General features: G+C 39.5%; 2 protein-coding genes across 4 annotated transcripts; one reads left to right on the top strand and one right to left on the bottom strand.

The window, feature by feature from the left end:
- Window positions 1-33,635: 33,635 nt before the first annotated feature.
- CNKSR3 (CNKSR family member 3) lies at window positions 33,636-91,894 on the bottom strand. Of its 2 annotated transcripts, XM_066546947.1 has the most exons (14): window positions 91,782-91,894; window positions 64,328-64,378; window positions 63,628-63,791; window positions 56,896-57,098; window positions 55,622-55,709; window positions 53,049-53,090; window positions 51,078-51,197; window positions 49,275-49,334; window positions 46,481-46,549; window positions 45,634-45,780; window positions 43,957-44,081; window positions 41,375-41,583; window positions 40,822-40,911; window positions 33,636-39,358 (listed from the first exon to the last, which is right to left on the bottom strand). In XM_066546947.1, exons 1-14 carry the CDS (start codon window positions 91,831-91,833, stop codon window positions 39,060-39,062), a joined length of 1,719 nt encoding a protein of 572 aa, XP_066403044.1. In that variant the 5' UTR covers window positions 91,834-91,894; the 3' UTR covers window positions 33,636-39,059. The 2 variants fall into 2 exon arrangements, with proteins under 2 accessions (XP_066403044.1, XP_066403045.1); XM_066546948.1 differs by lacking the exon at window positions 64,328-64,378.
- An 85,555-nt stretch (window positions 91,895-177,449) lies between these two features.
- SCAF8 (SR-related CTD associated factor 8) lies at window positions 177,450-265,706 on the top strand. 2 transcript variants are annotated; one of them, XM_066546946.1, is made up of 21 exons: window positions 177,450-177,640; window positions 197,831-197,914; window positions 199,382-199,426; window positions 202,932-203,093; window positions 205,820-205,976; window positions 206,896-207,026; window positions 209,911-210,087; window positions 213,547-213,626; window positions 214,031-214,148; window positions 216,909-217,040; window positions 217,166-217,278; window positions 217,764-217,957; window positions 220,125-220,225; window positions 221,838-221,951; window positions 222,588-222,744; window positions 223,890-224,020; window positions 224,991-225,135; window positions 225,651-225,731; window positions 226,318-226,539; window positions 227,166-228,881; window positions 264,542-265,706. In XM_066546946.1, exons 1-20 carry the CDS (start codon window positions 177,611-177,613, stop codon window positions 228,869-228,871), a joined length of 4,080 nt encoding a protein of 1,359 aa, XP_066403043.1. In that variant the 5' UTR covers window positions 177,450-177,610; the 3' UTR covers window positions 228,872-228,881; window positions 264,542-265,706. The 2 variants fall into 2 exon arrangements, with proteins under 2 accessions (XP_066403043.1, XP_066403042.1); XM_066546945.1 differs by having other exon boundaries at window positions 227,166-228,885.
- The last annotated feature ends 22,635 nt before the right edge of the window (window positions 265,707-288,341 follow it).

The following is a 288,341-nucleotide window of genomic DNA, read 5'->3' as shown; positions in this document are numbered from 1 at the left end:
AAGAAGGTACTCTTAGAAACATTTTTCCTTGAAATCCAGTTTAATTATCAAGTAGCTTGCCTGCTTCTAGACTGTTTCAGCAGTAGATCTATGTTTCTTTTAAACAGATTAATTCTCATCTTCAGTTGCTACCAGCCATATTTACTTTGACTTACATTTTCAATAAGGAAGAGAAAAAAGTCTCTTTACCACACAAAAAGAGCACAGTAAGTAACATCTGCTAGAATACAGACCCTCACCAGTGTGAAAAGGGGGTCTTGTCTAAGGTGGGTAGCATAACAAGCTGGTTTGCCCTGAGAGCAGCAATAAACTTTAAAAATACCCCTATGACTGATTGCAAATGATGGCTGCATGCAAATGATCACTGCAGTACTTTTCTTCAGTCTTCAGCGCCTGTAGACATTCAGGATTAACTGATTCTTGTTTCTTAAACACCATAGCCTTTGCCAGAACATCTGCACAAAGAAATAAATCATTAGAGATAACTATTTGCTGCTCCTGTAAATGCAGATCTGGCTACATCAGGCACTTGCTTGTTGAATCTTACAGAAATGAACACTTTTCTGTACTCTTTTCCTGTAGTGTTGCCCTCACTGTAGTGAAATCTGAAATTAAAACAGTGAGCCTTTTTCTAAAGAAGAAACCCATATGGTAAAATTACTTCCATAGAACTAAAAACTGAACATCTTCTTTCACAGAAACAACTCAAAGTTTTCCCAGAATGTCTGGATTTTATGTCATAATATGTATTTCACCAAACTTTTGTACTTATGTTCCAGCATCCTATTGTTGTTCTCACAATAGTCTACACCAAGTTAATCTGCGTGTCTTATTTTTCTTCTAAAGAGATACTTCCCGTCTTCTCTTTTTTTCTAAAATGTTACCAGCTCTTTATGGTTTTTTTACATTTAAAAGAGTATATTTCAATATAGAGCACCTCAATTTTTTCATAATTCTTATTATACACATATTTTGAAGCTTTATAGAGGAAAAGGAAATAGTCAAATTCTTGACTTCTTAGTCATAAAAATAATAATTAAGACAATACAAAATTAGTATTATCACCTATTTGTACATCTCACAGTAATTGCAACCTCAATAGTTACTCTTATTTCTATGATCCTCTTTAAATAAATTATTTTAACTTCTTACTTCAGTTTTTCCTCCCATTGGCAACAGAGCCCTCATGGTGGTAAAAGTAATGAATGAGAAGTAAATGCTTGAAGAAAAGCAACTCACATTTGGTATTTCCCACTGCAGCCAAGCTCTAATTTATACCAATAACAATATGATTTCTGAAGTTAAGTATGTTCTGATTGAAAATACTTATTTTTCAAATTATATTACTGTCCTTAAATTTCAATTTTATAACTTATGTACAATTAAGTAATAATATAAAATTCATCCAAATTCATAAGTAGGCTGGCACAAGAAACCTAGTTCACATAAATTGGACAGACTTTTGACCAAGAGTCTGTGATTTATTGAGATTAATGAGGATGAAAAAAATTCAAGCTATTCCAAACCACTTCAGAGGACTCACTTTCAATATGCTTGTGTTGTTTTTTTATTAAATATTTGCCACTCCAGAATTTAAGCCCCAGTTCTTAGCAGGAAAAGAAGATCTGGCCACAGGAATAGGATGAAAGAATGCTGAAAATGTTGAATTCAAGGTAGCCAAGGCTGAAACTCCACAGTGTCAGGTCAGAAGGCTGAACAGCTGTTCAAACTGGATGTCAGTCAAGTTTTCAGCACATTTCATAATGTGCTGCATGTGCAACAAATATGTTCCTACTTTGTCACGTCCTTAAAAGCAAAAGAAGAAGCAGCAGCAGAGGAAAGCTGTGGACTCTACTGTCCTTGCACATCCACAGGTAGCAGGGTAGAACCCAAATATTATATCATCTGACATGATATAAAGTTATATTATGACCCAAAATTAAGAGCAACATATCTCCACAGTTGAGCAGCTGTCTCTGAAGCTGTACCGAGGTTTCCACCAGGAGAAAAACAGGCCAGAAGACAACAACCACCTGGAAGTCTATCTGATCAGAAATCACTGAAGTGGAGGAACTGGAAAAAGCCCTATGGACTCAGCAATTAATCAGTACAAGACCAAATCTTTTCTGTGGGTTAGAAACCCAAGACCACAGTTAAATGATTCACTGTGTTTCTAGGATTTTATCTTCACAATTCATCTTTGTATTTCATTTGTCCTTCATTTGGAAGTGAAGTGTATGCCAGGTACAGACAGCACATCCAGAACATAAAAAACTGCTGGGGGGTCTTGTTTACCCCTGCAATGGTGTGTACTACATGGCAATTTAGAATACAGATTCAATCTTCTTCTCAGCATTGCTTCAAGTGTGTTGGTAGCACTTGGGCAAAACCCACAAGACCCCAGGCAGAGACACAATACAAAAAGCACAGCTGGGAAAAAAAAAATCAGTGAACTAAATTCCTAGTAAAAAAATAAATAAGTAGTGATAATTTCTGGTTCTCCATTTCAGCTCTCTTCCCTTCCCTCTCAAAATTCCTATTTTGCTCATATCTGGAGAGATGTTAAACAACCAATTTGGGAAATGCTGCATCTTACTAAATACAAACATCTTCACACTGTTGCTTTCTGAGAAAAACTGATGATTTGATGTCATCTTCTTTCTCCTTGCCCTTTGTAAGATCCACACAAATCATTTAAAGACTCTATTAAGAGGGAGCTGCAGAAAGCTCAGACAATAAGCAAATTACTGTGTATTAGCTGAGACACATTAACTACGAAGGAGCTTTAAGGCAAACTGAATTGCCTAGCAGTTGTTTTTGCTTTAGATTAAGAGAAAATAAGCACAATTAATATGACTCATCTGGTACGGTATTTTGATGGTGCTTGTACCCAGAAGCTGTTCCCAGAAGAACCTGGTAGACTTGGATGCACCATGGAATAAGAGCATGAGAGTTCTCTTGAGACCTTGCAAGAAGGAACAAGGATAACAAAACAGCTACACAATGTAAAAAAGCTGAGAAATAGTCAAGTGATTCACAGCATCAACACACAAAATATTTTTGAAGAAACTTCTCTGAAGTGTTAGCAACAGGGATTGCAGTATGCTTGCTTCTATTACAATGGACCATGTGCACTATAGGAACAGGGAAGAAAAGACAGCTCTCTTGGCAGATTCAAGACAAGATACAGCAGAAGGATGTAGGCAGGAATCAGACAGACTTCAAGATGACAGCAGGACAACAACCACCAGGATCGTATTTTGGGTCTCAGTAAGCCTGAGGACAGGCAATGTCGAAGGTTTGTGTTAGCACCAGAGCAAAGGGCTTTGAAAAATAATGAGATGATATACATTCAAATGCTTGTAAAACTAAGAGAGGGATCCCAGGAGTTCAAAATGAGAGTTCAGGCTCAGTATGTATAATGCTGCTCAGAAGTATAAATAAATTGGATAGGAGATTCATCAATGAACCAGAGCAGGAAAACTATCCTTGCAGTGAGTTTCTGAACTGATATGAGGTGATGAAATTACTTTTGTCAAGGCCAGATAATAGGAGATTTCAGCAAAAGTGACAATATACTTGGATAAGAGTATATTTCTGTCAATGGAGAGTGAAGGCTTTTAAAAGTTTATGTGACATTTAAACAATAGCTTGGAAACGAGAACAAAGAACTAAAGTCCTTAGATTATGATAGCCTTATCAGTATGATATCATTGCCAGCAATGAGCAAGTATGACTTAGGAAAGGTAGAAGTTGATCATGCTGGCTGGATTCAACTGAGGCTGATCCATACCATATCAGAGAGACAGGCCGAACACTACATTTGGTAAAAAAAAGAAAAAAACAAAACAAATCTAAACAGACAAAAAACCAATTCTGTGTTTAGGATTAGATCTGTCCTTCACAGGAGGACGCTTGTGAATAAAATTACTTGGGCAAAATGTACAGAGGAATAGATGGAGTACAGTAGAGATTAGATCATAAACAACATGTTGAGGTATATCAGGACCTTCTCAAAGACATTTTTCACATGTTTTCAGAAAACAGATGGAGAACCATAAGCAGATATAATCACAGGTGGAAGGTTTTAAGAAGAGTTTTTCAGATAAAATTGAGGGTAATCGCCAGGATAAAATGAAGGCAGAGTGGACAGGGTTTTGTTCATTGATTGTGGTTAATAGAAGAAATAAGAACATGCTAGCTGAGAAAGAGAGAAAGACTAGAGGAGGTCTGGGAGAAAAGCAAGGTAGAGAAGTCAAAGGAAGATGAGCTCTGCCCTGATGAGAAAGCCATATCTGCCAAAGAAGCAGTTAAAGAAGTAGAAGGTGAGTCAAGGCCATGTCATTACGTTGATTTTTTTTTTCCTTCCCCCCTAGAAGCAACCCACAAGAGCTGTTTGGAGAGAAAGGACAGAAGAATATGAGGACAACTGAAAGCACAAGCACAGGAAAAGCATGACTCAGCTAAGACAGAGGCAGGGGATATAGCTGGAGGAGGACAGACACAGCCTATTCACAAGATTTATGCCAGAGATGCCCCATAGCAAAAGCAAAAGAAACAGACACTGGAGGACAGCCAGACTGTAACTTGATGATAGGAAAGAGAAGTGAGCAATTAAATAGTAGAGGAGGCTCCAAAAGAGAAATATTTTTAGAAAGGCATGTCGCTAAGGCATAAATGCAGTGCACACACTTTGATGAGCTGTGTCTGTAACTGCTTTCCAGAGAAATTCTTAAGAGAAAAAAATGTGGCTCTCCTTCAGGCAAGAAGGAACTAAGATGCAGAAAGGGGTAATAGGTATAGTTTCACATGCAACATTGCTTCTGTGCCCATCTCCCTGTCTAGTGATGGTGCAACACTCAGTATGATTTTATCAGCATTAAGTGACGCATCAGGAAGGACACCTTCTCCAGACATGAAACCAGCACCAGCTACACTGGTCTGTAAACAGCCCCCATGAGTTAACAAGGGGTTGAATGACTCCTTGAAGAGAGTTCTGTGCACAAAACAGTGAAACTATTCAGCATGTCATGCAGTGACAGCCCTTTCCTTGGTTACTGCCCCTACCACAGGATCCAACAACGACTGAGAATCTCCTAGGATCCCCCCACGACAAGCTGGTGAGCTGCAGGCTGCAAATCCATGCCATTTAATCAAGTGAGTGCACAATACTGTTGTCTGTACAGTGCCCTGCAGCTGTGTCTTTATCCACAGCAGACCTTGTCCCACTAATCCACAACCAAATCAGTATTACTTTAGGGAGATCATGGGGGAACGTGTAAGGGATGGATTTGTGGGGCAAAGGGAAACATCTGAAATCAATAAGGACAAAACAGAGAATCTTAAAAAATGAGGAAGCCCTTCAGCCTGTATTGGCTTGATGCTTGCCTCCACCACCTGGCACAGGGCTGGGGGAGAGACTGCCATGCTGAGCAGGCAGCACCCAGCTGCTGCACCTACAAGGAAATACACTCACAGAGGTGAAAAGCAAATGTTGTGTGGCAACTAGACAGCCCTGCAAGAAATCAGGTCTCCCAGCATGCACGGGGACAAGTAGCAAACAGCTAGAACCCAAAGTTCACATGAACATTAGCAGCCTGGCATGAATAGCTCTTGCCATTTATAAGGTGAAACAGAGCCTTCCACCACCCTGTGATGGAAAAGGGACAGCAGGGAGGCAGCATGACTCTGCCACCAGAGTCAACACCAAGAGAGGGGCACTGTGGGAATCTCCGCTCCACAGAGGTAGTTCTTGCATCTAGAGAGTTTCATCACAGGGGAGGGTACAGAAAGGCCATTCCGTAAGAAGTCACAAAACAATTCTTCTCTCCTTTTTGAATTGTCACAAACCATTGAATATTGGCATAGCTGGCAGATGGGAACATCCTGCCAAACTGAACTGCAATTCCTGCATGGGCATAATAAACCATCCAAGAAACCAAATTAATACTACTGAGCCCTACACTTCAAAAAGAACTGGTTGAAAGAAAGTAGGTAAGTGAATAATTAAACTGGATGCTAACCTCCACTTTCTCCAGAGGCACATTTTGTTGAGGAAAACTCGAATCCAGAAATAAAGACAGGGCTTTAGGTTTTCTGTTTCAGCACAAAGGACAGGAGATTCTAATTCCAGCTGTCCTTTTGTATGGGTAATATTCACACAGTGCTTTAGCCATGTCCTTACTCATCCAATTTAGTCTGTATGAGCGAAACATTAAAACTGATGGACACTAAAATTCTTTTCACATTGAAAACAGAAATAATTCTGCTCGGTGCTGTCACCACAGCACAATAAAATCTACTCCCATATTGCACTCTAAATTCTCTTCACACAACACTATATCTGCATGTTTTTCTCTAGGAACCCAAAATCAATAAGGGAATTGCTTCAATTTCCATATTACACATTTGTCTTCACAAATATCAGATTTACATGAACAGCTATGAATAGATTGTCACCGTGTCCTTTGATGGATCTTATAACTTAACTGAATTAAACTTGTCCAGAAGAGGGTAATTCATATACATCTTGTCCCTTGTCCTCACTCAACAAAAATTTTTTCTAATTATTTCATTATTTTCTAGTGATCCATTTGCATTTTTAACCAAAGTAGAGAGGAGGATGGGAGAACATGAGATCTTTTACACAGGCCTTTAAAAATAGGCAGCTACATGCTCCTGTGAACTTCCTTTATTGTACCAAGTGAACATTGTTTCTTATCAGCTAAAACTATACTGTCTTTAAAAAAGAAAAAGAAAATAGATGTGACAAGACAGAAATAACTAACATTTGTCACTTAAGCAAAAAAAAAAAAAAAATCAGCCACAACCTTACCAGCAAGGAATTCTGACGAATAGCCACGCTTGTCCTGTCAGCTCCATACACCTTGCAAAGCAGAGAGGAAACTCTTACAGAAATCAGTTGCAATGCTGAAATTGCCCAAGAGGAAACTCATGTGTCTTTTACAAGCCATGACTACACAAACCACAAGTCAGACATCAAAGCAAGTGCTAAAAGCCTTGCCCGCCAGAAGTGTTAATGTTAGAACCCAGACATGGAAATGGGATAGGAGATGCAAATAAAATATCAGAAATATTCCCAGATAGCTAATTTTTAATATTTTTTGTTTGTTTCCCAAATGAAAATTGCTTTGAAAAATGTACTCTCATGCATTCCTGAGCAGAGTCTTGTGGGAGACAGAAGAAATTATGCAATAGTCCCCATGACAAATGGCACTCTCAAAGCCTCAGCACAGCTTCTCTTGCTAACACATTCCTCAGAGCACAGCACCTCTCCAGTCCCAGTCTCCTGGGGGCCCCAGCGTTCACTCCTGAACCCCAAGGTGTGGTGGAGCCTGAACCCAGCCGCACCAAGGGCAGGGAGCCCTTGGGACAAAAGGAAAGACGGGACATGAAGTGCTGTCGGTTTGGTTTTTCTGGGTCATCTGCAAGGTGTGTCCCAGGAAACCCCATCCAAGCAGGGATGACAGCAAGATCTGCAGACAAGCACATGGATCTAATAGTTTCAGATCAACCATCTTTAGTTGCCACATTTCAACTAACCAACAGAGTGGTCAGCTAAAATTAACAACCCTGTTAAAAATAGGAGACAGATGCCTCTGTAAGTTTCATATTCACTAGGCTTGTGGGAAAAAGGAAATGAAAATTCAGGACCTTGTATTTTTGGGTACTTTTCTGGCTTATATATTCAACAGTTTTACCCAAACGTATGTGGACTTCAAGAATGAATAAACATCTAGCACAAATATCCAAGTAACTTTTCATTGCTCTATCTACACAGCTCTTATTTCACATATCACATTAGTCCATAAAGACAGAGCATGCACTCTGTTAAATTTCATCCTTCTTCAAAGAGATAGGCATTGCTAAAAATAAAGCAGGCCATCACATACTTTGAAATTATTTTTTCTTTTTTAACTTCCTGGAATATTACAGACCAGTTTCCTCAAAGCAGGATGGAGGGATACTGCTGCTTAGGGATTCTCCTGCATTTTCTCAGATCTCATTCCCTGTCACAGCAAAATTCCAGGATCCAGAGTCAGGTAAAGGAGATACACAGAGATCTCCATGCTTTACTATTCATGACACTGAAATTACAGTGCCACCTGTAGGACATCCAAAAAAAAAATTATTTTGGGTATTGCTGGTGCCACAAACACCAGTTATAATTATAGGGCTTTCTAGTAGTCTTGGCAGAAGTGTAGGAACATAAAAACAGATGACTCATATCAGACTACAGGGAGTTACTTGAAAGCTTCGTTCATATAGAGCAACATGCATCAGCACATCCAGAAGAAGATATTTTGCAACAAAGATGAACCTTTTGTGGAAGGAGGACATGCCAGCACGATGCATTCATAGTCCATCCATTTCAGGGCTTGTGCCAGCATAGGCAGGAGAGATCTGCCATATTGTCAACCACTTCCAGCTGAGAGAGACATCACCCTTGAATCTAAAGAAAGATTCCATTGTGGCTGCACACTTTTTGTTTATTTGTTTGTTTTTAACTTTTCCATTCTCAATTTAGTTTTTAACTGTGGACCATGTTAACCCAGTGCATCACATTTCATTGACTGGTATTTGCATTGCATTCATATGTTACTTTGCACCAGCATTAAAAAGCGCTCATATATCCTTCAAAATATGCAAAGGAACTTATTTTATGTTGCTTTCCCTTTTCTTTTTTTTTCCCTCTTTACCAAGAGAGTAATTTTCCACTTTTCTAACCCATAGCTAAGGCAATGTCTGTAAAGTCTTCTCTCCAATGTATCATTTCAAGACATAAGGTAAGACAAGAGTAAGCAGATGCACCTTTGTAGCCACATTTCCATTAATAACATTTGAAGTGGAAAGTACTCAACCGATTTACTTAATAGCTCTGTTGCTGCAAATGAGCTTAAAAAGAGAAGGTGTACAAAATGTTCAAGGGCAGTTTATGCTTAATGTTCAGCTGTGGTCAGAAGCAGAACAAAATAGTTTGACACATGAGGAAGGGAATAGTGAATAATAGAATGGGTTTAGGAATGCTTTTCTTTGGATCAATTGCAGTTTTGTGTGGAATATTACATAACATAGCCATCAGTGACACACACTAGAAAGAATCTGTAAGACTAAAGAGAAAAGAGTGAAAAGAATGGTCAAGAATTGCCAGGGGGAAAAAGCTCTTGTAGGAAGATGGATTTTAATACAAACAGTTATTTTAATACAAACAATGCATTGTAATGTGGCTTGACTGATAATGGATTCAACATAAATAGTTTAGATTATGATTTATATAGGGAAAATGCATCTCTTTCTCAGTCATGTAGAACAAAAAGGGAAGGAACAAACAATGAAAGGTGATAAAATGAAAAGAAGGAAGAGGATTCTCGGTGTTTGGACCTTTGGTACAGACTTGAAAATATTACTCTATGAAACAGGGCAAATAGTGATTTAGTATGTGTAGAGAGCGGTAAACTAAGTAGTTTCGAGAAATATTAGGTCAAAATATTCATGACAAATTTCACAGCATAAAAATATTATTCTCTTTGCTTTACTAGCTTCTTATGGGCACAGCAGTGGCAAAGAGTCAGAGACTGTCACTAACTTTTGAGGTTACAACACAGGAATAAAGATTGCAGTAGGATAAGTGATGCAGAATAAAAAGAAATTATCTATATAGTTGTCCAAATACAGGATGTAGAAATCACTAAGTTTCCACACAGGTAGTTATGGAAGGCTGGAGCAGAAAAAGGATGTTCTGAAGGGACTTCCTGCCAACATGGCTACAAGGACACAGGAAAACTTGCAGAGAGGAACAAAAAATATTTAGGAATTTCCAATTCCTGTTTCTCTGGCAAGCTGTCTGTGAGGAAATAAAGGATTGTTGTAAGCAGAAAAATCAGAATCATATGTATACCAGGGCACATATGAACATGAGGGCAGCTCACAGAGATGAGCGACACTTGGTGAAAGCAGGCAGGTCAAACTACTTTTCCATTGTGCTCCTAGCAGACTTCATTGGATTTCGGAATTGCACAGTATAAACATATTTGTGTAGTTAAAAATTCAAGACACAGCATCCGTCTTTTTTCCTTAAGCTGAACAAATGTTGTTACAGAAAAAAGGGAGAAAAAAATCCCCATATTTGCAGTTTATTTGCAATAAAATCCCATTAGACATTGCATTTTTTATTCAAAATGCTCCATGAGTGCTTGTTTCTTACCAGACAGGAAAGCAAGGTATCATCTGAACTTTCCTTTGCCTACTCAGACCACCAAGTAACCGACAAATGTACCAGGATGTATGGGAAATCTGCTGAAACTTATCACGCATCAACAAATCTATTGGCTGTATGACCCCTGTCACAGGCTGTATAGACCACAAGTGAGAAGAGATGAAACTCTGTCGACCAATATGATTCATATTTGCCAAACGCACCTGTTACAGGCAAACCAGGTGTTATCAGCACTTAACACTTACTTTATGGTTGTGCAAGCTACTGACTTGCACAACCATAAAGTTTTCCTTCTAAGCAGTAAAGATGTTCCAGTTTCCTCTGTGAGCTTTTTTTTCCATTTTACCTTGTTTCAGTTAATGAAGTGAATTTGAAATAGAGAGCTTTAACCAGTCTTTGAATGCTCCAGTGTTGAGAGAATGGTGGGAGTTCACACACATCACCTCCTCTCTACCCCAGATTAAGTCCCCGTTGTGGGAACATTACTGGCAAAATCAAAGGGGAGGAAATCAATTGTATATTTGCCTTTCCCACTTTGCTAAATCCCAGTGTGAGACTTTGAAAATAAAGTGCTGAAGGACAACATGAATCTGAAAGCCTTTGAGCAGGGAATCAGTACTCAGAGGCTCCAGGCCTGATTCTGGCACTGACTTTCCACCTGACTTTGGACCCCCTTCTTCCACAGCTTTACCTTCACACTTTTAAAGGAGGTACACAATAATTACCTGCATTGGAGGAATTTTATGAAAATTTAGTAATAAATTCCTCTTAAGTGTTTGGAGCTCCCCAGATAAACTGCTTCACAGGTTGGGAGCATTTGAGCTGCCTTTGTAAGGACAGCTCTATCGGAAAAGAGAAACACCTTTCAGTGGCCAGAAAACTGCTTAAACATTTTGAAAACAAACAGTTGCCAAAGTTAAGCATTAGACACTGGTTTTATTGTGGCATTATACTAAACAAGGACTTGAGCATCTGTACAGAATTCTAAATCCTACTCTTTGCTTCAAAATCGTTTCTTGCAGAACCTTATGCCACTGCTTTTCTTTCATCGTTGATAAAAAGCCCTCAGCAGTTCCAGTCACGTTGGTACTACTGCTGCTTGTTGTGGCTGTATATGTTTAAAATGCCTGCCAGAGAGTCTGCAACAGCTTCCCATTGAAAATGTTGACATGGATGGACACTTTTATCACTAACCCAGTGACAGGAACTGGGCGTTCCAGATGCACTGGGAATGTGGTGGGCTTGCAAGATGGCCAGCAAGCCGTAGGGATGGAAGCACAGCCAGAGACTGAAGGACATGATTATACCCCTCTTCTTGGTTTGAACCACATCTAAACGCTGTATCCAGTTTGGAGCACACACCCCACTGCAGGAGAGATGGTGACAAACAAACAAGCTCAGCAGGGGACACCGAGATGGTTGGAGCTGGACGATTGGTGCAAAGTTGAGGGACTGTGACACTTCCAACTTGGAGCAGGGACAGCTCCAGGGGCCCTCTAACAGCAGCCCTCCACTCTTATGGGGCGATCAGCGAGACTATGGAGATGGGCTCTTCCTGATGGTCCACAGCAAAAGGCTGAGGCACAAGAAGCAGAAGTTGAAAGAGGAGGTGTACAGACAGAATTAAAAAACCCCTTCCTTCCCTATGAAGACAGTGGGACCAGTCACCCAGAGAAGCTTTTCAAGCCCTGATAGGATCGAGCCCTGAGGGAGTTGGTTTGAGCTCCCAGCTGAGCCTGCCGGAGCTTGGACTGAGGCCGCCTGCTTGGGTGGTGCAATGAGCCTGCCATTCTTTGTTAGTTCCAAACCTCCTTCTGACCAGCATATCACCCAAAAACCTGCTGAGAAAATATTAAAATGTCTTCCCAGAAGAAGATAGACGCATATATTTTCAAAAAGCAAGATATGTATGAATACAAACACAGGTTTAGAGCAATCTGTGGCTTGTACACATGTGTAAAATTCCCTGTTAAAATCCAGCCATAAATTATTATTGTTAGAGATATGCTAATGAACCAAGACAATGCAATTTCAAAACGTATGCTCTGTTAGAAGTTATCTTCTCTCACCATGAAAAACATCCTTCTCCTTCATTCATCTATTTCAACTATTTCTGCCAAGATATCAAAAGATTTAAAGTATATTTTTTCACATACAAAAAAAGGGATAAGGCCCTTATCAAACTATTTGATATTTAAAAAAATATTCAGGAAAAGAGGAAAGTTGTTGGATGTTACTTGAGAAGAAAAACCTTAAAAAGGAAAACTTATGAACAATATGCATGTTTTCTGTATTCTTGCTCAACTGTTTCTATTCCAATTGCAAGGTCATTCAGCAAAAGCAAAAATTAAAAATAAAAAAAAATTATTTCTTGAAAATGAAAATATCTTAAACTGTTTGAAATTCTTCTAAAACACCCCATATTATTTTCACATATCTTAAATCTATTTTTTCAAATAGTTCTAGGGTTGTGCTCTGAGATTTCTAAGGCTAGCCCATCTACTTTCTTGTAAAGAACCTAAAAGAGGATGTCCCATTCCAGTTGCAATATAAATAGATAAAAAGCCAATGCAGCCATTGACTTATGTTATTAATGTCAACAATCTAGCAGCCATTCATCAATAAACTTTTATTCCTTTATATACAAGTCATCAGGAGTGCATTGAATTCAATGATACCAGAGGGTCACATGAGTTACACCTAAATTCAAACACTGCCATGGTATAGCTATGTGAAATTCTCAGTCTTCAAAAATTCATAACATGCAGAAGATCAATTTTTAAGACATTGGTAAGAAAAGCCTGTCATGCTATGTTTTTGTTGTTTGGGTTTTTTTGCTGTTTGCATGTTTATTTATCAAATAGTGCCTTTTCAAATTATACTAATATTAGGTATATGGACATCATCTAAATTCATTTCAGTTAACTGAATTTGCCCAAACAAATTCTCTCCCTCATTTTCCGTACAGGCATTCCCTCTGGGCTGAGCTTACTGCTGAGCTCACACCTCTGAGGGTCAAAGGAGGTCACACAGCAACACCAACACATTCTGCAGGAAGAGCAACAGCCTCAGCTGCATGTTTGCCATTTCTCATCAGTATTTTCTGCTGAGGTTGCAAAGTATTCACAATTGCTGCTTCCTCCTCCTCTCTCTTCCTCCCCACAGCATTCAACCCAGGCCCAGCAACAAACTTTGCAGGTGAGGACACTGAAGGCTGCTCTCCAGTCATCCTTTCTGCCCAGCTATCATGTGTGCCCTTACTCCACTCCCCCAGGTTATTTGCATTTTTCATGCTCAGTAGTCATAATAATAAGGCAAGAGCAGGGAATAAAAGCATTTTGCAATACATCTTAGTAAACGTTTGAGTCACTGTGGTCTAGTGGTTAAAATCTCCATCTGTTTTGAATAGGCTCTTATGTTAACACCTAAGCACAAGGCTTAAAGAAATACATTTGGGACTCATTGTTCTTTTTTTACCAAGACTTCTTTTTTTCCCCCCTAAGTTCACATGTTCCTTAGCAGAGAATTTCACCTTGGTAAAATCTCGGGTTTGGAAAGCTCCAAATAGCATAAGGAAAACAGCTCAGTGTTAAACCCACAGTGTACATGAGGAATGTAACAATGTTAGGGCTGGATTGCACCCTGACTAAACAAAACCATAAAAGCCTGAGAACTTGTGACACGTCTACCAACACTTCTGCATCACTAATGACAGCAATTCTGTGCAAAGGTGCTGAAGCCTCCCATGCAGGCACCGATGAGGATATCCCACCTGGTTCTCCTTTGTAGTAAGAGTGATTGCTTAACCAGCTCTCAGAAAGGCAATCCTTGATTAAGAAGACAATATTAAGAAGACAATAAGGTATCTATGGTTTGTCAACTCTAATTTTCAAACTCATCACCACAAGCAACCATTTATTTTCCTTTTATACCAGAACTGACTGCTGTTGGGCACCCCTGAAAGCATCTTGGCTAAATAGGGAGCTCTTGGAGAAACTCAGTGGAAAAAAGAGAGTTATTGACCTCTGGAAGAAGGGGTAGGCAACTCAGGAAGAATACAAGGATGTTGTTAGGTCATGTAGAGAGAAAGGAGGAAGCTCAGCTAGAATTCAGTCTGGCCACTGCTGTGACAGATAATAAAAAGGGGTTTTAGAAAAACATGAACAATGAAAGGAGGGTCAAGGAAAATATCCCTCCTTTATTTTATGCAAAGGAAACATTGCCACCAAGGATAATGAAAAGCCTGAGGTACTTAATGCCTCTTTCCCTCAGCCTTTAGCAGAAAGACCAGTTATCCTCAGGGCAACCAGGCCCCCAAGCTGGTAGACAGACTCAGAGAGCAGAGCAAAAAGGCTGCAATCCAGAAGGAAGTAGATAATGATCAGTTGAGCCACTTAGACACAAGTCTGAAGGGCTGGAGAGGATTCACCCAAGGATACTGGCTGGTGGAAGGACTTGCCCAGCCACTCTCCAACATTCATCCTCAGTCCTGGTTAACCAGGGAAGTCCCAGATGGCTGGATATCAAATGTGATGCTCATCTACAAGAAGAGTTTGAAGGAGGATCTAGGGAACTACAGCTTGTCAGCCTGACCTTGGTGCAAAGGCAGGTCACAGGGCAGATAAACCTGAGTGAAAAAACACAGCAAGTACAAGACAACCAGGGGATCAGACCCAGCCAGCAGGGGTTTAGGAAAGGCATATCCTGCTTGAACAACCTGATCTCCTTTTATGACCAAGTGTCCCAGCTGCTGGAGGAGGGAAAGACTCTGGATATAGTCCACCTGGCCTTAAGCCTTTGGTACAGCCTCCCACAGAATTCTCCTGGAGGAAGTGCCAGCCCATGGCTTGGACAAGTGCACTCTTCACTGGGTTAAAAACTGGCTGGATGGCTGGGCCCAGACAGTGGTGGTGAATGCAGTTACATCCAGCTGTAGGCCAGTCACAAGGCCCAGTTACTCTGGGCTCAGTGCTGAGGCCAGTCCTGTTAAATACCTGTATTGGCTATCAAGTGCACCCTCAGTCAGTTCATGGTGACACTCAGGCAGGAGTGTTCATCTGCTGGAGAGCAGGAAGGCTCTCCAGAGGGATCTGGACAGGCTGGATCAAGGGGCTGAGGCCAGGTTCAACAAGGCCAAGTTCTAAATTCTGCCCTTGGGTCATGACAACCCCAGGCAGTGCTAGAGGCATGGGAAAGAGTGGCTGGAATGTGGCCCAGGAGAAAAAGACCTGAAGGTGCTGGTCAGCATTGGCCAAACATGGCCAAACTGGCCACCAGCTGTGCCAGATGGCCAAGAAGGACAATGACATCCTGGGCTGTGTCTGTCAGGAATAGTGTGGCCAGCAGGAGCAGGGCAATGATTGTCCCCTGTACTCACCACTGGTGAGACCTCACTTTGAGTGCTGTGCCCAGTTCTGGGCCTCTCACTTCAAGAAGGACATTGAGGGGCTGGAGCATGTCCAGAGGAGGGCAACAAAGCTGGTAAAGGGTCTGGAGCAAAAATCTTGTGAAGAGCAGCTGAGAGAGCTGGAGGTATATAGCCTGGAGAAAGGGAGGCTCTACAACTCCCTGAAGGGAGGGTGTAGCCAGGTGAGGATTGGTCTCTTCTCCCAGGGAACCAACCACAGAACAAAAGGAAAACCCTCAAGCTGCACTGGGGATGTTCAAGTTGGACATTAGAAAGAATTCCTTCCCTGAATGGGTGGTTAAGCACTGGAATGGGCGGCCCAGGGAGGTGGTGGAGTCGCTACCCCTGGAGATATTCAAGAAATGGCTGGAAATGGCACTTAGTGCTGTGGTCAAGTTGACAAGCTGTTGTTTGGTCAAAGGTTAGATTCAACAATCTTGGAGGTCTTTTCCAACCTTAATGATTTTATTTGGTGAAAGCACCAAGGTGCAAGCCCTTGTCAATGAAGCAGATAAAGAGTCTTTTCACTGTCCTCCACCCCTGTCGCCAACATGACTCAGTGACATTACCACACATGTCCTTTGACAGTTCAAGAAGAGCTTGGAACTCCTCAGCCCCACTGCTACTCCTACTCATTTGTTCCACCACTATAAACAAATTCTGAAACCCAAAAACTTGTTATGTGAGGCTTAACAGCATTGCAACAACCTCTTCACATGTATTAAAAGTTCCAACAGCTCCCGTTATAGAGGAATCCCGTCTGCTCAAAAAAAAAAGATGGATGGGAACAAAGGTGAATGGTTACACACAGAGTGAAAAATAATGAGTGAGAAGGCAAGAGAGATGTAATTAAACAAGCCAGTGGTACAGATTCCCACTTTGCTACACCTTTCTTCCAAGAGCCTGCACCAGTTCTGGGCTGCAAAGTTTAAAGGACCTTTGAAACTTAGAAGAGCACCATATCCCTTGAGGAGCTCTCCATAGATTCCCAGGCAGTCACTGCTTACCAGGACACCCATCCACCTGGTCTTACAATTTCAGGTCTCTAAGACACTTTACACATTTTCTCCAGTGTCACCACTTAAAAGAAGTTCTTTTGCTGTAATTCAACCTGCTACAACATCTGTAACCACATCTGTAATTTCCCTGGTTCTTCTCAGAGTCAGAAACTACTGAATGCCCTTTGGGTGTTCTTGATTGTCGTAGTCCTTGGCACAGCACCCCTCCACCTGCCCTGTGCCACCTTCCTGCTAGCACAGAGGTTTGTCCTAAACACCCACATCAAAATTGCTCCCAAGGCTGACACAGAAACAGTACTGCAAGTTCAAGCCACTTCCCAAAGCTGGAAACTACAGCAGGACTCTGCAAGTGAGGTCACAGGTGGTGCACAAGGCTGAGAGGCCCCTTGCAAGGCTTCACAGCACTAGCAGCATCTCCAGAATTAAAGCAAGTTGGCATTGCAAGACAATGCAATATTGTAGAGAATAAGGTACATGTGCCTATTTCACCCTCAGATCTTTCTAGAGAGCTTGACTCAAGACTGCTACGTAAAAAGAAGTATGGATAATCTGGGTGTCCAAAGGGGATGCAGAGAGGAAGTATTTGTATCTTCAATAACAAGCTGAAGAAATGTGATCTCATGGATTATTACTTTTTCTTATTTACTTAATTATATGCCATACTTGGAGAGGAAATGAAAGTAGCATTTTTATGTAGTGCTCAAACTGTGTCAGAAGAAAGGTGAAGTGGAAATTAACAGAGCGCAGGAAAAGAGCCAGAATAGAGACAATGTCAAGTGAAGTCTCCATGAGGAATTCTGCCATTCCACAGTCTGGGGACATCCTGAAGGAAGATTTGCAGAGCTTCATTGTATGAAGAGCTTAATTTCTCAAGAGCTTGTCCTTCCATAAACTTTTCTCTTTGCTTTTTGAACCATTTATACATTCAGCAAAATGAAATCCACACTAACTCCCACAATTTAATTTTGCAGTGTGTGAAAAAGTACTTCTTTATTCTTTAAATTTGCTGCCAGTTTTGTTGGGGTTTTTTTGTTTGAGTTTTTTTGAGGTACTTGTTGTGGCTTTTTGTTTGTATTGTTTTAACAAATGGTGCATACTAGTTTTCCTGTGGAAAATGGGTACTCACTGCCACTTTGTAACCATCTCTGCAGCGTGAAGAGGGTCCCATGGAGAGTTGGCGGAGTAACAACAATCCCACCAATGTGGCTACATGTAGTTCCACTTTATTTTGCCACTTTGGCATATTTATCATCCTCTATACACTGTCTTACACCACTAATGCTTAATGCTCATTGGTTAAGTAGCCGTATTCACGCATACATGTTAATTACTGATTGGTTGTCACGCTATAAGCATTTTTAGCTAAGGTGTGCCAAATTAGCAGTTCCCACAACATGCTTGGCATCTGGTCTCATCTTGGCACAATGCTCACTCTTCTTTTTTGTATCTATTCGAGGACAGTACATGGTCTGTCTTGTTCCAAGGACAACACATGGTCTTCAAAGTAACTCTGTAATCTGCAGGCCAGGGTTGCCCAGTTCTTGTAGGAGAATAGCATGTCCTTGTTCTGCTAAGAATCCTTCTACAGTGGTGGTCATAACTGACAGACCTCTTACATTACTTCTCAATCCTTTTTTTCAAGCTGATGAATCCTAGTGGACTGAAACCCTAGTTCCCCTTTTCCATACTTTGTTTCCAGCCTTTGCTTCCCATTGTTTAATTAGCTGTTAGCCCACAAAAGAGCTGTAGCTGCCTTAGCTGTCACGAGCCTTTGGCTAGAGCCCTGCCAAAAGGTGTCAGGAAATCCAAGCCTGCTGCAGTGATACACACATAGACAAGCAGTGCATCAGGATACCAACGATGAATTCACAGAGCAAAGTGTGCAGTGCCAAGGATCTGCCATGCACACAAATAAAAGATCACCAGTGGTCCAGTCTCGTGGACTGATTAGCAGTGCAGTCCTGGAGCACATCTGGTTAATTTTATTCTAAGGATGCTTCTTTTGTATAATGCAAGATCTGTCTGCCATGTGAACTACAGCAGGGTAAGTGGGGATAATCTGGTGGCTGGCTTCAGAAGTGCACTCCTTGTCTGAATTAACACACCTGTGTCAAAACATCCCCTATCAACTGGATACACCTTCAATGCAGGTTGGCTCATAAAACCAAAGAATGCTGGATTTAGGAAGAGCATCATCTTTACGCCAAAAAAACCCCAAAATCAGTATGTCGCCCTTGATACATATGAATCCACCTGTTGTAATTTGCCTCTTCTTTTTCCTCTAGTACTAATTCAGCCAATAAATTACATGCCACAGTCTTTTTTAGCATTTCCTTTTTCCAGTTGCTCTAGAATTCTCCATGAACACTGATGGCTTCTTTTACTAGTTTGTTTTAAAATTCATTCTTGTAGTGGTTCACTTTGGGACAGCTCTTTAGTTTCCACCACCGAAAAAAAAAAGGTTTTCTCTTGAAACATCTAGTACAAGCTCACATAATACTATTTCTTAGTCTTATCATATTTTCCTACATCTTTTATAATCCAAACAGTATCAAAATCTTTCTCTGGTTTCTGTTTCTAATAATCTGAAAGGATTTTGCTGTGACTTCCTCCTCAGTCCATTTTTTATGACTTTAGTGATCAAACCAAAAATACAAAATATTTACCAGAACTTTTGGTCTTTTCCATTCTTATTATATTGGATATGACTCCCAATTTTTGGAAAAAAAACAAAAAAACAAAAAAAACCAAACACCTTCTTATTTCTAACAGACTGCTGTAATTTTTTGTTTGCACACACCATCTTTGCCATATTATTTTTTTTAATCTTTCTTGACATGGATACATATTTACTCTTAGTTTCTACTAATAGCACAATTAAAGAGCCTTGATGCCATTTCAAATAGCTTGTCCTTTAAGCTGTTTCTCTTATTTTTCTCTGAACACACTGTCACATCATTTAGTCCACTTTTTAAAGTTACTTGATTTCTTAACTACCAGATTGATGCTGAATTTGAAGTCAGTGTGGTTCCTACATTTGTTTAACTTCATAAAGATGAGATATATAATGTTTTCATTGTCATTCCCCTTAACATCTGCCATATGGAATATAAATTTTATCCAGGATGTTTTTTTGGTGGTTTTTTTTTTTTGATAAGCACTTCCTGCTAAACAATCTTGATAACAAAAAAGTTTTTGTTCATCATCAAAAAAAAAGATCCCTACATATTAAGTACTGATGTTAGTATTCTCAGAAATCCTGAGGTGGAAGATTAACAGTAATAATCAAAGTAACAATAACAGTTTCACCCCAAAGCCAAGGCAGGGGCCAGGGAGGCTGCAGGACATTGCTGCCTCACACTCTGGGGCTGGTGACACCTGGCAGGAGGGGACAGGGTCAGGCTCTGCTGGGAAGCAGCACCATGCCCCAGCCATATGCAGAACATCTGCTCATCTCTCCTGCTAGGAAAACCTACTTGTTTGATAAATACTAGGTTGCATGCATACATTAAGCATACATTTGTACAGCAGTGAACTTACAAAAGCCTTCCTTTCCCACCCCTTAGGCTGTCTGCCAGAAACACTCAGCTATAAGTTTCTCCACAGACTAACCCCACATTAAAAATCTGAACCAGTATGACCCAGCCTTCTGCGGCCATGGGGTGTTTAACCATTAACTACTTGTTGGACCACAGCAGATTTCTATCAATCAGCACTTTTCCTGGTCCAGCCACTGCACTAAGGTTGCATGAAGCACTGGTTTAAAGAGCAGAATGTGACAGCTGATGCAGTACCCTGCTCCAGCAGAGCTAAGCAGGGATCTAGGCTTGCCTGCAGGACTCAGGATTCAGTGGGATGCTCCTTGGGACTTTTTATCCTCTGAGAGGAGATAAGGAGAGTCTAAAAAGATACCTAGTTCCTGTGCATGACTGCAGGAACTCCACCTAACATAAGCATTGTAGAAGTTGGTAATATGGAACTGCATTCATTTGTGCAAAATGTTAGTGACTACAGATGTACAAGGTATTAAATCAATCACTAGTTATAACCAATTTTTAATCCCAAAAGTGGTAGTCAAATTAAATATTTAAATTTCCTTTTCCAATCCTGCCTTATCACATATTTCTCTTTTATTAGAGAAACTCAAAGGGAACATTACATATAGCTTAAAAGCTTTTAAGAACTAGGTATGAAGATATTTTAGAAGAAATGCCAATATAAATCTGACTGCACCAAAATCTGTCAGAGATAACAGGTTCATTTCAATGATTATACCCATCAGAGGCTCCCCCACCCACAGCTATCTGCTCAGCTTTCTGCTGCAGAAGGTGACAGCAGTATGGGCACCTTGTCCCCAAAGACACAGTGTTCTGTACATACACAATGGAGCAGGTAGTGGAAACTCCACAAAACACAAACCCTAAGCCTCTCTTTACACAACTTTTCCACACCACAGCTCAAACCCTTTCCTTCCCCCTCCTCCAGTAAGGAAAACTGTGCATTCTAATCCACAAGAGAGAAATATCCAACTGTATTTTTTTTCTCAGGGCTAATTTGCAGACTTAATTTTTTCAAGTTCTTCACTAAATACAGTTCAGCTGAATCCTCTGCAGGCACAGAAACCCCATCAGGCACAGGTCATTTCAAAGACTGAGTAATGGCTGGTGACCACTGCCACGCACCACTGAATTAGCCACAGTGACAGAATAGTTAAGAGATTGACAGCAGGGAAGATAGTCCAGCTGCAGAAAAGCACTGTTTTACAGTTCAAGGCCTTTCCATTCCCATTCCCTCATTTGCTTTGCAGTGCTGAGCAAGCTTGGTTTACCTCTGTCTCAGTTCCTCAAATCATCCAAGGAAAGCAATGGCTGTTCTCTCCTGCAGATGGAAGTGTGGTGAAGGGCAGATGTAAATCCACAAAACACTGGGGAACTTCTCTACCCAGATGTGGGGATTGCAGTCCCCAGTCAGCACCCAGAACAAGTACTTGTTGTTAAATGCCAGCTGAGATCTATCCACCTCATTAACAGCAGCAATGAGCCTTTCAGTACAGGAAATAAAATTATGTAAAGACTCAAAATTCCTGACCAAACCCTCATGATTTTAAGTTAAGAAAGCTGATAGCAATGCCATAGTTACAATGAAACAGAAGTCAGCTTTCAGAACAAGAACAGGAGGTTCTCTCTCACAGAAACAACTCTGGTCCAGGGGCTACCAGTGCTCCAGTCTTCACATAACAGCATTAGTGCTGATGCGTTCCTGACAGCCATTTTCTTAGGGTTATGTACAACATCTGCTTGTGAAGTCTGACAGCAGAGCCTAAGGAAAAACTAAACTTTTTAAACCTACCCATCCTTTTCCTATAGAAAGCCCCCAGCTTCCAGGCACTTACAGAGGAACCTTCCCATCTTTTTTTTTTTTTTTTTTTGCAGAGCAGCCACATGATGGAGTGGAACCTGTGTGTTCAATTCTAGTTTCATGACATGCAATCTCAAGAAAACTCTTCCTTTTACCCCACCATTTAAAACATTCAGACATTGCTAGACAGTGAGGAAGTTTCCTCGACTTACATAATGCTTTCCCTTCTCTTCCTCTTCCCTTACATCCTCCAAGCTGGTGAAGCAGAGGACCTGGGCAGAGCTCCAAGAAGAGTGCAGTAGGAAGAGCAGTGATTCTCGCTACCTTCTTACCAGTTGTGCTACAGACCTCCCAGATTTGAGCAGGAGATGAAGTGAGCACCAGACTTTCTCTACCATGTGGGCATGCTCCTCATCAGAGTCTATTACACTTCTGCTCAGTGAGTCTCTTCAGAGAGACAGAAAGAAAAGACAACAGAAAGAAAAGTCAAACACAAATGCTGACTTTACTTTCTTTCTTCAGATTTACTGACATCCCCTTTTCTCACTCTTCAGTTCCAAGAAATGTGGTTTACCTGCCGAGCTTACTTCAGTTCCAGGAACATCTGGGGCTGAGAAGCGACCAATCATGCAGAGCAGATACTTTTCCCAAGCTACTTTTCCATCAGCCTAGCTGCAGCAGAATCAAAGTTGCAAGTGTGACAACCAAGTGGGGAGAGAAGCTCTGGGAGTTTGTTCTGGCACAGGCTGGGAGGACTGGAAGAGCACTGACGTAACGAGACCTATATAAGGCTTTGTGACAACCAGCAGTTGTCTCAGTGGCTTGACAAGTATCAGTTGTATTTACTCTGGCTGAGGTGTTGCTATCTGCAATAGAAATTCAGCTTTCCTATGGCTGCTTCTGAATTCAGCATTCATGAAACAGCCAACACCCTTGGTCAGGATTAAGAGCTCATCATGGTAGATACTAGGTAGATAAAGAAGATGACATCATCCCATCCCAGAGACTTGGCAGAGATAAAGAGGGAGTAAGATGATGACAAAGTACCTGGAAAGTGAAAAAACAAATCCAACCATGCCCCCTCTTGGCCTCTATCAAAGTAATGATTATGTGTAAAGCCCTGACTGTATGCATATACATAAATAAAAATCAAGACTCATACTCAGCACCAGGAAGTTGTTTAGCTCAAGTCTGCAAACTCCTGCCTATAATAATCTTCCAGCTTTCTGACTGGAGCCAAGAAAAGGGTTTAGCATTTTTCCTCTTCTCTAACCTAATGCTATTTGTAAATGTGTTTTTCCTCTCTCCTATCTTTCCAGTTGGTTTAATTTATGTAGACATGCCAGTGTGGTAAATTTCATGCCTATAATTTGTGGCTTCCTGACTTAGGGATGGTTCTGAAGTAATTCTTATGCGGCTATTCCTCCAGCTGGATGTTTACACACATATACACTGTGCATAGCTTCTACTTATGTGCATGAGCAAGGGTTCTGCATGCTTCACATAACTTTTCAGAGTCTACATGTGTTTCTGATCATGACAACACATCGAAAATATGTGCCTACAAAACACATTTTAAATGTATTTATACAACACAGTATGTACTTACCCTTGAGGTGTTTTCTATATATAGAAAAGCTGAAAATTAGGCCTCCTGTTCTCATTTTTTCCCTTTAAGTTCTTCTCTTGCTATTCATTGTATCCACGTTTCCATTACCGCTCAGCTATGCACTATTTTTCACTGGCATGAAATCAATCTAACCTGAATTCTGATAACACACATGCACATGATAAAGCATGAGACTATCCCCTAAGGAGATATCTGGACATTCACATTTCAGTCAATTCAAAATCAACAGTGATGGTGTGGGAATGACCATCAGCTCCATGTCAGCTGAGACCAGGTCTCATAAGCCTTCAAGGTATCAAAAAGTATAGTTACAAATATCAGTGCTCATTGTCACCATATTGAACAGATATGCACTTTAAATTTCTTAAAATAAAAAAAAGTAAATCTAATAAATTCTGTCTTGTTTTTAATGGTTTTAAACAGTGATTTAGCTCCAAAATCCTTTTTTTAATTTGCTTGTTTTAGCTTGCAGATGAGGCCTAACAAGCCATTCTGTTTCCTTCCAGATGTCAAACCTGAATGTGTTAATAAGAATTTTCACATCTGAATCTTGCAATAAGCTACACGAAGCATAAAAAGTCAGTCACCCAATTGGCCCCAAATAGGAAACACAAAGAGCCATGGCTAGTTCTTGATTGGCCCACACTTCTGAAAATATTCACTCTTCTAGGACTTTACAGTATGAGAGTTAAACATTACTTTCTCCACCATGACCTTCCTTTTCCTAAGGCTGAGATGCAGGAAGGGAAGGCAGGCAGGCTGCAGCAGCCCTGGGACCTGCACTCACAACTTGTCAGCTCTCAGTTAACAGCTACAGACACCTCTGGGGTGGCCTTCCCCCAGTGAGGAAATACAAAACAGGAATGACCACAGCCTAAAGATGGTAACACTTTAAACTAGATGAGTTTAACAAAATGACTATGTGTGTTCTGCAGCCTTTGGACTAATCTTATAAACTTGAGCAGTTCTAAAAGTCAACAGTGCTACATAAATGTATTCACATGCTGATAGCTGCCTGCAGGACCAAGACCTAAATTGAGTACATTCTACAAACCTCATTATTGTCTGTATTTACAGAATATGATCTATCTGACATATGTATGTTCCCTTTTTGTCATCATTATCCTGAATGGATTTTTATTTATGTGCATGACTAGACAGGCTGTGTTTTTATGAATACCAGCATTCATCCACAGAGAACAATAAAACATCTTTCTCCCACAGCAAAAGTTTGTCTGGGAGCAGAGACCTACACGGCTCAGCCAAGCAGTCAAATGCCACAAAAAATCCACTTAGGAAATAATGTAAACAAACAATTTCCAAAGGACTAGTACAGCAGGCTGTGATACACAATCTGCTTGCTGTTACAGACAAGTACATTTTTACCATTCAGAATGTTTTCACAATCTATTTGAAATAAGAAGAAAGAGAGGGCTGAGAGGACTAGAAAATCCAACCAGGGTTAGCGACCACTGAAAAACCCTCAGCAGCCCAACCAGTTGAGTAATTCCTGCAGTGCTCTCCTACAGCAGAGTCACACAGATAAAAGCCCAATGGCACCACCAGTCAGACAGCAAACGCCAGCTGCTCACACAATAATATTTGAAAAAAAGGTTAGCAGGACCTGGAGCTGCTGCCACCCTTTCCTGCAGTGGGAGGAGTCCAGTATGAAAGACAGACAATGGGAAGATAAACACCTCACTCTGGATGTCTCTTAGAGCCAGTTGGTCCCCAAACACACTCTGGACTACATTAAGTCTCACCCATTAACTTTCTCTTCCTAAAGAGAATGCTGGACCTGCTGATAGGATCATTAGGAAGAGTTAAGTACTGACAAGGAGCAGTTTTGGATAGTGAGGAAGCCGAAGGGCATATGATGGTATGTTTGAAAGAGAAAGGCTAAAGCATGTCCTGAAAGCACAACTGTTCCTAACAAGTGTCCCTGTGCTGGCTCTGTGTATCAGAAGCTAGTTCTAGAGCCAGTCAGGTATGCAAGAGGCAGAGACTGATGGTAAAAATAAATAATTAATGAACAATTTCAAGCCAAAAGCCATTGGGAATATTGGTTTTGTTCCCCAAAACATTTACTGTGCTTGAGCCTTGTTTAAAGCCTGGAATGGAACTTCAGACCACTGTTTTCCCCAAATTTTATCTAAATCCATAATTTTTGGGGGAAAAAAATGCAACAGCAATTTTAAGTCAAATTATCTTCTAATCAAATTGAGGACCACTTTATCTAGTTTCTTCCATTCTGCTAAACAAAGTCTCTTATATTAAAAATTAAATTCAGAATAATCCACTTTTTCTGTTCATTCTGATGATGGTTTTTCAGGAGAATAAATAGTTTTTTATCAGAAAAGAAATAGAAATAAAACATTTTTAGAAGGTTAAGTGGCGCCTAATAGTCTACAATCCAACAAGTTAAGCAAACAAAGAGAAGGGCAAACCCTACCTTGTAAATAAGGCAATTACAAACTTAGTTTCTACACTCTGGAATGAAGCCAAGATCTACGTGTGAAGGACTCAGAGGAAAATCTGTTGTAAATTCCTTCAAGTGAAAGTCCCTATTTAAAAGGCAGAGAACACATTTTAGAAAGGTCATGAAGTCACAGCAGTTGTTTGGGTTTTTTTCAAAGCACAAGTCTAAATGAAATTTGACTTCTTTTTATAAAGGCAGAGATACACACAGCTGCACTTGAAGTGTAACCCTGACATTAGAAGGAGAATGGCAATGATTAAAAATGGTTTTGCACTGAACCTTTGTAAGTACTTCAAATACCTACTGAATAGGAACTGCAATGATTGTGAAAATTTATTCTTATATATTCTCTGTTTAAAGAAAAGAAAAAAAAAAGAGAAATATACCTCATATAGGCATAAAATGAGAAGTTACACAAAAGCTGTTTCAGTAAACTTTCACTTGAGCCTGGTTTTATCATCTTTCTAGGTAAGGGGGCTGTGTGAACAGGGAAATATGGCAACAGCAGACCCATTTTCCTTGACTATAGATTGTAAGTCCAAGCTCTTTGGAAGGTTTTTAGCAAAGGTAAAAGACTGAATCTGAAAGACAGAGCTCACAAGTCATGCTATTCCATCTCAAATATTATGGTTGAATAGTTTAAACAGAATTCAGTGCATGGGTATATACATTCACCTACAGGCATACACACACGTAAATACTTTTATACTTACATAAAGCTCAGGCAAATTCCACTGAAACTAGGAAACCAGACTGGAAAATCCACTTACATTGCATTTTAGTCATACACCTTTGCATTTTAGTCATAAATTAAAAAGACTGTGGGTGTTGTGACTAACTGACAGAAAGTAAATTGAGCCACTACGTGGTGTTTACCATGGGGTAAACTGTTGCCTCTCCTGATTTTTAATTGGAGGTTAACTTTGGCACACTCCACTATAAACAAGTCCAGGCACTAAAAACAAAGAGGCAAGGAATCATTTCATGGATGCATTCCTGTAGTTCATCGAGTATTCATCACTTACATTGCCCAGATATATTGTCAAAGGTGATAAACACACACATATCAGTAACAGTAGTCTGATATTCTGCTCCATGCCTCATCACAGAGGTACCCAATCCTGATTCCAAGGAAAGCAACAGAGCAGTGTGCAACCATATCCAAGAACATGAAAGGTCTGGCTTTAACTCTCAGAAGCCTTCCTGAGCAAGTTTAGCAAAACAGCACCCTGATCCTGGCCTCCATTTCTATTCACCTTCCATATAACTGCACACACATACAAAAGTGACTCTGAACTAGATATGGAGTGACCCAGCAACACTTCACCACACCTCCTACATAACACCAGAAGGCCTCGTGGCAAACACCCCACTCACTTGCTGTCTCTCTCCCAGTCAGGATGCTGACAGATCACACACACAAAAAAAAGCTACTGCAAGAAAGGGTCCTGGCAGAAAAGTGATGGCAAATCCCAGAACAGAGCGCTACAGGATATATAAGTAGTCTCAGACTGACCAGCTGGCAAGACTGTCACATTTCAGGCAGTACATACATGAGCATGCCCAGCTTACTTGGAGTTGTACTGGGGCTCAAGCAGACATGAAGAGACATAAATATCTCAGTTATAATTATATAAATACTTTGAAAAACAGAGGCTGTTATTTTTTTTAGCTTATCAGGCTGTTACTCTCTTGCATTGTTACTTTGCAAAGTATGTTATTCTCCCCCAAAAATTAAAACACGACACCCTTAATCACAGGTTGCTCCCACTAATAAATCACCTATTTAATATGTTTATATGGGCTCTTTTCCACAGTACGAGTCATGTTGAAATTGCCCTAATTAAAATATCTCTATTTATTTGCATGACTAATCAGTACTTATCTGTAACATGGCACTTTATATCTTCAAAGCAGTTCAACTGCATATAAAATGATTATCTGAAAACTTGCCCAAAAATGCATCTTGAAATCTGATGCAGAGACTCAGCTATTGCTTCCTAAAATAACTACTGGCTTTATGTGCACTGTGAATCATAGTGAGGGCAGTACTGGCAGGTCTGAAAAAGCACATGTGTTACTTATGGAAAGAGTAAGTATTCCACAGAAGAGATCAAGGCAGCAGACCAGACAGCGTTCCTTGATGACGTGGAAAAGCAGATGGCTCAGTCCTCTGAGTGGTAGTAAAGAAAAAGCCTGTCCCACTTCCCACCATGCTTTTTGCCTAAAAGAGCTGTCACACTCATGTGCAAATGAAGTCCCACATCCCTAAAATTTCTTGCAAGAGACTTGCCACCATTCTTTCACTTCCTCCTTTTTGGAGCTTTCTGCAGACTTGAATGTCAAAATATTCAGGACATCTGGTACTGCTTTCTGGAGACTCTGGCCACTGATGATTTTCACTGCATGAGAAATTAATTTCTTGGTGCCATGACGGATGTGTGTCTCCCCATAAAGTTCATAACCCTGGGCCACCCACTGGTTGAAAGAAAATGAAGGTGGGTACTTTTTTGCTTCACAGCTTGTTCTAACAAGGAACTTATATACAGAAACAAGCTACTTCCATAAGCACAGAGCTGCTAGAGCTGCTCTACCTGTCTGCAAGTTATTTTCCTTTTTAAAAATTAAAAATTACATTCAAAATGGCAGGGATGTGGGGATGTGTCTCTCAACTCTATCAGGAAGCAGTATAAAAGAGCAGGTTTTGTAGGTCTATTGTCTTGATTTTAAAAGGCCAGACTATATTTTAGAGCTATCAATATGCTTTCCCTTGTCAGAAGTGTAGCACCATTACTAATACCTTCCTTCTATTAAGAGAAAACCCCCACAGTTCTTCAAAACAAAAAGTGGTGGTTTTGAAATGTTCCACAAGTGCCTCAACAATTGAAAGAACAATAATGGTAATTTTTGATGATGCTTTTACTCTAGATAAGTATAAAATTACTGAATCTGAATGTTATTGCTCCCTGTCCCTCTTTCCTGTGTGGTAGCCCTGAACTGCATCTTCTCATGCATTCATTTGATTGCTTCCAGGTCCTTTAAACATCCAAATTTCACCAGGGTTATGGTGAAGTGTGCATGATGGCTTTTATCCAGAAGGGCCTGAAAGCACTTGATGAACTCTAGCAGCATGCAATCACACACAGCCGACTCACATCTCTGCAAATTCACAAGGTTGTAGAGACATCAAGAGATCATTAAGTCTGTCCCTCCCAGCAGGATCAATTATACTTGGGCTATTTCTGACAGAGGCCACCTAACCTGTTCTTTAAGACTTCAAATAATGGAGGTTCCACAGTTCCCTTCAGCATCTTAAACCAGTGCTTAACTCTCCTTGACATCAGATTTTTCAACCAAATTCAAGCTCTCTGCTGTAATTCAACCTTATTGTCTCTTGTCCTATAAATTTCTTACATAAATCTTTAATGTTTGTTCTTATGACACAAATGCAGTCATCCTTTCTTAAGACTATGCAACATAGTTTGATTTGGTATTTTCTCAAAGGCCAGTGTTTTCTGGGCTGTTGCCCCCTTGCTGAAACTACCTGCTGTGGTAAGTACTTCAGGTTATTGCAGGCACTGCCAGCCCTATAATGACAGTCACCAAAAGGAATGGAAGTGCCCCCCTTGCACAGTTAATGAGAGGTTCTCTTGAAGAATCTGCTAAGAATCAGAGCCCCAGCTCTTTTTTCCTGTTCTGTTTTGGTTAGAAATACAAGTAATTTGCCATCAATTCCCAGGCAGTTCATTACTCACACTGACAGAGTCACACAGTTTGGTTCAGACTCAAAAGAAGATTTGAATGCCTGCTGGTTGTGTCCCTCTTCAGCTTTTGGAAAAAAGTACCCAAAGAAAAGTCAGACAATCAAGATCTGAGCAAAGCCTTTCTGCACTGCTTTTTCTATTCTGCTGCTCTTTAGACCTTTTCAACTATACTAATAAATACAATATAGAACAATTAAATCCCCAGCCCATTACGCTCAGGAAGTTAAAACTACAAGACAAGGCCTGATAAAAAAAAAAAAAATCTTACCATCTAACTAGGTAAGACAGACTGTAATAAAGAGGTAGATCATTACAAAAGAAGAAAAAAGCTTCCTCACCAATGTCAATATAAACAAAATATCCACCAAAAAATAGGTACATCCTAAATTAGAAAACTAAGGATGGAGCTGCAGGGAGTATGTGTGGGGTTTTCTGCAAAACCACTGTTCCCCCCAACCCTGTCACATGCCTGTCCCATTCCTGACCTGGGAGTTTTTTCAGCACTAAACAGCCCTTCATTACCACTGAGCTTCAGCAGGCAAACATAAATTGGGTAACATGACCAGCACAAGAGAAATTGAGTTACCATTTTTTGGCTGGTGACTGAGGCAACAAATCTCATGGTTCACCTCATTTCAAGAGGGGAGCAGGAGATACAGAAGCTACCAAGTCTGAAGGACTTCCAGCCCTAGCACATATCTCATGTCTTCCCCCATGAAGAACTGCTTGAAATATAACTTATAATAAACAAATAATGCCTAAAATGTTCATAAAGCATTATTACTTAAAATAAAAACACTTTATAACCTAATTGCAATATATATTGCCTCTTCAATCCTCTTAATATAGTTTTAACTTACCACAAATTTAGAGAGGTCTCAGGAAAACCATAAAGTTTGCACACATGAAGCAATAGCTTCTCCCCCCACCCTGGAGACTCCTTTCTTCCTTTTTTCCTCCCCCACCCAAGCCCTGAATACAGGAAGAGAGATCACCAGCTGCCTGATGAAGAAAACAACTACCAAATAGTGTGCATCATTCAGATGGCTTGGATGATTCAGCTTTTCCATGTGAACTTTAAGTGGCACAAATAGTGCTTTGTGCATTTCTGAATCAAGAGTGTATTTAATAGTCCAAGAACATAACACAATTTCTACTTGAAGAAAAACTTTTCATCTGAAATACAGCTGCATATCTGTTACCTTACAATGGTTCCAGTTCTCAAACCAATCAATAATTACTTCTGCCTGTGCATATGGTAACACAGCATCTTCAGCCTTTAAAAATACAGTTCCTATTGTTCTCAAAAGTTGAACTGAGTAGGACAGTGAAAAGAGGATCTAGTGACGAGCTTATAATTTTGAAAGCCACTTGATGTGATGTGCATTGGTTTTAGAGTGGGAGGGCTGGGAAGGAACAGAAAACTCAGGTGTAGCAAGCAATCTGCTCTCCCAAAATACAACAGCACAATAATACAGCAGCAGCTTGATCATAAGCATCCCACAGTTACCTTTCATTGTCAAGAAACTTGTAGGAGAATAATATTAAAAGTTTCCAGACAGTAGGCTGAGATATGAAACCCCACAAAAACACAAAACACTCACACATTTACTTTGTGTATTTTTTGTTTAGCACTGCTCATATAAAGAATTAGTGCCTGGTTTTACTTCTCTAGTTTCTTTGGCCCTTATTAATTTGTTCAAATGTTCATTTGAATCTTCTTCATCAACAAGATCCTATTTTCATTTCACCCTTTCAATCATAAATCAGAAACAGCTCTAATCAATTAATCAGATTTGACACAAAAAGTAGAAGGAAGTACTCAGACCTAGTGCTGAGGACAAAATATTTTGCCTGACAAACCCTGTTTACTTAGTGGGAGAATTTCTTATTTATGCTCAAGTACAAAAGCAGCACAAGCATGTTGAACACAACACTGCCTTCTGCAGGCACCCAAGTGTGACAATGCCAAAACTGCCTGAGGTGCTCAGCAAGGGCACCTTAAGCAAAGGGAGGAGGTAGCAACAGACTGAGCAGACTAGTCATCACTGGAAATACCTAAAGACCTAGAGAAAACAACAGAAATGTTGCTTGGCCTGTGCTTTCAACAATGGAAACAAGCCTTTGGGGTCATGTAGTGTGCCTCCTTCCACTAGGGAAGCACCTGGAATTTTGTCTTGGGGGTGCCAACTAGGCAAGAGTACTGGAGAGCAACCAGAGCACAATGTTTTGGCAGCATCTCTTCTCCCACTAATGGCTTTTGTATGTTTTTGTGATTTTATAACTGACTTTCACTTCATTTTAAAATGTAGGCATGTTACACACATCCAACCAAAAAGCTTGTATCAAACTAGTCAGGGTGATGCAATTCTCACAGCTCCTGCCCTGAGACAACGCTGCCAGAGCCAGCCTCACTAGCAAAGATGTCTATCTTCACAGCCAGCTACATGAACAGCAAATACTGTGTGAGACCAGATGGTGTCCAAAATCTTCTGCATTTTGAAAACACACCAAATGCTTCATTGCAAACTAGATGAAAAATCCACATTTGCAAGAGTGACCTGTGGGACAAGTCATATGCTTTGGTAACCGTGCTGTGATTCAGGTTTTTTGAACTTCAGACTTCTGGTGATGTTTGTTTTCACTCCTTGACATTTCTTGATAGGGAGAAAGATAGCAGGAGTACTTCTCATCATAGCTTCCCATCACACCTCCCCCTCGCTTTGGTCAACCACTGGGAAAATGAGTCACGATCTGAAACCTGAGCCTCTTCCACATCCCTCTAAAAGCCTTGTTTCCCACACAGACCACATCCATTCCACGCACAGCAGCCAGCCACGGTCAGTACAGGTCAAATACATTTCTTGTGACCAGACTCACCCATGTGGGAGCACCCTGGGGTATATGCCTGACTGCCTCCCCCACACAGCCCCAGCTCACTTGTCCCCTTCGCTTTAGTAAAGGCCTTTCTGTGCAGCACTAGGTGAAACATGCCTGTGCCGTGCAGAGAGCTCATGTGCTGCCAAACCTTTTTGGTTCTTAGATAATGGCTCCCTCATGTTACCTCTGTGCTAACACTGTGCGACACATCGTGTCACTCCTCAATGTTCCCACACTTCCACAGGAAAACCAGCTTTGCAAATCATGTACCTTGTCCCATTAGCCTTTTATTTGGAGGCTTGTCACTGCTATCCTGAGCATGAGAGGGAAGAGAGGGGCTGCTGCTTTAGATGATGAGTTTCCCCTAGCCTTCTTGTCTCTCCACCCCACATAGCCACTGCACAGACAGCAGGAGAGGGCAGGCAGGGAAGGGCAGGACGTCCACACCCATCTCTCCAATGCAGCCTATGAATCCAGTGTTATAAAACTCAGAAAGAGGAGAAAAAAACCAGACCTTTCTTCCTATCCAGTGATAAGAAGCTGATGTGTCTGGACCTAAAGTACCAAGGACTGCTTGGGGTGGTCTAAGTAACTTCAAAGCAGAGTCTAAGCCAACAGCTTATTAAGCAGAGAGGAATTCTTACACGAATCAAGAACTTGGAAATGTTGTCTTGTGGGCAGCACAATTTTTGCTGGAGGGCTCTGATCAAAACTATCTCGGACATCAAAACAAACTGATTATGCTATAAATATTAAAGACTTTATAGCTGTTTGTTTGTGAAATAAATTCTTGGACAGTCCCTTAGCATTAATGTAGGGAGGAAAAGGTCAGAGAGGAAAGACATAGGAAAAGGGAAATAATTAATTTAGGACATAATTTATTTTGCTCTCATCCTACTCACTTACAGGAACTTATACCAACTTCCCCCCAGAAACCAGTGGTCAAGAAATATGCCAGACAATATTAAGACTTCTGTGCGTTCAGTGGGACATTCAGTAAAGTGGGAGAGTTTCAGCTAAAACTGTGTCACACCTAAGAAAGCCTTTGGTCATGCTCTGTGGAGACACATTTAAACACGACAGCTGCATTACAAGAATCTACAATATCTGAACTACAGCCCTCACTTTCTACTATCATGTAATAAAATCAAACAAATTACCCAAGATGCAGCCACTAAAGTTTGGCTGATCTTTTACCTTTTACTAAGGATGAAAATCCTTAGTTTCATTATTATTCATGAAGTTGTTATTCACAAGGCAGAAAATGTGTGGTTTTTTTCTTGTGTTTTGCTAATGGAGTTTTGTTTGGTTGGGGCTCTTTTACAGTTTACAGATTAAAATTTTATGGCTTGTTTGTGACTACTTGGCATTATGAACATTTTCACTGGAAATATGTGAGGATTTTATTAGAAACATTGGTACTGAAAACAGCTAATGGGGGATGAAAGTGGAAAACACATTAATAAGTAGCACTGAGAAGCATGCAGTTACTTGGGAAAAAAAATCCAAAGCATTAAATACGCAGTCAAAACAATAAATCTCAGTTTAGACTGTGGCATATTGTATGCCTCTCAGTAAATATTGCCCAAACAAAAAAGCCTCTAAGTAAAGGTCAAAAGGGTCTGAGGCTCCTCACCTGCAAAGGCACTCCCAGAGCACATCTAAACATGTGGTGGCTGAGCACCATCAGTCAGCACAGCCCAGTGATCCATCAGAATCTTGTCAGGTTTGCTCCACAGGTACATTTCAACAGTTCCTACTCTGGCTGCACTTACCAAGGAGGGTGTGGGGTGTCAGAAACAACCAACCAAAAAAGCCCAAGCAACTACCCCTCTCAGCTGAAGATGGCACAGTACACTGGACTGGACTTCTTGTGCTCTGATTCTTTGGCTGCTGTCTGGGATGGAGAACATTCACCCTCACCAGAGAACAACAGCAACCGCAATCAGAAACTGACCCCAAGGATTTCCCCTATAACTCAGTACTCTCTGGCACTTACTTTATGCCTAATTACTCCATCTCCATACTCTGTTAATCAATCACATAATTGTCTAAGATATCTTTACTGTCTCCCAAAAAATATATATTGGATAACTCCACAACCACTTAAGGGAGAAAGTCAGTGGCTTACATCATCCTGAATAACTGAGGTGACCACACAGGGAGGTTTAAAAAGAAATGTTTACATCTATTCTATGTCATGCTAAAACAAACACATTTCTCCCACTGGCAGGAACTGGAGGACACCCAAAGGTCTGGGTTTTTTTCCTCCACTGAGTTTGTAATCCATTCTTTTTCTTCTACTGGCAAAGAATGCAACAGACAACTCCTGCCTGTTTAATATCTAGTATGTATTAAAAAAAAATCCCAACTCTAAGTGATGTTGCAGCAGTAATATCGTTTTTAAATTTGACTTTCCACTTTTGGACAAAGTCCAGAATAACCCAAACTAACTAAGCTTTTGGACCACTGCACGACGCCCTGTGGGAATGACACAATCTTACCAGCAGTTGCTATCATAAAGGAAGACAAAACTGATGGTTAGGGACTTGCATTGTGCAGGCAACAGGATAAAGAGAGGTCACTATTTTAAACTGATGCAGCAGAATTTGTTGAAATTACACACTGACAGCAGCTCTTGACTGCTTTTGTCAATATATCTTACAGCTCAAGGGTGGTGTGTGGAACTATATATAACTGCTTTGAAAGACTGCCCTTGTTTCATATTCCAGCATCATACAAATGTAGTGGTAGAAACAAATGTGCATGCTGCAGTTGTGTGGGGTGCTTTTTTTGCAGTTACTGCCACTCAGCTGAAGCAGCATTTGACACAACACAGACCCATACATTTAGCTTAGCCTGACCCCTCTTTTTTCATTCTCCAAACTGAGTTTTTTGGAGTGCTCTTTCCACATTTTAAGTGAATCACAGAATATGCTGAGTTAAGTCAGTGGCTTCCTCAAGAGCTCTTGACCATTACAAAAACCTTACAGCCTCCAAGGAGACAAAAGCATTCCTATGTGACAGCCACAAAGAGCATGTGCTCCATAACCACAGCATGTGCAAAGTAAAGCTCAGGCTAAGCAAAGAAAGAAGCCACAGTTGTACAGCAGGACAAAGGACACAACACTTCTTTCCCATTGCCCACAAGCATTTCTATCTCACACTTTTCAATGGTGCACTAGGATGTATGGTGGAAATTGGGGATGAATATTTTAGTGCAGAAAACTCAAGCAGAAGCCAACATTCACACTCCTCTGAGCTACCAATCCTGCTGGCAAAGGCATTTCTAAGAATGCATGAGCATGAAAGCCTTTCTCCTTGGATCATGTGTAAGATATTCCAAAAATTGAATGATGAATGCAGGAAAGCTCCTAGGAAAGTAAAACCTGCAAAAAAAAAGGGTTTGAGCTGAATTAATCAAGATCTAAGTTAAAGCCTGATGAGGGGTTTAACTTGGTCTATTCAGGATGTGATTGCAGATATAGAGCAATTTGTGAAGACTGCCTGGTGGCAGTGTAATAAAACAGGATGCAAGATTTGGACTAAAGAAACATTTATGCAAGAAGAAAAGACTTTTATCTTCTCCAACTCTAAAGCTAGTCTTTACCATCTGTTTCCTGGCTTGGTTAAGTTTTGGATTTTTACTCTCTCTCCTTTCTGTTCATCTAGCACCAAGACTATGGAGCACGTTGCTCGTAAAACAGGCCCTGCTTATGAGGAAGGAAAAGTTATTGGCTCATTGATTAGAACAAAACAAGTATAATACTCTCAGTACTGTGTTCACCTCTGTTGGTCATCCAGAATTCAAACACTGATTAATTTAATTGTCCATGAATACTAGAGGAAACACATGGCTTGGAGAATTGCCCTGCACTCTGTCTCTACAAGCCATTAGTGTTCATTTTTATGTCCTATTTCCTCTCACACATTGCCATCCAAAAAAGGACTTTTTTTTTTTTTTGCAATGGTTATGTAAGAGAAACCAAAGGTATTGGCTTTCATGTAGTCTACAGACTTCAACAGAAGCCTGCTCAATATTCCAAAAGTGCACGACCCCCACTATACATATATGCAACAGTACTAAATATTATTTTCCATTTTTGTGGGGTTTATGATCTTTTCCAATTAACTGCATTGTTTTTCCACCATGACAGTGTTTTCAGAGTATTGTGGAGTACTGTACCATGGCAGGACATCTGGAAATGTACATGGTACTCATTAGGGAAGTCAGTCTAGGTACAGTTTTTGACTGGATAGATACACGTACCTTCAACATCAAGAGATGAGCCAAGTTTTAGTATAATAGCAGAATTTTTTGCAGGTTAGGCCAGAAGGATATCAGCTGTGATTTATTCCTAGATCTGTGGGAGTTTTTTTTACCCCTAAACTGTAGAGCATCCTCTATATTCACTACACACAATAAGAAGTTAAGCATAATGGCCCCCATTCATTTCTTAAGTACAGAAAACACAACACTGAAGATGAGCAGAACTTCCATTTTAAAAGTCTTGTTTGGACAACACCTTCAGAACAGTTCAGCCTCTTTGAGGCTGGACTACACTACACCACAGAGCCCACAACATGGCAGTTTCAGCCCTTTTCTTGGAGGCAGGACCAAACTGTGTCAAGGTTCAGCTGCACAGCGGCAGTTCATGTCTAGTACAGACTGCCATCTCGGGGAGTGGAGGAGTGTGCCAGAAGACAGACATGTCTGCTTTGATCAGAAAGGTCCAAACCAGCCTCTCCAGTCATCAGTGAGTCACAATCAAACACAATTAATTGAGAAGTGAATGAAACGCCCTGTCTCTCTTTGTGGGGCTGTAGCACAACTTCATCAGCTCGTTGCAGCAGAATGGTGACATCTTCACAGACAGAATTACAGTGTGTTTTTAATATCCTGTTATCACATGTGATTCCTGCCCCAATCCTGTGTGCAAACTAGCATTTAACTCCCCTCCTTCCCCACGAATGATTAAATACAAATCCTTCTTTTCAGCAAGACCAAAGGAGTAGAGGCTGTTGGCAGTGTATCATCTACAAAAATAGTTAGTCTTATAATTAGAAGGTAATACAAAATCTTATTTTCTTTTCATTTGACTAAGCTGTGCCCAATACTTCAATACAGGAAGGTACAAACTCTATCTGTTTAAATGTAAAAATATATACAACTATATTTAACATTTAAATAACTTTAAACACAACTGTTTGCATACTAACAATCATATGTACATTCCTTCTTAAACAATACCTCTTTAATATCCTTCTCTTTTGTTAAACAAGTTTTATTTTCCTCCCAAAATACCCAAGGCTACTTTAAAATTCTGGAGGGGTAAAAATTAGAGCTATATAGAAAATAGCAAGATGTCTTACAATTGTAGTGTATGATAGCACATATTTTTCATAAAAACAACACATCATTCAAAAACTGAACCACCGTAAAAGTTCTCGTAAGTCCAACAGGACTGTCTTTAAAGGTTACTTTGGTTAACAGCAAGTCATTCTTAAACAATTAAGGAAAAAATATAGATTCTTTCACCACCTCTACAGATGCATTTCCTTGGCTTGTTGTAGCAATCCATATACCTTTACAGATGAGCACTGCAGTTGTTCAGTGCTCCTTATTTGTACTGTGATTTCAAATAAAATAGATTATATATATAAGGTTGGATTGATTTATAATTAAATTAGTCCAACTTCCTAAAATCTCTGAATAAGAGAACTCTCTTCCTAAGACTTCATAGGAACTCTGGATATCAGAGAAAGAATGGTAACACCACTACTTCTTCCTCACAAGGTTGATCTCATGCAGTACTTGAAACAGCATCACCAAGTTGCATGAAACTGCTGTTTCCCTGCTTATTTTCCCAGTCAGGAGAGTGACAACTTCTGTGAGCTCTTCATACTCTGACACCCTGCCAGTTCCACCAGCCTCTGAGCATTCAGACAACTAAAGTGCCACTGGACTTCACAGTAATAATGCAATGCTTTCCTCTGAGTCATTATGCATTTTCCAGGTCACTTGTGGCCTCTACCTCACTGAAATTTTACTCATTTCCATGGGAATAAATGCCTTCAGTTTTTGGCCAGGCAGAGGAACTTGGTCTTTCTTGCCTCCTTGCACTATGAAACCCTCTGTTCCATCAAAAATGACAAACAAAAAGGCTAAAGTGTGAGATTCTCCAGGAAAAGAATACTGCATTAGTCACTGTGTGTCAGTTAAGCTGCAGAGTAGAGAAGTGTGACCGACGAGCAAAGGCACTTGGTGACAGCGCTGGGGACAAGTCAGTGAGTCAACAGTTTCAGTCTCGTGAACCAATTGACCAGCAGCGAGGGCTCTGCCGAGGAGGATTTTGTGGATGATGTGACCGATGATTTTTTAGCACCTTCCTCTTGGAAAGGAATTGTTGCACTGTTGTGGAGGTCTGCATTCATAAAGCACCTGCTGCCTCGAATATAATCTGTTCCCCTCACTAACTGCTTGTCAGACACTGGCCTGGAGAGCGGGTGCTGCGTGCAGGGGCTTTCCTCAATGATCGGGGGTATCCTTTCATTGCTGAAGTACCTGCAGAGGACATCTTCACCTGTACAAACAGGAGGGGGAAAACCAATTATTGCTGACTTCAAAACCCTCCATTAACATTTTCCATTTTTATAAAAGTATTCTGGTTACACTTCAAATACCTAGATCTGGGGTTTTGTTCATAAAATACCTGGACATAAGCAGCTATCAATAGATTCACAGCTTTTTGCATCCTTAATTTTTTTTAAGTGACACAATAATGAAATAAATCCATGCACAGAGGAGATACCATTTGACTGTTATATTCCAGATTCACACACACCAAAAATGATGATACAGACTACCTTCATGCAAATCATTATCATAGGTGATATTTAACAAATCTTCTTCTAATGTGTTATTCAAAATGCTGAAGAGACCAGAATTGAATCCATAAACTTCTCAGTATAACTCATGAGTAGCTTAAAAGCTACTATCATTACTTTGGACAAGAAAAATTAATTTTGCAGGTGAAAATATAAGCACTTCCCTCCCCGATTTTGACCAGTGATTCATGATGCTTTCTCTGTTTTAACTCTTCCCCAGACACCTGACCAAGGCAGCTGCTGCTAAAAAAATCCTGCTGGACTAGGCAGGCCTTTGGTTCTGATCCAACACAGCTTAAATCCAATCCTGGAGCACTTAGGTACATTTCAAGCATTAAAAAAAGGCAACACAAAACGAAAGGTAAAACCAAACAAAAAAACCACACACACAAAAACCAGCCCTGCCACCTGGTGATTGCTCTGTTAGTATCCCTCCAGGTTGATGCTTCTCAGTATCAACTTCTACTTTTACATGAAAATAATAGAAACCAGCTTTGATTTTACCTAGAATTAGACATTAGCTTTCATAACTGATTCCAAGAATAAACTAGTCACCCTTATTTCCCATTCTAACAGGACTCAAATAGTCTTTCTGATGCAGAAGGTGGGAAGAGGAGAGTGTAGGAAGTAAAAAAGCCATCCAACAGAACACAAAATGTTATGAGCTTCTGTCTCTCTCCCATTCAGTGATGCCTGCAGAATATGTTCCTTTCTAACAGCAGTAGCAGTAAACAGCAGCTCCTAAAAGGCCCTACATTTTACATTTTGTGAACAAGCTTGCTTCTTTAACAGCCTCCACAGTGAGCTAAACAAAAAGACTTAGCACAAAAGTAGTTTCATGATCAATATTAAATGCAGTAGAAAGGGAAGGGGCTGTGTGCAAGAGCAAAATGTGCGATAAAATCACAAGTACAGATCTGCCCTAGTCATTCTAGCTAAATTTTAATGCTCACTACAAGATTTGAGTCCCATCACTGAATAGCCTCAGAAATTTCAGTTACCATCTGGCATTTCTGCTTAACCCAATAATGGTCACCTTGCATCAGTTCAGCAATATGCAAACTATAATCCTCCATTCCTAATTTAAACACTTTCATGTGGTTCACACCAAGGAGATTTTGGAGAGGAAGAGAATGAGGGATAAAACCTAAAACCTTGCCTTTTCTCCCTGATCCTCGTGGCCTAGAGAAGGGGTCTGCAGCTCCTATCCAGCTTCCATCAGCAGGCATTGACAAAGGACGAGGTTTTCCTAGAGACAACATAGAAAGTTAGAGGAGTTACATAAAGTTGAGGAAACCAATTTTTAAATTTTTGTTTTTCCCAGTTAAGCAAAGGAGAGATAAGCAATAAAGAGTTCAAATTGCAGAAAAAAAGAATATCTGAAGATAATTCCACTGGTGACATATAAGAAATCAGTGTGCTGAGATTAAACAGCCCTTCTCTTGCTCATTTAGAGCAGGAGTGGACATAATGTTATAAGCAAAATACATGTGGAAATGGTGCTCTGTAGCAGCAGACCCCAGCTGAATGACATTCATTAGAGAAATAAGAGTTTTAAGAGACATTATTTCAGATACAGAATTTCAGATTCACAATTTGTACAAATGGCCTTAATATCAATCAAGCCCAACAAGCAGTTTTCTAAGACAAATCATTTCAGGCTGATCAAAGCCCTTATCACAACAGTGATAACAAGAGAGGAATGAACTCACCGTAGGACTGTGTTTTTTCTCTCATTTTGGCTGGTAGGACATTTACTTCCATGGGATACCCAGGCAGCTGATCAGAATCAGCAATAGTAAACCTCCGCCTCCGGCTCTCCTGATCCAGAAACGAATTGGGAGACTCGGCGCCCTTGGACCCAGGCAGTGGCTGACTGCGTTTGCTGCCTCCTCCATACACAAAGCTCCCCTTTTCATCTCTGAAAGGACATGTCACTGCAGTTAGTGCCTTGAAAGAGTTTAAAGCTACAGACATGACTAGCTTTGAAAGATGCTTCTAGCAGCAAGTCATGCTCGTGACAACTGGCATTGTGCTGCAAACAAGCTGGAAGAAACCCCCAAGAAAGTCAGGTGATAGAAGACTTCATTATATTTAACAAGGAGAAAAGAAAGCCACCCTCCTCATGCTAATTTACTCTTAACAAGCCAGTAATTTAACACACTGAGAAATTCAGAGGCTCCACTCCAGCAAAAGATTTTGATAAACGAGACCTTTCTGTCCTGAGGGCATCAAAGCTCCTGATTCACCACCTACTCAAATACATAGCTGTGACTCAGGAGTGCTACACAAATTTATCCATCTCTGTATGTGTAATGGTAACAGCTATTACCTCCATCTGAGGGTCTCTGCCTTTCAGTCATTATAGGAGTTCAATACCTGTCACTAAATATTTACCACCTTCTCTCTCCCTCCTAACAGATTAATAGTGTGTGTATGTGTGTGTATATATATATATACACATACATATATTTTGATTAAATTCTGCAATTACTTTTGGAAGAGAAGCTACCCTTCAAGTTAAAATTTGCCTGGAGGTTTTTTCCCCTTCCTATATGTCACAATCTTATTGCTTGAAGCAACCATTAGCCAAGTCAGGCATAAAAACACATAGCTGACTGCCTAAGCACACATATACCCCAGTGTTCATAGCAGTCCCTGGACAGCACATCCCACTTGTCCAGCTCTCCAGCAAGAACAATGCAACAGCTCAGTGAATAGGAAGGAGCTATTTATGGAGATGCAGAGACCAAAAATTGCACTCAAGTGTTACACCAGAAATGTATGTATGTGGAGAGCTCTCCTACACCACCACCATGTGGAGACTGTGCCATGGGGAGGGAAACCAAACACTGCTCTGGAGCAGAGGAGATCTGTGCCAGGAAGGGAAGAGAGCAGGATGATGAGGGGGGAGAAAAGCAATCATCACACAAATGCACCACAATTTCAAGAGAAAAGCAAAACATGCAGAGGTCAAAATAGATGACCAAACAGAAGGCAAAAGAATTGTGCTTTCTCTTCTTCCTGCCTGCCATAGCTTCTCACATTTACTTTCTTTAAAAGTTAAAGTCAAGATGCCTTTCTCTTTCCATCCATCATCCAGGATGAATTTTAAATCTCGTATTGCGATTTCTGTCCTTTTCAACAGGGATTCAGGTCTAAAGGCATTTGAAGCTCGGTATGATTTTGTGTCTCTTTAGGAAAGATAAACTGAGCACCTGGACATAATTCACCTATGTGCCTGAGATATTTAATGATTTGAAGAAACAACTAAGGCATTCACCTGCTAAATCTATATGTTTGTTATTGTGCCAAAAGATTTTAAAATTTGAGGGTTTTTTAATAAGAACTGAGCATGTGTAACCATAAAAGCAAGGCAAGAGCAGGTAAAGGTGGGTCCAGCTTCAGTAAAGAGACCCTACCTAAGCAAGCCCCCCCCCCAAGTCCTGCCCCAAAAACCACAGTAATACCACCTCTGTCTCTGTATCAGCCCTTACATGGCAGGAGGCAAGTGCCCTCCCACAAGGCCTGCAGCAAAAGGTCACAGTTTCTGTGCTGGGCTACCTACATGTGACCTAAAATGTCAGGGAAGGCCAGGAAGCATGCCAGCCTTTCACATCTTGCCTGGAAACACTTTTTTCCCTCACATTCCCAGATCAGCTGGCAGGGTTCTGGCATGAGTCAATATGGACTTCAGAAGGAACAACAGTCAGCCTTACCATACACACCACTCTCCCTCCCACTGTGTATACAGGTCTGCATTTTTATAGCTTACACCACAGGATAAAAAAATAAGAGTTGATGTATTGCCTCTCCCTTCCCTTCAGTGGGAACATATTTGTTTTAAACAACTTGCAAGTTTAAAAATTTAACGTGATAGGCGTCATTTAACGTGACATTCTTTTCTAACTCCCACAGCAGTTACTCAAATTGCTAAAAAAGAAAAAAATCCATCAGTGAAAAATGTTAGGGACAAAAATTACTTCTCACTGTGTGCAGCTGGATTTAAACAGTGTCAGAAACATAACTCCACAACAAAACCAGAGAGGACACTGGGGTCATGTTCTGGGAACAACTCTGCTCTCTGTGGCACACAGTCTTCCAGTAATAAAATCTGCTACAATCCTGGTAGCATACACATGTAAGCATAAGTTCAAGCAATCCAACTCATTTAGGCAGCTAGAAACAAGTTTGAGATCTGCAGCTAATCTGTACAGAGCTCCAACAGAAGGCCAGCTCAGAAACAAGTGCAGTGAAGGAGGTTTCTGTGAGTGGTGCAGGTTTGTTTGCATACCGAGGAGAATATGGAACAGCTGGTGGAGGGGGTATGTACAGATCCAAAATGGCTGGCTTCTCCTTCTTCAGTGAGGTATCCACGGTGCTTTCTGGTGACTGAGTTGAAGCTGGTGAGGGACTGGTCTGAAATGTTAAACAGCTATCAAACATCTGAACATTCATTTATCATTCACAAAAAGATAACTTAATAATCAATAGCATCATTTTCATCCCCTAGTGAACTACTATCTCTGTGATATATGGACACTTCAAAAACTCTTAGAGTCCACATTTTCCTCCACCTCCAGTCTTGGCTAGCTTTACAGCCCTCCCACAGAAGTCCTATCATGGGTAATGTATTGCTCAAGCATATTTTGCTCTTTCCAGTTCTATTTTTCATGTAAATTCCACAGACATAAAAAACAACTGAGACAAAACCCCCTCTTTTATATTTAGATGTGTTAAAAGAAAGCAATTTGTTTAATACAGATATGATTAGCAAGCCTTGTGAAGCTGGCATATGCTACCTTTATTCCATACACTCCAATGCCTGGAGCACAGATAGGAATACAGTAAAGTTCACCATAGATTGAATCAATGGATATAAGGACCAGGGAAGCAAATTAAAAATACATTTGGCATTGCTCATCTTTGCACCTCACTTCTATAAATTCTCAGCACCTTTCTAGGTTCCTGTCTCCCTACAAGAGAGAAAAGGTTTCAAAGACCTTTATTCTCCAATCATTCCCTCCCCTAAGGAAACACTGCTGGACATAGCCAATAAGCCAGCCCCACCTCAGCTCTTCACACTGGAAGCACATGTCAGGCATGATGCCACAAAAACAGGACACATGCACTGGTGAAAGGAAGGATGAACAAGTAGTCAAGCATACATCTACCCATTTTGAGAGAAATCTGCTTTCATGGAGATTTGTGATAGCCACCAGCATTTTACAGGTTTAAATTACCCCCATGGCCATAGGGAGACCTGTATCACAACAGGAGGAGGAAGGGGAACTCTCCCTGGTTTTATTAATTTCAGATAATTAGTATAAATTCAGTTAGGTTGCTCACTCCTGCAAGCATTAAGCCCTAAGTTTCCTAATACAACATGCCATTCCTCAACATGGTTATTTAAGAATCACTTTGTCTGCTCAGTACCCAATCTGTGGATTGCCCAACAACCAAATCTTATTTAAACAAGTAGTTTAAATAATTTTTTTGAAAAAAATATTCTTTCTCCCCCTTCACTAGACTAAAAAGAGGACAAATATATGGAATAGACTTAAGCTATTTCAGCAAAAACATATTACTGTGATAAACAGAGAAAGCATTTATTTATTGCTCCACACTGATGAATTCCATACATATCAGCAGTTTTGCCTCAGATAAGTTCTCCCAGTGGCACACAGACTGATTAAAATATTCAGCACACCTAGTCCCTTTGTGTACCAAGAGGGCATTATCTGGTAGCAAGGAAACAGAAAAAAAAAAAAACCAAACGAAAAAACAAACAAACAAAACCACCAAACCACATTTTCATTTTTATTCCATAGGAGGACAGCCATTTCACCTAACCTGCCTTGACATATACTCAAACATCAGTACTTAGGGGCATTTCTGGGATTTTTCTTTTTTCCAGCTACAACCAAGGCATTCCCATCCTGAAATGAGAGTGCAGCTGGCGGGTTCTCACCTGGACCAAGGGTGGTTTCCAGCGCAGGTTCTTCAGAGGAGCAGGAGTGAAATGAAAAGAGCCGGTAGGACGTTTCTTAAGCAGCAGCCTAACACCAGCAGGATTCTCTCGCAACTTTGCCACCAGATTTTTTAGTTGCCATCCAACCTGGAAGAGAATAAAGACATCTTTTATTCAGCATTCATTTTCTGAAAGCAAACAAACAAGAAAAACCCAAACCTCCCAAGTTAGACAGCTTGTTTTGACATGAACCTAGAAGAAATAAAGGATTCCAAAAAAGCCATCTTAAGAATTTTTAAAAAATGGAAAGTTCTTTTTTTGCAAGGTTTTTCATTTTCTTTCCAAGTTCTCTACTTAAGCTGTAAACTAAATACTAAGATATCAAGCAGTGCTCTTTATACCTCAGATCCAGTCCTAGAAGGATGCATGGATATGCTCAAATTGACTAACACAGGGATTCAGAGTGAATTACTTTTGTCATATTTCTTTCTCACATTGAAAGGCATTGCCTAATGTGCTAAGCAAAAATGCAATCATTACATCCAGGTTCCCAGATGCAAATGATTGGACAATCATTTGCAAATTATTGTGGGGACATTTTAAAGCTCTTTATCTGCATTTCAGTGGACTGTAACAAGACATTTTAAACAGGTCTTAAACGCAACATGAACTATTTTAATATTATGCATAAAGCGCTTTTTACTGTATATTTATCAAAATATTGCAAATAATAAAATTTATCTTGAAAATAAAATGTTTAAAAGCCTCAAACATCAGAAATGAATGCCTCCTGACCCCATCCATGCAGACCCTGTGGTGCAGAGCAAGCATAAGGGAAGTTACTCACCACAGTTTGCTGATTAACCTGGATCACTTCGTCACCAGCGTGAATCTTCTGGGAGCGATCAGCAGGGGACTACAAAGAGGAAAACAAGAGTCATGTGCTGCATCAGGTCTCCCTCTGTCCCAAAACAACCCCCCACCAATCCAAGTCAAAGGTTGCATCAGCAATAATTTTCGCTATATGTAATTTTCACCTCTGCTGATGACTTGAGAAATGTAAATTAATGAATTGAATTATTTCTTTTTATGCTGGGGGAACTAAACAGAAAGAGAGAAGGCATAGCCCCCATCTGTTAAAGACCAAATTGTATTTAAGTCATGGGACAGTCTCCACTCTCCTTTTCCCTCCAGTTTGTACTATAGTTTTAGACAGTAGTGGAAGAGGCAGGAGGAGAATTTCTGCCCTAACACAACAACCATCTCAAAGAAATTTTATACAAATGTGTATTTATGTTAAAAAATACTTCAAGACTTTGAATGTACAGAACAAAGGATCAAAACCCTTCCAATCCACAAGATAGGTCCTTTGCACTTACTCTTTTTGTTTTCCAATGTAAATAGAAGCTTCTGACTTTAATGTGAAACTGCCTGCCTGAATCACCAAAGTCAGCAGATAAAAATACTTTCACAGACAGGTATTTTTCAAATACCTATCTAATAATAATACACTTTAAAATACAATTTTCTTGGAACAAAACCTAAGCTCTGGGGAGCCGTTAGCAAGAAACAGACAAGTATGTCAATATTTAGATTTATCAACAGCTGCTGCAATGCACCAGCCTTTGCTGCACTGCAGTTATTAACAACACCCTCACTGCTGTAACACACCAACTCCTACCAGCCTTGACAACACCCAAAGCACACACACATGCTACCTTGGTACATGCTGCACCCTGGTCACAGGAGAGCAACTCCTACCATTCCCTCCACCCCATGAGTAACCACCAGGCAGCAGGCCAGCTCTTCCTAGTGACTCCAGAACTAAGCACTGGGATTAAGGACTCCCTTCTCCACCTCATCACACCTTTAGACCTCATGTAACTTTGTTATGAGAAAGAACTGTGAGAATAAACAGTGCAACAAAGGAAGAAAACATGGAGAATTTGTGCGAGGCTTCAGCTATCATGAGTAACCCCATTTCTTCATTGTCTTCTTGCTTCCTCTGAGAGGAAATGCCTCTGTGGAAAGCTGCATATATAGGAGTCAACCAAGATCATGAAAAAATGTTGGGCCAGAGTCAAGTTTGTGAAAAACAAAGCTCCTTTCAAGCTGTCCTTTGGGTGACCAACAGCTCATCTGAGGGAGGGTGGAGGACCCTTGCACAGGGAACTCCTGCACCAAGTGACAGGTCACAGCACTGGAATCCCATTGTGAGAGCAGAGGAAAGAGCAGGTTTAGCTCTAGGCGAACACAACATGCAAGTCTCACGTAGGATGGCATTACTGAGGGATCCTCTTGGCTGACTCATACCAAATGGACTTCCCCAGTTCTTCCATTGTTCAATTCAGGGATGTAATTCCATTGCCATTTCCATCCACCAGCTCCTGGGGATAGCTACTAAAATACCATTCCAAATCTAGCAAGAAAACTGAGCTAAGATCCACCCTGGGTCATATCTAAATGATACCACACCACCATAAAGCCATCAGTTGCTCACAGATCTCTCAGTTGCTTGTCAAGTTCTGTTGCTCCAAAGGAAGGAGTTTCTCCCAAGGAAGGATATTCCCCAAAGGAAGAGCCAGTGTTGATAACAAAAAGCAGACACTTAGCTCAACACAGAAAGCTACAGAAGGAATACAGACCCAAGACCTACATGCAGAAGCAGCTTGTCAGCAGTCAACATTACATTCTTTTGCACTTATCAGATGTTAAAATTGCTGCAGAAGTGGACATGATCTCTGTGGCAGATCCTATAAAGAGTTATGCCAGGACAATAGCATCAAAGCTATAGAAGCTTACACTCTGCAAGCACAGATTTCCACACTCTCTTGCCTGGTCCCTGGACCTGGCAGGGGAACAATTAGAATCACTGGTTCTTTCCTATTCACAAAAAAAAAAAAAAAAAAAAAAAAGCATTGCAGCAGCAAAAGCCAAGTTTCTCTGCTCTTTTTTTTCTTTCAGTCACTGCTCCTGGACAGTAGTAGCCTGTTTGAAAACACCACAGCATCACCTGCCAGCCTCAGCTGCTGGCTAGAGGTCTACTCCTTCAAGGACTGCCCAGAAGCCTTCAATAAACCCTCAGCTGCAAAGGAGTCAGTGTACAAATAAAACAAGGAACCACCTGCAGTAAAAAACTAGTTGCCTCTCTTGCCAACTACTTCCTTCCAGCTGACCACTCTTAAAGTCTTACTTGTTCATACTTGTTTTAGTCTGCAAGGTAATTTTGTTATGGGACAGCTCATTGATTTAATTACTCATTAGTGAATTTAGCACACTACCACCTAAATGCTCCCATTAGGGGAGATTGCCTTTGCCAGTGGAGAGCAAATACGCCCAAGACTTTGTTAAGCAAGATACCATAAGAGCTCAGAACAGCAGATACAGTAACTTATTAAAGCAATTACTTTAATGCCAAGCATTTGAACTAATTTGTGTACTTGCAGAAACTGGTTTAATCAGACTAACAGTGAAACATGCAGGCACAAAATATTTACAAACTGTGGAAAAACAAACCATGGATCATGCAGTACTTAAAGTAGTAATGCCATGCAAGTCATGTCTAAAACAACAAAAGTAGTTAAGTCAAACTAACTCAATCAAAGCTGCTGTCTGAGGTAATCTACATTTGCTTCACTTACATTTTCTGTAGTTCCAGTAATTACATGCAATCCATCATAAGTTGATTTGATGTACATTCCCTAAAGAAAAAATGAAAAACAAGTTTAAAGGCAAAACAAACCACATAACTTATCTGATTAAAACGCTGTTGGCAACAGACTCAAAACATTATTAAAACCAGTTAACAATTTGTATATTCTCCCTGAAAAAGTGTGTAGTCTAATATTACAACACTCTAAACTTCTTCACAGATCACTTTTAGTGTAATTTATTACAATATTTATAATGACTTAAAACACCTAGTGTATGGAATAAGACTTAGAAACACTCTCTGGTTGGTAATACCAAACACTGCTGATTTTTCTGCCTTGTCAGACTTTGGCCTTGAACCGAATTTTATTTCCTTACTATCCAGCCTGCTTTAGAGAATTACAGGTTTTACTCGGTGGCCACCAGTTCTCTCCAAACAGAGCAGACCCACACAGATGGGCTACAAGTATTGCTGACATGTTCTTTTACAGCTTCTCTTGGTAAGTCGATACACAGACAGCCTCATAACCACAATGCTTACATAAGCACTAAAGTTCCAGCAGAGTATTTGTGGCTCTGTATGCTAATGCTGAGTGTGAACATAAGGACAAACTGGATGAAGTGGGTGTTGACTACAAGAGCACTAAATTAAAAATCATGAACAGGCTATTAACTAATAATTACATAGATTTCCCACAAAAGGTGATCAGCAAATTGATTTCATCATTTATAAAGAAATACATAACTACTTTTCCTTTCTACATCTGTTGTTAGAAACTCTGAGAAGTACACTATTGGATGTTACTCAGAGGCTGAAAGCAGCTTAGATGCCTGAAGTTATCACACTTGCTTTAAAAATAGATGGAAAATTATATGATCTTTTTGACCCTTCCTCTTCAGCCAATTCTCTGCCTGTTTTCCAGTCAGTATCCAAGTGGGTGCACCCACCTCCTTGTTTCTTATTTAGGCCAAGCTAGACTGACTCTGCTTCAATGGAGCTTATGTATTAACAAAGAGGTTCCCATTATTTCAAAAATGCATGACTGATTCAGTCAAATCCACTAGTCTAGGTAAAACTATATAGCACAGTACGACTGTGCAGTTTTCTCTAAAAATGCTCATCTCTCCTGCCTTCAGGGCTAGGAGTGAATACAAATGCATGTAACAATTTAAATTCCCTCCAACTCATTCTAACACATCTGTTCCCTAGACAGAAAATCCACCAAGATTTCAAATTAAGTTTCTCATAACCAGCACTCAGCTAAGCAGAATCCATTGAACGAATAAGAGTCAGTAATAAGACATGGCCAACAAAGAGTTAAAAAATTCTCATTTTCCTGCTAACAGCAAACCTCCAAAATTCTCCCATTCATCTCTATCTTGCTATAAAAAACATAAAAAAGCATCTTTCAAACAATCATTTCTCATTGCCTTCTCCCTCTCCCAGCCCCCCTGGGAAAAAAGTGGCTATGGTAACCTGAAAAAATAAAACTCCTAGCTTCACAAGCATTTGTAAATTCTCCAATATCCTGGTTAACACACAAACTTTCAACAATTTAGAATCAGAAATTATATTTGGTGTCAAGCCTATTAATGTGCATATCTGTCCCTGGCAGCCACTCCAGCACACCACCTGACAACTGACCTTTAGGGTTCATTCTTGTGCCTCTTTCTTTTCCCCACAGGTTACTATAAGATTTGAAATACCTTATTATATATACACACTTGTATTGGCTCACAGGGCTACCTATTAAATACTGGGAAAATCAGGACACTCCAGCCTTGCTTCTTACCAGGCCTTCCCCAGGTTTAATGTTGGTTAAATGGACCTCCTCCAGACAGGCACACTGGCTCATCAGTGGGTCTGTAGTGGATCGGATGGCTTTGTCACAAATGCCATTTAAAGTCTTGGCCTGCAATGAGAACACACAAAAAACAGGAAAATTCTCTCTTGGCTTCTTCCTCTTTTAGTTTCAAAAGATATAAAGCAAATGAGTTCTAAAATCACTGAAATAGAAGATTCATTTGTACAGATCTATTCTACAGCATGATTACATCCTTATTGTAAAACAGAAACAACCTGTTTCCATTAGTGCCACCTTACCATCACTAACAGATGCTGACACAGCCTCTGTCTGAAAAAATAAACACAAAAAATATGCCAAAAAGTTGGGTCTGGAGTTTGTTTGCTCTAACCAAAACAGAACTCATTAAAAATTGAAACATTTTGGTGATTCCTTGTGGGAACAATTGACATTTTTCATGTTGTTCTGTATTTCTGCTATAAGAATACAACTAGCCATGTGTCACAAAAAGTGATGTGCTGGCCATTGACATATCTGCACAAAACCTGACAGTATAAAGCAGGACCATCCAGCACTCAAGTGCTTCTGCAGTACTTCTCTCCATTGTGCCTCTGAACTGACCTCTTCTGGAATGCTTACACAGGCAAGGTTCATATTTCCTTTTGACCAAAACATAACTGATCCTAAGCCAACATTATAAATAAAGGCCAATTCTGACCTTGGCGTGTGTGTCAGTAAAGTTGGAGGCAGAATGGCTTTGCCTTGCAGAACACGTAACTATCAGAATGTCTAATTAAACACGAAAAAAGAAGAAAAAACAGTCAAAAAATCTGTGCCCTCTCTACACTCACAAATTTCATTATGTCCCACTGTGTTTTCTGCTTTGATATCAACTGAAGCAAAGCTGACACTCCAAGTAGGTTACAAAATCTTAAAGGAGAGGGGAGAGAAGATTAGTACACAGTACAGTAGTTAGCTATAAACAGTTTGGGAACCTGCAAGGTAAGTCACCTTTCACAAGGGGCTTGAATCCTTCAGTCAAAGTAGACACGTGTAACTACAGAATAGGGGGGATCTGTGTCATAGGAAGACATTGGTTTGGATTACAATGGTCCCTGGAAACAATAGCTCCAACGTTTTCTGTTTCGTTTTACGTCAGATTTCTAGAGCAGCAATAAAATAAATCAAAACAATGTTTAAGTGTGAATGTGAGGAACTGCTCAAACAAGGGAATTCCAAACAACAATACCTACTTCCAGGGTGGGTGTGCACAAATGGAAAAAGAAAGATACAGAGAACTCCCTTTTACATGGTCTCCTTATTTATGAACAAAATTATTTTTAGTTATTGTGCTACTAAATTCCTAAGCATCTATGAGCTACCGGAAGGCCTTATCAAAGAGCACAGCCTGGTTCATGTCAAAAGCAGGAAGCGATGATTAACTGTTACAAAATATAAAAAGCATTCCATTACACTCTGCATTTGGTCACAAGGCTGCTTCAAACAGCCCTAAAAACTCAAGCTCAAAGTACAGAGCCAGAGCTTCACTTTTGTGGCAGGGCAGCTCTTTTACAGGAAGAAGCATAATAAGGCAGAGCTTCTGCTTCTTAGGGTGCTAAATGCACTTCACAGGCATAATTGATTTATTTAGCCTGTGATATTTTACAGGACTAGTCCTCCCTTGAAAATTTGAGGTTAAATTCTCTTGGAAATATAGCTGTGTAATGAAACTTTAAGGCATACTTGACTACATGCTATCACTGCACACAATCCATCTGCTGAAATTTCAGTGATTTCCTCTACATGAAAGAACATTCACAAAACAACTCATAGTAATGTTTACTTGCATGATATGCTTGTGCATTTGGGACTGAAAAGCTGCTGTCAATACAGTCAGCATAGAAGCAACCGAAATGAATGTGAATGCAGACAGCTGAGTTTCAACAGAAACAAACTTACCACAGTCTGGACTTTATCTTCCATGTCAGCCACAGTGCAATCCTAAAAATAAAACAAGACCAAAACCCCTACATTAACCAATAAACATGGAAACAAATAATCTCTGAAAACTCTACAAAACTGCCATTTTAACCTGAAATAGAAAGAGTTATTCATGCTGCAGGGATTAGTCAGATTAGTTTCACCCAGTAGGGCTCAAAAGGACTATTAAGCAACTATTTTCTGGCCCTGGCAAAAAGCAATAATAAACCTTGAAAACTAAGAGAATGTGGGATTCAATTACAGCAGCTGACTTTTCTAGAGAAGCAGAACCTTGCACAATTAAATCAGATTCTCAGATGGCCAGGCAGATGTGCCTGCCTTTCACTGATAAACCCCAACTCAGGTACTCCTCTGCCCCAGGCATTAAAATGGATCTGAAACATACTGTTAAATATAGAAGAGAACGTGATTTTCTAAAAAATATGCTATCAGTGACATTCCTGAAGGGCAGAGGACTGCACACAAGGCATTATTTACATAGTCCAGGTATAAAAGCCTTTGACCTGAAACAAGTTCATGTAAAAATCTACAGAAGTCTTCACTGTTTTCTGCAAGAAGTGCTGAACTGGAGAATGATATTATTCTCAGATTAAAAAGTTAAAACAGCAAGTAAATAATAGACCAAGATTTACAATATCTACAAGGAGAAAACCCCCAAGCATTTTAATAGGCTGAAGGAGGAGTCATATTGTAGAAGGTTGTGGAGGACTTTCCCCTCTTTTTCTCTGCTAAATACATCTGCACAAATCAATAGCAAATGCCATCTATCATCACACAGCCAAAATGCTCAATGTCGCAAAGTCCTTCTGCTCCCACTCATTTCTGTTTATACTGTTTATTATTTAACCCTTCAAGTTTGACATGGAACTTTAGGTGGAGTAAAATCCTGTCCTTGAATCTATATAGCTATCATCAAAGGTAACGAGAATCTTCTTGCATTCCTGCCATGCTTTATTATGATATGCTTTTATGCATTATTTATGATTATGCAGAGCAGCATTGGTTCCATGAGAGGCACTGGCCTCTTCTTCATTAGAACTGACCACCTGTTTCTGTAGTCTATGTCTTAATAAGAGATACTTTTGAAGTCTAAAAATCGTCCTAATGATTTTTCCACTGTTCTCTTTTCCACATCAGGAGACTCCTTAAGACTATTCTAGCATATGTGCCCTGTCCCAGGACAAAACCATGTTGGTTGGTTCTTCCCCCATTAATACTTTTACCATATGCACCAAGCCCATCTTTTATTATAGGTCATATCAAATTGGCAGAGAAGTAATCTGACATTTTTTTAAATGCCAGGGTTGCTGTTCACAACTTCCATTCCCCTGCCATCAAAGGCTGACCTAACAGAAAGATTAGACACACTTTTTAGCAGCTTTACTAATACATTCAGCAATCTCCTATCTCAGTTCCTGTAGCACTCTTGGGTGAACACCATCTGCTGCTAGAAACACAAACTGTTCCACTGCACAGTCTGCACATCTGTAGCTGTAAATCACTGAGTTTGTGCAATTGCACACAGAGTGCCCCAGCAAGAAGGGCACTGAGCAGGAAGCATGCATATCTTGGGGCACCCAGACACCATCCTTTCACAATGACAACTGACATCATTGGGTGGCATCACACCCTGACAGCTCAGGATGTTTCTGTCCTTTGCCATCATCCCTTCAGCATGGGGAGGAAATCACCCATGTAACAGGGCATGGTCCTCCAGAGTTCAAACATTATATGGGCACAGAATAATGGTTATGAGCAAGTTTGGCAGTCACTGAAGTGTGCACTGTGTGCACTGAAGTGCTTCACAGCCACAGCAGTGCCACGCTCTCAGAACAGGCTCAAAAATAGGCAGCATTATTCAGAGAGCAAAATTTTATGGCAGCTGCCAAGATTACCATGGCTGCCCTTTTAGCTATTATCTATACAAGCACTCATCATACAGCTGGTAAATTAAAGTTTTGGAAAATATTCTGGTCTTGCAGTAGTGGCAGAAGCAGTCTGGCTAGTGGGATCTGCATCATAAAAGTGTCAGCTCCTTCCATTACATGCAGCATTTCCCATTTGATAGCTAAAACTTCCTGCATGGGACAAGATCTATGGAGTCTGCAAACATAGGTACAAAAAACAATGGAGCCATATTTTTGTTTAGAGTTAGCACTGATAACTGTTTTTCAACATGCTGCTTGGAATGTGAAAATTTTCAAATGCCAATCAACTATTTCAAAGACTAATCCTCTTTCCAGGAAAGCTCAAGAAAATAAGAGTAGCCTTTAAGCTGCAGTCACTTAAGACACAGCCAGCAATACCAAAATTGATAATTAAATTGAAAGGCAGGGGAAACAACAAAAAAATCCCACGACTCAGAAACACAGACAGCTGAAACTGACCTTCATGGACTTTCAAAGTTAAAAGTAAGCTCTCATTCCCAGAACTGCATTTCATTAGCACTCAGCACAAAGCAATCACACTACTTCCCCAACATCTCCTTTCCTTCCCTTTTGGAAAGCAGAGAGGAAAAGAAATCAGCTGACCTTTTGAACAGTAGTAGTGAGGTCCAAGCAGAGCTGAATGATTCTGTTCTTCATTGATGAGAAGTCAGCAATACCTGTAAATGGGGTCCTACAACAAGAGAAAATTCCCCTTAGATTGGAAGGACCAGCCTTCTCCCCATCCTACCTTAGTCCCATATGCTCTTCCTCACTGCTAAGTGCTGCAACTCTGACATTGATATAGGTGTGAGGATAGTTTTACAATGTAAATATTCCTGACTGCGTAGTCCTGCTCCACTCTTGCACCAAAATGGGGAATTTTCTAGCCCTGTCCTTGGGTTTACCAGTGAGAGAACCTTCAACTTTCTGACCAGACAAGGGGATAACAGTTCTCTAAAAGAAGAAAAATAGATTTTCACGTTTTACACACAGAGGTCCAGTGAGACTTAGAGAAGAATCATTATAGGTAGGGCAGCTTTAGGACCTGAAGAGTCCTACCTCTGATCTTTCAGACAATTTCAAAGCCTAGAAGAGGGGTTGAGAAATAACCATAGCAGGTCTAGAAATGGACAAGCCAGCAGTTTTGATGACTGTGAGTTACAGAAAAAAATTAGGGTGAGCTGCCAGCAACCGTGTGAGAGGAGAGGACCAGGTGAGAGGCACAAAGTGTTAACATCACTGCCTGGACACAGATCAAGTCCTTACTTGAGAGCAGGATAAAGGATAAAAGTGCACCTTGCTGCCAGTCCCTGTGCAGTTATTCTCCTAACTCTCCTTCTCAGGCAAGCTAGCTAAGGCTTTGAGAATTTATATTCATCTCTTAACGTGGACTGCACCCCTGCTGCAGCTGTAACAAAATAATTCTGTCTCTTTCCAGGCAAAAAAAAAAAAAGACCAAAAAAAGAGAAAATGAAACAGTAGAGGGATAATCTCTCCCACTGCTCAGTTTTCAAATCACATAGCTAAGGCATGATTTCAGCAGAACATTAAAAAAATCTTTCAGGAAGGGATCAGCCAATGACAAGTAATTTAGAAGCTGGGAAAACCATGTGTATGAGAAACTGACCTAAAAGGGAACACTCCTACTTTTATAAATACCAGTTTGAGTGCAACATTAACAGTTTCATTGCTTTTAGCAAGAGTGGAAGTGCAAGAATGATACTCTAGGTTAAATTTATCCACTAGAGGTCTTCTAGCAACACCAAAAAAGGGGTTAGTAACATCAAGATCTTTACACCCAAGCATCTAGGAAAGGCCCTACAAAGAGAAGCAATTCTTAAGAGCAGCAAATTAAAATACAACCATTTCATTCTTACCTGTCCAGCCATGCAAGCAAGGCTTTAGCAGCACCAATAAGCTCCACGACAGAAGTAAGGAATTCATTGGGGGGCTTGCGAGAGGTATTTCCATCATAATTGGAACTTTTCCTACGGCTGCTGATGTAGTTCTGCAGATTGTTGGATGACCCTCGTAGCTTGAGAACCAGGTTCTTCATATTGTCTGTTTCAAGGCCATAGTTCTGCAAGGAACATTATGAGGCTTGCTAAATATCCTTGTTGAGTTCTCCTATTTATTATAAAACAAGTTAAAAGCTCACACGGGATGAAAAGTCTTGATGATTTGCACAACTTTCTCATGGTTTTTTGGCAAAAGTGTCTTGAAAGATTTGTTCTACGCTGTAGCCAGTAAAGAATACTTTTATAAGTGCCAAACCTCAGTTTCTGTCATTAGTGAGATTTAAGGACACTTTTTCATCAGAATCAAGTCCCAATGTCCTAATAGATATCATTTACTTGTTAAATGTGTTGTTTTTCTTTGTGTTAAAGAAGAGCAAGCATTTTGTTTTTCTTAAAACATTTTCTGTCCTGTGGTAAATAAACACTGAAGTAACATTTCATTCACAACTAAAGATAAGTTAAATCTGGTAAGAGATTAAAACATCAACAGGAAGCAAATGCAGTTTTGCAATCAAAAGCTTAAATAAATATTTGAATCACTAGTTTTCAGCAACTGTGCTCCTTGACTACAAAAATGCAATTACTTGCAAGTTTGAGGACAGTGTTAACATCATACATGGTAATTAAACCCATTTTTAGACATCAAAATTTTCATTCACTTACAAAACAAAGATCTGAGAGCCTTGCCTACAACTTCAACTTTATAGATTCAAATTCCTACTTTTCTTGAGAAAAAAAAAACAAAAACAAAAGAACACCAAACAACAACAAAAAAACACTCCCACCAGAACAAAACAAACACACAAAAGTACAAGAGTCCTGCCCTTCACTTTTCTTTTGCTGCTGCAGATTCTTGCAGAACCTAACTCCAAGTTCCATAGTTCAGTCAAATACACTCTCTACTCCTTCTACTTTCCTACTCAAAAACCTAAACCAACTAAGGCAAATTTTAATTCCATTTAATTCCTAGATGCTGGCTTGTATCTCCATTCCCTCCAGAGTGAAGCACCTGTAAAGCAGGCTGGAACATTTCAGATTAAGTTATTTACAAAATGTAAGAATTTTTGACCCAAAGAAACACATGTCTCCAGTGTATGGAGAGGTGTCAGCTACACAGCTACCTTTAAAATCCTACTGCCTCCTATGGATAAGATCCCAGTGGGTTTAAGTTACACAAGTGCCTCCCTCCTCCACCTCAGGGCTCTTGGCAAGGAAATACCCTTAATGTGCAGCCAGGAGTAAGGGTTGAAAGGATATGTCCAATTTTAAAAAATGCCACTGTTGCAACAGCAAAGGATATCCTTAAATTTTCCAGGATTACAGAAGGGGAAAGATCTGGATTACTAAACAACTTTAAAGTACTTGCACACTGTGATGTGTGAACTTATCACCTTTAAATTTTAACAAAAACAACAACAACAAAAAAAAAAAAAAAAAAAAAAAAAACACCAAGAAAACCCAGCACCCCAAGAGCATTATTTTGATGCATTTCTTGCAGTTAGTTTTATCCTCCTCTTAGAAGACTGAATATTAGTCTATTGTTGAGGGAATGCTTTTTCACTAACAGGTCTGGATGTGGGGCAAGTTCCTATGATGACAAGAAAGTAGCCACATATCAGAAACCCTGCCCTTAAAGAAGGGAACTAGGGGACGCTGATCCCCTGCTTTCATAAAGGCACAGAAAACAGAAAATATTTTTCTGTGCAGAGGTACAACCCAATCACCCTGATCAGAACTTGAGAGTTTTCATGTAATTAAGTATCTCCAGATCTTTCTTTCTGTCATTCAGATGCACAAACTCAGCCAACCACCTGTGGGTACTTGAGATTAGAGGTGGCACCAGCATTTAAGAGGACGTGTGTTGTTGATATACCAGGTAAGATTTTGGGCTTGGCCTTAAAACATCCACATACCCCTTATCACACTTTTCATCTTATCTATACCACAGGTGAGTCTGGTGTGACTCTTCCAGTTCAGGTAGTTTTTAAATAATTCTGTCAAGTTGTTCTCAGTTTTGAGGGTGACTTCAGCAACACAGGTGCAGCCTCTAGGGATGCAGGGGCTCCAGCTCATAACTGCAACATGTGCTCCCAAAAGACTCCCAAGACCCCACCACAGCTAAGCTCCAGGTCACTGCTCTAAGTTCCCTCCTACAGCTTCCCCCAAAGGCTCTACAGAGTGCACTTCCACTGCTAAACCAGCAGTTTGTGCTTCAGGAAAAGTCCTGACCAAGCACCACACCTACCCACAACACAGAGTATGCAGCTCTTGAGTACCAGACACCAAATTGGACAACTGTGGATCAGCCCTAGTGGATGAACTACACCAGAAATAGGAGTCATCCCAACTCAAGCCACCTCTGCTCCACCAGTCCCCTCACTGTCTGTTCTAATACACAGAAAGCATTTTGCCCCTTCACCAGGTACAGCAATGCCTTTATCCAAGCTGAAACTCTCTTGACATCACCAACTATTCTTTCTCCTTCACTTGCAATGTCCAGTGTGTTGGGAGGGTTGGCTAGGGGATCTAAGCAATACAAAGAAATCTAATCCCTTGGTTTAGCTCCCTGAAGTAGCTCACTTCAGGGTCAGGTGAGTGCAAGCACAAAGGATCACTAATCAGAGGACAGGAGGGGGTGGAGACAGCAGCTGACTTGGATTAATTTAACTTGTCATAGAACTGTAGCCCCAATCCACGACAGATAGGAATGCTGATACTATGGCAGCACACCAAACAACCTTCACAGTGACACACAGTTGAAGTGCAAAGCTTAGCAGGCTTTTCTTGAAATATTTCCACAGGATTAAGGCTACAAGAGTTATCAAATCATTACTTAAGCAACCAAAAGGTTTTGGTTGCTTAAGTAATTGTTAGATGTTGCTCATGAACCAAAAAAAAAGGTTGCACTTTACTACTGCTCCTGATTTTAAACATCAAAGTTGTTTTGACCTAAACACAGGCTGAAGCCAGCGGTCAAGAGCACCTGATGTCAAACATTCCCAGGCTATTACTCATTAACCTGGGGAGCCACATGCAGGGCTGGAGGAGAGGCAGCACCCACACGTGCAGGAGAGAGCACATGAGCTCACTCCTTCTAAACTCCATCACATTTAATGAGAAAAGGTAATCTGACCAAATAATGGCTCACGGTCAGGCAGCCAAAAACAAAAAAATTAAAAACAAAACAAAAAACCAAACGTGGCTAACTGAAGTCAAAAGACCAGAGTAGTTGTGTCAGAGCTGAATTGGGCTGATGAAGAGCTCTGGTACTGCCCAGGGACAGCATCCTCTTCCCTTTCACAGCCATGGTCACATGCTGCAATGTGATGAGTTGGGCATGCTGGCTGATTGAATTGAAAACCTGCTCTGGGGGAAAAAAAATGAATAAAACCAGTTCAAATGCTTGCTCAGATGCTGACCCAACTCACTGCAGGCTATATAAAGAATTAACACAAGGTACTGTCACAGTCACCCGTTCTTGCTCTTTTCCTTCTAACAAAAATGCATTCTAAAGAATCCTCTGGAGTAGTAAATTTTCTAATAAACAACAAAAAATTTGAAGCATCTAAAATCTTATGTGGCAGTGTATAGATATCCTTTGACAATGATTAGGACCCAAAGAGTAAGTGTTCATGAATGCTTTTTTTTTCATGTTATGATGTTATATTTTGTTATGCTGCAAACATGCTGGCAGAACATTACCACCAGTAAAATGATGAAAGGCACAACTATGTCCTTTTTTTGTTTATGGGTTTTTTCAGGGCTTGGGGTGTTTTTGTAATTGTATATAACGAGTGCCTCTTTGTTCTAATCTCAAGAAAAATCCACTGCATTTTGTTTCCAAACTCTCCCATCATACAGTGTAGGCAAAGATTCAGAAATCAAATCCAAAGAACACATTTAAAGTGAAAATATTTGCATACTTTCTTGCTTACATTGTTTTATATTCATTAAGCCCTCAAAAGCTTGTTTTCTGTCCCTGCTTTTGTGGTTTGAAAAGCAAAGTTAGGTATGTTTGTTCCCCTCTCCCCCAAATACTTCAATCAACAAAGAAACATGATCTTTCTTCCATCCCTTTTCCTCCTCCCCCCACCAAGCAGTACTGTCAACAAAAAGTTGATATACTCTAGTTGATTTTTTTCCCCTCTTCAGGGGGAATTCAGGTCCTTTGATATATCTTCTAAATTCCTCAAATAAGTCTCCAACACCCGTTTAGAAAATTCTATTAGACCAACTCAACAGCAGCAGAAATGCTGTATTCCAGTCTGCACTCTCCTGCTGACTCCTCAAGATGCTGCATGTGCAGCCACTGCTATGAGAACATGAGGGAACACTGTTTCATCACCAAAGCAGTAGAGAAAGATGCAATTATTTCCTTTTCACACCAGGAACTTCCAGACATATTTTTAGCTTAGTGCTGCCTAATAGTACTCAATGCCTAGAAAAACTAAATTAAAAAATTGGGTGCATTTGGTGTATTTTCTCAAGGCAAGGATTATGTTCACACTATTTAGTGACTGATCTACAGAGGCTGGAACAAAGGTCTCTGTGGTGAATGCTTGAAAAGAGATACTGCAGGAGAAAGAGGTCCCAAAGAGAGCTTCCTCACTGTCTGTAGAGAGCCACACATGTTCTTGTGGTATGAGGGAACCAAAGCATTGATCTGAAGGAAACTTAGCTGGGAAACTGCCAAGGCAAAATAGATAAAAGGGGAAATTCTTCTTGGGAACTCCAGGACTGGGAAACCACCAAAATCCCCTCTCAGCCTTTCTCCACCAAGAATGACAACCTTGTGAAGAGTGACATCAGGCTGGCTCAGCCAATGCTACATTGCCACAGTGTGAGCTGACAGCTTAGTGGGGGTGGCAGTGGGGTCAAAAAAGGGGGGAACAAAAAAGAAAAAAAATATTTTAAAAAATAAATAAAAAACATAGTTCCTTCGCTTACAAGGCCCCAAAAGTTGGGAAAGTGTCAGCATATGTCCACAACATCCACTAAACAATAAACATTCCCACTTTCAAAGAACTAATGCAGGTGGAATCAGGAAACCTCTCTCTTGCACAAAAAGAAGAAACAACAACAAAAAAAATTAGTTGTCATTAGCATTTAGTATCCCTTGGAAACAAAATCAGTGGTGATTCTATGCAGCTCCAAAAACCCAAGGGAACAGGCATCAAGAAGGTGGCAAAGGGCATACTGAAAACACAGGAATTCTTCCTTCACCTCTTAAAAAGGGAACAAGTACATTTCAGCTGTTATATGCAATATCTGTCTAATGTATTAACTTGAGCTGCATTTCACAAAGGATTTCCAGAAATGGGTCTGAGGTCAAAACTTTTGTCTACAAAGGAAATTAGAAGGAAATTGTAAGAGATAAAACACAGCTTTAGGTTCTGGCAGCTGTCCAGCTTTGTTCACTTTATTCTAACATTTTCAAGAGAATAAAAAACTGCCTTTGGGGACTACTGCATAGATGACTTCAGTCAGGACCATATACAGCCCATACTACATTTACTAACTCACCAGACCCCCACACTCGCCCAACAAGTTCCTTCCCACACCACAAACTGCTTTTCAGTCCAGCTACATTCTTCTATTAGGTTTTCAAGTTAATGTTAACATTTTTTGGTAGATCAAATACTTAAAGGAAATAAAATGTCTTTCAAGTATAAGAGTAACTTTTTTGAGAAACATTTTAGATCGTTTGAAGAGATTTCATTAAATATGCTTCTTTCAGTACAATTTGCTCCAGGTTGTGGAGTAGGAACACTCCCTGTAGCACCTCTCTGCAATAAAGTACATATCACAGAGACAATAAATACTCTCCATTTCAAGAAGCATATGCAGGCTGCTCCAAACCTTGCCTAATGTAGGGAAGGCAGGCCAGTGCTGGCCAAGGAATCATCAGGCAAGCTTTCCCACCCTCCTCCCTGATGTAATTATATATACCTCTGCTGCTCATTACACTGCACTACATCAAACAGGCCTTCAGGGCTGTGACCAGAATATGGCTTTTAAATAAAGCCTGCACTAGTAAAACAATCCAAAATACATTTATGCTTTTCAGAGCATGTTTGTTTTCAAAGTATCTGCAGTTATGTATCAAGAGTAGGACAAAAGAACAGCTTAAGTTCTGAATCCAATTAAGAGTTCAGCTAAACTGTAACTCAGGTGCTGAAACATCCCTCATCTCAAGAATTTTATTAATTCCTAGATTTGCTACAGAATTACCCTAAACCCATTTCAACTGATGTGAGAAACTTCTAGCAGCTGTCATTTCAACAGGATGTTTTCTGTCTTCTAAGACAAACTGTTCACTAACAGGAGCCACAAGATCTAACAACGTCACTCAGACAACTTCTTCTTTGGAAGTGCAAGCAAATGAATTGAAGTTGCCTCTTATCAGGAAAAAGTTAGAGAACTATTTAATACTAAGCTTGCAAGAATTAAACAAATTCTTACTTTTTTCTTTTATTGTGACGTGTAACAGAAAGCAACAAAGGTATTCTGGTTTTATCAATCTTGCTTTGGCTATTACCCAAAAAAGCCCTTTAAGAAATTCTTTGCATATCTCTTCACAGCGTAACTAACCAGTGCACACAGGAGATCCACAGCCTCTAGAACCAGTTCCTGGTGTCCAATCCGTGAGATACCCAAGTCTTCAAGGTCCTGGTGAGAAATCTGTAACAGTTGTTCACCATTTATCTTCTCCCGTTCAAATTTATGGACATACTGCTGCAGGCAATCATCCAGGCCTACCAAAACACAAAAGAGAGACAAGGGGACATTAGTAACAAACAAACAAACCCCTCCCCCCCCCCCAAAAAAAAACAAACTTGCAAACGGCAGGAATTTTAAGTTCATATAATATACAATGCAAAATTATGAAGGAAACTTGCAGTGTGACTGAGGTTGTGCCACAGGAGCACAGAAATACAGCACATAAGTTATGGGGATCTTTGGGTCACCTAAGTCAAGGCACAACCTGCCTGCTCCTTGTGGATCAAGCTCAGCCAGTAAAAATGTGCTTTGTTGTCTACATAGGCAAAGTGACCAAGGGACATACGCATCAGGGTAACCCAAACCCTGAGGGGCATAGCAACAACAACAAAAATAACAACCGTCCAAAGATCCAGGGCAAGGCAAGAACAAAGACCTTGCCCAATGCCTGTTAAAAAAGCAAAGATACAAAAGCATAAAATGATGAGAAGGAAAATGACCAAAAAAAAAAAAAAATAAAACACAAAGGCAAAGCAATCAAAAGGATGTTTGGCTCAAGTCTCATTATTACCTTGATTTATAAGAGCCTGCAGCTTCCTGAAGCAGCCATTGCTTCCCCTTTCTGAGGATCAACAACACACACCAGTAAGAAATCGAAATAATTTTTCTATCTAGAAGTATTTTTAAAACAGTTTAGACTATTTTGTTCCAGCAATATCCCCAAAATCCTCACTTTAAACAATGATTCTATGATCCTGTTCTCTACAGTAGGTTTTTCCAAGTGATTACAGAAAGTGTTTCTGGTTTTTATCTCATTTTACTCTAAGCTTCATGTGTTAATCCTGTTTCCTTGTGTATTTTCTTTACTTCCCCTGTTATTTAAGAGCCTGTGAATAGCAACAATCTGGGGGAGAATTTGGATGGATGTGTTCTTTTTTAAATGTTTCAGTGCTCTTGTAACTCTGTTCCCCTTCAATATTTTGGCTGGAGCAAAAGGAACAGACCCAATTAGGTCTGTTTCACAGGAATACACCACACTCATTGAAAACAGTTGACATGAGCAAAAATTCAAATAACATATTTGACGTCTTCTTTGTATTGTCCAACACAGCTACATTGTTTTACCATTCCTTTTTAAAAAAAGGTTGAACCTTTACTTGAATAAAGGATGTTTATGCACAACTCCGGTTCAAAAGGAAACCATTGAGATGGACAGGATATCAAACGCAGCAGATGAGAAACATGAACAGCATCCTGAACTACAGAGAAACAAGAGCCAAAACACCAGCACTCAGCTCCACTCGTGGAGCTGCAGCAGCAGCCTGGAAAACAAGCACTTCCAGCACACTCTACCACCAAGAAAACACTTGACTCAAACCACAAAGGGAGTTTGAGGAGTCACATGAAACAAATTCACGCCCAAACAGTGGCAGGAGCAGGCACAGCTTCCCCACAGTGCCTGCTCACATCACACGGATGTGCAGAGGATGGGCTCCCAAGGCACAGCCTGACTGTGGTGAACACACACCACTCCATCTTCCAAGTCAATGAGGACAGACACCCCTTCACCCGACTCGGGCAAGCTTAATTACTGGAGTAAATCAACATCTGGCTGAACAAGCTCAACTCCTCCCTGTGCAGAGCTACCAGCGCACACAGCTTGATTTTTAAGCGTAATTATGAATGGAAAAACCTGCATGCAAGTCTAGCAGAGTCTCCCAGGGCTACAGTTGTTCAGGGTGCACTCTTGTTTCTTCCCATATGTCTTGGCAAAGCTGCACAAATTTTGAAAATTGAGCCCACTGTTCTCTTTCCCACAGGCACAAAATTCCTCTTTAGGCTATACAAACTCTTTTCCCAGGAAAAATAATTAAAAAAAAAAAAACTGGCCTTCATTATTTAACAATTTATTTTTTCAAACAAATTCACAACCATGGCTGACATACAGTGCACATATTTGGCATTCCCAATTTTTATTGCTGCCTCACAGACCACTGTTTCCCATCATTTGCTCTTGTAAGCCCATAGTTTCCATTACAAACTACACAAACACCTAAAATAAAATACTTCATTCAGCATGCAGTCAAGGTTTTATTTTTTACTGGTTTTTTAATGCAGTTTGGATTTTGCCTACTATCCTTTCTAGAACTTCATTCTATGCTAAAACGTGGAGATTCAAATGTATATATCCTCCCCAAAAAATACAACTATGGGTCTTCATTTGCCTGTGCTTTTTTTAACTCATGCTTGCCCATTCTTGATGGTCTATTAAAAAATAAAGGGCTACTTTAAAAAAAAGTTTTTAATCAAGAGCCCTTAAAAACAGTACTTTTATAACCACACTGTAGGACTATATTTAATAAAATAAGATATTACAATATTGCACAAATGTTGACTCAAAATAGGCACTACAGTGGCACAACTGCTCAGCTAGACTTGTATTTAAGATTAAATTACAAAACTGTGCAAAGCAGGAAGTGAAGACAGACCCACTAACTCATGTACTGGTAGATAGTTTAAGATGAGCTTACCAGCATTAGGAAAATTGTTATTATTTTTACTAAGAAACCTAGGGGGAAATATCAAACATTTTAATTGAGATTGACCACATTTTATAGCCTATAGTTTAATTTTCCATGATATGAATGAAATGTCTCATCACATGGGAATCAAACACATCATGTGCAAACCACACTTCCAAGAGGGAAGAGAGAAGGGAGGAAGGAGGACTCAGAACCCAATTCAATAAATTTTAATAATATTTAAGCAAAGTTCTAAAATCAGCATTCACATGTCACCAGTAGTCTAAATGAACTGCTTATTTTTCCCTTCTTCCACACATCTCTATATTCTTTCCATGTAATTTTTCCACAAACTTCAAAGCCTTATGGAGACTTGGTATTGTCAATTGCAATGTCTGGATATTGCTGAAGAACTTAGATGAATTAAAAACAATAAAAAAGCAAGTCGACATCACTTAGATAAATTCTTACATTATTTGAAAGACACTTTCTTACATGCCAGGTCACTTTCAACAGGGCAATATTAGCAGGTTTAAGCAAGAAAGTAGTTTTCTGTATTTCTGATAAAATACAATTAAGACTGACATTGAAAAAAGGTATCTATATTTATCTCCTTTATCCACTGAAGAGCCTTTCTCAAAACTAACCTATTAATTTTCAATTCAAAATGTGTTTAAAAAGCATTTGTCTCAATCACGTGTGAAATCTTTACATTATTGCACATACAACAAAATCATGCACAAAAGAATGTCCTTTCTATTTATGTAATTGTTAGAGAACGAGGAAAGGTATAAATAAAAATAGCAATTGCAGAATATTATGCAAGTTTTAGAACACTAGTAGCAGAGATTAACTGGGGAAGGGAGAGTGAGAGAAACAGACTAATTCAGTTAGGTTTTCACAACTCACACAGCACTTTCTGATGAACAAGAGTGTAATTTGAACAAAACTCCCTCCAAAATTTTGGCAGGTGTAGAGATGTGCAATAGATCCTAAGAACTGTCTAGACCTTTCTGTCTAAAGTAACCACCAAGAAAAGCACCCCTGAAGACATTCAATACCTTGCATTCATGCAAAAACATTAGGACAGAGCTTACACTTAAGGATTTGCACTGATACCAATCTCAGTCTGTTTCCACAATTAAGAAAGTTATTTTGTATAAGAATTGAGAGGAAGAAAGAGACAACTTGGAGGGAGTTATGGGTGAGGCTTGGTTCCCAGCCATAACTATCGGTTTTCTTTTCAGACAGAATTAACATTTCTATAGTTGAGAGACATCAGCCATCGGGCAGTGGCATACCTGACTCCCCAAAAACTAGAGAGGTGTGTTTTGTGAGCAGAGTCCTTAAAAAAGCTGAGTTGGACACTACCAAACAATTTACTTACCATAAACAATTAGCTAATCCATTACAGGCACAGCTGACTTACCACCTCTTTTTTCCTCCCTCACTCTCTTTTCTTGTGATACTACATTCAGCAGACAGTGGTATCTGTGATCTCTTTTCTTGTGATACCACAGTCAACTGTCCGACAGAGCAGGGCAGAGGGAGCAGAGAGCGAGGAAGGGGAGATAGAGCAAGGGACTGAGGAAGGCACGGGGAGGGGAAGCTGCAAGGTGACAGGGATTCATTTACGTGCATTCAAGAACAGATTCTCAGGACAGCTCATAAAATGCCAAAAGTTGACAGCAGGAAGCAGGAGGAGCTCAAGCCACTTGAACAGAGGAAGAACTCACAAGTACAAAAGCTTTTCCTTACCTAGCAGGAATACGGGGATCATTGCTCACTGCCTCAAGGAAACAAAGTGTTATTATGATCACATTCTCTCCTCTGTTGGGCCACTCTAACAGGCAGGCAGCACCTGGCATCTCAGCACAGAACCAAGGTTCAGCTACAGCCCTCATCCCATTAAGGGGCTCCCTGGGACCTTGGATAGCCTGTTAGGATAGGACTGCCAAAGTCATCTTTGCCTCTTCACCTTTAAACTGACCTTCCCACCTAAAAAAGTCACTTATTCTGGTCTCCTCTTCAGGGTCTATATAGTTGACATTTTTAGTATCAAAAGATTCCCTGCACACATCAATTTCATCCCTCCCAAGCCTTGAAAGATAATCAGTTGCATGAGAATCTTTGGGATATCCCATGGTACCATTATACTGTCATTTACATTCCACATCATTTTGTAACAGCTACTGTGATAGCTTCCTCTATCAGAGATCATTTCCTCTATTTCCAGGACTGGAAGAAATTAATCAAAGATAAAGAAGGAGGGAATCAGGACAGCAAATATACACTAGAAAGAGAAAATAACTACTTCATAAGCAGATAAACCAGCACCTGAGATGGCAAATGAAAATAAGGGTCTGCAAGGCAGCTGAAAGCTGAAGCAGCTCAGTAGGACAGATACAGGGTGAAAAGAAATAAGAAAAGTTCAAGGAGAAGAAAATAAATATAGTTATAGAATACATGGTTTTCTTTAATATAGAACACAGTGGGAAGGTTTTACACAATAACATCACAGATGCCATTCTTCTCCTGCAGTATCACAAACAGAACCAGGGACAACTTTAACAGAGGAATTCAAGGTTCTTTTAAAGGAAGATAAAAAAATTAAACCTAGAGCAGTCAGTAGAAACTTATTTCACTAATAATTTGATCCTAGGTAGGAACTGACTTCCTAGGATCCACATGCCTGATTGTTAGCTATCATCAATGTTTTCATGTAAATCTTTCCAAAAGTTTCTGAAACAAAAGTTTAATTATCAACTAGTGTAAGCCACTTTTAGGGGCCAGAAAAGACCTCAAAGGTCTTAGCTTTCCAAGAAAATGCTTTCAAGAGATCTTTATATTATTGTCTAGTACAAATGTGAAAAAAACTTCCTCATTCCACTTTTTACTCTCATGTAATTTTAAAATCAGTCATAACACTGCCACCATCTGAAGTATCAATCACTTATAAAACAAAACAACACATAATCAAAGAGCAAGAGCTTCTTATTAGCACCATGGAAAAATGTCTCCAGCCTAACCAGATTGTTTATTAAGTAAGCTCTCCTCATGTAGTCAATTGTAAGCAACTGTTCTATGGTTTTGTGTGAGCACCTGCATTCTGAAGAGGCAGGTAAAACATGCTGCCTCACCAGGCACTGGGCACAGCTTTGCTGAGCACAGGCACTGCCAAGAGCTGTGCAGAAGTTTCTTGTCAGTCTCCCCCATCACACAGGGATGGTACCAGACAAATTGCTGGGCCCTGCCTGCCAGTTGGGATGCAAAGGGCAGCTCTCTCATTAAGGTCACAGCAGGACAGAGGGAAATGGTGAAGCCTCCAGCCTCGATAATGAGTGCTTTACTGTCCCCTCTGTAATCCCTCCTGACTGACAGTTGCACAGAAAGGCTTTTGCAACATGTTTCTATTTTCAGTATTTTCAACTAATATATTTAGCCCGGAAAAACAAGCTCCATACTCATGCATTCATGTTACCTCAAAATAAATCCATTCATTCCATTTAAATCCATCCATAAATCCCTTAGTTTTTTATTTATTTTTTTTAAGCACAAAACTGAAAGCTTTGCCTTGTAATAAAAGAACTCGTGGGTAAATTTGGGTTGTAAGCTATCCCAATCAGTAGGGAAACAGAGACTATGTTTAACCTTTAGTTGCTCAGTATAGATACAATCTTAGACTGACAGCCCTTGTGTTATGCTACACTTTTTATCAGTGCTCCCTACAAAGCCACTGATTGCAACCATTCTGGCAGTGCCTATTACGTGGTCCAGACAGTAAATCTGAGGACAACTCTAAGCTTTAGCACTTGACAATCATAAAGTATCTTCAGAAAGAGTCAAATAGCTTGCTGAACCCTTCCAATACTCCAGAAGTTTTATAAGGCAAGAATTCTCTCTACAGAAGCCAGAAAAATTACCTCAAATTTTCCTCAAAAAATATTTTCAGGAAACTAAGCAGACATGGAATAAGTTTTACAGAAGAAAATACTTTGGGGAGAAGGACATGATAAAGGCCTATAAAGCCAGAAGTGGCCAGAAAGAACACAAATTGCTCATCATCTCAGGATGAGCAGGAATCAGAGTGAAGCAAGCATGTAACAGGTCAAAACAAGTCATAAAGGAGTGACTCTTCCTTCACACAGCAGTATGCAATGAATGCTCAACATCCATACACAGATTCAGGGAAAGGTGAAGAGGTTCATGAAACAAAGTGCCACAGAAGCCAAGTCTGACCCTGACAGATTTAAACAGAGATGGTTTAAGGCTTGAGGAATGGGAAATGCAAGAGGAAATACAGTGTTTCATCTTTCCTCTTATATTGCTTAATTTATTCCTTTTTGGCAAACATTCTGGACAGGACACTTAGCTAGGCAGCACAGAACACAGGACTATCACAGCTGTGCCATACACAGCACCACAACATAGATGGCAGCTCCCCTTTTAATTACTTTTAGAACCATAGAACTGTGTGGGTTGGAAGGGACCTTAAAGATCATCTATTTTCACATTATTCTCTCCACAGCCTCCCAGTATGGGCAGGGACATCTTCCACTGGACCAGATGGCTCAAAGTCCCATCCAGCCTGGCACCGAACATTTCCAGGGATGGGGCACCCACAACTTCTCCGGGCGTCTTGTTCCAGGGCCTCACCCTTCTCACAGCAAGGATGAGCTCCTATTCTAAGACTTGAGAAAACTGTCTCTCTTCACTTATAAAAACTACTCTTGGTTTTAACATTTTCTGTAAGAGTGACACAAGATTTTCCCAAAAAGGCAAAACTCTGTATAGAGTAATTGGAGTTGGGGAGGTAGAGGGGAAGAAGACAAAGCTATACACTAATACTGAATTGTGATATCAATTTAAGCAAAAGATAGATCCAAAGCTTTTTCAGACCGGTTTAAAAAAATACAGCCAAAAATTTACCCTAGTAATACTAGGAAATAGATCACAGTGAATCACACAGCTGCTCTCATGGGTTTAGTAATCTAGATTGAGATATTAACAGCAAATGGAAAATTGCTAGAGTGAATTAATTTATAAATTGCAGCTTTGATTGACAATGAGTGAATTTGCATCAGAACTCCAAAAAGAGATTTGACATGGAGAAATGGTAGTGTACAATAAGCAGTGATAAAGGCAACTCTGTAATAGTTGAGAAGTTAATGGTATTTAATTCCAAAATTTCAACTAAAATTCAAAGTAAAGTTGACTTTTCTTTCTTTTTAATAGCTCCTTTTCAGATAATTCATGAAAAAAATTGGGGTGGAGAAAGAGAAACTTATTTCTAACATTTTCCATAGGGGGGTTATTATTATGACATAGCTTTGAGACTTCAAATTAAAGGCAAAATTGAAATGCAATGTTACAGAAAAGTGAGTAGTGATAGCATGCCGTGTATCTAAATTAAAAAGGAAGAGGGAAAACACAACTGGAATACAGCATAACATCATAAAGGTTTGACCAGAAAAGGCAGGAATCAGTATATACATGCAGTCATGCTTTTCACTAGCAAAACTGGACTGGATATCTGTGCAAAGCTGTGGGGCCCCAGGCCACAACCCCGTGGGGCTTTGGTGCCATGACACTCACTGGTATCACCCACTTCCCTAAGAGACTGACTCATCTGTGAATATTCAGCCATTAAATCTCATTTGGCTTCCAGGGGTGAAATTTTCACTCACCTGGGAGAGAGAGGGAAGAGATGAGACACCCCCTTGTTGAGGAGTTACCACTCAGCCCCAGGCAGTCAGACTCCATGGTGCTACCCCAAATACTCATCCTGGGAAAAAATGGGTTTCCAAGAAAGAACAGAAACCACAAACAAGAGTTCATACTCAAAAAAACAGCAGCATGATATCTTGCTGCCAGCACTTCAGCTGTAACTGTAACTCTTTGCTAATCCCACAACCAGAAAAAGGACTCCTGACCAGAGAAAGATGAAGGGTGAAAAAAGAAGAGAACCAAAGCAAACGATTTTTTTCCTGCTGACTTTGGTGTATGCTCTGCATGCATCTGGGATTAAGGTTCATATGGTGCAGTAGCTTCACACAGGGCAACACTCACTCTGGTTTTCCCTTTGTAAGAATCAACTGCATCACTCACTGACCAGCTACATGTTGCAAAATCAATCTTTCCATGCTTTAACAGATTTTGTTTGGCACATTACATGAATGAGGTGGAAGCAGAGCATATCCACATGTTCTGGGCAGACAGACCTGGCACTCTTAGTTTCAACAGAACATGCAATAAAAGCCAACACTCAGCAAATGCATGCAAACACATCATTAAAACAGAGAACACACCTGCTTTAGGCAGACAAGCCCAAATAGCTTCCTAGCTAATAATGCCACAGGATGTCGTCAGGGACACTTCTGACAACATCCTCCCTCACCTCACAGTAAAAACAATATCCTACTTGTGGCAAGGTGCAACTTGTATTCATCTGCTGGGTGCAGCACAAGCAAGGCAATATGAACCAAATACAATGGCAGTATGCTGTAGCTGTAAACGAGGCCCTTTTATTTGTTGCTCCAGTATCACTTAAGAACTACTATAAACTCCAAACTGAAACAAGAAATCATCTTTTTTCCCCAATATACATGGAGAAGTGTGCCTATTTGTCTGTTGGTTGCATTTAAAACAGTGGTACTTACATGGGTTTAGAATGGCCCCGACTAACACAAAGCACTTCAGCCAGCATCACCCAGATCTTGTTATTCTTTCTCATCCTAATTCTTTACCATTACATCTAGCAATCAACTTACACCCCTCCAAAAAAATTATTTTAAACCCACAGAGCATATTGTAGTAGACTACTGCAATGGCAGAAAAAATTGCACATTATAATAAAAAATAAGGGGGTTTTAAACAAAAAAAGATGGTTCTTGAACAAATTCATGCAAACTTTTGATAGCTATCATGCCCAGAGAAACAAACCTTATGTTTGTCACAACCTAATAAAATGGTTTTGCTGGTGAAAACATGACTGACAGTGTCAGCAAATACAGAGCTTTCAGCACAGTAGAAGCATAATCAATCATTCAGCGTGACTTTACATTTGCATACATTATGTGAGGCAAGAAAGACAACCAAATACCTGTACTGAGAGAGATGCAACAGGACTTAAAATACTGCCAGCTTCTTCCTACATCCTAAAGAGTTCTCTTCTTAAATGGTTTGCAACTGATATGGTGACTAAACTAAAGATGTTGCTTAAACAGGGCATCACCAGAAGTGAGTTACTTTATTACACCAGCATACAGCATACATCAATCTCACTCATACACTGAGTGTTGAACTGCTCCACATACATCAGAATATATTAGTATGTCCTATGGACTGCTAGTGACACAACATATCATCCTCATGTACTGTGCCAAAACTCTGACAATGAAACTTTCACCGCAGTTTCAATGTGGGGAATCTGTTCCACCCTGAGTTTGAAAACCACACTCCTCTTGGATACCCCCAAGTTGTTTCCCAACAACTCAAAGAAACACTAAGTCTTTCTCCAGCAGAAAAAAAGCAAGTGGTAAAATCAAAAGCAAAAAGTGGAGAAAACCAGATGATTCTGGTATTCATTTTTCTCAGCCCACTAAGGCTTTTTTTCCACACTAAGTACACTTTAAGACATGCTGGTCAAGGCATTTTAAATTGTACTCAGACAGGAGTTTGCAACGTCTATAGTCCCAGTAGATCGATTCACAAAAAAACTGTTTTGCTTCATTGATGCAAATAAAGCTTTGCCTAGGCGCAGTAGAGTTTTGGCAAGAATGAAAGCACACTGTTATCTGGCCATTGAAAGCTGAAGTTGAGAAAAATCTACAAACAAGGCCTTTGTCCCCCCCTCCACAGAGTGCTTGACTTTATAGGGAATCACTCCCCTTCACCATGTGTTCCCTCCTGTACAGGGCACACAGGATGACTGCTGCAGAAAGAAAGCACCCATGGGCACACCACAGCCCCATTTGTCCTCTTCTGCAGCTAGGTGGCAACAGGAACAGGGGTGGGAGAACAGTTGCCATGTCAGCTTCAGGCTGGTCCAGCACCCTGACTCACTCTCTTAGTGAGGAGGCCTCATGCAGGAGGACAAACACGACCTCAAAAGATTCACTGGATCCCAGACAGCACAAAGAGATGTACAGGTGGTTACTGCCGACTCACTTTTACCAAAACCTGGGGTAAAGCTCCCCCACATCACCAGAGAGACTTGGCCCAGCCATGTAACATCAACATCTTGCAAGCAGAAGGCAAGCCATGAGGATGCCTGTGCCTCAACTATGCAATAGGACTCTAAAAGGTCAGCAGCAGCAGCTTCAGCCAATATAATGAGCTGCAAATTGGAAAAACACACAGGAGAACACAATCCAGTCTGCCATCTCTGCTGTGGAGTTACTGCAAAACACAAGGGCAAAAGATGCAGGGGGTGGGGGACAGAGAGCAGAAAATGGCACAACTACGGCCAGGAGAGCTCCTCCATCTGAAATCTGGCTCGTGCTTTGTGAGACCCCCCACACACTCCTCACCAGACTGGCTGCAGACCCCACTCAGAGACATGTATTTCCTCACACCCATTAACAGCTCCAAAGAGAAGCCCAAAAGAAATCTCACTGTTGCTACTAACAGATACAGCTGTTTTCACTAAATCAATGCAACCGCAGAGGAAATACATTTCCCAGAATTTTCCAGGTCACACAACTATGCTGAATTTGTGGTGTGGTTTCTTTTTAATACCACTATTCTAACACACACATCTTACAGGAGAATTTTTACTCAAGTCTTTAAAACACCACCATTTTGCTTACAGAAATATAATAGCACTGTACATGAAATAGTTCCAATGTTAGATATGGAGTCATTCACAAGATTACAAGAACCAGATGCTTTTTTGTTTAAGGGAAACAATTTAATTTTGTTTTATTGTTCAAGTGGAATACATATTGCAGCTTAATCCATAGCAGGAATAGGAAATTGTTTCAATCTCCAGCGGCAAAAACTCTAGAAGCTGTGGAAATTATGGAATTTGGACTCAGTCTGTAGTTCATGATGTATGGCTGAAGACCACCTCTTTAGTCTTATTCTTCCCATTGTCTAGTCTCACTCCTCTCTCCAACACCCCTGGTCCCCTACTTTCTCACCTCTGAATCACAGAGCAGGTAAAGTTGGAAGGCACCTTGGTGGGGTCTCCTGATCCAACATCCCAGCACTGCACCACCTGCACTTTGCCAGAAAACCCACCAGGTCCATAGCAAAAGGGAGGAAAACTATAGCTGATGAGGGGGTCTCACCATGTGCTCTGGCTGTACCTGAGCATATTCTGGGAGAAATGCTGGGGCACCAGAGAAACACTGCAAAAAGCAGGCTGGACCAACATTCCCTATCCCTGGCACACTAGTGTACCACCTGGCAGCAAATTACACCATGCAAGGCACAGGTTTAGGCATAGCTTGGGGAATTATGGGTGCCATACAGGGGGGAAGCAGTGCAGCACTGCACTTGGCACCATGGATTTAAGGAATATAAGGCTCTTTAATGATTGATAGGACATTGGACAAAAGACAGTGTGAAGAGGGTCCCGCGGAGAGTCAGCCAAGTAACGACAACCACACCAATATGGCTACATGTCCTTCCACTTCATTTGGCAATCTTGTCATATTTATGCCTCCATACACTGTTTCACGTGACTACTGCCCAACACTCATTGGTTAAGTGGCTGCAATCATGCCTACACATTACTTGCTGTCGGGTGTCACACTGTAAGCGCTTTGGCTAGGGTGTGCTAACTTAGCGCTTTCATATCTTGCTTGGCATCCGGCTTTGTCCTTGCACAATGTTCATTCTTCCTTGTTCTATGTGTTTGAGGACAATACACGGTCTTCAAAGTAACTCTGTAATCTGCAGGCCAGGGTTGTCCAGTCCCTGCAGGAGTACAGCATGCCCTTGTTCTGCCGAGAATTCCTCTACAACAGTGAATGCTACAAAAGAGAGGACAGGGAGGAACCCAATGTGGTATAGGACGTAGGGTTGCACTGCTTGCAAAAAAAAAAAAAAACCAACAAAACATTTAACTCCTTACAAAAGGTATGTTTGACTCCAACTCTCACATATCCTTAATCCAGTTTTCCAAGCAGCAGACATTGAAGTTGAACTTACAAATCTTCCTACCATTGTACTTTTCCAGTTTACCTAACTTCATTATTACTATAAAGTAATTCACAATCAAATTCAAACAATTTTCACAAGAGCAGATGTAGGAACACTCGTGGACAACTTAATGAGCCTTTTCCCTTATAGACTCTTGGAATTTCAATTGTAATGTTAATGCATTCACAGTAACATAAAGCTTACACCAGCACCATCACAAGATGAAACTTCAAGGTGTCAAAAATTCAAAGGTGTCTGAAAGAGGAAGTGTTTCTGCTTCACAGAGAGGTAACTCCAGTAGAACAGTCACCTGTATTTCCACCTATATTATCTTTCGCCTACTGACACTTCAAAGCAGTGTTTCTTCAGTTCATTATTTTAATGCATTTAACTATTCTCTTTGTCTACAAGGCATCACCGAATTCTTATGAATAATCAAGTTTTCCTCATACTCAGATTTTTCTGTGCCACTATACAGTTGGCTGGGGTTTTTTGTTTGATCTGTATGATTTTGTGTGAGTTTTTTGTTTGGTTTTTCTTATTATAAGAACAATGCTACACTTAGAGCTTTTTTTTAACAAAATACCATTTTCTCCGTAGGTTAGCTTTTTTTATTAGGGATGGCTTTCATACCAAACTAATTATTCAAGTTTAAAAAAAAGTACAAAACATAATTCCCATGACTGTGTCAGTCAACAAAAAGTCAATAGCTGAAAGAGCATGAACTGGTAGATAACAGAAACCCTTACAAGAGGCACAAACTGGCAGATACCTCCTAAAACCCTCAAGCCATTCACAGAGAAAATGTGCTACCCTAGTGGTTGATCCACCTTGTAAGCACCATACTTCTGCATGCTAAAAACAACTGTTCTCTGTTTCAGTTATGCCAAACTTCACATCAGCCACTCCACTGCTGTATAGTAACCAAGGGGAAGGATTTTCTAAATTGGATTTTAAATAAGACTGAATGGATCGGATGGCATTTGTGAAAGTGGTACATAACCACTTAACAGCCTCTCTTCCAAGAGATTATTAAATGGACAATCTCCCCTTAAAGCTTTGAGTTCTGTATTTGCAAAACAGATGCAAGAAGGGATGAAAATCCCATAAATGGTTTGCATTTGCAATGCCTGACACAATTCAGTCATTTGGGAGCACCCTACATGTGTGTGTGTGCATGAATGTGGAAGATGGCATGCAATCTTTCACAATAAGGCCCTGATGCTGAACCTGTAACATTACTTGAAACACCAAAAATAACCTATTGTCCCCCTGCTGCAATAAACAGGTTAAAAACAGGCTAGAAGCATACAGATGTAAATGCTGTCCTAAAAACAATGGTTGTGATAATTTTTACACCTGTTTTTTCAATACAATGTACTTCCCTCCCTAATTTCTATTACTAGGGTCACCTAGACATTTTCTTATTTTTCTTCTACTTTCTGCTCCACTTGCATTTCAAATAGCATTAAGTTTAAAGGAGCACATCAAGCATCCTCTTCGTGCTCATATTTCTTTGCAAATCAGTATCAAGAACATAAGCAATGAGAAGCAGTAAACACAAGGTTTCATGTGAAACTGAGTGTTCTGCATAGCTCCGTGACTAACATTACACTTAAAGAATGGGGTAGAAAGAAGAATTAGGTTATATTTCATGAGCATTGTAAAATATTCAATGCTTTTCTGGTCCCTGAAATATTGATTTAGAAGAAGCCAGGACATTTATTCCTAACATTTATGTTGTTTTGTAAAAATGTCATCTAGTGGATATAAGGGCTGTTTGAAACTGGAAGGTGCAAAAACATAGAAGCAGATGTTTGCCCAGTAATAAAAAGATAATACATCCTATCTAGAAATATTAGAAGTTTTATTTAAATGTACTTATTTGTTTTGACCAACTCCAAGTTGTCTTAGCAGCCTCTCTCCTGGATGGATACTGTATCTCTTGTATCACAGAGCCTTATTTTCAAGCTACTTTAGGAGATCAAATAACCTCTTCAAGTCCTCAGACTGGACTTCTGCAGTCAATCTGCCACATGGTCACTGCTGAGTAGCAATCTCCAGTCAGTGACTGACTTTTTAAACTTCCAAATCATAAGAAATTGTTCACTGGGCCCAAAGTACTTGCAAACATAAATTCAGAAGTAATACTTTGGTGCAGTACTTTGCAAGGGAAGACAGAACCTGCAACCAGGCCCTGAGAGTGCCCCTATTTGTCAACTTTATGGAAATGGACTTTTAAGATGGTGATTTATGGAAGCTTGTTTGATCACTCTGTTCTTTTCTTACAGGCACTGCAGTGACCTTATTTACACCCGAGTTAATCATTAGGTCCTTACACGAGGTGGGGAATGGTGGGGGAATGGAAGAGAAGGAGGGGCAGAGGCAGAAAGAGGAGGGTTTATTTTCTGAATTAAAGACATTAGTGATATTTAGAAGTTGTTGAACAGCAAAGAAAGTGTCTCACACATTAATCTCTGTTTATGCAGACTTGGCTTCGCATCCCCGTGAAGAGAGAGACCGCTTAGAGTGACACCTTCCCCACATCCCCTCAACTAAAACTACCAGGAAATCCACCAGCTCCAGCAGTGCCCTCTGCACCAGTAACAGAGACCAATAAGCAGAAAATTATGAACAACTTATTTGCAAGCTATCATCACAGAAGCCACCAAGCACTCCCATCTTCTTCTTACCATTAGCTGGAAAAGAATAAGGGCTCTGCATACAAGGGCTAAAACAATTAAATTAAAAAAAAAAAAAAGCTTTCTTTTGTCACATCTATAAGCATCTTCTTTACAATGGGGGGGAAAAAAGTCCAAATTCCTCTGAAAATTATTGTAAAACAGACAGGAGACAAGTAAGTTATGTCAAGTAAGTGACAAGTTACCCAAGTAAGACCAACACAACAGAATATCATCCAGGAAAGATCACATTAACAAGAAAATACAAGGAATAAAGGGAAGTACAGCCAAAAGAGTAATGTTGATCAGAAATAACTACTGAAAGTTTTCATTGTAGATATTCACCCCAAAGCAGCCATTTAACAGACCTTTAGACAGCCATGCTGCTTCAACTGCAGCAAGCACAAAAAATTTCTTTGCATTATCTTCCTCTTAATGTTTATTTCAAATCAACAGAAGTAGCAGTATCTCAAAAGCAAGATTACAAGCATACAACAAACAACATTACAAGCATACAACAAACAGGGCAACATAGAAGTCTTCTAATCCCAAAGTTAATCTCTCCAGATATCCCATCCCACTCATGTGAAATATGAAAGACATTTATTTTAGCCCAATGTTTTCAACCCTAAGAGATATAAAACTGTCATCAACCTCTTGGTCTGCAGACACTAAACTTCAGCTGCTGTTACCCATCTCATGCACACACACTAATCCTGCTGAGAAGATGCTGGAATGGGAGCCACAGAAACCAAAAGCGTGTACTTACTTGCAAGCCAGAGCTAACAGCAGCTCCTAAATCCCTGGTCCTAGACAGTAAACTGCTCAGGCCTGGAGAGCCTATGGATAGAGGGGACAGGCCAGACCCCCACCCACCTCCATGCCAAAACCCCCAGCAAGGGAACCCTTTAGAGATAACTGCACAGCAAAACTTCCTGGCAAAGCAAAAGTCAACTTGTAAAACAGAAAACCCATCCCACCTGGAGGAAAAAAAAAATCAACCTTCAGTCCATTCTATTTGGAGCTGGGCTTCCATCAGCCCATACATACATCTCATCACCAAGCCTCTGCCCATATGATTTATTATTGTAAAGAGCTTCACAATAGCATAGAGAATTACACTTCCAAAGGAATAAAATGAAAGTAAGTAAGAGCACAGAATTCAATCACATGCAATATTAATATTAATCACAACATTTACACGCTAATTGAATTGCAGGTAACACAAAAGCACTGTCCCCTTCAAAGCATGTCTCCTAAGGTGCCTGCTTCCATGCCTTGTCAGCTGTATTAGGTTATGACCCTTCCATGAGGAAAATAAGTCAACATCTTTGCAGCAAGAATAAACTTTATACTCATTATTGGTCTTTGCTAGCCCTAAAAATAAACACTATCCTTCAACAGGTCAAGCACAAAGTTATTTCATTTTCCAAAAGCAGCAACAGTACACTCTACATTATTTGTGCGTCTAGCACATGAACCTTGTGTTCCTGATAACTTTACGGTCTTAATACGAAGCAACAATCCCTCCCGCCCTACAGCCACCACACAATTAAGAGCTTGCCTTTTCAAAGTTACAAGGTTTTTGCGGCTGAAGAATCAGTTCATTAGTCACAAGAGCTCCTTTTCTTGAACTCTGGCAATTAACACTCTGTTGCCTGTTCCCACAGTGGAAACAAAAAGAAACATTGCAAAACTGCCTGCCGCTTATCTCCCAAGAAGAAATGGGGTGATCCCTTTAATCTGGTTTGGCTGCCTTCTCGCAGCACCATGTGGAACTGTTTTGGCTGATTGCAGCAAGGTCCATTACTCACATCTGCCTCTCCTTTGTGTGTGCACCCTTGCAAACACTGTGATTACTGTTCCACCCATGAGCAAGTCAGGGAGCAGCCTGCTGCAAGGCAACAGCTGATGCACTTGCCAGATAGCCAAGCTTTCGGATGACAACCTCCTACTCGGTTAGGAAACACGGATGCCTAGCACCTTACAGTCTGACAGTCACCAGGGAGGAATAAGTACAGGCACATGAGAATCACCAGCCATTAGCACCTGCTGATGAATGACAAGCTGAATGACATTTACAAGCTGAATGACACGACATCAACAGAAAGAAGCTGATGGTGCATACACTTTTCCATCATGGACAGATCCCCAGGAGTCACTACTGGATTCTCCTAGGAGATGCTGTCATTACTTGGATACATAAATTACTTCATTTTAAAGAGCTCTGCAACATTTCCATTAGGAATTCTATCTTCTTAAAAGTTACTCCTTGCATTATTTTACCCAGCCCTCAGGCTGCCTTCCATGAACCAGGCCATACTGTCTTGAGGCACCAAATAAAACAGGCATTTTAAAGCATGTCACAACCGGGTCAAAAAACAAAGGTGTATCAACTGAGCGGCTGAACACCAAATCTTTGAGCTTCTCCATAATTTTATAATCACTTTAAACATCTAAAGCAATTGCTTGAAACAATTAGCTGCCTGACCCACTTTCATTATTTCATATCTTTCAGCCCTAGCTATGATGCTACTCCCTAAAACAGCAGAGACCTCAGAGTTCAAGTGCAATGCCCCAACCATAACAAAGCCAAAGGTACCTTAAGATCATCAGTGGCAAAGCTGAGGACTCTGTCTGAATCATAGGCAAGTCTAAAATATCATTAAACTGATCCAGAGACCTACCACCTTCCCAGACAAAAAGTAGAGCAGAAGAGGGCAGGGAAGAATCCTACAAACACCTCAGCCAGTCCATCTGACATCCTCATTTTTTGTGATGATGAAGAGGCAAGAGTGTGAGCAGATATTCTACCCTCCTAGTGAAGGGGTGTCAAGATATTTCTGACCCTCTGCTGAAGCTCTAGACAAGTGTTGCTGATACTTTTAAGCCACAGGTATTTGCATGGGTATTAAGCACCATCAGGTATTTGTTGGGAAGTCAGGCAATTTGATTGATGGCTATTTGCCTCTCTCTCACAGTTAAATTGGGTTTGGGCTCTTTTTTTTTCTTTTATTTTTAAATCTCTTACTGACTACAATTTTTTTGGTGCAACTTCCAGACGGTGCATAATTCCTAGGTGTAAGAAGCATCTCAAGGGAAGACCCATGCATGTCTAACTAGCAAAGCTGCTAGGGGTATAAGGGGCAGAATGAAAATAGTTTAAATCTTACCTGAAAATTAGTTTTCACAAGTTAACACATTTTTGAGAACACCCAATGACAGGGCAGAATAATAAGGAGCAAAATATAATTCAGTAAAGCCACAAAAGATAATTAAGTTTCCAACTATTATTTCAAGGCTCTCTTAACCCTTGGAAAATTGAGGATGAGATTGGACAGTAAAATTTACATGCATTATGCTAAATAATACATGTGTTAGAAACCACACAGTCCATTCAGTATTCTGCAGCAGCCAAGCTATGTTAATTTGAGCAAACCTGCAAGCGTGCATACAACCTGACCATCCTGGAAATTATCATTTCCATGAAAGGAAGATCAGCAAACGTCTCCAGACATGCCTAGCACATGACTGACTCTACTGAGAGCTAGAATTCCTCTCCAAATACATCACCTTGAGAAGGCAGCAATAATCTTACAATAAAAAATGGCACACATTGCTGCTACTGGTGCCATGGCAACATCCAATGGGATTATCTAATTCTCTTGTCTGAAGTGATGATTTTATACACCAAAGATGCTAACTAGCTTGGAACTTACACACCACGCTGTGGTCTGTTATGAGGAGATAAAACCAAAACCAGCAAGATATAAAAATGTTATTGGCAGGTTTGATTTCCAAGTCCTTGTTTCAACCACATATAGATTTATTTGTCCAATGTTATTGTATGAAATAGAATAAAAAACGTATAACACCAAGGACACCATGATAACGATGTGTTAATTTTAAATTAAGACAAGATTTGCATAAGACAACAAAAGAACACTTCATCAGCTCCCAGAGGCTTTGTTTCTCAAGGCTCTACTTCAGTCATCTTCTCTTGAAGTTTTAAAATCTGAATAAAAGTACAATTGGCCAGAATCCTAGCAGTCAGCATCACTCTGGTACACCTAGTCCCAAAGCCTAGGTGTACCCTAGTCCCAAATATTAAATTACCATGAAACTGTCATAAGAGCAACCATAAAAACAGATCCCCCCACCCCTCAGAGCACCCACTGGCAGAGAGTACCTGCTATGGAAGGACAGCACCCACCTCAGTCCATTTGAATGCTCCAGCCTCGGCACTGCTGCATCAAACCCACACTTACCCCCACAAATAAGCAATGAAACTCATCCTCAGCCAAACTCCAATATTACATGTTCCTCCAAGATTATCTTTAAATTATAATCATAACTGAGGGCAAAATATATTCTTACCTTTCTTTTTTTATGCAGTCATGCCTAATGTATTATGAGAAGACAAAACCAAAACCAGCAAGATACAGAAATGTTATTGGCAGGTTTGATTTCCAAGTCTTTATTTCAATCCCATATAGATTTATTTATCCAATGTTATTGTCTGAAATAGTGTGAAGTAGGTATAGCCAAGAGAAAAGATGAACTATTTTGAAATACAAGGAAACAACTACAATGCTTTTATGTTGACACAGGGATTATATTTCACAAGAGGTTACATTACACCCTCTAATAAAAACAAAGTCCAAATACCACAAGACATACTACAAATTTGGATGAAAAAGATTACAAACATGCAGAACTTATAGCATATCTATCTTTTGTCTCCTCTTTCTTCCAAAGTTTCCATTACAGCTCACCTTAGGAATGTCAACAAATATTAAGTGTAACTTTTGCCATAATACTTTTATAATTCTGTTTGGTGAAATTGACAGAATACAAACAGAATCCAACACCTTGCACAAGATGCAGTGAAGCAGTGACTAGAACAAGACAGGGAGGGAGGACAAAAAAGGTTTCACATCAGAGTAGGTATCTGTATTTCACTAGGTTCCCACTTTTCCTCTGCAGTACTCTCTGGGCACATCACCATCCTCCACACATGTTTTTCAGGCCACATTCCTCAGGCATGCCTGAACTTGTTCTTAGTGCCCTCTACATAGGACAAGTCTTATTGGGGGGGGGGGGGGGGTGAGGAGGGGGAAGAGGAGGGAAAATAAGTGTTCATTCCTTTTTGATCCCTTCTCCCTCCCCACCTGCATGGCCAAGCACACACAGTCAGCAGTGCAGTGCTAAGAGACCTGCTCAGGCACAGCCTTCTGCCTCCTGCAAAACTTTGAGTCCTTCTCTTCTGGCTTGAAAAGCACATGTACCAGAGAAGGTCTCCTTTATTTAATGATAAAATGGGCTTATTGCAGAGCTTTTAATAAAGCATTCACCCAGCCAACTTCATTTCACTAAAACAAGACTATGAGATAAATAAACACAATGATAAAAGGATGGCAACCTAAGCAACATTCATTTTGCACACCCAAGACAGAGACATCAGGATGATTAGCCCAGAAGCATGTACCAACACTTGCTTAGCAGAAGCCTTAGCCCTTGATGAGCACCAATTAAGTTCTTTCCTTTGATCAAGGAGCAAGATAAGATCACATTTATGCCACAAAGCTTTGATTGCAACAACACACCATACATTTGCTTACCTAAACCTAACTACTAGTCTAAAAAACAGTCCAAAAATATATTTTGTCATTACAGTGACAAAGAACATTCCTCATTTAAAACGTTGTATAGAGAAGAGCATATTAGAAACTACTTTAACACAGCCCTGATACAGTAGTATAACAGAATTCAGCCAGGTGCTGAACACAAGACTGTAGACCAGAGTTACAGAGGTCAGTGATCTGAGCTCACCAAATCAAACACAGATGCTTGGTTTTGTCCAGCATGTGAGATGCTTGATGAAAATTAGCTACATTTCACAATACCATAAATATCTATTTTAATAGGTAATGAATGTTTAAAGCCAGCAAAACAGATCAGGCTGATTCAGTACACCTCCTGCAGATCCTACAAGCTGTGAAATGTCATTGCTTGTACTCTGAAAAGATGGAGGCAGGCATATGGAAACCCACAGGCAATTTCCTCATGCAAAGGAAGCATGGCCTAGGGACCTGAATGATAGACTCAGGCTCCAAAGTTATCCCACTCTGGTAATGAGAGCCCAAATGACACAAGGACTCTATACCAGGTCTAACATCAGCCAGAGATCCACAGTCAAACAGCATTTTTATTTGAATCTCCTTTATTTTACAACAGCCCTGTGTACAAACACACTAAAATCTTGAGCTACCCCATCACCACAGGCAGCTGGGGCCTGAAGAACTCCCATAAATGTGTGAGAGGTTGCTATAGTGACCCCAGTTCAATTAACTCCTGCCCACCCTTCCATTCCTCTCCTCAAATGTGCCTTGCCATTGGTCAGTACCTCACTACCCCCTCCTTTTGACAGGACTTATTTCGGGTGTGTGGAGGATAGAGCAAGGAGAAACACTGCAGATACACCATTCCTCTAGGAAGGCAAGGCTTGACTGTGTGATACCATTAGGCAAAGACAAGGTGCAAATTCAGAACAATATCATCATTTCTATGGAAAATATACAACAGAAATCAATGTCTTTCACTTAATTCACAGAGGCACTGTTTAGACTTATTAATATGCCTTCTGTGTGAAGCATCAGTGAAAATCCTGTCCTAAGACGATGGAGCAAACCAAACACTGAGCAGTCTTGCCACCTCTTCTGCAATTCCCTAATCCTGACCAGTCATCATCTGTTAGACATGCCTGGAAGGAGCTCCAGGTCTTAAACCAGGCAATTCAGAAATTTTGATTTAAGGGACAAAAAAGAACAAACAAACACCACCCAAAAACCCCCACACACTTCTGAGTACTTGATAATACTTGATGTGTATTCACACATCACTCATAACTGCAATTCATCCTGTAGCACATGTTGAGTAACAGCTTTTTGTTGGGGTCTTTTACTACAGAAAATAAATCATCATGGCAAATTTCAACATACATTTTTATCCATTGCCCCTGTACTTTGTCTTCCTGTAGCTCTTGCAATGTGCTAATGAGTGTAAAAACAAGGAGAGGCGTGATTCTCGTTTAAGAAGTTTTGCATGCTGAAAACACAGGGTACCAGGCAAGAAGTGCAAGGAAGGAACACATAACAAGAGTTCTGAAAACCTGGAGCCCAAGCAATATTTCATCAAAAATGGGACTTTTCCTTTAGAAGTGTCCAACAACAGATACAAATTACTTCCTGACCCTCAAGTTTTAAAGAAAGAAGGACAAAAGCAGCCTGCACAGTGGCCAATCCCTGCACCTTTAACTAGGCAGTTTCACTACATTCTATGAAGTTACAATCAACTTTCCACTAATGCCTATTGTGATTTTTAGCTTTTCAAATATTGCTTTTCCAGACACGATGCTGAGAGCATTCAACTTTTAGAGTTCCCGATGTTTTATTATAGTAGTTTGAACAGCAATTTAATGGCAAATAAATAGAGCTGACTGTGAATACAAAAACATCGAGGGGAAAAAAAATCACCCACAAGCAGCTCAAGAAAGTGCAACACAGAAAAACCCATGAAAACATGATCTAAACACAAGAACACAGAGGCCAACTTTGATTTCATACATATTCACTCATCTTAGCAACAATGCATGAGTAACTTTAAGACTGCAGTAGTACAAACTCGTTGTGCTAGTTTTTACTTTGTTTCAGCCCACAAATAAATATAAATAGATGTATTTATTATAGTCCACCTTTTCCTAGTAAAACATTATGGGCAAGCTTGGATGTGCAAAGAGTGGTTATGTAATACTATTCTCTGATCTAATTAACAAATACTCATACAGAGTATTTTTTAGGTAACCAAGAAAAGTTTAGAAAAGAGGAAAGAACTTTGTTCTGTATCCCAGGCATGAGCAGCTCTCCCTGCTATTCCTCACTGAAAGCAAAATACCAGGGGTTTCTTAGTGTTAGATTTTCCCAAATAACTTGAACACAACGACATTCACTTGAGAATGCCTAAAAAGAAAAGCTAAAAAATAACTCCAGGCATCACCCATAACTTCTTCTAAAATCCAGCTCTGTTGTGCAGCTCCCAGCACACACAGTCAACAGGACTGACCTTGTTGAAATCTCCCTGGGTAAGCAAGATAGCTCTAAAAAAAGAACACCAGGCCCTCAAGATTAATTGCTAAATATTAATAAATTAGCATATTTCTCCCTCTTCTCCCAGACATACCTATAAATGTAGCTGCCCAACAGCTTTACCAGGAATCTGAGGTACTTTACTCAGGAAATCTGAGTATTTCATGACATATGCAGGAATAAGTAATGTCCATGAACTCCTGAGAAAGGGAATAACTGAACCTGGAGTGCAATAATGAGCCCAAAGCAGATGTGATCCCCAGCCAGCCAAGTCTACAGCTTCAGTGACAAAGGCCAGACTGTAATGGAGCTTCACAACAACAGAGGCTTCTAACCACAAGCATGTCAAATTCGTCTTTACTGTGTAAAATTTTGCTTGAAGTCACAACTCACATAAGCATGTGAAACCCGGGGAAAGGGGGAAGAGACAGATCAGGCTATGGCAAACAAACAGGAGGCACAGCGATGTCCCTAAGACAACAGTGACATTTCTCACACAGGAGCTCTATGACAAATGCTGCTTTCCTCCTCCTCCTCACATCTTTTGAGGAATGACCTTAACTGAAGGGTTTCCAGTAGCCAGGGACTTGTGAGACCAGAAAAAGTTTCACCATACCATCAAATGTCATTATGCCAGTAAAATTAAGTCACTTTTATACAGCGTCCTGCAAATGTGCTGCAACTTCTATGGCCACTCACCTGCCCTGCAAGAAGCTGAGTAACTCTAGGAGTACTCCCTGAGGAACTCTCAAGAAATTCAGGCACACAAGAGAGTGCTGTGATATACAGGTGAGGACTTTGAGCCCCCAAGCATCTTACGCTGCACAAAAGCAAGATCACAGGTCAAGTACAACACTACCCAGATGTTAGTCTGTACCACCACAAAAATCAACTCAAAACAGCCCAGAGAACCAAACCCCAAATACATCTTCTCAGCAGAGGTAGGAAACAGTGCAGACAATATTGTTTAAAGAGCACAAATTGCATGCCAGCCCAAGCACAAGTAAATCAACACAGCATCCTAGGAAAACGCATACCTTTTCCTGGCTGAATATGGCCTCTAAATACTATCTGAATTCATTGTGCTGTAAGAGAAACCTTTAACTACACCATCACTTCTTTCAGACAGAAATTGAGGTGGTGCTTATAGAAAAAAAATCAGATTGTTTTCAAACATTGATGCTATAGCTAAAAAAGTTATCACATCCTTGCTTGAAAAATGCTTCACGTACACAGAAAATTGTTGGCAATAAAAGCACAAGTCTTCCTCTGCAGTTTCAGTTTAACTAGACCAGCTCTTATTAGCTGCATAGCCTGCTATTGCCAGTACAGCACCCTGTGCCAGAAAAAACACCCTTGTTCACAAAAAATAGCAGCATTCTAGTCTGAATTAGCAAGAGAAGACAAGCAACTGTGTTTTGTATCAGCTGTTGTTGGTAACAATGAACAGAGCCCTTTTTATTTAAAACCTGACAACAAATATCTAAAAATATTTATGTTTAGCTTACTATTTCTTGATAGGTTCCATTTTAAATGCTAGATAAATGCTTCTTACAGTATTTTCCAAGGACTGAACATCTTAAAACCTCAGAGCAAAACTCTTCAGGAACAAGAGTTACCCTGTTTAAAAAGTTACTTAAAAGCAACTAAAAAAAAAAAAAAAGTAAGCTGACCAGGATCAAAAAAGCTGTCCAGCAGTGGTCATACAGCCTACTTTAGGATTTTGCTTTTTACAGGTTTGTTTTATGGAAAAGGCTAAGTTTCCATGATTCCTTTTGGTCTGGAAAAGTTATAAAAAAATATTTAATTTATCAAAGTTTGATTGGGGGGGGGGGGAGCAGCAAGAAGGGGCTCAGTTTCACATTAAACATTAATATGGACTGAGTCAGACCACTTATTTCCACCATTCTCTACATTTTGCAAAGAAATTTTTTATCATTGTATGATAAGTAAGAATCACTATCTGCAAAACCAATCTCCCAGCAGTTTTTTACATCATGCTCCTAAAATACATCTCCACAGCACCACAGCACTGACTACTGGCAGCAGATATCACCAGCCAAATAATTTTGCCCAGAGTTCAACCAGATCATGGCATCACTTCTCACAGAAGGCACGTGCAAGACAACAAAGAGCTTAAGCTCCCCTCCAAACACTTGTTCATCAAACTAACCTTGAGAATTAAATGAAATATTCATAAGTTAAAATTAAATTGGTCTTGGTCAAACATGAAACCCAGTGGTTGTGAACTACACAGTAAATAACTACTTCAGGTTGAAAATAAACTATGAGGCATTGTGCTAACAAGGCTGTTAGCTAGCTATTAAAGCCTCTATTTTCAGGTTCAGAGATGAAAGTATAACCATAAAGAAAAATTTTCTACGTGTCATTTCTTTATTACAGTCTTGTCATGCAGGGAGTGACATAAAATGACTCTGTGTACTAAACAAGTCCAACGCTTACCTAGAAACTAAAAAACAACAGCACAAACAAAAGTCACCGGGAGTCTTTAATTTATTCCTTTGCATTTCAAAGTACACGTGTTTGCATTAGTCAGAAGATCCACTCCCCAACTACAGCCAGCCCTCAAATTATTCTGCATAACACTAATTGAGGGTCCAGCTGAAGAGTTACCTGCTCAAGGAACCTGCAAGTAAAATAAATAATGCAAGAAAGGAAGCCAAGCATCTTTAAGAATAATAAAGGCTTTTAAAATGATTAGCAGGTTTACTCTTTAATCTGGCAAGGCAACAAACTTTCAGCACCCAAGAGAAAAAACACAATGAGGGAAAAGCTTTATATAAATATCCCACATGCCAAAGCAAAAGGCTTATTTCATTGGAACAATGCACTCCTGTTTAAACCAATTCAAAGCATAAAAAAAAGAGAGATCTTTCTGGAGAAGTTATTTATATGTTAACGCATAACTTCACAGCACGTTTGTGTGGAATCCTCTCCTCACAAAGGCTGCTTGGACAGTCCCTCACTGGCACCGGCCCCTTCAGGCACATGTTCACGCTCAGGAGGGCTGGGAGTATCCATCTCTGGCTGTCTGAAAATACGATTCTGCTTTCCAAACTTGCCGGATGAGTGTGGGGCCGCGCTGCTGCCAAGCGCTGACCGCAGGCCCGCGGCGCGAGCGGCGCGCTGGTCCCGAGAGAGGGACGGCAGGCAGAAATGGCTGCTGCGGGCCAGAGAGGGAGAGCGCCGCCCCCAGCGCGGGCAAACCTTCACTCCTCACAACATTCCCAACTTCTCAGCAAATTAAACTCCAGCTAAGCCTGCGAAAATACTTTATGTAACCAAAGAGGATCACACTAAACCCTAATGCCGCGAGAAAAAAAAAAATAAAAGAGACGCGCGCTCCAGAAGCCATAAATCCCTCACCTAACCCATAGCTCCACTTCCCTTTTGATTCATTCCCTGTAGAGCGTGAACTGCGACACCCCGGTCGGCGTTCGGAAAGCGCTCGCAGGGTCCAAGTGCAGCATGACAACACGGGGTTGAACCTGCCCTCAGAGGAAGCCCCGGTAACACCCAGCGCTACCGAAATGCCCGGGCAGGAGCGGGGCGCCCGCAGCCATCCCGCCCCCCGGAGCCCCCCGGGGCTGGGCGGGCTGCACACCACGGCCCCGCCGAGGCTTTCGCTGCTATGTCAGCACTGCCAACAAACCTCGAAGGAGAGGAGGACGTTTATGCTAGCGGGAGAGGGAGAGACACAAGCACGCACCCGAGAGATGAGGGGTGGGAGGGATGGACGGACAGACTGGCGGACGAAGGGGCCGCTATTCACCTCTCCGAGCGGCAGCCCAGCGCTTCAGTCCCATCACCGCTGAACAGGAGTTCTTGCTTAGTTGAGCTAGTTTAAAAACTTCTTGCTTAAGTTACAAACCTGAAGTTTTTTCGAACTGTCAACGGCTTTCGCTTGAGAAGCTGCAAGTTAACTTTCGCAGGACTTTTCCAACCTGAACTACTCTGATTCCACGATCCTCCTACCTGCCTGAAGGAGCGCGGTAATCCCCCGCTCCATGCAAGCAGGCTGGCCAGGACGAACCAGGGAGAAGGGGACCAAGCCATGGGTAGAGACCCCACTGCAGATATACATATATATATATATATATATATATATATATATATATATATATATATATATATATATATATATATATATATATATATATATATATACACGTGGACCTGCAGTTAGCCAGTCTCGCTGCAAAACCTTCTCTTTCCCAGCGTCAGAAAAAGAAAAAACCAAAACAACACGGAAAATCCCGCAAGGCGAAGCAGGCGCCAGCAGGCGCGGAGGAGCGCCGGCAGGAGGGCGCGGGAAGCCGCCAGCTCCCGAGCACCACGCTGGGCAGTCCCGGGGCTCGGCCGGGGCCGGCGCTGGCAGAGGCCGCGTTCCCCCGCTCCCCACGCCGCCGCCCCACCGGGCAGAGGAGCCGCGGCGGCAGCGGAGCACCCCCAGCGCGCCGCCGGAAAGTTCCCGCGGCGCCCAGACGGCAGGGCCGGCTCCCTCTTACCCTTAGTCCAGTCCACCACTTGCTTCGGGCTCCACTTGGTCACCGGCTCCATGGCGGGTCCGAGCCCGCCGGCACCAGCCCCCGCTCAGACCGCAGCTCCTCCGGCCGCGGACTCGCCCCCTCTCACGCTCCCATCCCGGCGGCGCCGCTCTGGGCCGCCCCCTCCCCGGCCCGGCTCCTCCCGCCGGCCGCGGCCGAGCCCGCCCCGCTGCCGCTCCGCCCCCAGGTGCCGCGTCCCGCCCGGGCCTCGTGCTTGGGAAAGTGCCGAGAAAAAACTTCCAGGGGTTCCCGCTCCTACAGGTCCGGAGAGACCGCGATTCGGGAGTCGCCCGGCATCCTTCCCCCGGGAGCGGCGGGCGGGCCATGGGGTGGAGCGGCGGCCAGGCGCTGCGCCCTGCTTCGGTGGTGGCTCAGAGTGAGTCACAGCCTTGGGGCAAATTTAGCATCAGAGTGCCTTGAACCACGTTTGCCCCCGAATTGGCATTTGGGGTTTTTGATTCTGAATCCCGCGCCTAAAAGCGTCCTTGGGTGTGGAGGCTGTTTCGCCAGAAGCGTTTACTTTTATTTTGCTCACTTCTCTTGGGGGCTGCATTAAACCATCAGCTACACCTTAGACTCGCATTCCTCGTGGGAAATTTGTCGCTTGTGTCCTGGCCACCTCCCGAAGCCCATGGAAGTCCTTACTGAATGTCAGTCTCTTCTCAGAGGTTAAAGAGCTGACCTCCAGAACTGTGTGCCCAGCATACCGGCTTCTGCCGTTCCCTAGCACTGAGCACATAAATCGGCCTTGCAAACACTTTTCCGTGCCGCAAGGAAACATGAAGAAAACAGGAGTTTTCATTGTGTCTATCACAATACTATCTGGTTCAGCAACAAATTGCAGCCTGAAGCCCTTTTGTAGCATGCACAAATGTCCCACTGCTCCTCTTCCTCAATGAGGAAGAAACAGTGTAAACACTGCTGTGACAATAAGAGTGTGAAATTTTAACTTGGCAATATTACAGAGTGGGCAAGCAGCTGGGAATTGCGACTGTCCAGTATCCCACTGTTTTCATCATCTCCCATCTCGACCCATCTGTTATCCTCAGTCATGGAGTTGAAATGTAAGCTCTTTGGGACAGGGGCTGTCAGTCCCATGCAGGGCTGTGCAACACCCAGCTGTGCAGAGCCCAGCTTTCCCACCGCACCACAAACAGCTGCCTTCTGGCACACACTGCTGCAGACACCTCTTGGAATCAGGAGGAGTTTTAGATCTAGTTCTAGTTTGGGGAACCAGTAGTTTAAAAGAAAAGGGGTGTGCATGTATACCTAAAAAGTATAATTTGTTCTCTTTTTTTGTTACATGGTGATTGAAGGTATATTTTTAGTTCTTTACTATAAGGTTAACTCGTTTTAGCTGATTTCTGTATTTGCTTTCTAGTTTCTGAAATAGAACAGCTGTCAGTTAACCTCTCTACCTATCTGAAAGATTAAAATGCAGTTCCTCACAGCTTTAAAATTGGTGCAACAACCAAAAGTTGCCTGATTCCCTATTGAATCATGTTGCCATTCATGCTTAAAAAAGGTAAAACAGCAGCTCTCCCCCCTCGCAAAGGCCTGAGTAAACAGATGGACCCTGCTAATGGTTTCACATGGGTTAATGTAACAGCACGTATTTTAAGTACACAGATGCTTCCCTAGGTTTCAGGCAGGATAGCAAATGTCTCTCGTCCTTGGTGTTTGGAACACTCATCTGCTGTTATCCTTCTCTGTCACAGGTCTTGGGCCAGTGCCTCTGGCTGATTTGGGTCAGATGAGCACCATATTTTGTGAAGAAGGCATGCAGAGAGGGTTGCTAGCAGATTGCCAATCCAACAAATCTATTATTAATACTTAGCATTTTTGGTCATTTTCAAAGTGACAAATCTATTAATTTTTTTTTTTTAAGCAGGACAACATTGCAGTGACTTTCTGTTCTTTTACTACATGATGTTCCCCAACACCAATTGCTTTACAGCCTCCTCTGGACAAAAGAAATGGGGCTGACAGGGGAAGGCAGCATGTCTCCTGTTTCTCAAAAGGATCCTAGCCACATTGCTTACCTGTGCTACTCTTTGCAAACCCACATTACAGCTGCCTTTGAGTTGATCTTTCTCATGATTACATCACCATAATCTGATCTTTATTTGAGATGAGATTGCCTAGTAGTCCACTGGCATGATGCAATTAGAAGTTCTGTCTATAGAATAAGGTGGTGGTTTTTGTTTAAAAAGAATACTCATTGCCAAAAGAAATAATAATTTTTAAAAAACCAAGCAACTCTGTCCATTTTCTAGCAATGCCATATTAAAAAATGACACTTCTCCTTTGAATGCCTTCATATGCTCTGTGAGTTTGTTTATGAGTTTTTAGCCAGTACCAATTATTACCAAAGATGTCCATTCCTTTTCTCTGCTTGCAGCCTTGCATGGCATTCATTGCTCTGCCAAGGACCTGGCTGCCAGCTCTCCAGAAGTGCACGGGTTTCTTTTATTACCATTTTCCAGTGGTAAAAGTAAATTGATTTGAAAAGACAATTCAGACCAATTGTTTGCTGATTCCCTGTTTTGTTTTCTTCCTTTGTATATCCTCTTGCACTCCAGGTTCTCAAAGGGCTCTCAGGCCAGTTTGCCTGACAACAGAAAGCTTAGTATGGACCATGATCTCGGTTTCACAGTCCTAGGCACAGCAGTATGCACCCTCCCACCACCCCAGAGGAAAGACAAAAGAGTCTTTTGTCTAAACCCACAGCCACATCCTGTCAAAATGGCAGAAGAAGCTACACAGTGTTTGCCATCTTCAGCTTTCTCTCATGGCAGCTGATCAGCAAGAGCAGGGCAGATGACTCTCTATAACAGAAAGTCTATGGAAATAAATTATCCTTTCAAGAAAAAAAAAGAGTATTTGGATAATTGAAAAAGTTTAGCATCATTTCATTAGCTATATTGGCGGTACTCTAGCTTAACACTGCATTACGATTTTTTTCTAAGCACAGTCTGGTTGACCCTGCCTCTTAGGCCTTAATTTTTCATTCCAAATCTGTGACCTACCAGGTTACCTGCCTGGACCTGTTTTCTTGACATATAGATGGTCATATGCCTGAGAAAGTAACCAAAGTGGACAACAAGGATGACATTCAAGTTTTTAACTAGCATGAGGGTGAGAGGCAATAGATGATCCAGCACAAATACCTGCTGACACAGAGAGAACACACCAAAATTCCTTGAACAGTTGAGAGTTAAGTTTGAGTTTGAACCAGGTTATCTCTTCACATCACATTGCTGTTTTTGTCCCCTGGCTGCTGCATCACAGTGTGTCTGTTACCAGACTTACTACCACCCACTAGAGCTATGCCTCACGTTCCTTGGTGTTGTGCAGGTTTGCAGGGACAGCAGCTCCCTTCTCTAAGAGAGGTAACTGCTGCTACTCATCTTGAGGGGGATGAATAAACAACTGCTTTGCCAAAAGTCACATACCAAGTTCAAAAATTGTGGGTTTTGTTTAGGGCCACAAAAAGGTAATTTTCTTACTGGATCAATTTTTTTAGGGTCAGCATATTGCAGTTTGTGTTTTTGAGTGGAAGGGATGTTTATGTTCCACAAAGCACTAAGCAAGTTTTACATTACATTACATTTTAATTACATTATTCATGAAAGGCTCGAGGTTTATTTGTTTCATATGCATAGCTGAAAGCTAAGAAAATTGACAAATTTAAAGTGTGCAGAACAAAAAACAGTATATGGGTAAAAAATCCACTATTTGCTTCTATTGACAATCCATAGACGAGCAGTTAGGTGCTCATCCCTAACCTTTTATTAGTCATAATGCCTCAAATGCTGTCACTACAATAAAATAAAAAAATAAAAATTAGGATTTATCTTTTCAAGCATTACCTTAATCACACACAGAGGCCACAGAAGTCAGTAGGACTTTTTGCACAACAAGAAAATTTTACCCTGCATAACTGGAACTGAGAACTTCCCGGTAAGGTCAGTGAGTATTCAAGTTCTTTTGGAAATTGCAACAGGTAACTTAACTGAGTCAGAGTGAGTCAAGTTCAGAACTGGGTTTGGTTCAATCATCATGTAATTAAAAAAAACTCATGCTAGTGGGAAACTGTTGTTGCATAAGAATCAACATCCTATTTCTCACTTTGATACCAGTACTGTTTAATGATGTATCTCTTCTCTACATGAGAGTGTGGGAGATCTTGATGTAGCCTGATGAGAGAAATAGGTCTGCCCAGTGGTGTTTCGAATACAAGGTTATTCCTGTTCATCAGTAGCCAAAATTAGGTTAGGAAGACCCACATATATGACTGTATTTATAATGGATCTATCAGATTTATTATTTTTCCCCCATAATAAAGTTCCTGTGCTTCTTATTTCCTAAGGATAGGAGTTCTGTATTTGGATTGTCCTTGTTATTCAGCTTTAAACTACCTACACAAAGTTCCTAGTTGGGTGAAAGTTGCCACTGTCTGCTGGTATAGGTGTATATATATGTGTATATGTCTGCATATAAATAGATGTGTGTGTATCTGTACACTGATGACTCTGCACAAAACTGATGTAGGCTGTAAGTAGAAAGGTCTTCTCCTGAAGTTTTCCTCAGAACGAAATCCTAAACACTTTAACAAGTATATGTTTTTCCTTTGAGAATGCAGATACAGTGCCTGTTTTGCCATATACTGGCCTTTTTAATTCCCTAGGTGGTTTTATTAATCAGATCTCAAATCCCTGCATAGAAATCATTCCTCCACTGCATCTTGTGCTAAGGTAGCATGTTTAAGAAGAGGATCACAAACCTATTGTGCAAATTAGAAATGTATTAAAAATGTATTTCATAATTATTAGAAATTAGGTTGTAAATTTATTTTGGTCTAGCTTAGGTCCATTTACCTGGCTGTGAAACTATCTGACTCTCAGGTAAACAAAGCACAAAAGCGATTTGTGGAAAACTACAAAATTCACAATATCAACATATAAAGTGAAACTTAAAGTCAAATGAGAGCATTTTTGTATAGAGAAAGAGAGAAATTATTTTATCTGGTCTTCATTTCCCTGCCCAAAGGGCACACAAGAGGAAAGATTTGTCTTGAACATACTTCATCAATGAGTTTGATCGGCTGCAGAAGATTTACATTCCCAAATGGAAAACAACTTCTGGGAGCTTAGCACTAACAAGGAGACATTTTTGCGGCTAGAGCAGGGAAACCACTTTGCAAAATTACCAGGAGCAGCATCTGCCCCACCAGCTGTGGATGTTTGTCCAGCAGTCATTTATCACAGGCACAGAGTAGCAGAGTGGGACCCAGTCCTGCCTGGTGCCTGGAGGGTGGAGGGAGCAAGATGTGGCGCAGTGCCGGTGAAGCAGATGTGCACAGCTGAGTTCCTGGCTCAGGACCAGAGGAGGGGACTGAGGTACCATTCAGCTCCCTTCAAGCACCACCTCAGCTGCTTTGGGCTGAGGAAGTGTGAGGAATGAGGATGCAACAGGCAGCTGGTGCATGAGCAAAAGGGGTACTGGGGCAGATGGGGTGTCCCCAACACCCCTGAAGCCAGAGACAGATGGTGGAAACCTCCTCCTGCAAAAGGGATACCTGTGGGCCAAGGCAGAGAAGACCACCTCTCATATATCAGTGGTACTGTCCACACAGCCTGGGCCAGATTTGTCTGGAAACTTGCTCAAAATAAGGTCTAAGAGAGACAAATTAATGGAAGGAAAACCAGAGTTATTCCTACATGGAGCATGTAGGAATATTGTATATTTGTATTCCAAGACCTTGATTCAAGAAGCCTGTGTTCTGCCTAAATCACACTAACTCGTCTTCCCCTTTTTACTTAAGTCTTCAGACATCAGAAAACAACAGCGAAGAGATTTAAGACCAGACTGGTTAAATGTGCACATGCAACAGTAGAACCATGAGCTAGACACATTTGTTTTAAAAAGCTATGTGACCTTGACAAGAAAAATTTTTCTCATTTTTGCAGTCTTCTTACTCCCCCTTTTCAAAGGAAGTTAGATATACAAGTATTTTAATTCACCCATTTTTCTTAATAGCCTAAATTTATCTGCAAACTCTGAAATGTAAGAAAGGTGCATTAACTCTAGCTGCTTGAGCTTTTATTGCAAACGGAAGGGTTTTTTTGGAAGGCAGAAAAGTAATAGGAATTCAAACAATTCATTTGAATATCTGTTTAGCTTTAAAAATAATACCTTAAATCAGAAAAGAAGGTTTGATTTTTTTTTACTAATTGTCATCTATTTAAAACATTTAAGTTGAATTGGCCGGTATCGCAACAGGTTATTGTAGAAATCCACCTAATCAGGAATGAAAATCCCCAGTAACTTAAGCACCAGTTTCTCTAGAGAGCTAGAAAGCCAACTATTACTGTAGTATCTTCTATAGAATTCTCAAATCTTCAGATCTTCAAACATGCTGCAAACATTAATGAGCAGTCTTCCAAAATACCTGTGGTCTTGTGGTTAAGACAGCCCAACACAGTTTCAAAAGAACGACGTTCAAAGCCTTGCTCTGCCACAGCCCAGCTCACACAAGACTAAGACTGATCCTGAAATTCTTTATGATTAGGGATGAGAGTAATTCTGTTAAATTCTGTGAGAAGAATGTGCCTAAATGGTTTTATATTAAGGGGATTTAAGGATATCTTTGTGTCCAAAGTCCAAACAACCATCCTGCAGCTGCTAATAGCCTCACCTCTGACTGTCCATTGGGGCACCTGAGGAGATTCCAAAAATAATTCCATGTACTCCCTTGCAAAGGGAAGATCTCAGGCTGAGGGTCTGGTCTAAGAAATAGAGCAAGGGTAGGTACCTCCTCCTCCAGGGGGAGGAGGAAAAGCAATAATATCATAAAACACAATTTTTGAGCTACTGCCCTAGCTGTCTTGTCACACATCTGCCCAGACCCTTGGTCCAGGCTCTTGGACCAAGAGCAATGACTATTTTTGGACCAAGAGCAGTGACTATTTTTGGACCAAGGGCTCTTCTGGGTTTGGGTGCTGACTTTGTTCACTCCTCTGTGGCATGTGGGGATCCTGAAATAATAGACATATTCAGAGCAGGTCTGATCAAACCAGTTGGGTGAAAACATTGGGGCTTCATCCACCACCTGGGTGAGCCGCAGGCTGTGGGGCATCTCAGTTCAGCTCCCCTCTGTGCCCCACAGGATTTCAATTTGAAATCCTGTGCCCCACAGGATTTCAATTTGCTTCCTGGGGCTGTGTACAGGTGTAGGTTTCACTCCCTAGTCCAGCCCTAGCAATATTTCTTAACAGACAGGCTGAGCTAGTTCTTCCAAAGCTTTTTAGATTTTGTGGTTTATACTCTTTATGTGGCCAGCTTTCCTCACGTGCTGTCTGTGCAGTCTGAGGAGAAAGCTCACACCTTTGTGGCCCTTGCCCTGACAGCAAGGGCTGTTGGTACTGGCAAAGTACTGCTATTATAAAACACAGCTTGAAAATGAAATGATAAATCACACTTAACTATTTGCTTGGGAAATTACAGCTTTTTTATCATCATTGTGGAGAACTATATACCTGTCATTCCATTCTTTGATGAGCAGCATTGAAATATTTCCTGCACATTCATCAGAAACTTTTTCCTTCAGTAAATTACTACATTATGCATAGTACTTCCTTAGATTGTATTGTACTCTTGCTTCTGTAAAGAGTTGACTCATTGGTTGTGTTGAGCCTGGGATGCAAAGTGAAGCCCCAGGGAAGAGAAGCTCTAAGGAATGGAGAGGAAAAAGTGGTCATTTAATCCCCTGAAAATATGGCTTTGCAGAGACCAGAGACTAGGTCTGTCCTTTGAATGAATGACTGCTCTGAGAGCAATAAAAGTCACAAACAAATGTTGGTACCACAAGTGTTGGAAGACCTTATAAATCATATGAGAAAGGTTAAAACAATTATCTGAAGTACAATAGTCCTTTTTGAAACATACTGATCTTCAAAACAGGTTTACAGCCTCCCTTCTGGACAATAATTTTCATAGCAGAAGTCTGGCAAAAAGCTTTAGAAACTGTATTCTTTGTCTCCACTGCATGGATAATTATGTTTCCTTTCCCCCCACTTTCAGGACTTTTTCCTCAACATTGGATAATTTAATTAGAAAGTATAGCAACAGGCAAGAAGTTTATTAAACTGGAATAGCAAGTTTCTGCAAGAATCATGCTTTTAGTAAAAGAGCACTTTGGTCACCTCTACCTCAGTAACAGCATCCTAAACATGAAGAAGGAAAATTTGAGAAAGGTAAAAAAATATATCCCAGGGCATATAAAGACTTGAACATAGGAAAAAAACCAAACCAAACCAAAACAGAACAAAACAAAACAAAAAAAAAAAAAAACAAAAAAAGGAAAAAAAGTCATGTAAACAGCTCCAAAACAGCATATTCAGTGGACAGAAATTAGGCCAATACATCAAATATACACTGTTTGTTGTTGATGCCTGAGGCCACAAAATTATTTGGAGTCTTTGGCTTTCTGTGTGTACAAGATGACGGCAGAAACCAGACAATGGGCTGATGTTTGTTCTTCAAACCCAACCACCAGATGAGTGAAGTTCTTGCTTTTAAATATTTAATGTTTTGTTGGAAGGCTGGCACCTCTCACATGTTCCTTGAAAGAGAAACAGCAATTCAAGGATCTGGTGGGAGCTCAAAATCCTCATTTGGCTCTCAATTAAACATCCTTACCACACAGACGGAGATGTATTTAGAACATACTTGTTTGGAACCTACTGTTTTTTAATTTTGATTTCGGTTTAGTTTATGAAACGATCTATTTTTCATGGTCATGGGAAGATGGTAGAGACCAAAAACTCTAACTGAGCAAAGCACAGAAAGGTGTGGTGTGCTGAGCACATTAGCAGCAGTGGCCTTTGGTGCAGGCTCATGTCAAAGCTGTTTTCACTACAGCCTGGCCAAAGCACAGCAGTTCTGATGTGTGCAGACAATTATTTGTAGGGACCTCTGCTTTTGTCTTCCCCAAATGATGTACCTTTACAAGAAAGCAGAAGGGAATTGGCCCAGTCACTGGGAGATACTTGTTTTAATACCAAATCCCATGTGAGCATCAGAACATCAGTATTCAAAAGAAGTACAAGAGGAAGACAGAACTCACTTATGATCAGCCTTTCTTCATGGCTTCACTCCCTTTCTGAAGTCAAGAGGAGAGATCGCCAGAATGCAAATGTGCTCTGTTGTTAAGGGAGTGGAATGAAATCCTCCTCCACTGGGAAGTTACTGTCTAACACTAGCAAGATTTATTCACTTAAGATCTTTCAGTGTTCTTGAAATACTTGTCTTTTAATTTACAATTTGATTTGGGACATTTTCTGATGGTTTCAAGGGAGGACTAAAGAGATTTTTATAAAAATTTGTGCAAGAAGAAAGAGAAAACAATGTTCCCGTAAGCTCTTGTATTGTTTGTTTTGCCCTCCATGGTTGAAAACAGAAAAAGTGGGCAGAAATCTCAAAGGTGAAGACCTTCCAGTTCCATGGGACCAAATTAGATGCAACTTTACCCACAACCAAAAAAGATACTACAAGAATTAAACACCAGAAGTGGAAAGGGCACATTTCCATGCAGGATTCCCATCAGCTTTCTGGGGTAGATTCCAGCTGTGAAAGCACAGGAGCCGCTCTCCACTCACTGACCCTTTTTGTGGTCAGGATTTGCCCTATAAAGGCCTAATTGACACTAACATGAATGGATTCTGAACTCACTGCCTAGAGCAGGTTTATATGAAGCCTGCCTCCTTTGGATCCCTGGCAATTTCCTCTGCACTGTTTGCATCAAAACATGAACCTCTTCTCAAAAAGGCAAATATGTATACTGCACATGAAAGCAATCAACAGAAACCTTTCTCCCTGAAAAAGTAGGGAAGAGCTAGGCAGCCCTGTGTGTCCTTTGTCTGTGTTCTGAAAGGAAACAATTTCAATGGAAAAATAAAATACATGTCCCAAAGGCTTCGTGACTCCCTTTTCATTCAGTGTTACTGCACTGAAAAATTCCTTTATATAGCAATATTTTACCACCTTTTGACAAAATTCTAGCTTTATTGTGACCAATTGCTCTGGTTTTATTGCGCTATTATGTTTGGTATCTCAATCTGTAGTTAAGGCTGCTGAATGTTTTTGAACAAAATAGGTTTAGAAATGGGCTACTTGCCTGGTGAGGCTTGAGTCTTTTTCTTCCTCTGTGTGTAATCATCTACTGAAAGATAGAGTTTCACAGTACTGTATATTTGACTCTGTATGACTATGCTTTCTGTTTACTGTCAGTTAAATCATGGGTTTTTCCCACTGGTTTTCTTGTTTTGAAGACCTATGCTATTAAAAAAAAAAAAAAAAAGGAAAACAAGAAAACTGATTGTGATCCAGACACAAATCTGCCAATTTTACTGAAGCTGCTGATTCAACAAGGTCTTTCAGAATTTGCAAATTAGGGGGCATGACAGATGGAGCTATTTTTGAAACACTACCACTACTCATATGTTTAAAACTGCACTGGTGTTAAAGTGCTTTATGGAATGAAACCTTAATTCTGTGGGTTAAACTGAGATGACTCATTTGAGGGAAAATATCATATTATGTGAAAAAATATTGCCACTTCCTGGTAAGTCATCAAACAGCTGCTTTTGTTAAAATTCCAAAGATGAGTTTCTCTTAGTTGGCTCTACCATTGTAAGTCAAGAAGCTCAAACCTCAGCAATATCATTAATATGAGATGTAAGGAGATGCAACCCCACCAGTAGAAATGAAAATGGCTAATGTAAATAAGAGATGTCTTATTAACTTCTTACATAAAATCTGTCTAGTGAAACATGGTTGATCAATGAATTTAGCTAACTTCAAGTGAACAAGCCATTCTGAAAATGTAGGTCCATGGCTTTTAATGAAAAGAAGGCCCAGCAGAAAGTACTGATGACTGATGATTTACCCCTAAGTCCATTATTTCTGTATGCACAGTGTAGTGTTGGGTGCTAAGTGCTAAGCATCCTGAAACCTTCATCAGCAGTTTCTCCATCAGGAGGCAAATTTTCCAGTCTTTCTTTAAATGATGTATTATGCTGCTCCTAACTGTAAGTTCCTCCTCTATGTGTTGTCTTCACTGCTGCTTCAGGGTGAAGGTAACCATTTAACCATTAAGCAGCTGGCACAACTTGTGTGAACAATTCTTAACACTGCATTTGAGAATATTTACAAAATTTATAAGTCTCCAATGGACATTTTACTCTTAGTATTTAGTTTTCTATACAAAATATTTCAGAAACATAAACAAGTAAGGCATTCTCAGCTCTTTGCCAGTCCGTATGCATTTTCCATGAATGCCATTTACAACAAAAACTGTAGCTGCAGGAACAAAAAGAGCAGGTGAACAACATCAAGAAACAAACAAGCAGACAAAAAACCCAAACCAAACAAAAATCTCCCTGTTTAACTAATCCTGTCTTCCTCTGCTGAGTAAACAAAAGTCTCTAATGACAGTAGTTTGGGGCTATGTTTCACAAACCTCTCTTTTAAAAAAACCAAAAGTACAGGAATGTGTTCATGGAGTTAGTGGGATTTTACATTTGATTTATCCTTTCTTTTTACGGCAGCGGAGCAATAGCATTTTCTTTCTTTTTTTTTTTTTTCTACCATCTTTCTTTATTCTTTTTTTTTAACTTTTAAAATTGTGATTCAGAAGATTTGCTTACACATGAAGTTATGAAGTCTTGAAGATATTTGGAACTTTTGAATGTCTTCTTGTTGACATCTTTAACTGTTCAATCCAACAGAAATAAAGTGAAATCTGCTGAAACTCAGATGAATTTCGCCCTGGATATAGACCACTAGATTTTCTCATAGTCCATTACAACATCCAGTGTTCTTGTGCTTATACAGGCAGCTTTGAGATATCACATATGTGGTTTATGGCAACTTCTGTGCAAACTCTCTGGGGTACACAGACCCTCATTAAAATCCTAAGCAACCACTGTTTCTAAAGATCAGTGTCTTATTTGAATATTTTTTAACAATCTAAGCCATGTTTGGTGCTAATCTCAGACTTCCTATGTTGGTCTTGTTATTTGGCAAAATCTGATGAAACTCAGTTGAAATTGTAAGTAGTAATTGTGACATTTGCTGTCACAATTTGGGGCAATGTGTGCATCACTTTTTTCAGATGTTTAAGTAAGGATATTTCATAGTGACCTCTGTTGAAACAAAAGAATGTTTCATATGGAAAAATAGTGAATGGTCTCTCACTGATTTCAATATAAATAAAATTAGATTCAGTACTTTGTACTTCAATAGGTAGTTATGGCCAAATAACCAAGTTATAAATTTAACTAAATGGAGCCTCTGAATATTTTGAGAATCTTTAGCTACTGTTGGTTCCCCATTTAACTCCTCACTCTACTGAAAACTGGCCAAAAGCTGATATTAAGGGCTTCCAAATCTATTGAGATTTTGGGTTCACTTTTCATGTGATGTATCACTTTTATGGTTTTAACTGTGCTACAGAATTTGCTTAAAACAAGAGGTTGCAATAATTACCTCATTCTTCTTGGTGGCTTCAACAGTGATGTGGCAGATCTTTTGTAAGACTTTTACAAGTGACAGCATCTCTATCCAGACAGTTCTTGTGCAGTCCTGGTATGTTCAACTTATTCAAAGGATTATAAAGGATTGATCTGTTTTTATTTGTCTGATTATTTACACACTTCTGAGGAGGAAAATTACAGAATTTGAGGCAGCAAAGTGTTTCAATGAATCAATCAGAGCAGGCAATATATATTCAATCTATACTCAACTCTGAGAAGTTGAATGAATGTATATTAATTTTTAAAATATTTTATCCAATATTTTTAAAATATTTTCTCCAATAATCTGTTAAACTTGACTTATTCCTTTTCTTTCAGTATGACTCACAATTCCTTAAGCACTTTACTTTTGAAACTCACAGCTTGAAAGATTTTAATGCCATAACAGTTCCTGATTTTTGTGGGCTGATTTTGTGTTTATTCCATAGAGTTGTGTACCAGTGACGCATTCAGGCTATACAGGTGATAGCCTAAGGTTCACCTGTGCCTTAAGGATTTTGTGTTCTAACCAGACCAAGAATAGCCCCAAGGTGCTGCAGGCATTGCAGTGGAGAAGTCAGGTTTTCCTGAGTGTGGAGGTGTGCAAAGAAGGCAGGATTATTCAGTTTAGTTTAGCAGTACACTGGAGCTGGTACTGACCTTGCAACATTCAAGTGTTTTGGAGAAGGAGGTGAAGGCTCAAGGGGTGAGCAATCATGGCAGGAGGGTGTTTTGGCTGCCAGGGACACCAGGATAGAGGAATGGAGAAACTCTAGGGAAAAGAGCTTCCAGGCCCAACATATCAAATAGTAAAATAGCAAATCATGTCAGTAAAACCAGAAATACTGCAGAGTAAACTACTAATACCTAGCAAGGCAACTGGACAGTCAGCTTGCAATGCCTACTTTTTGGAAACTTAAACTTTTGTGTCTCCCAATAGCCACTCATTGTCGTCCAGATCCCAAGGAAAGAGATATTTTAAAAGTCCCCAGAAAGACACCACTCATGTATAAGAATCATGCATATGAGGAGTAAGCAAGACAGCCATTTGGATTACATCCCATAATTCTGAGAATGTGTGAAAAAAATATTTCTACAGAGAAAGAAAGGAGATCAGAGAAATCAAAAGGAGAATTTGCTTTTTGACCAAGCAGATTATAGAAATTAAGTGTTTTTCATGACCTTTGGCCATTTGCCTATATTCATTTTTTCTCAAGGTAATTTTCTCATCCTGGACTCAGCAATCCTGTGAAATATAATTATCTTTGCCAGTTGATGTAAGAGAGAATGTAGTCCAAGTTTAAATAGAAATATAATGGCTTTTATCCTTTTTTTTTCCCTCAAAATGTTTCAGCAATGTAAACATAGATCAAAAATCTATGCTACCAAATAAACACAAGGAATTCCTTGTGCTTGTGGAAAGTGTGGGAAAATTCTTACACAAGAAGTTGAAATGGACAGCTATCACATGCATATTAGCAGAGAAGAAAGAAGATTCATTGGTATTCAATGTCACAAGTATTTTAGTAAAGTGAAAAGAGGACGCTTATTCATTTGTTTTATCATGATATTACAAATATGAGGATCATCTGATGAAGCCAGTCCTTTTAGCAGAGCATCAACTTTATTTTTACTAGAAGATATTTCAAAAACATTACTGCAAAAGGCACTTTGAGGTCTCACTGGCATTAGCAAAGGTCTGGTTTCTAAAGGAGAGGAAAAATAGAATGATGACATTATGAGGTAAAGATAAGCAGAAGGAATATGTTCCTTTCACTGAATTATGTCATGATAATACATTTTGATTTGTCCTTGCATAAACTTTCATCTGAAGAGTTCAAGGAAGTTCACAAATATCTGCATGGCAGAAGGAGCATGTTCTTTTCACTGCATTACATCATGATACTGCATTTTGATTTGTTTGTCCTTGCATAGACTTTTGTCCAAGGAGTTCAAGGAAGTTCCCGAATGACTAAGTGAGTCTCAGAGAATACAGAAAGTGATAAACATTGACTGATTTATGCATAATAATTCAAAAATCAATAGCAGAGAAAGGCCCAGAGCTCATATTTTCTGACTGCAGCAACAGTCATGCTACAGATTCATGAGCACACTGAGATTATGCCTGGTTTGAGCATCAAGGTTCATTTTGAGCATCTGAGCATTACTCAGGTGCTCAAAGTAGAGAAGATACCTAAGCTCATTTCTGAAGCATGATCTAACTTTGTTTGTTAGGAAACTTGGTGAACCTTGCACTGCAGTGGACTTCTGCACCCATTCAGTCAGCAAAAAAAAGCTCAGTCTCTGGCCTCATCCAAACACAACCATGACTACAAGAGACCAAAGAAGACAAATCATATTTATTTCATGAGAGTGGCCACCATCTGCTGATGACTATAGGTGAAATGGTTTAAGTGAGGACACTGAAATTCCCCTCAGCCCTAGCTGAAGCCTTGTTGAGGTGTGCACACTGGGATAACCCAGGCTCAAGTACTCAGGCTGCACAGCAGCTCAGCAGCACCTTAGGTGAGAGGGGTGGTGGGGGGACACAGAAGGGGAAACAGATTCATTCAGTGCAAGGCACTGGGGAGAGCCTCAAGTAAAGACTGGACACTGGAAACTAGTCGTAGTGTGAGTCCCCGAAGTGCCTGACAGGATGTTCTACAGGTTTCATACTGTTAAAAAGAATCAATAAAAGATGGACTAAACAGTGTTCTAGATATCTATCATCCTATACAACTGTCTTGTTTTAAACTTCAGTATAAGCTGTTCAGTTCTGTTCTGTTTTTACCAAAATAATATTTGAACAGTGATAGATGCCACACGGTTCATGCAAATCAGAGAGACTAGCTGGTAGTGGGAGCTGTGAGGGTCAGTTTCTTATGTCTCTGTACTGACATGGTTTATTTCCTTTTTAACCAAGGGCAGTGTCTGATCAGAATGTTTCTGAATTTCCATCATCTGTCTCCCATGTGACATTTTCTAGTGGCTGGTATTACAGTTGAGCTCATTTATAGAAACTTCCCTCAACAGGGGCACAAATTTTCCTATATTGTACCAAATAACTTTACACCTTGATAAGAATTTTATAACACAGCAATACATTTTCAAAAGCGCTTAGTTCTCTTAGTCTGTATTTTATTTTCAACCATCTGCCAAAAAAATGAGTAGGTTTTTGGTAGTTTTTTCTTTGGTTTTTTTTCAGCAACATGTGGAGTAAATTGAGGCAACTCTTTAATGCTATGGCCTTAAAACACTCCACTATAATGCAAATAAAATACACTTTAAAAAAATCTTCATGTTCTCTTAAGCACTGCCTGTTTACAAGAACAAGCTAATTCTGTGAAGACAAAGCAGAGCTTTGGATGTTATCGAAGACTTTAAAATTTACTCAGTTACATGGATCATTTTGCATCTGTTTCCATCAACAAGTAATTGAAAAATATCACCACACAATTTGCTCCAGATTTGTGAGCCCTGGGGAACTAGATTTCAAGGGAAAAAAGAGATAATGAAAGTAATATTACAGATTACACTGAGCCAAGTCTGTTTCCATTCTGTTGCCAGATTGGCAAGTTGAGGAGAAAGTAAAGGGTCTCCTTATTTAATAATTATTCAAGCCTTAATTAGTTTCAGAAACCTAGGGAAGCGAGTAAACTAAAATCCTAGATAGAGATGAATTCATATAGACATTTTTCTATGGTTACTAGCAAACAGGAATAAGTATTGCAGGAAAAGATTAACTTGTGCAATGTAGGTAGATCTACTCCCAAATCCCTTCAATGCATTCAAAAAAGTACCCTCTCATATCTGCAACTATCACAGCTACAGAAATGTATTGCTGCTACTATTCCTGTGCTTACAGACACTGTTGACAATACATTATGTTGTGCTTTGAGAAGGCAGTTATTGTGCTGTCAAAGACAGACCTGAATCCTATAAAAGAAAGCCAGATCCTACCCCAACAAACTATATAGAATCAAGACAAAGGAGGAGAAGGCATCAAAGTCCCATTTTGAACTAACCTGAAGGTAGCAATAACAAAATATGTACTGATCTGCTTTAGAGGCTGCTATGTTCATTCAAAAGGCACATTGACCAGGCTGGCATAAGAAACCAGATGAATAGTTCTGTCTTCACAACAGCTGGAAAGGAAAGTCAAGCTGACATGGTGGCTTAATGAATTGAAATTTTAGCCCATTAGGCCCTGGTGGTACAGCTAGGTCAACACTGTTTTTACTGTCAAGCCAAATCATGCCCACATAACTTCTCTTTCTGGGAAAGAGGAAATATTTGCATTCATTTATCTTTTCACTGAGAGGCAAAAGTTCCCATGAAAACCATGAATGACTTGCTGATTGAGTTTAGCAGCAAGAATGCCTAACAGTGAAGGCAAATGTGTTGCACAAATTTGTTTATTCCTCCAGGTCCATCCTGGTTCCATTTTGCACTGTTCCCTGAGGTGGACAGAGCTCTAAAGTTTGAAAGTAAAATGAGGGTCAGAGCAGTATGCCATCATTTCCATACAGATCCAAGTTTCACAGTGTGGAAATCCCAGCTGGTTGGAAAACAAGCTAGAAATACCATGAGAACAGATTATTTTTTTGACTGTTGGGTGTGTTTGTTTTATCTCCCTGGGGAGAATGTGGGTTCCCTAAGCCACATTCTGCATTTAGATCCTTTACCGGGAAACCCTAAAGAGGAAATTCTAAATTATAGCTTTCTACTAACTGTATTTGGCAGCCGAGTCTTGGAAACCTCCAGTGTCTGGTGCTCACCCAGCTGAAGCCAACATGATTTCTACAAAGGTCTGAAGGGGTTTCCCACTAGAGGTCCATGAGGATGCTACCAATATGAGCTTTGATGGAGAATTCCCATCCTAAGCATTCTCCTGCTCTTCTCTTTTACAAACAGGAAGAACCCCACCTTGCTCGTTCCAGGAAGAAGAAGCACAATGTCATCGATACAGGCTCATGTATACCTGACCAGGCCAGGTCTAGATATGAAAGAAATGATAGATTTTTTATCCTTTCTTCATCTTCCTCACTAAATACAATAAAATTTGGCAATATTTTAGCTTTCCTTTCAGAAGAGAGAAATGAACGTTATTTTATTGCTGTTTTTAAAGGGGCTTTGGGTAAATCAAACACAAAACTCCAATTAATTCAGAAATGTTTTGACACATCTGACTTTCAGCTTGTTGAAAGAGAAGACTCGATTTCACTGGCTACCTCAACAAACTACAGTAGCCTATTTTGTCGTTTGATTTGATATCTGATAATCCACATTTTAGGTGGTATATTTACCCTCTCATCTTCATAAAATATGGAAAGTAAAAGTCCCTGCCTATTCTCTAGGATTGTGTCACTTTTAGAACTACTTATAAGAAAACAGGAACATGATCTGCTTCATCTTTTGGTGAATACTGAGAGGTAGTTACATGCATTAATATAACCATCAAGTAACATCACCTATTCTAAAGATAAGCCAAGCTTAGTCACAGCTGGAGATGAGAGATGAAAGGTAGAAGTTGAAGGTTAGAAAGATTTCAGGACATAAATTGTTTTCACCTGAGCTCATTTCTCTCCCTTGTGGAAGCTGAAGGTTGCCATTGGGAGTAGGGCTGTCACTCTGGACATCTTAGATGTTCTTCTAAAACATCTGGACCCTTGCAGCATGACCTGCTGCAGCTAAACATCCTGCAGAGCCACAGGAGCGCTCCTGCAGTTCACCACAGAGTTCATGCATCCCTAGTGAGATGCAGGCAGGAGTTTTACCCAAGAGCTGATGCCATGTAATCATCTGCATTTCTTCTTGTGGGAAAGAAAGGTCTGCGGGTCCTATTTGTGGCAGAACTCTCATTTATTCGAGCACAGATAAAAAGCTGCATGAAGCTAAACGGTGTTTAGGAACATTATTATAATATGGAAATCAATCACTGAAAACATACAGGAGTCAACTTTTACTTAAACTAGTTTGAAGTTAGTGAACAGATCAAAGTAGTTAAAACAAGAATAATGACTTGCAAAGTCTAATGATAGAGAATAAGAACCTGTACAAAAACAAATGAAACACCTGCCTGAACTTGAGGGTGGCAAGGGAATTACCCACAATGAAACGTATTTCCTGAAATACGTTTACATGAAATGTGCTTGGGGGCTGGGAGCACAAAGTAATTAGCTGAAAAATAACTAGATGGGTGAGGTCAGATGATCTGTTTGTCTAGTCAGGGGTTTGGGGCCATTGCAATGGAAGTAGAGAAAGGGCACTGCAGGTAAAAAAAAAAAAAAAGGGAGTAAAGGACATTTTCTTATTTGCCAGAGTCAATAACAACACCCCATAAAAGCTACAGTGCTTAAATTATTGGAGCTGATCAAGGATCTCTCACTGCAATGCCTTTCCCACAGAAAATGCAGTTCCCATAAAGATATTTTTTTCCAGAGGAGCATTATATTTAAATGTAATTTTCTGAGGAAAATAGTGTTTTGTGTTGTTGACTTGAAATATTTCATTTTAAGTAAGTCAGCTGAAGTGGTTTTCTTTCCTACAGCAGATAGCCTCCTATGAGCTCCAGACTGAGCACCTTACTGTCTTAAGACTGCACTGGACATCATGGCTTTACAACATCTCCAGTGATGCAAAGCAGCCATCACCTGACTCTGTGATATGGGGCATCACAGGATTCACTCAAACAGAGTCTGTACTAAGAGATATGACTTAGCTAGAGTCTCTTCAAAAAAGAATGCCTCATGAATCCAACTACCATGAGGCAAACACAAGATTCAGCTGCACCAGACAGTGTTGGCTACATGCCGTTCTGAGTATTTATGAGCTGGAGTATTACAGGAATTATAATCACAGCTCCTGCAACACTCAGAAAAAAGCCACGTAAATAAATAAACAAATAAACAAATTATTCTTATATTCTTTGCTATATTGTACCTATGTTTTTACGTTGAAGTACATGTTTGGCGAAACATCACGAGATGACAGCAAATCTTCTTTATCCCTTGGTGACCACACTGTCAGCATTTATCACAGCAACTGTCCTGGAAACAGAACACTTTCCCCATATTTTTGTCCATTTCCAAATGTCTTCTTGGAAACCCAGTGACTCTGGGTGCATGTCTCAGGGAAAACTGGTTGCCTATTCTTTCTGAAGAATGGACAGCAATGCTGTGGTTTAGCAATCATAATAAACTTAGGAATAAATTTAGCAAAGTCTTGCTCCAGGAAAGAAGCATATACTTACATATACTGTCTTAAACTTAAAGCCTTCATACTACATTCAAAGAGAAACCTTTCCTGAGCAGGGGTTTGATATTTTACCCAACTTGCAGTGATCTCTGGGGTAATAGGCCACATGGAGTCCCTGCAGATGACCATAGGCTGTGACTTTAACACCCTTTCACCATAATGGAGCTCTTCTTAGAAGCTGATCCCCTTCATCACTACTAATATTTGTCCCTATTATCATAATGCCAAGTGTAGGCAAAGTGCACAGGTAAAGAAAAGAGCTAAAAGCCCTGACCTGTGCCACCATCTGCCCACCCCACCTACTGATACAATAAATTCCTAGAATTTTTCCAGGAATGCTGACATAAGGAATGCTAAATCAAATAAATATTTCTGGCTGTGCATACTGGAAGTCAGAAAATTTGGATCCCAACGGTAAAAAAGAGGAAATGAGTTAGCATCCCAGGGACTTTCCACTAAGAACATTCTGTTGCAGCACCTGGAACTGAAATCTGGGGAGTAAGCCTAAAACCATCCTGGGAAATATCATGGGTCAGCCCAGGTCACATCCTCTCAACAGAGAACAACGCTTAGGCCCTAAGACTCACTCCAAAAATATTGGAATACTTTTCTGGAGGAAATCAGTTAGATGCAGGGACATTCAGTAGTTTATGTCAGCAAGAGCTCATGGGAACTAAGGCTGTGGGAATTTGTGATGGACAAGGTCATCCACTTCTCCTTTACACCTCTGGTGTGGAGCCTGTCCACAGACAGAGCAGACACCAAGTCCATCTCAACCTGCAAGGACAAGAGCTGTGTCTAAGGGGAGACAGGACCTTTAACTCCAGTGTGGCAGTGGGAGCAGCCTGCTACAGTAAGTAGCGTTACACACACCAGTGTAATGTCCTGCAGAGCCAGCTCTGGCTCCTTCAAGAAGGGAAAGATGTGAATGACCTTGGGCATTGCTCTTCATTACAAGACTTTCCACAGGCAGGGAAAGGGATCACTCAGAGCCCACAAAAGCACAAGCAATCCCTATTTCTGCATTACTTGCTTCTTTTGACAGCCAAGCACCAAACATCAATAATTTTTCTATCCATCTTTCACTCTGCTGGTTTACATCACTGTAAGTAAAAGAACAATATGACCTCCCATTTCTAGTCCACATATCACAATCAGCATCTCATGTATTTGATATGCAATACAGAAAATGTATATGATACATAAAATGTTCAGCTATCAGCTTTAATTTTGTAGTAAGAAGAGCTGCTTTTAATTGTTACCAGGAATGTATGTGAAAGGGGAAAGAACCAAAAATAGAACTGGATGCAAAAAAAAAAGAAAAGCAGCTCCATAGCTGCTATTCTAGCAACACATGTATCTCTGTTAATCTTGAGGATTTGCCAAATGTAAGGGCACATGTTTTAACTTGCTATAAAATGAATGTGCCTATGGGCCAGATTTTTATCTTAGTTATAACTATGTAAAGCAGAAATAAACTTATTTGAAGCTGTTAGACTTATTTTGGATTTATAGTACTCTGAGATCAAAATCGGAACTGCATTTTAAATTGAAATGAGCAGAACAATGAAAGAGGCATAGGATTCAGATGGCAGTCAATACAACAAGATCTCTAGCATAAAGCTCAATTTTTCTGTGCACAGTGTAATGATGCAGCAGAGCATTGCTGGCTAGATGGTCCATATTACTATGTAATGTAGTTAGTATATAAATTCTCTATGCAGATGCACACTCTCACACGCTATTTCTTTGGCATGGATTTTCATGACTCTCTTTGTTCTGGAAAGCAAGTAATAAAACAGAATATAAAAGTGAATAATATGCATCCAAGTGCACACATATTAAATATACTTGGAAGCATAATGATTATTTTTTAATCTATTTTCCTTATGATGTGCCTCGTAGAATACAGAACACAAACAAATACATGTCTTTCACTTCTTATGAAAAAAATAAATTCCAAAGCCTCTCTATTCTAAGCAAAACCAAAGAAATATGTAAACTTCTTCTTCTGGTATACGTGAGAGAATGCCTTCAGCCAGCATCTTAGAACATCATAGTACCAACATAGTGCATGTCTTCTCCTGTTTACCATAAGAAAAGATAATTCATTAATAATAGGAAAATGCTGGTGGTCAGTGAAGTGTCCCATGTAGTACACTGACTTTGTTAATCTTGTGAGATAAATACAGACACTAAGACAAACACATGGCCAAGGAACATAATTAATGGTGGGTGAAATGAATTTTAAAATTCTTTTATGTAATAATAATGATATATTTATGTTCCTACTGGCACACAAACAAAAACTGCCTCTTAAAAAATATACCTCTTTGACAGAAATTGCCACTGCTGGTTGTTTTGCTTTTACAGAGAGAATAAGCTGAGATAATGAATATTTCTAGTTCATTTATTGAGATCAGAATACACACAGTCCTCCACAGTCAGGCTTACCCTGCTAAGGAAGCATGGACTCAGAAAAGCACCTTTACCTCTGATAAATGCACCTGACTCACAAATGGTAACTTTTCACTCAGCTTTCCGTACAAGAAGCCTGCATACAGAAATAATGACTGGTATCCCATACCTAGTGCATATGAAGGATTCTTTTCTGCATGTTGCTTGTGAATTTTCAGTGTGAATTTATGTAGTTCAAAAAAAATCTGTTGAGGACATACAAAACCACCCCAGCAACAGGGTGGCTTGTTTTCTTGCTCAAACAGCTGCTGTACCCTCATGTTCTGCCAGGAAACTGCTTTTGGTGGGGACACGAACTGGTATGGAGAAACCCAACCACAAAATGTGTTTTGTTTTGAAAAGTTTGTATTTCTGCTGTTCACATGCAAGTAGCTGTGGCACACACTGTTCACTAGGAAACATCTGTCTATGGGTTTTCACAGTTGCAAGCATTTTAAAGCATAATAATGATTCTGAGAGTAGATAACGTTGACACAGTTATATGCAGGCAGGTTTTAGTGACTAAACAGAAGTCACACGGAAAATTCATGTCACCGATGAAATGTCAACATGCTGATGTACAGGAAGACAGGGAAGAACATCCAGCCCCATAACTGCTTTGTGTTTGAAGGCCAGAAACGTATTTCTGTGCAGCAGAGAGGTTCCATCTGTATTTGGAAGACATATCTGTTGTGATTCACAGAACAAGACTAGGTTGCACCATCCCTATTTTGCCTTTATATGTCTTAGGGGTTTTCAGTGATTTCAGTCTCCATAAGAAATATAAAAGCATAGATAATTTAGCAAAGATAATTTGATGATGCAGGATTATTTCTGCAAAGAAGACTGATCTATGTACAGTAGGAGTGGTAGAGCTGCATAAGAGCAACTGCACAGGACAGGCACAAACACAAGTAGAGGAAGGACTGTATCCCTCTGGAGCCATCTGAGAGAGGAATGTCTGACTGTGTAGAGTGAGAATGTAAAATTTCCTGCAATGGCCTATTTCAGAGTACTTACAACTCAACTGTGTGTGTAGTAATAACTACCATAGTATGAGTGGCAAAACAGTGATGGACAATTGGGACAGTCAAAAAACCCAAGAAATTAAGGTGCCATGAATGCATCTCTCTCACAGTCTAAGCATAATCTTGATCATTTGGAAAAGCTCTTAATCTCAGAAGCAAACTGCCAAAGTGCAAGAATCTTGTTAAAGCATATCGGTGTTGATACTCAAAGGGTGTGAGCAACAATTCCTCAACACCTGGAACAACCCCTCTGACAAATCAATCATTGCCAAGTTATTTACCTCCTGCCACCTCTTCCCCAAGTAAAGCATAGCAGGACAACTGCAAGAGCCCCAGGAAGGTGACGGGGCAGGTTGTGAGATACATATGGTTTGCAAATATAATGCCTTCCCTGCCAACAGGTGATACTTACAGTAGCTGCTAAATACTGAATATCTATTTCCATGCTTTGTGGATGCTGCCACATCCCACCAGGCAGGGGCACACAGAAGCTGTAGAGTTAACATTAAAATCTTAAGGAATTGAATAAGCTGGTGCAGCAACATACCTGAAATCTCATCAGCTGGAGATACTGGAATTCTTTCACTATCACATCAGAGTGCTTGCTGGCAAATGAGACACCGTGGGTAAGTGTTATGTATCTACAACGTTGCAATCTCCAAGCCCTACAACATTGCCACAGAAGAGGACTTCTGCTACAGGCACAATGACTCTCTATGCATAGGCAGAAGTTTCCACAATTAGGTTTCATTGCCCTTTCTCTCCTGCCTGCTGAGTAATTTCTTAATATACCAGATTTTCTTGAACTAGAAATACTTGATAACAATAAAATACATATCAGGTATCTGCAATATTTAGAAAGTCCCACCTATAATATACTTCTTAATAAACTCAAAACAAAATATAAAGTATTTTTGAAATAAAAATAAAAGTATAACTTAGCTTTTACTCTACTGTTAATATATAGCAATGCAATAACCTGTTGAACAAAAGAAAGTAAAAATAAATTAAATAAGAAATAAATTGAATTATGCTCTTATGCATTTTCCTAGCCTTGTTTCACTATAATCTTACTTGATGTCTCTACTATCAGCTGTGATATTCATCCAAGCCAAAACCAAACTCCTCCTGTCCTTTTGTTGGGATTTAGTGTTTAGAAATAAATGTTCTTAATCTTTAAAGATTTGTAGAACAAGCTGTCATTTTAATCCATCTTAATGCAACTTGCCTAGTATCTGAAGAAACTTCACCCATTTCCTTTTAGGCAAAGTAAAACATGATGACTGCTACATAGTAAAACTGTTCACTTCTGCTGCAAGAAAATTCAATAATGGATGAACCAACTGTGTCTCGCTTTCTTTTCCTATATGCAGGAAAAAGGACAGTGCCAGCCCGAGCAAGTTTGTCAGTAGCCTCGAAACAGACTTGTTTTTAATATTTCCAGCAATTTCAAGCAATAGCTAGGCTAGTCTACCCTTGCACAGCTAAGCACTGGCTTTCACCAGATCAACACAGGACACAGAAATAGAAGCCCAGTGTCTCAGTGTCCCCTCTCACACAAGGGCTCTGCACAAGACACATCACCCATTGTATCAGCTGTGGCTTCTCTGAAGCATCTTTCATACAATTCCTGCTGAAAATAATGTCACTACACAGATTAAAACAGATTTTTGTACTCCTCATCTTTACATTAATTTGCTTTGTTCATGAAATTAGTTGGATTGGGGATCTGCCATGTTTTATGTATTTGTGGCACTGGGAGCTGGATGCTGTTCTCATCTCTCTCACTTTGAGCAGCTCACATAGTCTTTGTCCCAGTTCATGCAAGACATCAAATGGTGATAATAACCATTACTTGTCTGACAAAAAAGTTGCAAAACACTTTTCATTATTGTTTGTAACCAGGTTTTAGAATTTCATACAGAAGATTTTCAGACAGGCCTTTTCCAGGTCAATCTTTTTATAGCACCAAAGTTCTTCTCCTTTGCAGAACTTGTCTCATTAGAGAGGAAGAAAATGGCACCCAGATGTTTGCAGTCACATTGGAGGGGTAAGAGAGGATGATCCAAGCAGTAAGGTTTATGCCCTTACCCTCATTCACTGAGGGGAGAGCCTGCCTTTAGAAGCAGATAAGAAGAAGCAATTAATTCCTCCCTTGGTTCTATGTGTGGGGAAGAGTTGAGTGTCCTTTCTTTATGTGGTGATAACTGCTTAACCCACAGACTCAGGAAGAGCCCTGGAAAATTTAGGCTTACAAAGCAACAACTGCCTGTGAGAAGCACTGGCTGAACTCTATATATTCCTTCACAGAAGAATGAGAGGGGCACCAGTTATTCCCATTACAAATTTCTGTGCTGCTACTTGAGTTCTTTTCACAACAAAGGTTTTCTGTGTTGAGAAGGTCACACGTTCTTCACGCGCTTGATCTGCAGCCAAGCCAAGTCTCTGGGTTCAGTGACTGAAGAGGACTATAACCCTTTCAGGGCAATGAGACAAGTCCAGATAAAAACAGCGGGCAGCGTAACCTGGGAGTGCCATGCTTGAGTCCAAGGTCTGCACACTCTGCAGTTTGCTATCCCGCTCCCTGTGCTCTCCTGCAGGAAACAGGCAAGAAAACAAAGATGGATTCACAGCCTGGTAGTTGAGGTCTATTTCCTGAGCCCTACCCAAAATCATCATCTGAATGCAAATACTATGATGTGTCTGTTTATGTAGTAAATACTTTTTCTTTTCTTTTAACCCTACAAGTGTAACAGGACAATTAGAAGGACAAGCCTGGAAAATGCTATTCTGGGCTTGGTTTGAAATGCATTTTCTTTCTCTCTCTATTTTTAAAGGGGATTTGTAAACCATAGTGTCTGTCAATGATACTGAGCCAGTGAAAAAGCCAGGAGATGAGAGTTGGATGATCACAGTTTCCCTCATCAGGACTGCCAACCATGGGATGTACTTGACTCAGCAGTGCCCTTCAGCTCCTTGAGTTTCTGTCTGATTTGGCATGGTTGTTAGAGATATTGGAAATATTAACACTGTTGAACACAATAGGGTCTTCATCAGCATCTTCAGCAAACACTTTATTGTGAATAGTAAATCTTTTGACAGCCATTCTGAAATACCACCTAAAGAAACAGACAGAAGACTCTTTATTGGACATGAGGATGTGTCACTTCAGTTAGGATGATCTGAGTAAATACACTTTCCCTTGGTGGATGTCCAGCAAGGGAAAAAAAGAGAATTATTAGATAGCTGGAGTTTGAGAATAAATTAAAATCTATTCATTCCTTATAGATGTATCCTACCAAGCATTGCACCCCTGAATCCTGTCTTCCATCCTCTGCCACTCAAAGCTGTATCTAGAGCCCCACAGGGCAATGCCATCAGATGGGAAGTAAATTTGAGTTTCCCACAACTGACCAACTATTATAAAAATAAGAAGAGGCCAAATAAGGTCATTCATGTTCTGACCCTCTAAGTTGCATTAATTAAGAAAATCACAATGAATAAAATGGACTAGATTCTCAAAGGTGAAAAAACAATAAACTGGCAGTTTCATTGCACACTGTTCTTTTCTCATCTTTCAGTGAAAGGATGGGGTTTTACTGGTGCCTATAACCAACATGACTAGTTTTGCAAGTGCAGGCTTTAGAAACTGCAAATAGAAACAAAGAACCTGCAACAGCTGAGATAAAAACGAGTCACAGGATGAATCAGATCAGTGGCTGTGGGAATGAATTTCAGGACTTTTATGAAGCTATGTGACCTGGCAGGAGCCCAGGGAAGAATAAGATAAAGAAGATTTGATTGAGGAAGTCACCAATGACACGTCTGGCATTATATAAGAAAGTGGGAGAGGTTGGAAATAGATTTTTAGAGTCATCATCACAAAGGTAGCAGTTAAATCTGTGGGAATAACTCAAGTCACTTATTCATTTACCTACCCACACACGTACACACCCTTGCTGGCTTCTTAATTGACATTGTGGCCAGAGAAGGAACACTGAATTCAAATAGAGGCTATTTGTATTTTATTTCTGATCCAGCTGTACCCAAGAGGTGCCAGGAATCTTGTGAGAAAGGCTCCTTTCAGAAAGAAATTGAACTGTATTTCAGGCCATGTGAATTATGGTCCTCTGAATCCTCCAGTCATTCAAAAAATAATTTTTTTACTCACTAAGACATCGTGGTAACTTAGCATGATAATGTGCTACACTATCAGATAGAGAATTTTTTATTAATTTTATTCCTGTACTGTGCTAATTTTAAATACCAACGAGTAATGATTCCACAAAAAGAAAATTGCCGAATCATTTTTTTCCTTTAAAATTGGCATTTTTCCAGGACAACTTTTTAAGGCTCACCCTTTCCATTAAAATTCAACTTCCCCACACCTCAGAAAGCTCTCAGCTTCCACACTGTGTTTTGTGACTAGTAACTGTGGAGGGGCAGGAAGTACCCTGTCTGGCTGTGCACTGTCTCTGTGCTGGCCAGACAGCTGCTGTCCCCATCACCACTGGCCAATGGACACCCTTATAGTCCAGGCTTTTCCTCAGCAGGGGAACTCTTCTCAGTCTTATTCCACTCTCCAAACACTGGCTTGCCTTAAGTGTGTGAAAGTTCCATGTCTCTGAGGTCTTTATGCCTTTTTCAAAGTGGATAAAATGGTTTGAAAGTTTTAGAAGGCCACTGAGGAATACAAAAAAAAAAAAAAAAGAAAAAGGTAATAGTTGTATTGAATTTGGAAACCTTGAGTTTAAATGTTCAAGCCAACTCATGCCTTTGGCTTAAAAATTATATTAACATCTATTTTTTAAGAAAAACAAAATTCTGTTACATCACTTTTTTTACTGAGATATAGTTCATGCTTATCAGGTATCCCAGGGAGCTACCATTAAGCACTGCCTATGCCATGCCTTCAGGACACATAACTGAGCAAGAGCTGCTGTTTGATTTCAGTGTTAGTTTAGCTGATATGGTCTATTTTTTCCCCATGAAGTAGGTATGCATATTAGATTAAAAAATTTGGCCCTGCTGTAGTGGGTGCAGTCACTGGTCCTTCTTGCCCAATATTTACACTTGTCAATCTCTTGTCAGATCTGTGTGATCTGCTCTAGATGATGTCAAGCCCTCTTGTGCCCTGCCAATGCCAGCTGTGTAGTGATGTGTGTAAGAAAGGGAGTACTCATTCCCTGTTCATCACTGACAACTTATTTGGGACACAGAAGGGTCAGCACAAGTATTTCATTACCTCAAGAATTGATACAAGTAACTGAATAAAATTCCAGTTTCATAAGTACTCTTTCTCAAGCACTCTATTTAAAATATTTCCCCACTTAGGACTAGAGGATAATTGGGAGTATCACTATTGCCACTGAGTAGGGAATGGCTCTTGGGCTACAAATAATGGAGATGGCTGCCTAGGTGCATGGGGCTGCAAATGCACCCAGTTTTCATCTCTCTTGGACATTTCTGGTAGCTTGTGCTGGGTTGCCTTGTTTGTTCCTTTCCTACTTAATGAATGTAACGCTAGTCTGACACCAGTGTGTTTCACAAGAGGGGGTGTCCCGGACTATGGCAGCTCCCCATGGGGGCAGCCAGGCAGGACCCAGGAGCCAGGACCCATCCCATTGACCCAGCCAGGAGCAAGCATCCAGGGGCACCAGAGCAGATCCAGCCACAGCCCCAGGCACTGGACCCCTCACTGGGAACAAGGATGGGCTGAGACTGCTTGGGACAGCAGGTTCTGGAAGCAACTTGGTAGAATTCAACTGCAATATGGGTAACTATCCCAAATAGCTTCATGTATGGACTCTTTTCCATATTATTATTCTGGATATTACACCTTGCAAGTACTGGATGAGGATGTAGAAATTAATTTCTCTGCTTTCAAGTTCACCATATTTGTCCATTTACAAATGCAATCTCCTGTAGCATTCACTGCATAAAACTCCAGCTTCTCAACACTTAACCTAACAGGTTTCTCCTCAAGAAGTTCCTTATGCTTGATTAACTGGACCCCTTACTGAAATTACTGTACCCAGTTTGTTGCTATTGTTCTCTAGAGAAGATTCATCCATATTTACTCATTTTGACGAAATTGGGGGCCTAATTAGAAACAAGCTTTCCAGATTATTCAGCTGGACATTTTGACCCACAATAGCAACTACTTATTTGCATATATTTTAAGGGATAAGAATGTAGAGGGAGTCACACATAGGAAAAAGCCTAAAATATTTCTGCCTTAATAAACCCCTCTGTTGAGTATAGAAACAGAAAAAGAACATTACTTCATTAACGGGGTTAATGTAGCCTGTGTCAATATATTCTGATCCAAAGATACCATCCTTATTATTAAATATCCCGCAGCTGCTTTCATTAAAAATCTCAATATTTATGCTTTGGGAGGTGCCGAAGTGAAGTCTTGCTTAAGAGCAGCAATGTAAACAACATTATACCTCCCTTCAGCAGGAACTACTCACACACCTGTCCTTTTTGGAATAGTTTCAGTTTAATATTTTTATTTTCCTATGCTTCTGAACTCAGTGGGTTAAGGGCTGGGTTTTTTTGTGTTTTGCTTGGGGTTTTTATTGTTTTTGATGCATGTGCCAGCTACACCTTCCCTCTAATCCTTACTTGATCTGAGGGTGGGTATATCTAGTCCCAGGAGTGTTCAGTGACCTCAAGGCATAGTGAATATTTTGCATGCTCTACCCGCTTCCACTGCGTTAGCTGCTGTTATCTTAGGCATAACTATTACCTCAGACTTGCCAAGTGTCAGGTATGTGACATGGCACATATTTTCCCACAATGTCCTGCTCTTCCTTGCAGAACTCAGTACCTCACTCAACTGTTGGAAACACCTCCTTGTGCACCGGCACATTGACAACAGGAGTGAGTATCATAAAACTGGCAATACCCAATGCCTGGAGTCCCCACATTTTACTGTAGCACAAGAAAGTCTGACTCACTGCATTTTTTGTTATCCCTCTAGGATTTGCAGGTGTCTATATGTGCTTCTCAACACTTCTTTGCAAATGAAAGTATAGGACAAATTGTGGAGTGAGTTTGGTGTTCCATTCCAGCGTCCCTTGGTTGACATTTCTCTCAGTGGTAAACCAAGGGGTCACAAATTACAGTAGATTTTATTTTTAAAAAGGCTTCCAGCAACCAAGTTTCTCCTGACAGCACAGTCCTACCATCAGCACAAAGCCAGGCTCCTTCCTTTTGGGGAACAGCTTGGAGCCACTCACCAGCTGGGAGCACTCTGAGTCCTCTCAGGACTTTGGCACTTGTCACCATCCCTTGCCATAGTTCAAGTACAGGCAGGGACAGGGACAGTGCTAATGCAATAATAATAATACATTTAAGTATTTCATAAAGGTTGTGACATGTCTTTTGCAATATATTTTCAAGCTTCCATAAAGACAGCAAAGCATAAACATGCCTTGTCAATAATGTTGAACCCAAGAAACAAAACGTTTATAGAACAAACAGTACTGTAGCACATGGCTAAGTCCCATGAATGTCACATCTGTTAACAGAAATAATGGAGCATATCAGTTCCCTGGAAATGGAAATATTTCCTCTGTGCTGTGAGGGATGCCTGAGGACTAGGGGAAACTCGTGAGCCTTAGAGCTGGAGCTGTAGGAAGGCGATTTCATTAGAGCCTCCCAGAGACTCCCCTGCAAATGCTTCCATACATTTTGGTTAGTTACCTAATCTTATAGTAAGGGATTTCTGCAGTTAATATACAGTCTTATCTGATTAATGTAAATTGAAGAATATTACAGGATCAGCAATAAGTTTTATATATTGCAAAGTTTGTAATCTGTCTCAAATTCTTCCCTTACTAGTCGGGATCCTCACATAAGTGAGTGACATAAGCGTGGCTTTGGAGATTACAGATGCATAGGCCAGGCACTCAGTGAAGATGCAAAATCTCACTCTTTTCGAACCAGGTTGGATCAATAGCTAAAATGCTCTAAATTCTGTCACTGAAAAATGTTGTAGTGAAGCATAACCAGACTTACATCATTACAACATGGATATACATCCAACACACAATTCTGTTACTTAACAGGCATAAAAGAATTGTTTGCCAGTGATGAGCTGCCCGTCTACACAACATATTGGCAATGTTTTAAGTCAAGCACTAGAAACCATCTGGACTTGGTCTATGTTACTGCTTCCAGTGCTAGCAGTACTGGTATGGTGAAGGAATTTTCTTTGGGGGCAGAGGGGGCAGAGGGGGAAGCTATTGCTGGCATAATCCTTACACTAGCAGTGAATGCAATTTGCTAGAAAAAGATTTCTCATAACCCTTTTGAGACAATGAACAGCAGCTTTTATATGCCAGTTCTGACATACCTTTACTGAAAGCTAAAACTGACCAGTTTTATGCAGCTTTCTCAAATAAAATAATTAATTTCTAAAAATCAATTTTCTGATTAGAGTGTACCTTAAAAATAATAATGAAAAATTAAAATTTGTTTACCTCTGAAATGATAAGGAAAAAAAATACTTCCTTTAAATTATATTCTTGCAAAACAGGTTTCACTGTATTTCCTTTCAGTAAAGAGAAAGGAAGTAAATAAATAAGCAAACAAACAAATAAAAACCTGAAATGTCACTGAGATGTTGTCCCAGTGGTTTTTGATAGAAAGAAAGTTTGAAGTTGGCAAACAGAAAAATAAGAAATATCTGCTAAATTTAACTGATAAGTCCACTATTGCATAGATGTTTTACTTATGTTCTGTTTCAGAAATACTATTTAAAGGAATTGACAGAGAAGTTTCCTGCCACAAGAAGGAAAGGAAACCTTTTTAAAGCTGTAACTGTCTTCCATATAAATTATTAAGGATTAAGTATAGCATTTAGCTATCAATCATAACCATAAGAAATTTAATCCACTGCAGACTGCAAGGGACATTCATAAGGATCAGGAGAATGGCAGCATCCTCCAATTATCAATAATGATTTTAGACCATCAATAAATTCTGAAAGAAAAATTCTGTACTGTGCTGATTTAGCACTGCACACCACAGCAAAGTGAAAAATATTTAATATAGAAATAATATCTAATGTATACGTATATACAGACACATGAACATAGAAGCATGGACACGAACTGAGCAACACTCATCACTAAAAACTATGAAGAATATTTGAGAAGAGCTTGATTCAGTTCTGCATGTCTCCTATCTTGTTCCCCATGACTCCCATGTTGGAGAGGAATTGTACAGAAGCCTAGACATCTCTATAGATGTCCAAAGTGCTTAAACCCCAACAGCTTTGCTACAGGTTTGGAGATCATATTCAGACAATCAGGAAGCCTAAATTATTCAGAAATAGGGAAGAAGAAAATGCAGATCAGGTCACCTAATGCAGAGATGTAGTCCTTATTTCACTTTAGGTGTTTTTAAAATGTAACAAGTCTATTAACTTACCTGAGTCTGATCTATATGCTGAGAACAATTTGTGCTGTTCACTGACCTGTGCAGGAGAGCTGTCCTGACATGAAAAATTGTGCATCACAAGATAAAGAGGAAGATGTCTTCTTTCTCTGTCAAAAAGATAAACTAAATTTTGATAATTTGAACATAAAATGTTAGTTAAGGAATTAAAAACACCCCTATTCCATTTTGCTTCTTTTTTTTCTTTTTGAGGGTAGGGTCTTAGAAGAATCAATCTTTGTTGATCACCATATAAAGAAACCTTCAATTCTGTGTTTAATTCCTAGAAAAGAAGTTTCTTATAAACTATAGCATAAATAATAGTTTTATTTTTTATTCCTGTCATTATTTTCTTCCTTTTAAAAAAGTCAACATGAGAATAAAATCCATACAGGAAAATCATAGTGCTCCAAGACAAGCACTTTCCGTGTCACAGTTCAGGTAAGAATTATTTTTTCTCAGACAAATTACATCACTTCATAAAGTGATTCGTGAACAACAGCAAAAGCAGTATTATTAGAAGGTAATTTCTTTAGAACTAGAGGGCAATCAGGAGCTAATATTCAACAGTGTTCCTTTAGGGTTCCTTTAGGGTACAAATTTTAGTTACATTTTAGTAGGAGAACCAGCTGTAAAAAATAGATTAAAACATTGCTTTCCAAAACCTACAAACTTCAGTTCCAAGGAGCTAATTACTTAAAGCATTGTTTCAGAAACTAAAGCTGAAATTAGCCCACGGTCCTGCGACGTGCTTCATTACCCCATGACCAAACACAGCTCTGAGGTTAAAACCAGGCACAGTAAACATGGTATAGAGCAATTGCTGTCTACAAGTCAATGTATGCAATCTCTGTCACAGCCATAAACTATTATTCCATAATGGTTTTTTCTTCTTAAACGTACCTGTTCTTGGAGTGTTACCATGTCCTCAGTAGGTTTTAGTTGCCACAGGGGCTCTAGGAGATTCTGAGCATCCCCTAATACCCCAGTAAAGTATGGGTCTTCAGACTTTCAAAGGACCAGGGGTGAAAGTATAACCAAAAATAAAATTATGATTCAAGTATTCCCAGTGTCACAACTTGAGGAAAGTAGTGCTGTGAATGTCACGAATAGCACCCTTTATTTTAATAGTGAGCATACAGAATTATGCTCTCACTATATAGTTATTTCAGGAACACTAAAATGCCTGAGACACTCAAATAAAGGTTTTCATACACTCAGTGCCAAAACTGAATACTGAAAAAAAATTATGAAAAGGAAATAAATAAACTTCGTTTTTTAAACTGCTGGAATATAAAAAGAGTATTTGCTTTCATAGTCTGACATTAATACTTGAAAACTTTGAGTGTAAGCAATGAAAATGTGCCAAGAACAATAAAAAGAATGAAAAGGCAAATGCTGAAAAAAAAATGAACCCTGTTTTGCCTTTTAATAAATGAAGTAAGGTTTTTAATATGGGTGAACATTCCCTCCACAAAATTATGAGCCAAATATCCAAGGAAACCTTGTAAGAGAAGGAAAAAGAAAACAGTTCCTTAATGAAGAAAACAGTTCCTTAATGACTTATTATTTCATTAACACACATCAATCATTTCTAAAATATAAAAATTTTATTGGGACCTCAAATGTGGTATCACCAGTGAGTTGCTGTATGCTTATAGTGTTTCTTTCTCAGTGACCTGAAAGATCTTGCTTTATTTTTTGTCTCTCTATTTTTTTCTTCATACATCTTATTTGGTTATCATACTGAATAAACAGAGCAGAAAACACAAGACTTACTGTTTTCTTTTATAAATTCAGAAATGTTTCTAAGGGTTGGTCTTACAGATTTCTGTCCCAAATCTTTACAAGATTAGGAAAGCATTGCAAGAGGAACTTAATGAAGTTTTGAGGTTTTTTTTTTCAGCTCAGGCCTCTTTATTTTAAGCCACAGCCTCTGATCTGCTTGCTTTGCAACATGTGGAGGTTACAATCGTCAGAGCAGTTTCAGCAATACCTTCATGAGTTTCCAGACATGATTTCTTCATGTGGAGGAAATGGTATGTTTTCTTTAGGCAACTGCATTTTTTGTGCTATGATTAGTTTTATTTGTGCAGTGATTAAGAATGGCACTCCATCTTCCTAATCAAAGATGGGATGTTAGTTTTCAGTTTCTATGCTGATTAATGATGGCCAAAATTGTGGCAGTCAATTACCCAGATTTAGGGCTTTGCCCATCACTAATATCTTAGTCTTGCTGAGATACAAACTAACCAAAATAAAATCAATTAAACTCTTAATGGAAAGGAAGTAAGAAAGACGGTGCCTCTGAAGAAAAGAGGTATGCTCCAGGCTTGCTTCTCTCAGCTGGTGCTTCTTCAGGCCAAGAGCTGACGTCACAGTGGACTTCAGAGATCGAAGGTGCTGGCTAGGCAAGGAGGAGGGATGAGCTGCCACTATCAGTGAGCAGAGAGGAGCTCTGGGCAGTCAGGTGGTGTAGCTGCAGCAGGCTTCCCTACCAGTCTGGGGCAGAGCCAGACCTACAAGCAGGTCAAGCTGGACTATGGCTCTTTGCTGTTAGGCCATTTCTTTGGGTACATCTTTGGCAAACAAACACTACTTTGTTTTGGAGAAGCTGTTTTCTGAGTCACTTTAATTAACTGCTGTCACAACAGAGATAAAGGGTGTGTATGTGCCAAATCCAGTTGGGCCTGTTGAGTTAACCCTGCTGCTAAGCAGGAAAGTTGGGGCCTTGAGATATAATCTGAAATTGGGAGCATGTGTGATTCCCCCAAGAGGGACAAGATAGCCAGAATCATCTGTCTCCCAAAGGTTGCCTTAATGGGAGACAAAAATAGGTCACCTTTCTGGATGACCACCACTGCTGTCAGGAAAGGAGAAGGGCCCTCTCTTTAGGCAAGAGAAGAAAAAAGATGGGAAGTTGAAGAGAAGACTTTGTCTCCTTCTATGAGCTAGAAAGGAAGGCATGCAGTAGTGCTTCTATTCACCTGTCAATTGGTTATTAAAATGACAATCCATTGTGATTACACCATGGATTATTGTCCTACAAAAGTAGCTTCTGCATGTGTCAGCAACACAGGGCGTGTGAAAAAGAATCAGCATGGTGCAAACCAGCACACTATGCAATGGGCAGGGACAGGTGACACAAGAAGACAGAAGGCCTCCATTTACTCCACTGATGCACCTCTTAGAATTTGCTGGGCTTGCCTTGAAATTAAATTAAATTAAATTAAATTTAAAAAAAAATGTTTTGCAAAGATGAAGTCAAGACTAACTACTTCAGAGAACTGACCATAGTTCTATGTACTTCCAAAGGAACAAGTAAAGTTATTTCTCTCTTTGACTTTTCCTGGTACGTTCCTCTGTCCCATTAATGACACATGAGTTTTCCCAGGATGTGGGGACTCTGTGTGGGATGGTAGGACAATCAGAGCCATTAGAAGTATATGAAGATTATTTCTACCAAGCAATGGTGCAAGAAGTGCCAAAACCTTTGCCATTTCCATGGAGATCAGTGACATGTAAGAATGCTTTATGTCTCACTAGGGAGGCTGATGTCCTCCCTCAATGTTTTCATTTACGGAAAGGAGGCTGCTGGTTTTCAGCCAGCTCTGTGCCTTCTAAATTCTGTAAGGGCCTCTTTACTCAATCCCACAGAAAAGTTAGTCCCCCCACCTGGGACAGCAAACTTCATGAAACTTTTCTGTTCTGTAGGCAAAACGTGACTTTTGCAACCCTAAGTGGGAGGGACCAAAGCTACTTCTATGGAGGGAGAAGAGGTGTGGTGAAAGACATAGAAAACATGCAGAAACTAGAGGGAAATTAGGAAAAGGCAAGTAGAATAGAAGCTCAGAGAGCAAAGATTGTTGCTCCTGTTGTCACAGAATGTGTGGAAGTGGGGTCAACACTTTTGACATTACTGCTACCCTAGATCCCCCAATATTTTGCTGGGACAACTGCAGTGTTAGTCTGGCTTTCAGAGCTCTCTGCCACCCCATCAGTCTGCCATGGCAGCAGCCTGATTTGCCTTTGCCTCAAGCCAGTCTGATCCCCTTTTGCCTCAGCACCTGCCAGCATGTGCTTCTTGCTACTGACTTTTCTTTTTTTTTTTTTTCCCTTAATAACTGGATTTCAAAAGCTGGGGCTTTTACAATAAGCTGATAGTACAGCACTTACAACACAACCTAGAGGGCTGGCAATTTCACTTAGACCATAGACTCAAACCTTTGCACATGGTTTCTAGTGGGCCCAACAAGTGATTCTCTTAGCTACAGCTTTTGGTAAGGGTTAAAACTTTGTGTTTGCAAAATGATATTAACTATAAATTATTAGAGCTGCTAATTGTCACTGAACTGCCATATGTAACTATGTCCAAACATTAGTCTCATATTGTTCAAGCGTATGCTTCTGCAAATTGTGTTGTTTTGCTAATTGAGCTTTGCCTTTATTTGGCTGAAACTTGTTGTGACTGCAACAGTTATTCCGGGGCTGTACAGAAGCCAAAATATGGAGGCTTGATTCCAGCTGGGAGCTATAATTGATATTATTATCTACAATGCAAATAACTATAACTCCATGTACTTCCTTTTCAGTAGGTTTTTCTTGGCAGGATGAGTTGACCCTTACTGTTGAATTATTCATTTTCTCCCTACTTAAAATATATAGCCCATTTTTTTATTCCACTAACATGACAGTCTGTTCAAGAGCTTAGCCAAATAAGGCCCAGTTCATGCACATTTTGAACCTCATTAAAAACAACTCATTGGGACCTGGATAATATAAAAAAATTACGCTGTCAAATTTTGTAAACTGACAGGAAACTACATATTAAGAAATCAGTTAATTATATGAAGATCACAAATTCAGTATGATTTGCCAGCAAACCTAGTGTAACCTGGATGCAAGCAAACTGTAAGCAAAGAACAAGTAATAAATCTACTTGTTCAGTATAAACAAACCTGAGGTGAAGACACTACAAATTAGGCAAAAGAGAGGAACACACACTGGTTACAGGCGGGGTGGCAGCAGGAAGATGATGTGCTCGCCCACGCGCTTGCCAGAGCATTTGCCTCAGCAGCATTCCAGCTACCACTGGCAGAGTTCAGAAGCTGGCTTCCAAACTGCTCCTTCAGGGTGAGCTTCATTCCTCCAGAATAGAGAGATAGCATTGCCACTCCTGTAAGGAGACGGACTCCCAGTCTCTGGGAAGGGAAACGTTCTTAAAAAAATGACAATTGATAGGGCTACAAAACTTTCTTCTCTGACTGATACTGGCTTCATCAAAACGAGTAAAATTTGCTGAAAACTAACCAGGTTTCATATTAATTGCTATTATGTCCTCAGGTAGTGTCATTGGACAATAGGTAGTCTCTCCACAGAGTAGGAGGTGACCCCAATACAGCTTCACACATGCCTATAAAATGGAATTTCTGCTTCCATGGGCTCAGTTTTATCTGTAGGATCTCTCTGAATGTCAGGCATTTGCTTGCAATTTTATTTCCAGTGAAAAAGAGATTAGCTTTTACAATTTTCTTAGATTGCTTATTGTTGCCTAAAGGTGCAAAAGGAAAGCCCTGTAAAATCATGGCTCAGGCCTGTTACTTTGGCTATGTAGAAAAGGACTTTGGGAAAGAGACTGAGCTGAATTAGGGGTACAAAATCAAGTTATGTAACCATTGTGTGTTCACATCGTGGCGTATGGTGGTTGGTTGAGTTTTGTTTGTTACATCTTAAAACTATATAACTGAAAATGGGCTAACTGCTTAAAAAGGTTTCTTGTAATGAAGTGGCTCTGTTTGCACCTGTGCTAGGGACTTTGCATCCCTACGGACCCTTCCCACAGCTTGTAGACAGTCTGGGGAAGGAGAAGAAGGATTTCTGTTCCATTGCAAGAGGGATATTTTGCTGTGTCTTTTTGTTTCCAGTTGCTAAATAGTACAGTCAAACTACATTTGGATTATAGTCCATACTACCTTACATTATATTCATAATTAGCAGCTAAAATGTACCTCTAACTTTTTACGGGAAAGCCAGCATTCTTCTAGCCACCATAGGATGTTACATGATTGAAAATTATTTGGACCACCCCAGTGAAAGTAGGAAACATTCAAGAGGATGGTGTCAGGCAGTAGGGTAACTTAGCAGACACATGAAGAGCACCTCACTGATGTCCCTCCCATCACAGCAGAGGTGGAAGGGGAATTTGGCAGAGTATCCTTGGTCCTCTCTGGACTGCAAGTCCCTAACATTCCAGAGAGGCCAGCTGCAAGGCTCCTGTCTCACAGATTCTCTCTCCAGCTTCTCATACTCCAGAGTGCCCAAGAGATCAAACGGCACCATTGCTCTTACTTCAGAATCTCCCAGTATTTCCCAAGCTAAATATCCAGCCTTGTACTCCTTTTTTTTTTCCAATGTTCCTCCCGTATACAACCTCACCATCTCCAAAACTCTTCCTTCTCCAACCCATCCAGCCCTAAGCTCACCCACCCTGTATATCCCATTTCACTCTCCTTGCTGGCCTAATGCACTCCCACTTTTCAGCTTCCCAACCCCTACTTCAGTTCTGTTTTTTTCTCTGACCTGCTGTCCTCAATTGTACCTCAAAATACCTCCAGCCCGTTTTCCCCTCACACCTTTGGTGTTCCTATTTCTCTCAGTTCCCAGGTCCTTCTGTTCTGTTGGGAGGCTCCCACTTGGAGGCTCTGCATTTGAGGTATGTGGGTGAGATGCTTATCTTCAACTTGTTATATTACCCCTAGCCATTGGCACTTCCTTCTACCTCCTGTCTATCTGACAACAGCTTGGTATTCCCAAACTTGCTTTGTCTGGATAAAACTGTCAATAAATAATAAATAAATAGCAGGCAGGGACTAAAATATTAATTGCTAACCCAAATGGGACATAAGGGATAGAAAAGAATGATCTGTCTGAGAAAAAAATTACTATGTATTAGCCAACGGACTGTGTAGAGAATGGCTCATTTCATCACAAAGTCTGCCTGATGAAGCAAAGTAGGGCCCCTGAGGTAGATGCTTCAGAGAAAGGAAACAGCAGAGGAAAATAGCTCCTGGTTATATACTAGTGTACCTGTTTCTAGTGTGCTGGCAAGTCAGAAGTTACACTCTGATTTCTTTGGAAAGAAATTTCTTTGGAAAGCTCTAAAAGGACAAGTATGCAGCAAGGGTTTGCTTCTGCATTTCTTTTCCTGTTATACTAAAATATCCTTGTCCATGAAAGCCTTCTCCTGTGGTGGTCAGCAGAAAATAAATGCAAGGCAAGAAAAGGAAATGCTCTGGGGACTTTCCTCTGCCTGCCTTTGAAGTCATAAATCTGTCCCTTCCTTGGGCCCTTTTGCATTCACAGGAGATTCCAAAGAATTAATGCTCAAATTACCCTTTTGGTGGCTGACCTTGAGGCTTCCATTCGCAGGTTTCCCTCTTTTCTTGGCCAGAACAATTTCCCTCACTCCTTTTTCTTCACTCACTGCTCTGCCCTGCCAAGTGCTGGACATTTGTGGGCAATGAAAGTTGAGGACCCTGACAACAGCATGCCTAGAATGTCTTCCCAGAGCTTTGCTAAGACAAAGATGTTGCTGACATTGCTGAGCTGGTGGCAAGCACCATGCATGCATATCTCAAATTTCTTGTCAAGTTAGAGCTTCTGCAGTCAAAGCCACGAAGAAAGAGAGGCACTAAGCTTTGCAGAGTGGTTTAGTGCCACATGTTAAAACAAAAAAAATTGCACACCTGTTAGGTTTTAAGTCTTATTGAATCATTAAGCCCAGCTACTCGACCATCTAATGCTATATATCAGAATATATTTCTCCTGCAAAGACATCTCTGGATCTCTTCCTCTGTGGCGATGTGAATGCTGGTCAGGCCCATCAAGCAATAGGCAAGCAGTTTTCAGCAAGATCAAGATTCAGTTCTCCAGGGGATGCATCAAGAAAGTGAATGAATGTTCATTCTCAATTTCCATGTCTAAATTCTGCCATTTGAAACTCCACAGCTCTCTCACACATCCATTGACATTCCTGTCAATCTTTAGCTAATAAATCTGTTAATCTTCTGTAATCATTTCAGTGAATAATGAGGTGATTGTACTACTGAAAAATACCAAGGCACCTGGAACTGGAAGAAAGTTTTGAAGCAAATTTTTAAACTTTACTAAAGCCTGTTGGGCTGGAAGAAACAGTTAAAAGACAAAGCACATTAGAGAAACCCAACAGATATATCCACTGGGAATGTTATACTCCAGCCCACTCTCATTTCATTTTACTCCTGAATAAATTATTTGAAAGTGGGAAAAAGGCTTAAGAAGTTTAGGGGTGGTTTGGGATACCACAAGGTAACAGACAGTGCAACTGAACAGCACTTTTTTGAGCACAAGTGCCATGCTTCCTTCATAATAGTCTCACTCAGTCTGTGTTTGAATATCATTAGACCATGAAGATTTCATACCCTGCAACCTGCATTAACTACCTATGAGAATATTTAATTCCAATTGTACATAGACACTAAATAAAAATGCACAGAGGAAGCACTTCAAGCAAACAGAACAACGTCTGGCGGGAGAACTGCCGTACTCCCAGGAATGACAGCCAAGAGTGAGAAACTCTTTCTCTTACAAGTTTTTTAGCTGCAAAGGCAGAAGCAGAGAGCATTCTTCCTTTAGTAATCATTTTAGCTCTAGTGTTTCAACCTTGACCTCAGAAGAAAGGGCAATGAGAGAAAAACTAGCCAATCTATTTCTCCATTGGTAAATTACTTACTCATTAATGTTATAGCAGAAATACCTGAGATTATTTATAAGGATCCAGTACTGCAGAGTTTGATTAAAAAAAAAAAAATTCTGTTTGCATAAAGGAGCACAGTTTTGTAGCTTTTGGCCAGCCAACATTTTCAAGATTAGGTGCCTGGTGGTAAGCACCTAATACTGGGGCCTGGTTTTCAGAGTTGTTGATTGCTACATAAATCTCTCTGTGTCTGTAGTTTGTATGCCTCTTGCCATTCCTGGAAATCAGACTGCTTATCTCTATACATCAACATTGAATGTGTTTCTCTGAACCAAGGTACTTGAGTCTGAAGGGATTTCTCTCATGACTCCACACCTGAAAAATTCAAGGTGAGAACCAGGTGTACCTGTCCATTCCCTGACTAGTTTCCTTCTCAAGCTTATTGAAAATGTACCTGTAGTTCAGCAATTAGTGAACTGCAAGTAGGAACCACAAACCTACCAAGGGCTCCAGCCACCCAAAACACATGCCACATGACTCCTTGTATGCTCAGAGCTGCTTTGCTAAAGCAAATAGTACTACAATGTATTATGTACAATGTTCAGCAGTGGCAGATATTAGCTACCACTTTAAGATATTTATAGCTCCTGAGCTCCTGAACTCCATCAGCCATTTAAACAAGCACAGAAATATTTCCTTTACAGCTCCTGTACATAGAACTCCAGACTTTCAGTGTATGCATGCAAAAAATGTGATCTCCTACATCTGTATTGAATGTGTTTGTGCAACTGCTCACAATCTTCGTTCTGTTCATATTTTTCATATTTTCCTTTATGACTGAATCTCATTATTCTTGAGTACTCACAACATAAATTTATGACTTCTGTCTCTGCATTTTTTCAGACCTTTGACTCTTCACATTTTGTTCATGATAATACCAATTATCAGCATTACTTCAGAATTCAGGTTTCCTCGTCCCTTTCATTTGCTCTTCACAAGCCAACTTCCCTCAGTGGCTCAACAGAGCCAGTGTCTCCCAGAGAACACAGCCAGGCCATGCAGCCAAATGGGTTTTGGGGAATCATTATGCACAAATCCTGAAATTTACTCCATTTCAGAAGTTTCATACTGAAATGATGATTAATATGTGATTTCTTGTTTCTCAAAACAAGCATAGCACTGACTGTGGGCAGGATGATCTACTAGCACTGGCTTTTCCTTTATTCTCATACAGAAAAGTAAGGCTTGGATGCTCAGAAACATCCACTTGTGGGTGGACTTTGTGCCACAGGATATGTCACTAAATGAATATAAAATAAAATGGCAGAGAGTTTTAAAAAAACATAAGGTATATTTCTCAGTCAAATTAATATTTTCTTAACTGAGCAGTCAAGAAATGCAGACATAAGAAAGCCTTCATGAGACAGCTATCCCACAAAGTCTTTTTCTCCTTCTTGGGATTCCAGTCTTTTTCAACTGTGAATACCTACAAGATGATATCAAGGCTTTTAACTGGTTAGAACTTGTGCAGAGTGCTCTGTCTTATTCGTGTCCATGTGAGGGTTTTTTGTGAAGAAACAGATCCAGCTGAGGGAAGTTCAGTACTATTACAGTGGCATAAGAGACTAGTCCAAAATAATAAACACTTAGAAAGGATAAAATTATCAAGTACAAAGCACTCTGTAAACATCTTTTAATCCTCAGATGTTCCAGTGCCAGTTTCCCCTCCCCTCTTTATAAACCAGGCTGTCCAAGGCCACACAACAAGTCAAGAGATGAGCCAAAACTGCCTTCTGATCCTTGAATTCCAGTTTTGAAACCCAAATGTATCTCTCCTCTTTTATTTCTACACTCTGACCACTACTCAAATTGCTTCTTTTCAAAAAAATATAGAAAGAAATATTACTGAAGCCTTTTGACCCTTGTGCCCAGCAAATCCAGTCCTTAGGCTGCCAAGGAGCTTTGCAGAACTCAGTGCTTTACAGTTTTGTGGTCTCTGTAGTTCAAAGTAACTTTAACCTCAGCAGACATCAGATATTAACTTCTTTTTCCATATCTGAATGGCATCTGGATTCACACAATATTCTTTCCCCTTAGCAACAGTTTTGTTTGGTGACTTGCAGGGAGACAAGCAACCTTAGGGAGAACAGACTCCCAAGAACACAAGTAAGCAGTAATAAACCAATAAAGCTGCCAGAAGGGCAACTACAGCATTTCCCAGGTTGGAGACATGTCTAGGTTCACAGTCATGCTGTTATCTTCAAAGACAAAGTCACTTGATTGTTTCTATTCCTTCATCATAGCAACAGCTTCCTTTCCTCCCAGTTCAGCAATGACATCTTGCATCCTCCCTATCCATAAAACAGATCCCTGCCTCTAGCATTGTGCTGATGAAGAATTCTGCTTTCCTGATTGATTGTCAGCCAAGACTGCTCAGATGCAAGTGAGGGTGATTCAAGCTTTTGGATAAACAGTCTTAAGTTCCTGCATACCTGAATCTGAGCCAGATTCCTGCAGTAGCATTGCTCACTAGAGCTAGCTACCATCTCCAGATCCCAAACAGCGTTTGAGCTAAGCTCTCTTGAAAGGATGTCAGTGTTGAGATATATCATTAGTACATGGAAAATAATCTCCAGCTTTGAGTCTTTGGTAACATATAAGGCTGCACAGTTCTTTTCTGTATTTATAGTACAGACTTTTTGTTTAACATTTGTCTACTTCATGTATCAATGGCACATATTTTCATAAATTAAAAGCATTAATGTGCTGTCTTTTGATGAAGCAGCTCTAGCTTCAGTTTAGCCTGACTCCTATCAAAGACTCCTTTAATTCTAACCACAGATGCACAGAAATAAAGAGGACGATTTCTTTTGTTACATTTGGAGGGGATCACAAGCTCTATCAGGTCCCTAGAATATTTGTTGCATTTTCTTTCTCCACTGTTCTTTCATCTTTCTTCTCAAATCTTTATCTAAAGTAGACTTATTGCACATCTCAGCTAGACAAGGCAAAATCTGTTTGCACTCCTTCTATGGTCCCAAGCTAGAAAAAATTTTTCAACATGTGCCTATCTCATAGGACATATTTTCTAGAGGAAACTTTCTTGCAAAGCAGAGAATCCACTGTGCTTGGTGTGATCATTTTTGCATGAGCACCACACAAGGAAACCATGAAGTCTTTCATTCCCTTATACTTGGCAATGGTGAAGCCGCATCTCAAAACCTGTGTTCAGTTTTGGCCCCAAAAAAAGACATTGAGGCACTGGAGCATGTCCAGAGAAGAGAAAGGAAGTTGGTGAAGGGTCTGGAGCACAAGTCCTTTGAGGAGCAGCTGAGGGAGCTGTAGTTGTTTAGCCATAGAGAAAAGGAGGCTCAGGAGAGACCTTATCACTCTCTGCAATACCTGAAAGGAAGCTGTAGCCAGGTTGGAGTTGATTGCTTCTCTCAAGTAACAAGTGACCAGACCAGAGGAAATGGCCTCAAGTTGTGTCAGGGAAGGTTTAGAATGGATATTAGGAAAAATTTCTGACTGAAAGGGTGATCAGGCATTGGAAGAGGTTGCCCAGGGAAGTGCTCAACAGGCATGTGGATGTGACACTTTGGGAAATGGTGAACAAGGTGGTGCTAGGTTAATGGCTGGCCTCAATCGTCTTAAAGGTCTTATCCAACTTTAATGATTCTATGATTTTATGTGTGTGGAAAATAAAGAGGGGTGGAAGTGGCAACTTTGTCAGAGCTGGGTTTCTGAAAGACAGGTGAAAGGCAATGCAAGGCCAGGCCAAGTATGCTGTGCAAACACTATTCTTTTTTTGTGTGTTTCAAAGGAGGCTGTTCAGAGCTGGGAGATTCAAACGCCACCAGAGCTGGTTGTCAAAAGTCAGTAAAATGAAGACTTGATGTTATCATCAGAGGTGTAGTATCTTCTGTTGTTCTTGTGAAGATTTTGTAACCTCACTTTAAAAATTCATCACTTTTGTGGCACTGTACTGTGGCCCTTGACTGAATGGCATTTGTGAGTCTCTTCAAGGGCCCACAGATTGTGAGGGTTTTCAGAAATTCTTAGTGATTCTTTTTCCCCACTTCCCTTTGCCTGGGAGTAAAGTACTTGATTATTAGTAACTGCAGAATACATTTATCTGAAGAAGGAAAGTGAGGCTTTGAATGGTAGGGGTGTGACCCACTCTACAAACTGGACTTAGACATGCTTATCTATCTCATATGGAAAATTTATGTGCATACATCACTGCTGTAGCTTTACCAGTTAGTGGAGCCAAAGCAAAAGCAAGTCTTTGGATGGCATGAGATTTACATTGTTGGGTTTTTTTCAAATGCATTTATTCTCAAATTATATTTTTATTATGTATTTGGGATAATTTAGTTAAAATTTAAAAATTGGAGAGTGGCATGAGACGGGAGTCACGTCCAGTGTTAATGCTGAAAGATCACTGGCAAGCACAAGCCCATTTAATAAAAAAATGGAAACTTCACAGAGTTCAAGATATCTTCTTATCTTTTGCTGTTGAATGGCCGACAAAAGGAAGGGAAGTGACTCACTATCACTGAACTAAATGGAAGATTCATACTTAGTTCAGTTATTAGTTTAGCTATAAATTATTCAGGAAAAGTTGTTTCCTGACAAAGAAATTGGCCTTTTGTGTTCACAATGTCCTAGCAATCCTATCAGGTAGCACCTGAATGCAGAAAAAGAAATTGAGATCCACTGCTGAAAATGTAGTTTGTTGCTATCAGTCTATTGAAGAAGGATGTTAAAAATTATACTTCTGAAAGTGAAAGAAAATTTCATAAAATTCCAACAGCTTTGATACTTGAGCTGTGCATAAGTACAATTTTTCAAAAAGGTCATATCTAAACTTTCTAGAACACAGAAATATATAATATTTTCTCAGATGAACTTGAGGACTTAAAAAATGACACCATGGAGTCTTCAGCATTTTTTGCGGCAGGTAGATCTTGGGCTATGTCAAAATAATTCAAACTCTTCTTGAAATAATACAGGAATATAATTCAAGTAAAATGTAGATGCTGACACAGCCTTTTACCTGCTTAAAAGGCCGGTTTTGCACTGAAGTCAGCAGAAATTCAAGATGTCATGAGCATTTTCAGCAGTACAGCACAAGCACTTGAGATGTTTGAAAGGCACCTGTGACTCAGGTGTTCAGGAGGCCCCTCCTGCCCTAGAGAAACCATGCCACTGCTCTGCCAGCCCAGCTGAAGGCCATGCTGGGCCCATGCATTAAAGAGCTTCCATTGCTTGCTGTGGAGGCAGGATTCAGCCCAATTCACCACAGACTTTTAAAGGGGTAGAAAGTGATTAATGTTAGAAAGTGATTAATCTTAGCATAAGCTCCTGACGTACTCAGACACCAGCTGGATGCAGCCATCTGCATGGAGGTTGGCAACAGCTGCTCCCACAGCCTGGCAGAGGAGCTGGCAGAGCACAGGGAGGAGCTTGTGCACATGGGGAGTGCATGCTGAAGGGCTTCGTTACCCTACTATTTCTCCATGGGATGAAAGAAATTTATTGTACTTTGGAAGGGAAGGAGGCATGTTAAGCTTCTATGAGATGTTGAAAGAAAAAACAAACTCAAAAAAAAAAAAAAAAAAAACCAAAACAGGAGTACTTTACAAAATGGTTTGAGCTGTAAGAGAGAAAGGAATGAATTTGAGATCCCATGAGTAACTCCTGTAAAGATTTCTCACATCCATTTTCCAAACAACTTAGAGTACTGACTTCACCCTTTTCTTTTTGAGGCTACAAAACCTTCTTGTGTTTAGGGATTAAAAACAACCAAAAAGGTCATCTTCTCCATCATCTTCCTCTCTGCAGATAACGGTGACTGGTACATACTTGTATTGAGAGCATGTTTGCTCTACGTGTTGTAGAAATTCCTTACTTTCCTCTCAAGGAAAGTGTTGGAGGCCTGGCACAAGTACCCAGAGCACCTGTGCAATGTCAACACAGAAGGTGCCAAAATCTTGTCCAGAAGTACTCTTGGCTGATGGGTAAAGGCATGGCCTACTTTCTGTATGAGAGTTCGAACTACAGAATATCATGAGATCCTTTCAGACTCTTTAAGATTTGGTGGTTTTGCAGAGTTAATTTCAGCTCTCTCTTAGGCATGTCCTTTATAGCTCTGGCCACTGCCCATCACAATGACAACCTATGCAGCAATAATGTTTAGAGATGAGGAAAAACTCATTCTTGCAGCCTAAAGACAGAAAGGTAAGATGTTAAGTAAACTCTTCTCTTCTTTCTAACTTCTGCTTTTAAAATGGATTTTTTTCCCCAAAGGAGAAGAAAAATCTGGAAGTGAGATACAGCCAAATTCTTCCTAGCCTCCTTCTCCCCTAACTCCCCACGTAACTTTCTGAGAAGAAAAATGGTGAAATGCTTTCTTACTTGGCAACTCCTTATCATTTTCTCTAAACAGTACATGTACCCGCAGTGTCTCTTTTTCCTTTCAACTGGAGATCTCAAATATTCTACATTATTATGTGACACAAACTAAGGCAGCAAATCATGATTCTAAAAAATGACCAGGAGTACTCATCTTCAAATGTTTCTGTCTTTCCTCAGAAGAGATGTAGCTGAACAGACCCCACATGGCAAATACCTCCAAGCACTGCAAAGAGACTCTGCTTTCAAAGAAGAGGAATCATCTGTTTTGAACAGCACTTATATTTTTTATTCTTCCCAGCAGTATTTTTTTAAAATCAAGCTATTTTCAAAAAAGCTTCTTTTACTTTCTTTGTCTGTCAGTAAAATTCTTTACATGAGCAAGCTGTCTTGTAAAGACAATGTTTTTCAACTGGATTAACCCAAATGAAGTATTTCATTCACAGTGAGACATTGGATAAAATGGCCCTGTTTTCTGAAGAACTCTCAAGAACTTGACCCAAACAGGATAAAATAAATTAATGAACTAGAGATTTTTATTTAGGTGCTTCAGTTTGAGAATTTGAGCACTTAAATTTAGGCTTGTATTTTTCCTTAAATTAAAAGAAATTTGAAGTGTGAAGAGATGTGGCACGCTGGCTAATGCAAAGCTGTCCAGATCAATTTTCCCTGCTGTACCAAAATACAACACATTTTAGCAATCTCGTGGTTTCTCTTTGTTAAAAGCTGTAGTTAGATCTAAAATACCAATATTAATCCACAAAGCTCTTTGCTTTAAAAAAATACCACAAATCACTATCCCGCGTTAGTACAAGCCAAATTTTGCTGCCCCTAGTAGAAGTTCTGGGTTCTGAACAAAGCTGCTGTCCCCATGAACACTCTGTGTTCTGCTGACCTGGTGGGGAGCTGCAGTGGCTGGGAACAGTGAGCCCTGTGAGTGCTCTGGCCACTGCATTGTCTCACCACTCAACAGTCAGGTAACTTAAACCCCCTGGTTTAGCCCTAATTTTTACTAACGTTAGATTCATCTGTGGGAGAGAAGCTTCACTGGCTTCAATGCAAAGAAAAGGGGAATTTCACTCACTTCCAACAATTAGACTGAGTTCTCTGCTAAGATCAGAGGTGTCTGGTTGATGAAAAGCTGTTTCCTTGAGGAGTACAATTCATTTTGGCCAAATAGCACTCAAAAGTGTTAGAAGTACTTGAAGGGACAGTGGCCTAGCTCAGTAAAACACCTAAGCACAGCCCTGCAAGCTGCAGTAGGTTTGGGAAGTCCAAGCCACAGAGCACACCCCACCACCTGGCCAGGGTCTGCAGGCTGGTGGCAGAGCAGGCAGGGGAGATTTACACAGTCACCTAGCTGCTCCCATTCTCATCCCAAGTGAGCTCAGAGCCTTATTCAGAAATTATTTAAGGTTCAGCTCCAGCCCCTTTCAACACAGTCATCAGCAGGTGACCTTTTTGGTGAACCTCAGTGGCAGGCAGCCCTCAGCAAAGGGGAGAGCAGAGAGCAAGAGGCAGCAGGTGTCTGAGAAAGCTCCTCTTACCAGAGTCCACCAGCAACGGCATTATTGGTGACACTACGGAGACAGGTCTTGTGCCAAACATAAGGCTCTTAACTCCTGATCTACATCAAAACAGGGGCCTAAGGAGCCAACTGATAAAAATCAACATAAGCAACCAATTTACCTTTTTTTTTAGGAGATTAACAGAAAATATTGTGGGTTATGAATTTTAGAGATGGATCTAAATTCAAACCTCATGTTGAAGGAGCAGATCTCAATGAGAATATAGTGTCTTGCCACACATTACTGCATTTAATAAACTCATATGCACAACCCTCTCTGGGTGTCAGGCTGGGATGTGCCCTTGCAGTTAAGATAGTACTACTAACTCTTTTCTCTCTGGAAGTTACTTCCTATTAAAGATATTTGAAAACTTAAAATGTAATAAGCAGAGAAATTTTTAAAAAGCATAAGAAAGAGGAAAGAATAAATAAAATTTATTTTTATCACTGAAGAACAGGGATGGAGATTAGTGGTAGAGAAGGCTGTTGATAGCAATTTAATACAGACCAGTGTCACAATATGTTGCTGTCCTCCTCATCCTCCTCCCTCTAGCCTGACTCAACAAGGGCAGCTGCTAATCCTTCCATTTATAGCACAATGCGAACCTTTCTCTGTTCACTAATCCAACACCACATCAGCAGCATCAGCTGATGTGCAGCTCCTTTTGCCTACAATCCAGTAGTCTCTGCCAGCATGCCTGATCCTGTATACATCTCCTGCCCAAAATTCAGTGCCTTGAAAGGGTTGTGGGGAGAGCAAAACACCGCCCCTTGAATGGTGCCTCAGGAGAACTTCGGCAGCCTGAGTTTTAGTTTGTTTTCTTTAAAAAGCAGTTCAGTCGGATAGAGCTCAGATTTACAGGACAAAGAGGGAGAACAAACCCTGCTAAACTGTCATTAATCTCACTGCAGTGGTGGAAAGAAATTCCATTTGTGTTCCTAGGGAGGGTCTTTGCTTTATGATCCAGCAAATGCTGGATGCTACAAGGCTGTTTGAACTTGTGCCAAATTCAATAGAGACCCACAGCAGTGGAAAACAAAGTCATTTAATTCTACAGCTAACTAAACTTCTACTATAAATTGTAGGGATATACCGTACAATTAAATCCACAGTTTTGGCACTTAGACTAGTTTGAATTTGAATCCACCAAATTTTTTTATAAATAAATCCTAATTTTTTATAGTCGGTAACATGCAGAGAAGGAAGATCTGTAGAGTCCAGCAAAATTAGTTTTTCTTTGGTCTTCATTCATCTTTTGCACCATTTTTGTAATACAGAGGGCTGAGTACTGATATAGATCATGCAAGAAAGGACACCTTCATAAAACTGAAGAAAGTACACTTAAGCTGCATGCAACTGTATAATATAAAAATGGCATACCACCATTAGTTTAAAAAAATGAACAAGACAAAGAGCAAATGAACAGAAACTAAAAAATCCAAACAACTCTACAATGCTCTGCACATGGTAAAGGGACATTGATATACAAGGCCTCACATTGATTTGTTTGGTCCTGAGAAATTGTGGAATACTTTGAATTAGCTGCTACATAATGCATGGCATAAAACACAGCACATAATTCACTCATACACTTTAAAAGTATTTGAATTTTGAGATCCTCTGTGATACCAATAACATAAGAGGCATTTAACCTTTACAAAGAATAAAATATTAATCTAAAATGAAATTTATTTTTATTCAGATGTAATAACCTCTCTACCACATCCAGAATATGGATTGTTCCTCCTTCACCCACTATGTTTCTTCCCAAGGAGAACTCTCCAGGCAGAAAATATCTCCTCTTGTGCTTGCAAACAGCTTGCTCAGAGGCAGCAGGACTATGCACACATGCAAGAACATGGGCTGCAGGCACATCCCTGCACATAACACAAGGTAGTTCAAAGCATTTGGAAGCTGCTTCTGCATCTTTGGCAACTCCCAAGAGAAAATGGTCTCAAAAGTGGGACATGGCCTTGGTACTGATGGGGAGGGTTACTCAGCTCCAGGGACAGCATACTGCATATTCCTACAAGTTGCTTTGCACTACAGTGAGTACCAAAGAGTTTTTATTTAAAAAAAACCAAAACAAAAACCAAAAACCACCCAACCAGGAAAGTGTGTGAAAGTGTCTGAGAGCTGAATTATATCAGCTCTGAGGTGGCACACAGTAGCAGTAGTTAGGAACAAAACAATCACAGGAGGCAACTTAACAATGTAATTGGTTTCTGCATTAGGTCAGAGTTGCTACAAACCTCACCCATCTGTGAAGCAGTCAGATTTTCTGCTTGAGTTCAGCTTTATCCAGTAAGTCAAGGGAAAGAGGAGTACAGAGGATGTAGACATGAAAAATTCTGGCTCTTGGCTTTGGAAGAAACAGGAAACAAAATTACATTGTCTGAGGGACTTCCTACATCACGGCAATGCAAGGCAATCAGATTCAGCTATCAGCAATACAGAACACTACCCGATTACCCTAGAACAAAAATACTCCCTGTACAATTTCACCTTCACAGTTCAGCTTGCTGTGTTAAAAAGTGAAAAATAAAGAATAACTCCTTGAGAAAGTGCCCAAAAAGGTCATAACAATAATGTAGAGAGTGATGTAATACAGCCGGTGTTTGGAAATGTGGCATTTTGTTTACAATCATGGTACTATCTACTGAAGATTTCATGCAGTTGAGGTTGCCCCGATATGCTCGGGTGTGTAGAACCTGTGCACTTCAGGACCTTATGTCCTTCTCTCATTAGACTGCACATATGACAGAAAATACCATGACAGAAAGTACCACGCTGCCCCCCAGCATGAAGCATGAAGGAATTTCCCCATGCAGGAGCAGGAGGGGGGACACATTCACCAGGTCTTGTCCCACGACTGCGGGGAGGGGTTCAGCACATGCACCCAGACTGAAGCTCAGGAGCAGGCACGAGGCTCACAGGCTGAGAACCAGATTAAAACCTGTTTGCTAAAGGCCTCTTCAGATAACCTTGCACAGAGCCTGGCACCCATGGGCAGTAGGGAGGGACCTCCTCAGTGACCCCACGGGGAGGACAGCCATCCCTGGCACAGGAAAGTGATCTCCATACTATATTTGTTATACAGGGAAAGCGAAGGCTGCCCTGGACAGACACACTAAATACAAAATGGCTTTCTCAACCATTCCTTTAAAAAAAAGTTTCATTGTTCTTCTGTAAAGAGAGAGAGAAAAAAGCTTTAAAAGCTTTGCCTGCTGGTGTCCATCACTCTGCATCTGAAAAGCCTCCTTCACTACTGGCAAATGCATATTATGCCTCCACATATGGAGGCATTTCCCCAAAACCCAAAGACAAGCAAAGTCTGGCTCTTCTAGCCAACAAGGAGATGAAGCATCCGTGGGCTGATCAGCATTTTTAAAAGGAACCAGAAGCTTTTAACATGAGCTTCATTTGAATAAGAAACAAAAGCAAGATTTAAACTGAAATTAAATTCAGTGACACAAAAGGCTCTACTTGATACAAAAAATATAAACAATGTGGTTCTTAACAAGACACTGATTTATGTTTCCTTTATGGATAAAAAAAATCTTTACTTTTTAAAATCAGTACTGGTAGGAACATATAGTCCAGTAAATAACATTTGTTACTTTTCTCTTTCCCCCACTCCCTTCCCACTCAGTTATATGCTTATAAAGAGAGAGCGATTACAGCAATTTCAATGTCCAGACACTTGAGAAGATGTTGCAGTGAACACAGACCACCCACTAACTTCATCTGCCTTGTTTTTGTAGTCCTGAATTTTTTCAGATTTTCCACTGCCCTTGATAATGAAAAACATAAGCTTTTTCTTTTCTTTATTAGTTTTTATATACAAAGGGCAAAATGCAAGGGCAGGTCAAGGAGAATTTGTTAAATGCCAAAAAATCCAAGACATCCCTCCACACGTTGGCTTTCCTCTCAATTTTTGTGCCATCAGGCACAGCACCAGTTTCTTTTCCACTCACATTGTAGCTTCAAGATCCAAACTAGTTTCTCACCAATTTTACTCTCACAAACCTGGTAGACAATGAGCACTGTAGCTTTCTTTTCTCACATGAAGCTTGCCTCTCTTAAAGAAAACTACACAGGTAAAGCAGAAGTGAAATTAGTCCAGAAACACAGAAAATTTAGTGTGATTCCATAGGTCAAAGCTGTTATAGAGCTTTCTTCCCAGAGTCCAGAAATTCTCTAATAATAAATAATAGTAATAATAAATATTTGCTTGCATAACATAGTTTGTGTGCTATCACACAGAGCTATGTTCTTGGAGGGGTCTGCAAATGAGAGCTTACTGCTGACAGGGACAACAGAAAAAGAGACAGTTTAAACTATATTTCACTGTTGAAAAACAAAAAAATCTAGATAGGCTGCTTGCTAGTTAACATACTGGCTTTGCTGTTCACTTCCAAAGGTCACCTTCTTCCTGCTGTGGAGCCTTCTGCCACATATCTGTCCAGTCTAACAATTTCTGCCAGACAGTTTTTGTCAGATTAGGTTAATTATTAACACAAATCACAAAAACAACCCCATCACAAATCCTTTTCTTTTACTTGCAAACTGGGTACATTACAAAAGCTGAACAAGCTTAATCTACCATAAACAGCGGTCATGTGTTACATTTACATAGCTTTTGTCAGCAGTGCTTCAGAAAAACACACACAAATGGGGATCACTTCATCCTTCACTAGACTTAATCAATTTGGAATTTTTGAATGGTATACAGTGATGGTTTGTAGAGCAAAGGAAAGAGTACAACCTTAGTGAAATACAGAAAACTAGGGGAAAATATTTTAAGCAGGTCAGGCATCAACACAAACTGAAATATATCCTGAGTCACGGAATAAGACCCTTATAAACAGGGCAGTGTAAGTTTTACTGACTGCAAATGGTCAATGGCTTTGATTTTCTGCTTCACTGCAAAGGTTCAAACCCACACATCTCATTTCATCAGTAGATAAATATCTATCTCAGGGTAAAGCACAGTCCCATAGCTGAAACCTGACACCCTGAATGCTAGATATCTAGACTTACTGAACTGTGTGGATATCTTTACATGATAATCCATCTGTAAAAGATACTATGAATTTCCAGTTGCCTAATTTTCTTCCCTTGGCTTTCTACTGAATTGCCTACTGCAATTCTGAAGATTTTCTGCAGAAAAGGGTTGATTTCTCATGGGGAAAGGCAAGCTAAACACCTGAGAAAAAAAATACCCCACCACCAAAACTCCACCAGCATAGAGACTGTCTCCTCAGGGAAAATTTCAAAAGTAGATATTCAAAATTAGTTACCAGAATATTGCCCAATTGAGACCACTTGTAACAGCAATTACATTTAAGAACCAGTGCCAGAGGAGCAATTTTTATTTCTGTACTAACACTGGGTTTGGGGGGCGTTTTTTGAACTTTGGGTGGTTTGAGAGTTTTGTTTGATGGCTTTTTTTCCAATAAAAGGTTTTCCATTATTCTTCTTGATATATTTCCCAAAGGTTTAATGAAGACAGCATTTTAGCTTAGCTATTGTCAACAGGTCAGACGAAGATAACTCCATTGGGATGTTTCAGTGAAGCACCACAGTCAGAACATGCTCTCGGACACGTTTGCACACACGAAAGCTCATTCTGATCACACAGGGCCTGTTCTTGAGGCAACAGGGGCTGCTTCAATTGTCTAATACAGTAAACACTAGGAAAAGAGCTAGAAAACCCTTGAGGATAAACACCAAACTACAGTTTAACAAGACTAGAGAACATTCTGGACTACTGGCAAGAAGATACTTTCTCATTGTAGGTACCAGCTCACTTAACACCACTAACTCCAAGGGCTTGCTCAGCTCCAAAACACAGCTAATCAGAGTTTGAATTAGCTTTCCTACATCTCCTGGGTAAACTCTCCTGCACCCCTGCCAAAACACACTTCTCTCCTCCCCTGCATTTCCAAACAATCCCTCACCATAGGTATTTCCCCTGCAGCTTCTCACAGTGCTGTGCACTTAGCTGTAAGCTGCACAGCCACACCAAATGATCAGAGGCAGAAGTGGATGCATAGAAGTGTTGGGTGTGTATCCTGGAACAGGAGAAAGCTCTTAGCTCTGCCTCAGCACTTCTGCTCCTAGCTCTTCTCCCCCTTCATCCAAAAACTAGACCTAAAAGGAAGAAATATTTCCAGGCTCCAACTTCAGCTTCTGCCACCGAGGTCTGATGGGTCGCAGTGCAGCCAGCCCTGATCACAGTCGTTCTTCACGTTCATTTCAGGGGCAGGCTGCAATGCCTGCAGCGCTGTCCTCCCACAGGGAGGGCAAACCAAAGCTGCTGCGGGAATCCAGCAGCTGCCCAGACAACAGATAACAACAGGATGTCATTTATCCTCAGCAGCGGGGTTGGAGGTCTTGCCGAAGCAGTTAGAGGTCAAAATTAGTTACCAGGCAATGGCTGCTTAGTGATTCATGCGAAATTAGTCGTGACCTCAGCCAAAGGGGCTGCGGGGAAGTGTTCACGTGGCACTAAGGCACTAATTAGCACTGCCACTGGATGGCTCCATGCAGGTCACAGCCGGGGCTGGATCACACGGTGAATTACCCCAGCCCACTAATGACGCCAGTGTTAATGAAGTGAAAGTTTGCCCCCATGGAAAACTTAAGTCAGAGATTACTGCCTGGTCTGATGCAAATACAAGAGGGAATGAAGGCTCTGCTTCCTCCATGAGCATCACCCAGTGCCTGATCAGATCGGGAAAGCAGGAACCCGTCCCAGAAGCTGGACCCTTTACTCCCAATCACTCTTTAAATTAGTCCTTCCTCTTATGTGTTTGAATTCCCAAAAGGCACAGTTTTTGTCCCGGGGAACAAGCAGATAACAAGCAATGTGTGGGATTAGCAGTGAGTGCATAGCAAAGGTGTAAGATTTGGTGCCACTGTCAAAACACATCCAGACTGAGCTTCCTCACTTGCTGACCACAGCGTGGCTGAATGCAGATGAGAGCAAGGGCTGGGTCTATTTTTCACCACATTAGAAGGACTTTCAAGAAAAGTTTGTATTTTGACAATGCAATTCCCTTGGAAAAAACAAAGTTCTTGTGTTAGATGTATACAAACACATTATAAGTAAAACCACACAATTGCTTCCATTCTGTATTAAACTTCATCACAACCTCATTTTTAGATCTTAAAAAATTCAGATTTATTTAGAGAAAGGAAACACAGTGTACAAGCTTGGATTTTCTTATTTGATGGTGTGGGGAGAAGACAGAAAAGACAAACTCCTTAGAGCATCCCAGCACTGGAGAAAGGGCAGACCTAGAGCAGCTAGGCAAGAACCAAGAGTACCTGAAGCCCAAGTGTAGATTAGGGAGTAGGAGTGACAGCTCTGGTGGTACCAAGGGATGAAGCAGAACTCCTGATGGTGGGCAGGTAGTGTGCTGACAAATTCTGGCCAGAAGAGTGTACAGCCTGCTCTGGAAGCCCACATCCATTTCATTTCAGTAAAAGCCTTTTCTTCAGACCTTATTTATTTATTTATTTATTTAACTTCCTAAAATTTGACTTGGCATAGAGAAAAAGGGACTTGGCAGAGGGAAAAGCAACATTTCCCAGTAGGGTAACTTTAAGCTAGCCAGTGCAACTTGATATGAGTTCTTAATCTTCAAGACTTGTGTTGACATCGCAAGCTGTGAAAGTGGAGCCAATAATCAGGGGAGCTGAAGTTTGGGTTACATAAAGTGCTCTCTTTTTGTTTTTCTTTCTAAGCTATCATTGCTTTTAGTGCAAAACTAAAGAATTAAAAGAATTTTAAGGGCATGGGGAGTCACATATTTAAATAACAACAGCAGTATGGGATGGCCTTGGATTTCAAGTCAGTCCAAAGGCAAAGACAGAATTAAGAAGGAAGCTGGAGGCACAGAGCTGGACTAAAAAGACTGCAAGGCTCATGTGAAAGAAGTATCTGGCCAAATACAGGGGATGGCATCCTGTAACGTTTAACACAGCCTAAGCAAAGACATTCTTTCTCCATGACTCCAGAGGAGCAAGGAATACACAAGATGGGGCAGAATGGCATTGCTTGCTAGCAAAAGTGCTCATACAGTATGACACTACTGCCCATTGTGTCATCAGCTCCAGCAATGCAGCAGCCTGGATGGTGACAACCTGCACCCTCCTGTAGGTTTTGGAGGGCCCAAGGCTCCCCAGCTCCATGCAAGGAAGAAATGGTCTGGAAGCACTGCTGCCCCAGAGAGGAGTGCAGTTTTATGGCCATTGCCCTGGACTGCAGTTCTAGGGTTAAGTCACTGCCTAAATTATGGCTCTGGGACTCCAGGTACCTGGCTGAGGCAAGAGGCCCCCAAACCTGCTGACTTTTCAGATTTATTCTAGTAAGATCAACCTTTTGAAAAGCTGAGAAGCTGACTGTGCACTGCAATCAAGATGCAGAACACTGGGAGTCCAATCCTGTTCTTACTAATGTCAAATAAGAGTTTTACTGTTGGCTGCAATGGGGTCAGGATGGCATCCTCAGAGCCATGCAGAGCAAACAAGATTAAAAAGGCAAACTTTTAAAATCTAAATAAAACAGCAGATTTCAGATCATACATTTCCAAGCAAGCATTACTGAAAACAAGGGTTTAAAGAACTAGTTGCCAATTTTGAATGCATTTCTTTCCAGCAGCCCACTTGGACACATCAACTTACAGTGAGGTTATGGAACTCCAAATCCTTTTACTTAGGCTGGAGCAAGTTAGCACCTTAACATTACCTGTTCTTTAAGAGGGTAGGTAAGATACTTTTAACAAGAGAGGAGAGGAAGGGATGTGACTTAACAGCAGGAGTAGCTTTCCATACTTTTCACACTGTTTGCCACCAACCTTAAACACACAGAAGCTATGTCCTGAAAGTTCTTACAGCAAAAATATGATACCATAGTATGAAACACACCTTCTGCTCATTTGCAGAAACAGATGTCCTCACTGCCTTGCCAGGCTTGACAGATACATAGAGCCTGGAAATCAGTAAATGTTACAAGAAAACTAAGCTCAGTTTTATAGGCCTGACTTCAATTTGTTGACACGCAACTTAATGCCTCTCTTGAAAGAGCTCATCAAGTATTTCAAAGAGAGCACAGATTTCTTTCATTACTTTTACAGAATAAAACCCATAGAATAAAATCCTATCAGAGTAGGAAAGAGCAAGCCTGTGCCATTAAAAGTTTAGACTCTGCTAAATGCTCCATTTTTACTGTGTTTGCCACTTAGTCAAATGAACGACCCCAGACAGCAGAGTATGCAAACTTTAACCAAGGGGTAAGGCAACTGTATCTAACCACAGGCAACTTTGACTTTTTTCTGACCACTCAAGTAAAACTCTAGGCAAAAGCCTATTATGGTTGTCCTCAGTGCAGGCAGGATAGAAAAACAAAAAAAGCAAACAGAACTCTCAAAAGCCAGTAACACCAACACAGGAAATGTTTTTTTTCTACCACAGAAGTGCTCAAACTCACTTTTTCCTCGCTGCTAAGGCTGAAGACAGCTATTCATTCACCTTTTTATGCAATCATATGGAGTCAAATGAGGGAAGCAAAGGCTGAAAAGCCAGAGCTAATATTAGCACTGTATATTTTTATGACCTTTGGTGTGTTTACAGAATACAGAAGCTATTGTCTGGAATACTTTCTCTCCATGCTGAGGAGGACAGAGCTAGGGAAGAGGATTATGAACAGTTCTCTGTTTGTGCATGAATACCAGAGCTAGCATCTCCACAATGCTGGATTGCTTACCCCCAAACCAACTTAGGAGCAGACAAGAATTGTTAAATACACACCAACATGTGACGATGAATGGGAAAGCAACTTACATTTACTTACAAAGGGAAAGAACATTACACAATAGTGCTTGTGCTGCAGCAGCTCAGTTTTATAGTTTTTCTTTCTTCCTCATACAGTAAAAGTTCCTATAGAAGAGCCATTCCTATTCCTTGGCCATAGAGGTTCCTTATCACCTTCATCAGCCATATCCAATGCTAACTGAATGAGGGAATGCTGCTTTTACAAGCTCTTTGGACACCGGTGCTGTAATTGAATGCTCACCCTAGTGCAGTGCGTTTTGATGGAAAAATATTCTCAGGTCATAGAAAGGCCCCATAAACATGGAAAGGATAGATTTATACATGTTTATAGGTTCTATATTTTTCTAGCTATTTAAGAGATACATTAGTATATAGCTTAAGCAAACTTCTACATACAGCAATTCCAAGGCACTTCAATGACTGCCTTCCTTTCTGTCTTAGTTATTTGAACTGGAAACTTCTGAAAGCAGGGAAGGCGTTCCCGGGGGGTTGAGGATTTTTTGGCAGGATGTTTGCACAGCAGATTTCTCACCTGTACTCCCACTAAACATGATACTTCCAGACAGCAACACTACATTATCACTATTGCTGCTACGCAAAAAAAAAAAAACAAAACAAAAAAAACCAAAAACAAACCTTTTTTCCCCCCATGCTGCAATACTCTATTCAAAACCATGAAACAAAACATTTTTAGAATCCAGAAAACCTCCTGAACATCAACTCAAACCCATTTTTCCATTTCCTGCCTTTTCACCTTTTGTACAGCAAGCAGACAACACTGGCTTTAGGGCCTTAAAGCTAGAAAAAAGCTAATAGAATAGAGCAACATATCAACCTTCATTGTATTAATGAGTAGAGCAATCAAAACTTCAAGAAAAAAAGGACAAGAGTCAAATCCCATGTTGACCTATCTTCCAAGAAAACATCACTGGTCAGAGTGATGGTCCCCCTAACTTTAGAACAGATACTGCCTGCTGGCACTGTGCATCCACAGCCTCTGGGGCAAGAGGTGCTAGACACAGACCCCTGTGGGACTGCCCATGACTCGGCAGTAGAGGCAGCCAGTGTGCCCAGCCTCACACAGAACAACGAGAGGCTGTTTTGGATCATCTTTCCTCTGGCACTCTCAGCTTACTAAAAACCTTGAAAACCCCAGCTTTCCTGAAAATCCTTCCAAGACAAACCCTCTTCTATCTCTAGTTCCTCTCCAAATACCTCCCCAATTCTATAGAAATTATATACACTTCAGAAGTTTATTTACCTGGTCAGAATCTGCTCAATAGATAAGCATGTTTATACTTTGGCAAAGAAATTGTTACAGCCTTTGGTTCCTCTACCAAAGCACTATTTCACATGTTCAAAAAACAAAAAAAAAAAAAAAAAAAAGCCTCACATCAATAAGGCCGTAATTAATTCTGTGAATATCAGAACACTCTTCTCTTAAAATTCAAATAAGCAACTTCTCTTTGGATTGCTTCAGACCATATGAGTACCAGGAAAACAAAACAAAACCAAAGGCCCACTTTCCAAAAATCCCCAAACACACTGGGGAGGAAAGGAACAGATATTAGGTTTGGAAAATTCTGGTTGAGAAGGAGAATTTAAAGATATTTCCACAAACTTGAATGCTTCCAAGAGTCAGTTTTGTTACGTGATCTCAGTGCTCTGAACAAGCTGCAGGTTAGCAGCTTGGTTGGAGAGGAAAGAGATGTAAACACCCTACAAATGCTCAGACACTCTCACAGGACATTCACAGAGTGCTTCCGTCACCCCAGCTCACATTGTTATTATTATGAACGTTCTCCACCTCTTCTTCTGGGCAATTGGTCACTGCCTTCACACACCATCACATGTACACATCCCACGTGTCTCAGCAGCTACATGGGGAGACTGAGACCTGTAACAGTTCTCCAGAGTTGCCATAGAGTTGACCTGTGGCTTGGCCATTAGTAGGCAGGAGAAGTTGAAGCACCACCAAATATTCCTTAACTGGTTGACCAGAGCTGGTACTTGAGTAACAAGAAAAAGTGGTTTTTTCTCTCCTCCAAATGAGCTGTGCTTCTTGGTGTTGTTTAGAAGGAGCCTTACTTGAGCTGGGATTGGAGTTATTACTCTGGCTGCTCTCTGGCCCAGCTAGCCCAGAGCAAGTGGCCAGAACATATTTAGGCTGTGCTTCTGGCTCACCAAAGGCAGCAGCTTCTCTGGGGAAGATTCTGGATGCAAAGGTCTGAGCATGTAAAGCATCAACCAGAGTGACCGATATCAATGCAAGGATACCAGAACTCTCTTCTGCTGGATCTTTAGCACAGACCAGGAGCCAGCTTTGCCAGTTAGATCTCAGATTTGCCAATTAGATCTCAAAATGCCAGTGTTGACATTCTGAGATCTTATTGTTATAAATGATCAAATTGGCAGCCAAATTTATAAGAAAATTTAACAATGATTTATTAGATCATTAACAAAAATAGAATTTCAAAAAACCACCACAGCCAAGGCAGCGTCGACCCTGGGTGCAGGCACTGGGTGAACCTGGATCCGACTGACAAAGTGCCAGTGTCTCCCCAGTGGTTCACCCCAACTGCTTCACGCCGCCAGCTTATATACAGTTTATTCTGCCTGAGGCAGGGATGACCGAACGTTCCTTTGTGTCTCTTCACATGTAGAACTGGATCCATACATGTGCAGGAATAGACAAAGGTAAGTCCAGGTGTCCAGACGGATGTCTGAGCAATTCGGCAGAGCCTGCATTCACATGCAGCAGAGTGGCGCCCGGTGCTTGAGTATGGTAGATGCAATCTTCCCAGGCGCAGGTCCTTGTGAGTGGCTTAGGCATTCCAAGGAAGTCAGCACTCATGGTCCGGGAAGGTTTCATTCATACCTTAACAGACTCGATATTATCTTAATGTTGTCAGGGAACTACTTGAATAAACATTAGACTCTGCTCCCAGCCAGGGTGGTCAAAGACATACTTTGGATTCTACAATATTTTATACATATATAGCATGAATTATCTCTAACATATACTACATTATTCCTACATGCACTGGTTTTAGCAACATCCTGGCTTGCCAGACCTGTGGTTGCATCACTTTTGGATATATAATAAAGTAGTAGAAGGAGACAAAGAGGTCTGAGACCTAAAGAAAAGCCAGATTGGCAAAATCAGTTCACATTTCATTGTTCTTTGAATTCTAGTAAATACAGCCCTAAGAACAAGGGAAATCTGGATGAAATCCTGTAGATTCTTTGGCTGGAATCAGTACTGTACTAGAAGTTGAGGCAGGGAGAAAAGGCTTTAAGCAATGCTTGCATCCTGTCCATCTGCATACAAACCCAACACAGCCATAGGCCCTGCACATGCTTAACCAGCTCAAAAATCTGGTTTGAAAGAGGCATGAGAGCACCCTTATGGCACTGCACAATCTGTTCATACACATCCTCCTAACTGCATTAGGACCTCCAGCATTCCTGTGCCACCCAGGCTCAGTGTGTTAGTGCCACTACACACAAAATAAGCCTCTAAGCACCCTGACCCTCTGACTGGCAATGCCAAAGTCTTCCTGACTGTCTTCTGCCAGGCACACTTCCCTCTCCTCACCTTCCTGCTCCCATCCCTTTCTTTGCAGTGTTTTCTCTCACCTCTAGCCCTCAGTTTCTCTTCCTTCATCAAACCTGCTTTAAAATCTTCCTTGAAAGTTAAAAACTCTGTTTGTAATAGTTTGATTTAAATAGTTAAGACTAAGGTTTTAAGCATTTTTTATGTACACAGACTAACTAAAACCAAGAATGCTTACATTTGCACTGGCTTATACCTTCAAAAATTCACATTCAAGCTGCTATCAGATAGGTCATCTGTCAAACCTTCATACACCTCCCTTAACCGTGTCTTTAAGAACTTGAAAATTTTTCCTATGCAGCAGTGGTTGTTCAAAGATATTTATAAATTATAGAATTTTATTACAGCTGAATAATGCTTGAAACATTGAAAAACCGAAGGGACTAACATTATTTTCCAACTACATTTTTACAGTCAAAATAAAGGCTTATGTGAAACATAACACTGAAATTGTAATGAACAAATTATTCCTAAAATGACCAGAACAGCCATCTTTTTACATTCTTAAATAATAATGTATTGCAAAGAAACCAGCAAACTCGTGTGATCACCAGAAATAACTACGATAGATCTCTAGCTCAATTTTTCTGGAAAAGCAGCACATACCTTTACAATTAGAAACTCACAAACATTGCCATGTATTTCCAGCATGTAAGACCACAGGGCAGCCCTTCTCTTCCATTCCCTGTCACTTAAGGCACACCAGTATTAACCAGCAGAATTCCTGGTTGCCTGAGCACAGCAAATCACCTGTATCCCCACCTGAGCCCATTTGAAAAATATTTGTCTTTTGTCTTGCACAGTGTTGCACATGTTTAACAGCATAAACAAGACCTGTTGCAAAATGAAATAGTTTTGGAAATGACTTCTTCTTGCCTTCAGTGTCTCATGCATATCTTCGGGCATCATCTTGTAATATCCTGGAATACTGGAGAGTTTCCACTTACCAAAGTCTTCTTTATGACATGACTCATTACAGGAAGGGAATGGAGGCCTCTAATATAATAAACAGTACTCCCCAATTTCAATCACAGCAATGAAAAGAAAGCAAAATTTTAGTTTCTCTTTTACATAGTCTCTCAGTGAATAGGCATTGTGTGTTATTCAAGGTTTTAATTGTTAACCAGTTGACTGTTAAATCCCATCAGGACTGGCATATTTTTTCACTTTCTGAAGGATCATAAGATGGAAGTACTAATATTTTTTAGTAGTCCCAGAGTAATCTTGAAGTTTTGTTGCCTTCAAGCAAGTACTTCTTTGGAGATGCATTGATTGTTTTCTCAAAAGAATTAATGTCAAACCATAACATGAATCTCTTTGCAGACTCTTATTATTTTTGTCACAGTGCCCATACCAAAAATATCAACCCATGGACAGGCAGAAATTCCATCTGAGGAAAGCTGGCTGCCTACTCCTGCAACAGTATGAGGATTACAGGATGCTCAGAGCAAGCACCTCATGATGGACAAAAAGGCAGATTAGCCTGGCCTAAGATAGCATGAAGTGTCATATGGCATACTGTCACCCCTGAAAAATTATTGCTGAGCTACAAAAAAGGGTAGAATAGAGGCAGATTAGAATTAGGATAGAGGTAGAATAAAGGGTAGCTGGAATACTGGAGAATACTATGCTGAGTCACAAGGGGAGGTGGACAAGAAAAGTGGGGTGCATCAGCACTGTAATGACAACCACCGTTGTTGTGACCTACTGGCACAAGATCAGAGGATGATGATGGAAGAAGAGAGATTTTTATTTCCAGTCTGACAGAGCAAGTCTGTTTCCTGATGTCCAAAGTGGGATGTTTGATGTTTTGTAAGAAGCAGTTTCAACATCACAAGGCACTTTTCTGCGCTTGTAGGTTCAAAGGGAAAATGTGACTGGCCAGGATCAAAAGCGTAGCTCAGCCATGGCTGACAAGCGTGTGCCTTATGGCACCTGTCCTGCAAACAGGGTCTGTCACCTTTCAGGGCACACAGTGGCTGAGGGACCACCTACAGCAGGGAGACATGGGACAGGCCATCTTCCTGTTTAACATGGAAGAAAAGAGCAATGAAAATATGGAACTGAAGGTACCTATAAGATGTATTTTAGTCTGAACTTTGTGTTCTTTAAATAGGCCTTGACAGGTTAGTTCTATTAAGCCTACAAACCCTTAGAACAGGTTAGTTATCGCAATATAGTAACAGCAATTTCACTTTTTTACTTATATTTCTTTCTTCCTTTGCTTTGAAATCTCATCTCCAAGTCCTTCTCTTCCCCCATTACATAAAATTATCTTTGGTAAAATGTTTAAGTTAATTACTTTTCAAAAAGTGCAGATTGTTGTACTCTTTTTTCAGCTAGTTGAAGCTACATTAGATTCTAAATGCCTCTCACATAGTGCTTGATGTCCTCATTCCCAAGAAAATCCTTCCAGTTTTAGTGAAGGAGAGCCATTGTGCACAAAGCAGATGACTAGTACTGAGAATACTTGATTGTTTTCCAGCTTCTGCCATGTGCTTCTTGGGTGTTTTCCAGGAATTCATTTTACTTTACTGTGCTCAGATCCCCATGTATGAAATGGAAATAATATTATCCAACAGCATGATATCAGAACCAGATATTATCATTATTGCTAAACCAAAGGAAAGTCTCACCACTTGGTATTGTGGTTGTAATGCTCTAAAAATAAACAAGGACTAGATACCTCTTCCATCAGGAAATAAATCAAGTAAATGCACTTCATTCACAGCATCATTTTCCCACTTGGGTATAAGAACTACATTTAAAAACTCAGAGGAGTGAGAGGTGTTATTTATCATGCAAGATTTCCTACATTCAATGTAAGAAACCCACACAGAAATGGCTTGATCACAACAATCTTAGCACTGTGAGCAGTCTTTACACAGACAAATGAAGTCCATAAGCAATCACCTTAGGTTTTGTTAGTGAATAGAGGCTCAGGGAATCTGATTCCCTGAGAAATAAAGCATCAAGACAGCAGATAAGAAAAAAATACCATTTCCCAGTGACACAAACAAAGTCATCAATGAAGACAATCATTAATAGAGACAATTTTTAAAAATATATGATGTTTCCTGAAGAATTGGAGCCTCCTCAGTGACAGGAAAAAAGCTGGATGCCACATACAGTTTTATAGAACACATACAGTACTGCTTGCTGTCCTCTTGTCCCAGGACAGCTAAAAAGTTCATGTTAGGAGCATCATTCACTAAATATTTAGCTTTTTTTAGAATGGACTTTCATTTCACTGGCGATCAAGAATTTTCTTTATATGGGATACATCTTCTGTCACTTTGGCTAATACTTCACATAGTCAGAGAAGAGCTGTAAGTTTCACTTAGAATTAATGGAAAATAGCAGTATGAGGGGAAAAAATGTTTCCATGAGAGCATAATGTGCAGCTTCCTGTAATAGACTGCTCTTTCAAATCCAGCAGAAGGTAGGATCTCTTCAGCATTCACTGGGCTGCTAGACATGTAAAGATGAAGCATGCAGACAGACAAGACTAATCTCTATATTCCTACAGACATACAGGAATGACACAGTTCCTATAAACAACTGGACGTAGACAATGATTTTACTGCCTGGGACAGCCAGACTTATCCCCCTGACTTTTCCTTTTCTGTGTGTGCAATCCACACACTCCAGGCCTTCTAGGGACTGGACTGCTGTGATTCCACGGGCAGAGACAGATCTGCAAAAATGGGCTGTGGAGACGGCTTGGCTCAGAACTGCTCATAGCCCGGGCCAGAGTTTACGAGCTCCCCCCGCCCTGCTAACAGGTTAGAGCGCAAGAAGGATGCGCACGGCAAACAGGATTAGGGATTTAAAACAAAAAAGAGAGTGAAGCGTGCGGAGCATCTGTCCAGGGCTGAGTTTGCCTGCCCTGCAGATTCAGGGAGCCCCTCGGCGCGCTGTTCGCACCCCAAATCCAGGGGTTTTTCCAGCGCGGGAGGTCCCAGCGGGGCAGCCGCGGGCCAGCGCTGCCCCCCAGCGCCGGGAGCCGCCTGCGCTCAGCCCCAGCCGCAGCCGGCTCCGGACCGCATACGCCTCTCCTGGGAGCAGAACTGCAGTAAGGACATATAGAGAGCGTTATGCTCACAGATCTATACATATTCTATTAATATATCTATAGAGCTATGTCCACATCACAGAACTATATGCATTCTATGAATATATCTACCACAATATATATTTTTATTACATATACACTCCCCTTTACAGGTAAATATTTACTTGTTCCACACAAAAGCACCTTTAAACACACAATGCATTTGTACTTTTTTTGGTTGTAGATATCAGCACGTATCAGGGACAAACAGTACGGCAATTAATGCGTGAGGGTAGTGCTAGGTGTGATGAAGAAACACTGATAAGTCAAAGAATTCTCGTATCTATAACAAATTAAGGTTCTTATGTGATAAAGATGGTGCTTTAGATCCCCATTTCATTTTCACAGCTGAATTCCCTATCAACAAGGAACATCTTGCTCTGTAAATACATGCTCTCTCCCTCCTCCCTCCCTTCTCTTAAGATTTTGTGATTATTTTTATTCCCAGCTTTCCATAAGACACAGATTGGCCTTTTAGACACAGCAAGATTGTCATAACTAAAGCTTGACACTCCCTTTACCAAGGGGTTTGTGCTCCTGAGTCATATTTCCTTCTGTAAAACTCTTGTGAGAATTTTAAAGCACTCCTAAAACACTTCCCAAAAACAATTGTAAGAGTTCTGCTGGGAACAGCAAAAGCACACTGGAAATGCTTCCTGCCTTTGGGGTCCACAGGCACTCCCCAGAAAAATCCCATTAAGGATCATAACTGGATGTGACACTGCTGCCTTGGAGTGAGTATATGGGCACTGGTGTCACTGGTAGATTAACACCAGCTTAACATTTTATTTCATATTGACCCTGACAACATTAACAGAGATTGCGATCTTGCTCAGGCCATGGAGGAAAGTGTTTTGCCTTCTGCGCTTCCCCAGGTCACCTCCATCCTACTGTGCAGAATCCTACAGTGGTGAGTAACTACAACCATTTTCCAAAGATACGACCTAAAGTTAGGACTCACTTTCATTGTTTTGAATATAATCATTTTATGTTCTCCCCAGACAGGATTAACCAGAAATTTGCCATGTGTTGGCTGGGCTCCAATGCCTCTGACACAAAACTGCATCCCCACCAGCTCTGCAAAAGGACATTGTCTGCCAGGATTTTCTCTGTGCCTCCAGAAAGATCTCACACCAGATCTTAAGGATGACTCAGCAAACAATCCTTACCTCTCCTACATTCCCTCACAGAAGGGAAGTTAATCCAGAGGCCTAAATTACAATGACAAAAACCTCAGAATCCATGCAGTCATATAGCATCATGGAAAACCCAGACACTTGGAAAAAATGGAAGAGCTGAAAGAGAAGGAGCAGTGCAAGGAGTTAGCCAAGTCACAGTGTGGAAAAGATAAGCTGATTCAGGAAGACAGTGTTCTCCGTGAGCAGGCAGAGCAAATTATATTTCCCTCTGATTTAATTAAGGCAAAGAACAACTTCAGGGATCTCTCAGACTTGTTTCTTTAATTAGGAGAATAAATGACAAAGTATATGGACAACTGCTTTGATATCCTATAGAAATTTGGATGTTCCTAAGTCACAAATTGCATTAAAACAAGGACGCGTAAGACAGTGTGTGACACATTTTGAAATAAACATACTGGGGTTAGACCACTGTATGCACTTCCTAATGCACTTATTAATTTTGACTGTATTCCAATATCCGGACCAGAACATCTGATGTTTTAAGTTTATCCAAATAAGTAAAACTGTATCCAAATAAGTAATACTGGTTTATGTATTGCCCAAATACAGTGAAAGAATTTTCCAAGTCAAGCTAAATATGCTGGTATATGCTGTACCCTCACAAGGAACATGAGTCAACAGAAAAACTAGCTTTATTGCTTTTTTTATTGCTTTATTATTTAAGTAAAATAATCTCCAGTATTTTCTTAGCTGTTTAGGCACATTGGGTTCTGTAATACAAAGTAAAAGCATTTTAAACTTTGAATGCTGCCTCTGTTACAGTAACAAACCAAAACCAATTTATATAAAGCAGGATTTGGGATTATGCTATTAAAGGGCTGGAGTCTAGTCACACTAGAAACATAATGGCCTGCCGCAGTTGAGTAAGACAATACCTTTATCCCTTGGACTTTCTTCAGTTAATTTTGGAAATCACTCTGCCATTCATAATGCAGCACTTTGTCTTCACATATCCATTTTCTGCTACAGCCGGCAGTATTTAATACTTTTTGACACTCCATCAGTCTAGCAGCTGTTTTATTTTGGTTTTGATACTGCCTGTGGAAAATTCGACATTTTAAAGTAAAAAGAAAGAAAGAAGGAAGAAAAAAGAGAGGAAACAAGTGCTGAGCAATGAGAGACTTTGCACTCATGTGAAGGCAGCTCCACCAGCATGGAAATAGATGGGCCAGCAGATGTGAAATCAAGGGAGGCTTTCCGGTGTTTGCTGAATCATTTCTTCCTTTGTTATCGCTACAGGGCTTCCTGTCAGCAAGTCAATAGTGCATTCAGAACACAGCTAAAAGGCCAGATCCTATTCACTGAGGAGCCCCAATTAGCCATGTGATGTCAAGGCACCTCTTTGCATCTAACCCAGTAACATTGTATCAAAATAATGGTTATCTACTTCCAAAGTTGGAGGACGGAAAGCAACTGGAGCACACCCATGCACTGCTTTTGGGGCCTAAAACAGATTTTTACAGTGTGCATGTCAAGATTTGTTCTGTTCTCTCATTTTTCTCGATCAGATAAGCATTATTCAGCAGGATTTTCTTGGTTTAATTTTAAAGGAACAGAACACAAGTTACATACAAGCCCTTTAAGAGAATAAATACACAAGTTTTACTGAGACTAAGAGGGACTGAATTTACAAGTGTAATAGCCACCGTCTCTTTGGGGTCATTGGATGAGGATCTCCAACGACTGAACCTATTCTGAAAGACTGAAAACTTATTCTGACCTGTTCTGTGTAAACTGCCTTAACTGATCTTCAGTAGCATAGGCCGAAAAAGAGATGGGGAGGTGCTCTGGCTTAAGGGCTATCGAAAAAATTACGCAGGCATTACATAGTGTTTTCACTGGCAGCTGGACTTTGGCAAAAAAAGCCTCAACTCTTGAGGGCTAGCTAACTCAAGCAGCCACCTCTGCTCCTTACCTGAGCACTGGTCCCTACCCCAGGGCAGCCTGAAGCTGATGACCCCAGAGGTCTGCACCCAACACTGCCCAGGGAACAGTCTGATCCCCATAAGAGACCAAAGGAAAAGTACATATTTGTAACTAAGTGTTCAACTCCTACTACTCTTAGAGTGACTTTTGGTGACAGCTTATTCTTCATGAGAAAAAGAAACTAGCTCTCAAGACGACAAACCTGTCTATGAAAAATCTACAGTGAAAAGGGAGTAACGCTGGTTTTGCAAATTTCTATATACAAAGCTCAAACTCTACAAGGAGTGTGACCATGTAATTCATCATATAGCTGCAGCTCTGTTCCAAAAGGAGGTAACTGAAACAAGGACTGTATACCTTCTTTTTTTAGTATTAAGATTATACTTGATAACTGAACTATAACTGTATTTTAACAGATATCAAGTTTTACTTGAATTAAGCTAGTTTCCCTAAACTTCTCCTATGTTGTAATGAACTAGATACCTCTATAGAAATATTAATAACTTTCTACATCACACTATCAGTATTTTCATGGAGATGTCAAATAAAAAGGACAAAACAACTCAAGACTCCAGGCAGCACTATCTCACAGGTACTAGAATTCAATAATAATATTCAGTTAGGTTAAAAACAGCACCACCTTTGAAAATAGGTCAATAATTTCATGTGAGCTACTATACTTTACATCAGGGAGAAATAGTTTTTCTCAGGTAATTTTTACTCCTCTTAGCTTATAGGTTACTATAAACATCAGGGCTTAAAGTTTCATTATGTTCAACTCCAGACAGTCCCATCTCAGCTTTTAGAGATGACAGAACAAGACAAGTACACAAAGCACATAGCTTGAGAATTCAAGCTACCAAAAAACCCTGAACCCTCCAATAAAAGCCTACTCTACTATATCAAGGCCCTATAGGAATCTAAATTAAAAGTACCAATCAGAATTTTTTTTTACTTATCACACAAGCCACATACTAATTAAACTACACAAGAGGTAGCTCACTAAACAGCACAAGGGTCTTTTTCTTTTTCTACCTTGAATACAAATTCTTTCCCTAGACAATCTTATCACTTCCCTTTCCTTGTTCATTTTTCTAACATGCTCAATTTTTGTAAGCCACTTCATCCATTTGTGTGAGGCTTTAAGAGAAAGCATCCACCTTGATCAGTGATGAGCAAGAAGCCCACGCAGCAGCACAGCATGGAAACTACCAATAATAGAGTAGCTGTAAGCATTACTGTCTTTTCTTTCTGTAAAAGACTTACAGACTAACATATTTTTCAATACAGCCACAGCATGATTTCCTCTGTCCCTGAACTAATTACGCCTTTCAAGGAGAAGTAGACAAGCTATATCTTTTATTAACAGGAGCGTGCACATCAAAAACTCTTAGCTACAAAACACCAGAATCAAGATTTTAATTTTTAGGGAAAGAGAAAAGATACAAACAAACAAGTCTGCCCCGCCCCGCTACAAACAAATCCCTCTAACCTCCTTACGTATGGTAATAAAGACCTTTTTTAATAGCTTACCCTTACAATAAACTACCTTAAGTAGGTTTCTGTCACCTGTATCTTATTCTCATCAAGAAGATGAAGTTACCTATTTAAGGTGGGTTTTTTCACACTACCACCTCAAAGACAAGTCAAGCCAAAAAACAAGGTGGTTTATGTACTTAATCTACTGTTTTGTTCCCTCTATAATAAATGCAACTAAGATGTAAAATGTTCAGTATATATATTCATTACAATGAAAAAGGAGCCCGCTATTTTCAATTATTGTAACATTCTAATCTAAATATGCTAATAATTTAAAGTGTTTCAATTTCTTAGAACTTTCAAAGCATTGATACCTCTATTATGAGCTCTTTTTGCTGCTACAGAATTGGCTTAACTAGTTTACCATCCAATATAAATGCATAAACTCAAGAAAACAAGGGGATATAAAATAGAAAAGGAACTTAATTTTGCTCTTTTCTTTCTTTCAGTGACTGCAACTCCTTGGCAGGAAAAGCTGAACCTTGTGTCAAGCCAGAGTCCCAGAGCTGTGGCTTTGGGTCTGCCACACTAAGGTCAAGAAGCATTTAAATATGCAGAGTTATAAACTAGTACACCAAAAGGTGCTTAGTTGGGCTTGGTAGTACTTTCCAAGGCTGGGATAAATAATCAGGATGGAAATGTTTTTTCCTGATTTAAATCTGCCCATGCTTATCAGTCAAGGAGGTGTCTGACTGACATCACTGAAGTAATTCAAGTACCTCGGGTGTTTTTGGAGAACCAGTTGTTGTTAGCAGCTCGTGTCTGAGGCAAGAAAAGTGCTGCATCTGCTCTAGGTGTCAAGGCAGTCTTAAGTCAGAGCTAAGTGGATTCTTTTTCCTTGGTTCTCTTCTAAGAAGTAGCAGCAAGCATTTGTCTTCTATAGACACTGCTGTGCACATTAATTATGTAGAATGAAAAAAAAGGGGTTTTTTTTCTCATGGGCACTTAGGCAGAGTGTGAGCTCCTTTCTTGTTTCTTGTGCCTAAGGAAGCTCTGACTCACTTTCACTTATTCTACCTTCTACTGAGGAAGCCTTTGTACTATTGTGATAGACTGGATGAAGAAAGATGTAGCTGAGGATGCACTCAAAAAGACAGAGAAAAAAAGCTGCCTTATTAAATCTTTCAAATACAGGCATTAAAGTTTTCAAATACAAAAGTAGTTCTGGAAAAGCTTTTCTGTCTGTTTTATTATTGTTCTTTTTTGTGTAAACTTTATTTATGATTATGTGGCTGGGTTGCAATTTTTCTGGTGTCTATCTCTCTAGAGCCAGGCTACTACAGCTTCTCTGTTTGAATCAACCAGAGCACCCTCCCTGATTTCCTGTACTTCATCATAAAAATTGCTGTGTTCTAGGCTAAATCCCACTCCTTGTACAGTGGTCTAAATTTGCTAGTACTGGGCATTAATTTTCTTACCTATTCTAGGAGAGGCTTTTCAGGTAAGTGCTGAGGCTTTGTAGGTAATTATTTTTAGGGAACTACCCAAGAAGAGAATAGGGAAAAGGATAGACACCCAACAGAAACAGAGTAATCACCCTGTAATGTGTTCTTTACGTCTTAGGTGTAAGATGCTTTGTTAAAACAACAACACTTTTATTCTTAAAGCAGTATTTGCTCCATACCTTAATTTTGTCAGGCATTTTGCTCAGGAGGAGGAACTCTTCATTATGTTCCTTAGACATGGACAGATTAAATCTATCTCTTTTTTTTTTTCCCCATTTAATTATGTTATATGCCTCCTTAGAAGAACTGATATAGTATTTCTCTTTTCCACAAAACCCAGTATTAACAGTATAGTTTAGAGTGAAGCAAGGACTTTTAACCTGGAAAAGTAAGGTGTTACTTTATGGTTTTGACAGTCATGTTTTTGGAGAGGAAGTGTATTACTAGTAATGATGCCTAAAGAACTATGCACCACTCTTTCAAGATAATAGAATTTAGCCATGTTAATAGTAACTGCAAAATGCATGCAAGCTGTTTTTTTCCTTTACTTGGTGGAGTAAAGCTTACATAGAAGTGGTCTCTAGACAGAAATAATGCAGAATTAGTGATCTAAATATCATGATTTTTTTAATGGGTTTGGTTTGTTTGTATTTAACTACAGTCTAATTAGTGTTAACCTGCTTTCTGAAGTTGTTTTTCTTCTGTAGCATTTTCTTCTTTCCACTTTTCTCCAGGTCTTCCTCAAATCTCAAGGCTCATATGTTGTGTAGGTATTAGAGAAAGAACAATATGTAATAAGTCACAGCAGATGAAAACTCAATACTAATTTCTTGGTAGGTAACTCTGTGTGAAGGATGGCACTGGAAACTTACCAAAATTTTAAGGACTACATCTAACTTGTGATAAAGAAACTGTGCACAATAGCGTTTATTGTACCTTCCTTATTAGAGGAACAGTTGTTGCTTGTTTTATTCTCACTAGCAACAGAAGCATGAAATCTAGCTTTGCCCATGACTGAATCCTTGTGTTCCAAGTCTAGCCAATCTTTCTTCAAATAGATTTGAAGAGAAATCCCAGGGAATTGTCAACAGGAGTCACAGTCTTACAGTCTGATCCTATAATTGGATGCCACTTTGTTCCTTTCTGTAAAACTTCAAGGGATTGCTCAGATCCACCAACTCAGGCAGACAATTTGATGTTAGATTTGAGAATAATTACTGTAGTGACTTATTAGGACCAAATTTTTGTAATAAATGCTTTTTTTTATTTGTTATGTTTTGTTTTTTTTTTAGAGAGAATTCTAATATAAGAATAGCATGTTGAGTTAGGGATGTATTGTACTTCTTTTTCTCTTTCAAAAGTTGATTCCACCATGAATGTAGGAATCAGGCTTATAGAAATTATGACCTATGGTTACTCAGAATTCTTGGAAGGTTCAAATGCCATATATTACCTTTTTACTAGTTCATGAACATGTAACTGTTAACTTAATTATTTTGGCAGTATTTTTGGATAGGAGCATAGGCTTGTTTCCATTTTGTTGCCTGCCATAGCATTTGTTACTAAAAAGTCTTCTTATATTTTGATTATTTTTGTCAGTTTTCTAGCATCAACTTGGTTCATGAACAACTTTTTGGGTATTGAATATAGAGAGAACTGGAGTTTTGCTCTTTTTTTTTTTTTTGTACTTAGATCATCATTTGCCACACTTTGAAGACAACCTACCAGGTATAAATGACTAGTGCCGGGTTTCCCTTTATTAGAGTTAGTGTTTTAATTACAGGATTGTCAGACCTATTAAGCAAATACAGGTGCTACAGCTGACAGACTTTATGCCTATGGTTATAATGCACTTTATTCATGTATAGCTTCAGCCTTGTTATATTGTATTACCAATGTGCTTTACCTGATGCTAAATCAGGGGGTACAGAATTGTATAAAGAAGTCTGAAGATTCACCAGTGCTTAAAACTAGGAGCTTTGAGAGGCCAAAATTAAGACTGGAGTCCCACCTCTGTAAGAGGCAGTCATTTCCCTAGGCTTTAGGTAGCTTGTGACTGAACCATATTTTCTCAGAGTGCAACAAAAATTTAAAAATACAAAAACGAGTCATTAAATTGAGAAAATTAATGAGTTTATAATGGCACTAATAAACTACTAGGTTCCCATTTCATATGTATTTACACTTTGTATCATTTCTCCATAAATGACTAGGAGGAGATAGGTGATTCACCACTTGCATTTATTTGAGCAGAGCTCTGTATGAATGTGGTGATTGATGGGCAAAAGCTGAGTTCACAAGTTATGGTCCTCAGTATGCAAAGCACACTGGGGGGAAGTACATATACTGAATAAAAATCAGCAAAAACTGTAACTGAAGTGCAAATCATATGCTAATAATCTGGCTTTGGTTTTGATGTGGCATATATAATTAGCATAGCAGCACACAAGTAAAGGGAATCGTTTATTAATATAGATTGCTAGCAGAATAGTGGGGATTTTTTGTTTGTTTTTTAAAATCACTTCCACCAGTGGGAAATGGTAGAGGGAGGTATAAAAGATTGGCTAATGAACCAGCCACCTCTTTTCAGGTGGGTTGTTAAGGCCATGCTGTTGGGGAGGATGCACTGATTTTTTGGGGAGCCGGGAGTGGAGGCCGGTCAGCAGCTGCGGGCGGGCAGGGACTCGCCCGCCCCCAGATTTGTGATGCAAAGCGCTTGGAGCAAGCGCCGCGGGGAGTACGCGTGAAGCCCTCAGTGGTACGCGTGCAGCGGGGTTATGTGAGCAGGGAAACAAGGAATGCCGACCGCAGGGAAGGGAGCCTTATTTCGTTAAAAAATAATTTTTAAAAATTAAAAATTAAAAAAAAAAAAAAAAAAGAAAAAAGGAAGAGAGAGACATGAGGACGGCAGGACGGCCCAGGCTGCCCGAGGAAGGCGCTTTCCTCTTCCGCCCCACCAGGTGGCGCCGTTGCGGCGCGGGAGTGGCGGGGCCGGCCGGGCCCTGAGGGGCTGCGGGGCCGGGGAAGGCGCGGGCGGCGCCGGGGCGCTCCCGTGCCGGGGCGCTCCCGTGCCGGGGCGCTCCCGTGCCGGGGCGCTCCCGTGCCGGGGCGCTCCCGTGCCGGGGCGCTGGCAGCGGGCTGGCAGCACCGGCCTGAACTTTGAGTAATGGGACCGCCCGACGCGTACCGCTGTTGGGGGCTCGCTGTCGGGGGCAGCAGGTCTGCCTCCACGGGGAGCCGGGACTGCCTTGTAGGCTATTGGGGCAGCAAGGGGAGGAAAAAACCTTCAGGACTGTAAGTGCAGCGCGAAAACACAAAAACATCTTTCGCCACCATCTTTTCCCCTTTCAGTGCTGCCCTCAGCGTTACTCAGCTGCCGGTCTGCGGCTGGATGAGCGAGGCCACGGCTCGCGTTGAGGTGTCTGGTCCTGATGGCTCATGACACTGTGATCATGCTCCAGAGAATTGTTTCTCCTCCATGTGGTTTTTGAACAAAAGTTTGTGTCATACTTCTTTCCCAACCAAAGTTGCAAAGAGACTACAAGGCTGTGTCCCCAAAAAGTCGAGGGCCAGGAGCTAGGGCATTTTCAGACATTTAACCTGCGAAGTGTGACTGCTGGTGCAAATTTCCCTTTGGGGAATGCAGCTGTAAAACTTTTGGTGAACACGGCCAGCATGCCAGGAAAACTGTGGCTCAGGGAAAGCTTTCATCAGAAGCCACTTTCTCAGTATCTTCTATTTGAAGGACACGAGAATAAATCTTAGTACATCTTGTTACATGGATTTTGACAGAGTTAAACCAAGACAAGGTTGCATTTGAAAACTTTTTTAAATTTGGGGAAAATTTAATATGTTAATATTTTTTAGTTTTTTATGCTGTTTGTCTACTACATGCATTTGATTTATCTCTGTACCATCCTTACAGTGGTTTTATACTGGACATTTAAGAGACTGATATTTTTGCAGATTGCAGGTTAGTTTCTTCTCAATTTAATTATACCTGAATAGATACATATGAAGTTCAATACTCAGTTTGGTCAAGGTTTTCTGGCCAGCTGGCCAGCACATACCATGTTTTGGGTTGTGTAAGAAGTTTTGAATTATACAATCTTTTTCTGTGAATTTTGCAAGGTAAGCATAAGACTGAGAAGTCTCACCTGGCTTATAACAGCAGCTGAGCTCTAGTCTGGAGAGATAAGCTTTACTATTTGCATTTTGTTCTGGAGGATTTTGGGGAGGTGTGTTTTTAAAGCACTGTTATTAACATCACTTTGCTGTTGAACTGGAAAGCCCCCCGAACACATCCAAAGCTTGTCTCTGCTGTGCCCTACTGTGCTTCTGAAAGCCTCATTTAGCATCTTTTGAGTTATTTGGAATTAATGGGAGCAATTTTTTGACTAATACATTTACATCAAGAGCAGATCTGATGATAACCAAATGTTCTTGGATGTTCATGTTCTTGTAGTGGCAAAACAGTTTTTCAATTGACACACAGTATAGCAGTGTTAATTTCTTAAGGCTTGCCCTTAAAGGTAGTGACCACTGTAAAACACATCAGACTTGACAGGATGATTTCTGCCAGACAACATGATTTCCTCTAAGAATCAACAATTCAAATCTTACAGCCACAAAGTCTTAAGAAAGCCAGTAAAGGGCTTTTGAATACCTCATCCCATAACTTCTGACCAATGTAAGATCTACCTGTTATTGCTTGGTAAATAAAAAAAATAATATTTTATTACACTGAGAGTCTTATATTAAGTGTATATAAAGTTTCTTAGTGTTTCCATCCTTGTAGCATTAATTTTTTGCCTGTATATCATAGTTCTATATGGAATTTAAAGGCTATATAGGCCACATACCTCTCATTATCTTACATTTTGGCTATAAATGCCCTTAGGAAGTCTAAATTAGAAGCCTGAAAGTTGAAGGTGGGGTATCATAGGTACATAGGGATATCAAGCATGGCAATGCAATACCTTGTTTGTAAAGGTATTTACTTAAAAAGGCTAGGTAGATTACAGGTTGTCTTGTAGCAAAGCTAAAGCAAACAGAGGCGTTTGGACTGTACTGAGAAGTCCATACCAGTGTTCCTACAGAGGCAATAATGAACATTTTGCTCTCTATCCCCAGCAATTCCATTAGTTCAGGCACCAGCAACCACTGTGACAGTGTGCTGTTCCAAATATTATCTTATGCATTCTTGGCTTTAATGCTCACAAGCAGGTGGTTGTCAGGGTTAACCAGGTAGGTGATTTCTGTACAGTTTCTGGTCTGGCAAACACACTCTTTAGGAAACTGTAGCTTCAAAAGTGTTAAAATTAAGTATACTCAGGTGCTGAGCATTTCCCTCCCTGGATGGAGTTTACAAATAATTTTATGTTAGTTACTGTCTTGTGCTAGTTATAGGCCAAGAAATAGCAGAGTGTAGGTCTGTGGACTCCTGAATCTTTTGGATAGGTGAAGGATTAAGAGGTATTATTAACCACTAGACTTTACAGGGACAAAGGATTCTGCCCACACAGGGGGTGTTTTTCTTCCTGCCAAGCTCCATGTGTGCCATGCTGTCATCTGCTACACTGCAGATTCAGCTTACTCCTTTCTGCCTATCCTTTCAACGTGTTTGACCTTCATACCCTGTGATTTTATTGTTTTATTAATATCTTCTGTGCAATTGTATTTATTACATGTTTATATTTTCTTTGTGAGCCTACACAGATAAGTCTCATTCTTGGAGGAGGTAGAAATGGATTTGCCATCATTCCTTTGCTCTGTTCTGGTCAATAATTCTTGCAGATGGTCTAACTAATGGCTTACCTAAACTAGTGAACATGTGCTCATGCCGAGCTTGAAGAATGCAGATGGTGTTGCCTAATAACATTCAAGAAGGACAATGTTTCCTCTGGTAGAATTTGAGCATTACACTCAAGAGATCACTTTTTAAAACTTGTTTTATCCTAACTGTACCCATCCTAACCTATCCTAACCTATAACTGAATAGAGTAATTTTTTTCTAGGGCATCTGGAGAGAAATCTAATAGTTCATAGAAAAAGCTAACTGCCAGGTCAGAAACATATACTATTAGAAAATAGGGTTAATAGTGTAAATAGCAAATATTGTCTTTATAGTATCTATTTTCAGTAACACATTGAAATAGGAACACACAAGTATACAGAAAGCATAGTTATGTAAGTTTCTCCTGCAACAGTTGTAAGTAGCTAATGTTTTGTTTTTTTTTTTTTTTTCCTGCCAGGGTTTTCCTTATCATCCCGGGGTAAGGTGGTGGCTATTTAAAATTCTTTGGACTTTTGTGCTGGCCCACACCTTATGTGTGTATATGCAATTATCTCTGTTCTGCTTGTTCCCATTTAACATTTCCAGTGCAAAGCTTTCATTGACTGAGCTGTTCTTTTCTAAGTGATGAGCATGTTTTTAGAAAGAAAACAGACTTTCTGTATAGGTTGTGCCAGCATGGACTTCTGGTGTCTCTCCTATTGCAGTGTAAATTGTTAATGAGCTGAGTCTCACTGTCCAAGATCTACCAGAAGAAAGTGTAAGGAAATGATTTACTCTTCTAACTGGAGTTACTCTTTATTGAAATGCAAAGGATGACACAATAACTCCATTTCTTTAGACCAAAAAAAGTGTCAATTATATGACTGCAATGAGGTCATAACTTGACAGAAAAGAAGATCTGAAACTGGGAAAGTCAGGCTTAGCAGCTGAATGTGATGAAAGAACTGTCAGTGTGATAGGGAGGCATAGTTCATCTCTGTGGAATATCTTCCTTGAAAGCCCTTTTTATTCGTATTCAATTAGACATTGAAGATGTTTAGGTTCAATCACTATGAAATAAACCTTGGCTAGTCCTTCATTTCTGGCCTTCTGCAGACTGAGGCTCAGGTAGCTATCACAGTACAGGTGCATGTGGTGAGTCTGGACCAACCACTGCAGAACAATGTGTCCAGTTCCATAAATACCTGGGCAAAGGCCTGTGCCTAGGAGATCTGCCTACTTATTTTAATTGTCTTTGTTGTGCTATTTTTTGATTAAAAAAGTGATCTTAAGCATTGGCTAAAATTTTGATTTCAAGTCTTTGCAGATTTTTAATATAATGAATGTGATGTTCTAAATCTAAATTGTTGAGGTCAAAGCAAAGTAAAAAAGATTGAACCAAAATTGCTCATTTTCCTATGTTATTTGTTAGAGACAGTAAAGAGACATTGTGGAAATCACTCTTAGTGTATTGGGCTCAGTTTTGTTATGCTGGTTTAGCAGAAAGGGAGCAATAATTCTGCTTTTGCAGCCTTATTGTTGCAAGTTGGAAATTTAAGCTGTATGGCAGGAGAGAAAAAGTAGCAGTATGCAAAGGAATAGCCCAAATTGCTGGTTATGGACTACCCTCATTGTAGCTGGTATGTAAAAAGCCTGTTAGCCTGTATGTAAAAAGCCAGCTGGTAAACACTTTCTGTAAGTATAATTGTTCTCAGTTGATCTCTAATGTTCTTACTTCAGGTTTTTGACCCTACATTTGCTCATTTCTCCACAAACAGTACTCCAAATAAGGAGTCTTCTGCTGTTTATTACATCTGAAATTTATTAATGAATCATCCTTGAGTTTTCCTTGAATTAGTTAAGTATATTTTAGAAAGTTTTAGTTTTTACCAAATTCATCAAGAATTCTTTAGATTGAATTCTTCAAGGCATAAAAACATATGTTTTTATAAACATATCTACTGAAAAAATATTTTTTTCCTAATTTCAGTTTCCCTTAATAAATGGATATGTTTGTAGTTGGAATTTACTGTAAAACATTTCTTATGTGTTCTGTGATATTTGCAAGCTAAAATCTAGTGGGTTTTCTATCCTTGTACTTCTGCTGTTACATTAAAATTATGCCAGCATTGCTTCTGTAAAACCATTGTCTGGCCTTTATTTTAAAAGAATTGTCTTGTTAGGAGCAGAACGAAATGTAACTATGCAGCTGTAGGAAACAACGGTTGTTCTACCTTGTAATTGTACACTACAATCAATAAACAGGATGCCAGAGTTCAAGCTTCAGGATTAGAACCCCACACAGAATAAGAAAACATTAGTAAATGCTTTCTGGCTAAGCTTATTAGAAATGCCACGGTTGGTGTGACTTGTACTGCCAGCACGCTTTAGCATCAGGTTATCCAAACCTCCTATGGGCAAGTCTGAGAAATGTTACTTGAAGGTAATTTCCAAGACTTTGTTCTCCTTTCCTGATTAAAGCAGTTTGCTTTGACATCAACAGAGATTTATAGAGTGTGCCTCCAAGAGAAGTAGCTGGCCTGTAAATTAAAGCTCCAAATGCTTTTTTCAATAAAGTTGTTTTGAGGTTGTTTCTGTGCTGTTGTGCTCAGAGAGTCTGACACCATCATGCTTGCATAAGTACAGGAGTCAGTCAAGCTTGACCAGAAGGAACTGCATAGTAAACTAACTGGAGCTCCAAACTGTCAGGCTATCATGAGTAACATGTGGTTACAAATGATTCAAAAGCTCTCTTTCAACCTGTGAAATTTTTAAAATTTGAAAAGGAGCTCCTTATGTGAACGTATGTCTGTAACAAACTTAGGAAAAGTTCAACATAAGATTTATTTCCATACTTTTTTTCTTACAGTTTAAACTTTTAAAATAGTTATAGAGGTTAAGAGTACTGAAAATGCAAATGAAAGAGAAAGATGAGATAGAGTTAGTGAAGAAGGACAGAGGGGAGAAATGAGTTCAATTTCAGTAAAAAATGTAAGATAATCTTTGAAAATGCACTGAAAAGTTAAGTAGAAACAGGCAGAGGAAAAATAAGTAGAAATGGTGCATGGAGGATGACTTGTAGCTGTGCATTCAAAAAAAATTGTGGAGCTAGTAGGAGGAAAACTGAGTGATATTCTCTTACCTGAAGCTAAGTTACTAATAACAGATCTATTTTCCTCTGTTCTCTGTCAACTGGCACACCAGTTCTCCCTCCAGACACTTCCATGTGGTTTCCTCTGCTGAAAGGAAACAGGGAACTGCTTACTTGGATGACAGCTTTTTTAAGGGCATTTGCCAGCAAGACACTTGTTTGATCTATTGAGTCTCTATTTGGACTTGTCTGAAATAGGAAAAAAGCAAGCATACCTATTTTACCTTCTCTTATGGGGGCGGGGGAAGAACAGGAGACTAAAGATGTATTCAGTCCTGCTTTTCTATCAGAATTGCAAACCTAGGTGTTTGTACCCACACAGGAAGTGTGCCCCATCATTGCAAATCCCACTTATAATTCATTTAGAAGTTGGGAAGCAAGTGGGATTTCACCTGCAGAACTAATGTTTCTGGTATGAGTTTGATCAGTTGTGCAGAGCACTGGAACTGCAGAAAGCTTGTGCTGTGCAGGAAGCTGGTGCTTACTCTGCTGTGCAGCACAATGAGAACTCTCCTGGCTTTGGTATGTCAGGAGTGATACCGAGTCACTGAACTAGAGAGCCTTGTGGGACAAGGCCACCTTGCCCCAAAATAAACTAGTGTTTCTGCACTAACCCTGTTTCAATGTTACATGATTTGTATGTTTTCTTAATTAGACCACGTAAATATAATCTGAAATGTTTTACAGTATTCATTCTGCAGCCTATTTCTCATTCTTGGATGACAGCTGGCTTCTTTTGAGCTCAGAGATGTAATGTGCTGCTGTTCTCCTTTCTACTGCTGGAATTAAAAAGGGCTGTTAAAGCACTTTGCTACCTCAACATTTTAAATGGTAAAAATAGTTGTTTAAATGTTTATTACAGACCTACAGAAAGCAAGCTTAATATAGGGGTGGGGGGGAGGGAGGGAGAATCACTTAGTTTCAAATTCAGGCTCTGCTTTTGAGGTCAAGGCTTTGTGCATGTATCTCTAAGTGTAAATCCTATCCCTCCTTCTTTGATTTCTCCTTTATTGGAATAACTTCTATGCTTCTGGAAAAAAAATATTACTGAAAAGCAACTGAGTGGGAGTTTGTGATCACTTTGAAGCCAATTTCAAAACTTTGTTTTAAAAGTTTCTGCAGTGTGGAATTCCATCAATTTTGCTAGGGAAAACTAGGCTTGCTTCAATTTCACCTAAATGGGAAGTTAGCAGATCCTGGAGGACTGTTTGTAACTGCAGTACTTCAGTACGCTTTCCAGAGGAGTGCAAGATAAATAGTTACAGCAGTTACTCTTGTAGAACAGTGAGTACCCTGTAATGCCTTCACAATAATTTGAACAGAGTTGTCTCTTCCTATTTTGTTTACTCTTAACTCCCACAGGAAAAAAAAAGCCCAGAAAAACAACCAAACCCCCAAACAAATTTAAAAAGCCCTAAACAAAACCAGAAAGAGAAACAGAGGTCTTGTCCCTCCTGATAAACCTAGTGTACTTCTCCTGAATCACCTGTGAAGAGGGGCTGCCAGAAGGTTTCACTGAACTCTGCAGTTCATAGAGTATCAGTGCCACTCAGATTTGAAGGGACCTGGGGAGCCTGTCTAGTCCAGTCTCTGGCTCAAAGCAGGGTCAGGCTGTGACCTCTGAGTAGCCTACTAACGTCCTAATCCCAAGGAACTTCATAAAGCGCTAGAGACTGCACAGCCTGTCTGGAACACCTACCCCACTGCTTGGCCATCTTCACAACCAAAAAGGTCTTGCTTGGGTTGTGTCAGGACCTTCCCTGCTTTAAGTGAAGACTACTACCTCTTGACCTCCTGCTATGTAGGAGGTCTGCAAAGAATTTTATTCAGTTGTTTTAAAACAATCAAACGCCTTCGAGCCTTATTCAGACATTTTACTTTGCAGGCATTGGGTGTCCTTCCTACTCCATGGCCATCTGGGCTTTTTTTCAGTCTAACCAGACAGTCCTCTCATCCTAGCAGGGTATTTGCTCTTGTTTCCTGACCCTCATGGTGGCCTGATACTGCAGCAATGGTAGTTGCTAGAGATGGGCTTTTTCCTTGAGTAAGACTATTGGGGGGATAAGATGGCAGGAACTTCCAATTCCTTTTATAAAAAGACGTAGTAATTTCTCTTGTTCCTGTAAGAATGGAGGTGTAGGATTCCAGGTCTCCCTCCAGTGTTGGGTTTATTTTAATTTATGTTACCTTGTTTGTTGAATCAAGCCCACGTCAGTTTGAAGTCCCTGGCTCAGACCTGAAGAGGGATTTTCACTGTCCCTGAAGAGCCTCTGTGGCTCTGGTCTGAGGGGCACTTTTGAGACCATCAAAGCACATCCAGAGCCTGACCTAGAGCTCTGGTGAGTGACTGGAAATAATGGAATGCAATTCAGATGGGAACTGTCATATCTCTACTGTGTCAGTGGAGTTGAAAGGACATAACCAAACAGGGAAAAGCAGCAACAAAAGACAAACCTAAGTTTTCATCTTCAGTGCTTCTGAGACCCTTGAGACTCTTCCTGGCAAAGGTGAGTCACTCGGTAGTTTTGTGTTTGAGGGAACAAAAATCTATGCCCTGGAAGTAAGTCCTCCTGTTTGGCAGAGCCTGCTCCTGCTGGGATTTCTCAGCTAAGGAAAGTGTTTTTGCTTCAGGGAGAGGCAGGTGCTCTGCCGGACTGGCATGGTGCTGGGGGCATGGGGAAGTGCACCCTATCCGAAACTTGACCTGACAAGATGCCCTGGGTAGTTAAACAGAAATGCCTTAACGCCTGGTGGTGGGTTTGGAGACTTTTTGGTGTGGAATTGTTGAGTTGTAATATTCATGCAGTAAGTGCACTGAGGCTTGTGACTGATTTGCATTACGATTACCTGCGTTTTCGTCTTTCCTCTTGATAAATAGTACTGATTGCCTGTGGGCTTATCAAATTATGAATTTTTTTGCCCTCCTACGCCTCGCTGATTCTTTTTCCCGCTGCCTTTTTTCAAGCCTGCATGCCGTTCCCAGTTTGGCCGGCGGGCCTTGCTGCAGAGAGAGGGAGGCTGAGCGGCCCGGGCGTGAGGAGGCGAACGGTTCGGGGGTCCGGAAACGGTGAAAAGGGTTTCTCAGGAACTCTTGGATTTGCCCCCCGGTGACGAAACGCACCGGCATTTAACACCTCGTTCCCGTAACCCTTTCCTTGCCACTCGCTCGGGGAGGCGGAGGAGAGGGAGGAGAGCGGGCGGGGCGGACGCGGCGCCATCCCAGCAGCGCCCGTGCGGTGCGGCGCTGCGGGCGCTGCCCGGCAGGGGGCGCTGTAGCCGCCTGCGCCGCTCCGGCGCTGCACTGCGAGGAGCCCCCGCGTGTCCGCCATATTGGCGCCCGCGCCGCAGCCGCCGCGCGTTGTTCCTCCATCTCCTGCCGGCGCGGCCGCCCGGAGCCGAGCGCGGGAGGGAGGGAAGGAGAGAGGGAAGGGAACGCCGGCGCCGCCGGGCGGGAAGCGGGGCGAGGAGGAGACGGAAACGAGCGGGGCCCGCGTCCCCCCGCGCCCGCCCCCTGCGCCACCCGCCATGGAGAGGAGGCCGGGCGGCCCCTGAGCGAGGAGCGCACGCACGCACGGACCGAGACTTGCCCCCGCCCGGCCCGGCCCGGCCCGGCCCGGCCCGGCCCGGCCCGGCCCGGCCCGGCCGCCATCAGCGGAGAGAAGCCGCCCGGCTCCCGCCTCCGCCGCGACATGGAGGCTGTGAAAGCCTTTAACAGCGAGGTGTGTAACCCCCTGCCGGCGGCCTCCCCTCCTCGGGGCCAGGGAGCGGGCGGGGCTCCGGGGCCTGGCGCCTTCCCTGCCCCCTCTTCGCAGTGGGGAAGCTGCGGGGTCTGGTGGAGCTCCGGGGGGCCCAGGGGTGCGGGAGCGCTCCCGCAGGCCGGCCCGGGGCTCCCCCCCGCGTCGGGCGGGAAAGGGCCGTTGTCGCCGTCCCTGGGAAGCGGGAGGGTGGAGAGGGTAATGGAGACATCCCCCTCCCCCCAGCTTCTTCCGCCGTGAAGCGGGGGGCGGCTGAAGGGGAAGAATAGATCTGGCGGCGGGCTGGAGGAAGAGGAGGACGCGTGAGGAGACCGAGGAAGAGGAGGAGAAGGAGGTCTCTTCCCTGCGCCTGGCCTGCGCTGGGGCGGGTGATGCCCGGCCAACTTCACCCAGCGGCCGAGGAGGCTGCGCTAGGCGGCGGGGGGGGTCCAGGCTCGCCGGGCACAGGGACTGTGCCCTTCCACGCCTTCCCTCGTCTCTCCTGCCACCCTCTTCCTCCTCGCATGTGTGTCCGAACCTAGCCAGCGCGCACTTTTAACACCTCGTGCAGCTAAGCTTTAAATCTGAGAAAAGGAATACAAAGGCATTGGAGGTTCGTCTCCGTGTTTAAGAGTCGTATATTCGCAGTGGTCAGGATGGAAGCAGACATTCCCTACATGCTGCACAGAGCTCAGATCCTGCACTGAAGCACTGTGCAGAGAGCAGGATGTGGAACCCAAGAACACATACATACATACAGACATACATACATATATACATACATATAGGCTGAGGTGTTCATATTGCACCTGGCTTCTCCTTTGTGCTGAGAGCCAGTGTTTATTTTATTGCAAGATGGTTGTTGTGGCAACTCTGCTTTGTTTCTGTCATTATGAAAGTATCATTTGTATTTTGAAGTTAATGTACGAGCAAGAAAAACAAATACGTATTTTTCTTGCCAAGTCCTACGTTTTACAAAGTAGTTTTTAGCTTATGTTGACCTTAGATAGTATCATCATTCGTTACAATGTATACTTCTAGAGACTGCTCACATACTGAAGCTCCCAGTCGCTCTCTCACTAGTCCCAGCAGGGATGTAGTACAGTTTTAACAGTTTTAAGTAATGCTGTTTAATTTGACCTGTGGTGGAACAATGTGGCAACCATGTTGTTGTTTCTACAAGCACAGTAAGATAGATTTCTATAATGAGCAGGTACTCTCCAGTAACACTTGTACAGCTCTAACGTAGATGCGCAGTTCTAGATGTTGCACTTTATGCAATTTGAATTCTTAAGTAGAATAATAAGCACATTGTGGCCACTAGAAGAAAATAAACACTATAAAATTTTATTCCTATGTTTTTACTTGATTGGCACATGTGCTATATTGTTATGCATGGAAAAAGAAGAATCTGGTCACAAAAACAGAAGAACATAAGTTGTTCAGAACATTTTCCTGCTATATACCTATCAGTAGGAGCAGAAGTCTTCCTCTTCATGTTGAAAAACAGCTTCTGACTGACCTGCTGAGCACTTGGGTATAAGTACTGTAAAAATAAGTCTGAGACTTAAGGTGGCAGCTGTGCTGAAGAGGAGAGCTTTAGATTATGCCTTAGATTTTCTAAATGCTTAAAAATGGTAGACAGTAGGTTGTTGGAAAAGAAAATGCAGATCTGACAGTGTCATTTTAACCAACTTATCTGCTATGGTATAAATAGACAGTATGTCTGATTTGACCTCTGTATTTGAATGCTGGGCTGCAATGATGGGAAGGTTTTGAAGATGCCATGACTAAACAAACCCTGATCCTGGAAGTAAATGGTACCAGACTTGCTACAGTTAAAGAATCCCATGTGTCATTGCTAGCCACTCTTAACACCTCTGTACCCAGTGCAGAACTGAACTTTAATTTAACATTCTGTCATTTTCTCTGGTTGAATTTGCCCATACACACTTTGCAATTTAGAACTGCGAAATGATCACTAAATATTTGAATTAGCTAAAGTGTATGAGTCTATTTATTGCTGTTCTTAAATAGTTTTGATTAATTTACAAAATATTGGTTGTAAATATTACTTGTAAAATCCTGTTCTTTGTTTATATTATGTTTTAAGGTCATGTTAAACTCCAGAACTGACGTCTGAGTCCTGGTTTAGAGTTTTTTGGCTTAAAATAGATGTAAATTAAATTTAGCAGCAGATGGGACAGAATAAATTGTATAAAAACTTTTACCATACTTTTTCTTATGCAGTTTGCATTCAGTTAATGATTTTACAACAGTTTATGTAACTTACTGGTGAAAACCAGATGACACTTTAGAAGGAGCATTTTAATACATTTAAACACTCAAGCTTGCAGGTTGATTTTTTTTGTTTGGTTTTTTAAAGGAAGGAGTTGTGTTTGGATTCTGCAGTGAAGCTAAAATAAAAGCAGCTATCTATCTAGGGAGTACAGCTAACTCCAGAATTGTATGTGAGCTGAGCAATATCTTGTACTGTGACTATCCTATATGGCAGTCAGGATTGAAGTGATTAAAATGGGCTTGTCATTAATTTGATTAGAAAGAAGAATTTCAAGTTTATTTGAACAGTAACTACTGGAAATAATGGTGGCTATTTCGGAAAGCTGTTCAATGTCTGGTAGTGCTGTCTGTGCTCTACCTAGTTGTACATATAAAATTAGCCCTAACATTTCAAGTCTTGGGAAAGGTAAATTTAAAGCTGAGAAATAGTCAAGCTCCTAAATAAAACATGCTTAGTATTGTTTTCATGTAATGGTTGACATTTTACTATTTGATTAAAACTACTTGGCAACTGGAAATTTGAATAATATATGACTGACTTAGTGTAGTGTTGAGGTAATTGGCAATGTTTTGTACCACAGAGTTTATCATTTGCTACAGTTGGCACCACGAAGGCTTACCACTGCAGAGCCATTTTCCTCCAGGCCTCAGTTTAGGCCTGGGGATTTTTCAGAAAAGCACAAAATCATATTCAAGAACAGGTCCTGACAGAAGAAAATGAGTCAAGTACTTAAAATTCTCTATATGTTCTATAAAATGTATTTTGTTAAAGAGGAATTGAAATGGCCTAGAGGAAAGCATGTGTATCGTCACAGTTAAAGTGCTTAGATGACAGTGATTTAATTGCAGATGTATATCATTAAAATTCAGTATTTATTACATTTGTTCAGTGTTAAAGTCCTGCTGTCATCATCAACTCTAGCTGGCCATTGACACATTGCTTTCAGGTACTGGTCTTTGATTTTGAGTGCTATACTCCACAGAGTTTTCTTCCAATACTTGTCCTTTTTGCAGTGGCAAGCCAAATTATGTTTCACTTTGTAATATGAAGACTGTGGAAAAAGAAGAGCAATGGATGTTTTAATTCTGAAACACATTTAATTATTTTGAAATTTATTTCTATGTTAACATGTAGAATAAATATAAATAGTTTTACAGTCAAATAGTCACAGGATTGTAATTTATTTTAGGGGGAATGGAGGTCACAAATTCATTTTTAAGTACAACACAAACTGAATATTTGAAGTTGTGCTTTGTTTAGCCATACTAACTGCATCTGTAAGAATTAAATAATAGGAATCTTGAAAAGACAGAGCAAATTCAACTTAGATATTTATATCTTTGAAAATTGCAATAGTAGTACACTGATCTGGTTCAATTAAACATAGCATTTCTAATAATTTAAAGTTTGTCAATATCTTTACTCACATGCAGGCACACATCTCATCATGCATGAGCTTCATCAAGTCCTGCTCTTCATGATGTTTACTGATGTTTTTGGTTTTGCATTCTCTTTAAAAAAAAAGGCAAAAATAGCTCCTGCATAAGCTATGCATGCTTTGGTCAAATCATTGAATATTGTTTTCATTTTGAGTAGCTGAGACTGGTACTTGCATCCTTGATTTACAGCCATTTAGAAGGTTAGTCGTGGTAAAACCTACTCAGGAGAGTTAGATAGCATATCTAGATTTGGAATTTACATTGTTGAATCCAGTGCACAATAGTTGTTATCATCCAGTGCCACAAATTTCAGCTGTATTTGTATTTGTCAGGGAATGTATATTATGGCCTTGGAGAGGAAATTGAGAAAAGGACAATTATGTATTTTTTAAAAGGGTAACATAGAACAAGGCAGAGTTGGTCCCTTGAAACTCAGGAACAAGAAAGTCATGTGTCTTCTGATTCCTTTCACAAATGCCTTGTTCACTTGTATGAAAAGCTCAGATTCTCTTGTCTGTACAGTTGGGTGCTGATACTTTCATACAAGGGAATTGAATAGAAAACTTAAGTGTCATGGAGACTTGGAATATCTGCCATCTTAAAGTGGGATGCACATAAAGTGCTGTAAGGTTAAGGTAGTGATTACAATTTGTTTAAAGAGTGGTGTGGGTTGCTGTGCCTTTTCTAGGGTGTGAGAGTCATAATTAAAACTTCTGCAGCATTGCTAGGTTGGTGTTGAGCCGTTATTGACAATTAAAATGGTTCTCTTTGGATAGTTCATAAAATACACTGAGCTTTTGGTGTGCATTATGCTTTTGAGAGTCAAGTAAGATGGTGCATAAAGTGCCTATTGCTGCTCTTGGGTTCACTTGTCATTCTGAAATTGATCAGTGGTAGAGACGTGGCAGGCACTGATCATTTACTGGTAATGCTGTTGTCTCTGTACTTCATTTGCGCTTCATTTTATGTTGTCCACCTTTATCATGACAATTCTTTGGAAGGTGTGTTTTGAGAGTCAGTGAGGAACAGTTCAGTGGTCTACAATTTCAGAAATGTGACCCTCGGAAATGACCCACATTTTAAATACTGAACATTGGAGTATGGGTGCATAAAAGTACAGAAGGCTAAACTAAATATTCTATTTCGGACTACCTTATTTAAATGGTGTATTCTAAGTCAATGAGGCGGGTTTTTCATGAAAGAATGCCAGTTGATGCTAAAAAATGCTAAATGGTATGCCTCATGGAGATGCTAAATAGAGATTGATGCTGAATAGCTGGGGAAAGTGGGGAAAAAAGGGATTCTCTATAAAATGAGCAGCCAGGACTTTGATTAGTAAAAGTAGATACTAGCAGTTATATTGAGTAACAGTGAGAAGACACATAAGCTACTACCTGTCAAGATATTTTTCTTGGTTTCTGCTGCGTGTTTCATGTTGGCTGAAGCACCTGAAACATCTACAGGGTTTTTTTCCTAGCTGCTGTGACAATGGCACAACCTCTGTCTGTTTTGTCTGTCACTATATTTTAGAGTATTACCTTCTTTCATATCCTCTGCTGTTTGAAGAACTCTGCAGCTGTGATAAGTTTAAAACTTTCTTCTTTTTTGTTTATCTGCTGCCTCATTTATAGTCAGATATTTGTATATTTTATTGTAACAAATTGGGATGTGAACTTCTGGTTTACTTTTGTCTTGTCAGAAGAAAAAGTGATACGTGCATGCAGACATTCATACATCTGAAAAGTTGTTTCTGTGTTTCATTCTTAACCTCTGGGGTGGATGTGAAAAATGTCTTCCATTTTAGTTGGCTGTATAATCCTGTACTGTTTCTCAAAAAAAAAAAAAAGCATGGATATTTACACAAAATTCCCTAAAGATGCAACAAAATATGTTGCAAACTAACAAGAATTTGTTAGTTTCCTGTTTACTGGTCAGGAGCATTAGGAGCAGTGTCAGTGAAATGTATTTTACTCTATTGTTTCCCAGCAAGAATTGAACTTTGCTGGCTCTCAATGATTTTTTTAAGAGTGTAGGGAAAGAAAGTCCTTTTCTCTTTAAGATACGGTAAATATTAAATTGATGTTCACCTGGTTAAATGTCTCCGTGGTGCTGAATAAATAATTACAGTTTTAATATCACACTTTCAAAGACTGATCCGACCTTTGATTTTCATTGGCCACAGAACCTTGTCTTCTGGCCTTGTAAAGACATGCTCATGCAAGTGTGTGTTAAAGGCCCGAAATGTTAGGGTTTGGTTTTATTTTGGTGCATGTCTTGCTCAAGAAACTAATTTCTTTAGTGAAACAGTATAGGACAGACATTGATAGGTTTTCAGTCTTAGATACATAGATTTTTAATTTGTTCTTAAACCGTGATCTAGATCAGATCCTTGTAAGCCTCGAGCGGTTGTGTAGATCTCCAGATTCTGCAAACTCTTTGGAATTGTAACTGGATAGTTACAAGTACTGATCCTACTTGCTACTCATTTAGAGAGCAGCCAGCCATTTTGCAGTTTAAAACAAATGCCCTTCTGAACTCTTACAGCTTCAGATCCTTTGATTGTCACCTGCTTACCAAGATTATACCTGGGGCTACAGTCTTTGACAGAGTACTTAAAATTATCTTAACAAGTCTTGTTTGAATATGCCACTATTTGAGCTGTGCCCCATCCTTGGAAGTGTTACAGGCTAAGTTGAATGGGACTTAAAGCAACTTGGGCTAGTGGAAAGTGTCCCTGCCCATAGCAGGGAGGTTGGAATTGGATGACCTTTAAATTCTCTTCCAACCCAAACCATTCTATGACCACCAGTGTGTTTTCCTATGGCAGTTGTAGCAGTGGAGTCTGGTAATCCAGATGGCTTTCTTACAGGAAAAAAGCCATGCAGAACAAAACTTTTTGGTAAGGCAGGTTAAAAAATACTTTAAGGTACTTAAGTTACTCCCATAAAAATGTTTTTTCACTTAGAAAGAGGTCTTCTATTTTCTTGTCTGTAAAATTAATTCATCATTTTACCTCTGGACAGCCACCAAAAAAATTCATCCCGAGTGGCTCCTTCAGCCTTGGTTATAGCCCACATTCATGGCCTCAACACGCACTGGTGTAATTCCATTGTGAGGCCCAGGACAGAGGTGCATAACTGGCTGTTCATATGTGTAGCCAGAGTTCAGTGACCTTGGCTTTGAAAGTTCAAAAACAAGAACAACTTTTGAAAAAAGTTCCAAACACTATTAGTCCTTGTTCCTGTTTAAAACTTTTTGTAAGTTGTACGTGTATTTCTATTCTTCCATTTTTTCAATTCTTTGGGGCTACCTTCTGCAGCATTTCTCAGGAGCACTGACACAGCAGTGGTTGGGTAGGTAATTTTATTAACCTTATTCAGGAGCTGCTTCATCACTTTAGGGTACATGTTCTTTGAGGCAAAAACACAATGTCCAGTTACTGCTGTACTAGTACTTATTTTACCTGTTCTTGCCATATGTACTGATCAAAAGGAGACATTTTTATAAGTAGAATTTAAAATGTTCACATTTGGAGGAAGTAAGAAGAAATGAGTGCATTGTCACTGTGACCCTCTCTCTATCAGATTTACCCCTACTAGAAATGCATATTTCTTGTAGTAGCCTGCTGTTTCTGCTGTTAGGCTTTTGGGAAGTGAGCTGGCATTTGTACAAAGGTGATTACTATGGATATACAACAACTTATTTTGCTTCCACTTCTTTTTGCCAGAGTTTGCCTACATAACTTAGCTGGTTTTACTGGGTACAGTCTTTGATTGTATGAGGTTGTTATTTTCTCCTGTCCCTGGTTAAATGAGTGGGTGGCTGATGCTTTGACATTCAGAAATATAATGCATGTGTTTAGTTTACTAAACAACATGTGTGGAAAATGAGGCTTGGCACCTTTGTTAATGTGTCTGCTGTTGATAGTTTTGAGGGTTGGCAGAGAGTGTTCTTGTTCCCATTTAAAATGAAGGCACAAAAGAAGATGTGCCCCAAAGAAGGGTGGCAGAGCTAAGATCCAGGAGCAAGGAATGGTGGTTTGGGTGGATGGTGGCTGAACAGTAAAAGAGTGAAGGGTAGCAACAGCTGAGAGGTTGAAGCCACCTATTTTGTAGCCTTGAGCTTCTTTATTATAAGATACTGTTTATAACATTAGTTTTGAAAGATTGAAGTAAGTAGTGCTTTATAAAAAATTATAAAACAGCTGAACAAGGTGCACTGCCTTTGTGCAAGGAGGTGAATAGCTGTCTTATGTACTTGAATTGAAATTTATTATTGAAATAGCATGCATTTTTGGGAAAGGTAATTTAGAAAATCCATCATCTTGAGTGGTTCAGTCTAGAGCTCATTGTTTCCAAATAATTAGTTTAGAGTTGAGTGGTAAAGGTTTCCATACTTTTTTTTTTGTTCTCCATCTTCAGTATTTATTAGTTACTTTCAAAAACCTAAGTAGAATTAATTATGTGCATTTTTTGCTTTCCACCCCTATTATTCTATAGTTTGTTTTTTCTGTAAAGTGCAAAATACTGTAAATTGCTCTCACTATAAAACTCTTGGTTTAAAAATGTTGGCCTTGTAGCAGGACTTTATGGAGCTCTCAGTGCATAATTTAGAAATCAGTATGATAGATAAAAATACAATTCTAACATATTCTAGTGATGTGATTGCAGTTTTAAATAGAGAAATAATTATACTTATAAATGTTTTTGGCTTTTTCATAGGGTAAGAGCTTAGAATATATTAACCAGATTGTTGGAAATCAGTGGAAAGACCTAATCAAATCAAATCAGAGTCTTTCAGAATACCAAATCTCCCATATGTATTAAAAAACAAAGCTGGTTCATATGAAAATGAATAGCTTCAGATAACATGTTGATCTTCATGACTTGTTACCAGATGTGTAGTAGTAACCACTTGCTTCTTAATTTTCGCAAGAGTGAAGTGGAGCACTTAAGCACTTAACAGCAAATGAAGACCATTTATATGACAAGTATATTGGTTGGAGAAATCCAGTCCAGTACAAACTGGATTACATTTAAAAAAAATTTTGAATCATTAACTTTCATTGTGAATGCAGGGGTTTTAAACTACATCCAAGGAGATATTTTGAAATGAACACAAGACAGTTTTTGTCATGAGTTCTAAAAACAGTTGGCAGAGAAAATGTGTGAGTCTGATTTTCAAAATGTTCAAGATCTGTTCCTATATTTCATATCTCAGAATTGTAGAGGTATGATTGTAGTTAGGTTTCTCTGAGGCTTTTAACTCTGCGTTATGCCATACTTTACCAAACTAGTGCATTGGAACAAGGACAGAGGGTACTTCTCCAGTGTGAGCAGCCCCCAGGTTCGCATCTGGAAATCTGTGAAGACTGACATTGTGACAGAAGCTGATCCATTTTCCTCTTGATCTAGAAATAGCTATATAATAATGATAAAATGTTAGTGATGGAAATTAGCCATATGGCAGGAAAGATGAGAAAATTGCTTGAAGTGAAATGCTTCTGTTATTTTCCTTGTTTTCTTGTGTGATACTCTTACCTGGATTTTTTGTCAATACTTCCTTTTTGTGATTGGGAGTTCAGGCATTGGTGAAGGGCTCACTCTCACCTACCTATTTCATTTGGTCCATTTTGGTCTTTCTAAGCTTTTTGTTCCCATGCTGCAAACACACCAAGTTACTCTGAAGAGAAAAAGGGGAATTGTATTTGATGACTTAAAAATGGCTAAGAGCAAGTGGAGCATGTTCTAGAGACTATCTGAAGTAAGCATCTGTTTTGCAGTTGTGTGGAGTTCAGGAAAGTGGAGCCAAATCCAGGTAGTTTCTTTACATTCCGGTTTTATGTTCATATTTGTACAAAGCAGACTGTACTAAAAGTACTTGAAGCTTTCTTTGAAAGGAGTAATGGTGAGGGTTTAAAGAAAATTGTAAATGGGCTGGTGGGTCAGATATGTAAAAGCTAAAATGGAATTTTGTCATTCCATCTCAAATTGTTTGGGTTCAGTAAACTTCAAGGTCATAATTGTGTTTCCTTAAGACAAAAGAAGTAGGAGAAGCACTACACGAGTGCAGTGGTGGTAACACCTGACTTCATGTGCTGTATCTGATGGGCTGAGGGACTGCTGTATTACCTTTGCATCCTACTTCACTTATTTGTCTGTGTAGTAGTTGGCATGAATATTTAAATGCCCTCTTTAAACATAAAGTGATGTATAATGCAGCTGATGTGTAGGGACAGGCTGAGTTTTTGCTGTGAATGTTATTGGTTGCTTTAAAAATTTTTTTAAGGAACATGCACTTAGATATCAAGAAAATGCAGTACTATTTTTATGTTTCCTAATTAAAACCATGTGTCATGCACTTTGTTTATGAAAACAGTTGTATTAAGGGAGCTGCTGTTGTCCTGGAACCCACTTGTTCTGTACTTTTTTAATGTTGAATTTTGGCAACTCATCTTGGTTGATAACTGAAACAATAGAATTTTTTTTTCTTCCAAACTTAAATACTGTATGCTGAAAGGAGTATCTGCCATTGTGGTCATCCTGCATGCACACCTATGGTATATATTTTAACATTTATATTCAACACTGAGGGTAACAAAGTGCTGACAGGTTTTAAATCACAGTTCTCACAGGTAGGTCCTACTCAGCATCGAGTTAAAATCCTACTCACTGAGAGATCAGGGCATGCACTTTGAGTAACTTTTCCAAAAAATTTAATTTCAGGAAAGTGTATAAAATGTAACCTAATAGAAATTTGTTGATAAGTGTCTTTTTTTTTAAGCAGTAAACGACTTGTTCTCTACCATGTGTTGATATTAATATTTAGTAAGCAATTCAGTGACTATTTCTGTATTTCCAATTGGATTTGATTTATTTTAATGGTAATGAAATATTAAATAAATTAACCTGATTTATTGAGATAGGATGTATTTGGCTTGAGTTCTAAGTATTTATTTTGGGTTTTCTGCATTGAAATTGCAGATACTTGTTAGTATATATGATGTCTGGTTAGTGTCATGTCATTACTTGATGTCGTTTTAATGTTGTATCCTGGTAGTAGGCAGAGAAAAGTTTAAAAATATTTCTGTAGAGGGATTTGTAACTAATATCCCTCACACTGGTCATTATCTCATACTTAAGAGATGGGCTGAGTCCTGGTGTATCAGCATCAAAATGTTTATTCCCTTAGCTTCTTTATCAGTGTTACAAAGATTTGTCTCTGTGAATAGCTGTTCCTTTGTATCTCATGAGACTAGAGTTATTCACATCTTTCAAGCCTTTTAAAATTATATGGCAAAATTATATGAAAAATTATTTCCTAGCTGCTCTTCTTGTCTTTATAGGATGTGGCAGAGGTATAAAAAAAGGGAAATATTATTTATGAAGCTTTTTAAATTTTAATAAAGTTAGTACTGCTTTCTCTTTTTTATTCAAAATTTTGGTACAGGAACAGCTGTCTGGCTCTTTTGCCTATTGAATAAGAGCACTGAAAGATGTTGGAATTAAGTGCTAGGCTTTGTAGAAGTGCAGTGTGCCATTGCTTCCACAGCTGTGTGTAGTAACTTGCTGTGTAAGCAACTGCCCATCCTCGGGGGATGTAAGCTCATGTGCATGATGTCTGGTCTTCACTTGAGAAGCTTTAAGCTATAGCTTAGCAGCCTGTAGTACTGCCTTGTAAACTACAGCTGTGTGCAGTGGAGTTTGCTTTTTATGGGTATTTACAGTAGATTTCACTTTAAGTACTTCTTTAATTATGATTGTAATGATAAAAATATTGTTTGCGATAGTGAATGATGAAAATTTGAAATATGCTGATAAATTCTCTGACTTTCAGTAGGGCTTCTCTTGAAGACTACTTTTCTTAACAGAATTAAAGAGAAAAATATAGAGCAGAAATTCACTGCTTTATTTATAGCATCAACCTGATCTTCTGCATTTTCCCCTAATCCCAACATGTACTTTATATAGCTCATTAGATCTTAGAGCAAGCCTGTATTTTTTTTCCCAAAATTTGGAAAGAGGACTTGGTTTATTTAAAATAATATTGGGGAAAATGAGTATTAACAATGCTGTTGACCTTTATGTACACTGGAATATTGCCTTGGATGTAGTGTCTTAGCTCTCTCCATCATTACTTTTTGCTGTACAAATAATTGTACTGTTTTATCAGATAGAGGAAAATACAGAATTGTGAATATAATTAACTGGCTTTAATTGCTGGCCCGGTCCTGATACATAGATGTGCATTTCTGTAGGAAAGAGATAGTCTTAGAAACCACTTTTAGCACTATTACTTTGATCATATTAAGAATTCTAATGCTATCTGTGTAATAAGCTGTTATGTGCTTTACATGGACATTTGGCTGTCATCTGATTCTTACTTTGCAAGAACATGTCCCTAGGAATTGCTTTCATTGAGACAGATTAGGATTTGTAGCATATATATCTTTGTCTACTCACTTTGTCCCTGAGGTGCCATTCAGACTGAGGTCTTCCCTGTAAGGTTTTCCTGTGATTTATATTCAGCATTTAATTAAACATGCATATTTCTATCAAAGATTTATTGATTGTCCGCCACTTAATTATGAAAATGCCAGCATGTATAGGACATGGTTGGATGGAATCATCATACAGGAAACCAGTAAAATAACTTCTCCCCACAAATACACTGTAAATTTTATCTGGTGTTTTCTTTAGCTTAAATGGGTTGAGAAGATTAATGTTCATTTGTATTTTGTAGTTTCCTGTATTGTTGGCAGTGTGTTTGGAGCTGAGTGTGTTCAGTCATCTGGAATGCTTGAGGCAGGCAGAATAGTCTTGTCCACAGGTTCCTAGTATAAAGTGATAGATCATTAAATGTTCATTGACATTGAAATCAAATGTATGCTACTGTCAAGTGTGCTGTCTTGAAAAAAACACTGGCATTTTTTACAGCATCTCAAAAGTATTCTCTTAACTTTGGCTATGCTTTTTCTCCCAGAGGAAAATAAAATTAATCCCAGAAGATCATACAGGAATCATGCATTAATGCTCTTTCTAACTTAATTATTTAACACTTGTTTTTTCAAAACCTGAGCTAACAGTTTGAAAATGGTTTACCTTGCCAGTCAGACTCCTTGTGACTTGTCACTGATTGTGTAACTCTTGCCTCATCCCCTCTTGTTCCCCCCCTCCCCATTCTGTAGAATTTTAGTCTTTGTTCCTTCCTAGTCCTTGTGTGATGATGCCATCTGCCATCTACATTTAGACAGGAAATGTTTCCTTTTAATTTTCTGAGTAATGTGCTATAGTTCAAGAACGGACAGTACAAAACAAAGCTTTGTATAAATTTTAATGTATATTTGCAGTTTTGTTGTTGTTGTTTTTTTTTAATCAGGGTTTAACCTTTCAGTTTATTTTAAGTCACTCCACCTTGACTGAAGCAGCAATCTCCCACATGTTGTGTTTGTGTTGTGGTGACTGCTTAGGAGAGTCTTCGTGTCAGAGTGACTCGTGGGTGAATACATAGGTCACTGGCGCAGTGCTCTTTTCTGGGCAAATATAAGAAGACTGTTTCTTCTCTCTAGATGCTAGGAGAGGTGGGAGATAAATTTTGGGTTGATTGAGATCAGCATATTCTCTTTTCTGCTGTAAGATCAATTTCTAAATGAATAGGAAAAATAAATTGGTAGCATGCTTTTTAAATTAGGTTTTATTATTTGTGTGTATCATCGACAGGTGATAAATGTTCAGTGTTTGGAGAGAAATTCTCAATGCATATTTTAAAAAGAGACTCCACACACTGTGATGCTTTCCACAGCAATGCCTCAGATTTCAACAGTATATGTCTGTACTTACTGGGTTTTCATATAAGAAATGGTGCAAATACTTTCACTCTGCAAATCTATAACATGAAACTTAGGAAGATAACTAGAAAAAACTGTTTTAGTTGGTATTCAAATATCTTTTAGTAGTAATCAGACATTTAAAGGTACTGATCAGTTTTTGCCTTTGAGAAGTGTTTCATATGGGTTGATGTATATCCAGAAAAGCAGTAAGTGGCTAGTAAATGGAAGATTTTTTTTCATAATCATATGGTAGTTCAGCTCTAAAGTGTTATTTTTTAAGTTTACATATGGGTTTCTGTCTGCTCCCTTTCTTTGTTCTTCCAGCTTGTAAATGTGAACTAGTCTGTTTCAAAATGTCTGAAACTTACGGTTTTACCTGGCACTTGAAGATTACAATGTTTCACTTTCGACCCTCTGAAATGAATTGTATTTCTACTGTGAAAAAAATGCAGCTGCTTGATGTGATAAGGCTCGAACTTCATTTGAATAAGACCTTTTAAATACAGAGCTACATCTTATACTACCATACAGATAGCTGACTGTAATTTATACAGTTTTTTAAAAGAGTGGGTGGGTTTCATTATGGTATCAGGGCACAGACTTATAGCAAGCTCATGGTGACAGTTTGGGTTCTGAGTCAATTCCCTCTGAGGCATGCCAGAGCTGCCCTTACAGGCTAAGGACAACCACACTGGGCAGCTTGGAACCACATCCACCAACTGTGCTCTTGCTTACTCCCTGCTCATCTCATGTGGTGTGCTCCTTGGGTGAGGAAGATCCTTCCCAGTTGATCTTCAGTGCTGAGGTTGTATTGACATATGCCTCTCCTTAGTAATCCTGTTCACCAGCTGAAGAACCTTTGTTCTTCACTTGAAAGCTTCTCCACAGTTTTAGTTATCCCTGATGATTTCATGCCAACTTTGGAGATTGTACAGTTGAGAGTGCCCTGTAGGTTATCACTGTTGCCTAAATAATGTAGATCCAAATGTCCATTTGCGGCATTTACTACTGAGATTTTTCTGGTTTACTCTTGAGTTGATATCTTCAATGCCATCTCTCATGGATCAGCAGATCTCTTTGCTGAGTGGCAATAGCTAGCTTCAAAGCCAGTGTCCACTACTTCCAGTGTACTTACTACTTGGTAGTGTCACCAATGTTCCTCTCCAACTTTTGACAGCCTGACTTTGTCCTAACCAGAATACAGGTGACAGCAGGCACAAGTGGGTTCTATTGGGACTTCCCTTTACTGTGTGCCAATTGACTGTTCATTCAGATTGTTTGCTGGCTGTATTTAAGGAGTAATTGTTCGGGTTATTTGTCATGCAAGGGCCTGTTTAGGATAGCTTAGTTTCTTGGGAGCCTTTTGTGAGAGATCTTTGGTAAATGTGTTTTGGTGGTCCAGTTGGTTTTATATCAGTTATTTCTCACTGTGCTCCTGGAGTCTTTTAGAGAAGAACAATATATTGAGATGTTGCCTTTCCTTACAACAGCTGCATGGTATTATCTGTGTCCCCACTAATACATTTATTTGAAGTAATTTATGCAATTTTTTGGTACAAACATTTAACCTAGCTGATCCATTGTTTCCTAATTCTCCCCTTGAACTCCTGTCAGAAATTTGTGTTGCTGTTTTAAATGAGAATTCATGAATCATAGCTACCAAGCCTTGCATTCTGGAGTTCTGTTCTAATACTTTGTTATTTTTCACATTATGAGCTTGTTATTTACCTTATTGTAAACACACTTCAGGAGGATTCTGGTGTGGGATCAGTTTTTCCTTGGTGTGTACATTAAAAAAAAAAAAAAAAAAAGGTGTGTGTGTGTGTATGTCTTTTTCTGTAGGGCTTTATCTCCTATGAGTCCTCCTGTAAGTTCTGATTGTCCAGGACAAGCACTTTAGTAGATTTGCAATTCCTTCCCTCTTCTGAAAAGCACTGATTTTCATGCTTTCTCCTGTTTGTTTCTCAAACTTGATTGCACTATCTTTTGCACATACATTGCCAGCCAGAGTTTATGGTCACTTCCACTCCTCCCCATCCCTTTGAATATTACTACTGATTTTCTCAAGTATATAATTTTATTTCAGAGAATTTCCTTGGCTTCACTATTTAATCATGTTGCTTTTTTTTTCTTCTGGTTTATTTAAAGACTTCTTTTATGTGAGGGCAAGCAATTACCTTCTGCAAATGAGCATGAGTGTCTTAGAAAACTAAGACACTGGTCTTAGAGAGCAAACTGGTTTAGTTGAACATCTGTCGGAAAGGGCACACAGGAAAAATTAACCTAGGATATAATCACAGATTTTTAAAATAATACATGTGTCTTTTAACTCCTTATTCTTCAAATTTGAAATGTCCTAAAAGAATCATCTATGCTGGATGAAAAACCAAAGTTTTCATTACTAGAGAGGCAACAACCAAGTCTTGCTTCTCTAGTCAGCCTAGAAGTAAGAGAAAATGGATTTGGTGGATAGAGTGTTTGATGGATAAGGAGCTGGCTGGATATCAGCATCCAGAGATTGTAGTTAATGGCTACAGTGTCCAAATGGAGACCACTATGAAGTGATGTCCTGCAGGTGTCCCCACTGGGATTGATATTATTTAATATCTTTTTTGGTTACCTAGACAATGGGATTGAATGCAACCTGGGCAGTAAGGTGCAATTGATAGATTTTTCAGAATGCAGTGTTTTATAGTAAATTAAAAGCTTCTTGAAGACAATTAAGGAAAAATAGTTTTTGAAGAAATTTTATTTCTTTTCTTGGTTTTTTGCATGTACTAAATTTGGGATCTGTGTGTTTTTTAAATGGCTGTTAAAATCTGTAACAGATGTAACCATTGTCCAAAAAGTCTCTCTCTACAGAAGTACTGTTTTAGTCTTTTTATTGATTCCTTTCCACCACCACCTTTCCCCCTTGAATTATCAAGTCCTTAATGCTAAATTTGCCTGTTTGCTGCCTGGAATAAAGTATCGGGATGTTGGCAGCAACCCAGGTTGTCCTGTTGGCTGTTGGCATATTCCTGATAAGTGATGCTAAGATACCTGACTGCACACAGCTGATGTCTCAGAGTGAGTTGTGTGCAATTCTTGCTTGTTTCCCAGCCCTGTGTGTGGCTTCCTTGATACTTTGAACTGTCCCATTAGGGCCCAGATTATTTCAGAGCTGATGGCCTGGTCAGGTGTGGTGCCTGTGAGCATCTGTGTGAGTCAGTGGTCTTCCCTCCTTACAGCTGTGTGTCTTGTAGGTAAAGGAGCTCTGATGCCAATCCCATCTGGGACTGTTTTTAGATTGACAAGGTTGGCTTCTTGAATCTAGGCTGATTTCACATTTGCTCACGTACTTGTAAATTGCTTTTACTGATTAGTATTTCGGGCTTCGAGAATGCTGACCAGGAACACCCAAAATGACTCTGCTAAGAAACACTATACAAACAAAAAGTTTCTGGTGGGTGCTGTAGTGTTCCCAGAAGTAGTTTAGTTGTAGTTGCACAACATCCAGCCAAACAGTAGCCAGGATGAGTGATTACATTTTGGTAATTACTTGTGAGCAACTGGAAGCTGAAGAGTGAGCTGCAAAACTCACTGTCTCCCTCAGCACACTCCTGGAAAAGTTGGCAGCCCACAGCTTGGACAGGAGCACTCTTTGCTGGGTTAGGAAATGTATGGATGGCTGAGCCCAGAGAGTGGTGGTGAATGGTGTTGCATCCAGCTGGCGGCCAGTCACCAGTGGTGTCCCTCAGGGGTCTGTGCTGGGGCCAGTTCTGTTCAGTATTTGTATTGATGACATGGATGAGAGAATTGAGTCTTTCATGGTAAATTTGCAGATGGCACTAAGCTGGGAGTGTGTGTCGATCTGTTGGAAGTTAGGAGGGCTCTGCAGAGAGACTTGGAATGGTTGGATGGATGGGCAGAGTTTAACAGGATGAAGTTCAGTAAGTCCAAGTGCCAAGTCCTGCATTTTGGCCACAATAACCCCCTGCAGTGTTATAGGTTGGGGATGGTGTGGCTGGACAGCGCCCAGGCGGAAAAGGACCTGGGGGTGCTGGTCCACAGCCAGCTGGACATGAGCCAGCAGTGTGCCCTGGGGGCCAAGAAGGCCAATGGCTCCTGGCCTGTAACAGGAATAGTGTGGCCAGCAGGAGCAGGGAGGTCATCCCTGTTCTTGGCACTGGTGAGGCCACACCGTGAGTGCTGTGTCCAGTTCTGGGCCACTCAGTTTAGGAAGGGCATTGAGACACTTCTTGAACATTTCCAGAAGAGGGCAGTGAGGCTGGTGAGGGGCTTGGAACACAAGCCCTATGAGGAACATCTGAGGGAGCTGGGGATGTTCAGCCTGGAGAAAAGGAGACTCGGGGTGGCCTTATCACTCTCTACAACTCCTTGAAATGTGGTTGTAGTCAGCTGGGGGTTAGTCTCTTTCACCAGGCAGCAGCTGACAGAATCAGAGGACACAGTCTTAAGCTGCACCAAGGGTTGGATATTAGGAAAAAATTTTTTATAGAAAGAGCGATAAAGTACTGGAGTTGTCTGCCTAGGGAGGTGGTGGCATCACCATCACTGGATGTGTTTGAAAAAAGGCTGGATATGGTACTTGGTGCCATGGTTTAGTTGAGGTGTTAGGGCATGGGTTGGACTCGATGATCTTGAAGGTCTCTTCCAACCTTGTGATTCTGTGAAAACAGAAGAAACTGATTAGTGACTCGGGTTTTTGCCTCTCTTTTCTCTTTTCCTTGTGGTGGTGAAGAGCATTCATATACCTACATTTTAGAAATGTATTGCTTTCTGTCATGTGAGCAGCATGTAAATAATTCAGAATATTTTGCAACAGCAATTAGCATTAGCATTAGTGAGAAGTAGTAACACTTGTTTTAAAAGTGGATGTCTAGCTGTGAAGTGGTTATAATTTCACAGTTTTAATGGAGATCCTTTCAAGCTGAGAAGACAGACACTTATGCTTGGACAAGCCTTTTTTTTTCACTTTGTGTTTTGACAGCTACAGGAGGTTTTGGTTAAAACTGATTTTAACAGGAAAGGATAGAAAAAAGTATCTCATGTTTACAAGGAGAACAAATCCTTGTCTCTTGGAAACTCAAGTATGATGAAAGAATATCTACTTATTACCTTCAGCAATAAATTATTATAAGCAGTTTGGGGAGCATGACCTAAATTTAAGATTGTCTAATCCTTTCCACTATGTGATTCTGGTCAGTCATACAGTTTGCTTTATTAAATATAAACAATTCTGAACTATGTTTTTTGAGCTAGCAGTTTGCCACAAATTTAGAAAATATTAGGAAGATAAAGACATTGTAAATATCTGTATGGATATTAATCTAGTTCATTATATTGTGTTTCTCAGGCTGTATAGGAGAGTAGAGGGGTTCTGGCTTTGTTTCTGTTTCAATTAGTGTTTTGTGGAAGAAGTGCAATTCTTCCTGTTTTCTAGGAAGGAAATAAAAATTTGGTTATGGATGATGATTCCTATTATCAGAACTCCATTTTTGAACTAACATGCTTCTAAACATGTGTTGTAAACAAAAATAAAATATAAGTTAAGAATGTCCTTAAATCAGGTTTGGCACTTTGTGTCTGGTCTTTTTATGTCTGAAAGTAGCAAATATCAGCCAGTCCTTTCTCTTAAAACACTTAGACCTGAAGGAGAAAATAACAGCATTTTGTTCAAAATCATCTATTGTGGATAATCAGAGGTTTTCACAACAAGTAAATAGCTTTGGGGAGGAGTTACTTCTAATTACAACCCATCAGTCATAGCTGTGAATTTAGTTAAAGTTTCACTGTGCAGCAAATTTCTGATGAATACCTGTCATGCTGGATTGTTTCTGCTGGGAGATGTATGTACCAGTCAAATGAACAGAGTTTTAATACTGCATCCAGGGAGAACATTGTTGCAAAACTACACTACCTGTGTGCTCTGGTTTTTTTGCTGGTTAGATATTAATGAAGTTAAGATGCTCTGCTTGAAATTGAGAACACAGCTGGATTTTTGCTTAAACATTTGTAATACTGTCAATATATTACTTTCCTGGGTTAATGCAGTGAATGAATGAAGTCTATTCTTTTTACAGTCTGTTTTAAGTGTCAAATTGCTACATGCTCATGCTCACTGGGCTTGATTTTGTTGTTGTTCATTTGTTTAATGGAAAATGAAAAGACCAGATTCAGCAGGCATATGATGATGAATAAACTAAGTTAAGGTTTTGTTATGCTTCCATAAAGGTATTCAAGTATATCAGTGTCTTTGCCCTGGAAAACTTATTAAGAGCTACTGTATTTGCATGTTTTAAGTATTTATTTTATTTTGTAACTTCACCTGAAATGCCTCCAGTATTTAGTGCTGGTAAAGCTAGGTGTATATATAGGGACCATTGCAAAGAAGAACCTGCTCTCCTTTAAGCATTTTGAATCTTACATTATATGTTATTGAGCTGCTTTTTTTTTTTTTTTTAATGGGAATGTCTTTTCATGCCTAATGCATAAAATCCACTGAAAATTAGAAATTATATTTTCTTGTAGAAAAATAATGTATTCTGCCTACAATTCTGCAGATTATATTTCTCATAGTGGTTTTTTTTTTTTTCTGGCAGTTGTACTCGCTAAATGATTATAAACCACCCATTTCTAAAGCTAAAATGACGCAGATCACCAAGGCAGCAATCAAGGCTATAAAGGTATGAAACCAGTTATCTTCTTTTGACCTCTTTTACATTTCTCATGTATGTCAAAATGATTTTGTGAAATAGTCTAAAGAATTTGCTTCAGAACTTTCCACCTCCCTTGTGCTTACAATTTCCAAGTTATGTTCATATGTGATATCTGGGAATACAGCAGAAGGCTAAAAGTGGTGTGTGACTTTCATTTGCTGGTTGTCATATGTGAGAAAGAATTATACCAATTTGTCTCCATCTGAATTCCGTCAGATCTGAAAGACAGGGCTTTTTCCTTAGTTTACAAAGGAAACACTCACATGCCTGTTAACAGATGAATAAATAGAAAATTACAATTCACCCTTCCTTCTCCCCTCTCTCCCTCCCTCCCTCCCCAAAATTTATGCATGCCTTTGGATCAATACAAGTGTTCATTTTTCTGAATTCTTAGCATACCTTTTAATGGATACTGTTCATAGATTTCAGTTTTCTTGTTGCTTGGATACAAATTGTCTTTAAGTTCAAGTATTAGTACACTCATTAAAGATTATTCCTGCCACAAAGTAAAAATAATTGCTAAACAACAGCACAGCAGAAAAAGTCACTGAAAAACGGTGAAGGAAGTATGCCACTAGTGTTAAGCATTAAAACAAGTAGAAACTCAGTGAGGGCTGGAGAGGTAGAAAAGAGGACAGACCAAACTTATGCTTTTCCTATCTGCATTCCTTTGCTGACAATGCAGATATATTTTCAGATAATGAAATCCATACTGGTGTTTTGTGTAATTGGGAAAGAGTAATTTGATGACCGAAGAGTGAAATTCAGTGGCTTTCTTAAGTATGTCTGTAAGTTAAAGCCTGTGTGTTGCTATATGCTGAAAACTTGTATTGAACTTAAGTAGTAAATCATAATAGATGGTTCTATTGATTAAACAATTAAATTATACCCAAATGTTTTATTATGTACTCAACTTGGAAATCCTACTTCCACTTTCAATGAAAACATTTAATTGTGCAAGTGGTTATTTCAATTATTTACATGATTTACAGCCATTGTGATTATATGTGAGATTTAAAAAAACAACTCCATGAAAGATAGGCCAACTTTAAAGAAAAAGTATGCAGTTGATGCTATAAATTAATGAAATGCAGAGAAGTTGTATGTTTAGTAACATTAGGTGAACATCTTCAGTCACGTACAGTAAAATAACCATGTGTTTTGGTGGAACAGTTAGATTATTCTCCTTGTTCTCAATAAATAAGCATGCTATTCAAAAAATCCAGTGTAAAAAATCTTAAAGAAAAAGAAGAAACACTCTTTTATAGGCTATTAAGTGTTTTAAGGAAGATTGCATGTTAAGCTGTAGATATTGGATTGCTATTTAATAATCCAAAGTTTCTGCTTCTGGTTTTGCTATCAATATAGCAACATACTTGAACGAATATGTGCATCTTCATATTTTCTCTATTGAAATACTATTGTATTTTTCAGTTCTACAAGCATGTTGTACAGAGTGTTGAGAAGTTCATTCAAAAGGTAAGTCAGTCAAGTGGGGGTTTAGGTTCACATATGGATTAATATTTTTAGCATATATTAGTTTATCTCCATTTTTAGTGGCATTCAGTTTCTGCTAATAATTGGCAGCAGATCATAACCCATGATGCAGAATGACAAATACTTTGTTCTCACTTTGTTCTTTGATCTGAATTACTGTGGGCACTGTTTTAGGACTGCTTCTGTGTGTATTTATTTAATGTTAAAAGAGACTGTCAGTGAACAGCTAACAGCAAAACAATTGACAGTTGTTTGGCTAGTGACAGTTGCTTTTGCTTTTCTGCCAGGTTTTCCCATTGATTTTAAAGCTGAAGGGAAGATGACCTTCAGCCTCATCTTTTTTGTAGCAGGAGAGGTAGCATTTCTATTGGTGGTTCTTGCAAGTAAATTAAAACAAAAAAAAATTATATGGCTAGATTAGAATTAGTTTTTGGGAAGATGGTAGTATTAATTTAAAGATTCTTTCTGGCAAAGAAATTTATAGCACTTTCTTTTCTTGCAACAGTTAATTATTCTTGGGTAAAACTGCATTTTACTTCCAGTTGGAAATGCATGGATTCAAATTTGTGAGTCTTCCTTGCTTATCTGTGTTGTATCTGATTGTTGAGTTGGTCATTTTGGTACTGAATTTCTTCTCTCTTTAGAAATAGCAGTAAATTATTATCAAATTGAAATTTAGTTTTGACAAACAAGTTGGAAAAGTTAGGCTGTTAATGTTGCAATGTTGGATGCAATTTTCCTTCTGTAACTCTTTTTACAAAGCAGTCTGAATTGTTCCATATTAGTAACTCTTCTTCCTCATTAACTTTTATTCCTCGTTGCCCAGTGTACTCTGTGTTGCCTTTTGACAGCAACTGGGCAGTGTAAACAGGTTTCAGCTTCAGCCTGGTGGTTTTATCTGTCTCAGAACTATTTATCAATTAAATATTAGGTACTGATACATCAGTCCTATGTGAAAAAAGTGTCATGTATGTGTTTCAAAGCAGTAGTAAAGACCGGTAGTATACTTTATCAACATTGCTAGTTTTTTGTCAAGTAGTTGTCTTTTGGGTCCTTGACTCTGACTTCTTCCATCTCGGAGACAGGGATCGCTATCCTCTGATCCCTGTTCAATGCTGCAGGTAAACACAGGAGGAGAAGAGCAGGAATACATCTTATTGATCTCTGACCAGTAACACTTTGCAGTTCCATGTCCTGAAATTAGCTCAGAATTGTCTGAGTTCCATCAGTGCTTTTTAGTTACAGTGGATGTGATTGGCAGTTCGGTATTCATAGGCACAAGAGAAGTTGTACACTCTGCATGAATGAATGGCAATTTGTCAGGATTGGGACTGGTTGTTCATAACCCTTCCACAAGCCACTTTGAGTTATCTTTGCATGCCTTCAGTGTCGAATACTGCTCGATGAGGAAGTTCTGCGCTGTTCATTGCTGGTTAGAGAAGGCAGATGTATGTTTTTATTGATAACCTTGTTAATGATCGCCCTGGATTAGATGATTCCCCTTGGTGGTCTTGCTGAGGGGTTTTTAATTATTTCATGAACAATTTAGTGAAATGTGCAACTTATTAATAACTTTAAATAAGAACTTTTTGCTTTACTAGAATGAGAGATAAGCAGATGAAAGCTAGGTATTTGATATTAAAGGGCTTAAATTGTATGTTTGGAGAGACTAATTGGATGTTTTCTGCAAGCAATCACTTCAAGTTAAAGCTCAAGATGACTAAATCTTCCATTAAAGTCTGCTGTAGACTTGACCAGAATGATGTCAATGCCATCTCAGATAGTTTGCTCTTCATCCTTCACCGCTCCAGTATTTTCTTTTGTAATTTCATGCTGTTACTGAAACTTCAGATAAAATAGATGCTCATGACATTCTTAATTTTGTGCCACTTAACTCACTGGTCTATTGTTATTTTGGTCAACTGCTTTATTCTTTGGCAAAAGATCACTTCAGGTGTCAAATGATCACATTTTGTATATGTGAGGTTATTCCATTGGAGAGCCAGATTTAATTTCTTTGAGTAATCAAATTACTTTATTGATTACTCACTCAGGAAATAAGTAAATATTTGTGTGTAAAGGCTGTTCCATCTGAAATTAGGGATATGCAGGTTCACTGCCCCAGTTTTAATTTTTATTTAATTTTTTACTTGTATTTTATTGCCTTTTCCATATAATCTATATTATTACATTATTGTCATACTTTGCTTTCTTTATGTGCCATGTTTTAAACTTCAGCTAATACATGTCCTGAGTTTTCTTTTTGAATTTCTGTGAGCTTTATTAATTTGAATATTGTGAAAAGTTATATACCTGTCTGCTCTGTATGCAGAATACTCTTATTCAATAATTTAAATAAAATTTCAGAGGCTACAATACATTGAAGTGATTTTCTGAATACAGTGTATTATATCTAATTTAAGCTTAATGATGCACACATATTCCTAAAAGGATGTCACACACATTCTAAAAATAAAGAGTGCCTTACTTAAATACATTGAACCATGTTTAGAACCTAAAGAAAGGTGGCTTTCTAAAGGTTGCAACTGTTAGCAAATCAACACTTTTCAAAACAGAACATTTGTATCTAGAGCATAGTAAAATTAATATTCTGAAGTGTTTGTTTGGCATTTTATTAAAGATTATTAACTTAGTGTGTTGCATAATATATCTACAGGACCAGAGAGGAAAAGGGTGTCCTTTCCCATGTTTTCCATAATACCTTGTGTGATATACACCCAATATTTATTAAATGAATCCATAACATAATATATTCTGATGACTTCATTATACTTTTGGACCATGTTTTGTTCTGTCTTAAAACTGGTTGCAGTAATGTGGTGCAATTACTTTGCAGTTAAAAGACAAAAATTTTACCATTCGTTGCTAAGAAAGTAAAATTAATTAGTATTTTAATTAGCAGACATGCCTTATAAATATATCATGCTGTTTGTAAATTATGCAAGTTTTCTGGAGTTGTAAAATAAATATTGTTATATTCTCAACCAAACAGATGTCCCCATAAATATGTTTTTCTGCTGCAGGGGAGGATATACCACACCCTAATTACAACAGTGTAAAATAAAGTAAACAAATTTTAACTTTAATGTTTACTTTGATCATAAAGATCTTTATTTGGTCATGCTTTATGCAGTACTTTTAAAATAGAGTGTACATTTTAAAAGGATATGTGATTTGTGTGCTTATTTTTTTAATAGATAGATTTTTAAAAGTTAATTCTTTAGCAGTAAGAAATTGATTTCATACCATTTACATATCTTCAGAATGCATATAGATGTGATAATTTAAACATTAGAGGTTGGATGTTACTTGAGAAAGCTTCATTTTCCAGGACAATTTATAAAATAAAGAACATTTCAGTATACTTGGACCCACTTAAAAATTAGAGAGGATTGTTTCTATTTACTCTGCTGTTAAAGGTTTTTATTTTTCACCTATGCTCTTTTTAAATTACTGTTCTTTATAGTGCAAACCAGAGTACAAGGTGCCTGGTCTGTATGTCATTGACTCCATTGTGAGACAGTCCCGGCATCAATTTGGACAAGAAAAGGATGTATTTGCACCAAGATTCAGCAATAACATCATCAGCACTTTCCAGAACTTGTACCGTTGTCCTGGTGATGACAAGGTAAACCACTTACAGATCTTTCTAGTTAAAACAGTATTTAGCGTATCATCTATAAAGAATAAAGATTTTCATCTCACTTTCTACTTGCTCGAGGGGATCTACTTATAAACTTGCCCTGTATATGTATTTCTTAATGTTGCTTGTCTTAGTGTAGGGATTGGAAAGATGCATCCAATGAGATTGATTAGAGTTTTGAAAAGGTTGTCTTTCCCTTAATTCTATGATTATCCAGCAGCTAAATAAGGTTTAACTTGTATAGTTTGACTCACTAGTTCAGGTGTTCCCTTGGATCACAATAGTTGAGATAGCCACCAAATTCTGTTTCTAAAAAGATTGGCTGGAAATAGCAGGCAGTTTAACTTCCTTCATATTTGTCCCTTAGTTGTAAAATAGGTAGTGTTTCTTATTATTGAATAACTGCAGAAAGGTGGAGGATTCTAAGGGTTTTGTCTTCACAGGAATTTGTGTAATAGAGTCATTAGGTAAGGTAGTAAGTGAGGCTGGATGCTACAGGAAGAGTTGTATTTAAAATAGTTACATGCATTCCTAGACCTGTATTTTTCAACCAGAGATATGAAAACCCAAGGCATCCATGGAAGGTGATTAAGGCACATTCAGCCATTGTTTTATCTTAGGAATCCTGCCTTTTTAGAGTAGTTAAGGCAACTGCAGGAAAATGTGTCAGGACCTGGAAATTTTGCTTGGTTGGATAAACTTGGCTAAGGGTGTCTGTCTTCTCTTCTGCAACTGAGTTCTGAGGTGTTGCTGAACAGGTTATTTAAGTTAAATGACATGTTTCCAATCTGGTTTTAGGTTATATGTGTGATTAACTTGTGCTGCTTCAATTCTGCAGTGTTTTACTGTGGTTTTTTTTATAAATAGGCACCATTTTTTAACTTATATTTTTTAGTGTGTTTTGTAAACTCATTTAGCTTGCTACTTTGAGAAATATACTAATACAGAAAGACCCTGATGTATTGAAGAAGGAGAGTTTAGAACAAGGATGGATGCAAGTATTTATTTTGTGTCTAGTTTAAAAAATACATAATAAATTTATTGGCTAAGAAATTGCACTATTTGTCTGTGATATTTCAATGCATGGCAATTAATATATTGCATTAGAGGTGTTTGATGTGAAGAAAGATGGTAAAACCTAGGCTATTTAGGGTCCACAAAAGTCCTGTCAGGTTCATTTCTAGGATATTTTTCACCTCAGCATAAAACTGTACTTTTCAGTCCTAAGTGCTGCTGCTGTGCTGCATATGGATTCAATATTATAGGAGGGTCTTTGTGCTATGAAAGTAGTTATCCTATACATTGCCTAGCAAAAAACTGAGCTGTCAGAGACCACGATGTGTACCTGGTTTGTAATATTTTGATGTTTAATCTGATTGAAAGGCATGAAGGAGAAACACAGCAGTTGTCTTTATACAAGCAAATGTAGAATTTGTTTTTAAATCAAACAGAAATGCAGTAAGATTTCATTTAAAGTAACAACAAAAACCCCACAGATTCCTTTGTCTGGCCCAGAGAAAGTGCAAGGTGTGAGTAGATATGGAGCCACAGAAACAGTTTTGTATTCCTGTTCTGGAGAGATGAGGGCAGTTAGAGCCACTGATGGACTTGACAAGGACTGCTTATAATACAGACTCTAAAGAAGAAGGGCTCAGATAGTGAAATGCTGAGTGGAAGCCGTCAGAGATTTCTTTAAGGGAACTCTAAATTGCATCTTCCATGCAGTGAAAATTCAACACTTCTGTATTACAGTTAAGGATCCTCTTGTAGTTCTGGACAAACAGACTTCTTTTTCTTGGTTTTGAACACTGTGGCTAAGTGCTCTATGTTTTGATTTTATAGAACTCAAGTAATTAAACCACCTTTGTGACAGCAAACACCAGATTCTATGAAGAATTTCCTGCTCTTTGTAATGCAACTGATTTTTTTTTCCCAAAACAGAGGAAAATATTTCCTTTTGGTGGAAGTTAAGCTCATTGAAAAAAAGATTGGAAGCAGATCAAAATGATGATCTATTTGTGATGTAATAGAATGCCTCTGTTGTAATAAAAAAAAATAGAATAGAAATGTAAGCTGAACAATGAGTTACAACTAATGGAATTGTATGAGGTCTTAATTTGGGGGTTTTTTTCCTTCCCCATGATCTACCTTTTTTTAATATTGCTATGTATTTTCAATAGGCAGGTTATTGTGTTCCAGTTTAAACTTTTAAATTCTTCACTTCGTCAAGAGAGCTTGCAAAATATGAAGCTGCTTTTCTAATAAAAAGATTTAGCAGTCTTAATAGTATATGCCCATTTTTCAGTGCACTTAAATGATTATGGTTCACAGGCAGAACAGAATTGCATTTATAAATGTTAACTATAAAAAAATCAGCAGACTAATAATTCATTATTTTAATTATTAGTAATGCTTTAAGATGCTTCCTTAAAATAATTTTCCTTCCATGTCATCTTCCAAAACTAAAGGCACATTTTTGGTTGAGAGAACATTATCACCTGTGTGTAGTAGCTCTTTGCTGTTGCCTAGGATCAGTCTCAGGTTTGTAGTTAAGACATCTTTGGTGTGACCCGGTTTAGCTGTCCTTACTGTTTGCAAACCTAAAGGTTCTTTAGTCTAGACAGATTAAAGTTTCTAGCTAAGAATTCCATGATCAATAACAAGAAAAATAAGCATGACTCAGATCTTTTGCTAACTTTTCTTCATTTTAGAGTAAAATTGTTAGAGTGCTAAATTTATGGCAGAAGAATAATGTGTTCAAGAGTGAAATTATTCAGCCTCTCTTGGATATGGCAGCAGGAATTCCTCCTCCCGTTGTGACCCCTGTCTTGCCCAGCACTACGGCTGCTATGAGCAACAATACGCCAGGTAAACAAAACCAGATGGAAGTCATACTTTGAACCAAAACACTTCTGTCAGCTTTGGTATGTTGCTTGTTAACATGCTGAAATATCTCACTCAGGTGAATGCTAGAAAGAAGTATATTACCAACACTATCAAGATCAGGGAAGCAGGAAAACATTATTATAAAAGTGGGCTTGATCGTTTTGTGCTCTGAGCATCTGCCTTACTTATATAGGTAGATAGCAGGAAAATGGATTTTTAACTTTTCACTTCATCAAAATTTATTCTTTTGAAGTTGGAATTGTTGGAATCATAACTTTTAAATTCTGATACAAATTGACTTTCAAAGCAGTAATCTAGTTATATTTAGCATTCATTGGTATACCTCTACTTCTGAGCTATAAATAAAAAAGTATTTGTGGATATGGAGGATTCTTCTGGATTATGGCATGAAACTAATTATCAGAGTGCTGATTTAGTCTCAGTGTTTCTCTTGACAAAAAACAATAAAACAAGCAATCCTCATGAATCTAGCTGATGCAGGTTGAAATTTTTAGAAGAATCTTTAAGACTTTTCCTGGGGATAAAGTGCAAGTCCAGTGAGATTTGGACTAGCTGACAAGTAGATTGCTAACAATTATCTTTTGGTATATGTAGTTTCCACTGAATATTTTGGAATACTGTGTGAAACATATTTATTTTGTCTTCATCAGTGTTTTTGTTAGTAGTCCCACTAGTCCCAACTAACACTAAGTAATTCTGCTACTTGAGGAATGTTGATGTGAGGCTGTATTATTTCTGTGTGCTCTCGTGTATGTCAGAAAAGTAGTTTCAATTGATGTGCTTTCTCAGTGTTTAATAACAGCAGGCTTTTGTCTTCTCTAGCACTATTTTTGTTTTCTGTGTGAAATATTTTAGCATACTGATTTTTCTGTTTTTTTAGGTACACCTGTGACTCCAGTTACCCCAGCCAATGTGGCACAGAGTTTGCCTGATCCTTGGGTATCTCAGATTGCTAACACAGACACCCTTGCCGCTGTTGCACAGATTTTACAGAGTCCTCAAGGCCAACAGGTAATTTTGTGAACAGTTACACTGTAGGCTGTCTAATACTTTGTGACTTTAAGGTACAGGTAAGGAATGCTTTCATGTGTATCTCTTATTTGTCTTTATATCCGATGTCCATGTTAACTTCCCCATGAGGTTGTTCATGACAAGTAAGTTCAAGGTCACTTAAAACTCCGTGTTGCCTTTTGTAGCCAGCCCTGTTTAAAGCCAGCACCTTTAAAGACGTAAAGAGTCTCAGAAGGTGATTTCAGATAAGATGGTCTGTAATACATGCTTGTCTATATAGATGACAAGTACAGATCTATTGCAGATGACTAAATCAAGAGCAACAATAAGATTTCATGGATAAAGGTATGAATTAGAATGCCAGTTAAAGCATATGTCTCTGTTGGATGCCTGAAGAAGAGCTAAACATTGTACAGAATTACAGAATGGGAGCAAACTTCTTCAGGAAGTGTACTGTATATTGATTCCTTTTTTTATCTTTCCATCAGCTAAACATAGATTTTATTTTGCAGCATTCAAAAATAAGATTTTGGAAGTTACTATGTTCTTCAATCTTTAAATGCTCAACTCCAAAAATGTCTTGATTTCCAGCATCACAAGAACTTCTTGCCCTCATAACCTGTCGTTACATAAGTTAAGCACACACAATTGGCTTTCTGTAAAAATGTAGATCATTTTTTCAGGCTGTGCTAGAGCTATGGCACCTGCATAACTTTGGCATTGTGATTTTTATTTGGACTGAGGTTGTTTTACCTGCTGGCATACTAAACAAAAATCTCACGCATATGAATAAGAAGCAGTGGCCAGTGAAAGCTCTGGTGCTGGCAATAACAACTTTACTTAGTGAGAATGTTTTACAGTATTTAGCTAGCTAGAGTTGTCTGTAATTGTTCAGAAGTCAAGTGGAGGGAATATTTTTATCTGTTTACACTGGAAGAAATGAAGTCACTGAAAAGTAAAGCAAAATGAGTTTGTGGGATACTTTGAGAAATATGAAGGAAAGATACTGGACTAGCTCTTAAAAAAGGAAAGGATATGAAATGAGAATGGTAAATACGTGGAAAGTCAGTGAGGTAATTTTAAAGATTTTTGCTTAAAGAATATAAAAAAAGAAAAGCAAGAGAAAAAAATGAAGATGAGAAGGGAGTTAAAATTTTAAAGACAGCAGATCACAAAGAAATAACATTTGGATATTTAGCTCAAAATAGTTTAAGCAGAAGGGAAGAGACAGACTGGGTACACAATAAATATGTACTTGCAGATGTCTAGGATTGGTAGAGGAACTATGATATTTGCTTACATCCTGTCCATCTCTTTTCTTCTTGTTCTTCAAACCAGTCCTCTGCCACAGCCTCTCCCCAGCTCCAAAGACCTTGATTTAATCCTACAGTTGTGTTTTATCGGTGAGAATGTGTGTAGGTAAATTGAGTCTAGACATAAGAAGGGGCTGACTAAGAAAGATGTGACCAGCAAGAATGTGAAAACAGCAAGAATGGTGCCCACCCAGGATTTTTCCACTCTAGGGCCTCCATCTCTGCCTCTTCAGTTTGATTCCTTCCTACTGAGAGCAATGCACAGGCTGGACCAGCTGTATCAGACAAAAGGGGGTGAGGGGAGAACTCTTCAGCTTTGCCTATTGCAGTAATCAGGGAAACCTCCTGCTGAGGTAGAACAACAATTGAAGCCTTTTCAGAGGCTCTGCTGTATAAGAAATCTGTATAACTGTTTTTAAAAGAATAGGGGAAAATGGTTTCACATTATCAGAAAGTTACTCTAAAACTATCTTGAAAAAGGGTCACACATTTTTGCATCGTGGAAGAGAAATTCACTTTATGAAGTTTCTAGTGAGGCTAGTAAGAAGGGAGGGATTGAACCCTTTAAGAGTTTAGTGGGGAAATTTATAAGGGGTTGGGGGGAAACTTATAAGGAGTTGGAATATTGAAGGTAAGGGTAATCAGGGACTTATGTCAGCAAGTTTGAACTACCTGAATTTACTCAACCTTTTTTCTACAAATATCTAAAGATAAGACTCTAGAGATATATCTCGAGGAATGTCAAAGAACTGCTTCCTCTAATTCCACAGTGGTTTAGGAGAGCTTCTTTCAATAGGGCTAATATTTTTTCTTAAGGCAAATTGCACAGTTTTATGGGAGCATTCCTGTCCAACAGATAAATTGATCTCCCTATGAAAAAGCCTTTTATTTCCTCATTAGGACAGCTTCTCTAAAAGATTATATACAGATAGGAATTTGAAGTAAGGACGTCAAGATAGACCAAGTGATTGGTTTGTACATTTGCTTTTGATGTTTTGTTAACATGGTAGGAGAATTGCATTCTGTCAACCCACACCTGAGTTTCACCCTGAGATTTCACTTGTGACTTCTGCAGGGACACAGGTGCAAGCTCTCCCTATTGGACAGGTTGCATTGGCGTAAAGTGGAGCTTGCCACAGTGCAGTTCTTTTCTCCTTACAAATGCTGTTACAGGACACAGATTATCCTAATTTAGGTGGGCCCTTAGGAAGCTGGAATAGGCTAACAGATTTTTTTCAGGTCAAAAGGAATCAAACTGGAGAAGCAGAAGAGGGGGAACACTAGAAAGCAGGAAATCCTGAGTGGTGACTGACATCCTCATGAAACCTGTCAGAGCAAGTTAGGAAGAAGAAGCATCTGCCTATCTTATCAGCCCCAGAAAACAAATTAGCCAGTAAGTGGGAACAAAATTTGCTGTAAATAAATTAAAGACAAAACAATAGCCATAGGTTAGATGATACTTCATTCCTGGGAGTTTTTTTACTAAGTGGAAGGGGAAAAGTCTATTTTGTCCTTTGCTTTTTTGCTTTAAAAAATCTTGTTCAATGTATTTGTTATCTTTTCTCTTTTAGCTTCAGCAGTTGATACAGACACTGCAGATACAGCAGCAGAAACCTCAGCCTTCACTACTTCAAGCTCTGGATGCCGGTCTCGTCGTCCAGTTACAGGCCCTCACAGCACAACTCACAGCTGCAGCTGCTGCTGCTAACACACTTAATCCACTGGAACAGAGTGTCTCTTTTAATAAGGTAGAAGTAAAATAATAGAAATTTGAAAAGGTGTTTTTTTTTTTAAATTTAGAAATTCTTTTGGATTTTATTGTTTGACTTTGGACATTTTAAAAATACATTAATATACTGTAAAGTGTTTAGGGCTAAATAGCCGATTGTATAATATCTAGTGTTGGAAAAGACCCACAAAGGTTATTGAATATGGTAATGGATTTGATTTATGATTTAGCAAAGTTAAGCCATATATTTCTGCACCCTTTGTAATACAGCAATGAGAATTGTTTCTTACAAGGTAATAAATGGAAAATATGCAGGAATTAATATACACTGTTTTCTCAGAAGAGTAAAAAAGTTGGATTTGTAATTTTCTTGCATTATAAAGTATGTGCCAAGAAAACTTTATTTTAGCCACAAAGTGATGTAAGTGAATAAATAAGCCTGTAGGTAAAGAAACTTTCATTGCAAATAACCTAAAACCAACCAACCAAAAAATCAAACACCAACAACCCACCTCCTCCCCAAAAAAAGGGCAAAAACTCCCAAACCAAACTACAAACAAAATCAGAACACAGGAATTTAAGAATACTAATATTATTGCATGCCAGGGAGCAACAACCATGAAGGCAATTGCAGTCTAGTAGTATAATACCTATAATAAAAAAAGGAAGAACTTCTGCTCAAAGAATTATAACTAACTAGCTAAAGAAAGAAATAAATAAGCATTGTTCTATTGTCTTTGGAAGAAATAGTTTGTGTGTACATAATGCCTGTAGGATTGTCCTGGAGTGAATAAATAGTAAGCACAAGGAAGTTGAAGAAGCAAAAAACCCTTTTTTATTCTTCACTCAGATAATCTCTTTTTATTGAAAGTAATGCAGCTGTAAAAATAAGTCAGGAAAAGAATGGCCTGCACTCTGCTATGCCACAGCTGTAACCATCAACTTGAGAAGGGCATAATCCCAGGGAATGAAGGCATCAGTTAATAGGGACTGCTGTATTATTTACATACAGAAAGTATTTTATAGTATGGCATTGTTCTGCAGATGTGAATTCCAGCATTTCCATGGATTGGTTTATTTGTAGGTGTGGATGTCTTGAATTTTGGACAACTTAAATTGAAGCAAATTGAAGGAATTCACATCCTGATGAGATGTTTGTATACAGACATAAAAGAAAGGACAGCTTTTATGAAAAACCCAAACATTTATTAGTATTGTGATCCAAAGGAAACTGTGAAGCACAGTTTTCATTCCATGACATCATGTTTGTGAATTGGATAACAAATAATAAATAGTGCAAGAAAATAATTTTGATGAATGCATAAGTATCCATCTTTTTTAAAAAAAACCTATTTGGCAGTTCTTCCAATCTTTTGTTTTCAATCTCTTCAGTCTGTAGTATCTTGTGTTACTTAATCGTGCAAATTAATCTTCATTATGTGAAAAATTCTTTCGGCAACATCGAATGTGCGTGTTTTATGATCTTGCTATAGAACCAAATACTTGTATTACAGTAAAAAAAAATTGATGAACATTACATGTGGATTTACCCTACTCCTTTTCTTTTAATTTCCAAGGAGAATATCCTGATTCTTATGAAAAAATTAGTTTCATTTCTAATAAAAACCTTTTTTCATGTCTTTATTCCTTTCTGTTGCTTTTTCTAAACACGTTTTCTTCTTACATAATTAAAGTAACATATGTAGCATAAGGGAAGGTTCTGCACCTTTTATGTGCATGTGTGTGTAACATTAAACTTGGTATCCTAGTATTTAATTTGGTTTAATTTCTATTACTTCACTGTAGAGAGTATTCTTCTACAAACTATGTAAAAATCAAGATATTTCAGTTCAGATTTTTTGCTTCAGTATGTGCAATGTTACTTAAACCAAATGTAAACAAAAATCATGCTGCACATTTACCTGTCTTGGCTGGAAGTTCTCTTGTTTGCTCTGGCCTTGGTTAATCTAAATGTTTGCTTTGTTTGTTGTGAACTGGTGACTAGTTTCTATTTATTTATTTTCTCAGCAGTATAAACAGTACATATTCTGTTATTTTGTCTCCTACTTTGTCATGATGGAAGATACATGATGATTAATAGTATTTTAAGTTTGAGGTTGTTTTTCTGAAATGCACAACTTTTTTCAGAGCAGCAACATTTTATAAGTGCCTCACTGGAAAATATTCTAACAATACAAACAAAAAAGGCGATCACCTTGCTGTAAATGGATTACATATATATGGTGAAAGTTGTTCTGGGTTTTAACATCCCATCTCACATAAGCTGGATGGTCTATGTTTCTACTGTGTTTTCTCAGAGACATATTCAGTCCTGCTTTCTCATAAATTTTATATTGGGAAAAGTGGTTCTAAAAATTCTTCATTGATCAGTGATTGATCAATCTTCTAGTTAGCTTATGCTTCGTTCTTCTTACTGTACTCCAGTAAAGTAAATAGAGCATCCTGAGAAAGAAAATGGAGAACTGAATCATCTTGGCTTTGTGCTGAAAATGTTTTTGTCGTAGTATTTCAAAATTACTGCCATACATTCTCATCCTCTTGGTTTTTTTCTTCTGAGATTGAGGTTTGAGAGAAAGTTGTGCTGGTTGCATAGCATTAGCTCTGCTTTTCAGAAAACTTCCAAGGTGTGTAAAGAGGCATGGGCATGGCTTTAATAGCATGGTTCTTTCATTAAACAGTGAAAAAAGTCAATCTCACTGATAAATAACATCTGTTGTATTTCTTTATGCTTGTTCCTTAGTTTTTCTCTTCAAGAAAGTAAGGTGCTGTTAAAGTACTTCTGAACTTTTTAAAATTAATAGACAAACTTTTTTACTTAAGCAGAACTCCAGTGTAGACATCTTCACAGATAACACAGGAAGTTTATCCAAGTTTTTCTCCTTGTCAGATACCTTTCTTTTTATCCATTAGAAGGATTATTCCTCTTACATGATAACTGCTTGCTTTGATTTTTTTTTGCAGAGTATTGAGAAGTTCTTTTCAAGGAGCAGTATATTTGAAGGAATTCAGGTTGTCTAAATGACACATGTGTGTGAAAATACAGTAATTCTTTGTGAAGTAATCAAGCTGTAGGTCTTCTCTTGATATGAGCAGAGCAGTTTGATGATTACCAAAGGATTGAATAGTTGGCCTCTTCGTAGTAATTTCTTCTAATTAAAGGTACCATTACAAAAAATTGATCTTTATTTAAGTTTTACTCCAAAATAGTTCTTAGTTACTGTGGAAAAGAACATGTGGTTGTACTTGTTGCAGCAGAGCTCAGGAAAACTGGGCCAAAATTTGATGCAGTCAAGAGTTTGGTAACAATAATAGTATGCCACTTAATTTTCTATTCAGGATATTTGCCAAACTTTTTTTTTTTAAGTTGAGAAATGAGAGCATCTTCCTAATGAAAAGGAAATATGCATAAAGGGACATATAAGGAATGTTTAGTAATGCTTATTTTGTTTTCTCCTAGAAGCTGATGGACAGGTTTGACTTTGGGGAAGAATCTGAACAAAATGAAGAGCCTAAAAAGGAAACTCCCTCTTCCCAATTGTAAGACCAAGCTATGTTTCTTATGGAAAATGCTAAAATTTGCCTGATGCTAGTTGAAAATTAGGATTAAGTAAGGAAAATATTTATTTCAGAGCATAAGTACACTAAAACAGTAGGAAGAGAAAAGACAGTTTTCTGAATTAACATACACATTTTAATGTAAGTCTATGTTCCAGAATACTTTTTTACTTTAGGATAAACTTAGTATGTTCTTTGTTTTTTATAGTTATATTTATACAGTTGATGGAATAGTGATATTAGAAGGTGGAACTAACTCCATTGTCCTCATTATTTTACATTTTAGTTAAACTTGAAACCCAGTTGTGAAGACCTGTTTACTAACTGTTTAAACAAACAGAAAAACTGTAGGCTTTTTTTTTTTAATTTAAGTTATTTCATTTTAGGCCATTAGTACCAGAATCTGTGAACAACTCACTTTTTCACCAACTAGCTGAACAGCTACAGCAGCAAAATTTAGAGCATCTCAGACAACAGCTTCTGGAACAGCAGCAGCCTCAAAAGGTAAGAACTCCATCTTGTGGCTATTGTAGTAATTTATGTTCTCCTCTGATAAAAAAAGCATATTCCAGGACAAAAAAATTGTGTTGTTACTGACAGTTTTCATATAATTAAAGTCTATTGCTAGCTGACCATGTAACAGAAACTTGCCGAGTAAGTGGGGTAAGTGGAAAAAAGTGCTTAAAGCAGAAAAAACCCACAACCAAATGTGTGGGGAGTACAATTTTTTTCTCTTAGGAAGGAGTACTCATTAGGTGAGTTAGACATGACTGTGCTTTGGCTGTTCAGCTCTTTACATGGGGAAAAAATGCTTTCCCGTGCTTGCAGAAGGAATAAGGTGAGCAATAAAGTGATTATGCTCCTGTCTCTGAGGGGAGGACAGATTAGAGACTGTGGGTAGCTTTAATTTCCCCGGGTTTTATGTCTTGACTAATAATTGATGAAATAATTCTGTTGAAGAATCTGAGCTAAAGTATAGTCAAGTATTTCCTGAAAAATTATTCATTAAGAACTGGTGCTTGAGATGACCCAAGGTTCCTCTTAACTACATGAATTGTGTCCTCTCTACGCTGACATAACTTATTTCTGCTGAGATTAGTCCTCCGTACTTAAATGTTCTTTTTCCCTCCTGATCCCATTTAAAAAAAAAACAAAAGAGCAAACCAAAACAGACAGAAGTATTTTGTCTTGATCCTGGCCAGGTATGAAGTGGACTTCCTGTGGAGTATTTGGATATAGTTTGACAGGAAAATAGAAATCTCAGATTGAAAGAAAAGACAAGGGATCACAAACTTAACAAACATCTGTTGGAGACTTTAGTTCAAGCTGTGGAAAGGCCAAGTCATAGAACCATTGAGTAGTCAGGGTGAGAAGGGACCTTAAAATCATCAAGTCCCGCTGTCAACCCGCATGGCCACTGTAACCCCTGAACCACTAAACCACATCACCCAGCCCAGATCCAGGTACCTCTTAAACTCCACCAGGGATGGTGACCCCCCCACCTCCCTGAACAATCTATTCCACTGCCTGAGCCAAGGGGTTCAGCTTTCAATCAAGAATACCATTTAAGCTTTGAATTTCTGACTTTATTGATTTAATTTTTACTAAATACTGTTTCTTTACTGCTTTATTTTACTGATTTATTTTCATTTCTCATTTAAGTGTAGTAAATGGAAAAGAATATACAGTATAGCTACAGACTAAATGGTTTTGGGTCTTGGTGGATATCTGGCTATTTCTGTTTCTAAACACTAAAAACACTGTAAAAGAATAAAGTGAGGAATGATCTGTTTGAGGAGCTTTTGATATGTCATATCAAAAAGTTTCTGTCTAATTTGAAAATAAAAATATTGAATGCCTACCTTGTTGTAAAATCAGCAAAATAAAAGTTTACAATATATTTATGGGTAGAACGTTTACTTGACTCTCCCCTTACTCTTTAATTTTCTATTACAAGACCTGATGAATTTTCCCTTCAGATCCAGTCTTCTTGTCTAGTCAGTATGGAGAGAAAGGATTTTTTTTTTTCACTTTATTAACAGTTAAAAGATACAAACTGCTGCTGAAACTACTTTGTAGTAACTGCAGTATGTTATGGGTAACATTTTCTTGATTTCCATGTGTAAGTTTCATTGAGAAAGATGAACGGGAAAGAGAAGGAAAGATAAAGCACAAAACAAAATTATTAGGCATCTGATGAGGAGCAGAGGGAAAGAGAGGAGAGGACAGAAGATAAAAACAGAAGGAGCAACAAGAATTGTAGGCATTGATACCAAGAAACAGATGGTTGAAGAATAATTAAATATAAGGAAAATGAGACAAAACATTCTGTCAGAAGGCAAATAAATTAACTGAATTATTGTAGAATATTTTTTTACGAACTTGTTATAAGATGTTGAAAAAATATAAAGATAAAATTGTTACTACTAGTCATTCTGCTAACTTCCTGTCATTCTCTGGGCAGATAGAACATGTAGGATTTGTTTAATTAAAAATTAAAATATAGTGAGGATCACTGAAATGTTTACCTGCAGTAATGGATTATAAATTTTAAATTGCTTATCAAAATTGTTCTCATATGATTTCTGAATATTTTAATTTCATTTGTTCTAGTTCTTGAATTATTTGTACCTTAGAGATATTTTTTCCAAACTTGTACTTTCAGGCAATGCACAGGCTGTTTTAGCTTTTTCTCTAGCAAATCATCAACACTTTGAGTATTCCACATTCATTAATTTTGGTGTTTTTTCAGAACTGCTTATTTTGTTAGATCTCTTGAAATTGCCATGTTGACACAAATGGCACAGCTTCCTCTCTTATTTTTTAGTAATTGCTTGTCTGAAATCATTCACTGTAAAAAAGTTCTGTCTAGTGTAAAATTTTTAACTAGTTCAATTGGTATTGCAAATATTTTTATTATGTTAGTATCAACATTTATTAATGCATATGCATGGGGGACAAGTGGGTGTCTTTCAGGGTCACTGTACATATGGCTACGTTTGTCCTGTGAATTTCTGTTTTGAAGCAGTAAATATTGTACTCTACTGTAGTTTTGTTATTTAGCAAATAGATACTAATCTTTTGTAATCAGAAATATTAATTATTTCAAAGTTTTGTGTTGAAGGATGATAGCATAAAAAGGAATAGAATGGATTGATATCCAGTTCAGCTTTCATATTAATGAGAAATGGGAATATTATTTTCATATAGTATTGCATTTGTAATTGCAAGGGGCTTTATGGTAAATTATTAACTGTTATTTAGGCAAGTCCCGAGGAGAATCAAGAAGGAAATTTTGGTTCAGAGCACTCTGCGTCACCATCACAAGGAAGTAGTCAACAGCAGTTTTTAGAAGTGGAAGCAAATGTAGATGATTCCATGGATATTCAACAACAGGTAAAATTTTTAAAAATTTTATTACAGAAATTGAAAAGAAAACATAAACTAATATGATTCCAAGTCATATGTATTGTGAGTAAATTTATTAAGTGTTACTGAACATCTTTTATGTCTGATCTCAGGACATGGATATAGATGAAGGTCAAGATATTGCTGAAGAAGAGATTTTTGAACAAGAAGAAAAGAAATCAGCTGTTCGTTCAAGATCAAGAACTCGTTCAAGATCTCGTTCAAGGTTTTGTAATTACCTTGCATTAAGTAAAGGACGTTTTTCTGAAAAAAAGTTGCAATTTGTGATTGTCAGTCTTAATTCTGTATTTTCCAAAATTATCATAAGCAGTTTTTGGCAAAGAAAATATATGTTCATTAAATAATTGTGTATTAGATGCAAACTTTTGGTATGACAGTTCATTTGCTATGTGTGTGATTTAACTGAAATTTTTAAGACCGATTCAGGTTACAGAAGTAGCTAATACTAGCCAGCTGGACAGGCTTTCTGTGCCAGAGAATTAGGTACTGTAGATACAGAACATTTTGAATGTGTTTTGTTTTAAGGTGTATATTCTGTTCTTCATCCAAACGGCATTAAATTTATTTCCTGAAGTAGTTTTAGTGAATATAATAGAAATATCTGTGTAGTGCCTAAAGTTTATAGTTAAAAGATGACTAAATCAGAGTATTTTTTTTTAACTCAGCATACTAAAATTAAGTATTTTGTAGGTCACCAAGAAAACGAAGGTCTAGATCGCGGTCTGGTTCTCGTAAGCGGAAACACAGAAAACGTTCACGCTCAAGATCAAGAGAAAGGAAGAGAAAGTCATCTCGGTCGTACTCCAGTGAAAGAAGGGCTCGGGAAAGGGAAAAGGAACGTCAGAAAAAGGGATTGCCTCCTATACGGTCAAAAACACTAAGTGGTATGTAGTACCTGTGTAGTGCTTTAATAATGTAGGATTAAATGGAAAAAAGGCTTTGTTTTCCAGAACAAGATTTATCTTGGCAATTTATATATGTATAAGTTTAATTTCTGATGTTTCTTGCAGCTTAGGTATATAATGTCATCTTAGACAAGAACAAGTGTGATACTCTTCTACTGATGTTTTTAGTCACATTTGCACCACTGATTATGCTTCTAAACAGAGAGCAGCAAGGGCTGTCTCTAAGTTACAATCTTTTCTCTTTAATGCTGTCTTTAACTTGGCATTTGAATGTGTCCAGCAGTTGGTCTGAAAATTGTTAAAATGTTAAAGTGTGTGGTGCACACTTCAAACACTTTGATGGAAATCTTAGAGGCCCGGGTTTTAAAACATTTACATTGTTTTTTAAATAGATTTTCAGATGAATGTAGCACCAAAGCAGGTAGAATTTGCTAGTGTAAGACAGACCATAATGGTGGTATCTTAAGAAAGTATTCAAAAATCAAGTGGATTTCAGCCTCTGCAGAGTGCTGCTGTGTACTGCTTTCATTTCCACAGAGAATTTACATACTAAAAAAAAGGAAGGTAGTAAGGAAAAAAATAACTTCCTCCACCCAGTTGCTTAAAGGGAATGTATTTTGAGAATTTAATTTTGTTCAGATAGGTTATAAACTGTTTCTGATATAGTTTTTAATTTGTCTTGTGTATTCGAATGATATAGTTTATCTGACAAGAACGCAGCTCACAACTCATTTTTGTAAAGGAAAGAATGTTCTGTTCTCTTCACATTAATATTTTATATCATCGCAAGGTGACTTTAAACTTGGGACTATATTACACTTTAGATGCGCTTTTTTCCCTCTTCTTCTCTGGTTTTTCACATGAAAAGAGACAAATTGATTTTATGGTATAGATTTCTCCTAGAAGTCTGCAAGGCAGGGAGCTATAATCAGAATGGCTGGGAGCTGAGAGACAGAGATGTTAAGTAACCTAACAAACAGCAGCAGCATTTGAGGTCCTGTGAAATTTAAAGGAGACGATAAGTAGGCTAAGTGAAGTGTGGAAACTTTGGGGGGAGGTAAGTGATTAAATAAATAAGTAATTCACCTGACAAGTGTTCTACTTCTTGAAATTTGTTCAGTGACAGCCACTATTACTTGCTGAGATCCAAAGAATTGTTTCCTAGAGTTTAACACCATGAGGTACAAAAGGGATATCTACAAGCATGTGAGGAACAAGTTTTGTCCAAGAGAAATCTTACAGCTGGTCATTCTCAGCACTGTAGAGTACTAATGTCAATTGAAAATGTCAGTTGACAGAATGCACAGCTCTGGTTTCCATTTTGGTGCACCAGGATTGGTACAGAAAGGAGATGTGATGTATCAAGATAATGATGAAGAATGAATGTTTCCTTGGTAAAGGATAGGGCAGACCAAGAAATCCAAGTTGCACATTGGGCAGTATTTAGAAGACAGAGGAATTGGAACCATGTACATATGGGAGAAGGAAGTCTTGGCTCATGTCAGCGAGTGTTTGTGTTTGGCGAGGAGGATGGGTGGGCATTTGGAAGGCAGGGATTCTGGGCTTGTGATGGAATTGAAAGAATCAGAAGTATCATGCATGTTTTCAGCCTGATCTGCCTCAGATAAATTTCTTTTCAGGTTTTTGCCCATAGTAAATTGTTGCTATTTTCAGGTGAAAATGCAGTACATAATACTGCTGTATTAAGTTCCTGTAATACACTTTTAGCCAGCTAGAACTTAGTCTTACTTTGTTAAAATTGACATGAATCCTAAAGGCATGGGTTTTTTAATGGAAAGTAGAAGAGAAGTGTTTTGTTTTTTTTCCAGAAGTAATTTATAATTCAGTTTGCCCTAGCTGCTAATCTACAGAATTTTACAGTTTTATTTCTATGAAAACAACTATTTTGTTTAAAAGAAAATGAAACATAAGAATAAATGCTTGTGGTGAATATGTTTGGTGTTGTTTAACCCTTTATCATTTTTGTTAATGTACTTAATCTCTGTATAGCAAATAATAGATTTACCATTCTTGGGTTTTTAGCAGTGATTCCTGGGTAGTTTTAAAACCTTTTACGTTCATGCTATAGAGTAGTTAATAAGCTAATATTCAGTATTTTGACTGATGTGAATGTGTCTCTTGACAGTTTGCAGTACTACTCTTTGGGTAGGTCAAGTAGACAAGAAGGCTACACAGCAAGATTTAACAAACTTGTTTGAAGAATTTGGACAAATAGAGTCAATTAATGTAAGTAAACATGTTGCTATGCTTTTTCAGAAATGTTAGACTAGAAACTTAAGCATGCCTATGTCTCTGAATTCTTTACAGCTGCTTAAACTTGTATTTAGGAGACTTTTCTATCACAGTTAAAAATGGTGGCCATGATATTTGCCACCTGGTTTTCATCTACTCTGTTTTGAAGCACTAAAGACAGTACACTTCAAGGTAAAAAGGCTCTTCCTAAGCTCTAGCACTTTATGCAGTTTTTAAACCAGGGTTTAACCAAAAAGTTATGGTTGTTCTGGTTTAGTGATGTGTCATGGAGCAGGTATCATTTTCCTTGGCCTAAGGATACCTACAGATGTATATCCACATTGTTCTTGGTTACTTTCCAAACAGAGGATTCCTTAAGTTGAATCCTTCTTGATAAAACATTTAGAAGAAAAGAAATTGTACTGTAAACAAACGTTTATTCTAAAATGTGACAATTAAAAAGATGCTTATAATTTGGACATACAATTCTCATTACTTAGAGTAATTTAGACTCAGGTGTTTAGAGTAGTACATCAGTTGCCTATAATTCAGCTTCAAAAGGAAGTATTTTTCTCCTAAAACAGCACATCTGCATGAGAGAAATCTGGGTTTTCCTCTTGCTTCAGCAGTTTTAAAATGCTTCTTGTGCAATTTCATTCATTTCAGATGAAATTTTTACTGTTTTTTTATCATGTTAATATATTCAAATGTGTAATTTATAAGGAATACTTTTTTGTGACTTTACAGAATCTTCTAAAAAGTTTCACGAGTGAAAAAGCCAGCCCCATAGCCAGACATTTAAACCTCATTTTGATTTGCAGGGGCTATCAATTAAGGAAAGTAATGTAACAACTAGACATGTCCCAGTGCCTGTTATATTTCAAAGGCAAACCATATTGTAGATAGTTCATCCTACGCATTCCACAAAGCTTAAGTAGCTAGAATAACAATGTATATCTTAATGCAGTTCTTAGAAAATATGTTTACAGTCTGTCATCTTACATGTTTGTTATGTTACTATGTGTATTTAAACAGTGTAAAAGCACACCAAGATTTTGACTAAAATGGATGTAAGCGATTGTCATATGTGACAATTTAGCTAGCATAAGCTTGCAAAGGTTACATGGTATGTCATACAATAAATAAAACATGCTATACATACATAAATACAGTAAAACGTTAGAAAAAAATCACATTCAGGAGTGAGGAGTCTACCCTTTTAAAATGCTTTTAATCACTATTTTGCTTATCTGTGAGAGGTTATTGCTCAGCTCACAGAGAATCTGGAGCTTGAGGTAGCAACCTTTGCTTTTCTGATGTTGTCATAATGTAGCTCCCAGTCTGCTCCTTGTTCAAATTTTTCATGCATTTATAACACTCATTCTTCAGCTTGCTGCTGCCTCTTGAAAATGTTGTAACTGAAGTAGCCTGCCAGTATCACTCTTAAGTTTTCGCCATGCCCAAACTTGTTAATATGGCCGATTAAGGTAACAGTTGCTTACAGTGTAAGCCTTTCTTTCTATAGTATTAGTATACAATTAGTGTTGTTACATAATCTGAAGTACTGATTTTCCCACTTTTTAAAACCACTGCTGTTTTTCCATAGATGATTCCCCCAAGAGGATGTGCTTATGTCTGTATGGTACATAGACAAGATGCATATCGTGCTCTTCAGAAACTTAGTTCTGGGTCATATAAAATTGGATCTAAAATTATTAAGGTAATGTGATTTTAATCTTAAGGATGCTGTCCATTTTAAACACAGTACAATTCTACTATGATGGTTTGTCTTTTAGCAGCTGTTCACTCAAATGTACAATGTGGAGAAGAAGAATGAAGCAGTGAGGTGTAAACTGCTTTTTCTCTGTGTAAAATGCATCTTTAACAGGCAATATGAAGGGTAGAAAAATTACTTGATCTTTAGGAAACACCTGGACCATAGTTTATGTACATACAACCTAAGTCCTCTACCTGACAATTTGGGTCACTTAATATTAAATTTTATACTAGTCTTAGAGATAAGTATTTTGTTAAATGTTATAGGGATTTCTTCTACCTGCTTGATACTTTAGAGTGAGTCCTTGAAATGCTGTATTTTTAATTTCCCCATATATATGTTAGGATTAATGTAGAACAAATTTAAGCTTTCTGATGTAATTCACCATACATGTACCTGTTGTAGAGGCCAAGTAAACTTCTTGCAGGTTCATTTAAGATCCAAACATTTGGGTCTACTTTTAATTAGTAGACGCTGAGGATTTATGTGCAGTGACAGAAACTTGAAGGAAATAATCTGAAATATTCTGTTCCCAGGTTATATGATTTACCAGACTGTCTGATTGGGTTTTATTTTCAGATTGCTTGGGCTTTGAATAAAGGTGTGAAAACAGAATACAAGCAATTCTGGGATGTGGATCTGGGAGTTTCCTATATTCCGTGGGAGAAAGTGAAATTGGATGATTTGGAGGGCTTTGCTGAAGGTGGCATGATTGATCAGGAAACAGTAAATACAGGTACAAACATTAATAATTCTGATAGACAGTGTGTTTATTTTGGTAATTACAAATTCTCAGAAAAATTTTTTTTTAGGAAATACATAGTCTTTTTTCATTTGCTTAGATTTTTCTAGCTCTTTGTTTACAATATAAATGGCACTGAAATAATGAAATCTAGATTTTATTTTTAGATCAATCAACTAATTTTAGATTTATTTGATTGTCATGACAATGAAGAACTGGTGACAGAAGATAATTAGTTTAGGCAAGTTAATAAAGGTTAGCATATTTTAAGAGGTTTGAATTTCTTGTGCACTGGTATGTGAAATATCAATTTGTGTAGAAATTGTTATCTGCTTGTGATTAGGAAAGTCTTGTATTCTGGTAAAGAATTAAGTTGAAATTAGAACTTATCCTGATAGGCACAGCTTAGCAGAACCTTATGGTATTTTTTCCATAAAGTCAGAGAGACAGGAAAACAAGTCGTGTTAGCCCTTAATCTGAAACCCAAGTGAATAGTTTGTTAAGTTTATGAAAGATTTACTTGTATTGTAATTTCTTGAAACAGATTATACTGAAATAAACAGTAGATTAAGACTTTCACAATAGTACAGTGATTCTTTGGGTCAAAATACAATCTTGCTTTGAGTGAAAATTGAGTATAAATGACAAAAATTAAAGCATGTAACATTACTGAAATACCTTCACTATGTTACACTTAAAGTACAAAATTCTTGGAGAAATGACAGATGGAAGAAAGGGAGGTTGTGGTGAGGTTTGTTTAACATCAGGATTCTTTGTCATTGTACAGTTGCCAAGTGGTAGCATACATATATTGGCTACAGGAGTTTTTAGAAAACAGGAGCATACTGTATATTGCAAATTGTTAACAGAATGATTGGTAAAAAAAGTTGGCAAGTTTTGAAAAATCAGTTTGTATACAGGCAAAATTAAACATCATTGCAGGTAGATAAAGATGTTTTTCTCTTTAAAATACACAGTAATAAATAATTGCACTTGTTCTTTTCAAAAATAAGTTTGAGGGCTATTTGTAATGAATCCATGTAGATACTAGATTCAAATTTATTGTTTAAGAAGGAAGACATCTAAACAAAAATAACACATTAATTATTTTTTTATAATAAAATACATCATTTTTAAAGAGTGGGAAACAGCCAGAAGCTCAGAAGCTGCTAAAGAAAATACTCAAACGACGCAGAGTGCTACCGTGGATAAGAGTACCGTTATTACAACACAGACAGAAGCTTACACACAGCCAGTCACTATGCTGCAGGTTGGTATTGTCTGAGTTTGCAAAAGACCCACAGAACTGGTGGGCAGACTTCTTATTCAATACAGGTAAACTTTAACACTGAGTTTAAGTGATAAAATATTTTTGATTTAAGTCCTGCATCCATTCGTGTTCAACTCTGAAATATTTTAGAATTGTTGCCATCCATAATGTTGAGTTTCATGCAGTTGCTTAATAAATTTTGTACTTATGTTATTAGTGTTTTATCTTTCTAAATGTGTATAGACATTTCCAGTTGTTAAACTGACATAAAATTATATGAATGGTAATATATTTGCATTTACTTGAATTGAATTTTGGGCTTTTTCCTCTCTGCAAAATCTGTCTTCAGTCTTCCTATCTGAGCCGTCTCCTAATGTACACTGTGATCAGTATATGTTTAAATATACATGTATATATTACATTTATACTGCTTCTAATTACATCTTTGTAAATATAATGCACTGAAACACAATGCATAGCTCAAACAGAAATTCAAGAAATAATAATTTTCATGATTTCATCAGGATTATTAGCCTTATAATTATGCACACTAAACTTAATTTTCCAGTACTGTTCTAAAATACCTAAGTTTTTCTAGACACTAGAATCACTGTTTTCAAAGTGCCCCCAAATTGCTACACTATTTATATTTTTCTTCCTTTTCTCTCTCTGCATTTTTGCATTCACCCCTCTGTGATACATTTTTATTCTTGAATAGACATAGTGTTAGACTGTATTTTTGGCTGTGTAAGAATGAAGTAAAGATAAAATAGGATTCTTCCAGTGTCCTTGTTTGTTCATAGTGTACCATTTCAGAATGCAATCTAATTCTTCAGTGTTTGAAATATATACAAAGCCTTTGGAACATTTAGTGCTTGATGTTAATTGCAGTTAGATCAGTTTATCCCTTTTAATGTCCTTGAATACTGTTAAATATTGAAGCTGCTTGTTTTTCTTTCCATGAAAAAAGATTCCAGTAGCTCCAGCTGTGCCTGCTGTTAGCTTGGTTCCACCTGCGTTTCCTGTCACAATGTCTGTCCCTCCTCCTGGTTATAGCCCAATTCCTCCTCCACCCTTCTTGAGAGCAAGTTTCAACCCTTCACAGCCACCTCCAGGTAAGTCAGTAAAAATGAAATGCAGTGTGTAATGAGCATAGGCAGTTAGTGTGCCTCTGTGTACATCAAAATTTTCTGTCAGCTACTGGTCACTGTCTGAGTGAGTTGGCCTTTGACTCCTAAATTATATACTAGATTAAAATTACTTTTATCTAACTTGGTATTATTTTTACCAATGTATTCTGTTGGGAATAAGAATCACAGCTTTCTACCTTTTTGAAAAATTAGAATTTAAAAGTACTTAAAATCAATCTCCTTTCTTTTGAAAAGTTTGAAACTCTTGATTTTCTTCTTTGGATGCTACTGGTAGATATCACTTAAAGATGCACCTGCAGATCATCTCTAGTGAAGATGGGGTTGTTTTTGAAAACAATAACCATGTTGCCTCTTCATATTAATATGTTGTTTGCCAGTGTACAGTGGCACAACTTTTTGGGATAAATAATGTAGGCAGTCTTTTACTGCAAAAGTTTATTTGCTTTTCATGTAATCATTTGTCATTATTTTCCATATAGGTTATATGCCTCCTCCAGTTCCACCTGTTGTCCCACCACCTGTTGTCCCACCACCTGTTGTCCCACCAGTTGTTCCAACACGTAAGTTTGATTGCTCTAACAATTGTTTGTGTGTGATGAAAAGTTTACTTGTTTATATACTCCTTGTTATTTAATCAAAAGCAAGTTAATTCTGTGTAATGGGAAATAGCTGCACAGAAGTTGTTAAACTGTTTTAAGCAGGCATTGAAAAAAGACTTACAGAGCTTATAATGAAGACTGAAAAATTATACCTAACATGGAGTTAAGTTGCAAATTGTTAATTATTTGTATGCATTGTTCAATTTGGACCTTTCTAACACATGTAGCTATTACTGGAATTATTTGGTCTTAGTCACTGAATAATATATAATAATTTATTTTAATTTAGCATTCTAACTGTATTCATTTAACATTTAAAGATATGTTAGAGCACTGATTGCTTAGGTTTGCCTGGAGCTCATGATCTCTAGGAAAAAACCCTAAATATTACATTGCTGATTGAGGATAAGAAATTTATTATCAAAAAATGTACCAGTGAAGGTAATTAATTTCACTTCTTCTGATTTATCAGCCTGACTTCTACCAATCTAAATGTGAAGGTTTCACTATATGATTACAGTGATACACTTCTGTTATATCTCTACAGCTTTAGTACAGCCTCCATTACCAATTGCACAAGAGACGATGAAGGATGTTCCTTTTACTGGCCTTGTTCTACCAGTTGGCACAGTTACTAGCAATCTAGCTACTCCAACATTATCTGCTGGAAGTGTTTTTAATCCCCTGCCAATCAACAAACCAGAATCAGATGACAAAGGACCACATCTTACAGACCTTCAGATTTCTTCCAGTGAAAACAATAGATCTGGTAAGAAATGTTTTCATTATATGATATGATCCTGTACAGGAAGCATCATAGTCAGAGATTTTTGCAAATCATAGTTCATTGAGCTAGTAACTACAGAATAGGAAGTTTTGTGTTGGGTAGGGTATCATTCTGAATTTAATTTGGGGAAGCGGTGAGAACCATCTTTGTCATCATCTGATCAATGACTTCTAGCAGCTTATGCTTAAGTATGTTTTTCTCATAGTCTCAAGAAGTAAAGCTGAATCTGGGAACTCATCAGAAAACTTCTTAGAAATGCAGTTTGATTACACAAGTAGCAATGGAAAAGAGCAGGAGTGTGTAGGATAGTATAACATCTATAGAACTTCATCAAAGATTTTAATAGTTTATTGCATAAATTGGGTGATGGCTTTGGGGTTTGTTAATTTTAGCTACTATACAGTCTTTACTATGTAGAGACATTCATTTCTGTGGCATAATGTCTATGTATCACCAATGTGTTTGAAATAATATATATTACCTATAGAAACTAGGACATATTGTCAGCAGTATCATCACTGCATGCATTACCTGAACATGGATTAAATCGCATTTTGTGTTAACACTGATATTTTTTGTTAATTGTTTTTCTTGTCACTGCATTTCAGTGCAAAGTGATGTCTCTAGTACCTCTGGACTTGTTGGAGGAGTGCAGCCACCCAGTGTCTCAAGCAATTCTGGGCTTACTGGAGAAGGGCCACCATCCACTGTCTCAAGTAGCTCTGGGCTTCCAGGGGGAATACAGCCACCCAGTGTTTCAAGCAGCTCTGGACTTGTAGGAGGAGTGCAACCACCAACTGTTTCCAGCAATTCTGGTCTTGCAGGAGGAATGCAGCTACCTGCTGTCTCCAGTAGCTCTTCTCTTGCTGGCGGGATTCAGCCAACTAACGCCTCAAGTAGCTCTGGACTTATGGCTGGAGTGCCACCACCAAATGTCTCAAGTAACTCAGGGCTTCTAGCTGGAGTTCACCCACCAGGTGTCTCAAGCAGCCCTGGCCTTCTGACAGGAATGCAGCCACCCAGTGTGTCCAGCAGCTCAGGAGTTCTGGCAGGAGTACAGCCACCGAGTGTTTCAAGCAACTCTGGGCTTCTCATAATGCCACCACCCAATGTTTCAACTAGTTCTGGACTTATGGGAGTGCCACCACCAAATATTTCAAGTAATTCTGGACTTCTGGCAATGCAGCATCCAGCTGCAGTTCCAAACATGCCTCATTTAAATATCAGTAATCAAAGAATGCCAGGAATGCCTCTTATAGATATCCGTCCAGGCCTAATGCCCCATTCGCCTGGACCAAGGTTTCCTTTAATGCAGCCAGGAATGCCACCACAGCGTGCTATTCCTCCTCCCGCAATCCTTGATCCATCTCTTCATCCACCACCACCACCTCGAGGTCCTTTTCCTCCAGGAGATATTTTTAATCAAACAGAAAGACCTTTTGGAACACCAGGAAGACAAAATATCGATAACATTTCTAATCCAGAGAAAAGGCTACCACTTGGAGGTGATAACATTCAACAGGAGGGGGACAGAGATTATCGCTTTCCTCCGGTGGAAAACCGAGATAATCTTAACAGACCATCTCCAGTGGATGTCAGAGATTCTGTTGGACGACCACCAGTTGATCCAAGAGAGAGTATAGGAAGGCCTCCAGTAGATGGAAGAGAACACTTTGCTAGACCACATATAGACATGAGAGAAAGTTTTGGAAGACCAGGTATAGATAACCTTGGCAGAAGAGAGCATTTTGGTTTCAATTCAGACAAGCACTGGGGACAGAGAGGAGATTATGATGAAAGAGAGCACCATGCCTTCCCTATTTATGGTGGCCCTAAAGGCTTCCATGAAGACAGAGAGAGGTTTCGGCATGTAAACTATAGGTTTGATAGTAGAAGTGGTCCCAGTTGGAATAGAGGATTTGAACAAGATGCTCACAGAGATTTTGATGACCGCAGAAGACCCTGGGAAAGACAGAGGGATAGGGATGACAGAGATTTTAATTTCTGCAGAGAAATTAATGGAAACAGGTTTGGAAGAGACAGAATGTCAAACAACTGGATCCCGCCTCCACATCCAAGGGTTTTTGAATATTTTGATGGGGCCACTTCTCAACGCAAAGCTGATAATATGCCCCAGGTTAATGGTGAAAATACAGAGACAGAAAGTCAGCCACCAACTGCACAGGTGCAGGATGATCCAGAACTTTATGAAAAACTGACATCTTCTGTCGAGATAAACAAAGAGAAGAGTGACACAGAAGCTGATATAGAGAGTGAACCAGTGGTAGAAAGCACAGAAACTGAGGGGACATAATCATCACTCAGTAGGTAAAAGATACCTTTTGTAAAGTTGTCATCTCTCTGTAATAGATAAATGGCTGACTGGACCGTAGCAGTTCACTTTTGTCTGCCAGAATTAAGTTAATCTGATGTTCATGTTCATCTTCCACTTAAATAACTGTACAACTGACTTGTATAGAACACTGTTCTTAATTTGAACATGGTAGGTAAACGTTTTTTGCTTTTGAGTTTTTTTTAAATTTTATTTTATTTCTTTGGTAAAGCATAAACTTGCCCCTAATTGCTTTTAATTTCACAATGATAAATTAACAGCTTGTCAAACAAAGACTTCCTATGGAAGAAAATGGAATTTTTAGATACTACCCTTAGTTTGGCTATCAAAATTGTTACACTTGAAAACAGGTGCTGGTGTATCTTGTCCGTGTTTTTAGGCTGCTGCAGAATTTTAAAGTATAGATAAAGCTGTGATATTTTATGTTCCTACAATTCGGCAGAAAAAAAAATTGCCCATGTTACTTAAGGAGCATAACACAGAGATTAAAAGTGATTTTGTAAAATCTACACTATAGTCTCTGTTTTCTCTAAAGTAAGTGTTTGTGATTTGTTCCTCGTACTGCAGTGGGTTTAAAAAATGAAAAAGTACATTTTAATGTTGGGTGCATTTTGTTTTTAGATGCCAATAAAGCATATTTGTTTGATAACAGTGTTTTAGGTATTGTATTTTTTTAAAAAACCTGCAAGCTCTAAAAACTTGGAATCAGCTCTGATATATGCTTAGCCAGTTGTTGCAAAAGGTTTATATTACTTTTGTGAAACCAGTGCAACAGTTACATGTGGAAGAAGCATATGGTTTTTACATCAAAGATCATGCAGTCATATTAGTTTATGTAAATAACATGTATGTAAATATCTGTGTAAACTGTTTGTAGATACCATTTTTTCTGTGTGTGCCTGTGTATGTGCAAGCACTCACAGAATACTGTAGGCACTTCAATAAAATTGAAATGAAACTAGGTTGTGAAAATTTGCTTTTCACCTTCTTTAGGTAGTAAGATAAAACTTATTTCACTGCAGTGCTGTCAAGCTTCTATTTATCTGCTCATCCCCATTGTTACAATGTTCTTACTGCTTCTAGAAGGTGGAATATATATACTGTAAGAATATGCAGTATTATTCCAGCTTACTTTTTAAAATGCAGATATGCATGAAGCCAAAGCTTAAATGAGTATTTGCAATTTTTATTTTGTAATATATTTGGTGTTCTGGATAGATAGTGTTAGTGTTTGAGTACTCTGTGGTTAATTGATTTTAATGACTCAAAGCTCAGAAATGTTGCATTAAAAGTAAGCTGATGTTGGTCTAAAAACCCTACATGTTTTACAGAAATAAGAGTTGGGGGGTTTGTTTTGATGGAATAACATTGAAGTTGAACCTCTTTTTAAATTGTTGAGATGAATTGGCTGCTTAGGTAAATTAGCAGTGCTATTCTCTCCTCTTTCATCTGCTTTGCTACTTGTGTATCCTTTCAATTGAAAAGGTTAAGCTGTAGGATGATGTCAGATTTTCAGTTTGTTCCATTCAAGTGCATTTCACCAACTTGTTTCAAAATAAGTTTTGTTAAAATTCTGTGTGTGAAAGCACCCTTTCACTCAGTTTTAAGAAAGTTGTTTTCCTCTTGCATAATAAGGTAATAAGGGTAGATTCTCTTACATGAATGCCCGTTTGGTAAAAGAAACGTTTTTAGCTCAAATTAGACTTTTGATCTTTAACATTAAAGCATTAGCATGCAAGTTTTATTTCCCCTTCTGCTTCCCTCAAAGGGGTGAAAGTATGAAAACATCACATGAGTGTAAAGCATTAGCATGCCTTTGAACCTAGAAGCAAGTTACTTGTGTGTGTAGTCCTCTTCCTCTGGATGGTGGGGTATTTTTCATGCTGTGTCATGGTTCAATTTTTCAGTTCCAGGGACTTCTATTCTGGATAGTAAACAGCTTAATGAAGGTAGCCCTTGGAAAGAGTGGACTTGAATGAATTATTATCTATTGTGCAAGTAGTAGTCATTAGGTATGCATTAAATAACCACTGCTTTGTAATGGACCTTGCTGATGTGTTTATTACCAGAACGTGTCTTGGGAGTTGAGATGAAGAATGTTGGAGGTAAATGTATTGTCACGGGCAGTCTCTGGCTCAAAGAGCTCGACCAGTGCTGCTGCACCAGCTACTCGTAGTGTTCTGGTCAGGCAGATTTGATTGTGGTGGAAGCCCAAAAGCACAAAATAGCTCTAAGGATATTTTATGAACTTAAGGGGTTTTATTTCATTTTAATATGTTAAGTTTGAAAAGGCTTCAGTCATAGGCCACAGAAAAAAATACTCAAAATCAAACACATATTGGCAGTAGCTTTACTTTTTAAACACTTTGTTAAAAACCTCCTGAAAACTAGAAGTTCATCTGTTGTTCTTCTAAACTGGGACTGGCAGTGTGCCAAGTTGTTCATAGTATGAAGATTTAGGTAAATTGCCAGGTGACAGTTGTTAAACAATTTGGTTGGTAGTGTTATAGAACAATGCATTTAATGAATCTATTATCTTTGTTAATATCTTTCAAACATGAATAAATTGGCTACTGTACATATGTGTTACACTATCAGTTTCTAAACGCTGTTTTTTTGTAGAATAAAAGTTTGTTGTACAGTCTTCAGTTGCATTATGTTTACAGCTAGAACTGTTCTATTTCTTATTTAAATATTGTAGCATGCAGATATGTATTACCAAAATATAGCCATATTTAGAAACTTGAAGGGACTTTATATAAGCGAAACTCTGGTTTCTTTATCTTGCCAGTAGGAAGTTTTAAATGTTTCAGAGCTGGAGTGAAGACTTTCCTTTTTTATTGTAGATTAAGCCATCATAAGCCAATGTGTGCACTGAAAGGAACTGTCCTGACACCCAGAGCAAATCTTTGATGTGATTCATGGGAGTGACTTTTAATTTTTGCTTTTGCAAAGGAGAGAGAGAGATTGGGACAGAAGGAAGATGGGGCCCAGGCATTGGGGTAGCAGTTCTGGCTTACGCTGGTTTAAAGCTTGCTGTAGTGATGAAAGGTTGTGGGTTCTAGCAACTGAAGAAGCTGATGTATGATTCACATAAGTAACAGATACATTGAAAAATATTTCAGGTAGCTTTGCAGGCAACACATTGTATTTAGGCATTCACATTTACTTGAAAACCATATGCATCCATAAGATGTTTGATGTATTTACCTTTTTAAACAGGCTGTGGTTCTTTCACTGTAGTGCATTTGAGTAGAGCAGTATATCCATAAAGGTGAAATGTAGCCTTGTTTGCTATAAAGACATGATTTCTTTGCTGAAACCTTTTCCTGTGAAGTACTGGTATGCTTTCTTTGTATGTGTGGTACTTCCTTTTGTTACAGACTCAGGGGAATATATTCAGTTAGATTCCTTTGCTTCAGGAGAACTCTATAACATACCTAGAGCCACTTAAGTGATTTAAATGACTTTATGAAGTTAAGGAACTTTTAGCCTGAGTAAGTCAAGATGGGAGTACTGTAATCAAACCTGTAGTGAGGTATGCAGGCATTCCTTAAGCACAGTTGGAAAATGAAAAAATAAACTTACATATAGAAGGTGTTTATAAGATAGATGTTTATAAGCCAATTTATTACAGAAGTCTCTGAATATACAATTTGAGCAGTTTTGACCATGTGCAAAGATATTTTCTGCTGGTCAAACTGAAAGTACTCTTTTGACTTTTTTCCCTAACTCACATCTTTGGGTAATTTGATTTGAAACTGATAAAAATGAATCCTAAATTTCATTCTCTGTCTTTTCAGTAATGGTGACTTTTTGTTGCTTGATAATAGGAGAACTGAACAGTCAGAATCATCGAATGGTTTGGGTTGAAAGGGACCTTAAAGATCATCTAGTTCGAACTCCCATGCCATGGGCAGGGACACTATACCAGGCTGTTTGAAACTGCATCCAACTTGTCCTTGACCATTTCCAGGGATGGGGCATCCATAACTTCTCTGGGCAACCTATTCTAGTGCCTCACCACTCTCACAGTGAAGAATTTCTATCTAATCTAAGTCTGCTGTACATCAGTTTAAAGCCATTGCCCCTTGTTCTTTGCTCTTGTAAAAAGTCATACTCCAGCTTTATAATTTTAAAACCGATTCAGAATATCAGGAGTCATCAAGAGTAACTGGAAAAAAATTTTGTTATTAACTCATGTTATTAAAGAACCTTTCCCTTTTTTGTTGTTGTTGATTCAGGTAATTAAAGTATCTTCCTTTCCCTGTTATGACATCTACTGCTGATTCTTTTGAATTTTGCAGTAGTCAGATTTTTCTTTCAACTTCCTTTCCACAAGTAGGCATTCACTGTGATGCCATTTACTGGTGTAGATGAGAGATTGTTTTAAAAGACATAAAGGCGGGATGTTATTTTTTTTTAATTTGAAGCTGTTTATTTGAATAAGAATGGCAAAAGTATCTTTCCTTAATTGTAACTAGTCTTACATTTTTCCTTGAAGGGCTGTCACAGTGATGTTAACTTATTTGGTACAAGTTCTTTGGGTGCACAATAAACATAATTCAATTAGTGTATGTACTTGGTATTTCATAGTCAAGAAAAGCCAAGTAGAACTACTAAAAAGAAAATTCATGACATCTCTTTGAGTAATAACTCACATATAGAATCTGAAAAGTCATTCTTGTCAGTGATGAGAGTTTCTTAATAGGGTTTTTCTTGAAGTTGGTAAGCTGTAAAATTATATTTCCCGTTATTCTTTTATTCCTATCTTGCAAGAACTTGATGAAAAAGGGTTTGTCTCATTGAATTCCTACTCTTAATATCTTTTCGATGGTCTGCTACCAAAGGTTAGAGGAGGCAATTCTAGCAGTCTAAGCACTCTTACAAATGAAGAGGATCTTAAGATATATTATACAGTTGCAGATGAATGTGTTTTCTCTCTCCAAGAGTTTAAAGTGCACATTTCAGCACTTGCATACTAACAGTGATATTAGTTGTATCACTGGTTTACTAATCTTATTCTGTACTCTGTCATTTTTCTTTTAAAGCTAAGTCACTAGTGCTAATTTTAAATTTTCTTATCTAATGAAATGATACTAAAGCCCTCAGACAAAGGACTATTTTGTGCTTTGCAAAAAACAGTATGGTCAGAGAGCAGTGTAACTTGTAAATAGGCCAGTTGAAATATTTTTAATGTTTTATGTTTTAATGCTACAAAATTCCTCTTGAATGATTTTCTGTAAGCATATCTGTCTCATAATGGATATGTGTTCACATTAGTGTGTGTTAAGGTTTCTGTTGAAATGCAGAAGAACAAATTCTTTAAAGCAGATGACTTGATATGTTTCTCAAACACTTCACAGGTAACTTCACAGCCATATCGATTTGCATACCAGAACATTACAATTGTGTGCAAGCCAGTGCAAGAAACCCTTACCAGATGAATAGGTGAAGAGTGTTAAATGGATCTAGAGTTGTTAACTCAGATGTAGGTCAGTAGGATTCATCTAAGCCATAGTTGCAGGGACTTCGGATCTGAATGTCACTTCCACACTAATTAGAGATCATATTGTAAGCAAAGTAGCTTTTTCTTGACAACAGCAGGAATTAAGTAGAAATAAAGTGTATTCAGTGTATAAAGTTTTTCTGAAAAATGCATTCACCTTTATCTAGCCAATGAAAGCTCTGTCACTGCCACCTCAGCTGATCAAGGGAAAAAATATTATGGATTTATGCTGTTTCTGAGGTAATCACATCTCATTCAGCAATGCAGTGAAATGCAGTTTTAAGTGTGCCTTAAGTTTGTCCTTTTGAAAAGGACACCTATTTCAAACTTCAGACAAAAATGTAGAGAAAATCAATAAATTTTTTGTCTGTAGAATTTGAAATGTAATTTTGGGTTCAGTGATTTTCTTCCAGAAAATCTTTGTCATTTCATTTGTGCAAATACATAAATAGTAAGTGTACACTCAACTTTAAAAATGTTTGCTGAAAGTTGTGCTAGTTTGTCCAGCTCATTTTCATTTTTTTCCACATGCTTGCATTACATTATTTTGTCAAGTGGTTCTATCACAGAATTCCTCTTATAGTAAGTTAGAAATACCTTTGAATTATGTCATTCAGTTGCATAACTGAGATGTTAAAATCTAGGACAACCATAAGTCTTTGTCTTGAATGTCACGGATCTTTAGTGCAGTATGACTACCAACGCAGGTAATTCACTCTTGAGGACCCTAGTGGTAAAGCTGTCTGTGATTAAAAGTAAAATACAGACACCAAATTAAAATGCTTGCTGATTGTTTTGGGATTTTGCTAGTTATTAAAAGCAAAATAATGGCATCTCTCAAATTCCATGTTGATTAGAAAACACTGTATTAAAACTATGAACTTGGAGGGCTGAAGTTCTCTGAATTGATAAAATGAGTGAGGCACCCATTATTTTTGTTAGAATGTAAAACTTTGAAGTGATTAGGATAAAATGTTATTTTTACAAAATATTGAAATGTAATTTTTAAGTTTTGTGTGCATACTGCTGGTAGTTTCTGTCTGTACACTTCACACATGCTTTGTTCCTGTAATCCTTATTTCATGATCAGAAGCACTGTGGAAAACAGGAAAGTGGAATGAAGTATCATATTCTAGCAGTCACTGAAAATACTGTACAGAGTGGATCTATATGTAAACCACTGGACAGATAATGGTTTTTCAGCAGCAATAGCTTGTTAGCCTATTTTGAAATGAGAAAAAATACAGTTAGAAAGCATGAATAAACCTTTTTATTTTTTTTAGATTCAGTAGAAATTACTGTGTGCATTCTGATTAAATATTTACTAATTAACAAGAAAGGAGGCATCCAAAGATTTTAAGTACTTCTGAGCATTTTTCTTAGTATTGCTCATACCTCAATTAAAAATGAACACCTCCTCACCCTGTCCAAACCACAAAACACCCCCCCCGCCCCCCCCAAAACTCAGGTAGGTGTAAATATTTGTAAGCTTACAAGGTTCTTGGAGGTACAACTTGACACTGATGTTAATATACCTGTTTGGGTATCTTTAAATAGTAAATACTTTAGAACCCAGCCAAAAGCATGAAGAAGAACTATATCACTTGCAGGGCATGTGCTAAACTTAAGTTTTGGTGTAAAATCCAAGATTATTTTATTCCTTGTTTGTGTTATCCTAGTCCAAATGCTGCCCTTGTTCAGGGTTCCACTCTGAATGCTGATTAGAGGATGTTCTGATTAATGCCTGTGTAACCTGTTCAATAAGTAATACATTCTATGGATTGCATCACTGTGATACAGACACTAGTGAGAAGTTGGGAGTGATGCTGTTTAAGGCAAAGCTATCACAGAAAAAAAAGGGGAAGATTACCAAATTGTGTGAATCACCAATCTCAAACATTGCTATTGAGGAATGTCTGCTTAGTAGAGATAATTACTGATTACTTGTAATTACCTCAGTAGCCATAAGGGTGCATTTCACAATAGTATCTCAGTTTGACAAGTGCTGGCTGCAGCATTTCTTGCATTCTGCTACCTGCAGAAAACATTTTCTCGATTAAAGTTGTTACATTCTTTCATTTTATTGGTAGAGAATTTAAAATAATGCTGCTTTAGTCTAAACCAGTATGTGTTATACAGCCTCACTTGTTGGGACATGACTGTTTAATTAGGTCCAGGATTTCAAACTCTCTTGGGTCTCAGTTTCTTTTTCAGGGGCCTTTAGAAGAGCAGGTCATAGAAGATTATATGGTTCTAATTTCTTTGATTTTTCTACCTTTTAACACAGAGGCTTCTAGGGGATAACTTTTTTTTCCCTTTCAGATTCTCTTTCCTGTGCAAGTATTTATGAGCAGGCAACCCTAGTAAAGATTTTATTGGGATTCTAAGAGTATGATGAAATAGAATGTATAAAATATTTGAAAAAAATTGCAAGCACTATACTTGTCTAGTTCTGTGCTAGGAAATTCATAGAGTTCATAGAGAAAGAAAGCAAGCAAATTAAAGCTACTTAAATGCATTGGTCTTATCTTCTGGCTCTCCCAAAACAATTGTACTTTCTTAGTAGATCTTTTCACTGTAGCACGTAGAGCATCCCTTTAATACATGGTCACTGTTCTTTGTTCAAAATCCATTATGTCCTCCAGCTTTCTTTTCTTCATCTGCATACTGCTTTTTTTGAAAGCTTATGTTTTATTTAAATAGGTTTTTTTTCCTCAAAGGATTTTTAAAAATGAATGCACTAGGTTAATAAAGTTTTCTTATTTCATTTTAGAATGTGTTGCTTAACTCTCCTCAATAAATTTCCTTCTCCATGAAAAGTTCTTATATTTCTGTATTAATCAGAATAGAAGTAATGAATGACATGTAAAAAAAAAAAGAGAGAAATAAAAATTTTATTCAAAATTACATATATTTGTCATGATAGTCTGGTTCTAGCATGTTCAAGAATTTAACTAAAATGGCATTTTTCACACATCCTAGCAGATTATCCTGTCTCTAATATGCAACTTGAAAAATTGTGCACAAGCTAGAGCAGCCTCAGGAGCTATCCCATGCAACTTGTACATAGTAGTGAATACCAAAGTCTTGGTTTTTCCTTTTCCATCCCTCTCCTTGTCCCTAGATATTCTAATTATTCTTACTCAAAGTGAAGAAATTTAAGCAACCAACAGATTGGCTACAAAAGCTATGAAGAATTTCACTTTTCCAGCTTGGAGAATTAATTTGTTCTAAATGTCTCTCATCTTGATTTATTAAAGTAGACAAACATAAGTCCAAAAGGAACAAATTGTGAAAGCAATTCTGTACATATTTCTAGCATTTTTAGGGTTAAAAAGCCTGCTAAAGAACTGGAAAGATTGTAATTAATGGGCTGTTTTACTTAAAAATTACATTTTCTTAGTGGCCCTTCTCAAGAAATTTCATTATTCTTTTGTCTCACTTTCTTTTTTTCCCAAAACTGGGTCCTATTAAGCATCCTAGAATGCAGCTTTAAAATTACACATCTTGTCTTACAGTAACACTCTAACATTGACTTGAGCTACATACCCCAAAACACACAACACATTTAATTTATTATTGTGGAACTATCAGTGCATGTTTAAATATCCATCTTACAGAAGCTTATGGAAAGCTTAGCTGGAGAATTTACAGTCTACACTGTGGAAGGAAACACAGACTTCAGTATTCACTCTTCCTTTTGCCATGCATGCTACACTTAAATTCTTCCTACAGCTGACACAGATTTGTTTTGACTTCCATCTTTGTCGTGTCAAAGGAGTCAGTGTTAGACATGGGAGTGTTCACATACAGATTTAACTGCACATCATCTCTGAAAATCAGTTGAATATTTTAAAATCTAAATATTTAGTTGGTATTCTTAATCTAGCTTGCTATGAAACATTTGGTTGGTTACACCAGATTTTTTACACTATTTGGTGTCTTATTTATTTAAAGTAAAGCGGAACAGTATTGTTGCATATATAAGAAAGGTTCAGTCTTGTTGGTGGTTGATCTTGCTATGAGAGAATATCAGGTTCCCAGTCTTATAGTATAGAAAATGATGTGCTGGTGAACTGCAAAAGGCAAAACCTTAAGTACCCTGACACTTGGCTAGAAAAATACCAACCACAACCTTTCATCTCAGGCTGCGAGGTAGCACAGGGAGTGCAAATATGTCCAGGCAAACTGCTGTGTTTTGCCAGGTGCACAGGCTTGAGAGTGGACTATTATTGAGCCATACAGACACAAGGCTCCTGCTCATCTAGGGATTGCCTTTTCTACCTGAGCCACAACAGTGGTATTACTACAGCAGTCTTTTTATACTGAACTTTGTCACATGTTTAGTATTTATAAATAGGAGAAGTATTTAAAGTTAGTATGTTTTTCAAGATAATAATTACTGCCAAATCAGGTTTGTGAACCAGGGGCTCTACTTGAAGGGAACCCAGTTACAAGCAAGAAAGATGATAAAATCACTGTGGGTGCTTGTTTGGATTGTTCTGGAGCAGAATTGTATCTGAAGATACTATAGGCAGGTGGTTCCTACTTCAAGGTCTCATTTTCTGGGAAAAAGCCAAAAGTTAATTCTGAAACTTTTTGTGGTTCTCACTTTCCAAAATACTCTCAGTAGGCTGATGCCTCAAACACACCTTACATCTGCATGTGTTTTCCTATTCCTCATGTAATCTTGACCATGCTAAGTAGCAGCCAGCACAAACGTGCTACATCTCATTATCATCACTGTTCCTAACAAGGATGTTCTTGGGTCTCTTTCTATGCCCTTTTGAATCTTTCAGATGCCATTGTTAGCCATTTCTAAAGACATTGAAATAGGAAATTTAGTGTTTTTCTTTAGGAACAAAATCTCTAGTGGAGTGATGCAATACTTCCCCAATTTTTATTTTCACCCTGATTTCCACTTCACAGTGAGCACGTCAAAGCTGCTTATTATATTATGGTTTCCAGTGCCTTCAGTCTGAAAGTGAAGTTTTGATGGATTTTGAAGGAACATTTTCTATGTACTCTTACTATTAATCTATATTTTTCCTGCCTATGTGGAGCAGTGGTGTCTAGCCAGCCACTGCAGCCTATTTCCTCACCTTCTTAAGAGAGGAAGTCCAATGTGTCCCCAAAACATGCTGACACTTTCTTCAAAGGGCATTTTCTCAAGCTGTGTGCAGCAAGAGGAGCATGCAAAAAGAATAAGCCTGCCTTTCCAGGACACCTTATCCAATTTTTGAACCCTTCTTTGCAACAAGTCTCTTGGAATCCTAAATCCTCCTGGATTTAGGAAGATGAGAAGAGCAGATTTAGGAAGATGAGAAGAGCAGCTGATGAGTTACTCCCCTGGTTATTTATCATCTGTACTGGTGTTCAGGGGCCTTACATGAATTTCAGCTGGTTGTGCCTTTTGTGAAGGGTGGCCACTTCTGCTGTGTTTGTTCTGAGCACTTGAAATACCAAGCAGAGCCCTGAACTCTGCTGGCACCTGTGCCGTACAGGAGTTGCTAGGTCTTGTCTGTGACGTGGCAAATGCTGCCTTGCATGTGCACCTTTTTCTGTTGCTTCTTTGAGAACAACACTATTGCTTCTCCACTATTTAATTTTCTCCTGTGTAAAATAGAGCTTGATGAATGTGAAAGTAGTGAGAGGAGTTCACACCCCTGCTCATGGATATATTGAGGATCCTATACTCTGCATCAGAGTGCCATTAAATTTGTTGTTTTCTAGTGGTGAAAAATTTAACAAACATTTCTTGGATCATGCTATTTCTATAAAACAACATATATTTTCTGGCTGTATAGACTGCAGAATAATAAATTTGACCTAGATTTATTTTATTATTTTACCTTTTATCTTTATACTTTGTATCATGTGTACCTGTACCTTGATTCTGTGTACAGTGTGCTCCTTGGCAAAATGCGTTAGTACTTTATTAACTTTCTTGTTGTCGTTATATTGCAAAGGTTCCATATTGCTAGAGTTTCATACCTCCTTGATGTTTGTCATAGGCAGCTCCCCTAAGCACTGCCTCTTCCTGCTTCTCACAGCAGCCAGCTGACTCCAGCTTCCCTCAACCACCCAACCCACTCTTTTATAGCACTCTTCTGATTGGCTACAGTGTGGCCTGTTAAAATCAAGCCTGCTTCTAATCTTTAGTAATTAACCCAGCTGCAACTCTTTAGGGGGTAAGATTACTTTCTATACTACCTTTATTTACTTATATTCTATGCCCCTACACTTTCTTCTCTCAAAAATTATGTTTTTTCCATCTGAACGTATCACAACCTAATGGACTTAGAGGAGGATGCAAAAATGAGCAGCCAAACAGCGCAGGAACTCTTCCAGTGGGACTGAGGAATGGATTGTGGTCAAGAAAAGGAGAGATCTTTGAAGCTCAGTCATCTTACTTGTGGTTATTGATATTTTATTCTGCATTCTGAAATGCTGAACACTTTTGTAACCAAATCCATAGGATGTTGCAACTTATCAAGTGTCAGAGTATTGTAGGATTTTTCTTCTGAGAGAACCTCTTTTTTGTGAAAATTAAACTGTATGGCAACTCCTCTCACAAGGGTGCAAATGTTGCATTTGAAAAATTTTCTAAGCAGTTGCTGATTTTGTTACTGATACAACAAAACTGAGATTTTATATTCCTTCCTTTAATGCTTAGGTACTGATTAAGAATGTTTTTAGAAGTGTCAGTAGTGTCAGACCAAAGGGAAATTTCTGTGGTTTTGAAGAACTGTGAAACTGAAGGATTTGTGAGGAATGTTAAGTGACTTTATTGGGATTTACATGTGTCTTCACTTCCTTATAATGTAGAATTAGTGCCTAACTAGCTGGCTGCTGCTGAGAGTTAACACTGTTATACTTGTATTTTGTTCTGCTTTTGGTAATTTCAAACATGCAAGAGTTTTGTTTATGTCTGCTTTGCAGACCATGAAGGGTCACATGTAACCTGTCAACACTCAGGAGGAGTCTTGTAAATTAAGGAGAAATTATTGCTAGCCAGGATGTTGATAAAAGTTATGTTACAGGGGAAAAAAGTGATTATCAAGGCAAGAAATGCTGAATGCTTTGTTTATGAGAGTAGGGTGTCTTTCTTAGTTTGATAGAAACTATAAGGAGAAACAACTAAGATAGCTGAGTTAAAATCTAAAAAGTTCTGGAGGTATTTATTTCTTTAAATTCTTGAAGGACATTCTGATCCCTCTTTTTGTACTCATGCTTGTAGTTAAGATATTTTTTCTTCCCTGGATTTTGCTCGCACTTCACTATATTTATTTCCTAAGCCTGGTGACTTGCTGCTGTGAAACCAGCAGAGGGTGCCCAGCACATGCACAGTCATTGCTGTTTCTTCTCAGCCCACTGTTGTGCGGCTCTGTGGACACCAGAGAGCTGCTGCCTTAAGCCCTGTACGGGTGAGGTGCTGTATATCTTCAGTACAGTTCTCAGAGTCCTTCAGTCTTATGCCTCAGTGCACTGCTTTCTGTACAGTTGCTGTGTGTACAGGTGTACCCTCTGTTGTACACTAGTTGGATTTTGTATTTCAGTTTTTTCATGTTGATTTGTACTCAGTGCATTAAGAGGAAGCCAGAGATTTAGTTTTACAGTGTTGAAATGTGAAAGGATATCCCAGAAAGCTAGATGTTTTCATGAGATAGCCTTCGTGAGAGACTAATTTCTTATTCATCTCTTTATTAAGATCTTTCATGGTTCTTCTCTGAAGTTTTCATTTCTTTTTTTTTTTTCTCCCCATACTACAGTGAATATCTTTTCCTTCTGTTCAAGAACAATGTGATTGTAGTATTCTCTGCAGGTACAGAGTATGGATTAAATTGTGTTCTTTACTGAATTACAGGAAGGAAGTAAAGGCGAATCTGGTTTTATTTTGGGGCTTTTACAGTATAAATACCCTTTCAGTTTTTACATGGACATGAGGTTTTTCAAACACAGATTCAATAAGCTGTTTTTAAAAACCACTGCTTAAAAAGGAAACAAGCTAATAGATTTTTTTCATTGCATCTGATAACAGAAATTATAATTTGTCCCAAACGGTAGGAAAGAGGCATTTTTTTCAGTTTTATTTATATCAGCAAAGAAAGAAACATCTGTAAGTCCTTTTTCTCATGTTAGAATTGGTTGTGTGAAGAAGGATCAAAGAGTGGTTTTCACATAGCAATGCCCAGGTTTGATCCCATAGAAGTTAAACTTTTTTGATTGCTGCTTGAATTACTTTTATTGGGGTAGCACAAAACTCTGGACAGGTTTCCCTGTGTGTGGAGCCAAGGGCAGTATGTGTCATTCATAACCTCATGTTGTCACTTGTCTGTCTTGGATTCTGTCACTCTTTTATCACCTGGCCACCCTCTTACAGAAGGCATGTCAGTAAATCTCCTGTGGTCCCTTCATCTGTAAAGAGCTCCACTTGTGCATTCTTCTCACAGCAGAGAGAAGGAAAAGTCTCCCAGCTTCCAGATTTCTAGCTCAGGCTATCCAGCTCCTGGTGAGATGAAAGAGAAGCTTCATTTGAATATTCAGTGAATAGTAACTGGAGAGGTGGCAAGAGAGATGGCTTTGGTGGAGAAACACACAGGCACATTTGTAATGGGAGCATAGAGGCTGCTCTCCACAGCAGAGCCAGGGCAGTAAGGAGATGGATGGGCTTCTGTAGGATCACACTGTTCACATGGCAGGTGAAGGAATACTTGTGAGTGTACCAAAGAAAACCATGTTGCACATATAAAGCAAAAGACAACCTTCATTGTGTAAGTGACTGCAAAACAAAAGGAAGTATGATTAGGTCTTCAAATATTGTTTACAAATTATGACTGCCTATAGACTCCAAAGGGTGAGAATTGAAGATAACTAAAAATTGTCACTTTGAAAATAAGATACATAACATCTATAATTCTGTTTATAAGAAATCAAGAGCTGAATATATATTAAACTATATCATTGCTAAACAAATTTATGTTGATATACTATATTCTCTCATAAAAAATATAATGGTTCTATTTAATTCTAGTTCAGAATATTTAGGTGGTCATTTTAGTAAGAGTAAACCTAGCTACAGGGAGAAAAAAAACCAACAAAAATTGCAAGTGGAAAACTAGATAAAATAAATTATCATATTACACTCCTTTTTTTTCCTGATCTGAACAACTTGAAAATAAAAATAATTTCCACTTAAACAGCTAAAGGTAATTTTAAGTTTTCATGTTTTATGCTGCCACTGTAAATGCTGGACAGGTTCCCTGCCAGGTTTCCAGGTCCCTATGTCAGCCACAGCACGAGGAGGAGCACCTGTGCTCCATGTGCCCATGCTGTGGCTGTAGCTGCTCAGCAGCTGCCACCCTTGCTTGGTACATGTGCTGTCCTGGGAGAAGGCATTTGGGTGGATCATGGCGCTGGTAACACCAAGGTTGGGGATTCAGTCCCTCTATTGGCCATCGAGCTGGACTCGATGATCCTTGTGGGTCCTTTCCAACTCTGAATATTCTGTGAATCTGTGTGAAAGTTGCTGTAGCAATGAGGTGGGAAAGAATGAGGAAGTCTTCTGTCCACCTCTTTGCTGGCCAAGTAAATGCAGGCACAGAAAGCTCTCGTTCCTGTCTGAGCAAAGTACAGGCTTTCCTTGGGATCTTCTAGGGGAGGATATGCTGTACAGTACCTGTTTCCAAAGGTCAGCTTTATTAAAGATACCTCAAGTATCAAGAAAATAGGTTTTTTTCACATGATCGTGTCATTAGGTTTGGGCCACCCACCCTACTGTTGCTCATCTCCAACTGGGTATGCCTGTAGCGAGGTAAGGTGATGTCTCCCAAAGGAGTTGCTTGAAACAAAACCTCAGAGTCATTCTGCTGAGAAACATTTCCTTGGACAACTTAGCAGACCTTGAAAAAACTGCTGCTTCTCATTTTATTTTATAGCTTTATGAGCTTTCTTTTAAGACACTTATAAAAGTCTGAGAGAGCCGGGAGAAATCATTTGGAAGTAGTCAACAAAATTACTTGTGTCCAATTCTCTACCTCCAACATGGCAAACCTTTCACTGCTTAGAAGTGGGATGAGATTTTGAGAGCAGAAGCTTTGTATGTATTCTATTAAATGTTCCTAATTTTCACTAATTTATTCTGAAATTTTATTTATTTTCATTAATTTATTCTAATTTCACTAATTTTAACTAATTTATTCTGGATATTTGTGCTTTCCTGTGAAAATATGAAAGGAGTTGACACAGAAAAGGGTCTGCATTACTCAGGTTTTTATAGTTATCAGGGCTTTGCAGTTCCTCACTGTTGCTCCAGACATGCTCTATATCCTTAAGTTTTGTTATTCTAATACTTATTTTAAATATTCAATGCTGACACAGCCAGAGACAGTAGCTTACATTAACTCAGAGACCACTGTAGAGTTATGAGAGAACCTGTCCCTAGACTGGCAAAATGTCTACCTCACCTTTTTTTTAAATTCCTGCTGGATGTCAAATGAAGCAGTTGGTGATTTCCTGTGACAATGGGACAATCAGCTGTGGTGTCAGGAGCAGATGTTCATCCTGCTCAGCAGCTGCCTGAGAGGGTGAGGTAGGCACCCTTCGAACTGACCAGAGAGCCAAGTCCAAGTGGTCACCTCTGACTCACAATCAGTACCCATCCATACTCATTTCAAGAGAGTATAAAGTTAGCTTTAGTAATAAAAAAAAAGTGTGCTGCTCAAGCTTATATAGAGGTAGATAGGAAAGTAACCTTGTGGTAGAATTTAGTAAAAATTAAGTATTTACAGTTAGATTAGATTCTCCTCTAGTTCAGATAAATTCAAAAGTATTATATTATTCCTTGTCAGTGGGCAGGTCAATTTAAGAATGCTTATGACCAGTTCCTGACAGTTCATATTATGCTCCTATTACAGAGCATATAACGTGTTTTTTCATTTTGTCTCCTGTGTAAGTGGATGAGATGGATTCCACTTTAGTAGCTATTGATTGCACATTCGCTTTGTGCATCTAAGGTCTCAATAGTGACCATCTGAAAGCAATAATTAAACACACTTGAATGTGATATGTATGTGATATGTAATTTAAAGCTCTCCTGCCTTCTTTTCTACCCTTTTATTTCATCCTTGACAGCCTTCAGGATCAAAACACATTTGAAGAGGTTGAAGGGCAGCACTGCCAAAAAGAGAAAGCATAAAAATAATCCACTGGAATATGTCTGTTGGAACCATGACCAGCTCCTGAGATGAGCACAGTGGGTCAGAGTATGATGCTAATTACACCAACATCATGATCCAATGGGTTTGGTCATTGTACAGGCTGTTCACGTAACAGTTGGACTCACTGATCCTTGTGGGTCTCTTCACAGCTCTGTGACAATCTCCCTGAAACTGTGAGAGCGCTCATTTACACACCCAGCAGTGCTTTAACTGTTAGAATTATAAATACTTTTGATTTCTCATCAATACCTTGAAAAGTTCATGGAATTGCTTCCCTCATTGATTTACCTCTCTTTTTTATTATTATTCTGAAATTAAAACATCTAGATACTAATCCATCAAAACACACAAAATAGGATTAGTCTGTTTAGAATAACCAGATGTGCTTACATTTAAAGTACATGTGGGAGCATCATTGCTTTAGTGCCTAAAGGAAAAGGAACAAATGAGGCAAAAATGGAGAAATAGAAAATAATATAACACTTATGTAAACTTGACCATTTGCTTACTTGATTGTAAGCACAATTTATAAAGCAGTGACAAGTTTTAAAGTCTAATATGTTAAAACACACCTTTAGTTTGCCCTTTTATTCAGTTTCTATTTCTGTTTCCTAGTTTTTTAATTTTATGACATTGTGGTTCAAGGTAGATGAGCTTGTGAGATTATTCTGTTCTTTCTAATGAAACCATTTTTTTTATCCTGGAATGTGAAATGTTATTCAAATATTTTTTAGAACCTGACATTTCTTGGAACTTGGCTGATTTCCCAAAGTTTTATATTAAAATTTAGAGAAATATTACACAGAAACTGTCCTTCCAACAGCAAGCTCTCACTTGATGATGTTAATTACCTTTCATGAATTTCAAAATAAATTCACTTAAAGGATTTAATTCTCTGAAATATTCTGTGTGATATCTTTCACAAATAATTTGAGATTCTCCTTCTTCCCATCTGCTTTCAGTGGCACTTCACATTTTTAATAGAAGCAGACAAGAGATTTTTCATTAGCACTGTGAGATATGATACCTGCTTTGGCTTTTAATTAGGTTTTCAAGAAGCAAATGTGTTTGCCAGGGCCAAGATTTTAACTGAGATACACTTTACTGAAGTTTTACTGATTATTAAACCATATTTTAATAACTACAAATGAGTGTCCATAAACCCAGATATAAATAAATATCTTGTCACCAACATCCTTGAAGATTCAGTTACAGTCTTCCAGATATCTGACTGCTTTTTAGTCCAGTATGATATTTAGCTTGACTCTTTTAAATTGACTAAAATTTACAGCACTATTAAGTCCCTGTTGCACAGTCAGGATATAGATGTAAATAGCTTTGCATCCTTTATTTGGCTCCTTATCTGTTTTTATTTCATATGAACATTGAAGCTGTATTATTAAATTACTTGCACTGTTTAAAGATAAGGCTCAAACAAAAATACATTTTGCATGGAAATTGCCATACAAAATAAAGCTGTCTTGTAGTTGTATTCAAAAATTGATGTGTCATCACATTAAAAGAGGTCTTCTCTCCCATAATAGATTATTTTTTGTTTTGCAGGAAGTGAGAGTGACAGGTTGTTTGTGAAAAATCTTTTTTTATTTATCACAGGAAACAAATGCTTCTAACTTTATTGGGTCTCTCTAGTTATATAATTGTATAACTATGGCAAGTAATCAATTACAAGGCACAGCAATCTGGCTTTCTGTACTGAAAGTAAAATAATTTTAGTCTCAGAGGTTACCCAAGTCCATCATTCCCTTCCTTTGAGACATCTGTTCATCCTGAGTGTGATACAGTGTGCTGCATAAAAGCACAAGTTCTCAAAGACACAAATATTGTTCCCAGGCAGGTGGGTGTAAATCCTGATGGAATTGCACCCGGAAAGTAAGTACATTTTGGATCGAAATGTTTGATGATTCTTGGTAACTGTGCTGAAATCAACCTACCTAGGATTAGATTAACATAGAATAAGCATTCTGTGGGTGTTTATAAATATGCACTTTCATAGTCTTTCATGTTGGATTATCCTGTTTCTTTTCACTCAGTGTAATATCTCTTATGTTCAAGCTTCCCTTCTTTCTAGAACTGCCCAGCTCTTTCCCACACCATCACCTTATTTCTCAAGATACTTAAGCCAGGACTTTGTGTCCAAAGATTTTGACTTGGCACAGTTAAGTACAGTACTGAAAAAGGCTGTATTCTTTTGGAATCATGGTCAGTTGTAAAAATGTGCTGCTTTATCCTTCAAGCTCTCATGCTAGGATGCTTGTAAAATAAACCAAGTCACGAAATATGGAATTTTATGGTGACAACTATTATGCCTACAAATTGTCTGTAAATTCCTTCTTTCTTCTGCTTGTTTTGTGGAGATCAGAGGAAAGTATCATATTAACTTCCATAAACCTTGATCTCTCATTGCAGATTTTTCTCGTTCTTATCATATCAATTACCTGAGCATTTTGACTATCATGCTCTCGTTTCCGTGCTATGCATTTCTTGTTCCAGATGAGAAGTGTCCTTGCTTTATTACTTGTAGGAGAGGATCTGGAGCTCTCATACAAACTCATCAATGGTAAAATTTCAGAAAAGTCAGGGGAATCAGGAATTTTTATCTCTGTTAAAATCCTATCTTATATATATGACTAATTCATAGGAATATGATCCATTATGTTAATTATAGTTTTATCAAAGTTGGATTGACTGCTCTAAAGTAAAGATCTCATGTGACTTACTGTAGGCTTTATGTGATAGTGGACAAATTGCTTTATGTCTTAGCATTTAGTTTGGGGTTGTTTTTTTTGATAAAGGGATGATTACAGAATTTGCTTGCCTTTTTTTTTTTCTTTGTTTTACTTGTTTTGAGTGTGACTTATTAGCCGAGGAACATTCTTGCCTGTGTGTTAAGTTTCATAACAGAACAGATTTGGAACAGATTTGGGCCCTGCTGCTACTGCTAGTAATGGGAAGTTTTGTGATGCCTTTTCCTTTAACAACCTGTATGCTTTCAGGGAGATTTTGACTGAACTGTTTAACAAAGACAAGGATGCTTTCATGTAATTAGGAAGTTACAGACAACTCTTCTGTCCATGTAGGCTCACTGTTATTTTCTGTGTCCTCAGTCCCTACTTGGCATAGTTTCTTCAGAGTCTATGCTGCCATAAATGTCTGTAATAATTGTTGAGCATGCAGGAATTTAAAGATGGCATAATGCATAGCAGAAAAGGAATATCTACTACATTCATACATAGCACTTAGGTGGTGCTGCCATCCCATGGTGAGACCAAAGTAGATGCCCAATAGGCCAATCTTATAAAATGAAGGAAAGCAAGTATTTTCTGAAAATTGATGATATCCCACTTAGTTACACCATCTGATAGAGAAGTCACCTTCAGATTTACTTTACTTTATAAGTCATCCTTACCCATGCAAATATGGTCTGCAGAAGCTCTGGAGAAGCTGTGGAATCAAAGGAGGAAAGTGCTCCTTCCCACCCCCTCCCCTCCTCCTGAAGCAGTTAGAGCTGCAAATATCTATTAAATTTAAATTAATTTCAAAGGGCATTGGGCAATGAAATATAAATGCTCCCTTAGTACATTTGGAAAATAAAAAGGGAGTAATCAGGATGTTGCATTGCAAACATTTCTGTGTCAGTGTTGTACTATTTTTTTTACTTTTTTTTTCCGTACAGAGACCATTAAAAAATTAAAATCTGGATGTCTATAAATTGTACAGTCTCATTAGTTGTCTACATTTATAATTAAAAGCTCGTGTAATATGCAGCAATTTTGACATCGTAGCAGGAAAATCATGGGAATCATCATTAAAAATGGTTGAAGCATGACCTTTACCTGAGGAAGTTTTTCAGAAGGCCATAAGGCTTAGCAGGAAAGTAGAAAGAACAACTGAGTAATTGACAGGAGATGTTTAATCCCATTTGTCAATGATTTTGATTTTGCCAGGACAATAGCTATGGTCAGTATTGTCATGTTAGAAGGAATTTCCAACATACACAGTACACTATCCAGTCTTTACGTGTGATTGAGCATAAGAACAGACCTTTGCCTGTGTTTTCCTTGCTCTCCGTTTTATTATTGTAATGGAGAGTAGTTATTAAATTCAATGCTTCTTAACAAATCAAACAAACAAAAACAAACAAACAAAAGAAAATAAAAAGTAAGAGACCTAAGAGACCTGTTGTGAATCCAGTAGTGTACAGGTGAAGTCACTTAAGGGTCTGCACACTCAGGCTTGCCGTTCTGTGAGGGATAGGACCTTTCACAATCTTTCTCCCTAATCTCTACTCCAACTCTTCTAAAAGTAGCAAAACTGGCGGGCCTCACTCCAGATGTTCCCATCTGTCTTTTCCTCTCACTGTCATACTGGGGTTTCTGATCCTATTTTCTCAACCAGATGGGAACAGCAGTCCTGTTGGTGGCTGGGATGGTTGGCCCTGCAATGCAGTGGCCTTGTCCTCCCTGGCAGAGATTTGGCATGGGTGGCTGCCAGCTGCCCCCATGGTGGGAATCTCTATGGTGTGCTAAGCTCTTGGTGTGTCACCCCTTTTCCTCTGCATGCCATCTGCCTTGTCTAGGTACAGCCTTGGTGACCAGGCAGTCAGCCTCAGCCCTGCCTACTGCTTTTAGAACTTGTTCAGCTCATTCTAATGCATTCTTTAACTCACTCCACCAGTGGCCTCACAGCAGTGTACACCTAAATCCTCTGGATAAACCACTCCTGTGATAATACTCCTGTAAACCACTGGAAAGGGCTATGGAAAGCAAAGATGGGGTATGGTAAAGGTATGACTGAGCATGAGCACATAGAAGAGCATCCAGTAGTGACTGAGTGGGTGCTCTCTGCTACTTCCAGCCAATCAAATTAACCAGCTAAATGGATTTGAGAGATTTATCCCTTGTCCTGCAGGCTCCATCCTTCCTGGCAAGCATTTTGAGACAAATGGCAGTCATTTGCATCATAGTATTCAGTCTCTGTGATGGAAAGCTCTGATCTGTGCTTGGTTTCTGTGGCTGAGCACGAGGCTCAGGACAGGTTCTCGCACAGGATCACCTGGACTGTTTGCCTGCTTTCAGGGAGAGCCCAGCACACGTCTCACCTCCACATGGGTTTGTCTCACCACTGCCAGTGCTTCTTGTGACACCAGTACATGCAATACCTGTAGATAACCTGCTGCCTGGCTCACTGGCCTCGTGTTAGAAAGCTTTTCTCCACAACTGCATACTAAGTCATGTCTTCTGCATGATGAACATGGAGAACAATTAGTTATCATCCTCTTCTCATAACAAACCTTTACATATTTTAAATATGTTATCATGTCTTCTTTCTAGACTAAACAATCTATTTCTTTCAACCTTCCATTCTTCTACATCTGTTATCAATTTTTTTGTGGCTTTTACCTGGATTCCCTCCAGCTGTCTCTTTGCTTCAACAGCCCAGTAGGCAGAGCTGGATATAGTAATGCAGTCAAGGCCTTGCCTCTGGTAATAGTGGAAAAATAATTGTTTGATTTGCTTACAGTATTACTCTGCCTATATGTCAGGCTCCCTTTTTCTGCAAGTGGGTAGCATCCTGACTTTGGGTTTTCTTATAGACCACTGTAACTCCCTTCAGCTCTTTTTGTGTTAATTTGTCCTTCTCATTGTGGATCTAATGCAGTAATTTCAGAACATTTATCCAAATTACTGCAGTTATGGTGAGTTCTAGTCCAATCTTATAAACTGCTTGCAACCTCACCCAGTTTAATATATTGTATCAGATGCTACAAATCTCCTTTACCACCAAAGTGTGAGATTGTCAAATATAAAAGGCATCAGATTTACAACTAGCTTGTTTTGAGAAACCTGATGAAAGACCTTTTTTTTTAATGATTGATAACAAGCAGAAGTTATGTAATAGGATGTGGAGTCAGACTTTTCTCTGCCTGTTACTGTCACAGCATATGATGACCTGAGGTCACTGGCATTTCAGCCACCAAAGGCAATGTTCAGGTGCTAAATTGATCTCTCTTGAGCTGCAGGTGATGGCAGCAGTATTCTCACTGGCAAAGTTTATTTTGAACTAGCAAGGTTGTTCAATGCTGCATTTCCTTTTCTAACACTATTGCAGAATTTTTCTTACATTTTTCTATCTTTCTTTTCCCTGCATGTTTGCATGGTGAATTCTTTGCAGTTCTCCCAGCATGTGTACTTACTGATACCTCTTAAATTACTCCTTCAGGGCTCTGAGATAATTAATTATCTCCTGGTATGGCACACTGCTCATTTACTGTGCACTGGGTTAATTTGCTGCTGTGCTTTAGTGCTGCCCTTCTGTAAACTAGTCCTCTCTTTTGAACTCTTTCCCCCTCTGGATTGCCTTTGCCTGGGGGTGTCCTTGATTAGTCTCTGAAGCTGGCTGTGGCTGCATTCCCTGTGCTTCTCAACACTGGTCTGCTCTTTCCTTCCTAGGAAAGATGAAATCTCTCATTTTATAATCACTTTGGTTTGATTTCCTTTCCATTACTAAATTCTAAAAAGTTCTACAAAACTAGAGTTAAAACTAGAACACCCTGCCAAATTACTTCTTCAACAAATACTTGAGTGTGTTTTTCTTCAGGAGAAATAAAAGAGGTGTTAAATACCAAACTTTCTCCATATTCTAATTTTGAAAGTCTTCTGAGTTTTTGTATGCTTCCATGGAGGAGTGCTTTCATCTGAGAAGCCAACAGAAGACTGTTTCAAAGATTGTCTTCACTTCTTGAAGTAACCAGGGGCATACTTTTATGACCTACAATCTAATTCTTTCTACAAACCAGTTGTAGCTGAAAAGCACAGCCTGACCTCAGAAGCCGAATATTGTTTTAAAACATATTCTGCAACTTTTTAAAATACATCTGGAAAATACTTCCTGAAGAAACTACAGGGGATTCTGTGCCTCACCAATATAATGCAAACCACAAAGCGATGAGATAGAACCAGCCGTTATGTCGTGTATATATATATATATATATATGTATCTCACACTACTCCTGGGACAGGCTGTCAACATGCAGTATAATACATATAATCTCTCCTGAGCAGTGAACAAAGCAGAGCTAAGACTGGCAGGATCTTCTACAACCTATATAAATATTTTTAAAAAGAGGTGGACAAGATCCATCTTATATTGGTGCATCACACAGTGAGGGGATTGGTCTCAGAGTGAAGACTTTATGGTTATTGTCTCCTACAGGGCAGATTGAAATCCTGCATATGCAGCCCGTTTTTCCTTTAGGGAAGGATCTCTGTGGTTCAGCTATTTGAGTATGTTTCTTATTTTCTTTGTTTAAAAAATATTCTGTAATAGTTATTTCAGACCTCTGCAAATGGATGACAAATAGCCACATTTTAGTTAAACCAGAATGTTCTTTAAAACCATTTCTTACCCTGCTTTCAGTGCTATTTTAGTAGCTCTGTGGGTAACAACAGCATATTTCTTTCTTTGGAAGTTCCAAATACTAGAAATACTTTAGGGGAGTAATTTTGGTTCAGTTTGTATTCAAACAGATAGGCTATATATCATGGGTGTTATATAATGCCTGTAATTTAAGAGTCCACAATGAAAACAGAACATTTATTATATTCGGAGACATTTCCAGGGAGTGAATAACTATGATTAAGTGAATAGGCCATTAGCTACCACTATTACAGCTCAAATGCAGCTGAAATAGCATTTATTTAGTGGTAAAAAATATTTGGCAACACTGCACTTGCAAAAAAAAAACCCCAAAACTTTACATTTGGAAAGTTCTCTACATTCCTAGGAATCTCAAAAGAAATGGTATTTAAAGGCACCAGACTCAATTTTCCTAGGCTGTAACTGTACAAGAAATATACTAAGTATATAATTTAGGCAAATATTGCCTTTTAACAGTCTTACACCAACATATGTAAGAACTCAATAATCAAAGTAGCTGTGGGCATGAAGTTTTCTATGAATTGATTAAGCCTTCTCACTCAGTTATCTCCATTTTATTGAACACATTTACTTCTGGTCAGATGCATTTGTTCTTTGCAGTACATACATTTTCACAAGTATTTGGATCACTGAGGAAATATGCTCTGCAATTAGAGAAAAAAATACCTACCTCTTCATTTTAGCAGTATTACTAATGAAATAATGATAGCAAGATTTTTCTGTTAGTGATATGAGCCAAAGAGCCCAACCTAACAGATACGAAGTTACTTACAGTATTTTATTTGGTTTTTTTTTAATGTTGTCTTGGTATTGAAATAGATTGTTCTTTTTTGTGTATCTTAAAAACCTTCTATTGCAATGGCTACTGAAAGCTTTGCTTATAGTAAGAGAGTTTTCCTTTGTGTTGAATTTTTATTCAAAACAAGAACCAGAGTATTTCTTCAAGGTATTATTAAGGATCTTTAATATTAAATTTAATATTCTTGGCAGTTGAATCTGATCTGAAACAAAAGATCCTCTGAAGTTTCTCTATCTTCTCTGTCTCAAACAATTTGCAAATGTATTTCGTGATTTCTATAACGCCAGATCTCTTCAGAAGTGCTGTTGATAGTTACAGTAAGAAGATATTTTAGTAATTTGAAGAATATTTCTGGTTTAAATCCTTTGGTGAACAAGAATTATATGAATTTGGCTGTGGTGCTCTCTGGAAATCCTTGGCATCCAGAACAGGCTGCATTCCCCAGCTGACTGATTCTGATGGATAACTTTCCATGGATTGGGTGGTCTGTGGTGGAGCTGAGGGACAGACTCTAGCTATAGTGATTGTCTTTTTTAGAAAAAAATACTGTCTCTTCACAACTGAAGTTGATTATTTTTTCCCATTTCTTGGAAAAAATAGTGTCTTTTGACAATCGTACACTTGAAAAATCTAAACATTTTGAAGAGCCTAATATTGAACTTCACAAGATTTTAGAAGTGGACATTTGCAAAAGAGATAATTTTAAAAGCAGAGGTATCAAGAGAATGCAACTACAAGTCTTTAAAAACAGATCAGTCTTTGTCAGAGCTAATGGAGAATAATGGTGATGGAGATGTTTCTTGATATGGAGAGTTCGGAAACAAAAGATGGGATCAGGTAAAATAATAAGTTCTTGTTGATTGTGGTAATTGTTTATACAGAGCTATTCCCATTGGTTTTTGCTAAGAGGCACATTACAATTTTTTTTAAGAGACAGATTTAAGCACACCAAAAAGTCTAAAATGTAATATGAGAGAAAGTTAAAAAAAAAAATTAACAGTTCATCCAGTTAACCTGCCAGCATGGACTTAATAGTAGTAAGTCATTGGGGGACCATAGCTGGCATCATAGCAGTCTGTAGTCTTCAACAGGTGTAGAGCCTTGGCAGTGCTCTGGAGCTCTGTCCCATAATGATTATCTGAGGTATTTTTTTATATGTTGTGGCATTTGATTGGAATAACTGAAATGAATGAGCAGTAACACCAATGTAGGTTGAGCCAATGTTTTCAGAATTTGTGGAGAGGCAGCTGACTAGAAAATGGACTTAATGATCTGAAACAAAATGACCTACAGGAAGATTATCTTCTGCTTATTTAATGCTGCAGTGATCTAACGTCAGCACAGGGACATTTATAGAATAACAAGAGTATGGAAGTAAGAGGCATTTTGTTTACATAATCTATAAATTTTAATTAAGTTGTCAAAATATTTTTAGTTCCAGGCCCAACAAGGCAGAACCAGACTAGAATTACTGACTTTGTGATCAATAGCAGCTGAGGTCGCATAGAAACCACAAGTAATGGCAAATCATTACTTAGACCTAAAATAAGATTATTTAAGTCATTAATTAAAGCTAAATATGAATAATTGCATTTAAATGTAGACTGATATTTTCAAGCAATTTTTAGGATCTTTAAGAGAAGCTCCATGTTGTAAGGTTCACCTTTACTGGCTATTCATGCATTTCTAATTCACCAGGGACATAATTCCTGTACTGCAGCAATTGGAAACAGTACTTCCACTGCAAAGTGAGAACTGTGAAGGGCATGTGGGGAAGCAGGCTAATGGTCACCAGTACATAGCTAAGACCAGGCAGAAGATACAATTGTTAGACAGCAGAGTGCACAGAGGAAATGCATTCATTCTGCAGATTGACAAAACAGATGGTGGGTACCTTTCATCCAAAGGGGATGCTGCAAGATTGGGATAAAATTTAGTAGTGCAAACATGAAGTTGGGTGTTCAATGAAGTAAAGTTTCTACAATTAGTTTTTAGAGACATCAAAACAAGTGAGAATAAAAAAGTACGTTTATTAGTTATGAGTTATTTCTGAGCCATTGGTGCAGTGCGTTAAAAAAAAAAAAAAAGGAAATGCTATCTTAGGACATATCAAGCAAGGTAACTCCAGCAGAGAAAGTGAAGTTATCAGTGTCTTAATCAAAATCACTCAGGTTGGAAAAAGACCTTTAAGTTCATCAAGTCCAACCATTAACCCAGTTCTGCCAAGTCCACCACTAAACCACGTCCCTAAGGACCAGTTCTACATGTCTTTTAAATACCTCCAGGGATGAGGACTCAACCACTTCACTGGGAAGCTTGTTCCAGTGCTTGACAACCCTTTTCATAAAGAAAATTTTCCTAAGATCTAATCTAAACCTTCCCTGGTACAACTTGAGGCCATTTCCTTTTGTCCTGCCGCTTGTTACTTGGGAGTAGAGACTCATCTGACCTGGCTACAATCTCCTTCCAAGGAGTTGAAAAGAGTGATGAGGTCCCCTCTGGGCCTCCTTTTCTCCAGGCTAAACAACCCCAGCTCCCTTAGCCACTCCTCACAGGACTCGTGCTCCAGACCCTTCAACAGCTCTGCTGCCCTTCTCTGGACATGCTCCAGCACCTCAGTGTATTTCTTATATTGAGGGACCCAAAACCAAACACAGGATTTGAGGTGAAGCCTCACCAGTGCTGAGTACAAGGGGACAATCCCTGCCCTGCTCCTGCTGGCCACACCATTGCTGAGCCAGGCCAGGATGCCATCGGCCTTCTTGGCCACCTGGCACAGCTGGGTCATGCTCAGCTGCTGTTTTCCAGCACCCCCAGGTGCTTTTATGCCAGGGCACTTTCTAGCCACTCTTCCCCAGCCTGTAGCCCTGCCTGGGGCTGTTGTGACACAAGTGGAAGACCTGGCACTTGGCTTGTGCCACTGGCTCAGCCAACTGGTCCAGCCTCTGGGAGCATCCCTCTGTAGAGCCTTCCTGCCTTCCAGAAAATCAACATTCCCACCAAGCCTGGCGTCATGTACAAACTGAGGACGTGCTTGATGCCCTCCTCCAGAACATCAGTAAGGGTATTTAACAGAACTGGCTCCAGCACTTAGTCCTGGAGAATCCCACTTGTGACTGGCCACCAGCTGGATGAACTCCATTCACCACCACTCTGGGCCCAGCCATCCAGCCAGTTTTTAACCCAGTGACCAGTACAGGAACTCCTGTCCAAGCCAGGAGCAGCCAGTTTCTCCAGGAGAGTGCTGTGGGAAATGATGTCAAAGTCCACGTAGACAACGAGGACAGTCTTTTCCTCATCCACTAGGCAGGCCATCTTGCCATGGAAGGAGACACAATTGGTCAAGCAAGACCTGCCTTTCACAAAGCCACAGTGTCTGAGTCTAATCCCCTGGTTGTCCTGTACATGCCATATGACATGTACAGGCACTCAAGATGACCTGGTCCATGACCTGCCTGCCTCAGGACCAAGGTCAGGCTGACGAACCTCTAGGTCCCTGGATTCTCCTTTCAATCCTTCTCATGGTTGGGCATCGCATTTGCCAACTTCCAGCCATCTGGGACCTCACTGGTAAACCAGAACTAGCGATAAATGATGGGAAGTGGCTTGCTGAGCACTTCTGCCAACACTTTCAGTATCCTTGAATGGATCCCATCCAGCCCATAGACTTGTGTCTGTCTACGGAGTGTAACAATTTTCCCTTGGATTAAGAGGCTTCATTCTACTCTCTGTCCCTGTCTTGCAGCTCAGGAGTCTGGGTACCCTGAGAACCACTGGTCTTCCTATTAAAGACTGAGGTAAAGCCATTGAGTACCTCAGCATTTTCCTCATACTTTGTGACTATATTTCACCCCACATCCAGAAAAATATGGAGTTTCTCCTTAAGAAGCATTTTAGCTGTCTTTTGTGGCTGCAGCCAGATTAAGTTCTGGTGGGGTTTGGGCCCTTCTAATTTTCTGTCTACATAACCTCACAAGATCCTTGTAGTGATCTGGACTTCTCTGCCCCTTCTAAGGATTATAGACTTTTCATTTTCTCCTGAATGCCAGCTGAAGCTCTCTGTTCAGCCAAGCCCATCTTGTTTCCTGACAGCTTATCTTTTGAGATGTGGGGATGGCCAGCTCCTGCACCTTTAAGATGCTTTGGGTTTTTTTAAGAATGTCCAGCCTTCCTGGATTCCTTTGCCCTTCACAACTGCCTTCCAAGAGACTCTGTCAACCAGTCTCCTAAACAGAACTTTGTAGGATAAAGTCTCATCATTCATGTTCCAGCAAAATTAAATCAAAAAGTGGAAGACACCGAGAAGCAAGCTAGGGAAAGAACAGGAAAGCAAGAGGATGTTAGCAAGAGGATGGTAACAGATGTTAACTTAACCCTATAAAAGGAAATTTGGGAAAGAGATTGAATAGAGTCTCTCTAACCACCTCCAAGAAGAGCACACCCAAAAAAAGAGAAAATATCTTTATTGTGAAAACAAGCCTCACAATTATAAATTGATCATAAAAATGCAGGCTTCAAATCAGGAAAAATTATTCCAGTCATCAGAGCAATGAACTTCAGGAACAGTAAGTAAAAAGATGTTAAAAAAAATTAGGATACAGCTTGGCCAGTTAATGGAACAGAATGGGAGAGGCCTGCATGCTGAGACCTTTCAAAGTAGTACCCCTACTTTGTACCCCCCTATTCCACATAGTAAAGGGCTACGGACTATTTTTGCATGCTCCAGAGTTTGCTGTCAGGAACCAGAAGCTCATAGGTATTCAGTTAAAATTAAAGTTAAAAAATTAAGAGACTTGAGTTGTGAGAGAGAAGAAAACTCCTGGCAGTTTGGTTTGTCTCAGAATTGCCACAAGCCATCAGCGTGTTACAGCCCTGACAAACACCCAGAGAGGTGTAAGAGCTTCCATTCCATTTCAGGGTAGGGTTACTGACTGGGGCTTCAGCTTGCTTCCTCCATGCTGCTGGAAGCCCAGCCAGGAGTTACTGCTTTGAGAAGAGTACAGGGAACTGCTATGTCCTGCTGGCATACAATTTATTAGCCAATTCCAGCTGATTCTCAGTGATTGTGCAATGGCTTTTTATTTGCTTTGTCCCAGTGTGCCCATTTATAGGAAAACATCAGCCCCACAACCGGGAGGCAGCAACATCCAACCCATCCAGCGACATCTTGGGTGAGAGAGGCACTGGTGCCGAGCGCTCCCCTCCCTGTGGCTCACACCAGGGCAAAACAGCACTTTGGGACAACTTCTGTTCTCTGGGACACTGACAGCAAACAGCTCCCTGAATCAGTCACAGGCACCTGAGGCTAACCCAGCTCCTGCAAGTTGAAGAGGTCCAGGTTATTTTAAGGCTTCTCCTGCAGGACTGATGCAGCGTGTCTGCAGTCACACTGTCGGCTCCCAGCTCTCCCACGGAACCTGTGGCTGTTGTGGGGATGCTCTTGCTGCCAGCTCAGGCACCAACCCACCCACAGCTTGTCCTCACAGCTTCACAGCTTCAGTGCATACCAAAAGGGTTTGCTTGAAGTGCCCCTGCTGTGTTTATGGATGTGCCTTTGCCTTGAAGCAAACCAGAAGCATTCCTGCAGTCGAGCTCAGCTGCGGAGAGATTAAGGCTGTTCTTCATTAACACCTTGAAGTGTTGTTTGCAGTTTCCAGCTCACACCATCTGCCATTCCGTAGCCACACCAATGAACACTGTTTGGCTTGAATGTAGATGAAGTGCTCTAGCAAGTATGTCAAGAGTTGGCTCATGATCGAGTTTCAGTCATGTAAGTGTGTAGGCATACCCCCAAACAAACTTAAATCTTTCTCTCCATCGTGGCAAGGCAGAGCAGGATAACTGCGTCAGCCAGCAAAGCTGGAGGACAGTGTATTTGGATGTTTCTTGTCATGCAAATGCCAAATATTCAAAAATTGTGCTTTCCAAGGTTATGAGACTGGCTTTAAAATAGTGTAATCTTAAAATAAAGTCTTTAGAAATCCCTTTCATATTCTGCTTTTCTCAGATTCTTTTGAGCCTAGCAGCACCTAAAAATCACATTTTTTCATATTCTCATCTATGAGCATAGAAAAATGAACTAAAAAATGAAAACTCCTGTTCATGCAGGAGCAACTCTCTTCAGAAGGAGAAGCTTTACAGAAAAACATCACATTGTGGAGCTCACTCTCTGGAGCTGATAACACTGGATTTGACAAAGCTAGGGACTGAATTGCCAAAGTTTGCACAGCTGTAAGAATGATATAGTTCAGATTACAGAACTCTTGCTGAGAGAAGATACATATGGAGTGAAAAACACCAGGTATAGATTACCTGAAAGGAAGGGAAGAAAGGAAAAAGGCCAGGGGGAGCTACAGTTTTCTTGTGCAATGCAGTACAAGCATCTTCAGTCACACACCAGGGAAACTGCTTCAAGGCTGTGAGATTCTTCCTTCAGCCCAGAACTCACCCACTCCCATAAAAGGTTACTTGATGCCAGCCTGGATTTTGGAGGACTGGCAACTGGATTGTCACTTGGTACCCTTGTCAGGTCTTACCTACAGAATGCAGTGTGCCACTGGACTGTTCATTTCTAACTGATATCACTTACACCACCATATACAGTGCAGAAAAGCTTTGAAAGTCCTTCAGATTTTTGAATCGTGTTAGGTAGGATTTTTTTCCAATGGTTTTAAATTGCTTTAAATTATACACTGCTTGTGTTTAAAGTATACATTACTATTTTAAGCAGATTCATGCGGTTATTAAACTAGCTAATTCTTGTTAATTTAAAAATACACTTCTAAATAAATTCTCTAGAGTTTTAGAGACTTTGTTAATCATTGTAATTAGGTATAGTTTAAATTTAGCACATTGTTACTTCACTTTAGTCTTATATCCCCAATGACTTGATGATATCAAGACTCAAAGGTATATTCTAACACTTAATATTTGCCCTTTAATTTGTTTAAAAAATTAATTATAAGAATATTTTTGTATACAGATACAGAAATAACATAGTAATTCAAATATTGAACATTACTGCAATTTCTTCCCCTAATACTCCTTAGGCTGAGTCATGGAAAACACTCTGATAATTTTCAAGTTTCCTCCTGCCTCTTCATAAATGACAGCACAATATGTACAAAACATCATATGATGTTCCAAATGTTATTATTATCTTGATAGAGGCTTCTCTAACATCAGGGACAAGGGCTTCATAATTTAATTCAAGTATTGTAATGATCAGCATTCGCATAGTGTAAAGCTTAAGACATCTGACCTCAAGGAACAAACAGATTGAGGTTTGACATTATCAGTAATCTAGTCTTTAACCACAAACTTTCACTGGAATTTAAAGTCAGTTAAATTATGTAAGTTCTATGCTGCTTGCTAAATTGAGGAAATTTTGCACTTTCTATTAATCTTTATTTGATAACTGCAGTCTTAATTACCCTGAGTGTTACTACTTTTCCCCCTGTCAGACACACTGACTTTAAATGTTGCACTGTTTAAAAACAGACTCCTGTTTCTCCTTTTGAAAAGAAGGCGTGAGACTCATCTCACTTTACGCTTGCAGTACATTTACACTGCGGAGCTGACTGCTCTCTCTCTGTAGCACAGAGTGAGCGCTCTGCAGTGCGAGTCACACACCCACACACACCTCTCATGGCTGCTCCTGCCACTTGTGTTAGGCACTTAGGCAAGCGTGGCACAAATTCTCCTGCCATCACTGACTGGCTCCAGATAACTCTGGTTGGATACTTTTGCTTGCCATGGATTGCAAAGAGAACAATGATGATCTTTTAAGGCAGGAGTCACCATGACACATCTCTCCATGTTAACAAGTTATCAGCTCTTCTGGCCCTTAGCAAGCTGCTGCCTGGACTTTCAGTAATGCTTTTGACTGAACAGTTTGTCTCTCTTTCCCTGTCACTGTAAGCAAAGTCTTGACTCTCAGAGATCCTAGCCCTTTTGACAAAAAGACAAAAGTAATTCTGGTATCTGTATGTCTAAAATTCTTGATAAAAATCCCCTAAATCTCTGTAATTTATAACCCCTAGAGCTGTTCTCAGTAAGGAGCAGACATCTGCTTTGTCTCATTTTCAGGACATCTGACTTCCTGTAAAAAGCAGGTTTTTTTGTGGGATTTCCTCTCTGCCTTGGCAGTCAGACAGCAGACTGTACATCATGAGTGGTCAGGTTGGCTCACCTGTCCTTTATCCTCTTTCCTTATTTTCCACTGGAGAAAACTGGAAGTATTTGTGTGTACTCTGTATGCTGCTGTCTCTCTGTCACCACGTATTTTTCAGAGGAAGTCAGTCTTACTTTTCTTTCACTGGAAATCCAGTGGGATATATCCCTTAATATCAAATCAAATTTTGTTTTAATTGAAGGTGGGCTTTGTGTTGTATTTCAGCTTCTGCTGGCCTCCAGTTCCTCCAGTCGAGAAGAAGCTGGGGACTCTTTTCCATCTTGGAGAGCAAGTTATTTCACATTTCTGAGTAGCACAGATGGCACAAACAAAACATATCATAGAGTGAAAAGTAGAAGAGGTCTGCTAATAATCCAAATTAGATTAAGAAGAGGGATCTGTGCCTCCTGTATTTGTGGAATTGTCTTGTATCTTCATAAAGATTAATATAAATGGTAACCTATTCTTTGCAAAGCTCAATATGACTGGTCCTCTTGGTCTCAGCAGTCTTTTTCAGTATATTTCTGATGAAGATATCTTTTGCAAGATAAACAGTAATTTTGTGGTCTAGAGTTTTGTGAAGTTGTGCAACTGATTTGTTTCTAAACTGTAGTGGTATGTGTTTGTTATTTTCTCAGTGGAATGTTTCATTGAACAAAATTCAATTTTAAAAGGCTGTGAAACAATTCCATTAGTCTAAATTGAACAATATTTCAATAAAGCACATACTTCATAAAAGTAGCCATATAGATGTGAAATCAATTGCTAGGAAGACTGTGTTATCACTTGAAATCTTCTTTCCGTAATGGTTCTATTTTTCTATTTTCAAAGTCTATATAATTCTTCTTGAAATATGTTTGCTTGTATTAGCAGCTTTATTTAAACAAGATGTATGGTAAAATATTTCAGTTGTTACTGTTCTTATGTACTAGGGAAACTGGGCTAGAATAAATTATCATAATGTGAGGGCATAAATTATTTGGAAACCATATACAAGGAATAGTTCTCAATGATACTCCATTTAGTAGAGTTTTTCAAGTGTTTTTTCCTTGTTCCAGTAATATTCAGTATTCTCACTGATGGTTTGGATGAAAGGTTACAATGTACACTTAATAAATTCATAGAGCAGAACAAGCATTTTGGAAGCAAGGCTGTGGAAAATGACAAAGTAAAGATAAAATATGCTGATGGTTAAAATTGGTTAGACGAACATCAGCAGGCATTACATTGGTCAGGGGTGAGCAAAGAGATCTCTCACAGCACCTGCTACCTCAATTTCTTTAGTGATTTCTATTTATGTGATAATTATAAGAATAATTATACATAAAATAAGTATTTTGTGTAGCTCCAGAAAATTGCAGGGTATATAACTAAAAACTTAGCACTGGTTCAGGAATTCATTACATGGCTTTTGTACTTACCTTAGATTGAAGCAATTATACTTCTTATCATTCTGCCCATGTCAGTACTGATTGAAAATTGCTAGGGTCTGATGGCTTTGAGAATGGTCTTTGTGAAATAAATATGTGAACATAGTCAAATGTCTGTGGTAGGATATAGTGCATTCATATTTGTAAGGAATTTTGGCCTTCAGCGTACTCACAGTCCATGGAAAAAGGTGGACACCTTGAAGTTACCAAGGGAGTGGGATAATCACCTTCCAGAGGTACCTCTGCCTCTCTTACATTTTCTGCAACAAATATATATTGGAGGTGTATTCTTAGTTTTTCCTATCTCAGTCTGTGATACTAAAAGTTTGATTTTCTTGGACTTCACTGATGACTATCTTAAAAAATTCTAATTGTCAGAAAATCAGAATAGATAATGTAGACGTCTGTTTTGACCCTTGGTTCTGTGAAGACAATTCAGTGAGTCATTTAGGAAGCTTTTATAGTTGTTACCATTAATGTAGAGGTCTATTTTGACCCTTGGTTCTGTGAAGCCCATTCAGTGAGTCATTTATGAAGCTTTTATAGTTGTTACCAATACATAATGGGCATGACCAATATGTGTTAGAGATAGTTCTATAACAAACTCATATAAGCCACTTATTAACCTGTTGGATTCTTGCTCATTGTTTGTTAATCCTTTACTCTGTATCTTGTGTACAGTGTGTGAGAGAGACAATACAGGACTTTAATCCAGAAAATCTGCTATACAAAAATAATTTTTACAAGGATAATATTATACTGATGTTTTTAAAGTACTAAGTTACTGGACATTTATTTTTTAGATAATGGTATGTTTGATCCTGGATAATGTTTTAGGAACCATACAGAATAAGGCCTTTCTCCCTCATAAGCATTGTGTGGCTAACAGAGAGACTGTAAACTTTATCCCAAATCTTTTCTTAGTGAAGCATTTACTATTGCATGGCTGAAAAAACAAAAAGTCTCATTTATAGGACTTTTTAAAAATTGGAATTAAACTCCAGCAACCAGTGATGACTAGTTATTGTTCCTTTTGTCAACAGGGAAGATGAAGGAAGTTCTGGCAGCTTACCATGTCCCGGGCTCTGCAGAGCTAAGTGAGAAGTGCTCCCAGTTCTAGCACGCATCACATCCCATCGACCTTGGGTCTGGAGTGCCAGAAGGATCCCAGCGCTGCGCTCTGAGACGGCTCTGAGCACCTCAGTACCCCCTTCTTGACAGAACCCAGGGATGGCAATATTACACACCAGTATTACCTGTCTGGGGCAGGTTTAATTTTATAAATTAAAACAATAAACTCTATGAGTTTCTAGACCATATTTGTGCTGTTGAGGATGATCTGCTCAGATGAACAGTTTTGCATCCATCGAAGAGACAGGTTCTTCTGCTGGACCAGAAGATGACAGTGGACTGTATATTGTAACTAATATCATTTGTAGCATCTCCTAGTGCAAATAATTGAAGAACAGGTGGCAAGAAAATCCTGTGGGGAATAAGACATGCTCTGTTTTGATTTACAGATTTTATAAAAAGTTTTGTTTTTTTAAAGATAACCACTTTTAGATAACACTATGTGTGCAGTCTATGTGCAGCTCTTCACTGTGGCTGTCTGTATTCCAGAGATGATGAATGCCTTGTAAGACACCTCAACTTTTTAAAATTTGTGATTAATTCTTAAATTATGAGATTATAATGGAAAACTAGAAAGGAAAACTTCTAGGGCTTTTATTTGACTGGATGTCTCCAATTACATCCCATTACTTCTCCTAAAAGGAGAAGGAAAAGGCAGGAAGTAGAAATTAAATGCAAAACCCCCCACATTGCATTTCTTCTTTTGGCATATGCACCTATCTAAATGTGTGTTTGATCTAATATCCAAGGAGAGGGAAACAGCTAAAAGTTAGCTGAGCCATCACACAAAAGGTCTGTGGTTTTGGGCAGTATTTGCTAATTTTGTCTCTTGAATAGCTATAGAAAAGAAGGAATATGTATATGCCCCAACATATGTGAAAAGGACATACTTGCCATTCCTTTATTTATTTTTGCTCTTTCAAAAATTAAAGTGTCAGTTATTTGGAATGCTGTAGTCTGTGGTCTCTTTACATTTGTTTAGTGAGAACCTTTCAGCAAAATCATTCCCATTACAGTGTAACTGCATGGTGACCACAGCTTTGGGCCTGTATAATAAAGATCTAAATTCAAAATTTTTTTTCTCAGCATTTTCTCTATTTTTATGTTGTATCTGCAAGTTTTTAATTGGAGTCCTGCTCCTTGCTATGCCTGGAAGATTTGGCAATATTTTTAGGAAGAAATGTATTTGTGTGGTTGAACCTCCTTCTCCTTTGTATTATTATTTACAACAGTTTAGAGGACAGATACAAAAAGTTAACAAATCAAAAGAGATGCTTAAATTCAATTTGCACATGATCCCCCGGGACAATAAGGAGATCAGGCTCTTTGCATCCTTGATTTAAGGCCATGCTCAAGTATTTGGCATCTGGTCTCTATTAATTGGTAACCCTGCAAAGGTATTGGAGGAAAAAGCTGCAGAAAAGTTGAGTCTAAGCTGGCTTTGATTTGCTGTGTGTGATATATTGTGCTGAACACACAGCTGTGCTGTACAGCACAGTTCAAAAGCCAGTCAGATCCTTTTTACTTCCTCCTTCTTATTTTCTTCTCCAAAGACAAAATTTTAAATTATAAAAATGTTCTTCATGTAGCAATGAAGTTTGTGTGAGCAAAAACTGCTCATGTCATTTCAAAAATAAATGTGGTCCTGACAAGGCTATCTAAGCCATGCTGTATTTGGTTTGTCAACAAACAAGTGTTTGTCCCACTATGGTTAGCTCATAGCAAATATCTGAATTCCTATCAACAGAACACTTCTGACTTTCAAAATCTTTTAGTTGGTCATCACTATTATCCTGTATGTAGCTGTGTATGGATGGTGGAGTGCTTACTGCAGTGGCATCCATACCAGTGCATTTAAACACTGGTTTTATGTGTTTAAAATAAAAAAAAAACAAAATAGGGGCAGACAGCAGCATTTCAGAGCGGCTGATCAATTGCAGCTAATCTAAAGCTGAGCTCCTGCTCACCTTCTGCCCTGCTCACACCTTCCCACAACCTCCCTCAAAGAGCTGCACACCTAAGAGGCTTCCTCGTGTGACTGAAAACACCCTTGTGTAAGAGTTTAGCTCGTGTGCCAGCTCTGACACCGGGGAGAGGGTGGGAAGGAACACCTTTTAGTCAGCAGTTTAGTTGTAGGTTGGCTTATACTGATAGAGCACACATATCCCCAGGTGCCTCTGTGAAGTAACTAATCATATTACCTTAACTTTCTGTTTCAGGACATTGCTTCCCTATGGCTAAAAGGCGTTCCTTGATTCAGTAACAACACAATGAAAATAAAGCACTGGAAAATCTTTAGAAAATAGTATTAATGGTGTCTTTAAAACTATTTGCACAGTGGCAGTATTTGTGGTACCAGAAAAATACAATGCCACAAGAGGAATACATTCTTGCCATTCAAATTACTCTGAATATCAAAACGTTTTCAGAAATACGGAAGTGAAAGCTGTGGGCCATAACAGTAAGAGGGCAGCACAAGCCCACTCTGCTAGCAGACCCTGAGCTATTAATGAGGTTTATGTTCAGTGTGTGGACAGCTGGAGCCATCAAAACTGTACATGCTTGAGCTTGACCATAGCACCATTTGAATATAAATTACAAGAATGAATTGCCCCAAGAGCAGGGCCTTATTTTGGAGAAATGGCTTTTTTTCTGTACCAGAGGCTGCTGAAGTTTGACTGTCCCGTTGAGTGAACTTTTCTGACTTTTTCTGACGAGATGGGTGACTGTTGCCCATCTGTTGAAGGAGTGATTGAAAAACAAAACACAACAAAACAGGCAAACCTTTTGGCACTCCAGTAAGGGCAAAGGTTGAAGCTTTTTGTTCTTTGGATGAATTCCCCTTTGAGATGCCTCTCCATGCTTTTCCTTGGCATCTGGACAAGCCCTTCTTTGTGAAGGGACATGAATATGCTGAGGCGTGCAGTGCACCCTCTCTTCAGTCTGCTTCAAAGGAAAGTTTCAAAAGTCATTATTTTCTGGCAACTTTAAACATCTGAATGGGCCTGTGCTGTGTAAGGCAGCGCTGGCTTTACAAACAGTATTAGCTGATTTTGATGACTTGGAACAATTCAGTATTTGCTCAATTAGAACAGATACTAAATGTGGACTGTGTAGCTTAGCAGACAAGAGTGTTGGTTTTGCTGACTGAATGTAATGTGTGAATATGGACTTCACATTCGAATGAGATGATCTTAAGTAATTTCCTTAGCAGAAAATAGTCCATTCAAAGAATAAGAACATCTGTTCAGAGCTGACCTGAAATAAATTGTAGTTTTAGAGACAGGTCTTTTGTCCAGCATTGTTTGGGCACTAGACATGTAAGAAACAGTTGACTCTCCAGCTCACAGCTGAGGTTTCAATGACATATCTGCTACAGCTGAGCACATCAAATCTTACCTGTGGCTGCAGTTCTGTTCCTGCTGCCAGTCTGCACTGCTGTGATAGCACAGGCTTTTACAAACATCAGCTTGCTTTAGATTGCTTACAGTTACATTCCCTTGAGTTTGAACTATGTGTGTGTGTGTGTATGCTACTGTTGATTCAGCCTGTACATACACAGAAAACCCCACCAGTGTGGAGGGATAGAATGTAAGAAAATAAAGATAGTGCATAGGTAATCTCACACCTGCGGAGTTGCAGCTGTGCTAATCACCAAAGATTAGGAACAGGCCTGCCCTTAATAGGCCACAGCTGTGTCCAATAAGAAGAAAAGTGCTACAAAAGAATGGGCTAGCTGATGGTGAAGAGAATTAGAGTTTGTTGTTTGTGGAGGTGGAGTTTGCTGTTTGTGCTCTGAAGAAGGAGTCAGTGCTGTGAGGAGCTGCCCATGAGAGATCACTGAGAAGGTATGGAACTTTTGCAATAAGACAACAACACACCCGTAATTATCAAATGCTTATATTTGTTAGCTGTTACTCTAAAAAGCCCAAGTTTCTTAGAAACTATGATCATATTTCATAAGAAATTATGTACCTTACTTTTTAAATTCTCTGTTGCAACCTCCCTCTAGTAATCAAGGTTTAGCTTGGATATTAGGAGAGAGTTCTTTACTGTGAGGGAGGTGAGGCAGAGGAACAGGTTGCCCAGTGAGGTTGGTGATGTCCCATTCCTGGAAGTGTTCAAGGCTAGGTTGGATGGAGGTCTGAGCAACCTGGTCCAGTGACAATTATCCTTGCCCATTACAGAGGATTGGAACTAGATGATTTTTAAGATCCCTTCCAACCCAGGCTGTTCTATAATGCTGTGAAACCTTGTTAAATACTGACTAAGGGAGTCTCAAAGAAGTTTGCAGGCAGAGTATCATTTATTCTAACTTGTAAGTAGATAAGCCAAGTCACCAGAGAGCTAAGTAACTTCATGGATATTTCACGAGAAGTTGCTTCACTGCAATCAACAATAAAAAAATTAATGATCATGTAAGGAATCTTACTTAAGAAGTTATCACACAATTTTTGTCACTCCCTGTTGCATTTGCCTTCTATGTGAAGAAAGCTCCTCTGTCAGCAGCTTCACTTACCTCAGCTGCTCTGAGAGTTCTGCATCCATGCCCTCTACATCTTGCAAGAAACAATGAGGTTGCTTTACTCTGTATGATAACCTGAACTGCCCTCCAGGAATTGCTGTGAAGGGCCAGATCTTATCACTGTTTTCTTTATGTCAGAGTTAGAAGTTCCACTTTTCACCAAGGCTCCCTGTTGCCAGCACAGAACTTTAAAATATTTTCTACCTTTGTGTTACTACTGCCAGAAATAAACAGAAAAGTGTTTGATCAACTTCAAAAGAAAAACCAGTCTGAAAAAAGCTGCCACCTTCCAACTCAGAGGGAAACAGGTCAAACTGTTCAGTGAAATGTTCCCAAATGTAGAAGCAGGAGGCAGTGGTTGCAGAGGGCTGTGGGATCTGTGCCCTGCCTGCAGGTGACCTGCTGCCAGGGTTGCTGTGAGGCAGAAGGCACTGTCCTCCCGTGGCCCCACAAGGCATATTTCATGGCAGGAGAGGGGAAGCTTTTCCCAGCTCATTGTTACTCCTGGGGACAGCAGAGCCATCACAGGGATAGCAGGCACTGAATGGGAACTGGGCTGAAGCTGTGTGCATTGGCAATATGCTGCATTTTCAAAGCAGTAGTTAATTATTGTACTGAGTTCCCAAGGCATGTGGTAGATTCACTGTCTGTGGGAATACTTAAGTCAAACTTCTTGACCATTCAAAGGGTGGTGATGTCTGGTGCAGGCAGAAGAAATGTGCTTGATGTGGAGCACTTGACCTGGAGCTCTCTGTTACCTAATCCCAGACTCCTTTCATAGCCACCACTCTTTTTTGACACCAGTATTCACTTTGCCTTCAAGCAAGGGAGTTTGTGCTCTGTCTCCGTGGGAATCTGGCAGTGCAGGTCTCTAACCATCAGTGGATGTCAGAAAAATAGCAATTTCAGTTGTATCTTGTAAAAGTCAGCCAAATAATGATGTTTTCTTTAAAATCTCAACTGTGTAAGTTCAGACTGAACAACAAAAAAAATTCCTTACTCTTTCTTAGGCACAAAGCTTCCTATTAAATCCATTTTTTTGAAAATTAGTAACTAGATATTCAAAATTGCTGAAACCTATTGCCCTCAGTAAAATTTTGGAAACTAGCCAAAACCAGGGGAGTGTTTGCTTGTTCATTCACAAGAAGTTTTGTTTTGAAAAATGACCACAATTACATGTGATATCCAGATCAGATTCTTATCCCAGAAGTCTTGCTTTTGCTGCAACACTGGAGTGTCATGTACAATACAGATTTGGACAGTTTTAGGAATTCTTTCCCCAGAGCTTTATGTATAGCAGATTTTGTCAGCTGAATTTCTTATCAAAAGCCTTCACGAGACCCAAGTTCTGCTGCTTGGTTTATTTTGGTTTTGGTTTCATTGCTTGTCAACCAAAGAGCTGCAAAATAAACGTCAGAATGTGAAAGTGAGTCCAGGTAAGCTAAGGCAAAGAGCTGCATGCTTTCCAGCTGGGAGACGCTGTCTGATGTCACACAGCCCCTCTGACTCCCCAGCATGTATTGTGTATATTAAGCAACTCATAACTGCTGCTGTTCTGAAGTTTGTCTGTCAAAAGCCCTGCCCAAAATTGTGCTTGATTCTCCATGGCTGATGTGAGGTGCAAATAGCTTGGCTTTCTGTAGCTTGGGTAAGAACTGAAGCACTAGCAGACCTGGAGAATAGGCTTTGTGAAGAAGTCAAGCCACAAGTCAGCAGAGATGGGACCAATCATGTTTGTTTCCTGAAATCGCTTCTTTTAACAGCAGGGGAAGTAGGAATGGCCTCTAGTACAAGTAAAACCACCCCTGCAGAGTTTGAACAATAATTGTCATCTCTATCTGGAAGACACTCAAAGTTGTTTTTTGGGGGGGGTTTATTCTTTTCTGGAGTGCATATTGTGTACATCAACTAATTCTTTTTCCGTGGGCATTCTCACAGTGACACAGTAAAAGAAAGGCTTGTTAACATAGCTTTGAAATTGTCATCTCTTCACTCACTAATGCAACTTCACATAGCTGATTTCAAGTGCTGTTACAATAAGAAAAGCATGACATTTACTTAGCTGTTAATGTAGTGTCCAAAGAGAATGTTATGCATTCCTATTCCAGCTCCACTTCTCAGGCAGTTTTACAGTCAACTTCTGCAGGGAATACCAGAGCAGTGATTCATCATTAAGGACAGTCCATTCCATCTCCAGGCCAGAACACTGGATTTCCCAAATGTCACAGTTTATAAGATACTGTCGGTGATGAGTCTCCATTTTCTGTGCTGTCAGTGTTCTGTGTTTGTTTCTAAGGATTTCCAACCCTGAGATGGTGATTATTTTTTTCTCTTTATCCATAGGCATAAATTCAGGAGCTCCAGAAGCACTAAACTAATATATTAGGTGATAAAGCAGTCTTGGAAAGCATTGTGTGCTGTGGCAGAGACAATCAATAGGAGAATCTGTACATAGCAAATTAGTTCTGTAATGAATTACATTCCAGGCCCTGGGCCCTTCTTGTGTGCAATCACTGCATTATCTCTTCCTGTAATAGCACAGAGTATGTGCCTGCACTGATTTGTGGAATACACTTGTGCTAAGAATTACACACTGAATTCCTGTAGTTGAATTTCCTCTTGAAGTTCGTGGCAAAGCTTGCACAAACTGCAGTGGGACAATGATTCAGGATGATCAATATCTATCAGTGCCCAGCAGAGACACAAACTGCCATGCAGAAAATCATGGATATTTGCTACACAAGGAAACTCTCATCTCATCGCGATGGCATCCTTATGTAACTGAACTTGCTGGCAGCCAGTGTAAGCATAGAAATTCAAGGGAGAAAATAGTGTCCTGGGTGGTGAAAATATCCACCTCCTGTGAGTGTGTACAGTTACATAGCAGGTTCTTTCCCTAGTTAAGTCAATGGGAATCAATTAGTCCTAAATATGCAAGGCTATCAACAACTGCACCCGAAAGAAATGAGAAGAAAACACAGAGATACAGAATGGTATTATTCATTTTTTCTGCAATAATTGTATTTCTAATCTTCCTGTGTCCCAAAAGAAAAATTCAGTTGTTACCTTAAATAAGTTTCCAGCTCCTGGGGCATATCAGGCTTAGAGACCAAACAAAAGCTCTCCTGCCCCTAAGATTCCTGGTCTTTACTCAAGAACAATGAAAAATAGAAACGCATGGAGGCTGTTTGAAAGATGAAGCCTCTTCGGCAGCGGTAGCACTTCAGTTGATGAATGCTGCCATTCCAGTTTGGAAAGGCAACTTCAAAGTCAGCGACGTGTTTACCTGGCTTGGTGCCCTGTAGGTCTTTCCTCCCATCCCAGCTGTGTTTCTGTGTATAGGAAAGGTAAAACCATGCTCTGAGTCATGGCAATGCTGTGAAGTTGAAGTCATTGACCAGTTCTGCTTCATTAAATCTGTAATGAGTGGTGCTGGCCCTGGAAGTGTTGGTCAGTGATTTGTGGAAAAGTTGTGTAGGTTCTTTTGGGGCAATTGGCCACGGGAGGGCCAGTGAGAGTATGTGGCCACCTCTGGTCTTTTGAAGCCCACTCCTAGCAAAGCAGCTGCCATGTTCCACGGTAAATCAAAGAGCAACCTCTGAGGTCAGAGCTCCAGCAGCACAGAGAATCATTCTGATGTAGACAGCTGCTGACCTGCTGCAGTGGGGAAGTGTGGGTTATATAACTTCCAAATGCAAATGAGAAGAGTCTTGTAATAAACTTTAACTTTAGTCTTAGGCTATTCATATTATTGTGCCATTTTAAAAATACCAACTCTTTGCTGTTCCCTTTACTTCCACATATTCAGTTTAGCCTAACTCTTCATTCTTGTTCTTAAAATGTCCACGTTCTTAGGAATCATTTCATATTTATTTCCAAACATCTTTGTGAGTTCTGTACATGCTTTTAGAGTGTGCTTTTCAATGGCAGCTCTATGTTCTTATGGATGAAGACTGGCACTTAGGTGAGTTTAAAAGCAGTTCTCTGCCACGTTTGGCACTTGGCATCTACAAGGTCTTTCTAGGGCACTTCATGCCCATCCCAGTCAGGGGCAGGATGGTGGAGCTTCCCTTCCTTTCTGAGCTCCAGCACTTGCCATCCTTCCTGCAGAGACCCATGGGCCATGGTGGCAGGCACCCTGCAGGGCCAGGAGCAGACAGTGTGTCCCGATGGATTTGCCGAAAGTTAAAGCAGCTGAAGCTGAGCCTGGGAGCTGGCTTGTTGCCACTGTGGACTCCAGACAGGAGGGACCTTTGGCAGCATTCCCCGGGTCTCTGAATAGAAGTAAAGGGAGCCAATTAGTAGCTAAATGAAATTATGCATTCAGTCAAAGTTTAGACAAGAAAAAGTAACTGATTGCATTCATTGGGACACTTGAATAAAAACACCCCTCAAAAGAGCTTTTGCTCCAAAGCAAGGGCTGTTTGCCCAAGTATATTTTCCTTCTAGCTGATGTAAACCTACCACTTTTTTCCTCCTTTTTTTCCCTTTTTACTTTTTTTTTTCCAGTCAACTGGCACTGTTAAATCTTTTCATACTTTGCTAATCAAAGTGACTTTAGATTTGTTTGCTTTCCCTTTACTTTTTCCTGGATAACTTTTTATAACTTTTTTGGGGTCTGGTTTGTTCAGGTTTTTTTTTGGGGGGGGGGGGGCGTTGGGTTTTTTGTTTGTTTGGGGTGGGGTTTTTTTTGGTTTGGTTTGGGTTTTTTTGGTTTTTCGGGGTTTTTTTGTTTGTTTTTTGTTTGTTTGTTTTGTGGGGGTTTTTTGTTATTGTTGTTGTTGGGTTTTTTTTGTCAGGGTGTCCGCTGTTGCCCAGCGCCGCTGCCGCGGGTCGCTGTCCCGGGTCCCGGCGGTGCCGGGGTGTCCCGGCTCCTGCGGGAGCGATCCCGGCGGCGGCGGGCGCCTGTTGTTCCCCGCGGCCGCCACGGGAGGGCGCCCCTGGCCAGCCGCGGGGCGCTGGGTTCTGTCCGCCCTCACAGACCGGCGCTGTCCCGCTCCGAACTATTCCAAATAATTCAAAGGGAAAAATACAATCTGGGGAGCCGAGGGCTGAGGGAGAACAGAGGGGTTTTGAACAGCTTTTGTGCTTCTGAGGCGGTCTGAAGGCTTTCATGCTCTAGGCACATCATCCCTTTCCCTCGTTACTTGAGGAAGCCCGTCACACAGCCACATGGAGGGGGAAAAATTGAAGAAATAAACAGAAAAACGCCATTTTTAATCTGTGTTTTACAGCCTATTCTGTATTTACTTCCATGGGAAGTGACATATTCTCCTGCATTTGCCATTAGCTGTTTTATTGCAGAAAAGTTCTCCATTCCTCAGGATTCATCTGCAGCCGAGCCCATCCAGGCCGCCAGGTGGAAAGCAAACACCCGCCCGTGTCTCTGCTCCAAAGCTGGGCCGGGGATTAGCAGGTAGCCAAGAGATCGGCTTGTAGACCTGGGCACCGGGGCCTTCAGAGCCCTGGCTGCCTGCTGCTGGAGCCAGCCCGTGTGGCTGGCCTTGGAGGGGCGGCTTAATGCCGAGGCCAAGACAAGAAGCAGGTAAAGGAGCCCTGACTAGGCTGGCTTCAGGCTCTGTCTCTGCCTGATCACACAAATCCCACACGGAGCTTCCTGTGTGAGCGGAGTGCCAAAGGTGCTTCCCTGCAGGATGGCTGAGCCCAAGCTGGGCTGTGCATTGAACTCCTGCTGCTGTTCGTGCTCTCTTTGCGCTGCGTGGTCAGAACTGACTTAGCTTCATGCTGTGTGGATGTATTTTGACCAGTTCTTCACACATCAAGAAACTGAAATGTTTAACCACAATAAAGAGTTGAGGTTACCTTTGAAGCATCTGGTAAAGGAAGACCGAGAAGGAATGTGAAGCCAAATCTTTCACCCATCATCAGCTCTCTGAGGTGTCACAATATTTAACAGTTGCAGAGCACACAAACATTTATGGGGCATTTGAGAATGAGCAAAGATGTTTCATGAAGCAGAGGCTATGGATCTGTATAGAGAACTTTTATTGTCCCCTTGCTGTCCGTGTGAAAAATAGGAGGTGAAGAACTGAGAGGGGAGTAACTCAGCTGTTCCCAATGGAAAAGATACAAGAAACACTTTTCCATTGAGAACAACTCAGCTGTTCTCAATGGAAAAGATACAAGTTTCTTGTATCTTTTCTCAAACACAAAGAGAAAATTCATTTTATCTTCACACAGCCTGGAGACCTTCACACTTGGGGAAGTAGAAGTCAGTGTGAATATTCAAACTGGACAAGCTGTAATGTGAGCAGTGAAAGAAAGTGCTGCAGTCAGGCAGAGACTGAGGAATGTAGGTCCCTGGCACACTGGTTAGAAACTGCTTTCAGGCAAGGTTCAATCCAAAAATGGATTGAAATAGCAGACCATCCAATTTGACTGTAGCAGGACTCAGAAGACCAGATGAGGAGATCTATTATAATTCAGGCAGAACAGAAGGAAATACTGAGACCTCTGTCAGGTAGGGTGTTTCAGATAGAAAACCTCTACTTTTGGCATTAAAATTGAAACACAGAAACATTTAGCTGCTGAAGCCAAAGCAGCTAAGCCTAGGTTAAACAGCTAGCAGAAATGCCTAGCTGGAGCAGGGGTGGCAGCCTGGGTAGTAATACTCATTTTCTTGGAAAAATTTGTGTTTTCTTCCATTTAATCAGTGCTTCTGTCTGTTTCCTTGTATGTTCCTCAGCTGCTGTAACTCTTACTTTCCACACTGGGAAGCCAGGGACAGGCCAAGCAGGGAGAAAGGTGGTGGTCTCCTTTCTGCCTTAGCAAAACCAAGACCTTTCCCCTTCTTGTGTTCCTTCCGCTCTGTCTTCTTCAACATACTTCTCTTTCCAGCCTTTTGTACCATCTTCTAACATGCTCCTGTGCCTCCACTTTTATACCAATCACCACATTTAAAGCATTTGGAATTTTAGTTGGCCTTCCTCTCTCATCAGAAACAACTTTTCTCTGTGCCTTCATTTGTGGGTCTGTGGGTCAGCTCCAAGGAGAGCTCATGAGTATGAACCCATTGGTTGCTTTGTATGGCTCTTGTACAAGCAGATAGGTTTCAGGAACACGGTTTGTGTTGTGCTTAGTGCAGAGAACCATCTCTTCCATCAGTGAAAACAAAGCCCCTGTGCCTGACAGGCTGGCTCCGTGGCTTTTATTGCATGTCATAGGAGAGGGATGGCTGCAAGCACATAGGCATGAAGGCAGGTCCAATGGGTTTTCAGCTGTGAAAATATATCTGCTGTCTCCCCCAGACACAGAAAGACTGAGTGCAGCCAAAGAGCAAGTTCTCTCCGTGTAGGTAAAACCCCTTGAGCTCCCCAGAGCTCAGTTTTCCAATGCAGGAGCACTGCAGGGATCTCCTTTACCCAGCCCACAACTATTTTTGCAGTCCCACTGCTGGTCTGCCTCCAGTGGCCCCAGCACAGCTGTGCTTTACCAAGCCCCACATGAACCTTCTCTAAGTGTTCCCAGAAGATGCCTGCAGCCACCAGCAGAAGGAAAGGGTTCCATGCATCATTAGCAGGCCATGTTTACCCAGGAAAGCTGAAACCCCTCACAGAATGTGACGTATGCACACAGGGAGGCCAGCTGCCTTTTTTGAAAACACAGTGACACTTGAAGGCTGCCAGATTCTGCAACTCTTTCTTGGTGTGCAGATGGTGACGCTTTTCAACAGATTGAGAAACTTGGGGGAAAAAGGAACAAGAATTAGGAATTACAAAAGCCAAACACAAATCCTCTGACAATTGTCAGTGCTTGGAGTTACAACACATGCAGAGGATGGCAAAACCACTGTCAGTGAATCACCATAGAATGTGTCGATTTGCTTAATTCCTTGGGAGTCATGGCACGACTCATTCCCAACCTGAAGACCAAAGGAAAGTTTTAAAGGAAAAATATTGAATAAAACACACTCTTTGCAAAAGAATGAGGAGAGTTTGAATTCCAGCCTTTGATATAATTTCATTAATGCTTTGTGATCTGATTGCAAAACAGGGCCATCCCTGTTTGGTAACATCAGGCACTCATCTTTAGTGGAGCAAATTGGCTACGTGTGGGACGGACAATGCTGAGCAAGACTTCACTTCTTTCACTGACAAGTGTTGTCTAATGTTCTGGATGTGTTCTTTAATGCAGTTTTGTAATTGGCGTCCCTGCTCTGCAGGCAGGGTCCTAAAAAAGCGAGGTGGTGTAAAAATACTACTTAAAATACAACATCCTTCTTTTTCAGTGGGGATATGTGAAGCCTTGATTCACATGGGAAAAGAAATTTTGATTGTATGAGTCATTTCAGCCTTTGGATGCTTAACAAAATGTACAGTGTGATCTGATGCATGACTAATGTGTTTGTGTGTTTAAGAGTCTGTGGGTGCTAATGGAAGTTACAGAGGCATATCTACAAAAGAAGACACTTCTGAGCATATTGGTTCATTACTTCTCATCTATACATAATCAACTGCTGTTTCATAGATCTAAAAAAATTCCTCAGTGTTTTGTGTGTTTTAGGACTGCACTTCAAAAGTCCCCTACATCAAGTCTTTGTTTAAACATCCCACTCATCTACCATTAACCATCTCATTGTGTTTCATTTCAGTTCATTTGCAAAGCCTGTGCACTATCTAATTAACACAAATTTTGTTGCTTGCTGCAAGCTTCCCTTCTCCAAGCTGTCACTCCCAAATATGTTCATGAGAAATTTCAGCCTTTGTTAATTGCATTTGCAAAGTGACCTTTATTCTCTCTGGATACCTTCATTATTCACAGGTAGTTACTAAGTAACCTGTAGGAATGCTGCAGGCGTGCCATCTCTTATTAAGAGTTGTGCTCCCTGGCTATTCAGGGTTGGTGTTGTGGGACTGACGGTGCCAACTCTCTGGTATTGGCTCTACCCTCCATTTGGGAATGATGTTCATGAACCAAACTTCTTGAAACTTCTTAATTATCAGGAATTTTCTCATGACAAATTGAGCCTGAAATAGCAAGAAAAGAATGTGGAGAAAAGTCCTGATATTTGTCATTCCCTTTCACCAACAGTTTACATATAATAATTCAAACAAAATAATTAGTTACATTTTTAATTAATACAACCATGAAAATGAATATTAATAATTTCTATTCACCCTAGGATTTATGTGGTGAGGATTCATGCTAAAGACTGCTCACGTTGAACTTAGTGAAACTTTGTGAATAGTTTCATTTATAACTTGGAGCACTCTGAAACACCTTGCTATTGGATCTTCACATGTGGATCTTTGCATTCTTTGAATCAGCGTTTATAATGGAATCATAGAATGATCTGGGTTAGGAGTATCTTAAAGATCATCTACTTCCAAACCCTCTGCCATGAGCAAGGACAGCTTTCACTAGACTAGGTTGCTCAGAGCCCCATCCAATCTGGTCTGAAACACTTCCAGGGATGGGACATCCACAGCTTCTCCGGGCAACCTCTTCCAGTGCCTCACCATTCTCACAGAGAAGAATTGGAAGAATTTCTTTCTAAAATCTAATCTAAACTTATTCTTTTCTAGTTTGAAGCCATTCCCCCTTGTCCTATCACTGCATGCCTTTGTAAAAAGTCTCTATCCACCTTTCTTATAGACTCCCTTCAGGTATTGGAAGGCCACAATTAGGTAACTCCAAAACCTTCTCTTCTCCATGGCCAGTTAAGATTTACTTTACACACATATATTTTTCAGCTCTCATGAGTATCCTGTTGACCCATCTCCTTCCCTTTCCTGCCTTTAGCTGTGTTTTGCACAGGCATTACCATGGTATTTGAACACCCATCACATTGCTCTGGCACCACACTGTAATGAGGTATGTAGGCAGAATGGACCAAAAATTAATTTTAAGCTCAGGGTGTAAGCCCATCTCAGTTGAAACAGGTAACATTATCTCTGTTTCATCCTTCTGCTGTTAGTACTGAGCAGAATTGTCACAGCATGAAGGAGACAGGACAATCAAAAATACCTTCTGAGTTTCTCTTAGGTCAAATATGTTGTCACCCCAGTCCTGTGCTGAATTTAAAGCAGTTCCAGTAGTGATGCCAGACAGTGACTCCAGTACCTAATTCTGCACCTAACAGAAAAATGACATAACACAAGAAGAAAATAAAAAACTTTGAACCTGTTTGCCCCAGGACAGTAGGACCAGAAAGCATTTTCAATGATCCCACCACTGGCTTCAGACACAAAAGAAAGGAATGAGGACTCTCTGTCAAATTTCCAGTACTATGTCCAAGTGTTCTCAGCCAGTGACAACTCCTTTAGGTGTTCAGTATTAACCCATTAGCAGGAGGATTTGACAGCCACTATTACCTGAGACAGTTAGAATCTTTTGCTTCCCTCCCTGGAAGTGTTTCAGGCCAGTTTCAGTGAGGCTTTGAGCGATCAGGTCTAATGAAAATTGTTCCTGCCCATGGCTGGGGGAATGGAACTAGATGGAAGGTTCCTTCCAACTGTGATGCTGTGATCTGTCTGCTTTTGAACAAGAACAAAGGCCAAATGCATGTAGCAAAGGAGACACAGAGCTCATCCTCTTCTGAAAAGGTACATGCTATGAACCATGACCTCTGTGTCAGCCCACAGCACTGTCTTAGCACTAAACTCTCCTTGGTAACATTACAAAACACCTTTTCCTTTCATATTTTATTTTTCATGCTATTATAATCATTACTCCATAGAACAGCATTGCCCTTCCTTTCCCAGAAGCTGTACAGATCTGTACACTTGTGTCGCAACTGTGCCACTCATAAACAGGCTGCTCAGCAGTGTTACAAATGCCAGGTGTATTGCAGTATTTTTCACTTTCAAGGCAGTGCATTTATCAAACACTGTTTTGGGATTACTCTGTTTCCCCATAATAGGTGACCTTTATGTGGCTGGCAGAGTTGTGACATTACCTTGGCTTTTGCCGGCAGCTGCCTCGTGCCATCCCTTGCAATGCCACCGATTCCTGCAGCAGGCATGGGAGGATTGCCAATCCTGCAGGATTTTCAGGGCTCAGGCTCTGTAACAGTGATGTCCAGCTGCTGAACCTAAGTGAAGGGGAAGAGGTGCTGATATAGAAACAGTGCAGGAAGTGTTGCAAGATCTGCCAAGCGCGCACTCCTTTGGGAACCAGCTGGGGTCTGGATGTAAGGCCAGCCAGGCTCAGGGTGTAACTGCTGAGGCCTGGCACACAGCAGACATTGAATAGGGATAGGTTTACTCCATACTTATATCTATTTACTCCTGGTAAAAAGTTCCAGCAGATTTTTATTTCATTTTATTTTGTTGCAAATGTATTTTGGGAAAGCAAATTTATTTATGTGTCCATGCTGTGGCTTTATTTACCAACTTGAGTGTTGTTTTTCATTTTGCTTAAGCTGCCCCCACCTGCTGCACTGTTTGAACTAAATGGACAAAGAAAAGGGAGACGTGTGTTGGGAAAAGAGCAGAGAAATTGTGTCTGGTTTGATGAGGTGATTCCCTGTCTGAGACTAAGGGAATCTCTTACTATTGTGCCAGTGCTGCTGGAAACTCGCAATGGCATTTGATATTGAGAAGCCTTGTGTGCAACTTGGAGTTAGCAGCCTACAGACTCATTGGCAACAGGGGTTTCTTTTTTTTTTCTGAGAGCAGTCTGATCTCTGCAACCAGATGCTGTGACAATACTCTGTCCTGCTTCTGATTCAAAAATATACCCCTTGCCAGGCAGTGGTACCAGGGGCAGGAGCTGATAATGCCCAATCCACTGCTGCTATTGGATTGGACAGTCACCCCAAGTGCTTCAGAAGAGACTGCTGTCTCCATGAACATTAATTTCTTTGCAAGTGCCCCAGCCTGCCAGGTCACAGGGAATGTGACTGCAATAGTGCGATTTCAGGAGGGATTTCTCTGGGCTGTGCTTCACCTTGGTTAAAAAGATGGCCAACTTGCTGCCAAAGGATACAACTGCAGCTCACAATAGGTGTCTGAGTAACTATAGCAGAGTGACACATGGTGACAAGAGTTAAAGTCCAGATCATACTGGTGAACTTTCCATCTTGCAGACTCAACCTTACTGGTCTTCCCTTTCACCATAGGCTGACCACTTGTCACAACAGCTTTCTGTTTCTAGGACAAAAGTATTAAAGAAAATTTTATGTCCTTACTGTGGAGTGATATAGGAGCAGAAGTTCTTCCCTCGCATGTAATCATAAAGCGTTGTCACTTTGTGATACAGAGTCTCCTCCTTATTCATTTTGTGAGCTTTGCAAAACTTTGGACTTTTGGCGTATGACTCATACCACTAACTCTGTTCTACCACAGACAGAAGCTATGTGAGAGGCTAATGGAAAATCAGAGCTTGCAGTAGTCCAGGTTTAAAATGCAGAGTCAAAAGGCACTGCCAGTGGTGAGAGACTGTATTTGTGTCATCATGCCAGTATGCTGATCCATCAGTGCTGGAGCATGTGGGATACCTCTGTGACAGCTTTCACAACGTCATACATCAAATTACAGGGACATGCCAGTGCCTTTGGAAAAATGGCTTTTGCAAAACCCATTTCTCCCTGACTACACATTCAAATTCTGTGAATGAATCATTGTATATAGAAAATAAGTAAAGCAAATAGAGTGGAGTAGTGTAAAATTGGAAAAAAATACTTCAAGGTGTGTTCAGGGTGATGGTTTATAGTGAAGCAGGAAAACAAACATCTCTCTCCAGTCTCTCCCTCTTCAATTCACTATTACAGTGCTGCAGTACTGAGAAGCTGTAACAACCTGGTCATTTCTAAAACTTCTTCAAAATAATACAGCTGTACTTGTCAGGAAAAGCAAGTCAGTCAAGGAGAATTTGCCAAAAGCAAATGTTACTGTTTGGGGAAAGAGATTGGATTTGGCTTTGGATTTGGCTCTAGGGCCTTATGAAGACACAAAAGGCAGTGTTCACTTTTGCATTCTGCCACATTCACCCCAAAAGGATGGTGAGGGCCACAGATAACTATGTGCATTCCAAGGCCGCCAACTCAAGGGGATTTCCTGAGTTCGTTTGAGAGATATAAACAGCCAATGCAGGGGACAATGTATGAACATCACACCAGTGACACATATGAGAACAGACAATGCCAGAAAGACCTGAGGTCATTCTGGCCAGCTTGATGTTTACTGGCTTCCAGCTCCTGTTTCAAATTATGTTACTGAGAACATGGATTTAAAATGTGTTCCAAAATCAAGAGAGATGAGCAGTAAAAAGACTGCATGTAGCAAGTGCAAAGTGAGAAGTCTGCTGGATGAGTAGTGAAATTGTCTCACCAAAACCCCTTGCTAGCTGAGTATGAAGGATTTCTCCAGAGAGCACTGATACAGGAATCTGGGCTACCAGATATAATGCTTTAGCAGTACCAGTGAGCTTTAGCATACCATGAGCTACAAAAACTGCTCCTTTACAACATGGACCTGGAATGCAGAAACGTGAGGGTGGACATCTCAGTGTCCAAAAATGAGTATGCATAAAGCTTAGAAACTCTATTTTTATTCCTGCCATGAGACTTTAGGAGGTTTGGAGACCCCAATTTGCATGTGCAGTTCTGGCACTGTGAACCCTGATGTAGATCTGCTCCTGATATAGATATAATGAGTATAGTATTGATCATTATTCTCACATCAAATACTGCAAGGTCAGTGTTAGGGAATGGGTCTGATTTCTTGCACATCCTGTAGCAACAACCAGACCGTCCCAGTAATCCAGACTGATGGATGGGCATTAATTGCCACTTCCTTAGGATGCATGACACCCAAAAATAGAAATGCCAGTAACTGCAGAATTTTTATCAATTCAGTATATAACAGAGGAAGATAATTGCTTCAGATAATAGATAACTGGGCTATAATAGCAGTACACCTGGTGTGAAACTGCACCGTTTAGGCTTCTCCTCATAATTTACTGGTGTCGAAAACTCGAACTGTGAACAGCAAATGGTCTTCAGACTTAATGTGATAATACTTGGTAGACTCTGTATCAGTGAAGGATTACCAAACTGCAGAATCATAACAATTTCTCTTTCTCACATTCTGTTGACTTCTCTCTACCATTTGCTAATCCATCACTACTCTTTACATCGTAGTTCTTTCTCTCGCTGCAAATGATTCCTGTCTAAAAACGTAAGAAGAGGCAAAGATAATGTTTTCCTTCATTTGATTACTTCTTCTTTATGTGATTTTTCTCTCTGAGTGGGTGTTCTGTGGCACCAAATTCATGCTGGTGACATGTGCACACACGTAACATCCCAGCTCATTCATGGTGGAAGGACCCGGAGCCTCAGCGGGACCATATCTAGGTCACCAGTGTGCCAATAAGTAGGTCAGTAAGGAGTGGAAGTAGGTTATCCAATTGTTATGAGGGGTGAGAGCTGCCCATCCACTTCTAGGGAGTGGATTTCTGCATTTCCAGAACACAATAAGGCAGCATCACAACTGACATTGATTGGTGTCCCCCCTGGGGATATCCACGGAGATACCAGGAAATAAATGGACAAGGAAACAAAATCTACCCTGTCACATGGGAGAGGGCACACCCGGGTCTCAATGTAGGCATATTGGGAGAACAGCACGTAGCCTGGCTGGTGAACCTTTTGCTTTCCCATCCATTCTGTGCCTGATTAATGGACAGAAAAAGGACTCCACTTTCCAGGGCTTTATTCTGACACATTTCATCAGCTCTATCACTTGAGAGTACATAGAAGACAAATAGTTTTATCCTATTATGTCAGAACAAATTGCAGCCTGCAGGCCTGATTCTCTGCACCATTATGCCAGTTTTACCCTGGTGCAATTTCACTAAGCACTGATGAGCTCCACCAGACTAAAACCAGCATGACAGCATGAAGATGCAGGTTCTTCATCTTCCAGAGGATGGAAGATAGAGCTCCAAGCACTGCATTAATAGCAGTGCTTCCAAATACAGCCTCAGTGAAAAGTAGAGCCAGACACCGCACTTTGAAGCATGGTTATTTCCAGGGCAAGGAACAGAGTGATGTAGTCAAGGTATTGTGCAGTAGTTGTGTTATGGCAGGTCCTGGTTTGGCCCTCAATTTTCTGTGGGAGGCAGAGGTTACAAGAGGAACCGCTGGCATGTTCCCAATGGCTGGTGGCAATTTAGAGCAATGTCTCCTCTCAGCTCTGTGTCCATTTATCTTTCAGCCTTAGATAAAAGCATTTCACAAAGCATTTAAAAGAAGGTGCTTCTGCAGCATCCGTTTTGTGGTTTCCCTGTAAAGAAACAGCTGCTCAGAGTGAGGTGGAGAGAGGATGCAAAACAGATGCCATGTGGCAATTTGTGAGAGCAAAGACTCTTGTAGACGACTCCCAGCTGTTTTTACACTAGGGTCCCCCAAACCACCTGAGGATGAGGAATGTCTTGTCCAGAGTTTGTCCTGATTTCTTAAGTTTCTCCAGGCTGTCCCCTGAAGCCGGTGAGCTAGAAGAAGGAGGAGGAAAGGGTCAGATCACTTCCCACCCACCTGGCTTATGTAATTTCTTTGCTCATCTTTCAGTGTTCTACCTTCCTATGCAGGCTGGTTTGCACGTAAAACCAAATTGAAGGAAGGAGGGAAAGGAGCGAAGCCTAACATTAATCTGAATAAATCAGACAAATTATGTATGTTCCCTTTGCCTCTCTCCAAGAATGAAGTCTGTGTCCATACTCCAGCTTTTAACTGAATTATTTTGAAGTACAAGGGCATGTGAGCACTAAGCCTTTCAACACCTGCAATGAGCTCCATCTCACCCATAGTCTTCCCTGATAGTTTGACAAGAGTAACTGCACAACACATGCAGAAAGGGGGAATGGCAGATGCTATGATAAACAAAATATAAATTACTACAATGATCCAGCTGTATAAAAAAATATGCTGACAGGAGACTAGGGAGCTTTCTGGCATAATTTTAAATGGGAATTTTTTTAGTACCCACCCCTGTAATATCTGGTTGCTCCATTCAGTGGTTTTCCCCATGCTCCCTCTGCTTTGTCCTAGCCCTATCTTAGGGCTGCAGAGCATTTACAAGTATCAGGAGCTACTACTACTATCTGCAATTTCCTGGGTGCAGCATAACATGATCCAAGAACATCCTTCCTCTCCACTTCCCATCTCTGTAGATAACAGCACTCTGCAGAATTCAGTTACTATTCACTGCTTCCAAAACCCCTACTTTTTGCTTTGCTGAGAGCTGGAAACTGCTGATATGTGTAACTTAGTATGTTTTCCTTTGAGTTTATAAATCACCTACAGGCTTTGTTACACACAGTTCTTGCATGGTAGAAAAACAGAAAAAAGAATAAGAACTCACTCAAATGTAAGATAAGCAAGTAACTGAGCGTGCCTACTTGGAAATGGCTGGATTTTTATCAGGAAATAAGCATTCATAGAAACCTTACTTAAACAGCATCATGTGTCATTCCCTTTAAGGCTTTCACTTAGGAACAGGTACTATATTCTATAACACATGTATATGAAGTAGATTTGAGGACAAATTTTTTGCTATTTAATTCCTGATAGAAAATTTCAGAACACTTGAATAGATCAAGTCCTGAATTCACTGTAAGCTAGGTAAGAAACATAAATCTCACCACAGAATCAGTTGCATTGGAAAGGACCCACAAGGATCATTAAGTCCAACTCCTGGCCCTGCACAGAACCGTCCCCAAGAGTCCCACCTGAGAGCATTGTCCAAATGTTCCTTGAACTCTGTCAAGCTGGTGCTGTGACCACTTCCCTGAGGAGCCTGTTCCAGTGCCCAATCACATTTTTACTCTTTATACTCACTGATTCAGGGGGCAGGGGCTACAGCTATATTAGTAATATATAGGAGTAATATCCAGGACCACTGTCTGGACTGAAGCCAACCATATTCCTGATCTTAAATTCTCCTGCTCCCAAAAACAGGATGCTGGAAGGAAATTACCCATGGTGAGTGGTAGTTAGCCTATCCTACGTGTGCCCAGAAATAGTTTGGAAGGCAAAACTGTGCTGGTCACGACTGAAGTCAATAAAGTCAAGCTCAAGCCCCACCAACCAACTGCAGTGGAGAGTTTCCTGTTGCTGTTTAACTTAGCCATGTGAGTGAGCAACCACAACAGAGTGAGCTTGTGCCACAACAGAGCAGAACTCCTGAATCCCAGTTCTTCTTTCCATGGCCCAAGACCTCGGGTCCACTGTAAGTTTTAGGATATCATTGCTGTACTCTCCAAACGCTGGTGTCTATTCAGAGCAAAGGAAGCAGACAACAGGTAAATAAACCAAGTCATGGTGCTGAATAACCTTACAAAGCATATGTATGTGGCTTTAGGCTAGATTATTCTTGTACTTGAGCAGCTAAGTTCACCATCACTAATGTATAAAAAAGGCATTGAGTTGGCACATTTGCAGAAAAAGTCCGAGTGTGACTGTGAGTCACATTTCACTTACACTTGCATTTCTATACAGCCCTTTCACAGTGTTCCTGCTCTAGGCAGAACTCCCTATGATTAGTCATCTAATTCAAACTAATTATTGTGGCAAGAGAAGTTTTCTGAGTGCTTGAAGAGAACGCACTGATTTTTTGTGGGCTGTCTGCTGTCGTGACATTTCAGAAGAGACAGCAAAACATGCAGAAGAGGAAGAAGGAACAGAGTGTAAAGGAACAAAACTAGGGAAATATTTTGATTGCAGAGGAAGTTGGCTAGTCAAGGAGTCTCTATCTGTGCATGATGCTGTTTATTTTCTGGTTAATTTTAGATAGTGTGTATTGGACAGTAAGACAATTGTGGCGGCTTCCTAGCAGGTGGGACTGGTTTTATGGCCCATTCAGCTATTGCAGAATAACCATAAAGAGTGCATTAAATCAGTACCTTCAGCAAAGGTAGGCAGAGTTGCATGCTCACATGTACGTATTTCATACACTTACACTCTGCCCTTTTGCAGTGAAGGTATTTGTGCATTTCCTTGTGCTGAAGACAGAGTGTGAATTAAGGATTCTCAAGCCAAAGGAAGGGCAGCAATAATGCAAGTCAGCACTAAGGGCAGCAATAATGAAGTCAGGGGAACTTCAGTAGGCAAGGGAGACTTAGACCTTCCTTTCAAGCTGTTTCAAGAATTATGAGAAGTAAAATGGCTTTGGACACTTTATGTAATTTTACAGGGTGAGAGAATTAGAAACGTGCCTGGTACACAGAAAAAGACCTACACATTTTTCTGTCACCATGAAGAAATTCACTGTGAATCCACAGATTATTATTTTTTAATTGTTCTACCCTCATGTGGTTTAGGAATAATAATAATAAGTGACCAAAAATAATGATGCTACTGAACCAACATGTGCATACCAGAACAACAGAAAAAAAATTCCAAGCTAGGTAAGAAATGTTTTGATTAGTTTTTCATTGAAGTCAGGGGCTTTTTTTATCCATCTTGTGGACTTTACAGCATATTGCTTGGACAAAGCAAGGATCTGTTCCCAATCCTACAAGGTTAACACTGCTAAATATCAGTTTCTCCTCACACCATTTCTGAGTTGAGTCCATTTCTGTCCAATCACATATTGCCTTGATTTTTTTGTCAGTTATGAGGGTAAATTATACACTTGGGAAGGATCTTTCCTTCCCAAACATGGCAAAACCCCTTCTCAGAAATCCACTGTGTGATCACAAATTGCACACAAATCTTGGAGGACTTTATTTGTAGGTAGTCTGGACCTTAGATAACACTTTGCAGCACCATCTACTTGAGGCTTGGAAAAATCCCAATCACATAGGTTGATTGTATTCCCCTGTAGCTCATTGTGACAGCTGGTTATTCAATGTTTGCAGAGGGATCTGATAACAAAATACCCTTCAGGCTGCTTGTGTCCTGTGCATAAAGCATTAGATTTTCTTAATGCAACATTAAAAGGCTGCCTATCTCCAGGAACTGTTCCACCTAGATATATGCACACCTATAAAATGAAAGCACAGGAGGCACAATTACACTCCTTTGTTTTTGAAACCCTCTGGAATAGCACAAAGTCCCCTCCTCCCATGAGAAGAAGCAAAGGCTTCCAGAAATAGGTAGGGGTGTTGTGTGCTTGTTTCCTACTTCTCTTACCATTCATGTTTTATCTCCATAAATACTCAGAGGCTGTGGCTGGGGTTTTCTGGAGACAGAACTCATCAGCCTTTGCTGTTCTTGATGCAGA

This window comes from Molothrus aeneus, chromosome 3, assembly GCF_037042795.1.
Source record: "Molothrus aeneus isolate 106 chromosome 3, BPBGC_Maene_1.0, whole genome shotgun sequence".
Classification (NCBI taxonomy): Eukaryota; Metazoa; Chordata; class Aves; order Passeriformes; family Icteridae; genus Molothrus; species Molothrus aeneus.
The sequence above is the reverse complement of the archived record's forward strand: the minus strand, read 5'-3'. Positions and strand labels throughout refer to the sequence as shown.

What these genes read in the sequence shown, in the direction of transcription:
- CNKSR3 (XM_066546947.1), bottom strand. Translation starts at nt 91,833, where the DNA reads ATGGAGCCGGTGACCAAGTGGAGCCCGAAGCAAGTGGTGGACTGGACT. An exon ending in GCTGTTCCATATTCTCCTCG is followed by an intron (nt 41,584 to 43,956) that starts GTATGCAAACAA and finishes ATGTCCTTTCAG; the next exon opens with AGATGAAAAGGGGAGCTTTG. An exon ending in ACGAGGATCAGGGAGAAAAG is followed by an intron (nt 39,359 to 40,821) that starts GCAAGGTTTTAG and finishes CTGTTTGTACAG; the next exon opens with GTGAAGATGTCCTCTGCAGG.
- SCAF8 (XM_066546946.1), top strand. Translation starts at nt 177,611, where the DNA reads ATGGAGGCTGTGAAAGCCTTTAACAGCGAG. An exon ending in TGAAAGCCTTTAACAGCGAG is followed by an intron (nt 177,641 to 197,830) that starts GTGTGTAACCCC and finishes TTTTTCTGGCAG; the next exon opens with TTGTACTCGCTAAATGATTA. An exon ending in GTTGTCCTGGTGATGACAAG is followed by an intron (nt 203,094 to 205,819) that starts GTAAACCACTTA and finishes TCTTCATTTTAG; the next exon opens with AGTAAAATTGTTAGAGTGCT.